Here is a 288,358-nt window from a genome sequence, read left to right on the forward strand (position 1 = left end):
TCTTCCTGGACCAGGGATCGAACCCGTGTCCCCTGCATTGGCAGGCAGATTCTTAACCATTGTGCCACCAGGGAAGAGCCCTTTTACTATATTTTGCTTACTGTTTTTCTGAGACCAGAGCAAAAATTAGATGTGATCTTACGGCTTTTCTACCCAAGTTTTTAAATGTTCTTTTCTGGGTGTGGAGGAAGGAACTGGACAGCCTGGAGAACTGGCCTCAGGAGGCCTCGCCCATGCCCTGAAGAAGGGGGAAACCCACGCAGAAGCGGGAAGCACCATCTACTCATCTTTTTCAGACCCTCCTATTCTTGGGAAAGCTTTTCTCTCCCCAGAGAGCTGTGATTACTTTTACAAGATTGTTGGCTCAAAGGCAAAATCTCTTCAAGCTGAAACCCCATCTGCACTGAGCTTCAGCTAGAGTTCTGGGGGCAGGGTTGGAGGAGAGTGGGGTGCTGGTGTGTTTGTCCTCAGGTGGGGGTGTCAGCCTTGGGATGGAAGCCAGGACCTTCCCTTGGGCGTGACATTTCAGGCTCCAGGCAGCCGGGGCCCCAACACTGTCCCTGTCTGCCTCACTTGCTGAAGGCTGCCCTTCTCGTCTTGGGGCTCAGCCCTGATGGAAGGCTGTGAGCTCTAAGAGGCTCACCCCTCCCAGGGCACCGTGCACGCCAGGGGCTGGTGGCTCAGGAGGCCAGGAGGCCAGGAAGACCTGGGGGCCCCACAGGGATGCGGAAAGCTCCCTGGATCTGCTTATGCCTCCAGAACCTAGTTATCCTGAAGTCCTGCTCCCGCCAGAACGATGGCTGCCCCTCAGCATGTGTTGTCCGTAGGTGATAAATGATCTTGGAGCTGAACCACACCAAACAAAGCTGCGACTTGCCTGGAAATATGGGTGTGGACACCACAAGCACTAGGGAGGTTGTGACACAGCGGGGAGCCTGGGGGTGGGGGGTGGCGTCGGGGAGGGTGGGGCAGGTTCTAGCTGCCTGCCGCCCCCTGCCTGGGCACCCCTTCCTACCCCTTGCTGCCTCGTACGGGCAGTCCAAATGAGAAACCTCTTCTGATTCCTTTATCGGTTCAAGGATTTCATCTCAACAGAGCAACCTCTCGCAGCACCAGTGGTTTCCTTGATGGGTGAGTGAGGAAATGGCTCAGCTGGGATGGGGCCCCTGCACAGGCCCAGGGGTGGGGGTGGGGGCAGGTCTTCCCCGTGGGCAGTGGGGGGTGTTGATGGGGACAGAGATGGAGCAGCTGGGCTCGAGGCCTGAGCACCAGGCTGTGGTCTGTCGAAGCTCTGACTTTGTGTTTATGACAAACGGCTGGTGTCCTGAGGAAGCACAACCTTGCTATAGCATCCCCTCTCCTCGGCTCTGGAAGGAGGACAGACTAGGCAGGGGAGCTGGGAAGGGGAGATCTTGGGCGGTGTGTCCTGCACAGCAAGGCGCTGAGACGGACCCGCTCACGCTCAGGAACGCTCCACTCACCGAAGCGTGTCAGGCCCTGCGGTGTGGACGGCGGGAGCGGGGGCCCCTGGGGGGGCAGAGGGTACCTCTCCATAATTTCTCCTCAGTTTTGCAGTGTTTGAAAGTAAAACGGCTCTAAAAATAAAGTTTATTAATTAACCTTAAAAAGTTGTCAGGAAAGAACATCTACAGTTGGTCAGATATGATTAATATCAACGCTGCATTGTTAACAAGGATGCAATATTATTTTTTATAAGGTACTTATGAGTACGGAACAATGAATAGTATACATCTAATTTTTTAATACTCCATATACAGTCAACATGTTTTGGTCAACAGTGTAAACCACAGAAAAGAGAATCTTGCTTTCCGTTTGTACAAATATTGCTTTCATCACAGCAAAACTTTATAATGTTAAAATGTACCATGTACAGAGGCTATGAAAGCTATTGCTTGCTTGTTTCAGAACGAAGTTATTGCTGTCTGAGGCTAATCAGTTACATCGTCACCTCTAATATCAGTCATCAGATTTGTGGTGTGTCTTTGTTTCCAAGAGTCTATGTTATACAGCAAGATTACTCTGTAGTCAAATTAAGTCAAAAGGGTTTCTTTAAAAGAAAAATAAGTAAATGCACCTTAAAATGTATCGTTTTATCTACCAGGTGATGGGGTGGGGATTTTTAGTACTTCTGTGGGCAATTCAGACAGGAATTTGTAACCTCGGAGGGCGTTCTGTGCTTGTGTAAGAGAAAATAGCACTAATTGCTTCAGTTTTTAATCCCAGATATAATATATAAAAAAATATAAAGCGTGTTTCTTAAAGCAAGAATCCTCTTGTTGGCTCTTTTTTTTTATAAACGCCATCCAGCTACTCATGTGATCTCCTTGCCATCTCCCTTTGGGACTAACTGCAGGGTCTGCGTTTCCTTTCTCCTTGGGCCATGACAGCTGCACAGCGGCTGAAGGCAGGGCAGCCCGCTGGCCACACAGGCAGCAAGGATGCTCACTACCAGGCCTCCTTTTACGGAGGACGTGGAGAAAAGGCATCTGTCCGTACTTCCTGTCCATTGATTGGTTTAACCTTCTCCCCTCTAGTGCTTGGGCGCGAGCCCTGGACTCTCCCCGTCCATCCAGCTTCCGGACACTCGGCGATGCTCGCTGGGGTCTTTGTGCTTGGAGTTCTCTCAGTCCTCAGGTGCCTACACCTGCAGAATCTGCCTGCAAGTCCACACACCTGTGGCTAATCCCTAGGCTGGTGGTTCTCAGCCTTGGCTGTACATCAGGATGCTTTTAGGAACTTTATGAAGTATAGAAATCCTGGGTTTCACTGGCCTGAAGCACAGCTGGGCCTTAGGATTTTCAAGAGCTCCCCCCCTCCCCTCGCCTTGATTTCACTGTGCAGCCGGGGTTGGGAACCTCCTCGCTAGGGTGGCTGTGCTTGGTTTGGAAGACCGCTGTTGGTGTTTGTCAAAGATGCTAAACCTTATTAGGGCTCTGCAGGTATTTCTGGTCTATGTTGTAAATGCGTATCGATTGTAAACACAAAAATAAAATAATTTGCATCAAAGTCAGATTGGGGCATAGAAACCAACAAAGAGCTCTGTTATTGTTTTTCTTTCAATCACAGGGTCCCCTGGGCAGACGAGTGGAGGACGGCGTGCAGCTGAAGTTGTCTATTAGTTGTAACTGCGATTCTTTCCCACTGAATTGCCCCGGAGTCCAACAAACCTGCTTCAGACCGAGAAACTAAATGTGCTTTCTACCCTTTTCTCATTTTATAAATATAAAGAGTCTCCTCTTCATCAGGACAACGGCCTAGCCTAGCTCTGCAGTGACGCTGTGCCTTTTTATGAGAGAAGAGAATGTTCTATTGATTCAGTTAAATCCCTTTAAACAAAAATTTCAGTTTCAAATTCTGATTCTCTTGCAGTCTTTCTAAAGTAAACTGTTTCCTTTAGTAGAAAAATGCGTTTTCCTATAAATATACCTTACAAAGTTCAGTGCTCAAAAAAGTTACAAAAATAGACTTACATTTAAAAATCTTGTTGGAATGTGTCTTTAATAGTATAAAAATGTGTGCCCCTGATACAGCTGATGTGATGGGTGACAGAGGCAGGGGTTTCTAGTCAGTAAGGTTTTACAGCTCCAGCAAGGATAAAACAAAGATCATTATTTTGTAATAATGTGTTCATCACGAACAAAGAAATGCAGAGTAGAGGTTAAGGGCAATTTCAACAGCTATCACTTTGGGTGAGCAGCTCATTTTCTGCAACAGTGGATGGATGTTCTAATACTTCCTAGAAAACAAAACTGTCCAGGGCTTTCTCAAGGCTCAGATTTGGGGATTTGCCACTTGCAGGATGAGTTAGCGGCTGGTGACAAGAAATTAGAGGCTTGGGAATGGCCCCCAGCAGCCGAGTCTCCAGGCACCCCAGGGTCTGTGGTCGTTCTGGCCCTGCCTCAGGAATCTCTTCCACACACACAGTCTGATTCTGCCCTGGCTTGGGGGACACGGTGTAGACACGTAGGCTTGTCCAAGGGAAGGTGACTTTAGACGTGAGCATTTCAACTCTGGTTGTCCATTAGGATCGCATGGGGGGGCCCCTGGAATTCCCAGGAAATCCGTCCTTTGGCACTCACAGGCGGTCCTTGTGGGCAGTGACGATGAGAACCGTGAGTCACTGGAACCCAAGAGCCTCGTCCTTCACGAGTGTGGCCCCAGGCGGGTGCCGAGTGCGCCAGCAGCAGGAGGCTGTCAGCCCAAGGCCAGCTCTCCCCTGCAAAGCCTTTCCTTCACACGGCTGTTCCCCAAACTTGGGTGCTCATCAGAGTCACCCGGGGGTCGGGGGGGAGCTCTGAAAATCCCTGGGCCCGGGCTGCACCAGAGACAAATTCAGACTCTTTTCCGTTGGGACTCAGGAGATTCACAAAGGCAGCCAGCCTGGGGACCGCTGTCTTTGTGCTTCTGCCATTCACAGTTCATGTGTGTCTGCAGTTCAGGCGGGGGAAAGCTAAAGCTCGAAATTAAGGATGTGCAACACATACCTAAGCCTTGTCCTCAACTGGGGCGCGAGCTGCCGCCTCCCCTGTGCTCCTCATTATAAAATCAGTGACATCAATTGTATCTCAATAAAAGTTCTTAAAAAAAAAATAAAATCAGGGGCAGCCTGGACTCAGAGTAAATTTAGAGTTTGGAAGATGCAGCTCTGTCTTGCTGAGGTGACAGAACTATTTTTCGTAGCGTGTGACAACAGGGACTCCTCCAAGATTCTGTGGGGAGATGTATGTGAGGCCCACTGGACAGCTGACCCTGGAATGACTCAGGTTGGGGCGCTGACCCTCTGAGCAGTGGACCCCCCTGTACCTTGACCAAGTCGGCTCTCTGGAGCTTCTGGTTGTTCATCCAAGGATTGAGCCAGCTGGGGCTCGTGTCGTACTGTCGTGTTCACGATTGAAAAAATGCACGTCCATGTGGATCCCCACCCATGTTGTTCAAGGGTCAGCTGTAAATGTTAGCCTCTCTTACTTTCCCCTGTTCTGTCTCCAAAGGCCTTGTCTGGGGCTGGGCCGTGGGGAAAGGTTCCAGGTGCTGGCTGAGGAGGAGACAGCAGACGGGCTCTCTGCAGGGCCTCAGGGCCTGGTGTCAGCTAGGAGGAACCAAAGAGGCTGAGGGTTAAACTTTGAGATCTGGCCAGTTAGAGCCACGATGTGGGAATCCTGGAGCCCTGGGGGCCCCTATCCTGACCATCCGTGGGACCCCCGGGCTGGACTCAGGCTCTGCTCTCTTGGGCTCTGAAGCGTTTACAGGACCCCCTGCACTTCCCTGAACAGACACAGTGAGAACATTTTGGGAAACACAGTCTTTAAGAGAACCTAGCAACTAGATGTCATGCAGGAAATACAAAGAAGAAAAAGCTTGAATAGTTCTTGCTGTTTTATTATGGTCTAGTAAAATAGTTCAAATTACAAAAATACTAGGATTTTACTGCTACGATTGGACCAGCATGTCGTGGTCCTCCCTCATCACCTGTTTCCTGACAAATCAGTGACAGCAGAATGTGAGTCATTCTGTTTCCCAGTGCTGGATAATTACCAGGCTGAAGTATTTATGTTCTGAGGTGAATAAATAATGAAAGTGGGTCACTGACAAGGACATAAAATTGCAGATTCTTAGAAATGTTGTTTAATCTGTCCTCGAATCATTTTCCAATCCCCAGTGGGGACGGACCCAAAGGGCACTTGGGGAACGCGGCGGGCCTAACTCCCCGGCCGGAAGGGGCAGCTGTGCCTGTAAACCTGCCGCAGGAGTGGTTCCTCTGGCGGATGCTTTTGTGGCCGGGCTCCCTCTGCTGGGAATGCACTTTCCACTTCCTGGTGGCTGATGCCCCTGGGGGTCTTTTAACCGGACTCGACCACAGCTCCTCCAGGGCTGGGTCCCCCTTACCCTCCCCGTTCTGTGCTGTCACAGTGCTGGGCAGACCCGTCTTGTCTGGCATCTGTCATATCGTTTTATGGTGAGTACTTGGGAGTCCGTTTTCTTCGCCAAATTGTGAATTTCGTGGGACCACGGATTGTTTTATCTATTTTTTTTTATCTTTAGTACCTATGCCAGGCTGGCAAGGTGTTAAAGGGTATTTAGAATACGATGTGATGGAATTGAACTGGATAAAATAAAATACTCTGGTAACAGAACTGTGGGGCTCTGATGCATCTGAGTCAATAAATACGAGCTAGAGGAAGATCATGTGGGTGGGCTGGGGTTGGTGGTGGCTGAACAAAACCGTAGGCTGGAAACACTGCCTGAACCATTTCTTCCTGGCTGAGATGGGTGTTTATAACACTGTCTACAAAGAACTGTGTTACCCATCAGGGTGTGAGGACATGGGTGAGAAAATGCTGCTGCCCTCAGTAGCGGGTCCTCCAATTACAGGGAGTTATTTTTAAGGGGAAATTGTTTCCTCCTTCTCACGTGCCTACGAATGTTACGAAGGCACTATCGTCAATCTCAAAGTCAAAGTTCATATTTACCACCTGAATTCCATACAACACATAATGCTGTCTCTATTCTAAAATGTGCCGGCAGAGGTGAGGGCTAGACGTTCCTGCAGAGCTGCCCCAGAGCCTGGACCTTCAGCTCACCAAGGGCAAGGGGGGGCCTTTGGGGGCAGCTTACTAGTGAGAAGCAAAGTACCCTTTGAGTAAAAAACCCTTGAAGTAAAATAAAAAGAAAATTATCTTCCATGAGTAGACGAAACAATTTTTTTTGTTTTTTTTGCTGGGAGGAAGTTAAAAGAGTTAAGAGCAGCTTCATTTTTGCAGTCTCTCGATATATGCCTGTCCCCGACCCCCAAAGGACTCGATATATTTCCTCTGAGACTCAGATTTGGGGGATTTGTTCCTTTTTGCACTGTTATTCCATCTCAGTTAAAGGCAACTGGTCTGAATGCTGATGAATCGAATATGATCTGGTCCTGGCTGGCATCTCCTCTTGCTGACCGGAATCCAGACTGAATTTCAAAACAATGGAATGGAAAATAAACAAATCTAATACTTATAATTAGAAAACACTGGTCAACCAATGGAGAGTAAGTACCACGGAGACATTTATATAAAAGGAAGTCTGAGGAAGAATTCTACCCCCTCTGCTTCTTCCTGGCCCAGGAAGAGTTCAAAGTGGCTTATCCTCTTGCACCTGCCGTGATGATATAGTACCAGTCGGGCCTGCTTAGGACCCGGATGACTGGCTGGTTATTCAACGGTCTTGCACTGGAAGAGTCTCCAAGCAGAGCCAATGGAATCAAGTGTTGGCTGGAAGACTGGCCCCTGCTTCTTGGTCACAGGCGGGCGTGGGTCAACTCAGTACCACAGGTGCTACAAGCTTTTTCCTCATTGGAAAAGCCCATGAAAAGCAAAATCAATGACAATTAAAAACCCCAGAGGTCCCCAAGCAAGAAAACTCCTTAAGCAGATTTAGTGTTTTTCAAATATACCTCATCGAAAGGTGAGCTTCTGCCCAAATGGACACCATTCTTTCCAGATGCCTTTTGGGGAAGCCTCACAGTTTGAAGACAAAGGAATGTCCCTGCAATGTCCCAACGTGCATCCGAGTCGGGGGCACTTCTTGGTTGAAGGATGGGTTGATCAGGGCAGATACGGCCACACCAGTCCACGGGTCCCAGAGTTCACGTGGGCGTGGCTCTCAGGACTGAGTAGCTGCCGTGGCTTGGTCCTCGGGGCTGTAGGGGCTGGAATCTTTAGGGCTGAGGCCGTCCTCCATGGTCAGGCCCCAGTAAGGTCACTGCCTGCTGGTGCTGCCCTCAGGTATTCTGCATTTTCAGCTGCAGGACCCTTAAAGATGCCATTTGACTTGGCTTCCTTGGGAAAGAAGGCCTGCTGGTAGTCAGGGTTGTCCAGGCTAATCTGATGACTGCCTTTCTGCACCCAGAAGGCAGGGCCGTCAAGCGCGCCGTTGACGCAGGTGGGATGGGTGGTGTTGAGATACTCGGGGTTGTCCACGGCAGTGCTGTGGGAATTCTGGTAGAGAGGGTCTCTGCCCGGAGCCGGGTTTAGAGGCTGATTGTGATAGACGGGGTTCTGGACAGAGCCCGCGGGCCTCTTTGGAATAGACTGGTTTACGTATTCTGAAATGGAAAAGAAATCAGATGTAATCAGCAAAGTGTCATCCCAAGCAGGGTTCCACAGCTCATTCTGAACCCTGTGACTATTCTTCAATGAGGCATTAGGCGACGGAAGCAGGGAAGCCTGGGAGATGACTCTTTTGCTAAAATAGTGTTCTTTCCTGTACTTCTCAAAGCAATGGCACATTTATCTTTCTCCAACTTAAAGTTCTCAGAGGACAGCCTCTTTTGAGGTGTGTGTGTGTGCGTGCAGGTGGGGTCTGCAGATAAAGCTTAGATTAGGGAAATACAAGTTGGCCAAGAATGGAGCCAGGAGAGAGAACAGGGATCAAGTCTGTCTCTCTCTCACACACACTCACACACTCACACATGTATATCTTTATTGTTTGCTTCAAATTCTGGAAAATCTGCAGATTCATTCTAAAGACAACCTGGACAAGGCTTGAGCCCCTCAGAGACCCATGTGCACGCCTAGTCGTCTTCTAACTGATCGGCCTCTTCCTCCCTTCATTGTGTCTGCACGTTTGCCATGGACCAGCTCAAAGGAAGCGGCTGGCCCGGGCACCGGGGACGGAGGCCAAGGAGCATGACTGCTTCCAGAGCGAGGCACTCACCAGGCGCTGGGAGGAACGCGTCTTCTATGCTGTCCTCGGTCAAGGTGCCAGTGGGATCCGAGCTGTACCGCTGCATGAAGCTGTCTTCCTTGAGGGGAAAGCTCTGCTGGGGAGGAGATTAGGCAAGGTTACTCCAGCCAGCGCTGTGCACTTCTCCAGGGACCAAGATCACCCGACAGCTCGTTAACACGCAGACTCTGATTCAGGAAGTCTGGGAGAGGACCTGAGATTCTGCACTTCTAACCACATCAGCCACAAGTGGTGGCCACGCTGCTGACCCACAGACCACAGGGCAAGGGGCACGGCCCTGGCCAGGGCTGTCCAGCAGGGCTTTCTGCAGTGACAGCCATGTTCTGTAATCTGTGCTCTTCCACATGGGAGCTACTAGCCACATGGGTGAGGAACTGAATTTTAAATTTTATTTAACTTTCATACTTGAACATTTAAATTTAAGCAGCCACGTGTGGCTAGTGGCTTCTACATTGGTAAGTGTGGGTCTCATCAAGGCTTCACACACAGAACATCAGCATCACCTGGAAGGCGGGCTCAGACACAGACGGCCGGGCCCCCTCCCTGCAGATCCCGCGTCAGTAGGTCTGGGGTGCTGGCCCAACAGCCTGCATTTCTAACAAACTGCCAGGTCCGTCAACTGCATGATGCTACTGGTCCATGAACTGTATGTTCAACAGCACTTTGATAAGTGATAGCTAACTTCTGGCCTTTAGGGTAAGGATCAAATAATACAGGAAGCAAAATCACAATTGTTTGGGTTAAGGTGGGCATTTTGTTTTATGCCTAACAGAGCCATGGTACACAGCTGTTGTTTAATTCTGGTTTATAGGTGTTGACACCTACCCCGTTTCTATCGACGCAAGCCACAGTGGGAGTGTTGCTGGTGGCGCTCTGAAAAAGAAGCACAGCTGTTTATGGTGAACGGGGACACTTACCTGCCCCCATGAGAGCAGGACGTGGGGGTGCCTCAGGGAGTGGGTACAGTTAAAGGGGCTTGATTTGGTCTTGACTCATGAGCTTTAGAAAAACTAGGTGTAGTTCAGATTTAACTCTGTTCCTTCGTGGAGCAAAAAAGATTATGAGCCAGTTGTTGCCATGCAATAAGATAATGAGCACACTGACTTGATTCATTCTGATTTTGGCTTTACCCTCTGGTTAACGTTTACTGCTTTGCCTCTACGTGAGTTCCCCAAGATGGGTATCCTTTTTCTCTAAAACTCAGTCTGTTCACACCAGGAGGCAGAGCTTGAGCAAGAGTGACTTGGGTACCAGAGAGCTGAGGAGGGGCGTCCGGGAGGTGGCGGGGCTGTGGAAGAAGCCCTGCTGCGGGATGAGGTACTCGTCAGCGTCCACGACGTCCTCCATGTCCTCTTCCTCCATCAGGGCGCGGTAGAAGTTGGAGTCCGTCGGGCTTGGCAAATGCATCCTCTCGTCCCCCTGGCACAGAGATTGTGAGACCATTAGAAAGGTCCAAAGAGCTGCTGTTCCACCACCTGGCTATCGAGGTGGGTCTGCTGTCAGCAGGTCCTTGCATGTTTAGTTCTAATACACTCCCTCAATACCCCCCTGCTTGGCTCTGTGAAGTACAGCTCCTCTTTCCTCCCTGCCCCCCGCCTGCAATTAAAACAGTGAAAATTTCCTGAGATCTCAAAGTCCTCAAAGGAAACGCAAACAGCTCAGGAGGAATGAGGAGGGGTCGAGGCCACAGGTTTTGCTGAGCGCTGAGCTGGGAACAACAAGAAATGCACATTTGGTGTTCATCCCTGCTCCTGCCACAGAGCTCCTGAACCCTCGGAATTCCCTATGTGTCTCTCATGTTAATGAGGAGACTTTTGGAAGCACCTAAAGATGGGGGCTGGAGGCCAGTGGAGCCAGCCGTGTGATCAGAGGGTTGGAACTTGCCGTCTCACCCCTGACCTTCAGGGAGGGGAAGGGGAACTAGGGGTGGAATCTATTGCCAATAGCCCATGATTTAATCATGCCTATGCGATGAAGCCTGCATAAAACCCCAAAAGGACAGGGTTTGGAGAGCTTCGGGGTGGTGAACCCCTGCAGATCTGGGGAGAGCGGTGCCGCCAGAGAGCATGGAACCTGTGCCCTTCCCCCATACCTTGCCCTGTGCATCTCCTGTGTCTGGACGTGCCTGAGTTACATCCTTTTATAATAAACCAGTGATCTAGTGAGTAAAAAGATCTCCTGAGTTCTCAGAGCCACTCTAGCAAATTAACGGAACCCAAGGAGAGGCTCGTGGGAAGAAGTGCAGGTCACACCCCGGACTTGGGACTGGCATCTGGGATGGGGGGAGGGGGTGCGGCCTCGGAGGACTGTGGGATCTGCCGCCGTCTCTAGGGGGACAGTGTCAGCCTGAGCTGCACTGCAGGACACCCAGCTGGTGCTGGAGAATTGCTTGCTTGGTGGCGTGGGGACCCTCCCCGCAACACACACACCCTGGAATCGCTGGGCAGAACCTTTAGGTGCTTTGCAACGTATTTTGCATATATTATTTCACTGAATCTTTACAACAGCTCTGTGAGCTTGGTTTTGTTAACCTAACGTCGTAAGTGGAGAGTCAGGGATCTGAAGCCAGGTCTGCCCGACAGCAAAGCCCTGGTTCTGCATGAGACCAACATAAGGCTTCGGCTAAGGAGACCGTGAAATGATGGGAAGCCAAGTGTGTGGGGGCTCACAGGGATGGCAGATGGAGTTGGGGACCCCTCAGTGAGCTCCACTTCGTCCACAACCTGGCCTGTGTTTGCTCTACTGCACTGAGGTTTAACGGTGTGACCCGGGAGACGGGGAGGCTGTGCCGGCACAGGACGGAGCCGCGGTGATGTTTAAGATCCCAGTGGGTGTGCAGACTGTGATCTGGTACCTGGATGACAAGGTAGCGCTGGGGGTCTCGGGCCATTTTGGAGAATTCAATGATCAACTCGCGGAACTTTGGGCGACTGTCTGCATCTATCATCCAGCCTGGGGAAAGAAAGAGGGACGTCAGCACAAGTAGAACCTTGAAAGAAGTGATAAAGATGGCATCGTTGAAAGAAAGCATTTATGGTGAGATTCTTTTAGACAAATAAACGAGGACGGAACCTAATCTTTGCGACAGGTATCTCAGTCTTGGCAAACCAGCACTGATTACTGTTTAAAGACCATGGTGACATCACAGATTTGAGTCAGAATGGCAATAACATGCTCTCATTTTCTGCACCTCCCCTTCTGAGGGCCAGCATTCTGGTGTCATCACCTTTAGTGACCCAGTAGCCATATAATATGCATCGCTTTCTGTGAATCGCTCTGACCGTGGACAGCCCTGGGACCAGCCTCTCAGGGAAGTCCTCACTTGGCATTCACCCTCCTCTGTGTGCACTCAGCAGCCTAGTAAGCTGGAAACCAGATTCAGTTTAGGGGAAATTAGGGTCTTTCTTAAGAACCTCGGGGTTTGGGAACTCCATACCCTGGTGCTTTCACTGTATTACACACTCAGCAATCACACATTCACGTGACAGGGATGCTTCAGTGCCTTCTGTGGGAGGATACGTCTGTCAACCATGCCAGTGCATCTGAGTACACAGCGATCCAAGTCCAGATTTAACATGCTGGAGGAACGGCTACTGACTGGAAACACTCATGCTCCTGAGGGTTCATATTTATTTTCTATCAGCAGGAGGTCAAGCTATTTTAGGCCAGACTGCTATGTGACCTTAGACGGATAATCATGTAACCTCTCTGGATCCCAGCTTCCTCAACCTGAAGCAAGGAAGTTAGAATTGATTAACTCTGTGGTCTGAAGTTCAGAAAGGCTCAATATGTACATTAATGTGGCTCTAGCACATCTCCCTGTGCTACCTTCCATATAAATGCCCATCACACATGTAATGTTACCCCCAGAGCCCACTGAATTTGTGACTCTGAGGGTGGAGTGGTGTCTCAGTCAAGCTACATACCCTTCCTGGGATTAAAATGTTTACTTGCTACACTGAGGAAGGCCTCACAGAAATCCACTATCTGAAAGGTTTAGGTCAAGACGGAAATATTGATTCTATTAAGCTCACGTGGTTACTCATTGTTAGGCATTGAAAAACAGTTTCTCTGGTAACAGGCTCCAAAATGTGGGGCAGCTTTTTCACTGAGCAACTCAGGGAGAAGAATATTTTCGTGTGATGGCTTGTGGAGGACTTTGATTTTACTTGTTTGCTCGCAAACATGGGCAAACGTCAGCTCACAGTGTTCAGTGCATCAGGCAAGTGCATCTGGAAGAGTGTCTAGGGGGGTTGCTTACAGATGTGCCTGCCTACAGAGAGTGACAGCACGTCTTTAGGGAGTGGGAGGGCTGGGGCATCTGGTTCGGGGCAGCCCAGCTCAGGGCCAGGTCCAGCGGGCCACTCACACTTGACCATGATCATGTAGACGTCGATGGTGCAGATGGGCGGCTGTGGGAGGCGCTCTCCTTTCTCCAGGACGGTGGAGATCTCACTCGCGGGGATTCCGTCGTAAGGCTTGGACCCAAAGGTCATCAACTCCCAAACGGTGACTCCTAAGAGGAAGAAGGTTTGCTTTATGAGTCAGTAATACTCATGGCACCTTGTCTCGAGTCATCACTGTTGACATACTGTTTCTAATGTTTAAAACCCCATGTTTCTGTGGCCTTGGGCTGTTTGCTTGATGCTGGAAGGCTCAGTTCAGCTCCCTGTAAAGTAGGGTAACGACGGCACCGGTCTCATATGATGGTTGCGAGGATCAAACAAGATAACACAAGTGCACTGTTCAGACAATCCCAGGGAAACAGTAAGTGGCCAATAAATAGGAAACCTCAGTAATAACAGCAAAGGGAACACCACCACTCTGAAACATACGGGTTACGGTCTGTGGAGCGGAAGTGACACACTCAGACGTCACCTGCCCCAAGCGACTTACCAACAAGGTTATAAACTGTTCCCAAAGAACAAAAATTTGCAGGTAAAACCCCCTGTGTTCCTTTTGATGAGTATAAAAGCCCCATACTTTTAACATCAACATCAATCCATTATCATGATTCAAATAATCAAAGCTGGAGTAATTTTGGAATTGCAGTTTTTTAAGACGAGCCCGAAGTTCTGATGGTACTTCCGTCTCCGTGCCTCCCTTGATGGAATTCTCTGCTTGAGAAACACCAATGCTGTGGGGAGTACGGTCCCCACCTGGACTGCAAGGTGCCCCTGGTGTCACCAGCGACAAGCCCAGTGGGCCTGAGCCTGGGTTCCCAGACCACACAGGGAAGGACCAGACACAGGAACCCCGGGGGCTTCCGGATCTCCAACTAGTCTAACGACCCCTTTTCTTTAGATTGGCCTCTCAATGCCTATCACCAGGGATCTGCAGAGATTTTCCAGAGGCCATTCCAAAGCCAAATGACCTGAATTAACATGCAGAATGCAAGACTGAAGAATGAAGAAAAGCGGTGGTTCAGGGTCAAGAAAATAGATTCTTTTGTCCTTCCCACCACAGAGTCAAGATGGACTTGATGAAAGAAAGAAAATCTCATGTCCAGATCTCTAAAGTTGATTAATTCTCCTCTAACGAGGTTTAGACATTGCATTTAAACACACACAATGAATTCCTGCGGGAAGGCAAGCATTTCAGGTTTTGGAACAAATGGTGAAAAACGGCGCCGTGTGTACCTGGTTGTGGGGTATGAGTGAGGCTGGAAGGTGGTATGAATTCTTTCTCTTTTCAATACCAAACTGGAACACATATAGGTCCCTAACTAAAATGGTTTGCCTTGACTGGAGCCTAGAGAGTGGAGTAACAGAATATGTTTGTTAAACCAAAAATTCAGGTTCATGTTGTCACAGTGCTGGTGTACTGCCAAGGGCAGCAGTTACAATCACTGACCACACGATTTCCACTGAGATGAAGAACGCACCGTCCCCGTGGTGATGCTGACTTTCTGACACTAGCTGTAATCATTCAAAGGGATTAAGTCACTGAGTTCGAGAGTCTTCATGTACTGGACAAACGTGGCCCAAGCGTGGGCTGTGAGGGGGCACACAGGGCAAGGGCGGCTGGGAAAAGCAGGGGGACCAGACCACTCCTGCTCCCACTGACCACAGCGGGGGGTTCAGGTCTTATCTGGGACATGTTTGGAAAACCAAAGAAGGGTGTTAAGCAGAGAAGCGAACGTCTACTGTAGTTTAAAAAATATACATTTTGCTTGCTGTTTGAAGCGCAGATGAGTGGGTGCAAAACAAGCCCAGAGAAGACCCAGGGGGAACCCGTGCTTGGTGTCACTGGGGGTGGGGGTGGTGGCTTGGGCTGTGTGGTGACAATGACAATGACAATGACGGCTCTGGGCAGGACCACAAATGGGAAGAGCAGCATGTCTTCCCATCCCTCCTGGGGAGCAGATGCTTCTTGAACATGACTGAAAATAACAAGGCATCAGAATAGCTTTATTCCCTTCTCTAGTTCATTAACTGTGAGCAGCTCGGCTCACAGGTATAAATGAAAATTCACTTATTCACAAAGATCTCTGCCTTTGTGAAGCTTACATGATAGCAAAAGAGACAAAGACCCTTGAAATTTTTAAAAATGCATTTGTAACATTAGGAAGTTAATAATGCTATGAAAGAAATGCTAAGTGGACGATATCCTGAATGCTTCTGTTTTTGTGATAATTGACTAAATTCCTCTTGGAAATCCCTTTTGATACTGCTCTCCCTAGACACACGTTTCTATGGAGGTGGGTGCCCCTCCCCTTCACCTGTGTTGCTCTGAGAGCTGGGATAGGCTGAGAATTCACAGTTCAGTGCGGATCAGGTGTTTTGCAACCTCTGGGCCGATTTTGGGTGACAGGGAGGACAAACGGCTGTGACCCAGGTGGGAGCCAGTGGAAATGCTTTCCTGAAAGGCGAGGCCCTTGCGGGCTCAGGAAAGGCCCTGCGCAGAGAACGAGGGAGAGCGTGAACAGTGTGTCCGAGGAGAGGGAAGCTCGTCAGAGGATGGGGCACAGGGCTGCGTGGGACTTGGAGGAAAAAGAATCACATCCTGATGAGATGGGCTTCACGAGAGCTGGAAGCTCTCAGATTTCCCCACAAACGCCCTCACAGTGCACTTTGTGAAGCTAATCTCTCGGATACACGAAGAGGACCGCTGTGACTATGAAACAAAAGCCACTGAGTTAATCCACATTTGTCTACCGGGAAACTCTTCCCCATGAAATCTGATCTGTCATCTTCCTTAGGTTCAATTCCAATTCAGGGCAAGAGGTCACGTTTGGTTTGACTCGGGTACAGGCGTCTCCGAGGGTCAAGTTCTCTCCCTGCCATTACCTGCTCTCCCGACAAGCTCACCGTTCTCTCCAGTGACGTGTGGTATGGCAGTTAGACTCAATTTCCTTTTTCTCATGCTCTAGTATCATAGACAGATAGCGATGATTAGGTAACTGTTAGTCACCATCTTGGATGACAGAGCGTATCACATACATCAGCAACACAGGGGCCAGCACAGCCTCAGCCCTGGTTCATCAGCCGCAGGATTTCCACTCACCGTAGCTCCAGACATCACTCTGGTGGGTATAAATGCGGTGTAAAATCGATTCCAAGGCCATCCACTTGATAGGCACCTTGGGATGATGAGAGAGAAAAGTAATAAGACAACTGTTAGCTTCCCTCTGTTGAAAAAAAAAATAAATCACACCGGGACAAATTACAAGCAACAGAGGTAAGGAAGCCAGGCCGCCCCCACCCCGACCCCAGGCCCAGTGCTCCTTCCCAGCAGGAGGAGGGGGTTTAGTCTGGCAGAGAACAGGGCCTCTGTTAGGCCCAGAGCGAAGGGCCTTTGGTCGGCGGGCTATTCTGCTGAGCTGGGTGCACGTGCTGGCAGCTGGGGGCCCCGGTCGTGCTCTGCGTTTGTGGCTGTTTGCAGGGCCAGCTGCTTGGAGCCGTGCAGGCCGGGGTGAAAGTGAAGAGAGGAGCAGCGGATCTAGAGTGTTCTGGAGGGCCTATCAGGAGGCCTGCACCCCTCCCTGCTGGGAGAGCCCCCTGGAGGAGTCCCAGGCCCATCTGGGAGGAAGAAGCCAACTCCACCATGACCAGCGCGCCTCGGGAGCTACTGGAACAACACAGGGAAGGGGCTTCATCCTGGAGTGGGAGGCTGAAGCCTCACCTTGGCTAATGGTCCCCTAGAGATGCAGCGGAACTCGCGTTTACTGCCTCTGGCTTCTGGCTGTCAGAAGCATCTTTACTCACTTTCCCAGCAAATCCTGCTCCCCAGGCAGCTCTGGCTGCACTGCCAGAAGAGCCGGGCTAGACCCAAGTGTCGGCGGCAGTGGGGACCTCACCCAGAAGGTCCTGAGAATGGCCCCTGTGTCAGCTAGTCAGGTGGCAGGAGTGCGCACCCCTTACCTTGCCTCCTTCTGCATGGTACTCTTTCTCCTCGGCGCCCAGCAGCTTGGCCAGCCCGAAATCTGTGATCTTGACATGCTGGGGCGTCTTTACCAGCACATTCCTGGCCGCCAGGTCTCGGTGCACCAAGCGCCGGTCTTCCAGGTAGTTCATGCCCTGAAACACAGGGCCACGTGGTGAGGGGTGGGTGCTCCGCGGGCCCCCCTGGAGGGCACAGCGGGGATCAGGGAGAGGGCGGGCGCCCCAGCACAGGGTTCAGTGTCACGTATGCAATAGCCTCTGAGCTGAAGCCTGTCTGCGGGCGGACTGCCCTCCACGGACACAGTGATTTGCCCCTGGTACCATTAGTGACCATCTATCTGCTCTGCAGATGAAAAGGCGAAGAAATGAAGACATAACTAGCCGCTGACTTACTAACTCATCTCCATCCAGTTAACTCAAGTTTCAAACTCAGATGAACAAGTAGAAGAGGCGGTGACAGAGCAGGAGCCCCATTGTCGGGCCGCCACCTGGCTGCACGCTGCTGCTGCGTGGGACGGCCGCCGCCACCTGCCTGGCCTCACCTTCCCTGCACCAGCGCCTCTGGGGCGCCCCCTCCCCAGGACCCCGGGCTCTCATCACGCTTTCCTGGACTGTCTTACACCATTCACTACCAGTGAAGGGTTTTGTCCTGTTTTATTTTCTCTCTTTTAAATTGAAATCACATGGATACCGAATAGGTGCTTTTATTGATACAAGGCGCCACTCCCACCCCCTCCCTGGCTGCCCCCTTAACTTCCGTCATCAGAATCAAGGCTGTAAGAGAAAGAATATTGGAGCAGCACCTAGCACAGTGCCTGGCTCACAGTGAATCCTCAGATGTACCGTCACCCCTTGGTACCCATGAGACTGATTCCAGGACCCCTGCCCCCTGCCACCCCCACCAACCAAAATCCATAGATATTCGAGTCCCTTATAAAAAATGGTGCAGTATTTGTACGTAACCTACACACATCCTCTTGCATACTTTAAATCATCTCATACAATGTAAACAGTGGTAAATACAATGTAAACAGTTGCCTGTGCCCAGCAAATTCAAGTTTTGTGATTTGGAGCTTTATAGAATCTTCTTCCCAAATATTTCTGATCCACAGTTGGCTGATTCTGCAGGTGGAGAACTGCAGGTATGAAGGGCTGACTTTGTGACCCTCTCACCTCCAGCCCTTGTCCACGGCCTCCTTGGCGTCTTTGTCACCTGCCCTTCCTCCCCTGACAGGTGGGGTCACTTCCCGCCCCTACTCCTGGCTTGAAGCCTGCCCAGCAGAGCCGAGCTCCCTCGGACAAGACCGGCAGGCAGGAGAAGGCACAGGGTCAAGTCCTGCACATGGCCTGTGTGGCTGGGACCACACTCTCTCCCACTTACTCACAAAGGCACGTCTCCTCTCTCCAGCCAGGGAGGTGGACCACATGTCCAGCATCCTTTACAGCTGACCCTCATGAACTCTCCAGCGAAGGGCGGGCACCACAGAGATGCTTTTTGAAGGGCACAAAATGGAAATGCATGGGCTCAACCAACTCTGCTTTACCCTTGAGCTTTTCATACGTAGCTCTCTTCGTTTCAGGGCAAATGCAGGGAACATCTGTAGATAAGGATAGATCCCAAATTTTCCAGCAAACTCTTTGCTTCGTTTTGCATAGATATTAGGTAAAAATTATTAATTAACTTGTGACATCAAAGTGAACTTGAAAAATTTTCTTTCTAGGGTTAAACTAGCCATCACAGAAAAGTAGGATCTTATAAAAGACACTACCAGGAATTAGTCTTTGAGGGCTATTTTTGAGGCCTTTAATGCGTTTTCTTTTCTTGGGGGAAAAAAATGACCGATTCCCATGATTCCTTTGTATTGTCTAGAAAGCTCCAGAATGTTTAAGATGGTGTGTGATTTAAACACTTCCCTTTCTAAGATGTCTCAGGTGCTGGGAAATAAATGGGCTTGTGTCTACTCAAGAGGAAGCGGGCAGGTGCTTCCCTGGAATAGCACTTCCGGATTAGGAATCATTACATTACTTAGGGATGGAGTGTGGAGAGGGAGAGAGAGGCAGGGCTTCCAAACCGAGGAGGACTTCCTACTCCCTGGCACCTCTGTCCCACCACGGGGCTCCTAATATCAGCATCCATCTTCCCTGTGGTTCACTGAGCCTGCAAGGAGGACTTCAGAGGGCATTTCCAGCTACATTTAACTACCATCGTGAACATTCATTCTGCCTCTTTATATGCCTAACAGAGAATCTGGTACACTGGATACAGTTTTTTTTTTTTTTTTTACAAAAGCTTGTTGAAGATGAATGAAGGAAGGGATGAATGAGTGATCATAGCAGCCAACAGTTCCGAGCCAGGCCTTTCAAACACACATGCGAAGAAGCCTCTCCTGGTGTCAGTAGGCCCGGCACTCACAGAACCGCCTTGTCTGCTGATCCAGGGGCCCAGAGGCCGGGCTGGTGCTTCAGACACCAAGGGCTCTGAGGCCACCACTGGGACCATGTCCTTAATTTCCTGCTGGGGCTTCCAAGTAAAGCTGCCTGCTGATCCAGAGACTGCTTTGGATGCCCGAACAGTACCCCCAACACCCCAGCATCTCGGCCCTGTGCCGCTGAGCATGTCCAAGGGCAGGTGGATGTGAATCTAACAATGGGACGTAGCTCCCCATGCCCCCACCGCGACACCTCAGATCTTTAAAGGACCAGAGCAACTGCGATAAATCACAATGTTTTCTCAGAACACCAGTCTTCAGGGAAGGCTTGGGAAAGGGGAGAGAAGAGCAGTTTACATGTCCTAGAGCACACAGCTAATCAGCCAGAGAGACTTAAATCAGAGATAATTTTTGGGACAAGATTAGACTCATTTGAACTTAGATAAAACTCTTTTTCTTGGTTTCTGCCCCATATAATATAGGCAGTTTGAAAGGCCATCCCAGCGCCCAGAAGAGTTATACTTTAACCAGCACCAAAGATAAGAGTCCTGACATCGCTCGTGAACTCTCAGAATCCAACAGAGGACCTCAGGAAGCAATATCAGCGAAAGCCTCGTGGGGCCTCCTGGAAACGCATTTCCCCGATTCTTCTCGGAATCCTCACTTCAATTCAACGGAACATATTTGTTCTGTTAGTTAACACAGGACGGCTAGGATGGATGTTGCAATACTGAGATTAAAAGGGGATCTGATTGGGAGATTGGGATACCAAATTATACACTCTAACTAAATGCAGTTTATTGTATGTTAAAAAAAAAATTCCCATAAATTCTTAAAAAAAAGGGGGGGGGGGGAGGATCTGAAGAGCCACCCTGGGACCTGAATGCACAGGAGACACGGGACATTTCACGAGGGTTTTACAGACTTTCCTGGTACCACAGCCAGGGAAGAAGAAAGGACTGGGTTGGCTTTGACATTCACAGACTGTTTTCCCAGGCACTGCAGCATCCTACAACTCTTAGGAGGAGCCCAGCGTGAGAGGCAGGAATGAGCTGCATTTCTAGTGTATTTTTCAACCACCGTGTGGGGACGTGGGGACGTGGGGGTGGGGGGAGGAGGGTGGGGCACTGACTTGGGGACCACAGAGATGGCAGAGGTAGGAAGTGGAGGGGTTGGTAGAGGGTTCTGGCAGAGTAAAGCAAAGCATGGCCTGCACACCACTGAACCCCGGCCCTCAGAAGAGGCAGGAAAGGGTCAGAATTTCCTATTCCAGACACCAACCTCCTGCTGTGCGGGGACAGGAGGCCTGCTAGGCTCACCGGCCTGTGGCTCCCCTCTGACCCGTGACATCAAGTGCCGGGGAAAAGCAGAGACTTGGGAGCAAGGATGCCTGGGTGGAATCTGGATTTTGCTACTTACTAGCTCGAGCCCTTGGCAAGTTACTCCAACACTTCTTGCCGCACTCTCGCCATTCGTACAATGGGCTACTCAGAGGATTAAATGAGTTCCTCCACATGGAGGGCTTAGGACGGTGCCCAGTGAGAGTCCCCCACCGGTGCTGTGACTGCCATCACTTCCTCCTAAATGCCAAATCCATCCTCTCTTCTCCACCCCTTCTGCCATGACCTTGAATTAGGCCGCTGCCGTGTCCTGCTACACGTCCCAAAAAATCTGACCGTGAATTAATTCCCATGTGGCCCCCCTGCTTTCGTGATGAAGCTGGACTTGCAGGTTCCTGAGGGGTTTCCCCTCCACCCGCCTGCCCCTCGTCCCTCATCAGCCCTCGGCGTCTCTAGGTCACCTCTCAGTGCTCCCTCAGACGGCCCCCAGGACAGCGACAGGCCCTCACTCACGTCCACAGCACCACAGCCACGTCCAGGCTCCTGAGGGTGCGGGGCGCCTGTCTGAGCGCCTGCTGGTCCCCAGGTGACCTGCACAGCAGCCTCTGGGAGTCTGGTCCCTCAGCTCTCCTGCTCTGACCCACTCATCTCCTGCTGCCCCATTAGCTCTGTATGGATCTGTTTTCCTCACCTGTTTGTGAGTTGGGGGAGATGAGAAAGTTTCTTATTTATGTATGTATTTCACATGATGCCTGACACTGATGGATAAATGCTCAAGAAATAAGGAAGTGAAATGTCTAAGAGGGGATGACTGGGCTTTAATAGTACAGTACCTTTTGGCTTTATTACGATGTAGTATAAAAGTGGTCATTTAGGCTGTGAACTGTAATCTTGTGGAACAATGTAAGAATAAATAAAAAATACTCCAAATGACTGACACATCTGGTAGCTGGATCTGCTGTGTGGCTCTGTCCCTGTCTGCGGCCTTGCTGCCCAGGGTTGTATGCAGGTGCGTGCTTTGCAGGTGAGTCAGCTCCTAGGAGGCGTCCTCTCCCACCCTGCGGGTGGAGGCTGGAGGCTGAGTCACCACCCCAGGCTGCACAGTTAGTCAGCGGGGCGGGGGCTGCCTGGAACCTCACCTTTAGGAGTCCTGATCTGGAGCACAGGAAAGCCAGGCGGGGAGGGGGCAGACCTGGGTGCCAAGGCCACCCGGGCCCAGACGGGAGGCCGTGCACAGGACGGTCAGCGCCCTCTCACCAAGGCCAAGTGCGTCTGACGGATGACAGCCCCTCTGCTGGCCCCCCTGCCAGCAGGGTTTTCATTCTCTCCCACCCCCGCCCATCTGTCGTGACCAGGTTATAATTCTTCAACGCGGGTGTCATGACGTGGTGCCTAGAACCAGACACAAGCGGCCCGGACGCTCTGCTACATCAGAGGCAGAACCGCCTTCTTCTCGTCATCTGGACGGGCCTTCTCTTAGCTGTTCACACGCCCTGAGAGCTCCTATAATCGTGTGAACAATGAAGACACCTGGGGGCTTTTTCAAATGAATTTAGACCAAACTAAGTATCTTTAAAAAGTGGATCCTTTTGTTTTTTGAAGTTCAGCCTTATCCTGTTTCATCTTATAGGATGAACTAGGCATAGCCTGGTATTCATGAAGTTGTGATCAGTTTCTTTCTGATGGCCCCCCCGCCGCTGGTACCTTCACATCTCACCAGGGCCTGGTCAAGTCCCTGAAACTTACATCATCTTTCTAAAAACTTACTTCTGTGAGATCTTAATCTGGGTTAGGTGAAAGAAAGCACTGTTATCCCAAAGGTGTGTGACACTGTTAAATTAGTCACAGTCTAGACAGCTGATTCACGCAGGACTTCACGGTCACGTGCTCTGCGGTGCTCTAAGGGGAAGAGCCCTGCACGGCAGTGGTGTTCTCTGAACTGAACTGATGACGGCGCCTTTTGGAGTCTAACATTTTACGACATTATTGTTCCAGCTCATTATTTTGGGATTTACCAGCTGGTTTATGTAGCCAGAAAGAACGCACACATGTTCTAAAGCACCTAAGTTACTCCCAGTGAGCTCCCTGTACCTTCCCGAGCCAGAGCTTAGGAAGCAGTGATGAGGGAGCAGGTGGCGTCTCCACAGACCCCGAGACCAGAGTCTAGAATCCACTCTCACCCTGCGTGGAAGGGCGTCTCTGCTCTCCCAATCCCAGCAAGACTCCCCCGCCCCCAGGCTGCCTCTGGCTTGTGTCTTTTTCCTCCTGCCCGTGATACAATTTTATTTGTCCTCTTAGCAGTTTGGCCAGGATGATAAACATGAGTACCAGTACCCAGTTCTCCATCAATATTGGAAAACTTCCCAAGAGAGCCCGTGCCTTTGTGAATCAGTGAGGACATTTATAAGTCAATAAATCCCACCTTGAAACGCCAGCAAGTTTAGTTTCTGGTCAGCCACTAAATGTTTCTGGGTAGTTTCACTTCTAAATTTTACAGAGAAAATTTTTTAATACTTAGGTAAACAGTCACTAACGCAAGAGCAAATCTCTCTCTCTACAACAATTATTTTCCCTTCCCTGCAGGCACAGACACCACATTGCTGCAGCTATTCAAGTGCAGTGGCTTAGGTTTCTCTTGCGAAATAGAAAGCAGCTCCACGCATACAAAAGCTAACAGCTGCAACGTGAATGGACTTCAGGTGAAAGCGAACCTAAACAAAGCACAACAGGCAGAGCAGAGGATTTAAATAACAAGGTGAAATTCTGATAACGTTACATAAAGAACTATCTTGGAAAACTTTCAGGCCCTGGAGATTCAACTCAGGAACTTTGGAAACTCATGACCCATCAGGGCCTGGGCAGAGCTGAACTCGCCCTGCGGTGGGCACTGTGGTGGTCAGGTGCTTGTTTTTCCTCATACTGGCAGAGGCTGATTTTGGGGCATGTAAACTTCTGTCTATGCAGAGTCTTGTGGGCAGGAAGATCTGAATGTGGGGTTGCCAAGGAGAGGAGGGGAAAAGCTCCTGAACAAGAGAGGACCGGTGGGCTTCCCTGGTGGCGCAGTGGTTAAGCATCCGCCTGCCAGTGCAGGGGACACGGGTTCGATCCCTGGGTCGGGAAGATCCCACATGCCGCGGAGCAACTAAACCCATGCACCACAAGTACTGAGCCCACGTGCTGCAAGTACTGAAGCCCACACGCCTAGAGCCTGTGCTCCGCAACAAGAGAAGCCACTGCACTGAGAAGCCCGCACATCACAACGAAGAGTAGCCCCCGCTCACCCCAACTAGAGGAAGCCCGCACACAGCAATGAAGGCCCAATGCAGCCAAAAATAAAATAAATAAATAAATAATAAAATAAATCTTAAAAAAAAAAAAGAGAGAGAGAAGACCGGAAACAGGAGACGCTGTTCTAAGGGATGAAAGTCTATATAGAAATAGAATAACAACGTTTCAGCTTAGATTTTAGTCACTAACCTAACCTAAATCAGTCAAAATATGGGGAAAAAACCAGAGGAGTGAGCATGGGATGTGTACTAGGGCCTGAGTGGGCGCCTCATGGAGGCTACCCGGCACCATCCTCGCTGCCGGAAGGACAGACGGCAGAGGCCCTTCTGCAGCCACAGAGACCAGGTGCAGAGAGACAACTGGCCTAATAAAAGGCAGAACTGAGATGTGAACCCCCGAAGTCACAAGCCCAGGTCTGTATCGGGCAGAACTTGCCAAGGCTATGTGTCCCATCACATAAAAAGTCACTTTAGTGGAGCTGCAACTGACACGATAATTAGGAAGCTAAATATCCGGTCCCCCCTGGAGAGCTGGGTCTCATCAACCGGGCAGGAGAAGCCGGCTGCAGGCGTGCAGAGTCTGGATGTCCTGCCCGACGGGGGCGGCAGCCGGGCCTGGGTCTCACAGAGCTCACCTCCCAGTTTCAGGTAAACAAGTAAACAAACCGGATCTTCCCAGGTAGCAAGATGTGTTAAAAAAAAATAAAGCAAATTAACCAAGGTAATAGAGACTGCCTGGGGTGGAGGGGGAGAACTTTGGTGATGCTCCTGTCTTAATCAGCAAAGAGACGACGGAAGAATTTCTGGGGACAGGAGTCAGGACATGAGTAGACCTCCAGGAAAAATTCCATATTCAGTGAAATCTGTTTGGGACTAACGACCCCCCCACTAGCCTCTGTATTGGGCTGAATAACATCCTCCCATATTTCATGTCTACCGAGAACCCCAGAATGTGACCTTCTTTAGACACAGGGTTTTGCAGTTCTAATTGGTTAAAGATCTCGAGATGAAATCACCCTGGATTTAGGAAATGACCGGTGTCTGTTAAGAGAGAGGGTGATCTGGACTCAGGCCTAGGGAAGGAGGCACGTGAAGACGGGCAGCGATGGGAGAGGTGTTGCCACAGGCCAGGAGCCAGCAGAGCTGGGGAGGGAGGAGTGCTTCTCCCCTAGAGCCTTCGGAGGCGCACGGCCCTCTGACACCTTGATTTTGGACTCCTGACCTCCACAACTACGAGAGGATAAGTTTCTGTTGCGGTAAGCCACCAAGTTTGTCGTGATTTTTGGTGGCAACGCTAGGAAACTAATACAGTCAGACATAGAAACAACCAGCATTTTCAGGAAACCACAGCATGGGAGGCACACAGGCTCCACCAGGACCACGGTCTGACAGTGGCCACGTGTCTCGTCCGTCCTGTGACAGGGTTGTGACTGTGCGAATGGCAAGAGCAGCAGGTGATGGGTGGGGGTCCGAGAAGGCGCTCCCCCACTCCCGGGTGCTGGGGTCTCCAGGGCTGCGGCTGAGACCGTGACCCCAGCCACCAGAAGAGCAGTGCTGCGCTGTCGTCTGGTATCCCGGGGGGCTGGGGTGGGGCAGCCTCCCGCTGCCAGCCCGGCGGAGCACCTCAGATGCGGGAGGAGAGCCTGCCTCACCCGTACCGCTGACCCCAGAGGAGCCTGTCCTGTGGCGTCACGGGTAGCTGCTGGCTGAGCGGAGCCCAGAACACGTTTTCGTCTGTCTTACGTCACCGTCTATGTCTGCTGGGGGTTGAGTGAGCGAGTTCAGAGCATCCTCAGGAGTGAATCTGCAGGACCGACTGCACGGCCGCCGGGTAAGGTGAGCAACCAGGACCCGGACGGGGCTTGGGGCACGAGGGGCGCCCTGCCTCCCTGGTCCCCACACGCTCTTAACACCCACCCCGGGCCCGAGGGGGTTCAGGGTGGGGTCTGCCCACAGATCCCATTCATTCAACTGAGCAAAAGGTATGCCCGCTGTCAAAAGAAACAGAATTTAGCAAGTTGGGCTGCAAATAACCGATGCAGTGCTGGGGTCAAGAGGGAGAGGTCTGAGATGAAAGAAAAGTCCTTCTGAGGCCATATGAGCTGCTAAATACCTGGCTCACTGCTCTGTTCCTGGCCTCCGCTCACAGGTGGGGCCACCTGGCCACTGTCTGCCCCTTCACCCCTCCCTCGCTCTGGATCTAGCCTGTCGACAGGGGGACGCATAAGGAGCCCCAGGAAGCAGAAGCATCTGTTCACCTCCTGCCACCGCACATCAGAGCCAGCACCTGCCTGTCCACCCGGCCAGCCTGTCACCTGACAGCCTCAGCCTGGTTTGCTGGCCTTGTTATCAAGTCCTGCCTGGGTGAGAGCTACACCTCCTCCTCTGCTACAAATTACCAGGTTCAACAACAATAACAAAAACAAGGGCCAGAGAAATAAGAACACTAGCATCAACCACACCGAGAGCACCCAACACGGAGAAAATCGTGCGCATATAATTGAATAATTAGATTTTCAATGTGCAGCGGGACAGGCCCTGATCGGCCGCAAAAGACTATCAATTCAGTTTAATCCAGAACAAAGAAACGTGTATGCCGTGTACATGCATGTGCACACACGTACACACACCCTCTCGGCAAACCCTCTGCAACCCTAGGACGGAGACCGTAGCTGCTAACTCTCTGGTTGTCTTTACTTCCCCGTTGCCGCTGTTCTTCAGGGCTGTCACTAAGCATCGCATCATCCCGGGAGACGAGGGCGGAGTGGCCGCCAGTCCTGCCCCGCAGCCCCGCCCGCCCCACGTTCAGAGCGGGCCGCCCGCTCTGGGCGCGCGCCTCGGGCTTACCTTTGCGATCTGCACACACCAGTTGAGCAGGTGCTGGGAGCCGATGTTGTCCTTGTGCTCACGGACGTAGTCCAGGAGGCAGCCGAAGGGCATGAGCTGTGTGATGAGCTGCACCGTGGAGGTCAGGCAGATGCCCAGGAGGCGGCACACGTGAGGATTGTCCACGCTGGCCATCACATAGGCTTCCTGGGGGGACATCGGAAAGGCCGTGGCTAAAGGAACAGGCAGACAGACCCCTTCCGGGCAGAAACGCTGAACATGATTTCAACTTTGGAAATGTGCACATGTGGAGGACAAGGGGGCCCACGAAACACATAGCGCAGTGGACCTTCCTGCAGGGTCTCTCGCGTGCGAGGCTGGGGAGTGACCAGGCACTCGGGGGGAGACGGCGTCCTCTGAGTGCACGGGGGGATTCTGTGCCACAGGGAGGCCCAGGCAGCGCTCGCCACCCGCAAAGTGTTGGGTGAAAATGAGACCTGATGTTTGGGCCTTGCTGAGTCCTTACGAAACCCTCCATCTCAAAGCAGAAGATGCCACCGCTTAGAATGCTGTCAGGGCCAGCGGGAACCACGCTTGGACCCCACACCCTGGTGATGACGTGCCCACGCCTGACTCCGGTACCCTCTCCATGGGTACCGGGCACCGTGGAGGGTGATCGTGAGAGCTCTGGGGGGTCGGGCGAGGGAGGGGGACCTCACTTCTCCACAGAGCACGGTGGGCAGAGAGGAGGAGCTCCCCGGCACTGCCGGGACCACGGGCACCACTGCCACGCACAGCGGAGAAGCCCTTTCAGCGCACCGTTTCCGCCTCGGAACCGGACAGAGGACGTTACACCTACAGCGATCGCAGACTCTGTTGGTGGCTCCGGATTCATTTCTGAGGAGGTGGTCTGTGATGCCCCACCTCAGTCTTGGGAAGGGAAAACCATGCTTCTCTGCAGAACCCACTCCCCCCAGCCCCGCCCCTGCTAACCCGGAGGCTGCCGTGGTAGGAGCCTGTCACAGACCCACGACTACAGACTTCATTTGAACCCTTCCGCTATCCTTGGGCGCAGGAAGCTGATTTCGTTTACAACCATGCACACAACTGGACCTTGCTTTCGTCTAAGAATTAGGGAAGCCTCAATTCCCGCCAATAAACTCCATCTCTTTCCCTTTAGAAAACAAAGGGTGGTGACCTGTCCTACAGACGTAAAAGGGACCACCTGGTCTCCAAGAGAAAGTGCAGAGGTGCCTTCGCCCATCCGGCTGCCGCTGTGGCCGGGGTGTGGGCTTTCTGTGCAGAAGCCAACGCAGCCTGGGCCAGGTGAAGGCACCCGAGGGGGACGCTGGGGGGTGCACCGCAGGAGCCGGAGGTGATGGGGTGACAGAGCAGACAGGTGGAGGGGCATGCCTACATATTCCCAAACACAAACGTGATGACCCCAGTTTCTGGCCTAAACCCTCCCCCTGGCCTCACTGTTCCCAGGAAGCTCCCCACGCCTTGCAAGGCCTCTCCTCCCACAGGCGTCCTGGTCCTCCTTCTCTCTGCTCCCCCATCCCCCACCTCTTTCCCTGGATGACCCCTTCTCAGAGGGCCTCCCTGACCGCCAATCTAAGTTAAACTCTTCTGGCATCTTGCAGTTTTTCCCTCCAGAGAGCGGGCTCAGCACTGCCTGAGAACTTGCCACAGGTGCCAATTCTCAGGCCCCCCCCCGGGTGGGTGTGCTGTGTGAAATGCAGGGAGCTGGGGCTAGTTTATCACCTCAACCTCCCCCACACCTGTTCCCACTGTGTCACTCCTGAGGTCCCTAACACATCTCTGTGCGCAGAGATGCTTCAGAAACCTCATGGTTGAACTACACTGAAATCGTACAAATCCGAGATCTTGCCACGTCCGCTAACAAAAGAAACCCTGCCCTGAGCGGGAGGCACCCTGCTTTCACGGCAGTCGGCCTTTTTCCTCCTCTGTGTTGTAAATGTAGTATCACGATGCTGAACAGCAGAGTAGGTATTTAATACTCTGGACATTCAGACAGCTCTTCATCTTTGAGAAGGGCTATCAATAAAAAGAACTGGGGGGACTTCCCTGGTGGCGCAGTGGTTAAGAATCCACCTGTCAATGCAGGGGCCACAGGTTCGAACCCTGGTCGGGGAAGATCCCACATGCCTCCGAGCAACTAAGCCCGTGTGCCACAACTACTGAGCCTGCGCTCTGGAGCCCGCGAGCGGCAACTACTGAGCCCACGTGACACAATTACTGAAACCCGCACGTCTAAGCCTGTGTTCCACAATAAGAGACGCCACTGCAAGGAGAAGCCTGCGCACTACAGTGAAGAGTAGTCCCCGCTCGCCACAGCTAGAGAAAGCCTGCACGGAGCAACAAACATCCAAAGCAGCCAATCAGTAAAATTAAAAAAAAAAAGTTAGAACTGGGAAAGGCCTGCAAGTGGTTTCTTCTGAAGCCATTATTTGCCTGAAGAGGAAACTGAGGCCCAGCGAACGACCACTGGGGACCACACTTCTTACATCAGGGTGGGGCCCGCTCCTGGGTCTCCCCCCATCCAGGCCGTTGCCCTCCTGGTCCCCTGTTCACCCCACATGCCGTGAGGCCTAGTCGAGTGCTCTCGGGGGTGGGCTACCAGAAAGCTCTAGACTTTATGACACAGACAGAGCACGTATATAAATCTGTTTTGCATTCTCTGTCCGTTGCCTGCCACAAATTTAAACTGGAAAGTCTATGGAAAAATTAATAGGCCATGAGATTGCCAGCAAAGCACACATCACGTCTCTCCCCCGAGTCTGGGAAACTGTACAACCATAACACCAAAGAAATCCTCTGTCTGTTCCTCTTTTCTCAAGATCTGGTTGAGATTTGGAAACATGCTGTACTCATTTTAGAGGGGAGAAAATTCTGCAGAGCAGAGCAGTCTGAGTGGCCCATCTGCTGTGGGCTGTGAAGAGCTGACCTGGGGCTCAAGGAGCGGAGCACGGGCGTGGGTGTCGGGCCACACAGAGCCTGGAGCCCTGCCAGGTCCCCGCTCCTGTTAAAATCTGGTACAGCGCAGAACTAGGTCATCCCTCCTGCACCCCCAAGCCCAGGCGCAGTGGGGATGCTGTCCGGTCCTGGGTCCTGTTCAGCATGTGCAGGAGTTAACGTGAGCTTTGTTCTTAGCTGTTTATCTTGGCATCTCAAAGGTGCACTGTGATTACGGCAAGAATGCTTGGAATCCCCCAGCCACCTCTGGTCGGCCGCCCCACCAGGCACACAGACTGGCAGCCAGAGCCCACGCTCGCAGGCTCCCAAGGCTGAGGTCAGAGTCACGTGGCAGGAGAGCCTCTGAGGCTTGGCGACCTTGACGGTCTGTTATTTTGTCCAACTGTCGTAATGACTTTGCGGGCCTTCCTTCTTCCTTGTCTCCCTCATCTGTGAACTAGTTTATGTAAAGGACTGTGGAAAAAGGATTCCACTAGACTTTAAACTCCTTCAGGAGAGGCATATACCTAACTTTAAGGATATTTTGGAAACCTTCCCAGTAACAAAGCCACCACGGACGGCACCCGTGTGCCAGGGCTAGAGGGTGTGCGTGTTGGACCTCAGTGCTGGCCTGGGTGGGGGAATGAGAGGACGGGCCTCTGGAGTCATTTCCCAGTGCGTGTAAGCCTTTCAAAGTCCACGCTCAGCCCCCTGGGCTGCCCTGTTGCAGAATTCACTTGGCCTTTGACTCACTGTTGAAACTGGCCCTCACATCTCTGGCTTGTGCTTCTGCCTTCCCTTCCCTCAGGGGCTCCCCACGGCTGTGCCCACCCTGCGAGGACGGGCTCTGTGTATGTGGGGCAGACGGAGGTTCAGGAAGAGCAGGCAGGAGGCCTCGGGTTGCCAGCCCTCCCGGAACAGACGCAGGATGGGTGTTAGAACAGAAAGACGAAACCAGGGGCGGCATGCAGGGTAAGCAGGAGAGCAGGCCAGAGGCAGGGCAAGAGGCAAATGGGACTGTGAGCTTTTTTTCACCCTGTAAGTCTTTCCTTTGTCTTCTACCCTATCTCTGTCCCTCAACGGCAGATTTCCTCCAAGTTTAGAGGTCTTGGAGGGCCCTTTTCGGTGAAACCACTTCCTTCTCAAAGCATAGCTACTGTCTTCAAAATCACCGTTACCCTGCATAGTGAATGTGGTTGAAATTCACGTTTCGATATCATTTTCTGAAAGTTATTAGAAGGCCTTGAATGAGCAAAAAACGAATTTAAGGAAGCCAATTCTGCAAAAAGATTTTCTTTTTTAACAGGGTAGGCAAAGGAACTAGAGGTTGTAAGTGAAGAGATTTCACAGATTCCTGTATTTCTTGTGGTTATGTAAATAGGAGTTGACGTTATGTTAACACACTCCACATTAATTTGTAAACTGTTAAAATGAAAGATAACTTTGTTTGATAAGCATATCATCAGTGTATGAGATTTTCTGTTGCACTGTGTTAATACATCATCCTTCATGTAGAAAATACTGCCGTGGGACTTCTCTGCTTCAGTGAAAGGAGGGGAGGCTGCCTGGAGGAAATGGGGGTGGAGAGGGTTCGCTTCTGGGAAGCTCAGGGTCTAAACATGTTGTTTCAAAAGGTCCATGTTTGCTTTGCTTGCTATATATTCTGTGGGTTAGATACAAGAGTGGGGAAATATTATATCTGACCTTTGTCCTTCTTGGTTGTAAGATGAACTCAGTTCTCTAGATTTTTGAGTCAGTAAAGGCAGTCATTTGCCTTTTTCTTTGTTTCCCTAACTCACTGCTGAGCCCCTCCACCTTCTCTTTCACTGGCTCTGCTTTGGGACAAGAGCAAGAGAAACCCACATCCACCCCGGGACCCGGAGGGTATGTCCACCGGAGCTTCCTGAGCTTCTGCCTGCGGTGGGCTCGGCCCGGCTCCAAGCTGGCCCCCCCTTCATCCCGCCTCTTTCTAACAGTGTGCAGCCCTCTCACTGGCTAGTGCGGGTCCAGGGAAGGTGGAGAAAGTTCAGTGCAGTCAAAAGTTAAAACATATAACAATAATCTTGTGGAGTATTTTAAAGACTCCATAAAGCAGCAATCAGCAGACACTGGAAATAACATTTAAATTATTTTGAGAAAATGTACAGAAGGTGAGCAACAGGTTATAGAGCTTATAGAGCATCAAACTGTTAATCCTAGGCACTTCTGAAAATCCATTTCAAAGATGAGATATTTGGTGGAACAAAATGAATATGTGTCTCAAAGTCAGATGTATCCACGTGCTGATTTACAATAGCAGGACATGGAAGCAACCTAAATGTCCATCGACAGATGAATAGGTAAAGAAGAAGTGGCACATATATACAACAGAATATTACTCAGCCATAAAAAGGAATGAAATTGAGTTATTTGTAGTGAGTGGATGGACCTAGAGTCTGTCATACAGAGTGAAGTAAGTCAGAAAGAGAAAAACAAATACTGTATGCTAACACATATATATGGAATCTAAAAAAACGGTACTGCTGAACCTAGTGGCAGAGCAGGAATTAAGATGCAGATGTAGAGAAAGGACTTGAGGACACAGTGGGGGAAGGAGAGGCTGGGACATAGTGAGAGAGCAGCATTGAGATATATACGCTACCAAAGGCAAAACAGATGGCTAGTGGGAAGCTGCTGCAGAGCACAGGGAGATCGCTTGGTGTTCTGTGATGACCTAGAGGGGTGGGATAGGGAGGGTGGGAGGGAGGCTCAAGAGGGAGGGGATATGGGGATATATGTATACATATAGCTGATTCACTTTGCTGTACAGCAGAAACGAACACAACATTGTAAAGCAATTATACTCCAATAACGATGTAAAAAAAAAATGTATCCATGTGCTGGAATCCTACCCTGGCCACGCAACCCTGAGCATCAGGCTGCTTTGTACCTCTGTTTGTTCACTGAAGGCTTGGCGAGCACAACACCTACAGCAGCACAGGCCTGCCGGGGGCGGTCGCTGAGACGGCAGGGGTAAAGCCACTAGCACGGGGATGGAGCCTGGTGGGTGCCCAGGGACCAGAGGCTTCCATCCTTTTTGGGGCAATAACAGAATGGAAGAGTGAGTCTTCTCTATGAGAGAGAATCATACCAACTGTAGCCAGAAGGAAAAAAAGATGGGAAAAGTGACCATTTAGAACGTGGTGGTGAGAAAGTCTAAGACAGAGCAGCGTGCCGCCAGCCACGGGAAAAGGTGGCTTCTGGTGTTCAGGCCTGCAGACAGCTAGCGAATAGAGCAGAAACTCACATCAAGAATTTCCTTGTTGGCTTTTGGAGATGTGGCTTCTCTTAACTCCTTGATAGCCACAGGGATTTTAACCTTCTCGCCTTCTGGGATCCAGAGTCCCTGTGACAAAGAGAGGGGAAGACGTTGGTTGGCAATTGTCATACATGTGAGATGCAGCTCCTGGGCTGGCTGGGCAACACCTGTGACCGTCTCCCCCCCCCCCCGCAAAGGGTGAGGGGCTTGAGCACAGCCCTGCACCTAAGGCCACTGGTGCTGGGAGTCAGGACAGCTCAGCAGCTCTTTAGCCATCATGTTCCAGGAATCAGAGTAGTTAGATAACACCCCTAAGCTCGTGCCAGTTACAAAGTCAGTGTGAGTCATTCTGTCCAGAATTCTGAGATACTGGGTCTAGGCCTAACTGAAATTCAGACTATGCGAAGAGGATGTAGGAAAAAGAAATGAAGGGGAAGCTGTTCTGAGCTGGGCTTTATTCAGATGCTACGGTGCAGTGATAGGCAACCCTCTGTCAGACTGACTGTGCCACCCACCCCTCGAAAAGCCCACTGTCCTCCGTAAAAGTATTTGCGCCTGTGTACAGATCTCACTGACCACTTACGCGTCACGGTGATTACAAGAGATTTCCTCTAGAGGACTTGAGAAAAACACTGGAAGTCCTTAAACCCTAAGTGACATGGGACCATGCGACCATGATAAAGAGCACAGAGGGGGGCTGGGGGCCGCACCCAGACCCGGGAGCCTCGGTGGGCTCACCTTGTATACTGTACCGAAGGCTCCAGAGCCCAGCACCTTGACCTTTTTGAATTCTGTTTCCTTTAAGATCCTCAAGAGAGCTTGGTTGGGAGCTTCTCCACTGGGCGTCAGAGGCTCCACAAGCTGTGCGAGACAAGGGAAGAGTTGATGTCTGCGGGGCCGGGGAGGGGGCGGCAGGTCCAGACCCCACGGGACAGGATGCGCGCTCACGTTCTGGCACAGAACTCACCGTACTCACTCCGGGGACAGGGACGCCTGTTCTAAGGAACTAAGGGAGACACAGAAGGAATCGGGGCTGACACCGCCCCCCCCCTCCCCTCCCCCCCACCACCAAAGGCATCCTTGAACAGAACAGCTCCTTTGCAATAAGTGCAATTTCTATTTCTGTGTCCAGGCAGAGAAAACTCGGGAAAGGATAGTGTTTTGCGGTGGTCACTTTGGTAGCCTGTCGGGCCCCTCACAGCCATGATGCTGGAGCTGCAGTGCGTCCCTCCTCCCAGGGACTCTGGCTTCTGACACGCTGCCGGACACGCATGCCAGCTGAGGACCCGTTCACGGAATCACGGTGTCAAGGACAATACGGTCACAGACAAGGCTCAGAAAGGAGCATCTGCTGGTGTGGACAGTGGCATTTTCCAAAGTAACACCTGCTGAGTTCACAGTTCTCCACACCAGCCTTCCCCGTGGCCGGCCCGAGCGCGGGCAGCACCTGGGCAGCGGGTACCACAGCTTGGTAACAGCCTTTGGGACTTACCCTAGAAACAGCTGCATTTCATTGGATACAGGTACCGACATGTGTATGTAATTGCTTATAACTGGACATTCAGGGTCTTCTGACTTTTTCATCACAATAAATAAAGCACAGTAATATATCTTTTAAACACCCCCGCACTCACCTCGCGCTCCTGCAGCAGCCGGCGCAGCGTACGCTTGCGGACGATGTGGCGCCTGCGCAGAAAGAGGCCGACCCCCAGGGCCAGCACCAGCACCAGCAGCAGGCCGCCCACGATCCCGGTGGCGATGGACGGAATCTTGGGCCTGGAAGGAGGTGGACACGCAAGAGGGTGAGGTTTGTTTTTTTGGCGTGCCACATATTTCCCGTATGTTTTGATACCACGATGTCATTTAGGACTAGCTCAAGAAAGTGCAATACTGCGCAGCTTGTAAAGGAGAAAGGAAGGCAGACGTCTAGTGCCAGGGCGGGGTTTCCAACATTCTTCAGTACGGCAGCCTCCCCACCCTGCTTTTTTGCATATTTGAAATTGAGGTATCATTTGGACTTCTCCCTATGGCTTTTATACTTTCATCTGTTGATTCAGAAAACATAATTTAAGAAGTCAGAGTTCGGTCGTGCATTTCAGATGAGTTTGTGTGTTTCCCCAGAGTCTCCACGTGTTTGAAGCACGCCCTCCGCAGACGAGACATGAGTGTCTGCTGGTCCGGCTGGACCGTTTCCAAACTATGGAGACTTCCCGAGAGGTCCTGGGCTTTCACCATGGGACCAGAGCGGGTGTGAAGTGCTGTGTGAATGAGCATGGAGCGGGTGAGGAAGAGACGGGATTTCTACAGGGACAGCAGAGCTGTCATAGATGAGTGATGTCATTCTGTACCGCCTGTCCCCCAACGCTCCGGGAGAGCAAACACCCAAAACTCAAGTTCTAAAGCTCACTGGGGAAAGAACTGTCTAAACTAGTAGATTCGGAATTTAGACTCTTTGTAAAGCTATTCTTCTCAAGCACCTGTGTCATCTAAGCGTCTGGCAGACTTCATATTTTCAGGTAGAAACGTTAATGAATATCAAAAATTAATTAGTACCACCGTTTGCACATAAAAAATGTGCCAGCGTTCTTACAGATTTCTCCTAAGTGGGTCAGATGTACTTCCTGTAAATAGTATTTACAACACTTGCTTCTTTGCAAGCGCAGAAGTCATCTCCTGAGTTATACCACCTTCCCAATGAGCGCAGTTTGAATTAATGGGTTTTTACCATTTTGAAGGGGACGCTGAAAGATGTCAGGAATAATTTGTACAGAGTATGTGTCCCATAGGTGAGTGAAAGAGAAGAAAAAAGTTAAAAGGGTAAATATAACAAAGAATGGTCGTCAACTGGTTTCAGGGTGGGCATGTGGTGGAAAACCTCGTTACTAAGACTGACTGTAGCACGAAGAGAGGAGGAAGCTAGTCCTCGTGGCTCAAGTGAGGAGGGACCTGAAAGGAAATCTTTCTTTGAGAAACTACCCCATTTGTCTTTAATGTTTCACTTAATAGTAGGAGGGACCAGTTATCTCAGCTAATTCTCGGGCAAGACACTGAGCTGACTGTTGTGGAGGAAGGTTGCTGGGGAAAGGAATTTTATAAACATTTACTAGAGACGGCAGAGGTGCCTGGACATCTGGCTAGTGTTTGAGGATATCTGGTGGGTGTCTTGTGTATAATTCTCTTTCCTCGATAGACATTATTAATTGATAATATCACTCTTTCCGGATGAGTGTGAACAGGAATTCCCAATTCTGCTTTTCTCTGTGCGGCATTTCAGGCAACGATGGCAAAGCGATCACAGCTGAGATGCTGAAGGAAATCCTGTGTTTCGAGAAGAAAGTCGGGGAGAAATCCCCCCAAGCTGGAGCTTTGTGACTGAACAGAAAGGTCAGATAGACACGGGTTTGTGTGTCAGTGAGGAAAGAGAAGAGAAGCTGGAAGAGGAGAAGGATCCAAAGGCACTGGTGACCTAGGGGGCAGAGGCGGGCTGCATGTAGATGCGCTGGGCAGTGAGGCTGCCTCTGCGCGGAGGGGGTCTGGCACTCACACCCTGCGCCACCCTCCCCCTCCCTGAAGCATGGCCAGCAGCGCAGGCAGGGTAGGCTCTGCTAGGGAGGCCCAGGCTGGCCGAGGAGAAGTGAGAACCTGCAAGGCACAGGGCAGTCAGAAAAGAGGGAAAGCATTTTACCCTCCCCCAGGGCGCTCTTGGTCGTTTCTGATCAGGTCATCACATACAGAACATCACACGTACCCATTTGTTGCACAGCCTTCAAGACCCGGCCCAGCACAGCTGCAGGAATTGAAAGAGAAATACACATTTCGATCAGTTTACTTCTTCAGCATTTTGTCTTGGAGAGTTTTTATTAAATCATAAGGCGACATGTATTAAATTGCTTCCAAATCATTAGAATCACAGTGCGTTTCAATATCGCTTAATCGTTTGTTTCTTATGCATTTACTCATTTGTTTGTTCACCCGGCAAGTAGTTTTGAGTGTCTACTTTGTGATAGGGACTGTTCTAGCATTGAACACAGTAGACGTTTCTGGTCTTTGTTTTCATGTCTTACTTTTGACAGGTCCAGCTGGCTCACAGCTGACTCTAGAACATCAATGTGGGCAGGAGTTAGAGGGAGTTGAGACCAGAACCATTTCCCGGGCCACACTGACTAAGGAGCGGGGGTGGGGGTGGGGGACAGACGAGTGAGGATGTGTCTCAGGGGCAGGGAAACGGGGATGATGACTTTGGACCCAGAAAGCCAGGAGCTGGCTGCATCCACTTCCACACGACCGAGATGTCGTACGTCAAGCAGAGGCAGCATTTGTCTGAACGTGACCCTCAGCAGTGGGTACCCATTCTGTGGGGCACCACCGTCTGTTATTTTGATCACAGGATGATGGTTGAAAAGGCAGGATAAGTTGGCTTTGAAGTACAGCAACATTTGTCAATATGAACGTCAATAGGAAAATAAGATGTTCCTATTAAATAGAGAAGACTGCCATTCGTGGCCTGGGGAAAGATGAAGAAGCCCAGGTCAGGTATGGGAAGAGGACCATTGCTTGTTGGATGCACACGTCAACTGGTTCTAATCATTTTGTGTCCCATTCAAAGGGCTCTGATCTCTACACTCTACTCCTCTGGGTTTGGAGGGTCTGAGGCCTCTTTTCCTTTGTGTCAGACAATGCAGTCTTGGCCCTGCAAACTTTCAGGCCTTCATCCCTGCAGCAGACACAGGCTTCTTCTGGTGGAACACACACGGAGTTCTTTTTTCACAATCTGTTATCTCCTGGAAAAACTATAATGGTCAAAGACAACATTCGCTAATGGATAAGCAGTGATAAAATGAAACCCTGCTCAAAATAGCCCTCCTCACTAGTGTTTTCATATTTTCCATAATGCCTGTCAGTCTCCAGCCTGTAATAGAATGGGAACTCTGTGCAAAGTGGGTGCAAACTGGAACTCCAAACTCTGGACAAGAAGCGGGGTTTCATGCAGCCTCTGAAAGCGCTGCTGGGAAACCTATGGGGTTTCTAGCCAGAAGCTTTTGACAAGTGAGACGCTCACAGGGAGAGCTTGGCCAGTTTACATTTGAAGAGATGATGGACAAGGGTAGTGACAGGACAGGTGCCCTATGAGGGAACGATCTGAGTTTCAAAGGATTAAGAGCTGCGTGGGAAACCTGATGGTGCGCTGTATAATTCTGCAGAAATGATGGCAATCATGGATCGAGTGCTCATGTGTTCCAGGTACGATTTTAAGTCTATTGCATATGTTAACTCAAGATCACAAAAAGCCTGTGAGCAATGCAGTATCACCCTAAGTTATAGGTGAGGCACGTGAAGCACAGAGAGGTTAAGACACTTTCCTAAGGCCACACAGCTAGTGAGAGACAGCTCCAGAGAAGAGTAACAATTCCAAATGAGGTTGAGCATTATGAGAGAGAGAAGGGAATATGAAATATATAGGACAACTCAACTTCTCCTTCTGATTTCTAGGAGTAGTCCAGTTTCATTGCCAAATTTATCATTTTAGTAAGTAAGATATATACATTCAGAACGCTTCTGCTAATTGCAGTCAAAATAGTTTTAATTTACCTATTAACAGCTTAGCAATCAACTAGCTAAAAGAAAAAGTATCTTTAAGCAACATTCCAGGCAATGTTATCTTCTGTTAATTGTAAAACAATAAAAGATTCCCGCAGGAATCCCAGGCATCTGGAAAGATATATAGAAACCTTTGGGGACGGGGCAGGACTTCTGCTCTCGTTCCACATGTCCCTTATTCTTGTGGTTGGGAACAGAGCCCTGGCACCCCTGGCACGACACACACCTGGAGAGGCTGAGAGGCTTTCCCGCCATTGCTGCTGCCATGGCCGTGGGGCCAGAACACCTGGAGGAACTGGCTCAAATACAAACCTCTGTACTTTATTGCCTGGAAAATTTGGAGACGTTTTCAATCTCTGAATTTGCAAGAAGGAAATACCCTGTTCTTCTGCCGTTTCTTTTGCAGACCTAGAGCTTCCTCCACTCACCCGTAGGTGCAGTTGGGGTGGCAGAGGTGACACACGTGACTGGCATCTGCAAACTTCCAGATCAGGGTGCCGTTTTCTCCCGTGACTCCAGCAGGGCAGGTCTTGACGCAGTGAGGGCCATCGATGTGGTGGGCACACTTTACACAGCTGCCTGGTCCCTGCACCGAGGTGGAAAAACCATCTCATGAATCAAACGTTTACTTGTGCCTCTCCATTTTTCAGAATGAAGTAACTTTTTACCTAACATACTTATCCTGAAAAAAATCAACCAATGTGGACGTCCTTAAAGTGGACAAGTTCTCCTGTGACTGTGCTCGCCTGATGTGACCACAGTTAACAGCTGAGAACACAGTCTCCGTGACTTTAAACATGTGTAATATATATACATGTATAAACATAAGAGAAACCGTACTATGTGCTTTATCACATTTTACTTCATACCCTGTGGGCATCTTTCCTCGTCAAAGCGTTCCTGATTGGCCTACGTGTGCATTTATATCCATCCGTCAGATGGGCTTCCCTGTGAATCATGTTTGAAGTTGAGGGGGCCTCCGTGGGACTGCACTCACCAAGGCAAAGCTAAGAAAGCCCACGCCTACGTTTCTCCCGTGTGAAGGTGGCGAGTGTAAATGTGGTGGCGCTGCGTAATTGACTGTGTAACATGTAATTAACTGTGTAACATGCTACATTTGATTCTGTTTGTCAAACACGTGAATGTGTTGGCAAAACCCACAGAAATGAATGCATTGGGGCTGCTTGGGTCCTTCAGCAAGGACTGAAATAAGGTGGGTGGGGAAGGGTCTGCCTGCTGGCTGAGTGCTCTCAGGTCTCAAAGACTGAGTATCCCCAGCAGCAGAACAATCAGATGACTTCGGTCAATCAGTATCACCGATTACTATATTTAACTGATGAAAACGTAACCGAACACCAAGCCAGCCATTTGCACAGCCGGTACCTCAAAACCAAGCCTTATTATCTTCTGTCTGATTTAGAGAACTTCTGAAAAATGTTTTTCGTTAGTAGATTTAGATGTGGCTGTTGAAGTTCAAATCCAGACCGAGCTCCACATGATTATGTGAATAATATTGAGAATTCACAACGTGAGCACATCGGTGTGAGAGGGACCTGCATTCTCACACCCTCTCAAAGATTATTACTGAACATGTAGATATGAAACTGCATTTTGAAAATTTTTTCTATGCGATTAAAAAAAAAACTCTTCAAATGACTATAAAGTAATGTGAAATAGGAGTTTGGTGATGTTTGATTAAGATGATGAAGCCGTGATGACAGATGTCAGGAACAGTGAAGGCTGGCTGTGGGTGTGCCCGGTCCACAGGGCACCCTGATCTGTGGTGTGAAGCTGGGTGTCGCCAGGTGTGTCTGGGGTTGGACAGAGAAGGCGGATGCTCGTGCCAGGCAGGGTGTGTGCTGACTTCCCCTCAGTCACAGCCCCCGATGGCTGTGGGATGGCACGGCCTCGAGTCAGGGGAATGGGTTGGATGTGGGGGTCCTAGCAGCCATAGGACGCCGGGGAAGGGGTCACCCTTGTGGGTCTACCGCTGATATGTGGGGCATAACGTCAGATGTGCTCCTTACGCGTCCTGTGCAGGTCACGTTCATGGCTTGGGGCAGGCATTCCGGATGGCATTGCACGCATTCAGTGTTCTCCACGAACTCCCTGGGCTCTCTGGCAGGAGAAGACGGCAAAGGCTGATCAGCGACATCCTAGGGACCCTGCTGCAGCATGCTATCTGGGTTCATCTGTCTGAAAGCTCAGACAACACAAATAGCTTCTCTTAGAAAGTCAAAACAATTTTAGGTAGAAGTCAAATGGCCAGGAATTTAGGACTATACTGTAATATAATAAACTGATTCTGTCAGCTGAATTTTTGGTCATCTTCTCCTGAAACAAAAACATAAGCTTCATTTATAATCCAAACATCTTCCCTACATTTTTTCTTCAGCACAGTTTTCGAATATTAGACAAGCAAGCCAGCACATGGGGGAAAAAAAAGTAGGAAATAGTTCTTAAGAGGCACCCCCTCCAATATCAGATTCATGGATATTTAAATTAAGCTGAAAAGAAATGGTAACTAGACTAATGCCTCGGAAAAGGAAAGAGAGCTGTTAAAGTTTCCTCAGTGGTTATTACTAACAACAGTAAGTGTGGAACACAGGTGTAAAAAATTTTGCTTGTATTATTTTAACCATTCCTCAAAGATGGATAGAAGAGAAGTTGATGTTTGACTGAAAAGACGCAGTAGTTGTGGCGGCTGTTAAGACAACTAGTAATTAACCAGGCAGTGAACCAGGAGTGCTTACACCCAAAGACGTGTTCTGTGAGTCCTCAGACGGCATGGATTCAACCAGATATGCCACATGACTTTTTCCCTGTGCTTCTGCCACACCTGCTGCAGGAGCCAGTCTTGCAAACGGAGCAGGTGCTGCTGGACACTGGGGTTCTCTAATGGGAAGACCTGGGCACCACCCCTGTGGCTATTTTAATTACCTTGTCTCTTTGAAGAGAAGTGAACACTGAAGACATGAGCTTAATGTCTGTGTGCAGCTGTAAGGATTGCACCAATATTTCTTACTTGTTGAAACAATACGATCAATTATGCAAATTACTGTTAGGTTAATCAGCCTATCAACTAAAGGATTCCTGCAGAATTGAACTTAGTCTTCTCATCCTGCTTCTGAGTATTTCGATCTGAGCTGTGGCCCAGTCCCTGATAGTGAAACAGAAAGGAAGATTTCCTAGAGCCATCTGTAACTCCTTCACTTTTTTCTATCATAACATTTCTCCTTTTCTTTAAATTTTTAAAAGTAATTGCCTCTGCCAGTCTCTATCCTTCCATTTTACTTTCCTATTAATATATTTTTTTAAAAAATTATTTATTTATTTATTTTAGCTGCATTGGGTCCTCATAGCTGCGCACAGGCTTTCTCTAGTAGTGGTGAGCGGGGGCTACTCCTCATTGCGCTGCATGGGTTTCCATTGCAGTGGCTTCTCTTGTTGCAGAGCACTGGCTCTAGGCGTATGGGCTTTAGCAGTTGTGGTGCATGGGCTCAGTAGTTGTGGCTCATGGGCTCTAGAGCACAGGCTCAGCAGTTGTGGCACACAGGGCTTAGTTGCTCCACGGCATGTGGGATCTTCCCGGACCAAGGATCAAACCTGTGTCCCCTGATTTGGCAGGTGGATTCTTAACCACTGCACCACCAGGGAAGTCCTCCTATTAATTTCTTTTAGTCATTATCTGTGGTCATTGAAAGCCTTAATATCAAAATTCCTACAGAATCAACAGACTGTACTTTTTATTGATTGCAATAAATTCAACAGATGTTATACAACTGTTTATTTCTTTGTCCATGGTTATCTTTAAAGTTATTTGCACTGTTTAATGTCTTGAACATAAACAAAAATTAACCAGGAGCTGCGTTTTGACATAGCAGGAATGCTGTGCTACAAAGAAAAGACTAAATGGCCACGGTCTTGGTCTTCTGAGCCATGGACGAATGTTCTCTTTGTCTTGGGAACTTTGTAAAGCTTAGAGAAATGTATTTCCAAATAAACACTCTATAAATTGGATCGGATTAAATAATGGAAAAAGTTCATTTCCTTTTGTGATTAACCGTTGTCAACACACACAAACAAAGGAAAAGGAAAATAATCGGACTAATTAACGATAAACCTATAAAACAATCCTGTCTTATTTTTTAAATCAAAACAAAGGCATTAAAAAAAAAAGCCCCTTACCCCTGTAGAACGTTGCACTTCTCCACACACTCCCTGCCACGGCTGAAGTTTCGGCAGGACACGCAGTCTTTGGGTTCCGGGCCCCAGCAGCCCTCGGATGAGCACAGTGGGTTACAGATGTGGCCCATGGCCTCTGCGAAGACAGGGCGAGCCACACTGCTGAGCCGAGGTAAGGTGCTCAGACCCACGCTGGGACCCCTGGTTGGAGAAGTGACACGCAAAGGGCTTCCGGAGGCCCTGCGGGGGCTGAGCGTACCTGGACGAGACGCTCAGAGCTGCCACAGCAGCAGGGGAGGCGCGTGGTCCTTGTCGTGTGTGAGGCACAGAGCCGAGTGGCTCAGAGCTTCCCCGCTTCTCTCAGCTGCACTAGGGTGTGGGACCCACCATCCCCTTCACTGCGCGGACGAGGAAGCCAGAGCCCAAAGATGTAAGTAAACTGAAGAAGGCCTCCAAGCTAGGAAGGGCTCGAGCCAGGATGTGAACTCAGGGGTGCTTCTGCTGGTGGCCAGGGTCTCAGCACAGGTGATGTGCAGGCCCTGCTTCAAAAGCCAACTGTGGCTCTAAACTCAGAACTGGAAATGCTGGTGTGAAGTGTTCATCCTGTGTGTGTGTGTGTGTGTGTGTGTGTGTGTGTGTGTGTGTGTGCGCGCGCGCGCGCGCGCCTAGCTGTAGCCACTGGGGACGAAATGAGCAGAGAAGAACACACAGCTAAAATGCAATATGATTAATACTAAATTCAGTTCTGTAAATTACCAAAAACTGATCACCTGGACTTCAAGGCAAGTGCTTCCTATGCAATGAGAATGATAAGAGAAACAATTCTGATGAACTTCACAATTAAGCATCTACAGACTTCTTTTCATTTGCGTCTTTAGAAATGTAAAAAGTAATTAAAATGTTTGGGAATGGCCCTTCGATATTCTAAGTCAAAATAAATGACCCGTTGGAACCATCTCCACAATCAACTAAAGTCATTACTCACTGCACTCTTTTTCACTCCTGTTGTTTATAATTTTGGTTTTCTGACTTGAAGTCCCAAAGAGTTTCTTCCAGCTTATTGTAGTTGCGTAGCACAAGTTTTGGTTCCCTGAAATGATCACATCTCCATCGCTTATCTCCTTGAGGGAGCGTAATCCCAAGGATGTTATATCCAGACCGACAACCGCAAGAGAGAACTGACCACTAAGTTGGAGAGAAGAAAAATAACGTTGTGAAAAACTGTGAAAACATAATATCACTAAAATCTTTGTTTTTCTGTACCTCTTTAGATTTACTACAAACTGCCTCCCAGGGATTGCGGGTCATGTGGTGGAAGGTACGTATTGCAACTTTGAAAAATTGCAAGTGTCTCTGAAGCTCCTCTAGGGAAGAGCTAGTTCCATGTTCATTTAGTATCTCTAATCCCAGTGGCAGACTAGGGGCTGAATAAATATCTTAATGTCATTATTTGATTTGCTGCATTTTAATTTTGTCTGGGAATTGAGAACATGTTCTAACTTCCCAAATATCCAAATACACTTCAAAAATCATAGGTTCATCTTTCTATCCATCCATCTACCCATCCATCCATCTATCCATCCACCCACTCATTTATTGAACAAACATTTGAGGAAATATGTGACGAATTCTATTCTAATTCTAGGTTAAGTGTGTGTTTCCTGCTCTCAGAAAATCCTTTGTCTTGTGATGATAAAATCATACGAGCAGATAATTTTAACCCAGCACCGTAAGTGTGGTGATGAGGGGTACCACAGAGGCAAAGAGCAGGGGATCTAAACAAGTCTGGGGAGGGGTGAAGGCCGATGGTCAGGACCTCGGGAGCAGGAACTACGGTATTTTCTTTGCTACCCAACCCTGTGCTAGGATCCTACAAGCTGATCAACATGTTTTCATCGAGTGACCCGATGGAAGGTATTCAGACTAGAGGGAAGGAGGTCCTGAACCACCTGGAGGAGCACGTGACAGGCACTGAGAACCGTGAGCTCCTGGTGGAGGTGGGAGGGCCTGGGAGAGGGGCCTGGGGAGGGAGGAAGAGGCCAGAGCACGGACCACCTTGGACACCACGTGGAGGAGGTTTTTCTCTGGAAATGATGGGAAACCGTAGGAAGGAGATTTGCATTTTTAGGAGGCTCACTGGACAGGGAATGGGCCAACTGAGACAGTACTGCATAGAGAGCGTGTTGATGTAGGCATAAGATGACAGAAGTTAAAGCATAATTTTGAGACTCCTTCTCCTTGTTTCTTTTTCTCTCCCCACTCGTTCCTTCCTCTGACCTCCCACAGCCTGGCTCCTGTGTATTAGACCTGCACCCCTGCTGTTAGGAACCACCTCCTCCCCCCAACTGTGCCCAGGGTGGGCAAGCCAGCAGGGCCAAAGCTGAGGTCTTCTCCGCAGGGCAGGTCTGGCTTTGGTGAGACCCAGAGACACGCTGCCCCAGGAGGGACGGGGTATCATTGGACTTCTCAGCAAATGTGAAAAGAACTTTGGGCAAAAGAAGTATTCCTGAGAATTGTGAACACAGGGACCTTTCTGGGAAGTGATGTTAGCGGCATGTTTCGCATCAGAGATGCAAAGCCAAGACAGTTTTTGGAAAGCAATGCTTATTTTATGTGTACTGTATTCTGATTTTCTTTAATATTGCACAATATTATGTAGCCCTCTTAGGGGTCAATTATGGGAAAGAGTTCTCGGAACCAGGTAGTTTCCAAGGCAGGTTTGAACAAGAGAGTCCCAAACTTCCCCTTACCACAGAACTCGTTATTACCCTTATTATGTTAAAGACGCTTGTGTGTGTGTGTGTGTGTGTGTGTGTGTGTGTAGGTGGAAAAGTGAAAATCCTGAAAGAAACACTCAATGTTAAAAAGCCTCTCAGGTCCCCTGAAATGACTTGCAGATAAGGACGTGTGACCTCAGTGCCGAGTTCTTGCCAAAAGTGCAAAGCGTCAACTGAATCAGGAGAAAACACTGGCCATCCTACAAAATGCCTGGCTGGTACTGTTCAAAAGTGTCAAGGGCAAGAAAGACAAGGAAGACAGAGGAACCGTCACTGACTGCAGGGGACCAAGGAGATGTGACAGCCGCATGCAGTGTGGGCTGACGGAACACACAAGGCGTTCACGGAAAAGCTGGCGAGATCCCAGAAAGTCTGCAGCTCAGTTACTGCTCATTTCTCTACTTGATTCTGTGCCGCGCTGGTGCAGGGCGTCACCATCGGGGCAGTGGGGTGAAGGATGTGTGGGCTCGCTCTGTGGTGTTTCTGCAGCACTTCTGTAAGTCTTACTTCAAAACCAAAAATAAGAATCTACCAGGCTTTGGCTGGGGTCAACTCACTGTTGCTTCGTCCTGCCACGTATGATTTCCAGGTTCTCAAAAGCATGGAGGCCAGTCCTGTTTTCAGGCCAGGCCTGAATCAGCAAAAACCCTATAAGGCAGAAGGAAAGTGCACTCACACATCACTTAGAAATTTCTATTTTGTATGAGACGTTATTATAGGCTTTTCAGGAGACAGTCCGTGAGGGATTCTTCTCATCGTCTTCCTGAGCGCGCGCACACACACACACACACACACACACACACACACGCACGCACACACGTGCAGGCCAGGCGTGCTGTACAGCAGGCCCCTGCCTCGCTGCCCCAGGGCCACCGCCCGGCTCTCCCCCCGCAGGCTATGCTCCAAGTGCAAGACCCCAAACAGGCCGCCGCTCTCAATGACAGCGGCCAGTGCTGAGCTATATCGCCACAAGAAGACTGACCTGTCACCCTTATTCAGTTCTGAGTCTCAAAACAATCTTGCTGTTTAGTCTAATTATTTCTTTTTTAGGGATGGAGGAAGTGGCGCTCTGATGGGGCCTGGGCCCAGCCTGCCGGGGGTGGAGCAGGCTGTAAAGTGTATCGCCGGGCCCGGGAGCCTGCTGTCTGCTCACGGCTGCCCCACCTCCCTCCACCCACCACGTCCCGGGCTGTCGGACGGCTGGCCTGGGCTGGGCGGTGAGAGATCAGTCATGTTCTCATCACATCATGAGTGACCTGACTCTTCGCTTAAAGAGTTTACCTCCCCAGTGCAGAGGAAACTGCATTTTTGAAAATTATCGAAGAACTAATTACTCATTAATGGTAGAATTTCAGAAGAAATGCTTTTTATGCCAAGGGAGAAGAAAAGACATCTAGAAGGCCTCTTCATAAAACACTGATTTCCTGTTTTTGTTACTATGATATGTCAGCGACACATACCTGTTATCTCCTTTACAGTTTTCAGAATGTCCAGTTCCTTGGGGTCCAGAGGTGGAGTCCGTGTGAAGGAATCACTGCAACAAGTAACAGAACGCTCAGTAACAGCCTGCAGTGAGCACAGCAGATTTCGTTTTTTTCTATTATACCAGTAATTTAATCTTTACTTACCCCCTGAATGCTACCGGCAGGATGTGAAGATCTCCACTGATCGAGGTGCAGTTTCTGAAGTGTTTAATATTTGTAGCATTTATGGAAAGTGTGTCTTTAAACTCACCAATTCCTATTCCGTTACAAACTGTAAAAATAAGGGAGGTGTTTATTGCATGCACATTTGTTGAATTAAGAACAGCTAGGTAGAGAATGGATTTGAGGACACCGGGGGAAGGGGAGGCTGGGATGTAGTTAGAGAGTAGCATTGACATGTACACACTATCCAGCGTAAAACAGATGGCTGGTGGGAGGCTGCTGCAGAGCACAGGGAGGTCAGCTCGGTGCTTTGTGATGACCTAGAGGGGTGGGATGGGGAGGGTGGGAGGGAGGCTCAAGAAGGAGGGGATATGGGGATATATGTATACATAGAGCTGATTCACTTTGTTGTACAGTAGAAACTAACAAAACATTGTAAAGCAGTTACACTCCAATAAAGATGTATTAAAAAAAAAAAAAAAGAACAGCTAGGGTTCTACAGGCAGAGGGGAGCAGGCAGGGAACTGCAGCTGTGGGAACTATTGCCGCCATGCTGTCATTCATTCACTCAACAAACACCACTGGGCCTGCTAGGGACCAGAGACCGCGGTGGGGTTGGGGTTGCCGTGGTTACAGAGGGGATGCCATGGCTGTCCTCACTGAACCTGCCTTCCCCTCCTCCTCATTTTCCCCACTTGGGCCAGAGTACAGTTGCTCCTGCACTCAGCTTCCTCTCTATGACAGGGGGCTCCCGCCAGGGTCAGTGCTGCCCTGGGCTCACCCGCGTGCCCCCCTAAACCCTCGACGCCCCCTCTCGCCCTAACTGGGCCTGCAGCTTAGTCTTCTAACTGGAAGAAACAGTATGCATAGATTTTTTTTCTTTTAATTAAAAGGGCAAGATGCATTCATTTGAGAAAGCCTTGAAAACACAGAATCAAGAGGAACAAAACGACCAGAAATTCTATGTACCTTTGACATTTTAGAAGATTTCCTTCTAGCTCTCCTCCATAGTTGTGTCACGCCAGATGCATAGTTGGCTTTGTTTTTTTTTCACTTATTATGCTGTGAACATTTGTTGTCATTAAAACCATTCACAAACATGGTTTTTAGTGGCCGTCTGATGTTAGATTGTAAGAAATACTGTAATAACTCAACAGATAAATTGCTTTTCTTCCAGGGTTTACTTAAGCCACAAGCTTTGATCTGTGTCCTATTCTGACGTCAGTCTCAGATGCTTCTTTTCCGCACTCTGAGCCCACTTACTAATTTAGATCCACTCCTGAATTTCCATCTCAAATGCCATCTCCCTCCAGAGCCCATGGATCTGTTGTGGCTCCGCATCTAGAATTCACGGGGTAATTTTTGGTACCTCTCTTTCAGATTTTATCTTACTTTGAAGAATAATCATGGAAAACCCCATTGTTCAGGATGAGGTTCTCCCCTGCCCTCACCCAGGCCTCCCTAGGACATGGTTGCGTGTCACTCCGTCTCCCTCTGCTCCACTCGGCCCAGAATCCCTGCTGCTTGGGTTGACACCAGGCTGTGGGGCCCGTCCCATCAGCCCCCCCAGACCTCCAGACTCACCCAGCGCATCTACCTCCCTGTGGGTTTGGGAACGCCAGGCCAGGGAGAGGCTGGTTTAGGATTCCAGGGCTCTGGCTGACAACAGAGGGAGGCAGCTTCAGCAAAACAAGCCCCGAGGCAGACGCCGGCCAATGGAGACTTGCCGTTTAATTACAGGTTTGGAAGAGAATTCCACATGTTTGAGAGAATATTCATTCTCTCTCTCCACTTAGGTGTGATGGTGATGGTGGGGTTACCTTAATTCCTAAATTTGGAGATAAGTTACACATTCACCCCAGGACCTATCAGATTTGGAGAAGTGGTGGACCCTCAACACACACATTTTCCAACCTTTGTTTTCCTGGCATCGCCTACTCCAGGATAGGAACTGGGGGTGGGTAGAACACAGAGCACGATGGTTACAGGAGAACTGCAGTGCTTGTGGGACACAAAGTTAACAGAACAAAAGCAAAACTATCTCGGTTTTATTGACCCACTTGAGGATGCTGACGGTTACCCCCCTCTCCTCAGTGGCTTCATTCTTCTACCTCCTCTGTGCCAGGCACTGCCCCACGTTCTCATTTTCCTCCTTCCGTGTCTCCTCTGCCCATAGATCTCCTACAGCCAAAGGATACTAATCTCTCAGGGCACTGACCCACTTGCCACACAGAAGCTACAAGGCCAGGTGGCCACAGACCCGCTGGGAGCTCATGGGTGTGACCCGGGACGGAGGCCGTGTGAACGGTCACAGCTCGACTTTGCCATTCCTGGCCACTGGCCCCTGGGCATGTCATTTAGATTCTCTGGGACGTCGTGCCTCGTCTGTAAAGGGGGCATCGTAACGGCATAGACCTCCTAGAGGGGCTGGAGGGATTCGATGACGTGGAGCACAGAGGCTGAGTCTGCCCCGTGAAAGAATGCACGTGCAATGTAAGAGCACAGGCGTGGCCATCGGTTTCAGCTGAAATCACAGAGGCTTCTTAGGGAAGGTGGCATCTGAAGCAGATGTTCAAGGTAAGCAGCTATTCATTGAGGCATTGTTTTTTATAATAGCAAAATAGTGGAAACAACCTAAATGACTGTATAAAGGGAGACTGGCTGGATACATTATGATATAGGGGATTATGGACAGGCTTAGGGGAGTGCCCAGCAGCTGCAAAGCAGAATGAGGAAGATTCATATAAGGTATCTGGAGGGATCTCCAGGGTGTGCTAGGTTTAAGTGGCAAGGTACAAACAGTGTAGGTGTGTCTTCTGTGGAAGTAGAAGACGTGGCCTGGGGCTGCCATGTGCCCAAAGGACCCGGGCACCAGCTGGGGAGACTCCTACAGGCCACATGGAGACAGTTTGGACATCAGAGGGATTACCATAAACTGAGTAAAAAAAGGATTCAGTGACATCAGATGGGTACTAAAAAATGAATGTCAGGGACTTCCCTGGTGGTGCAGTGGGTAAGAATCCACCTGCCAATGCAGGGGACACGGATTCGAGCCCTGGTCCGGGAAAATCCCACATGCTGCGGAGCAACTAAGCCCGCGTGTCACAACTACTGAGCCCATGCGCTATAACTACTGAAGCCTAAAGCCCGTGCTCCACAACAAGAGAAGCCACTGCACTGAGAGGCCCACACACTGCAATGAAGAGTAGCCCCTACTCGCCACAACTAGAGAAAGCCCGATGTAGCCAAAAATAAAGTTTAATTAGAAAATTAAAAAAAAGAGCCAATGCAGCCAAAAATAAAGTAAAATTAAAAAATTAAAAGAACATCGACTAATAAATGTAGAAGAAATGACAGGAATAGGAAATCACTTTCATAACCATCCAGAAATCTGACTGACGCTACTTCAAGCAAATCACCAAACTTGTCATCGTGGTAATGGGCTGTGCCCCCTGGTGGGGCGCGATGAGGGGAAGGACTTCTGTCCACCTGAGTCCTGCGCAGGGGAAAACCACACCCAGGCCAGAAGAGGGACGCTCTGCAAAACACCCGGCCTCGAGTCCTCACGACATCAGGGCAAAGGGGGCTGAGGAATGGTCCTGAATTAATGAAGAGCGTGGAACCCACAGCCCTCACCTCGACTCAACGAAAAGCAGCTAAAAAAGGACATATTGGAACAGCGGGGGAATCGAAATGAAACTGAAAAGCAGAATTGCATCGAATCGATGTTAAACGCGGCTGAGAGTGAAGCCGTCTTTTGTTACTTAGGAGAACGTCCCGTTTGTAGGAAAGTGTGCTGGCTGATGTAGGGTGAACTATTACGATGCCTGGAATTGTCACAGGGCTCAGAAAACACACACACACGCACACCGGGAGACATGCACACAGAGTGAGAGCAGTGTGGCAATTACTGAAAATGCACGTGAATGTAAGTGCAGGGCATTAGGTGTTTATTACACTATTCTTGCAGTGTTTCTCGGTGTTTGAAGCATTTCAAGATCAAAAGTAAAGTACAGGATAAGCAGGGATAGGTTGGCACTGAGGACACCCCAGGAACAGGGCACAGGATAAAGGAAGGGACACATTCCGAGCCTGGAGAGTCCCTCATGTCTTGTCTGAGAGGGATGCTGAGGGCCTGGGGGCAGGGTGCCCCGCTGTGACCTTGAACAGAGAGAGCCCCTCGCCCGCACCGGGCAGCTTCCCACCTTTGCCACAAGGCCCGTCGCACTTTTTACACTTGCGCACGCCGTCCTCCTCCACCTCCTGGCTGTCAGAACTACAGGCGCGGACACATGAGCCGTGGTCTGTCACCACGTAGTTACCTGGGGCACAATGAAAGGAAGGTGACGAAAGTGGCACCAGGTGTCCCTGGGCCTCGTGACCCGTGATGAGGGACTGATCCTCTGGTTTTGTTTATTTTCAGGACAAAGAATGAAAGGCTGCAGACAGAGAGGGGTGGGGGGTTCAAGGGTTTTCCCGGCCGCACCGCCAGACACGGGGGTGCGGTGGTAGGGGGGGGCTTTGCTGCTGGGGTTGCCACCTGCTTGCTGGTTACAGTGTTTCCTGCAGCCTGTGTTCCCCTAGGTCCCACCTTCAGGACTTGTGCTGGAAGCCTGAATACTTATTTAAAAATGTGAACCTGACCTAAGAGCACTCTTCCAGGGGGGCTGCCACATCCGGGGCTGCCCTGGTCCCCTCTGGCCTCCGCGGGTGGCGGGGCCCCGTCTCTGCACCAGCCTCGACGCCGGTCATTTTCTCAGCTGCCCTCGTGCGTGAAGCCACTTAAGTTGTGTTAATGATATATTAACACAAATATTAGTACTTTTCAGGAACGCTGTGTGTTCCTTTTGACTTCCCTAAGTGGATCCTCAAACCTATTTACTGGACATTTGTCATTTTCCTTCTGTAGATCGTCTACTTTTGTTCTCTGAGGCTCTGAGTGGTTTGCCGTGGACTTTAAACTCTGCCTATTAAAAGAGCTTAAAGATTATATCTGTGTCATAATCGTGGCAAATTTTTCTTTATCTCAACTTGTCATTCAGCTTACAATGGCTTATTATTCTAGTTGTGTGTTCCTTTTTTCTGTTCCAAATTTTTGAAATTTCATGTTCACAAATCTGGTAGGGCAAAATTGCCCCCTCATAATTGTTCTTAAACATTTTTTTTCTTAGTTAATCTTTCCTCTGGGAAATCAAAATTGGTTTCTAAAGCTCTTTAATTTGACAATTCTACACCTCCTCTACTAATGAAATAATTCATATTGCCACTTCCTTAAGTACTAGAGCCACCTGTAAAACACACGTAGAAATAAGCAACACCCAGGTCCAAACAATTAAACAAAGCCAATCAACAAGCAAAAAAACCCTCTGCAGTACTCCTAAAGGCACAGCCCTCACCAGATTTTTTACCACTAGAGAAAGCAGGTCTTCTAACTACTCTCTAACTTAGGCCTTTTAAATACCTGCTTAGCACAAGAGCTAAGCAGGGAAATGGCCCAATGGCCATGGGTTGATGCCAATCAGAAGATGGAATATTCTGGGCGACCACGGCTGGGGCTCAGGACACAAGAACGAACTCGGGGGTCAGAGCAGCAGCCGTCATCTCACCTGCCCGACTTTGAGGTCAACACAGGGACCCAAGGACACCTGAGCGGGGGACGTGGGGATCCCAGCAGGGGACAGAACAGGTGCCTGACCGTGAAAGGGCTCCACGAGGGGCACTCACGGGGGCACTTCTTGACACAGGTGGCGCCGAAGCTGTACTTCCCCATCGGGTTGACTTTCATCTCGTAGGTGGTGGGATCGTACAGCATGAGCGGCGGGCATGTGTCCTTGCATGTGGCTTCGTCTCGGAACCTGCGGCAGACCTGCCACGGGAGGGGCAGCGGATGTTAGACTCCGTGCTGGGTGCTGGGGCTGCAGTTCTCCGCGTACACGTGTTTGCTCAGAGCAGACACGTCTAGCAAAGTACTCTCAGTAGAGTCAGAAAGACCTTCTCTTCAAAGCATGGTTTCCCTTAAATACCCTATCCCAGCTGTGACAGCTTACGGATTATGACGAGGGAAAAACACATCTCTGTTAACTTTCAAAACAAGGCAGGAGTTCACACACTAGAGTAGAAACTCTAAGGCGAAATTATTCTTCAGCTTCACTTACATCAGGTTTCCCTCCTCAACAATACTTGAGGATATATTTTAGAATTTGTTGCCAAATGCAGAGAACCTTGACTGGGGGGTGTTACCCAGAGGGGACCAGACCACACACAGAGGGGTCCTGACCGAGAGCCCCGTGCTGCCTCCCTCCAGCTGCACATCAGAACCGGCCCAGACCAGCTGGGTCCAAAGCCTGGGGGCCGGTCCAGCCTCTGGAACCCTAGTCTCCCCGTCTCTGAAAACCAGACTCTTTTGGATCCCACCCAAGGTGAGTCTCCCTGCCTGGAGCTCGCTCAGTGCTGACTGCGGGACCCCGTCTGCCCGCCCCGGTGGCTCAGGACTCACAAGGTGCCCATAAATAGAGCACCCACAGCCCACGGGGACACTAGGTCCTGCTTGAGGTTTCTGCAGTGACAGGGACAACAGTGAGGGCTTCGCGAGCCCCTTGTGGGAGGAGGGGACGGGCAGGAGGCATCTGAGTCGAGGTGGAAAGAGCAGAGGCTTTGCGGGGGAAAGACACAAACGGAGTCCCAGCTGTCCTGCCACTCAGGATACGTGTGGTCTCCTAACTTCGTCGCATACATTTTCGGGTCCCTGCAGCATCGACTCCCTAGGTGTGTCATGAGAATCGAGTGCAACAAGAAACCGCGTGACGGTGCTGTGCTGCCCACAACAGACATTAGGGACAAACAGCACACAGTATCTGGGCTCCTGCTATGCCCAGGTCCTGGGTATGAACACCATACACACTGTGTCATTTAGACCACTTAACAGGAGGTACTTTACTCTCCACCAATGTCAGACAAGGAAACCACAGCACCGAGAGGTCACATGATTTTGTCCAAGGTCGCCAAGTAAGTGGTGGAGGCAGGACATTAACAATGCTTTGTCACCCGGCAGCTACAAATGTCAGTCAGTACGTTTCAGTCACAGGAAGACCCTCTGAGTCTTGGGCCAGAGGAGCCGCCGGGGGGGGGGTCTTACCAGGCAGTCGCTCTCCCGCGGCCCCGTGCAGCCGGCGGCGCACTGGTTGTGACAGCAGTCGCTGGGGGACCTGCCGCGGCAGCGCCCAGAACACTGCTGGGCACAGATGACTTTGGTCACTGAAAAGGAGCAAAGGCCACCCGTGAGCTGAAGGGCCAGGGAGGCTGGAAGGATGGCTTCCCAGGGACATTGCGGAACGCTTGCAAACAGAGGATGAAAGATTGATCACAAGGGTGAATCTAGCAATTCTGCGGCTTAAGTTCCCAAACATTTGCATTCTGCTAACTTCAACTGAGTCCTGATTGTTCTTCCCGTACTTTTTTTTTCCTACTTGTTTTTAATCATTTAGGAGAACTGACTCAGGTTAACTCTGGATTTTCAGACCTGCTGTATTAGATACTGATGAGAATTGAGTTTGGCGGGGAGGTGGTCACAGAAAGCATGTACAAATAACATAACACCTGCCAGGAAGCAGTGTTTAAAAGGACATAACAGTTGCATCACAATCAGACTTAAAGATAGATGGTCAGTTTTCAAGCTGACATGTCCCCAGATTCCCTGGCCATTCATCCTCCTGAACTAGGATTCCCGCAGAAAAAGCCCCTTGAAGAAGCTGCTCTTGCTTCTCTGGAGTTGGGTGCCCAAGAGACGGGCAGGAGAGGAGAGGATGCAAGAGGTGCCGTGACTCAGGTAACACTAACAAGCTCCCATTCCCAGGAAAACCTGCCAAACGTATTGTTTGGAGAGAATGGCTGGTACACGTGTGGCCGACTGGCACTGATCTGTGACAGGCTGGACACAACAACAGCCCACGCTGGACTAACTGCACACGGGGAGATTGGCAAGACTGTCATTCACATAACTGCTAACATCCGGCCTTAAACTCAGCGATGCTTTTGGAGTCTTCAAAGGCAAAGATACAATTGGCCCAGCGTAAGAGGAGATGGTGGCTGGTGATACCCTGCTCCCCGACTCACGTTTCTGGCAGTTCTCCTTCCCCGCACCCCAGCAGCTTCCATTGAGACAGACTGGATCACACTTTGGGCCTAAAATATAAAAGTCATAGTTAAATGCATATCTCAGGGAAAGGGAACAAGAAACTGATGGCACCTTCCCAAGCCCCTAAGCAAAGCCACGCTCTAGAAATTAACACTTTCGAATTTCTTAGTCTCTGGGGCTTCCCTGGTGGTGCAATGGTTAAGAATCTGCCTGCCGATGCAGAAGATATAGGTTCGATCCCTGGCCTGGGAGGATCCCACATGCTGCGGAGCAACTAAGCCCATGTGCCACGACTACTGAGCCTGTGCTCTAGAGCCCCGTGAGCCACAACTACTGAGCCTGTGAGCCACAACTGCTTAAGCCAGTGCGCCTAGAGTCCATGCTCCACAGCAAGGGAAGCCACCACAATGAGAAGCCCATGCACCACAACGAAGAGCAGCCCCCGCTCTCTGCAACTAGAAAAAGCCCGCACATAGCAATGAAGATCCAATGCAGCCAATAAATAAATTAATTAATAAGAAAATTTTTAGTTTCTGTTTTTTCAACTGGTTGGTTTGTAAGATGATTTAAAGAGACTCTCATGAGAAAAAAAAAAGAACCATGCACTGCTTTTTATTTACATTTCAATTGTAGAAACTGAGGCAAAGAGTGATTATTGACTTCCCACAGGCCATGAAAACTGGGACTTAAATGGACTCATAGGTCCAGATTTCAAATCTGCTTAGATTTGGAGAATTTTCCAGCATCTCCCACAATCATGTTAAGGATGCCTCCTCTGGGGGGATGGGTATGCACTGTCTCCAATCCTCAGTGATCCCAGGAGTTGGGGTCAGGTAAATAAATACTCCTAGACTCCCAGACAAAGAGAGAAACGTCTGAATGCCACATAAAGGGTCAGACATACATGGTATGTGTCACCTGGTTGATCATCTAAAACCTCAGCTATTAATTTGCAAGCTACTGTCTGAAAATATCTGTAGTTGATCAATCCATTCATGCAGGTTTGGTAAATGATCAACTATAAATTACAGCTACTAAGACTTTTAATCTCATTAGTTGTGTTTTGTTTTCATTAGCACTGAAAAATCTGAAGACCAAGTGTTCTATATCCAGACATAGAGAAGAGGCTGACCATCCAATCTGTTAGAGATCAGCCATGCAGACCTCTTCCGTTGCAAAGACACAGTAACCAAGGGACTGAATATATGTCCCCAAGTCTCCCACAGTCAGGAAGAATTCAGTCTTTGAGAGAACTTTGGTTTCAAACAGAAGAGCTGATGGTTTGCCAAGTGATTGCTGGACCAGGGCACCCCTCCAATATGACCGACAAGGTTTACAATCGCTCCCAGGGGTGAAAGGCATTGGTGCAATGCTGGTGCTTCTCAGAATCCTGAAAGATGGGAGGCTAAGCCCCAAATAGGTGGTGTGGGTTGTACACTGTGAAGAGAGACAGAGGTGGAGACAGAGACAGAAAGAGAGAAAGAAACTAAGAGGAAAGAGCAAAAGTAACACATAGATATGTTCAAAGTGGTTGTGTCTGTACAGTGATATCACGTTACTGTTCCTTTTGACCCTATACTTCCCCATATTGTCCAAATTTCTATTATAAGCATATAAGTTTATAAAAGAAAACATTTAAAATAAAAATGTCTAATGTCATCTTTCTGTACCACAGGAAAACATTTGCCAATCAAGGAATTCAAAGTCTGTTTATGATTCTATTCTTAAGCTTCTATGACAAAAAGAGAATTACAGACAGTATTTAAAATAAGGATAATAGAAAAGAGCAAAAAGAAGAAACGAGAATCACCCAGAGGTCATCAATACAGGCATATAAGTATATCTACATATAAGAATTACTATCACACTACATAGTGTATTTCAACTTAAAAAATAACGGATGAAATGTTATGACAATTTTTCCACACCTTTAAATATCCTTCTGCCTAACGTGAATTTTTAACAGCATGGCTGTACCACAAATTCTTTAACCAATCTCTTGTTTTTAGATACATAAGTTGCTTTCAAAATGTGTTTTAAACAAGGCTGTGAGGAATATTCTTGAACAAAAATATTTTTCTACATCCCTTGCAATTTTCATTCCCCTTATTATTTTTTTCCTTAATTTTCCTAGACATGATATTCATAGGTCAGAGGCGTCCATACTTTAAAGTGTCAATACAGATTGCCAAATTAATTTATATGCCCACAAGCTGACTATGTAAATTTCTGTTTCTCCACATCTTTGCTGATCCAAGTATTGAAAAATCAAAAGGAACCCACATCTTTCAGCAAAAGCAAAAATGATGCTTCTTTATTTTATTTTGACCTAATTTTTTACTACAGTGACACATAATGTTTTACTTTATTTTTGTGTGTTGGGGAGGGGGGAGCTGTTTATGTCTTTGGCCCATTTCTGGAGGAGAGGCTCACCTTTTTCTTAGGATTTCGAAGATGACATTATACAGTCACATAGCAAGAATAGTAACCCTTTTCAAGGCAATCAGACATTGCACAATATTTTCCTGTTTGTCGTTAACATTTTTTCATATGGAAGTTTTATGGTATCCAACTCTGGCTTTTCTTCAACTTGATATTACAAATATTCATCTTTATGTTCTTTCTGGAACTTATATATATATATTTTTTTTCAACATTTTTTACATTTAACATGCATTTGGAACTTACATCGGTATAGGCAGAGGAAGATGGATTTATTTTAATCTCTTACCCAGCGAGTAAACCTACCCATTCTAACTTCAAATTCCAAACTACATCCACAATAACCTAACACTGGGTAACCTTTCTGACTCTCCAAACCCTTGTCCATGAAACACTTAAATCACCTGATGAGATTTTTTGGGTAAAGCTGAAAGGAGACAAATTCTCAGAAGTCATTTGTGACCTGAGAAGCACCAGTGCAGGGCTGGGTTTCTCCTTCCACAGTGAGAGGGGCAAGATCCTGAATTTGTCACGGGTCAGGGAAATACAGGTAGCAGGTGAGTGGTGATTTTGTAATTTCCAATGTGACTAACCTAATATCCCTAGTTCCTTTAATAAAAAAATCCTTAATAGTTCCGTCACTTTGGCATTTTTACCTTAGTAATTAAATCAACCCAGAGCAATTTATTGAATAATGAATTCTTTCCTGATTTGCTTGCAGTGTCATTTCTTTATGGACATTTGATTCAGTTAGGCTTATTCTTATTGTCATTCTTATATGTCTATGGCTTTTTCTTATATGTCTGCTCTTAAACCAATACCATATTGGTTTCTAGTTCATAGCTTTGTAATATTTGAGTCTTGTTATTGCATAAACCTGTCCCCCATTCTTCTTTCCCACTGTTTTCCTGCCAGGTCTTTCCCATGGTTGTTGTGTGATGAGGGCAGGCGTGTCACATTGGGATGCCTGACCTGATCCATTAGGCTCACAGCTTTTCCATGTCAGCTTTTTTTGTTATAAATGTACACAATTTCACCTCCCCCACTCTCCATCAGAGAGCTGAGGAAAGGCTAACCTCAATCTCTGGATAATATAAAATTTTGCATTGTAAAAGAAAGCTTTCAGTTTCTTGCAAACAAAGTAGCTGTCATGCTGGCTAGCTCTTGGAATAATACATTTACAAACGCAAAGGGCTCAATGCCCATGTTCACAGCAGCATTTTATCCACAACTGTCAAGAGGTAGAAGCAACACAAGAGCTCATCGACAGATGAACGGATGCGCAAGTGGAATATCACCCGGCCGTACTAAGGAAGGAAATTCTGACACACGCTCTAACTCAGATGGCTCTTGAAGAAGAGCCGTTGTGCTCCGTGAAAGAAGCCAGTCACAAAAGGACAAACACTGTGTGATTCCACTCATATAGGGCACCTAGCGTCGTCCAGTTCACAGAGACAGAAAGTAAGGTGGTGGATGCAGGGGCTGGGGGTGGGGAGTTCGTGTTCAGTGGGGACAGAGTTTCAGTCTGGCAAGTGGAAAAGAGAGAAACGGAGGTGACGGTATCACAGGGATATGAATGTACTTAATGCTACTGAACTGCACACCTAAAAATGGTTAAGATGGTAAATTTTATGTTAAGCATATTTCATCACAATCAATGAAATCAAAGAAAAAAACCCCAAAAAACAAAGCAGCTCTGGTTGATTTTTAAGATCCATATCAGCTCCAAATTCTGAGACGAAGAAACCCAAAAAACCAAAAAACCAAAAAACAAGACACAGAAAAACACCCATGCGTCCACTGCACAGTTGTAGGGAAACAGAAGCAAGAAGTGCTGGTGGCTTCTTATTTTCAAGACTGAAAGGCCAGGGAGATGAGGAAGCGGGCAGGCTCAGCGGAGCTCGGGGTCCTCAGCGTTTCCCACACGGCACTGCCAGCAGCACTCACGGGGCAGCCCTGACCCGCAGCCTGGCCCCGGCCAGCCTCTCCCTTGTACGGGCGGCTTCACTGATGAACGGCAGGAACTAGGTCACGGGCACTAGTTAAACACGGACAAACTCGTCCCCATGAGCTCCCCAGTTTTGCTGGGAGGGCCCAGCCCATGAGCAGGAGGGCAGGGTTCAGCCCCAAAGCTTCCAGCGGGCCTGGCGCCACTTTGAGCCTTGGCAGCAAGTCAGAAGCTCACAAGAGGATGGGAGAGGCCTCCTCGCCAGGGCTGACCTGACGGGCTCCTCTCAGTGCTGCACGAGGGCTCAGCTGTTCTGGCCGGGGGTGGGGGGGGGGGTGGGGGGGGTGGGGGTGATCTGTCAGCAGGGGAGCTGTCATCATGAGAAACAGATTTTCCCCTCTGTCTTCTAGGGAGCATATAATCCGTTTCCTCTCAATATTTATGTTTGTTTTAGATTAACGTAACTTACTAGCGCTGCCTTCTCCGACCCCCACCCCAGCTCCACGGCTCTGCCCACCTCTGGGGCTGCAGGCAGGGGGGTCATTGTGCAACACTCACAGCTGCCCGGCTGGTTCTGAAATTCAATCGACATATTGCTTAGAAAGTCGGTGTTGACGATGTCCCTCCACTGGACGGTCTCCATGTTGCAGAGGACGGGGTTGTTGCTGAACCGCACAGCGCCTTGCAGGATTTCTGCACGAGAAAGGAACCCCCGTGAGCAAACCTGCCGTCTCTCCTAAACAATCCAGACGTGTGCATGTGTTTCTTCACATTTTGCCTTCTGCTAACAGATGGCAGCGTGCAAACGAGATGCCCCCTTAGAACGTCATCGGGGGCAGTGGAAAGTGAGCTGACGGACGCCTCTGTGGAAGACTCAGGATTCCCCTGCACCGGGTCTTTGAACAATGAATGATCAGAATTTAGAAACATGGGGAGGAAGGAAGATAATGCTTTAGTCATTCAGCATAAATGACAAGTGAATGGTGAGTCAGTGGTTCCCAGGGAGGTTGGTCTGGGCTGGACCAGAATGACCGTGTGATGACGATGTCAGAGGGCAGATGGGAGGGGAAGGGTGGGTGGAAGGGAAGATGCTATGAGGGACTTCAGGAGCGTTTCATTGGAGGAAGGCAGGCGGGGTGAGTGCAGCAGAAGAATCTGTACGTGTGATGCACAGACGGGGCAGGATCCGGGAACGCAAAGAAGTAAAACTGTCCAACTGTTCAAAGGAAGTGCTGGTAGGACATGAAAAATCAGCCGTGATAAGAAAATTCAAACCTGAGCAGAGAGGGCGAGTGTTCCACCCACGATGTTTATGTAAACATTTACTGAATGACTTAAGTGTACAGAGCACGGCAGCAAGAGCTGTGGGGTCAGCGGAGATGAGTGATTTCTGCTGGTCTCTTTCCAAGAATCGACACACATGGGAGACACGTCACACAGTTAATGACCTCATGTCCACTAGGACCATGACTCCCAACAGGGCTGGTTCTGGGCAAGATGGTTTATACACATCACCTGAGCTAATCCTCACAAGGTCCGCTGACTGTGACTCAAATCTAGATACATAAGTAATACCCAGCATCCCACAGTGGAGAAAGGACGCGGAAAAGAAAGGCTTCTCCCCAGGAAGCTCTCTGAGGTTGATGGAAAGAATGACATTTCCCGAACGCCAAAGGGAGCACCTGGAGGAACCCGAGGAAGGGCGGGCACTGCGGGCTCCTGGTGGGCACATGGCCCCAACAGAGGCCCCAAGGGGTCGGGGGAGGTGGGGAGCTTCCTTCAGCAGGTGGTGGTGGGGGGCTACAGAGTCACAGAAGGAAGGCTGGGGTGTCAGAAAGGGCCGCATTGTGGAACTTCGGACGTGAAGTCAGAGACGACAGTAGGACAACCGAGTGAAGACGTTCACTCAGGAGGGAGTCAGAGTCAAGGGATACACGGCTGTGAGGTGAGAACTGGAGATGCAGAAGAGAGACATCTGGGCTGCAGGACCTTTGGGGCGACAGACGAGGGGCTGAGAGAACGCCAGCAGGGAGGCCGAGGGCCCATGGGCAGGAGCAGAGGCCCTCGTTAGTTACCAATAACAGTACATAATTCTCGTCCAGTGATCTAAATTAAACATGAAATAATCTGGATTGATACAATCCCAATATCCACAACAGAAATTATACCAAGCGTAGACACAGCTGCCCAGCACTTTATCTGGAGTAATTCACTTAATCTTCTCAGCAACCCCCGGAAGTCCGTTAGCATCCTCGTCCCCATATTTGAAGACCCAGAGAGAACATGCTCCCCGGCGCCTGGCTGGTGAGCGATGAAGCCGGGGCTGGAACCTGACAGTCCGCTCCTACCCACCTCTGCCTGTCACCATAAGACGGCGACAGTGTGTGGGGCAGCCGGGCTGGCCCACCGCTCAGACAGCGGACAGCACAACCCAGAGCTGCACCCAGCAGGTGAGGGGAGTGGGAAGCCCTAAGGCTGCCTCATAAATGCTGAGCCCAGGAGCTGACCCCCAGGGCAGACGGCAGGCTGCATGGGGCCTGGACCGTCAGCCACCCCAGTATCGCGGCTTGGGCTCAGGTTCCTCCCTGCCTGGTACCCGCCTCTGTCGTGAATCCTCTGCTCTCCTCGCCCGTCAGAGCTGCGTGGCACATGGGAAGGCGAGGGCTCTGGGGGCACAGACTGGGTGGCTGTGCCTGGACATTTTTTCACTCCTGTGGGACTTTAGGAGGGTTTCCTTGCCACTGTCTCTTCATTTGTGCAATGGCAGAGCGACCATTGCTCTGAAGGCAGGCTGTGGGTATTAGATGAAGTTACCAGTTTAACACGGCTGGCCCTGCGTCTGCCTCATGGCAAGGGCATAATCACTGTGATCTTCAGTTTTTTAAAATCAACTTGATGTCTTTGCATCATCTTCCATAGTTTTCCTCTCAGAGGACTCACACAAGTGCCCTGCTCACAAGAATTCAAACTTCTCTTGTAATACCTTTATTCCCTGTCCTTAACTGAAACGTGGCTTTCCGTATCACAGCGCTACTCTGGAAGAGGTTTCCAATAGAGACTGATTTTTTAATGTATGTCCCTTATACCTGAGGTCTAGACAGTAAGCTGGCAGACTACCTAAGCATGCCAGCCCCGGTCATCTGGTCATACTCTCTTTTTTCCAGAACCTTTACTATTTCTCACTAACTCTCTGGATATTTTTCCACGAATGAAGGAGAACTGGTACCTGGCTTAAAACTTCCTGTCCCACCCCAGCATCTACTATCTTCTTAGCAACTTCCAGCCCCTGTATCTCGCACATGGCTGGCACGCAGCACATCTGTGTCTAATGAAACGTCTTGAGTGGAATTCAGAGAAGAACTCACCCTGTAAGTTTCTCATGGGCAGCTCCCTCAGTCCGGTTTTATTTGCACCATAGTTGGATAAGACCGCTAAGGCGTGGGTGTTTTCATAGAGCACATTTCCTCTGATGATCTGCAGGTTCTCCAAAGGAATCTTCTCCACTGTGTTGAGGGCAATGAGTACATAGCCGGCAACCTCCTGGATGGTCTAAGCAGATAAAACATAAACATATTATTTCTCTTTTGAGGAACTCACGGATACAAGATCTAAAATGGGTCCAGAGAGCCCAGGACACCTGGCTGAACAGGAATGGTTGACACATGTGAAACTCGTAGATGATGACCACTGCATCCCATGGGAGGTGACAGAATTTACCAGGATTCCTGCATGTTTGCCTCTTGAGCTTGATAGCCATAATGAAGGACCATGTGCATTATTTAGGAATGCTGTGACTTTCATTTTGCTTGGTGTTCAACACATGCAGATGAAAATGGAAATGTTTTATTAATTTATTTGCTATCTATCTTGCAGGTTTTCCTATTTAAAAAAAAAAACAAACCCAGAAGAAAACCAATCAAATCTTTTATGTTTAACTACACTAAACTCAGAAGTCTGTAGGGCTGGCTCCCATTGGCTCACTAAAGCCTACTGTGAAGTATTTGGGAATTTTGTGAACTAGTTGTTAAACTCTTGCTAGCTGGAAATCAACCATGCTGGGAGTATTTATACCAAGGAAATAGGCGAATGCTACAAAGCAGGACTTTTTTTTTTTTTTAAGAGCCAGTATATCAGGATACCATGGCTGAAGTGATGGTTAAAAGATTAGTGTCCATGATGATCGTGGAATGCCAGACTAGTCTGTTTCTCTTTGATGTTCTTTTATAGCTGTATCTTGACACTAGCTGGTAAAGTAGCCTTTTCATAAAACTTGCATGTGTAGTTCCCTAGGAATTATAACTGCCACAGCAAAAGTAAATACACTGCCAGTTAAATTCTGCCAAGGCCTTTATTTACTTATATTTACTTCTACTATATCTGGGTAAGAGTCAGATTCATTGAACTCACCTTTAGGAAAGAAAGGTTGTAACTACTTTGCATGTAGGTAATTTCCAAATTCCCAAGGACCACCTCACAGTTATTGAACATCCTCTGGAGGCTCAGAAAGTGGTCTTCAAAAGTGCCCAACTGGGTGAGCTTGTTACTTGTGCCTTGGCAAACTGGGAACAAGAAGAAAAAAGGTATCATGTGAAATGCCAAGCAGAGGAGCGAAACTAAAATAAAACAATATTCACAATCTTCAACTAACTGCACACTTCAGTGACGACAGCAATTTTGATCAAAGGCCACTCAGGACAAATGTGATGAAAAATGTCTACAAGTTTATATTAGGTACAGTTCATAATACAGAACAAGGACTAACTAGTTCATCTCTATAATGCATGGAACTGTTTAAAAATGTTTAAAATTCAAGGTGAAATAGATGAGAATCCTATGGAAATCTTTAAGATAAAACAGTTCATAAGAGCTTTAGTAAACAAAAAATACCTACCGCAATACACGACAACATGACAGTGTTGAGTTACTAACTATATAAAGAATGAACTTATTTTGCAAAAAAAAAAGCACATACATTATTGTGTGCTCAAAGACTACTTACAAACATATTTTCTGACCATAACATTGTACAACCTAAAATCAATGACAAGAGCGTAAATTAAAACCTACTGGCTGGAGGACTTCCCTGGTGGCGCAGTGGTTAAGAATCCGCCTGCCAATGCAGGGGACATGGGTTCGTTCCCTGGTCCGGGAGGATCCCACATGCCACGGAGTAACTGGGCCCATGTGCCGCAACTACTGGGCCTGGGCTCTAGAGCCCTCAAGTCACAACTACTGAGCCCATGTGCCACAACTATGGGTTACAGCCCGTGCTCTGCAACAAGAGAAGCTACTGCAATGAGAAGCACTTACACCACAATGAAGAGTAGTCCCCGCTTGCCACAACTAGAGAAAGCCTGTGTGCTGCAATGAAGACTCAGTGCAGCCAAAAAAAACCAAAAACCACTGGCTGGAGATGAAAAATATTCTAAACTAATGCACCAAAGAATAAAATCAAATATTACATAACATTTCCATAATGACATGAAAACAAACATTTAGAAACACACCCAGCTACTAAGAAACCAATATGCTTTTGTGTCTGCCCACACTCCAAGGAGCCCACCTGCCCAGGCAGAGGTGCCAGGTTTTGCATCCCCTGCTGGGATTCATTCTTGGCACGGTTAATTCCCTAATGTTTTCAGGTATCAAACTTAACACAAGGAAACATTCTATACCAGGGGACAAAGTTAGACTACGAAAATACATTTAGAGTCTATATTTAAAAGTAAAGGAGAGGATTATAACAAAACCATGTTTATAAACCTGGCTCTTTGAACGACATGTATAGGCAAGCATAAGAAAATAAAAGGTTCAGGGCTTTTGAAGCAGGGAGCTGTTAAGGGACTGTACTTTGAACCAAAATTACCATAAGTGAAGAAATCTGGCCTCTGACTTTGGAGGTTAGATTCAGACCTGGCGAGGATCTTCCACAGCTGCAATCTGCAACCAGGTGATAGAGCACAAAGCCAAGGCCAGAGTCAATGTGCAGGGCCTTCCTTTAGGAACTCTTCCCAAATCTGCATTTCTGTCTGATAGGTCCTTTGCTCTCTTCCCACAGAAGTGTTCTGACGAGCATCACCGTCGGCTCTTGCATTTGAGTGCCATGGCAGCGAGCATATGTCCAGACACCACACAGTCAGTGCAAAGTATTGCCACCAACATTAAATATGAAGCAACCCTTACTTCCTCTTTAACTCTGTGGGGATTTCCCTCTTCTCCCCTTCTGTGGTCGCATTCAAATCTGGTGGTAGAGAGAACATTCACACGGGAACTGTGATGGCCCCACAAGACAGAGCCCCCCTGCACTGGCACCAGGACACAGCGATTCCATCACTCTTCCAACCATAACACGGGACGGACCCAACACCTCTGGCTGCTTTCACCCAGCCGCTCTGATTGCAACCTCAAGTTGGAACCACTGTACACAGTTGGCTGCAATGTGTGTGGACGGCGCCAGACTGATTTCCCAATTCTAAGCTCTTTAAAGATGCCACCGCCAATGGAGGTACCGGGTTTTGACAATAATGGGTGACCTTGCTGTTGACACGCCTTGGAACAAAAGCTGCCTTCCATCTCACAGACTATGGTCTCTAAATTTCAGCCTAACTGGCCAGCTCTGGTCTAGGTAGCCCCAGGTATTGGTCATGTTCTTCACGCCAGCCAGGTGACCAGTGGTGTTAGAGCACCTTTCTGAAGGGTTTCTTCTGTACACAGAAGAATGAAAACAATCACAGATGCTTTCATTTTAAATGATCAGGGAGGGACTTCCCTGGTGGTTCAGTGGTTAAGAATCTGCCTACCAATGCAGGAATGAAAACAATCACAGATGCTTTCATTTTAAATGATCAGGGAGGGACTTCCCTGGTGGTTCAGTGGTTAAGAATCTGCCTACCAATGCAGGGGACATGGGTTCTATCCCCGGTCTGGGAAGATCCCACATGTCATGGAGCAACTAAGCCTGTGCACCACAACTACTGAGCCTGTGCTCTAGAGCTTGTGAGCCACAACTACTGAAGCCGGTGCACCTAGAGCCTGTGCTCTGCAACAAAAGAAGCCATGGCACTGAGAAGCCTGAGCACTGCAAGGAAGAGTAGCCCCCACTCACCGCAACTAGAGAAAGCCCACATGCAGCAATGAAGACCCAACTCAGCCAATAAATAAATAAATTTATAAAAAAAATGATGAGGGATATCAGCTTGTAAATTTCTCTTGGCTGAACCAAAGAACTTTTATTATTAAATCATTCAAAAGTGACTTTCATCAGTAGAAAAGGAAAATAAGCCGTGTAAGTTTAGCCTGTTATAGAAGAAAATAATTTCTGGACTTCCCTGGTGGCACAGTGGTTAAGAATCTGCCTGCCAATGCAGGGGACATGGGTTTGATCCCACATGGTCTGGGAAGATCCCACATGCCTCAGAGCAACTAAGCCTGTGCGCCACAATTACTGAGCCTGCGCTCTAGAGCTTGAGAGCCACAACTACTGAAACCCATGTGCCTAGAGCTTGTGCTCTGCAACAAGAGACACCACTGCAATGAGAAGCCCGTGCACCGCAATGAAGAGTAGCTCCTGCTCGCCGCAACTAGTGAAAGCCCGTGCTCAGCAACGGAGACCCAAAGCAGCCAAAAAAATTACAATAATTGCAAAAAGACTGTACTTGTGTTGTCACTCCCTCATTCAAAAAGTGCTAAATGAGTATTTATTTGATGAACACCTACCACGACCCTTCACTGTTTACAATTAGTATGAATTACTTCTACATTCATAAAAGATTCTATATCTGGAAGATAATAGCAACATTACACATTTTTTATATGAATGTTAATTTGTAAAACATTTTGGGAAGCAACTGGACAACCAGTGTAAACAAATAAATATGCTTAAATTCTATGTCATGATGATTCCATTTCCATTTGGAAAACCTATTCTGAGGAAACAGACCTAAACTTTCATGCAAAATGTTGATTTATTTTTTAATAATGGCAAAAAAACATCCAACTGTCCAACATGTTTATTCTTGAGAAAAAGCAGTTGACACAGATTAAGGCAAGTTCATCTTGAGTTCTATTCCAAGATTAATTGCTAAAGTATTAAAAGAAAACTTTACAAGGCTATTTCTTCTGAGGCTTTCCCTGTCATGTGTCCAAAAGGAGACAGCAAATCTAGGGTGAGGATAGGAGTGGCTTGGCCTAGGTTTCTCGACTGAAGAAAGTACAATCGTGGTTCCATCTTTATACCAAGTATCTCATGTTATGTAATACGAAGCTGTGAGAAAATTTAAATGTGAGACTACCGAATCAGTAATATTAAAAAATAAAAATCACTAACTAGCGAGGCAGATTTAAGACAAAACTGCAAGAGTAAGAGCTCTTAGCTCGGCCAGGAGAAAGGGTTTTGGTCAGCACTTCCTCCTTATGTGATACTGAACGACTTCCCCGAGCTCTGCACCACGATTTCCTCAAATACAGACAATGAAAACCATCCTAGCCTCCCAGAATCGTTGGGAGAATTGACTGAACACAAAAGCTTTAACTTTCTTTCGTTACAGCTAACTACTGAGAACTGTGACAGTCGTTTGACATACGGTGCGTCTGGACAGATTCTGGGGACCTCTGTGGATGTGTCCTTCCTTGTCTAAGGTACTGTCTGAACTGGGCATGTTTGGATTTGTGGATTGGCTTACCCAAATACTGGGCATTAAACAGAGTTACTCTGTCTGAGGAATATTTATCCAATCAGAAGAAGAAAGAAAAAGGAATATACTGTACTTTCAGAAATTCATTAAAATATGCACTTAGGCATACTTAAGCAATTTATTCAAAGAGAAATTTAATATTACCTTAGGGGTATGCATTTGAAAACCAGACAATTAAAAGTGTTTGCATCAAGCTCCGTACAACATTCTAGGCATTTGCTCTCTCTTCTGCAAATCTGAAGACAAATCCTGTTCAACCAAGAGCAGCAGGGCCTACAAAGCACTCAGCTTTCCATCCTCACATTTTATTATGACGATTCATAAATGGACAGAAAAGCTAAAAGAACTGTACCACGAACATCCTTAAAGTAGCATTTTACTATGTTCACTTTATCCCGTATCTATCCATCTTATCTTTCTGATGCATTTTAAAGGAAGGTACAGGGTGAAGTACCCTTCACCCTGACATGCCACTGGTTACGGTTCAAGATTAGGAGACAGTTGTTGTTGGGGTAACATCACAGACTGTGAGAGAATCAGTCTTAATTAGTGTAGTGTTGATGAGTTTCAACAAATGCACGCACCTGTGTAACCTACACTCCTGTCACGCCCAGAACATCACAGTCACCCCAGGAGCTCCCTCACGGCCCTGCCTGGACAACCCCTGCCCCAGACACCACAAACCGTAGATGTGTTTTCCCTTACAATAATTCTGCCTGTTTGGGAACCTCATGCTTGTGGAATCACACAGCTGTGTCCTTTGCACATCGGCTGTTTCTGAGATTCATCCTGGTGCTGGGCTTCACATGGCTTCCAGGGAATCTTACGGGAAATTATCTGCGTGCTACCATTGGACGTCGAGGGCTCACCCAGAGTGAAGCTGTTCTTTTTGTCAAGGACCACCCCCCGCGCCCCAGTCTATCTTACCTGAAAATAAAGCAGTCTGTCTCCCTTAAGTCTTGAGATGCCCCTGATTTGACAGGGAGAGCCTGTGGCTTTCCTGTGTCACTGTGGGGGTGGGTGGGCCCCTCTCTTTGCTCACAAGCCTGGGCAAATCTGTACGGCTGATTAAGACGCAACGTTAAAACAGGTTTCTCCAGATCTTCCCTAATCCACTTAGACACTTTTGGAATTGCCTGAGTAAACTCATAATTGTTTTCATTTGTTTTCTCTACACTTTAACGGAAGCCAAAGTTATTGGGCTCTTGCAAATCTCTCCCCTTGGCCTCTGAAACTGTCTCTGCTTTTATTGTTGCTCCATTTTCCACAGAAGACCTTGTTTTGAAGCAGAAGTCACAGCACACTGCTATTGGTTTGAACCGTCCAGTCTCCCTGCGTCATAAGAACCCATCTCCTCTTAGCATCCCTCCACCACCCACTGGCCCAGGCATGCCCCCCTGTTTCTACCTGGGCGCCAGGTTCCTGCCCCTTTCAGGGCTGTTACATCTGCTTGGAATGCCTTTCCCTTTCTCCCCAGGTCTTTGCATCTTTGTCTCCCTTTTATCACTGAGATTCCAACTCAGTGGACATGACATCCCTTCAGAAAACCCTGTTTTGGAATCAGATCAGCTTATGTCCCCACCACTGCATTCTATCACATTTTCCTGATTTCTTTTCTTCTTAGCATTTGCCAAGACTTAAAATTATTATTTGTTTATGCAAATACATACACAGAGTGGGGAGAGGCAGAATATACACACATATATCTCGCTGAACTGACTGCTGGGATGTGAACACACGCGTTGCATTTTAGACGGGAAAGCAATGGGTCGATGGTAGCCATGTGACCAAAGTCTTGGATGATTTGACATGTGTCTCTGCCTGTCCTATTTCCGTGTGTCTGGTGGTGAAGGAAGGGGAGGAAGCAGGCTGTCTCAGAAGAGTTTCAGTCCTCACAACTTTCTGGTTCGTTATCGTAAAATCTTTCTAGGCCAGGTAACATATTTGATTAAGCTTTAAAAGCCAGATGAAGATTTTGCCCAGGTTCATCCTGAAAAGGTATAAGGAAATCTCAGATAAGATATTTACATAAGGGGTTTAAAAATAAATAAGGAAAACAAAGAGTTGGCTAGAGGTTTCATCGTATCAGGATTTATCATTTCTTTTGCCTTACTGAAACTGTGTTATGCTGGCAATTTTAAAATGTGTATGTATATACATTTCAACTATTCAGAAATGCACAGAAATATGACAGGAAGAAAATATATTGAATTGTTGATAATAGTCTTTTATGAATAATGGGATTCTGGGTGTTTTTCTTATTTCCTCCTTATAATTTCCTCATTTTTCAAATTTTTTATAGTGACCATATTTTTTTATAATAAAACTTTATCGAGGAGATGATTTACAAAAATCTGTGCTGAACAAGGCCAAAAGAAGGACATTTTTTTTTTTGAATTTTCTTTTTCAAGCTCTTTATTGGAAAATAATTGCTTTACACTCTTGTACCAGCTTTTGAGGTACACCAAAGGGAATCAGATGTATTTATACATATATCCCCATATCCCCTCCCTCCTACAACTCCCTCCCACCATCCCTGTCCTGGCCCTCTAAGGCATCACCTATCATTGAGTTGATCTCCCTTTGTTATACAGTAACTTCCCACTAGCTATCTATTTCACAGTTGGCAGTGTGTATATGTCTATGCTACTCTCTCACTTCATCCCAGCTTCCCCTTCGCCCCCCACCCCACCCCAACCTCATGTCTTGCAGTCCATTCTCTACATCTGCATTCTTATTCTTGCCCTGTCACTGGGTTCATCAGTACCATTTTTTTTTTTAATATTCTGTGTATATGAGTTAGCATACAATATTTGTTTTTCTCTTTCTGGCTTACTTCACTCTGTATGACAGACTCTAGGTCTATCCACCTCATTACATATAGCTCCATTTCATTCCTTTTTATGGCTGAGTAATATCCCATTGTATATATATGCCACACCTTCTTTATCCATTCCTCTGTTGAGGGGCATTTAGGTTGCTTCCATGTCCTGGCTATTGTAAACAGTGCTGCAATAAACATTATGGTACATGTTTCTTTTGGGATTATGGTTTTCTCTGGGTATATGCCCAGGAGTGGGATTACTGGGTCATATAGTAGTTCTATTTTTAGTTTTTTAAGGAACCTCCAAATTGTTTTCCATAGTGGCTGTACCAACTTACAGTCCCACCAACAGTGCAGGAGAGTTCCCTTTTCTCCACACCCTCTCCAACATTTATTGCTTCTAGATTGTTTGATGATGGCCATTCTGACCAGTGTGAGGTGATATCTTGCATTTTTCTAATGATTAGTGATGTTGAGCATCTTTTCATGTGTTTGTTGGCCATCTGTATGTCTTCTTTGGAGAAATGTCTATTTAGGTCTTCCACCCATTTGTGGATTGGGTTATTTGCTTTTTTGGTATTAAGCTGCATGAGCTGCTTGTATATGTTGGAGATTAATCCTTTGTCTGTTGCTTCACTGGCGAGTATTTTCTCCCATTCTGAGGGTTGTCTTCTTGTCTTGTTTATGATTTCTTTTGCTGTGCAAAAGTTTTTAAGTTTCATTGGGTCCCATTTGTTTATTCTTGATTTTATTTCCATGATTCTAGGAGGTGGGTCAAAAAGGATCTTGCTTTGATGTATGTCATAGAGTGTTCTGCCTATGTTTTCCTCTAGGAGTTTTATAGTGAAGAAGGACATTTTTAATAAAATACATTTCATAAAAATGGAGAAATGATCTTCAAAGTTTTGCATGTTAAATGGCTTTGTGAAAGTGCTTTAAAAATTAGAAATAACTGAATGAAGTACTATATACAGGAGGTGTTAGAAGGGCGAGTAAGCTGTAGCTTATTCACCTCACTGTTGTTCAGAACAGCCGCGTACAGCAGCCCCTGGGAAACGCTAGGCGTCGCACACACATGGTTTCGCTACAGACAATGATGGACTTGAAGAGTTCAAGTTCCATTTTCTTCCTGATCTATCAATACATGTTTCCGTTTTGGGGACCAGAGAGTAAATTTATCCCATAGAAAAATGTTATAAATTGTGATTACAGCACCAGACCAGCCTGTTAATCCATACCACAGTTTGTAAGAAACTAGATCTATGGTTGAGTTATAATGAAATAATTGGGAAAATAATAAAAGCAAATACAAAACAGTATTTAAATTTTCACTGTGGGTTTAATCAAAGCTTTTTTGGAATGGGAAAAGTCTTATTATAATTTTAAAAGAGATTCTTCTTTATTTTCCAAAACTATATATTTATCAGTAGTTCCTTATTTTATCATATTTATAACTAATAAATAGTTCTCAGCTTGTAGGCATCCAAAGATGGTTGTTGGACTTCCCTGGTGGCGCAGTGGTTAAGAATCTGCCTGCCAATCCAGGGGACACAGGTTTGATCCCTGGTCTGGGAAGATCCCACATGCTGTGGAGCAACTAAGCCCATGTGCCACAACTACTGAGCCCAAGCTCCACAACTACTGAAGCCCACTCACCTAGAACCTGTGCTCTGCAACAAGAGAAGCCACTGCAATGAGAAGCCCACGCACTGCAAGGAAAAGAAGCCCGTGCGCAGCAACGAAGACCCAACATGGCCAATAAATAAATAAATAAATTTATTTTAAAAAGCAAAAAACAAAAAAACAAAGATGTTGTCAAATTGAATTTCAAGCCACACTGCAACTTGGAAATGCACATGTAGTACTCAAAAAGTCCTCTTAAATATTCAGTAACTTACCATGCGCATTATAATATGCCTACTGGACGAAACACGCCAAGCCTTGGCACATCCAACACATTTGCAAACTCAAGGAACTCTAATTAAGTTAACAAGTAGAAGCCTTTCAAATAACACCTGTGTTATTTTCGAGTTGGGGTATAGATGACCAAAACTGGTTGATTTTCTTCCCAATAGTTCTCCTCCTAACCATTAAAATAAGCCCAAGCCAAGTTTATGACTTTTTAAAAAATATACTAAGTAGAGTTAGGATACCGGTGCATAATGTGTCCACTTTCTTGGGAGTTAACTGGTGTTTATGAAACCCGGGGAGGCCAGTTCTGGGAGGGATTGTGGAAGGTTTCCAGTGACACCATCAAACACCTCTCCTATCAGTGTGAGGATTGGGATGTATCTTATGGGATGATCTCCAGCCAGTTATCTCAACTCTCTGGGACTCGGTGTTCTCACTGGTTAAAATCAGACCAGCTTGATGCATTTGATGGGGGCAGTTATGGGCAGTAATGAGATTGTGGACATGAACGTGCTTCATAAATCACAAATCTCTCTAAATACAAATCATGTCTGACACGAAGGCTTCACCACAGCAGGACGCACAGTAGCCAAACTACTGCAGTCTATTCCTGCCTATGTGTCTTCAAGGATACCAGCAAATTATCCCCTCATTACCTCCTCGGGATTTCTTTTTTAAATGCACTCCACAGAACTGATGAGTTGTGTTGAAATTTGGGACGCTTTAACATTCTGAAATTAAAGACATCACTTTTCATTTTTATAGGATGCTGTCCTGACAATGGGAATGAAAAATCTTGAATCACAGGGCTTGCCACCCATCCCATTTTTATAAGTAATTGAATGGCTGGTAGATCTGAAATGAATTGTACCTATTTTGGACTATCAGCTACGGATTTGGACCAGAAAAGATTTCAGAAAACCATACCCACTGATCTTTTGTTCATTCGGTCCAATAAATCTCTTCCGAGCACTTGGCAACACACTTTGTCTAGTTATTTGTGTTTTACATACATGGACATGTACTGAATGAAATTCGTGGATAGATGAATGATACACATCAGATTATACATGAGAGTCTATATATCAGGTAGTACAGAACTAGACCGGTGTGTGGCTGGAGTGTTCCCTGGCTGAATACTGAATGCTGAGCAGGGTGCACTGAGGAAAGAACAGAATGCTGGGTCTGGTTTAAAACCTCTCTATGTGAAAATATAAACAAGAGTGAATTTAGTGTGTCTGGCTGTTCCTTTCTAGAGATATCGTGAGTAAGCACCTCCTCCCGGCCTGGGTTCTGTTTTTCTAATCTCCTAGCTGGGACGATGGCGTTCTCGTGCTTAGGGCTCTCTCTCTGCACATAGGCATACTTCTGGAGTGAGTAATGCCACTTCCCTTCCAAAGGTCCGCTGGCCAAACCACTGCTTGGATGCTTCGCCCCCACTGCGATTTTGGTGCTTCTGACCTATTTCTTCAGAGCCCTGTTCTGTCCTCAGGTACGTACTTCAGCCCGACCAGTGTGGGGCAGTGCAGAGTCTACATTAAGACTAGTTCCTGACACTGCACACGTGCAAGGACAGTCTTCAAAGCTCCTCCTCAAGAAGGCGACCGCGGAGACCAGCCTGTCACCTGGATGAGGAAGGGCTAGCTACTCTCTCTCATTGCAGAAGCACCCACTGGAATGGGATAGTCTGCCATCCGAAAGCCAGGAGACTTGAAAGAACAGGGCAGGACGGGGGGAGGGGTGGGTGGTGAAGGGGACACGGATGGTCCTCACAGAGGTAAGCCCAGAGGAGGGCTGGTTAAGGAAGTGGGAAATGGAAACTCCCAGACGGGGTTGGAGTCAAAGACCACTGCTCGAAACCGGATTCAAAACGTGACTTGACGGTTCAGAGTTTGACTTAACACTGCCCTCTGGGGACTTCCCTGGTGGTCCAGTGGTAAAGAACCTGCCTTCCATGAAGGGGATGTGGGTTCAATCCCTGGATGGGGAACTAAGATCCCACATGCTGTGGGGCAACTAAGCCAGCACCACAAGTACTGAGCTCACCTGCCTCAACTAGAGACCCCGTGTGCTGCAAACTACAGAGCCCATGTGCCCTGGAACCCGTGCACCACAACTAGAGAGAGAAAACCTACGCCATAACTAGAGAGAAGCCCACGTACTGCAATGACGATCCCACATGCTGCAACTGAGACCTGACGCAACCAAAAATAAATAAATAGGGACTTCCCTGGTGGCGCAGTGCTTAAGAATCTGCCTGCTAGTGCAGGGGACACGGGTTTGATCCCTGGTCTGGGAAGATCCCACATGCCTCAGAGCAACTACTGAGCTTGTGCTCTAGAGCCCACGAGCCACAACTACTGAAGCCTGCGCACATACAGCCCGTGCTCCGCGGTGAAGAGGAGCCCCCACTCATTGCAACTGGAGAAAGCTGGAGCGCAGCAACAAAGACCCCATGCAGCCAAAATAAACAAAGAAATAAAATTTAAATAAATAAACAAATAAAAATATTAAAACAAGACAAAACAAAAACAAGACTGCCCTCTGTCTTCACCTTTCACCTCTGACTGAGCCTGACACTTTTCGGCAGAGACCTGGTGAGCAGAAGGCAGCAGGTAGGCTGTGGGTGGGAGTGGGGGAGCTCCCAACCTGTGTCACTCCCAGCAAGATGACGTGGGGGTACGTGAGGCACGGCTGACTCGTGCCCACCCAACTCACATCCCTTCTGCTCTCCATTCTGCTCAGGCCAGCCTGACTCCCTCTAACCACAAAGGCTGGGTAACGCTCCCCACGATGGATGCTGTCCCTCTGGAACTCACCCCAGTCCGGCCGAGGAGCACCCAGCCTGGAAAGCCATCGCCGTGGGTGTTGCTGGCCACCAAGTAAAGGTTTGTTCCCTCCTGCCCTGGGGTCTGCACCAGGGCCATGAGGGCTGTTTGTCCTTCTGTTCATTCACTTCTTCTTTATTTTTTTTGGCTGCATTGGGTCTTTGTTGCTGTGCATGGGCTTTCTCTAGTTGCAGCGAGCAGGGGCAACTCTTTGTTGTGGTGTGAGGGCTTCTCAGTGTGGTGGCTTCTCTTGTTGCAGAGCATGGGCTCTAGGCGCAAGGGCTTCAGTAGTTGTGGCGCACGGGCTAAGTTGCTCCAAGGCACGTCGTTTCTTTGTTCCCTGACCAGCGATCGAACCTGTGTCCCCTGCATTGGCAGATGGATTCTTATCCACCGCGCCACCAGGGAAGTCCCCATTCGCTTCTTCAGGTAAAATGTATTTAATAAAATGGTTCTACAACAGTTGCCAGGAATGAATCAGAAGTGCTCACTGCCCTGAAGAAATGTCTGAGCCCTTTGGGGAGATGACTTCACCCATGAAATAATCATGGGACATCCCACAGCCATGCAGTACAGAGCCACTAAATGAACCCAGGATGGCAAGAAGAGGAGTCGCCAACTGCTAGCTACCCGGGAATGGTCCTCGCGTTCCTCACCGTCAAGCAAATGAAGCCACGCTACCCCATGTCCCCAGTAAAGAGGAGGCTGCCCACAAGCGTCAGGTGTTGGGCTTGGTGACTTTGCCACACCCAGTCCCGCAATTTGCTACACGAAGAAAATAAGGTTTCTTCCATTTGTCCTTCCCCCTTGCATCCCCCTGCTCTGGGTCACCTGGGGATACAAGTGATCCTTCCTGGGTTCTTTACAGTTACCTCCAAGAATCACTTCTCCATGCATTCTTCTTACTAAAAAAAAATTCTGGGAAAGACTTGTAATTTGCAAGGAAATAAAAGATTTCCAATCCAGAATGGGGATTAAGGACCTTTCTTGCAAGCATTTCTCTGCAGAAAAACTGTGTCTGAGTTCTATGTTGCAATGTATGGCTACCCCCCACGCCAAAATGGTTTGAATGTCCTTTTAAATCTTTTTTGTCTATTATTACTCATGTTTTAAAAAAATCCGTCTCTAATGCACAGCTGTGTTTCAAGGTCATCTCTCTAAATATACACACATTTAAGTTGCTTTACTCATGAGCATTAGAAAAAAATCCAAACACACAAATTGCCACTCTCCCCTCACCCCCACGCAAAAGAAAAAAAAAAACCCCAAAGCAAATGACAACAAAAAAAATCCAAACAATGGAGTAAATCCCTATGACACCAGGAGAGGCCATGACACCAGGGTTTTCTTCTGAAAACAAAGATGCTCCCAGCACCCCTCCCTGGGCTCCCTGGGCAGCACCGGCCACGGTGAAGCCAGGTCTAGTTCCTCAGCTGCCCCGTGGTGTTGGGAATCCACCCATCCTTTGCTGTGTGAAGACTTCCGAAGGCGGCCTTTGTAGAACCACAGGACAGCCTGGAGGAGACAGAGTGCAGGAGGTCACAGAGGACCTCTGACACTCCTACGGGGGAACCTACAGGGACGAGGAGCAGGGGAAAGGAAGCAGAGGTGTTGGGAGGCAGAAGCAGGCCGGTCTATGGGGGCTGCTTGGGAAAGGATGGATTGGGGGAGGGGGAGGGTGTAAGGAGGGAACAAAGCTAACACAGCTGGGATTTCTAGGCCACCTCTCAAGTCTGAGCTTGCACGGTGTTGCTTTGGGCTGGAATTGCGCGGGAGTCATCATATCCTTTTTGCTGCTGGGAACAAATAAAAAGCAGTGAAAGGAGAAAAGTAATCTCCCTAAAAAGACGACGGGCTTGATTTCACTCATGAGCAGAGTCTGCTGCTTGCTTTTTTATAAAGTTACCAAAACACGTCAGGTCTTCAGCACCACTATTTGAACCAGTCCTTTATACTCATGTCGTAAAGGATTTCAAAAGTCAGAAAAGGGGCAAGTTAACCCCCCGGCCATGCTGGCTACAGAAGAATAACATCCAACGTTTACAATGACCTGTCAATGACCAATGGCCTTGGAGCCACAAGGATTGGGTAAGAACTCTGGTCCCATCACTACCGAGGTCACTTCTCCATCACGCTGAGGCTCTTTTTCATCACCTATAAAACAGGGACTCTCGGGAGGAGTCAGTGACACATGGTAGACTCAATAAATATTACTACAACTTGACTCTGAATGAAACCTGGACAGGGTCCAGTCGGATGAATTGCTTCCTTCCTTCCAAGCACTCGCAGAGGCTGAGCCCTCTGCCTTCTGCTCACATTGTTGTGTGTGGCCTGGCGGGCAGCCGTGGCTTCTGCGCTGAGGGAGGAACCGCGGACGCGGACTACAGCTGACTGGCCACAGGGACGAGCCCAGGGCTTGCAACGGGGGCATCTGGGCCCGTATCTGACCAGGGGGCCTGTGCCCTGCACTTAAGGCTGAGGAGGCCACACCTACCACACGCCTTTTAGAAGAATTCCCTAAGGAGAGCTCCCAGCTTTCTGCTCAGAACATTCTCTACCGTTGTTATTTTTTATTTAGAAAAAAGCCTCGCTTGACCCTTTGTGGTGGTTTTGTAAGTGTAGTTGGATGTGTGTGCTGTGTGGGCATGTGTTTTTATTTAATGCTTGTTTTAAAATGAACAGTTTTTTCATTTACTCCTACTTAATTTAAATATTCCTTTTAAGTTTCATTTTAAATGGTCCCAGTGCGGGGAGGCCTGCATCCTCTCTTTCTTTGGTTTGCAATGTGACCCAAAGCCCACCCCAATTCCTGGGCTCAGTGATGGGGAAAGACTGACTCAGAAATCACTAACAACTTCTAAGTTAACTTGGGAAAAGCCTGAGCCAACTTTCTGCCATAGAAGAATCTTGACTTTGCTCAGATACTACCGTTTCTAGAACACACAAGCTCTCCATGAGGAGCTAGCAATTCAAGGTAATAGTTCTCCTGCAGAACCATCTGCTATTAGATGGGTCATGTGCCTGGAAAAAGACATGGACGGGTGATGCCAACCAGAGCTGCCTCTCACCCCCGCAGGTCTGAGTCCAGGAAATACAGTCTGAAGCATCCTGTATGCTGTTCCAGAGCAGGGGCTGGCAAACATTTTCTGAAAAGAACCAGAGCAAATATTTTTGGGTTTGCAGATGATATGGTCTCTGTCCCAACACTCAACCCTGCTGTGGCCCAAAGACAGCCGCAAAGAACAAGCAGTGACGGCCAGGCGCCACCGTGCACCAATAAAACTTTATTTGCAAAACAGGCAGCAGCTGGATTTGGCCCCTGGGTTGTACTTTGCCAACCTCTGTTTCAGAGGAAGGCCTGATAGGAGGTGGGGAAGCACGTGATTAGAATTCCCTTCATCTCGTACTTTCTAGAAGATAAACCTGGTTAACGTGAGTCATTTTGCTCCAAGGCCAAACTCCAAAAAGGTTCTCTTAGGGTTAAGCTCTTCCTATTTCATCATCAGCTAAATAGAGGAATTGCAGATATAAGGTGCTAAGAATTTATAAAGAAGTGCAGGGCTGGGAGCTGTGATTCATGTGTGTTTGTGGGGGACTACGGTTCTGTGCGAAGCAACATCTGCTCTCAGAGCCGGGCATGCAGCACCACATCCAGGAATCGTGGCTTTCCATATTCACAACATATGGTTATCAAGTCCTGCTTCTCCTTGGGAGTGACTCAGAGTTTTAATCTTGCTAAGAGTTTGTGAAGCAGCCCACTCCTATTTACAACTCTATCCCGTAATTATTCCTTACACTGATCTGAGGCTGGACCCCTGATACATGCCTGTAACTTAGCACAGATGCAACTCATTTCTCCTCCACCTCACGGGCCTGCAGATATGTGAGGACAATGAGAGTCTCTCAAGGCTGTGCCTTCCCCATCCCTGGCCCCGCCTCCTCTGTGCTCTTGGGAATTCCACGTGTGTGGTCTCCCTCCACAGCGACACCCTCCAGGGAGGCTTCCCCATCAGCTCCTCCCCCTGGTTCTCAGCCCTGAGGCTGCTTTTCATGGATGTGCACTTGCTCATACTTGGGTAGTGAAAGGGTTCTGTTGTTTCAGAGCACATCCTGTCCCTTTAAAGAATAATATGTCACCTGAGAACAACAGCAAACATTCTGTTTCCTTTGGCTTCGCTTTAGCTTATTACACTGAGAAATTCAGCAAGCAATGTGGGATGAATAAATATTGCTAAATTACTGAAATATCTGCATTAACATCATATGTAAGTTTTCAGCAGACTTGATCCCCTTCTTTTTTAAGTTTAATATTTAAAATGGCAGTTGAGCAATGAAAATGGAATCTCCACTGCATCTATTAATAGTAGGGCTGACGGTAAATTCCTCTCAGGCTTGGATAAGGAAGTATTTTTCTTAGCTCGGGTCTCTCTTAGGTTGTAGTTTCTATGACATCCTCCTGGCCTAATAGAGTTGGATTTGCTACTGATTGCAGATGCAGAATTCTGTTGCGGAAAGCCCACTTTCTGATTGAATGTATTTGGGGTTTAACCAGTGATGTCTTCCAAAAACATGGTCTGTTAGGGACTTCCCTGGTGGTCCAGTGGTAAAGAATCCGTCCTGCAATGCATGGGACGTGGGTTCGATCTCTGCTTGGGGAACTAAGATCCTACATGCCTCGGGGCAACTAAGCCCATGTGCCAGAACTACGGAGCCCGTGCCCCTCAACTAGAGAACCTGTGTGCTGCAAACTACAGAGCCCACATGCCCTGGAGCCCGTGCGCCACAACTAGAGAAGAGATACCCCCCATGCCACAACTAGTGAGAGTCCACGCTGCCACTGCAATGAAAGACCCTGTGTGCCCCAACTAAGACCAGATGCAGCCCCCTCAAAAAATTAAATTAAATAAATAAAAACACTTAAAAAAAAAAAACCAAAAACCCAAAACAAGAACATGGTCTGTTAGAATAACAGAATAACAAAACCTACTGTTGCCATCCTTGCTGTTTTATTAATTATTATCCAAGGGAATACATAAAAATAACTCACACAGGGGATGCACAAGACACGCTTCATATTTTCTTTTGAAAAAATTCCTCCCTTCAACTTCTCTTTTATGCTTTTCTCTTGCTCACAGAAAACATTCTGTAATTCTCTTCCTTGCTAAGCTTTCTTAAATACCCTTCATTTAAGTGGAAGGACCAAGGTGAAACTGCTGCACCACGACAATGATTCTAGGCCAAAGAACTCTGGAGTGGGGTTTCCTTATCTCTCAGTGGGAAACTATTTGAATTTTTTCCCCTTGCGGATGGTCAGAGACACGTCTCCAGGAGCCACATACGCTGCCTGTGTCTTTCAAAATGCAGGTCCTGTAAGTGACGTTACAAGGCTTCCCCAAGATGCCCTCCACCTATTTGCTTGTGATTATAAGTCTAAGAGACTCCTGGTGGTTAAGGGAGGCAGGGAGTGATGGGCTGGAGCCAAGTCCCCGGGTCTAGGAAACCACCTCAAGTGAAAGCTGCTGACCTCCACGAGATGTCTAGGTACCACACCCAGGCTCAGCAATTCACTCCAGGAGATGGGAAACCTTTTTATTTGTTCCTGTGCCAGCCCTGGATGCCCTGGCTGTCCCATTCAATTTGACAGAACATGCTGATGGAGATAAAGTCATTCCTGGCAACCTGGGGCCCTGCAGGTCCCTGCAAGGCCAGTGCTGCGTGAGGATGGTGTCCAAGAGCCTTTTAAATGGCCAGGGCGGGGGGGGGGGGGGGGGGGGGAAGCCCAGGCCTAATGCAATGGACATATTTCAATAAGCTGGTAATCTGTAACCTAAAATACTTTTGTGGTTTGTTTAGTTTTTGCTTTTTAAGCTGACTATCTGGTTATTGAGGCCAGTAACCAGAGAAGTGAAAAACTGTAAGTGTGTGCTTTATGTTTTAACTGAACTCATTATTCAGCTGTTTATTCTGGCCAACTGTCAAATCTGCAGAAGGGGGTTGGTGGCATCAGAAGGGCTTACTCCTGTGGGGCTGCAGGACTGCCTCCAGTGAACTGATTTCTACCCTGCTGAATGGTCACTCAGACCAGACTCTTCTCCTTGAAGCTGAGAAAGCTTCCTACACAAACATTTCTTTGTAAGCTCAATTAACTTTTACAATAATTTGTGCTTTTAGTTTAAGAACTACAGATGTTGTGTGGGTGGTGGCAAGGGTGAGGGGGTGGGAATGAGAGGATAAAGGAGTGAGGACACAGAACCTCCCCCTTTGGAAAATGTGGTAACACTTCCTTTCATGGAAAAAGCACATCAGTTTTTAGAATTACTAAAAAATTTGAATCGTTTGTAGATTCAAATTACAACTAGAGAAAGCCATGGCTGTTTGGTCTGGAGGAGGCAGACTGGACCATCTCCCAGCTTCCCTCCCTCCTAATGAGACCCAGATCCTTGTGGCACGATTATTTGAAATTGTAATTTTTATGCTGGAAACAGTTCAAAAGTTGGGTAGCAGAACCAACGACCCCAGCCATTCATCAAATGCTAGCTCCCATTTGCAGAAGAAACACTAAACCAAAAATATTAAATAGCAATTAGGAGCAAGTATTACTGTGCTAAGGGACAGGGGAACTCTTATGAACTAGATGATAAATTAATTTGCCCTGGGGAATGGTTTTTACCACGAGAAATACACTTGCATTTTTCCCCCTTAAGTCTAGTCACATCTTATTTAGTGTTGATTTGAGGTTAAACGGGGGTGTTTGGGTGTTATTGGATGTTTGCGGCTATTTCACAGGGCAATTCCTAAGCCCATTTTGTACCCCAAATCCCACAGTATTTTTCATATAATGAATGTTATAGTCATTGTACACTTCTCCACTTACAAATAAAATAACATTTACAAAATGCTTTATACTTCACACTTGCAAACAATCTCCACTTTCTAATTCACGTCTACCTAATACTTAAGCTCTTAAAAAAATCAGCCTAATAAAGAATCAAGCCCACTAGGACGACAGCCTCTTGTGACCCCTGTGCCCGTTTAGTGAGGGCAGCTCAGGGACTGTTTCCCTTCAGCGTTCCTGCGGGGGATGCGCCAGGGTTCCCGCTCCGATGCCCGCCTCTGAGCCAGCTCTGCGGGGACCGGTGGTGTCACTCCGGGCAAATTACTTCTCACTCAGCCTTGCTGTCCTCCTCTGTACAATGGGGGTAAAAGTGCTACCCTTGTGGGGTCGGTGTGAGGACATCTGCAAAACAGCATCTGCTCACGGAGGCCGTCGCTGTTATCACCTTCATCAGCACCATCCCTGTAGCATCAGCATGTGAGGTCCAGGGACACTGCTGAGATAGGACTGACACTGTCCTGCCTCGTGAAGCCTGCAGTCCAGTGGGGAAGACAGACAGCCACCAAATCATGCACTGGTTTGGTGCTGCAGCGAGGCTGTGAGAGCGGCTGTGAGCGGGTATGGAGGGCAGACCCTGACCCAGTCTGAGTGGTCCTGGCAGCATTCCCTGAGTTATGGCCATTCCGCTGAACTCTTAAGGACAAGAGTAGCTTGGCCAAGTGTGAGGAAGGGCTTGGGGGGCTTTCCTGCAGAAGGAGCTGCGACGGTGGAAGGTTCCCTGGCCGGACGTGAGTCTAGCAGAGATGCAGCCCAGACAGCAGGGGAAGGGGAGGCGGGGGGCCACCGCCGGGCTTGCTGCTGAGGCCTTTCCGTTCCATTTTCAAGGCAATGAGAAGCCACCGACAGGTTTCAAACAAGGAGGAACATGCTCAGATTTGTGTTTAAAAAATACCTGCTGCTTTCTGGAGCAGGACCTAGATGTTGCCTAGAAGTAGGCGTGTCCGTAAGAGGTCCTGTGGCAGGGGATATTCTGTGCCCGTATAGGAGCCAACATCCTGGTGGTGGTGTCACAAGATGCTCCACTGCGGGAACTAGATAAGAGGTTGCACGGGGCTTCTTGGTACCATTTCTTACAACAGGTGAGTCTCCACTTTTCCCAAAACAAGAAGTTTAATTACATAACTTACTCAGAAGCACACGTTGTAAGGCAGAGGTCTCGTAGGAACTGTCATCCCTAGAACGTGTCAGCTGTTAGAAGAGCCAGCGCCTGAGGCTGTAGCCCAGGGCTGGTGGTAATGAGCCTGGCTTCTGGCAGTGCCGTAGTGACAGGGGACGCTTCCCCTCTAAGTGGGATATCAATAGCTTGTCATTTTCAAATGCTGGGATTTCTTGTAAAGAGAAAAGCCATTTAAAAAAAAATACCATATCCTTTTTTTTTCAAAAAAAAAATAGGTATATAGTTACTTTACAATGTTGTGTTAGTTTCTGCTGTACAGTGAAGTAAATCAGGTACATGTATACATATATCCTCTCTTTTTTGGATTTTCCTCCCACTTAGATCACCATAGAGCATTAGGTAGAGTTGCCTGCGCTATACAAGCATGTGATTTCTATGGTGCACAAGAATTATTTTTCTCCATGCTATGTTGCACCTTCATAAAATTAAATAATCTCCCTCTTCTAACTTAAACAAAAGTTCTTACTGCCCTGTGGAGAAGGGCCCAGAAGTTCTCCAGAGCAGTGTGGGGAGACCAGTTAGGCAGCTGCAGAACAGCCTAGAGCCTCACAGCGCAGAGTGGGGTCTGCAGACTGGCAACATCGGCCCCGCCTTGGAGAGCCTGTTGGAAGTGAGGCGTCCTGGGCCCCATCACAGGCTCACAGAATCGGAATCTGCATGTAACACCATCTCTAGGAGACGCCCCTGCACTGAGCTTTCCACGCCCGGCACTAGCACGGGTGGCAGGCTCACGGGCAGCCCCGACAGGTGCTAAGGGGTTTGAATCCACAGAACCGGGGACGGCTCGTGACAGAAGCACAGAAGAGGGTGACGTCAGGAGCACTGACCTCTCCAAGTAACAATCTGGACTGCCTGAGCTCGTCCTGGCAGTAAGGAAAAACGAAAGGCCTAGATCATAGGGAAAGACCTTGAGTTCAGCCTGGACAGGGCGAGAGGGGCTGCCCGCCTCGGACAGGACCTGGTCTCCCTGCTCAGGCTGCAGATGCACGACAGCGGTGTATCCTAGGGACAGTCGGGTGGAGACGGCTCCTGACCGTCAGCCGAGTGCACTGCCCACAAGGGTCCTTCCTTTGAGTTAGTTACGCTGAGCCCAAACCCGCGTATGATGATGACGTAGACCTCAAAAAAGTCCCCCGATCCACGGTTATTCACCCAGGACCCCCACAGCTTTCCAACTGGAGGCTGCAACCAAAGGATATCCTGAACGACATCATCCCTGTAGAGCTTAAATTTACAATGTTGAGATTCTGAAAACATCGACAATGTCAAACAAGCCTCCAGAGCCCGGGTCCAGGCAGCCTCCACTGTAAACGAGCTAGTCAATTTCACGCCTAAATGTGCCTATACAAAAACATGGTAGAGATTTGAACCATACTGATTTCAAGAAAACATGCCGAAACAAAGCTTTTAGATTTGATTGAAGCAGTATGGAATGTCGCAGGGACATTTTGTGCCAACAGCACAAGGGGAAAATATCAACAAGTCTGGACATTTTAAAACCATGACTGATCTAGAGCAAAGAGTTTTCCTGTAACTGAAGCTATAGCTTTCCTGTGCATGTCCTTATTCCTTTATGTACTCTCCCTAATTAGACTTTAGAAACACACACACACACACAAACACCAACACACACACACACACAGAGTTTTACTTCTGTGTTTGAGCTGGGAAAGTTCAGCTGCTCTAGTCTCGTTACATTTCCCCCATATTTTGATCCTTCTCTTTCTTCTCCTCTAGGCTTTCCTTCTCAAAAACTGTGTCTTGGAATTAAGCTGACATTTACACTAGTGAGACCCTGGAGGTCTAAAGCTCCTCTTACAAAGCCTCATGAAATGAAGCACATGATAAAGACGGACGAAGCTCTTCAGGACGGTGCCAGCTGTTGTCTGTTATACACTTTACGTGGAGGTACACTTCAAGTATGAAGAAATGCATTTTCCCACAGACTCTATTCTAAAAAGAAAGTAAAGACCAAAAAGCTTGCGAAGACTATATCCTTTCTGGGCATAGACTCGTGAGCAGAAATATGCAGTATTTTTAGTTAAGCTTTCTTCATATTTGTTTTTCAAAGGAGTGACTATGCTAATTATTATAAGTGCATTTTGAATGTTAATTTCTTCATTGCTTGACTAGACATTTATGTGCAAAAAATACTCTTTTATTCCTTGGCTTTCACCACAGCATCACCATCATTCCACAAACTCACCTGAAACTTATTAGGTTACATCAAGAAGGGACTACAGCCGCAGATCACATTTTTCCAGACAAGAAATTTAAGACATAGCCTGGTAAAACTGGAGGAAGCAGGTGGATCACTTTCACTATCTTCCACAGGAAGCTAGTAGATTAAAAAGGAATTCGTGACCTAGTCTTATGATTTTTTTGCTGCTCATCGCCCATCACTCTAAGACAACCCAGCGTGTGGATTATGTTAATATGATCTTTGCATCGAAGGTGTGCTACTGTAAACTATTGATTAATTATTCAATCAGTTCATCCATCTATCACCATATACTGAACACAAGGCACTTGTGCACTGGCCCCTGCCCTGAAGGCACTCAGTCCGTGGCAGAAACAGAACGTGATGTGCTGGAAAGAAATTACAGCAACGGCTCAGGCTGCTAATTCTCAGCTACGAGACGATAGAGGGTACCTTTAAAAAAATGCTTCCTAAAGGATCTTGAGTGTGATGCTTGAGTGTGTTGTGAAGAATAGCTTTTCGTTGTGCAGAGGAACAACAAGGAGAAAGAGCAAAAGAAAAGAACATGAGAAGATGCGGAGGCAGGAGGCAGCAGGGAGACACAGGTCCATCTGCTGAGCAAGCCAGCATCCTGATGCCAGCCAGGAACAGCGACTCCAGAAGTGAGCCTAGCACTGATTAGAAGGAAGGACCACACCAGGGGCTGGCAGTGAGGGGGGAGGCCTGTGGCGGGCAGGCGGGTGGGCAGGGCTGCGATCCCAAGAACCGCTGTCGGAGGACAGGGAGGACCAGGTCTGGGTGCCACGAGGGAGGCAGAGGGCTGGGAGCAAAGGAGGTAAGTGACAGATGTTGGGGTTTCAGAGGCGGAGCCTCCTGGGTTATGGCGAGGTCTCAGAGGGCTTTTAGGGAGGAGATTCCTTTGGTGAGTTACATGTTGCTTGTTTCACAAAGACTACCTAAATACATTGATATTACTTCTCTCAGAAAGTGGGCTCAGATCCACCCTCTAAATCTTTTGGGGATGGACTCTAAGGGTCTGAATAGACTTTTAAAAAAATCAAGTCGTGTATCTATCTAATTTTTAAAAATTCTATTGTGGTAAGACATGTAACATGAGACCCGTCCTCCTAACTGGTTTTAAGTATACTTGAAGGGATCGGACAGCAAGGAGGCCCCTGCATGGAACAGACCCCAACAAATACACTTGTTGGATGGTTGAATTAATTACAGCAGACACTTGACTGCATCATTGAAATGTCTCTTTATTCTGGGAAAGGGGAAGGTCTTCTAATGTTAAGTTCAATTAATTGATGTTATCTAGGAAAGCTTGGTAATCTAGAACAAAAGATTAAAAAACCACCCATTATGCTGCAGAGTGGTGTATTTCTAGTCTGTTTTGAATGGTGATTCTCTGAATGGAATTCAGATAGAGAAAGTAACAGGGGTGGTGGCCAGGCGAGGGACGAGGGACGGAAAGGAAGACAGAGCAGCAGAAAGCACTGCCCGGCCAGCTGGCTATGAGGATAAGTGACATCTCTAGAAGGGCAGGATCCCCTGTTCTTCTTGTCAAGGAAAATGCAAAGATGCCCAAGACATTCTTCTAATGGCCAAGCCACTGCCTGAGGGGAAGGGACGGCAGGATGCCACGGAGAGGACACGCCCTACCGGCCCTGCTGCTCCTGCCGGGAGGAGCAGCCCCCTCTGCTTGGTGCCTCCTCTGCTGAAACGGCTTCTGAACACCGGCAGTCAGGACAGCAGGACAGCCTCCTGCTCAGGTGCCTGATGGAAGAAGCTCGCCTTTTCTTTGGTATCAGAGTTTTGTCCCCAAATCTACTCACGGCTGTGAAAAGCACTCAGCGGTTTGGACTGCATGGGCTTTCCAAAGAGGACAGCGTGATGAATTTTTGCTTTAATGTTCATTTGGGGGCTTCCTTACCCTGAACGGTCTGAGACATTTCCCTGTGTTGTAACACTTGGATCTGATTCATGGAATCTTCCCCGCTTTCAAAACAGATGACCTCTCACTAGAAGATTCAGTTATCTTTCCCCTCTCCCAGTCCTGTAAACCAGTCCAGCAAAGTCCCAACTTGCAACAAACAGGCAGTTCATGCTGTGAGACAACACAGTTATCTCATCTCCCAAAAATGACACCTGGCAAGTTTCTAACCATAATGGCGTTTGACTTGTTTCCATCAACATTTCTTCTTATTAGCAATATTAATATTGCCTTTTGAGTCTGAAGGCTCCATAATCAGTGGAAAATAAAATAATAACAGGCAGCTTGACAAGCAGCCCCCACTCCAAATGAGTGTCTGAAGATTGCCAGTGATGTCCTCAGGAAAATGAATGATCTCGTGCGTCATTCATCAAATGTTTACTGGTCCCAAATACATGCCAGGCCCTGTGCTTGTTGCTGGAGGTGCGAACGGTCCTTGACCTCATGTTGCTGACAGTCTGGAAAGAAAGACTGATGCTAAATACAGGTGAGTATTTCTCATGCCACCACTGATGAGCTGATTTACAGGGAAATGAGAACATGCCTTTTCAGATACGTCGTGTCCACACAGATGTCCTCATGATGGTCACACATTCTTTTCTCAACCAACGTGAACAACTTGCACATGAAAGAGTGTAAGCGATTATTTGTCAGAGAAAGAAAGCCCTTCCTTTGGTCATTAATAAAGCTGCTCAGCACCCACGTGGTGCCTGAGCTCTTCATACAGAAAACCAGGAAGCAGAGCCTGGTCACAAGCTCCAGGTTGGCCCCGCGTGTGTAGACAGTCAAGCCGGGGGGAAGGAATCCAGCCACTGCACTGCACTGTCAGACACCGCAGGAGCCCGGCCCGCGGGAGGACAGAGACACAGCCATGTGAGAGAAAAACCCGGAACGCAAGCCTGCTCCCGCCAGGTGGATGGCCTTGGGCCCATCCAGGCTCACAGGCAACAAAAAGATTCCCCATTTACATCTAGCCACCTGATTAGAGCACTGACCTCAGCAATAATTGTACTCCAGGAGCTCACGAAATTGCTTCTCGAGCCCTGGAGGGCCCATGAATTACCTGAGATTTTGGTAAAATACAGATTCAGAGATTCCCCGGGAACCTGAGATTCTGCAATTGCTAACAAGCGCTAGGTGGTGCAGGAGGCAGTAGGGAATCGAAAGGGCCTCTGAGCATTTACGGATGCAACCGTGTCCTCCCAACAGGAGAGGCCGGCAAAGGCACCAATAAGGAGAGATGAAGGAGGCGGGAGAGCTGGGACGGGGCGGTCCCCGAGCCACGAGGCAAAAGCAGACACCACGCTGTCCAAAGCTGCAAAGGCTTAGAGCAGGTAAGAGGAGAGGCACGGACCAGATCTCACTACAGAGGCAGGCTCTGAACCTTTCCCAGGTGAGTTTCAGTGGAGTGGTTAGAACACACCGATTATAGTCTGAGGAAATTCACACACTGATGAGGAGAAGAAAATGCACACTGACAGTCTCTTCTCACATTTACTGGGATAAGACCATCTTTGACTGAGCTGCAATTTGAAATTCCAGTTTCCAAGGATTAAACATTCGTTGGAGATGTACAACTTTACAGTCAACATTATTTCCATATAATTTTCCCAGCTTTACTCAGGCATAATTAACAAATAAAAAGTATATCTATTTAGGGTGTACAATGTGATGACTTAATAACGCTCATGTTATGAAATGATTACCACAATTAATACATCCATCACCTCACGGAGTTACCCTGTGTGTGTGTGTGTGTGTGTGTGTGTGTGTGTGTGTGTGGTGATAACACAAGATCTACTCTTTCAGCAAATTTCAAGCACACAATACAGTGTTATTATCTATAGTCGCCATGCATTTTTAAACACTCCAAAGGTTGTGTTGGGATCAGATACTTATGTCATATCCTATCATATCAAAGAAAGGGAGAGTCTGATGTTGAATTCTGAGTCTGTAATCTCACTGTGTTACATTTCATGGGAAAGAACTTACAGACCATCACATATACTATGCACCCAGAGAACAGAATACTCAGTGTAGTATTAGAGAAGGCTCTCAAAAGGCCTGCATTTCATAGCATCCATATTCTTATCAGATTAGATGATATTATAAAATTAAGGTTTTAATAATGACACATTTCTTGCAACAGTAAACAGAGTAACACTTTAATTGTAAAATGAGCAGTGGGGAAGAGGGAAGTGGTTTCAGGCTGACTTGAACCCCCCACAGACCCCTATTCTTTTCTCCTTGACTTTGGAGGAAACTAGGATTTGTTGCAAATACGAATAAAAGCATTTTTGAAGTGTATTTTTAAACTCTAGCTTTCCAGTAAGAACTTGTAAAGTGAAACACCCAATTTTCCTGCCAGTTTGGTATTGAGAGAGCATTTATGGGGACGATTCAGGCCTTCTTAATCTGTCGCTTCAGTTTCCAGCCACCCCCCAGCGCCTTCCCAAGGGACCGGCCCACACCACTGAGCGCAGGGCTGTGAGGGACTGGCTGACTTGTCGTGTGCTGGTGGGTGTGAACGTTCTGGAGGGCAGGCAGGCCCTGCGTCTGCTGGACTTGCTGTGGCCGTGTTACCGACACCTGGCCGGGGGGTGGGGCGGGTGGTCATGCAGGACTAACCCAGCAGGAAGCAGCCTCTCCAGCAGCCGGTGGGCCTGCTCCTCAGTGACCTGCTGGCCCACCTTGCTCTGGCATTTCTGCTTAAAGCCTGAAGGGGGAACTTCCTTCTAAGTATCTTATGAAGACAAATAAAGGATTCATTAGTAAAAATTTAACTTGTGCTGGAGACGTTCGAAGCTACCAACAGTGTGAGAGAGCCCATGCAACTCCAACTTGGATTTACAGACGGGGAGGCTGGGGGCGTCAGCCCACACCCTGCGTGCCCGGAGGGCATCCTGCAAAAAACGCCTGTGGACCAGCCTGAGCAGGCGGCCGGCGGATAGTGCCTGCTGCGAAGGGTCTGGGGGACTGCACAGAGCTCTTCCTGTTAGGACAGGGCCGTGACCCCGGGACGTGTCTGCCTCACTCACTACCCCATCTCCAGGGTCGCCCTGGCTTTGCTGGGATCAAATGTTCTCCACGCAGCAGCCGCGGCCAAAAGGCCTTCCGTTTTGCCAAGTTGCCTTGTTTGGTTTTTGCAGCTTAACTGTAACATGCTTCTTAATTGTGGGAGTTAGAAAGGATGGGTTTTCCCAGAGGAAATGCCCCTCCCTTCTAGAATGTTCCAGCTTTTTTTTTTGGGCACTATGATATCTCTTCTACGCGCACATTCACTCAATAAACATCTACTGATCTAAAAAGGTGGCAAGAAAACCACACCCCTATGGCACTTTATAAACCATTTGAATCAAAAGAGCAAATACATTTCCTTTTGAATTTGCTGAATAGTGAAGTCATTGGTGTGAGAGGTGTTGGATTTACTGTGAACAAGTTAGAAATTACACTAACTGCCAATGTCAGAAGTTATTTTCATTTTCATTATGGCTTACATAGAGATTTACGCCGTATTTACTAGAAGCACCAAACAATGTGGGACGAGAGCACTAGTTCTGGAATCAGAGGGTCTGAGTTCCGGGTGTATTCAGGCCACAACCACCTGTGGGGTCTCGAGAGAGTCATTCTACCTCCTGAGGCTTAGTTACAGTTTAATGGAGTGAATTGTTAGGCTGGAGGATTTCCATGCCCCCCCCCCCTTTTTTTTTTTTTTTAACTCTTGGCTGTGTCGCGCGGCATGTGGGACCATAATTCCCTGACCAGGGATCGAACCCGTGCCCCCTGCATTGGAAGTTAGGAGTCTTAACCACTGGGCCTCCTGGGAAGTCCCCATGCTCTCTTTCAAGTGTCATCCTCTATGATTTTAGGAATGGCCCTGGGAAAACTAGGAAAATGCATATTATCTAGGAAGAGAACAAAGACACCTCATGTCAGCTCAGCATCCTTGGTCAGAGTTGACTGTGGCCCATGGCCCTACACAATCCTGACACTTTGCTGAGGAATACAAGCTTTTCTGTAGGAAATATGAATTAAAAAAAAATGTAGGGAGTAGGGTACAAATGACAAACCATTATGGAATGTAGTATGCCTCAGGGCTTTTCTGTTTTCTGATATTACGTCATTTAATCTTCACTTAATCCTGTCCTTTATTCCAATTTTACAAAAGGAGAAACCAAGGTTTAGAGATAAGTTACTCAGTTGACAAAGGCAGAGACAATATTGAAGCCCATCTCTGCCTTACATCCTGTCCCAGGACCCATGCTGCCTCCTTGGCATAAAGGCTATATTTATAAATTTAAGAAAGTTAATTAATCTTAAGAAGGTTAATTAATATTGAGTTTCACCATTAGACTTCCAGGAGCACTGTAATCAAAATAGCTAAAATAAGAGGACTTCCCTGGTGGCTCAGAGGTTAAGAGTCCACCTGCCAATGCAGGGGACACAGGTTTGATCCCTGGTTCGGGAAGATCCCACATACCTCAAAGCAACTAAACCCGTGCACCACAACTACGGAGTCCACATGACGCAACTACTGAAGCCTATGAACCTTGAGCCCGTGCTCCGCAACAAGAGAAGCCAAGGCGATAAGAAGTCTGCACACCGCAACAAGGAGTAGCCCCTGCTCGCCACAACTAGAGAAAGCCCACACTCAGCAACAAAGACCCAATGCAGCCAAAAAAAAAAAAAAAGAACAGCTAAAATAAGAAAATCAGACAATATAAGCATTGGGGCAGATCCAGAGCAACTGAAACTTTCAAATGCTGCAGGTGGGGTACAGTTTGCTAGAACTGCTTCAGGAATTTTCTTGGTCATATCTACTAAAGCAGAGCAAAGCCACACTCTACGACCCAGCAAGTCCTCTCCTAGGTACCCAACAGAAATCAGATGAGTGCACCAAGAAACACGTGCAATAATATCCACTGTCTTGTAACTGCAAAAAAGAGAAAAACTCAAATGCCCATCAATGATAGATGAACAGATGTAGTGCAAAACACCCTGAACCCTGGCTTGGGAACACTCGTTTCCAACTTCAGATGCTTCTCTGTGTTTTGGGAAGTGCTGTGTGGATCTTCCTCCACACACTGGCTACCATTTAAAACATGAAATTTTAACAATACATGATTGCCCTGAGGATTATAAAGTTCGCTGAGGTCATTCTCCATTCCGGTTATGCAATCCAGGGGCCAACAGTGCAGCCATCCAGCAAAGATACTGGCATGTCATTGTGTAAATGGAGTTAGATGGGAGATGGAAGGGCACACAGGAAGTTCTCCACGTAACTGACAGAGCTGATGGAACTAAATCCCGGGTCTGACTAGCAGCAGTCTGAACGTCTGAAGGGAGCTTGTGGGTGGGGCGTGAAACCTTGAGGAACCTGTGTCCCTCTATCCCAGGGGCCCCTGTGCCAGGCGGGAGGAATTCCCAACAGCCTCCACCTCTGAGAAGCCGTCCAGGAAACTCTTCAGATTTATAGATCTGTGAGTCACTCTGCAATCCTGTGATTGATTACACAATCTATTTTTAAAAGACAGAAGAGTTAAAGTCTTAGGTAATGATAAATAAAACTGTTGGGCTTCCCTGGTGGCACAGTGGTTACGAATCCACCTGCCAATCCAGGGGACATGGGTTCCATCCCTGGGCCGGGAGGGTCCCACATGGCTTGGAGCAACGAAGCCCGTGCACTACAACTACTAAGCCTGTGCTCTAGAGCCCTCGAGCCACAACTACTGAGCCCACGTGCCACAACTACTGAGGCCTATGCACCTAGAGCCCGTGCTCTGCAACAACAGAAGCCACCTCAATGAGGAGCCCATGCACTGCAACGAAGAGTAGCCCCCATTTACCACAACTAGAGAAAGCCCAAGCGCAGCAATGAAGAGCCAATGAGCCAAAATATTAAAAAAAAAAAAGTATATATATATATATATATAACTTCTTCAATGTGATACAAGATAATACACATTTGTTAAACAGAATTCATAAAAATAGCAGCCACTGAATATTAACTCTGTGTGGGCACCATGCATGGTGTCCATGCAGTTAACCTGGCAGGTAAGATCCTCCTTCACAAGCCTATTGTGGGATGAAGAGATCACGCCTGCAAGTGCCTGGTGCACTTTCATTCTACTTTTGTCTAAGTACAGTCTCTGTGATACTTTAACTTAGGATATTTTTTGAAATCATCTTAGGTTTTCATGTAAACTGAAAGAACAATAAATAAAAGCCTGCAATGTTTCATTATTTCTATGAAATTTCCTTCTCTCAAAAGCTGATATTTACATAGGTTGTAAGAATATATTTCACTCTTTTTGAAATGCCAGGGGAAAAAAAAACCCTGCAAACACATATATTAATACTTTTAGTCTACTGGACACAGATACCATAGAAGAGAATGAATTTTCCCATACATCAAATCCAATGCTTTCTTACAATAAAAATTAGAAATGTACATTTTTAAGAAGAGTATTTGTTTACAAAACTGCTTAATGTCCAATATTAAGAAACTATTGTAAATAAATGATTGCACATAGATATAAAATTGAGGGCTCTAACAATGAAACATCTTTTTAAAATATTAAATGCCATCGAAAAATCTCAGGATATGCTGTTAATCAGTACAAAACACATTTATACATACTAATCTCTTAATAATGGTTGTCTCTGGACAGCAAGGTTTTTATGTACTACACGGCCATTTTCCAGGATGGCCACGTCTTACTTGTTAAGTGGAAGAGAAGGTATTCCGTGTGGAGGGAAAGCGTCTTTGGGTGCACTCCCCCTCAACCCCCACCCCCGGGAGCTTTCAAACCCCCGCCCCCCGGCAGGGCTCAGACCTGGGAAGCAGCAAGTTGGGTGGGCCTGGGCCAGCAGCATGCCTTCAAAGCTCCCCAGGTGGCCCCAGGCCGCCACAGGAAGGCATGGGTCCTGCTCTCCGGAGGTCCGTGGGCCTTTGGGTGGGACGTGAGCTCCGATCAGCAAAGTCCAGAACTCACACACAGCCCTGCTTCTTAGCAATTCCCCTTGGGGTCTTTGTCACAGATAAACTGCTAGTACCAGAACTGAAGTTCTGTGAATATACAGGGCAAGGATGCTGAACAGAAGCTTGATTTCTAAGGTATGTTTCAGTATGTTTAATAGTGAACCTAATTAAAGCTTTCAATGAATTTGCCCTTATTGATTCCTTATTGGAGGACATCCACTGAAAAAATATTGGGAATGTGGGAAGAAGGTGTTTTACTTGTCTGCAGGGCAAAAACCTAACGTTTATACACATCAAAGACTTTTCACACTTTCAGAGGAAAAAAGGAATCCAAAAGGAGCCCCCTGCCAACACCCGGGAGCACAAGAGCTGGGCATACATCTCACTGTATACTTCACACCTGGAAGACGAGCGACTGCTTGGGTGCCAGGGGACTTGACTAGGAAGTGCTTTTATGGGATGAGCATGTTTACTGTACAGGAGGCACGCACGTTATCTTATTTAGTCACCACAACCATGAGACGAGACGGGGTGAGCAGTGCTATCGCGCTGTGTCACTATTAGTCAGAATGATTAGGGAATGAGCTGTCCCAATTCCCTGAACTTTCCATGTAACTGAAGGCTGAGTGACAAACCTGACTTGGGTGAACCTTTCCGAGTGTGTGGGAATTACCGTTCTGCCTGCCCAGGAGGTTCTCTTAGCACTTTGGCTCCAGGGTCTGGTCCAATTATCTCCCTCATCTCACTCGCAAAAGTGTGCTAGTTTGGAGTGAAGAATTACATGGACATCCTGAATCTACAGGGCACCATTTTCTCTTCCTTTGATGCCTGCCTGAGGATCATCAGGATAAAGTGCTACCTATCTTTAGAAGATGAGGCTGGAACCCAGGGACTTGGGTGGCAGTTCCTGTGTGACTGTCCGGCTGTGTGTATGATGAAAACCACACAGGACTGAAGGTCAGGAGACAGACTCCAGGGCTGACTCTGCCACGAAGTGCCCGGGCGACCTGGGCCGGTTACCAAATCCCTCTGGACAGAAAACTCATAGCCTCACAAGGATCCTCAAGGGACTTCCCTGGTGGTCCAGTGGTAAAGAATCCGCCCTGCAATGCGGGGGACGTGGGTTCGATCCCTGGTTGGGGAACTAAGATCCCACATGCTGCAGGGCAACCAAGCCCGTGCGCCACAACTACTGAGCTTGTGCACCTCAACTAGAGACGCTGTGTGCTGCAAACTACAGAGCCCATGCGCTCTGGAGCCCATGGGCCACAACTAGAGATGAGAAAGCCCGCACGCCACAACTAGAGAGAAGCCCACGCGCCGCAAAGAAAGATCCCACGTGCCGCAACGAAGACCCGATCCAGCCAAAAATATACATAAATAAATTAATTTTAAAAAAAAGAAAGATCATCACGATGTCACATTTCAAACAGTATTCACACTCACTCTTCCTTGTTTTTCAACTCTAATAGCAACCCTCGTAGGAAGACCCCCTCTCACTTTTCATGTGAGGTGGCTGAGGCCCAGGTGGGCTTTCTGAAGAGGAGCTGTGCAGCCCTTCCTCACTGCTTTCCTTCTGCACAGAGCCTGCCGGGGAGCCCCACGGGCCTCATCTTGAGGCCACGTCTAGAGGATGCTAAAGGCCTTGATGGAAAGTAACACCCCCCCGCCCCAGCTAATCATCGGTTTGTTTTGACTGTGAATTACAGGTTTGAGCAACAACCCCCTCCCACCAGCTGCCTGGCCACCAGGCTGTAGTGTCCCCACAGTTGGCCGAGATTTTATCGCCTGCCGTGACCTCGAGACCAGGGAGAACACTGAGCGGCAGCTGTCAGAATGTCCTCAAAATCGTATTGATGTCACCGTGAATATTCATGAGGTGCAGAAGGATGGAAAACTCAGTTTGTGCAGGTTTTTTCATACATTTTTGGGGAGTGCACTGTGGCGTACAGGTTAAAGGCTTATGGTTATTGTCGTGGCCTTTTTGCAACCGGAAAAGGAGGAGGTAAAGGGCAGCTGCCCTGTTGCCCGTGAATCCTGTGCACTGGTGAGCTGAGGGCTTTCAGGTGAGGCCCGGGTTGGCCTTGGTCACAGGGGAATTCAGCTCCAGCTCTGCCGGGCCTTAATTTGAGCTGTCAAGCCACCCCCCAGCCCCTGCACTCCCCCAACAACAGCCCCGGGGTACCTCCAGGCTGAGGGAGGTGACGTGAACCAAAGCACATAGCATAGTGCCCGGCACAGAGGAACTATGATCGGGGCGCCCATTTCACTTTTCCCCTGTTTTAAAGACCTTCCTTTAATCGCCTTCCTTTAATCCTAAGCCCTCCTAAATGTGGCATTTCTCTGGTGAGTACCTGGTGGGCTGCTAACATAACACTCCTCTGTTTGATCGTATCTTATTTAACTGAACACATTTACTCCTGAGGTAAGGCCAGCTCACTTAACGGTTCAAGTCAAGGAATTTATCTCTGTAGGATTTTATTCAATCTAGATGGTAACAACATTTTTAGTGTTTTTCGTTTGTTTATTTTTGGCTGCATTGGGTCTTTGTTGCTGCATGAGGGCTTTCTCTAGTTTTGGTGACTAGGGGCTGCTCTTCATTGTGGTGTGTGGGCTTCTCAGTGTGGTGGCTTCTCTTGTGGAGCATGGGCTCTAGGTGCTCGGGCTCAGTAGTTGCAGCATGTGGGCTCAGCAGTTGTGGCACATGGGCTCAGTGGTTGTGGCACACGGGCTTAGTTGCTCTGCAGCATGTGGGATCTTCCCGGACCAGGGATTGAACCTATGTTCCCAGCACTGACAGGCGGATTCTTAACCATTGCGCTATCAGGGAAGTCCCTTAGTGTTTTTTAAGACCACATTTTAGGCAATTTAAAACCTAAGACATTCACTGCTGCATTTTATTCAAGGAGGCTGGTAGGTTCTCCTGGGAGCCTGTCTGAATCGGTGGAAACAACAGGCTCAGGAAACTGAAATCTAAGTCTAATAAAAAAAAGGTGTGAGGTAAGAAACACGAGCAAGAAAGCAGGATGAAACCTGCCTCGCTGGGCAGCTGCCCCAAACCCGTTACTGTGGGTTGAAATCATACCCTGGTTGGGCCTAAACCACAAAGCGTCTAAAGAATGAAGCAGAGCACTGTGGTTCCAGTCACGGAGCCGTCAGAGTCAGTGGAGCTGGAGGACCCGGCCGGCCAGCCCGGCAGCACGCACTTGGTACCTAACCCAGCTGGCAGGATTCTTGGGAAGAGTGCAGTCAGCTGTCTGCTAGCATTCAGCAAGTCCAAATCCAATTTCTATGGTTTCTGAATCAGTTCCTGGGATATAAATGGAAGAGGGGGAAAGGAACAATGATGCTTCCAAGAATAAAAGCAGTATAAGTCTGGAAACCCCCCAAAACTCCACTCACTGGAAGGAAGCTTTTCTGAAGGCCCTTGAATTCCCTTCACTTCTGCATACTGCCAATGGAAAATGAAATCACTCCCTTCCTGGCTCTGAAACGCTTCTCCAGCTACTTCACACCTGGGCCCAAGATCTGCCAGGGGCCAGCTGGTCATTGTGCAGAGTCTGGTGGCTCTTGGCCAACAAGAGGCAACAGAAAGGAAAGTGGAGCTTAAGTTGGTCCCAAATACAGGCTGAAAAGCAATATTTGAAATTCGACTTCCGGATGTGAACGGGAAGCAACACGGAAACCTGGAGGTTGCAGGACTAAGAGTGGCTTGGATCCTTGATTCTGTTCATGCAGATGCAGTCTTTTATGAATATCTTAGGTTATGGATACATGTTAATTGAGCTATATATATATATATATAAAACGAAACAATCTTAAGACATTTAAGATTTAAGACAAAAGCTCATAAATGATTGAGGGCGGTGCAGATGCAAACCTTGGGTTGTGCCAACCACTGCTGCCTTTCCCCTGGTGGGGCCCAGAGGGCTGCCCCAGCAGCGGGGCAGTCCCTGCAGGGCTGGGCGGGCCTGGCTGCAGGGACACAGACACACACATCTGTGCTACTATCTATGGATCAGTGGGGATGGAGTCCCAGAGCCATCTCTCTCTCTCTCTGTCGAGACCCCTCCTTGTCTCTCTCTGGAAATTCTCATGAGATTCATACAAAATCTTCTCTCCTCCCCTCTTCCCCCACGGATTCTTACAGTGATAATATCATACCTCTTGATATCTGTTTATATTATTATATCTCAATTTCTTCTGCCTTTTTATGTCCCCTAACGTACTTCCACATTTGGTTATCTAGATGACCTCGTTCAGGGTAGAGGGCTAGCTTGCCAGAGGTCCTGCATGGCAAATACACCATCAGCCTTGGAGTAGGACCCAGCTGTACTCTTCCTTCAGAAGTTCACTGGAGAACTATTTTGGTACTCATTCAAAAAGAGGATGGTTGTATATGTCTGTTTTTATTTGTTGAAATACCAAATAGGCCTCTTTGTCATGCAAATAAACACACACCCACAGTCCTAGGCTCAACAGATTAATAGAACCTGTCCTTTGAGACAGAAGTTTACACCTAAGCCAGGAGGAAGTATCACTTTAGGGTCTGAAAAGGAATTAAGTCCTTCTGCAAAGGTAATTTTCTGACTAACCATGACTCACATGGGAAAGAGAGGAAGGCTTTGCATTACAGCTTTAGGACCTGTCTAGTCTTGCTTTCTGCTTGGTCTCTGGCAATAGGATTACTTGCAACCAAGCACTGCGCTTTGTGCATTTTACCGGCCTTGGTTTTTTTGAACACAGCCATGAGGCCACACCTCAAGGCAGAAACCCGCCTGAAGTCACTGTTATCTAGGGACACAGTCCAATGCCCAAAGATCTTTCACGCCTCTAGATATTCCTTACAATTCTGCCGACAAGAATGCAAGTCTCCCAGTGTGACTACAGTAAAATTTGATGCTTGGGAGGAATATGAGGCCTTAAGGATAACTTTTGTTTGGATTACATCAATATATTTTATGTTGAAAGAGACTTTAAATAACACTGCAGATCCCATAACTTAATCCTTTGTGTATATTAATATATTTCCTTTCTAACTTCCAAGGCTGTGGAATTTACTGCCTAATAAGGCGGCCAATTCTTCATTTGGGCCTTTACCGTTTATCCTACTCAATGCTGCCCCTCATCCTTCTTCCCTTCTAGTCACTCTCTATCACAGTACCCCGTTTTTTTTAAATGAACATTGACCAGTATTGTTAATTTCCTTTTTTTTTTTTTAAGTTTACTTCCGCATTTTCTGTTTTCTGAACTAAAATGTAAGCTCCACGAGAGCAGGCAACTTGCCTGGCCTGCGTTCCTGCTGCCAAGGCAGGGCCCAGCCTGTGCTAGGCACTCTGTACATCCTTTCCAAGACAATGGAAGCTGTGCTTGGAGTCTGGCCCTGGCATCACCTACCCCCAGACCCACCTCCCTGCAGGCGGAGTTCACGGAGAGATGCTCTTTGAAGATTTGAGGATGGCTGTCCTGGCTGCAGCCCCCTCCCCACCTCTCCTGTCAGGACTAAATAACCTCAGCTCTTTCAACTATTATTCATGAATCCCAGGTGGGCTACGTTTCCTCAGTCTGAGTCTCTCACCTTCTTAAAATGTAGCACTTAAAACTCTCACAAACGTTTGACCAGAGTTCACTTCCACGAATTATACAACAGAGACTTGCCTAAGTGCAAAAAAATGTATGGACAAGGATGCAGCCTTTTCTAGCAATAACCCAAATATCCAACAACAGAGGGGTGGTCAGACAAACGAGGGCTCGTCCTGGTATACAGGGAGGCTATTAAAAGAATGCGTCCACATGGAATCTGCTCAATTTGTAGTATGAAGTTAAAAAGAAAAAAGAAACTTTTAGAACACAATTATAAACATGAGTTACAAACTCTAAATTATAGGTTAGAACATGAATTTGATTCTATTTTTGTTGAAAATTCATTATGTATATCCACCTATATCTGTATATGTAAAATATATGTATATATTGTATATATATGTCTCCATGCACATACATATATGCTATATGAAAGGCAAAAATTTGGAGAAAGCTATAAACTTGTTATTTTTTAGTTGTGCGGGGGGATAGGTTTATGGGGATTTTTACTTTGACATATATTTCTATAATTTTTGAAGTTTTAAAAATATATATGTATATATAAGTGTAGTGTTACTTTGAATATCAGGAAAGCAAAATGTTGCTCCAGGAGAGGTCTGGCAAGGGAAGCAGGCCAGGAGCACTTCCTCCTTTGCTCTGAACACCAGCCATCCTTCCATTCACATATCAGAGGTGCTCAAGGTGTGTTTTGGAATGCAGGGAGTAAATCTGCACAGAGCTTGCAGGCAACCACAACTCCTGGTCTGTCCTTTGGGTCACCCGGCCCGCACTTCATAGCAGAGTCTACATATAGCCATTTCCTATCCCTCTAGGCGTCTACATGAAAAATAGACGAGTTGGAACTTCCTTGTTGGTGCAGTAGTTAATAATCCACCTGCCAATGCAGGGGACATGGGTTCTATCCCTGGTCCGGGCAGATCCCAAATCCCCCAGAGCAACTAAGCTTGTGCGCCACAACTACGGAGCCTGCACTCTAGAGCTCTCAAGCCACAACTACTGAGCCTGCATGCCACAACTACTGATGCCCGCATGCTTAGGGTCTGTGCTCTGCAATGAAGAGTAGCCCTTGCTTTCTGCAACTAGAGAAAGCCTGTGCACAGCAACAAAGATCCAATGCAGCCAATAAATAAATAAATAAATTTAATTAATTAATTAAAAAAATATAGATGAGCTCAGGGTCAGAGAATTTTGCACTTGGAATGAGTCATAGCATGACTATGAATTACCTTTCAGAAGTTCTGCCAACTTAAAAAGAATAGAACTTTTGTTTCAACTTCATCTTTCAAGGATAATGGCTGAAGAGGAAACACAGATCTTTGTAAGAAACCCAGTGCAATCTGGTAAAAAAAGATGTTGTGTTTACATAGCAGTGGAGTTGTTTTCCAGTTATTCTTTGTTTATTGACATTTTCATGCATAGTATAACACAGCATAACCATTTGCATGGATTTTAAATATTTTTCTTAGTTTGCAAATCATTTATTCTGCAAGTACGCCTGTCTTTTCAGTAGTTTGTTTCAGATAGGGTGTGGGGGGGGAGGTAATCACTGAGTGGGCAAATTCTCTCCAGATAATGTATAGGCACTTGTGCAAAATCACCCTACAATTTCATATGCAAACATTGTTCATCACCAAATCTGTGGCCTCAGGAATTTGGAAGTCAAATGTACTCGGGACAAGCGGGATTCACTCCTGTGCTTTACGATGCACTCTGTCCGGCAGGACATGGCTGGGACATTACAAGAGGCTGAAAAATAGGAACTCTGATATTTCCCACTTCCTGCAGCATCCACATCTCACATACTCCCTTTCTTTTGGGTTATAATGCCAATATTTCACATGAAATTCATTAAACGTGAACACCTGAAATAGTAATAGGTTTTTTTTATATCACATAACTGTAGGTGCTACTGAAATCAAAACAAAAAAATTGAAAGGGAAAAAAAAGGTCTATATCACTAATTAACAAGACCTAATGGGCATTTTCCTTCACTGAGGAATCATATTCTTCAGTGATCACTTGCTTGTCATGTAGCTTGCCAACGGAAATGGAAAAAAAAAAAAATATACACCAAGTATCAGGAACAAAAAATGGAGAGAAAGAGGAAGTGACATTCGGGAGGAAAAACGTTACAACATGAACTATTTTGTATAAACAGTGAGAATGCCTGCGCTTTAATAAACCAGATGCTGCCAAATTATGCTTCTGAATATATTTTTTTCTGACAAAGCAGACTTACTTTTCCTGTATTGTAATTTTACTTAGAAAAACGCAAGGTTGGAAATATATATGCAAATATATTATACATATTATACATATATTTAACATGGTTATTATGAAAATGAACTCAGGAACATTTGAGTTATGAGAGTTGACAGGATAATGTCTTAACTCCTAGACTTTTAACAAGATCTCTAAACACTACTTTTAAAAACTGATTTTAAAATATGCATTTTACAATGCAGGTGTTGAGGAATAATTGATAAACTACTCCATTAAGGATACATACTGAGAGGATGCAACAAAATTCCAGAGTTTGGGGAGAATGTCTTAGAATCAAAGTCTGGAAAGTCACTTTGTATTAATCAGGTTTACACTTTCACGTGAGATGATTAATTTGAAAGGTTTTCCTGAAGTCTTTATGTCAAAGGGGAAACTTCCCTCAGGCCTGTGGACTGGGGAGCACACAGGGCATCCCTGGACATGCAGAGTGATGCTTAAAGGAAGCAGGGCTGAGTACGGATACAGAACCGCAGGACAATTTGGTGCCCAAAGAAATGAGATCCATTTCAAGTTAGGAGCAGGGCAAAACGCATCATGACATACCGAGGTACCGCGGCAAATATGAAAGGAAAAGATGAGCACGGCCCACTGGCGGGACTTCTAGGTAGGACGACACTCCTGGTGAGTCGTGACTCAGGGCCAGAAGTGCTTTAGCTCCTTCCTGAACTGAGAGTGGGCGAGAACAAGCGGAGAGCCCCCAACCAGTGCTGGGAGGGGGTGAGTTTATCTTCACTATCCAACCATGTACTATCAGAGCTACCCGAGTCTCTGGGCTCTGCACCTGGACACGAAGTTTCTGCCTACTCTGCAGAAAGGCCATGGCCCTGGCTTTCTACTGAAGTGGTCCAGCTCTGCCCTGACCTGGGTCTCTGGATCTTCTGGGGACTCTAGGTACTACCTCAAATACCTCCTTGAACAAAGTCTTGAATTTTGCTGTTATCAAGAAAGAACTAAGAAATTCATGTGACAACCTTCTTATTTCATGCTTAAAACTTCTATTACTTATTCTCACCCTCCTACTTCTTACAGAGGAAAGAATAAAAATACCTAGTTTTTAAAAACCCACTCACCAAATGAACATTTCTTTTAAATTGTGTCTTCTCTATCAAACAGATCTTTCTATCAAAACAGCTAAATTAAAAGTTTACACATTTGGAATAACCTTAAATATAAATGCACTTTAGAATAAAAGCAGGATTCTTTCTCTATGCATGGGTTCTGCATTCTAATGTGGGGGAACCATTGCTCTGTGGTTTGACTGGATGTCGTTAACTCCTTTAGAGGCAGGTACGGGTGGTCCGGCCCCGCGCCCGGTGCTCCGAGGGCCCCTCATGCTGTGACTATGCCTTATTCACTACCTGTACCACTTACGCAGGAGCTGTTTTCATGGTGAAAAGAGAGAAACAATTCATGTCTACATGTAGGCACTGAAACTACTCGACCCAGGTTCTCCTTTTTTGCCCCGAACTTTACTGGGGAATAACTGGCAAATCTAATTGCATACATTTCAAGCATAAGATGTGATACTTGATATAGGTATACATTGAGGAAGGATTACCAAGATCAAGATCACATCACATCATAAAGCTCTTTTTTTGTCTGTGATGAAAGCACCAAAGATCTACTCTCAGCAAATCTCAAGTACACAGTACTGTGTTATTGACTGCAGTCACCAAGCCACACATTAGATCCTCAGAAGAACTCCTCTTAAGACTGAATGTTTGTACCTACCTCTCCCCACTTCCCCTCTCTCCGACCCAATCTCTCTTTGATCATAGAAGGTATGTCTAACACTGTTTTACAAGAAAGTTAGAGTAAATCTCTCCCTTCTAACAACAGAAAACTGACTTAAAAAACCACTTCGAATGAGATAAAAAAAAAAAAAAAGTAACAGCAAGTGAACTAGTTTCCCCTCTAGGACACGAACCAGTGAAGACACAGACTTTCCTTGGTTTCCCAAAGTACATGAAGCCACATTATAGCCAAATGTATTATTCCTGCCTAAGTATTTGACATCCGGGGAGAGAGCTAAAAATAAGCCATAAAGGCAAAGTTGCAACAACCACAAGCTCATAATAATAATTTAAAATACTGATTATACTCCAAATCCTCAAATCAAAATGAAACATCCATTGTACAATTAATTTTTAAAGGGGCATTACTGTAGTATAAATTGACCATATTAACCAAAAAAAGTTATTAATTATTGACACTATTTCTAGGAACTTCCCTGGTGGCTCAATGGTTAAGAACCCGCCTGCCAATGTAGGGGACACGGGTTCAATCCCTGGTCCAGGAAGATCCCACATGCTGCAGAGCAACTAAGCCCGCGAGCCACAACTATTGAGCCTGTGTGCCACAACTAGAGAAAGCCCGTGCCAGCAATGAAGACCCAATGCAGCAAATAAATAAATAAATAAACAAAAAATACTATTTCTATCATGGAAAAGTTTACTAGCCCAAATCCCACCCTCCCCTCCTTTCTTCCATTTGAGTAGCTTTCTGAGAGCAGCTAATCTGTCTTAGATCAAATGAAGCCAAAGTATAAACAATAAAATGATTATCAATCACTTTCCCTGAAAGCCTGCCCACTTCCTACTTCACTGGAAAGCAACAGAAAAAAAAAAAAACCAAAAAACCAAAACAAAACAAAAAACCCCAAAAACAAACAAACAAAAAAACCCCAAAAAACAAACTCTACAGGGTCACTAACATGGGTTCTGAATGAAAGGAGTCAGCACTTCCCCAGAGTTGCTGGACTGAGTCTGCCTCACCACAGGGTGCGAACTGGAAGAAGAAGGCAGATGGGCCAAGATGGCTGGGACCCAACACACCTGGCATCTTTGCCCTGAGAATACAAAGTGATGCTAACCACTGTGGACCACGTAGTATATACTGGTTACCAAGTGTCATGCACATCCGTGGAATTCTTAACATAACTCTCCACAATTGGCTCTAGTTTTTCTTAATTTATAGATGAGAAAAATGAGACTCAAGAAAATGACCTTGCCAAGGTCTTAGAGTACGTAGGCAGCAGGGGTGGGATTTAAACCCAGTCTGTCTCAGCAGCCAACGTGACTTCCAATCTCCATCTACCCAGATGTCACTCGTCCGCGGCAGCCATGCAGAGAAGCTGGAACTGACGTGTGTGGGCTTCAGTCCAGCTTGGCAGGTTGTCCCCTGTGTGACCTTGGGATATGCACCTAGACTCTCTATGCCTCAGTTTCCCCCTGCTGAACTGCTTACAATGCTTTTTGCCACAAAGCGTTGTTGATGAGAACCTAAACCTTACATGCCAGTGCCTATCACACAGTAAGCATTTGACAAACATCTCCTATTCTTATTAGCGACGGATGCTCTCCTATACTCAGCACGTCCACAGGTGCTTCTGGGTAGGCATAAGCATTATAGATCCCATAAACTGGGTTTTGAGTCAGGCAGAGATTAACATTGCTGTTTTTAATAGGCGCACAGGCACTTCTACCCTCTTGCATGAAAAAATAAAAATAAAACAATGCAATGCAAGTAATAAATTTTTAGAAACCATATCATTCACAAAAAATTAATTTTCATGAATTAAAAGATGTGAACTTCCCATACAGCATCCTTTATTCTTGCAACCAGAGATGACAAAACTTGTGGGACTAGTTCCCAATCAAGAGAGGGGTTCCAGAATATTTATAGGTTTTCTATGGTACATTATTCTATAGATTCTTGTGTTTGGAAGAACGTAGTCTGATGTCTGAATTTCCTTTACAAGACTCCTTGCTCAGATTCAGACACTACCGTCCACTGGTACCTTGGTCTTCCCAAAGCACTCCACCTGTACAGCTCTGTCTAACTTTCTTCCTTAGACTGAGCTTCAGATGAAATACTCCAGCTTTCACTGCGTCTCTTCATGTGACACTACAGGTTCATGAATGTTCACTTAATTTTGAAAGGGGATCTTTACAAAAATGCATTAGAGCGCATTGGGAAAGTAGAGCTATTTTAAGGCATATTACAATTATGAACTGCAGTGAGGTCATCCAGTTAACTAAACCATAATGTCAATTAGTAAAGATGTGGTGGCTGATAGGATTTCATGGGTGCCCATAGGGTAAACAGTGCCTGTTGACAGAGTATTGATTTCTAAGCAGATGAGGGCAGTGGAGTTAACCACGTACAACTCAGCCTTGGTCAACATCTGTGGCACGATCCAGTACATAAAGCCCCGGACAGCACTATGAAACACTGGGAGGTGGAACCGTGTGTGCCGGGTGGCAGGATCCGACCCCAGGTGTCCTCAGGAAGCTAGAATGAAGAAGTGTTGATAACAGCATTCGTTTTAAAAGGGACAAATGACAAGTGCTTTACTTAGTTCCTAAACCCCAATATACCAGGGTAGCGTGCAGCAGCAGAGAGAGGGCAGGAGTGGTCAGGGGTCTGCTTGGGAAGCACCGGGTCCCTTGTGCAGGTGACAAGTGACAAGAGCCATCAGCTAGTTGCAAGGAGAGGGATGCTCAGCCTCGGGAAGAGGACCCTCAGTTGTCTTTAAACTGGGGGACGGGCACGAAGAAAGAAGGCCTCACATGTGGTGTTGGGTCAGAGGGCTGGAAGAAAGGTGAGGCGGGGACACAGATAATGCACTAACGACAACATTTGTTAAAAAAATTATTAGAGCTGCTGAAAGAGCTAGAACACAGATCGTCTCCGGCAGTGGTGAGGCCCCTGTCACTGGCAGAGTTCAGATGGACTTCGGGCCCTGGCAGCCCTCCCCGGACCCGAGGCCCGGGCGGCTCAGGAAGCCGCGATCCCCCTCCCCGGCCTCGCGCACCACAGCTGTGCGCAGGGTCACCGCGGTGCACAGCTGTGGCAGCTCTGAGGCAATCTAGAAAGCAGACAGCTGTGGGGGGGGGTCCTGTAGGCATGGCTCTCTTGGGGGCCCGCCCACCAAACCCGGGGGAGCGGGCCAGATGGAATCAACACCCGTGTTTACACAGAACATCCTGGCTCGGAGAGGATGGGGAGCGCACGGCACATCTGTGATGGGAGCCCTGCGTGCCCAGCGGCCCACGGTGCAGGGAGCTGGGCCTTCTCGAAGCACGTGCCATAGTTAACATTAGCAAACAAGCCCCCGGCAGCCCGGTGAAGGCTTGTGATCTTCTAGCGCTTTCCTTTCTCGAGGAGCACGGGTGGGTGCTCAAGGCTTTGCTCAAGGAGCAGGCCGCCTGGGGCAAGCTTGGAGGGACTGTGAGGCTGGCTAGGCACACACACGGGCCACCAAGGCCACAGTGAAAGCCCACCTCATTTTGACAAACCTGGCTTTCACGGAGAGCTCCTAGTGGCTCTCAGAAAAACTTTAAGAGATTAACATCAGAAGATGCAGCCCACCTTGTAACACAGGAAGACCCCGGAGATACTGCAGGTTCCGTTCCAGACCACGCAATAAAACAAACAGGGCAGTAAAGTCACATGAGTTTTTTGGTTTCCCAGTGCATATAAAACCTATGTTTACACTATACTGTAGTCTACTGGGTGTGCAATAGCCTTATGTCTAAAAAATGCACATACCTTAATTAAAAAGTACTTATTGCTAAAAATGTTAACTATCATCTGACAATGCAGGGTTGCCACAAATCTTCAATTTGTAAAAAACGCAGTATCTTTGAAGCGCACTAAAGCAACGTGCATTGAAACGAGGTCTGCCCGTACCTGTAAACACTGGCGCGTTTAATGCTTTGCTTCCATCTCCCAGAGTTTAAACAAGTCATTAACCTATTTTCTTCTATCGAAAACATCCCAGTTATAAATATGAAGTTGAGAATGGAGATCCTTTGCTTTTTTTTTTTTTTTTTTCTTTTAATTCCACATCTGTTCACAGAAGTTGGCAGAAGACACTGGGAGAGATTGCGAAATTCGTGCTTTCTCACGAACCAGATACTGGGAGGGGGCACACGGGACTGTCAGTAGGGACGTCTCCCACCCCAGCATGACTCCGTGCAGGCACAGCCCTCGGGAGAGAGCCACAGCTCATGACAGCCAGGTGCCCCTTGAGAAGGTGGCTTTGGCAACAGCAGGTCCTACAGTGTCTGATCACAGCTCTCAAGGCTGCTAAGTGCCAAGTGCTCTTTTCCTACCTCGCGCCTGAATTCCTCCTGTGCCTCTGGGACCAGGTGTCCTGTTCAGCTATTTCAAGCAATTATTTCATCTTTTCATAGAAAGGAACGTTGCCTTCATGCTCAAGGCTTGTACCATCACACTGACTTCCAATTCTGAAAGCCAAATGGTGGCTTTGAATTCGTAAAAGAATGTAGCATTAAGAAAAAATATCAGCCATCCCATGGCCCCAAACAAAAAGAGTCAAATGAGGCCAACCTACCCTAGAAGGGCATCTGTTGGACCATCTGAAATATCTGTGTAATTGATGAGATGTGGGGAAGACACACCACAATCTTCACAGCATTCCTGGGATGGGACTTTGATCCACTGAATCCCAGAGAATAACTCAACAGAGGGATAAACGGAAAACCACATATGAGCACAGGTGCCGAATGGGTTAGAGAGAACACAGGACTATTTCTCAAATGACTTCCATTTCCTCTTTGAGGTCAAGGGAGAGAGGAGTGAGGAGGGGAGAAGACAGGCACTGAGAAGAGGCTGGAGGGCTACCTGCTGTGGGGACCTTTCCCTGACCCTCTCACCAGCTCCCCCTGGAGACGGCGGCTCCTGGGGCAGTCACTGCTGCCTGGAAATCAGAAGACAGCAAATCACGAATCAAATCACTTAATTCGGCTCACAGGGACTTCCCTGGTGGCACAGTGGTTAAGAGTCCATCTGCCAATGAAGGGGACATCAGTTTGAGCCCGGGGTGCGGAAGATCCCACGTCCCGTGGAGCAACAAATCCCGTGACCCACAACTACTGAGCCTGTGCTCTAGAGCCCGAGAGCCACAACCACTGAGCCCATGCACCACAACTACTGAAGCCCATGTGCCTAAAGCCTGTGCTCCACAAGAGAAGCCACCACACTGAGAAGCCAGTGCACCACAACAAAGAGTAGCCCCACTCGCCGCAACTAGAGAAAGTCCATGTGCAGCAATGAAGACCCAATGCAGCCATAAATAAATAAATAAATAAATTTATTAAAAAAATTTATTAAAAAAATAATTCGGCTCACAGACAACACCTCAACACTTTTTATGGTTTCCTTATTCACATATTGCAATACCTTGTTGCATCTTTTTATCAAGTGAGGAAACTGAATCTTCAAATCACAAAAGGATGACAGTTTGGAGGGCCAGGTTTCCCTGCTCTTGTTTAAAATAATTCCATTATTTCATTTTTATATTGCTGGAGGAACATGTTCTTTGAAGCAAAATTGGATATTCCATAAGCAAACAGGGAAAAAAGACAAAATCAATGATCTTCATATGGTATTTGTACTTTCAGAATTCTTTCTATGTATACCTGGTAGGGAGGGAATTTACTTTTAAAAAAGGGGCTATATGACACGTAATTTTTCACTGGCCTTTTTTCATTTAATAGACTGCCGAATATTTTAATAAGTATTTATCTACAAAATACTTTTTATTGGCTGAGGAATATTTCATCACACAGAGTCAAGTTATATATTTAAGGGGTCCTCGACTGTAGGTGCCCACACGTGTTTTCGGGTCTGCCACTGCGCTCATAGTAGGTGAACAGGAATGTCCCTCCCCTGGACCCAGCCAGGCCCCAAACTGGTTATTCAGAGAAACACAGGCTGCTTAGGAGTGGGGAAACATCAACGAGCTTTCCGTTTCTAATAATGCTACCTACATCCTCGTTTTTAAAGTAAAGGGGATTCTCTGTTTCAGCAACTATACCATCAAGGCAAAGGGCAGCTCTGGGTTCTATCCTGGAAGAAATACCAATTTTATACATGGTGCAGTAGTTATTACTGTGAGGCATGATTTGAGAATTTTTTCTCATATTTTTAATTATTTTCAAACCTCCTATAGAAATTTATACTTTTCTAATTGGGAAAATAATAGAATCAATACCATTTTTGAAGTTTGGGAAAAGAGGAAGAGTGCAGAAGGGTATAGGGCTAAAAAAATTTTTTTAGAGGTGCTTAGGTGCACACAAATATACCCCTTTTTTTTTTTTCACAAATGGGATTGTGAAACCCTATGGATGTTGTGGGGCAAAGCACAGACTCCACTGTGGGCATCTCTCACCGGGTACACTGTGATGTGCAGCGATGTCTGCTGCTGGGCAGTCTCTCCCAGGGGGCCCCAGAGGTGGACACAGGGTTTGTGGGCCCTGAGACTTATACGTACAAAATGAGGTACAAAGTGAAAGTGAATACTCGGAATGAAAAAACCACAGGATGTTTTCCTTATGCAAATTTCATGAAGTATAAGACACTGCCAGCAAACTGCTAGGACCACCCAGGGCCTCGGACGGAGCTTCAGTTTCACCAGCTTTACAGGAAATTCTCTCTAGGTGAGTGTGGGGTGATTTACGTATCCTTTTGTTCTATGACGGACCTCTGGGCTGGTCAGTTTTACTTTGTGTTATTAAAACAATACCGGCTAGGAGGTGCGAGAGGGAGCTTTGCCCGCTGAGGTCATTCTCACAATGGCTGCGTTGCCCTCCTTCCCCTGTGGATCTGAGAGCCCTCGGACCTCCAGGCAAGGAGCAAGGGGGAGGCTGGGGGTCTGCATTCCTGGAAAGTGGCTCAGGCCCCCTCGGGAGATTCTGGTCCTGTAGACCTGGGTAGCTCACAGAAGTCTGCGTTTTGACCAATGTCCTCGGGAGTTTCTTCACATGCTAACATCCTAGAACCAGTTATTCAAGCTCCAGAAAGAGCACAGGCTTGGCCTTGGGAAAGTCACAGTCTCTCTTGCTTCCGTTTCCTTATCGGGCAAAGGAGGATGATAATATGCCTCTGGAGGGCTGGTGAGAGGCTGGGGTAGTGCGTTTACATTACATTCATTCCATTCCATTCGCTGCGTTGCACAAGCGAGGCACATCTAATCCCAGCAGAACCTCCAGTGACTTCAGCAAGGGCGCAATCCAGAAACACTGCCGCCCCAGCGCTCTGCCCACCCCCACCCCCTCAGCGAGGGCACGGCCCCCACTCACAGCCACCCCGGAGCGGGTGGGCGAGAACGCAGCACAGACTCTGTCACCAGTGCACGGGAGAGGACAGGTCTCCTTCTGCAAGGCAACCTACACATTTCTACTCGACACATGTGAAAGTGGAAGCTGAATAAGGAGCAGCTGGCCTGGAGCACCTGATCAATCAATTTACATCCGAGTGGGGAAAATATTTTGGTTTCCTGGTCCCTGAGACCACGAGGCTTCATATCTTCCTGCAAGTAAAATAACCATAGGTAGAATTTGGTTTTTTTAAAGCTTTTTATTGGAATATAATTGCTTTACACTCTTGTACCAGTTTTTGAGGTACACCAAAGGGAATCAGCTGTATTCATACATATATCCCCATATTCCCTCCCTCTCGCGACTCCCTCCCACCCTCCCTGTCCTGGCCCTCTAAGGCATCACCCATCATCCAGTTGATCTCCCTTTGTTATACAGCAACTTCCCACTAGCTATCTACTTTACAGTTGGTACTATATATATGTCTATGCTATTCTCACACTTCGTCCCAGCTTCCCCTTTGTCCCCCCATCCCCCAACCCGGTGTCCTCCAGTCCATTCTCTGCATCTGCATCCTTATTCTTGCCCTGTTACTGGGTTCATCAGTACCATTTTGTTTTTAAATAACAGGTGGACTTCCCTGGTGGCACAGTGGTTAAGAATCCGCCTGCCAATGCAGGGGACATGGGTTCGAGCCCTGGCCCGGGAAGATCCCACATGCTGCAGAGCAACTAAGCCTGTGCGCCACAACTACTGAAGCCCGCATGCTTAGAGCCTGTGCTCCACAGCAAGAGAAGACACCTCACTGAGAAGCCTGCCCACCTCAACGAAGAGTAGCCCCTCCTCGCCACAACTAGAGAAAGCCCACATGCAGCAACGAAGACCCAATATAGCCAAATAAATAAATGGATAAACAAATAAATAAACGTGATCTGTGTCATCTAATTCCCACTGCTTGATAGAATTTTTATAAACGAGTAGAAAAACTGAGCATGAATGGCCAAGGCAGCTTATCTCCATGATATGGTCCAGGCTTTCGACCACTGGCATGCCAGAGGTAACTCAGAAACAGATCTCCATACATGTAGGTATATTTCACAAGATTCTGAATTGTTACCAAGAACTGTGGTCAATATAACTAACTGGAAAATCAGCTATAAGTTTAAAGTCCATTTTATCAAGGATTTGCAAAGGAAATTTTATCTAAATTTGCAGAAAAAAAAAAAAGCAGGGCTTAAAATTGCAGGAGGATTGACAACGATTGTGAGGATGCTTGCACAGCTGAGCACAGCAGACGTGTGTGATCAGCTCGTCCAAGCCTCTCTCTACACGTGGCAGCGCGTGGCCTGGGCACTTTCAACACAGCCCACAAACGCTATCAGAGACACGAAGGCAGTGCCCCGAGAGTACACGAGGAGGAACTGCGGCTCTGTGTTTCCAAAGCAGTCACAATAAGTTACTCGAATACTGGTTTTAGTCTTCACTGAAACTGCAAAGGAAGGTTACCCTGTAACATCTGCAAAGAGGACGAAAAGAGATTGGGGACCAGAAGGAACGCTAGAATTTAACCAGTAGAGAAGAGGGGAGACATTCTTATAAAAGGGGACAACGCTTCATTACGAAAAAATGAAATAGTACGAGGTGTACGTGCAATCCCAGCTGCTCATTTTTTTTTAAACCAGAGCACAGGCAGACCTTGGAGGTATTTTGGGTTTGGTTCCAGACCACTGCAATAAAGTAAAAATCACAATAAAGTGAGTCACATGGATTTTTTGGTTTCCCAGTGAATATAAAGCTTATGTTTACACGATACCATAATCTATTGTGTTCAATAACATTATGTTTAAAAAAGCAATGTACATACTTTAATTTAAAAATACTTCATTGCTAAAAAAAGCTAACCATCATCTGAGCCTTCGGCAAGTTGTAATCTTTTTTGCAATAATAGCATCAAAGGTGACTAATCGGGGACTTCCCTGGTGGTGCAGTCGTTAAGAACCTGCCTGCCGATGCAGGGGACAAGGTTTCCATCCCTGGTCTGGGAAGATCCCACACACTGTGAAGTAACTAAGCCCGCGCACCACAACTATTAAGCCTGCGCTCTAGAGCCCTTGAGCCACAAGTATTGAGCTCACCTGTCACAACTACTGAAGCTCACATGCCTAGATCCTGTGCTCTGCAACAAGACAAACCACCACAACGAGAAGCCTGAGCACTGCAACGAAGAGCAGCCCATGATCACAACTAGAGAAAGCCCGTGTGCAGCAACGAAGACCCAACACAGCGCCAGCCCTGTCTAAAAAAATCGCTAATCGCAGATCACAACAAATACAATAATGAGAAAGTTTGAAATATTGCAAGAATACCAGAAGTGTCACAGAGACCCAGGGTAAGCAAATGCTGTTGGAAAAATGGCACTGAAAGACCTGCATGTTGCATGGTTGCCACAAACCTTCAACTGTTAAAAAAAAAAAAAAAAAAAAAAAAAAAGCAATGTCTCCGAAGCATGATAGAGCAAAGCACTGTAAAATGAGCATTACATTTGGGTTTCTGATCTTAGGCTTTAAGATTTCTGAGGTGAAATAGCTCCAACGCTGTGGGAGGAGGTCGGGACGGTGACTTGGCATTGCAGATCTCTGGGGTTCTGAATGTCATCCTCAAGGGCATTGAGTGAGAACCTCAAGGATGCAGAAGTGGGCACCTAAGGGTCTGGAGACAGCAGCTGAGAGCTCTGAGATGCCACCCACCCCTCCTTGCACCTTGGTACCCAAAATACGAGCTGCGGTGCAGCGACTGCGGAGTCCTTTGGAGGAGACCCTGAGGAAGGGGTCAGTGAAGAGGTTTAAGATTTAACGTGGGCCTGGGCCCCACAGACACAGGGAAATTGGTTGGGGAGGGGCTGCGTTAGCAGAACAGGAGAGGGTGAGACTACAGGAAGCTGGGGACAGTGACTGGGCGTATGGAGCAGGTTAAGGCCCACCCCCCCACCGCCGGCAGCATCTATTAGCGTTTAAATGGCACATGTGAGGAAAGTGAGCCCCAAAGGTAAGGTTCAGGTCGAAAACAAGCGAGGGAGCCAAGAATAAGGCTGGTCACGGTACCAAGAGGTGTACAGTCTGTCCACTGAGTGCTATCCGCTGGCTCTGTCCCAACCGACTGGACCACTGGCGGAGATGAGAAGACAGGGCTGTGCCTGCCTCATGCCTGCCTGCCCAGCAGTTGGCAAACACCCAGCAACCCCCGAGAGAAACCTGATGTATAAATGAGCAAGTGAACGGATCCTTTCGTAGCCATCACTTGATGGTACCTCAGGGTGTGCTGACGTGTTTTCTCAACCCAATGTTACTGTAAACCGTTCGGAAACACAACTATTGCACAGTAATCAGACAGCCGCAGCCAATAAGAGGCAGCTTACTGAGGCACAAATTCACCCTTCAGTACTCGCTGGGGAGACAAATCCTCCCCCTACCCCGGCTTTTCTAGAAAGGAGGCACAGGTGAATTCTGATTGAGAAAGCCAGCGCTGCTATGAAACAGAACCAAGAGTTTCCACACCTGGAAGACACAGGTGGGAAACTTGCATTTTCAAACAAGAAAATTAGAGGAAAAGAACTTATTGACACAGATGTAGAGAGCAAACTTATGGTTGCCAAGGGGAAAATGGGAGGAGGGATATATTGGGAGATTGCAATTGACATAGACGCACTCCTATATGTAAAGTAGATAACTAATAAGGACCTACTGTATAGCATAGGAAACTCTACTCAATACTCTGTAATGACCTATATGAGAACAGAATCTAAAAAAGGGTGGATATATGTATATGTATAACTGATTCACTTTGTTGTACAGCAGACACTAACACAACATTGTAAATACACTATACTCCAATTAAAAAAAAAAGAACTTATTGACCGGCTCATTGGGTCAGTAAAGTCATGCTAAGTCTTTAAAAAAATATTATTTGCAAATTAATCATTCTGGGGTGGGCACTGGTGTTTGAAAGCTCTTCAGATGACTGCAATGAACAGCCAGCGCTGAGAACCACTGAGCTGAGGGTTGAGGGGAGTAGCACAGCTGCCTGAGCGCCTTCCACTTGGCTCCACTGAAGCAGCTGATGTGCGTCCTCCCAGCTGCCGGATGTCACGTGGGCCCGGGATTTGAACAAGGTTGCCTCGGTGTGCATGTGTATTTTAACTATGAGGATAGAGGTGCAATAAGTAATTATTTTGTTTTCACAATGCACAGCTGTCAATCTAGCCTTTGGTGCTCTTGCACTGTTCTTGGGACTTTTTCTTCCCACAGACATTGCTATGTTTTTATCACATTCATCCTCAGCCCCTTTGAGGTAAGCTGCATAATTATAATCATTTCTTGCTATCAGACCATACAGGACGAAGAGCTAAAAAAAAAAGGACATTAAAAAATATTTGAATACGTGTATAGTGTGAGTGAGGGAAACTTTCATGGAGAAAAGGCTTAGGTGGAGGCTGGAATTCACTTCTGTGCTTTCCTCACCCCAAACAGAATCTCCATTTCCCCCTTCTCTAAAAAGGAGAGAATGAGTGTTACTGTCTCCTCCTTAACTAGGAGCTCTCACCTTACATGTGTGTATGTGTGTATGCGTGTATGTGTGTACGCGTGTATGTGTGTACAAGCATGCCCACACATGCCCATGGGACCGTGTGGTCACCGCACACATCGGGAAGCTGCCCTGCACTCGGGCCAGTGCACTGAGCGGGGTGGTCACCGCCAGGTGGTCACCGTCACCCCGGAGGCAGGAGCCTGTACCCCTCTACACAAGCCGCTGCACCAGCCGGGAGAGGGAAGAGGACAGGCATTGATGCCATGCGTTCTTCTCCTCGAGGAAACAGGAAATTGAGTCTAGAAAGATGAAGTGATCTGACCTTTTGAATTCTGCATGATGGAGGGAAACGTGGATACAAGACGAGAGCAGAGACAGTGCATACCTGTGGCTGGTGGGGTCAGTGCGGGTGGGCACTGTGCACCGGTGGAGGGCGCGGAGTTAGGAGCGGTCAGGATCGGGCCCCAGTTGCGCCCTGGGAACCCACGTTGTGTCTGCAGAGACGAGGCTCTCCGGGTGCCCTCTCCCTCCTGCCCTGGGGCTGCTCCCCACCGCACCCTGACTTTTCCTCTGTGAAAGGCTGACCCCAGCACGGCTGACTAGACGGACCCCTGGGTGAGGGCCAAGATGTTTTCTCAAAAGTGGTGATGGCTCCGAACCTGCCACCAGGAATCACAAAGCAATGCACTGAACTCCACAAGGTGACTTCCGAGGCTCCTCTATAGTTTTTACTGAATTATAAGTGAAAGAAAATACAAACTTGAGTTTTAAAATACTGTTTTCTGCTTTCCCTGTGAAATCTATCCCTTATCAGTATAAAGAGCGGATGAAGGCTCAGGATCACCCCATGTTCACCGCTGACTTTCCTGTTTCACTGGAGGTGGCTCTAAGTTTCCAAGGTGACGAATTCCTTCCCCCAGCATTTTCCAAGCAAGTGTACCCTCAAGGGCACAGCAATGTTGTGGAGAGAGCGTGCCCTCAGTGCCACAAGTCCAGGCACCAGGAGTTACAAAAGAATAAGAGGATCAAGGCATGTCCTCGGGGAAATGACCATCTTTTGGTCCACATCTGCAAGGCACTGCAACTGGAAAAGGATACAGAACAGTTCAGAATTACTGGGACTCTGAGCCGTCATTTGAGGAAAGGGGAGTAAAAAAATCACTGAAGGAGGAGGCCCAGAACCCCCTCTCCAAGTCCCGAAAAGCCTTCAGAGCAACTTCCCAAGTCTGGATGTCCCCGCAGAACTCTGTTTCTTTCGCTTAACAAAAGTCAGAGTTGAATTTACATTATTATGAGTCATGGTTTTGAGTGATCCAAGATGCCTCTGCTAAATTGCCGGGACCTTTCTAATATTTCAAAGATAACTACTGCACCTGCTAAAGAGAAGGGTCTGTTTGGAGCCTGCAAAATAGACGCCCATGAACATGTAGTGCTGAGCAATGCTGATGACCAGGAACAACCTAAAGCACTACGCGTTGCCTTCTTTTACCCGCTTCCAAAACCGATCTGAGATAGCTGCATGGGTGCAAAGTTTTAGAGCGTCTAGCCTTAGTGAGAGATGAAGTTAGAAAGAAAATTGTTAGAATGTTCTGGAGGAGATTCCTCTTTCTATGTTCATTATGGACTCCTAGTAGAAAACTACGACCTAGATGCTGGTCACCGACTTAAGGCGTCTCCCGGCACTGCTCTATCGACTGCCCCCAAACTAGATGCTTGAAAACCTCTCTGTGGCTGGACCTCCTGATGTGATGGGCTGGCCTGTCCTGTGCGATCACCGGGACAGTAGGAGGAACACATCCACGAGGCTCCTTTGCCGTGCTCAGGAAGAGCCCTAGGCAAACCTCTCAGAATTGGCCCTGGTGCAAGGCAGCTACCTCTCGTGACTGACCGAGAGCTCTCTCTCCCGAGGACGGGGTGCTCGATTCTAGGTTAGGACAATTCATTCTCCTCATCAGTCAATGGAAACTTGCTTCTAAGGTTAACTTCAAGTGAAAAATGTCATCGCCAGATGTCATTCTGTTAAGCAGCCCTTCTTGAAGACAAACTTTCCTTGATAAGAGGGAAAATATAACTTCAAAGAGCTTACGCAATGCATTGCATCTGTACTGCGGCTTCATTTTTTGTTATGTGCGTCTGACACTGGCTGTACTGGACGTTCTCAGTAGACGCACTTCCTGTCCTGCGTATGGTTTTGCCATCATTTGCAAAATAGCTGACGTTTTATGAAACAACTGCTCCATGTCCATCGGCACCTCCCATGCTTCCTTGGCCGCTCCCTGGGCCACCAGGAACAGTCACATGACCAGGAGAACCAACACAGACTGCACTCAAGTGGTGAGCCTTAAACTACACCGCCTAAGAGAAACTTAGGTTAGTCCTCGGATAACAGATGCGGAGACTCTCCTGTGTTTAAAAGAAAAAACTTTAAAAACAAAACCCCAGTCTCTAGAGAAAGTTTCCATCAAAATTAGAATAGATAGAAAGGTACTTTCCTTCTTAAAAAAAATCATGTTTTCATTATTGACTGTCCACAGATATGAGTAGAAATGCCTGTTTCCAGGAGAGAAAATTGTGTAATACCATGAAAAGATTAGGAAAAGCAGTGCAGAGGTGCTGCACAATCAGGGCGAGAAATGTTCTCGTTTCTGTTTATCATTAACCAGGACTAAGACGTGGAAATGAGCAGGGGAAAGAGAACATGGATTTGGCTACTATAGTCATCTATAAGGTTGATTACTAACTGTAAATTATAATTTTTGGTTATAAATTGGCTGAGCTAGTGATTCCAAAACTAAGTGGAGTAAAGAAATGACCCACATAACCACCAACACAAAGGCAATTTCATTTAAAAAGCCTGCACACGTGATCTCTATAACTTCAAACAAGGAAAGCAGAACCGACAGGGTAGAAGACAAATCTGTTCTCACAGGACACGACCAACAGAAGTGCACTGAAGGCTTGCCCAGGTGAGGAGCTGACAGGCACACAGGCTGGAGGGGACCCCTGAGACCATCTAGTTCATCTTCTCTTTCCTAGACATCGGGTGAGGAAATTAAGACATGTATAAGCTCAGTAATTTTTTAAATTCTTTTGATGAAAATTAAAACATGAAAACGTTGGGCAAGTTAGAAAGATGGGACACATAAAAGGAACCAATGAAGTGAACTTTGTCCATTACAGGTTTTCACCCAGGTGTTCAGGCTAGAACTCAGTCCTCTAACTGGTCATTTGCAGAAACGCTGGCAGCAGAAACCCTCCAAATTCCTAATCTCTAATCTAATCTCTACGCTAACAGATTTTTAGCAACATCATCAAAACCACATTTATTATCTGCAAATTGCTGTAGACGCACCACCAGCTGGCCCTGCCCGTGGTGCAGGGCAGGCAGCTGTAATTAGCCTGGCACAGGAATGACGTCACCTGCTCGTCACTGCGCTTGGTGACATTTGCTAGGACAGCTTGTTGTGCACCAGCAGAAAAGGTATATAAACTTGACTGCATAAATATATTCCACATGATATAAAACTGGAATCCTTTCTTCAAAACCAATTATACAAAAATAAATATAGAAAAGAAGCAGTTCTAGGGAGTGAAAAAAAGAATCATTTATGTGTTGCAATTGCGGGGGTGGGGGAAATGTGAGCATGCCGGGCTCTAGGGCTGGCCTGGATTTGCAAGTGCCCCAGACTACTGGGTAGGAAGCACACGGGCACCTTCGCGTGTACACTTCACTGCAGGGCTGCAAGCGAGGCTGGGACTGATGCTTACGGGTGCAGATCTTGCTGCAGCAGTTAAGGCGACTGCTCCACGACTGGGAGCCACCTAATCTTGGCCTCCAGGGCATTTCCTGGCCTCCTCAAATAAACTCGCAGAACTCAGCATCTAATTGAATTGTCAGGCCAAATGCAAAGCAAAGCAAGGGACAGTTTATACTATTTCACCCACAATATTGTGTTACAGGCCATTCTGTTCCCAGCACAGCAGGAACCACAGGCACAATGGGAGAACAGAGGCAGCTTAGTCATTAAGGGTGTGTATTGAATGTGCTGTTTTACCAAACTTCAGTCGTGTGTGTGCGCAATGAGTTAGGACTGGATCTTGCCACCTGTGTGCAGCTCTGCAGAAGGCTGAGGGACCTTGTCTGAGGCAAGCTCTGCTATAGTTCAAGCACTGCCCATGGACTCCTGTTTGCCACTATTCAGGGCCAGATTTAGCACACAGTAGGGGCTTTTTTTGACCAACAGCTTGAGCATTTCTTGAACTGTTCCACTCTTGGGATGACATAAAACTCATAGTTCTAGGGATGCATAAGGATGCTGTGGTGAAATGACACTATTTCTCAGTGTGATGTGACTGGCTTTAAAATTTTTCAGAAATGAAGGACAGATGGTGAAAACATCTTAATGAGTTGGGGCTCTGGATGTGTATAACAACTTCCGGGTATAATGGAAATTTTTTAAAAATTTGATTGAAAAATCCATTGAATGGTCCTCTCCTCTCAGCTCTCTTCTGGAAAACCCCTTCTGTGTGCAGAGAAAAGCTGTGTCAACTTGTTCACTGCAGCCCTCACTACCTGGCTAACAAATCCAAAGCAATCTAAATGCCCATCAGCAGCGGCAGGCCACCCCGAGGATGAGGACAGGTTACACAGATGAGGCTGTTTTACACAAACTGCAATCTGGAGAGCTCTCAGTTAAAGTGAAGTTTAAAAAAAAAAAAAAAAAAGAGCAAGTGACAAAGCAATTTGCATTATACAAACTCATTGTATAAAACTATGAACAAAACCTAAACTATTTTTATTTGTGCATATGTCTGTAAGTAAAATACAGAGAACAAATTCTGGAAGGCAACTCCCAAACTCTGGCCAGTGGAAGCGGGACCTGAGAGGCTGAAAGCATGACTCCCTCCACTCTCTGACTTTCTGCAAGCACCGAACTTTTTACAAAGAGGAGGCATTTTTGTATCAAGTAATTAAAAATAGAGCCAAACAAATAAATAAGAGGAGACAGATAAGCATGGTGGAGGGAGGGAAGAGGAAGGATGGCGAGTGTAAGAACAGCTCGCTGGCAAACCTCCGGAGCCTGATGTCTTCACATTCGAAGGGATGGGAGTGAGATGGCCAGAGGCCTTTCATCCCAGAAAGAAAACAGTGTCAGCATTCAAAAAACATGGCGCTGATAACAGGGCTGTGTCCCTATTCGCAGAATGATGGAGGCTTTCATCAGGGCTGAGAGGGAGGGTGGCTGCCCCGGGGAATCACAGGGGCTGGATGACAGGGGAGGTCACCCAGGTGCGCCCCTGTAATTTGTACTGTAATGAACTATTACCTTAGCAAAGTCATGTGCCAGGCATTTAATTTGCAAGTGCAGATGCCTGGCAGTTGACTTTTAAATGACTCTAAAATTACTCCTGTGTAATCAGAACAACCAGAAGTGTGCCCGGGGCTCCACCTGGGGAGAGAGCACATACTCGGGGCAAACTGGTAAAGTTAAATGTCCTTGAAGGCACCTGTGTTCTGACTCACGAAAACGTCCCAGGAACATTTCTGACATCTGTTTTGCAGTTTTACAGACCAGATTCCAGGCTCTTTTGGGGGGTCCTTTATGCCAAGGGGGTCTGCCCTGATGGATCCCACCTTCAGAGAAGGGCAGGGGGAGGTGAGTGCAGAGTCTGAAACCAGGTTTTCTTCTCCTTGGAGGCGGCCACGCCATTCCCTTCTCGGTACCTGGGTCTTTGAGGGGCTGTCCATCTAGACGGGAAAGGAATGGGCACTGGGCAGGCATGACGGATACCAAGGATGTGGGAGCAGGTGCTCCTTTACTCCGTGCATTGTGTCTGGATCTGAGGAAGCAGATCACTGTTTCCACCTCTCACCTCCCCTGTGAGCCCATCTCAGGCAGCTACCAGCACACACACCCAATGTTACTACTGTGGGTTCCTTTCCATGGCCTGTGACACACAAAGGGAGGAGTGCGGGAGGGAGGGGCCACTACACACCAGGTACTGGAATGTTTCCCGCTCACCTGCACAGGTTTCTGTAAGCCTTGACTCATGGCCAGGCCTTCCCACATCCTGGATGAGAGCACGGCCCACAGGGCTGGGTCTCCACTGGCTGCGTGGGTGCTCACGTAGGGCTGAACCCTAAAAAGGGGAGCTTCCAACTTGTCACAATAGCACAAAGAGCAGGTAAGAAAAGGCTGCTGTCTCAATCCTCCCTCAAGGTCTGTTCTTGTCATTAGTGCTCCTAATAAAAGAATCAATCTTTGGTACCAACAAGACACATTTTGCCACACACTTGAGATGTTTCACACGCTTCAGGCGCAAACCAACTTTTGTTAAGGCACGTGCTCCTGCCTTTTTCGGGCGCAGGAAACGAGACTTAGAATGAGCATTCTGGGGACCCACCCTCCCAGAACCCTGCCAGCAGGCCTAGGAATATGCATTTTTAATAAGTGTCACAGCTTGGGTTGATCAACTCTCGAAGCAATGATGGGTTCAATAAAGGGACTGTGAGCACAACATTCCGAGCACAGACAAAATAAATAAATAAATAACTGAGAAACATCTCAAAACGAACACCAAGTGCAGTTAGCCTGGAGTGCGGTGCCGGGCAGCAGGGCAGCTCCAACGCTCCTGAGTCTGGGTGGAAACTCACCGTGTCCGAGCGCTTGTGGTCAGTCTAAATAGCACGCTCACGGCAGCGGGGGAAATATTTTTCCTTGTTTCAAGTGGGCAGTGGAAGTAGTGAAAGCCTAAGTAAACTCTGGCCATTAGATAATGGGCCATTATAACTCTGGACGACTTCCTGAATGGCTCTAAAAAAATGAGTTTCTCATTTCCTGCCTGAAGAAAAGAGAAATATTAGGACAGCATTGTGTACACAGAATGCGCGCCTGCAGTGGGGCTCGGATGCAGAGGGGCAGAGGGGACAGAGTGGGGGGAGACTGGGGCTGACTCACAGCTGAGAAGGGGAAACCTAAAGAAAAGGAAAACTTCGGTTTTCTCGTGGGCTCCCAGGTCACAGTCCCTCCCGTTCAGCTTGCCAGCAGCTGCCGCCTCCCCCGGGGCTGCGCGGGCCTCCAGCAGGAGCGGAGGCCAGCGGCCCCTGTGCCTTGGAGGTTGGCCCCGGGGACCACGAGCCGCACAGCCATCCAGTGGGCCAGGCAGGGGCTGAGAATTAACCAGGCAGAGACAGGAGGGAAGGGGAAAGCATAAAAAAAAAAAAGTCACCCTGCAGCTCATATTAAAACAGAAAACTCTGCTATAGTTGGCTTTGTTCCAAGATGCTGCCAGGAAAGAACTGGCTCACAGAGAAGCCACAGCTTCACTTTTTCCCATGCTCTGGGGATACGTCTTTCCAGTGCTCTTTCTTCCTCCAAGGGAGCCAAATAATCTCACTTTTTTGCATTACAGTCTTTTTTTTTTTTTTTTTTTTTTTGGTAAATCTTACAATCTGTAATTACTGGTTTTAAGACATTTAGAACGTTCTGGGTTGGAAGCCCTGGCTCCGTACCGATCAGCTGTGTGAACCAGAGCAAGTTGTTCAGTTTCTGAGCTTCAAAGTCCTCACCTGTGAAGTGCAGAGACTAAAGCAGGAAAATTGCGAGGCAATACAGACATTAGATAATTCATAATAATTACCTGGTACAGGACCTGGTACCTGGTAAACAGCAGCTACTATATCGCTCTCAATTCTGGTTTTAAACCACTTGTGAGACGCACAGGGAGTTAGGCGTGGGAGAGGGTCACCTTCCCCAGCGGCAGGGGGACCTCCCCATGCATCCCTGCACATTGTCCTACTAAGGGCAGCACGTTCAGCGGGCGAAGCACGGGGCCAAGTACACACGAGCTCGGCCACAGCATCTGTCATTGTGTCACACTGGGGGCACCTGTGAGAATCAAGGACATGCTGGGTAAAGAGCCAGGAGACAAGAGGACTCTGGGTGCCAGCTCTTCTCTCTGTCTGATACTTAGCAGATCACATTTAGCAGGATTTCACCATACTGTGGACGTTACAGGATGGCTAAAATGAAAATTCTAAATGTTCAAGGATTCTTGTCTACTTATTTCAGAAGGAATTTTCAGAAAGTAAAAGTATTTATAAAGCACCAACTATTTACTTTGTTCTCTCTGTGTGGTTCTATCAGGTTTCCATGGACTCCTTTAGAGAGAATCATCCCCATCTTCTAGGAAAGAAAACGGTTCAGCGTGAAGGAGCCCACTGTCTGCAGGTCCAGGAGCACATGGTGACCTGGGATCTGAAACCAGTGCCCACCTGACCCCAGGGCCCACCAGCTTTCCGTTCTGCCACGCCATCCTGTGGAGATGCAGACACACGCAGAAGACTTAAAGAAGACGGAAATGACACTGAGTTTTTGCAATATTAAAAGAATTTGCATGAATGCAGTGGAAAGGAGCAACTGAATGTCAACTCTGATGCCTCAGGTAAGACATAAGCCAGTATGTATTCTATAGGATTAAATACAGAATTCCTGTGTGGATGTTTTTCATTCTAGGCAGCTGACTGTTGTCCACTTAGGCACTGAAAACTTCTGAAGGCTTCTGGTGTCCTGATTTTCTGATGCTAGTTGACCCTTTGAAGGTCTAGAGAAATGAAGCAGAGGAGACAGCCTCCTTGGACTGGAGCCTGCCCTTCAGTAGATCATTCCAATGGAAATGTTGCCTTTGCACGGTTACCTCTCTATTTACTGTGTCCACAATATGTGTGACTGCTGAAGCCTACGGCCAGGGCTGTGCTTCTCTGGAATTCAGACAAGCAACCGAGCTGGGCAGCCGGGAAAGAATGTGGCAGGCGAGTGCCGGGGCTGAGATGGATGTTTCAGGATGTGTCATCACACCAACCCGCAGGCCAAAAGCCAGAATGTCAAATTCCTCTTCCCAGTAATAGCCCTTCAAGTATTTAAAGACGACTATTATATCCTCCCTTAGTTTTCTCCCAAGTAAGCATCCCAGGCCATCTTCTTCTGTCCTCGTGATTTTTCTAAGTGCCTTCCCCACTGTTTGGCCCATCAGTTTGCAAACATCCGCCCCAAGTGCAGCCCTGGAGCTGAGCACTTCCAATCAATATAAGCTTATCCAGTTTTATATTCCTTGCTTATTCCTTAATACAGCTTGATCCAAATGCAGGATGGATAGCACTCCTGTGATTAGGTTTTATGTCAGAGGCAAAGGGATCTTGCAGATGTGATTAAGGTCTCAGGTCGAAATGGAGAGTATCTATGTGGGCCTGGCTTGATCAGGTGACAGCTCTTAACAAATGTCTCTCCTGGCAGAGACACTTTGGCCATGAAGAAGCCAACAGCCCTCCTGTGAACAGGCAGGCAGCAGCTAGAGGCCAAGGGCCTCAGTCCTACAACCTGCAGGAAGTGGATTCTGCCAACAACAGGGATGAGCGCGGAGGAGGGCTGGGAGCCCCCAGAGGAGAACCCAGCTGGATCACAGCACTGTGAGTCCCTGAGACCCCCGGGCACTAAACAGGGTGACAAAGCACGTGTATTGTTTTAAGCCATAGCACTTGCAATAATTTGTTACAACATCCCAGTTGGGGCTCTTATTTCCTTATGGTAAACTGAGCCTCACCTTCACGGGTGCACCTGTTAAGCCAGCTTTCCTCCATCCCGTGTCTCTGTAGCTGGCTCTGCCTTGACCTTGCTGTTAATGAATTCCCTAATTCTGTTCCATTCATTGTGGTCTGTGTTTTAGGATTCTGATCTTGCTGACCTGTGTATTTGAATCCCTCCTCATTTCTTGTATTAAAAAAGCCTGGGTACTCACTGAACCTCATTCCCAGCATGTCAGCTACTGACTCATGTAAGTAACATTCAGAGACAGTGGATTTCATTTCACCAAAGACTTCTCAGTATACTTAACTAACAGCGGTCTGCAGTATAGTTCACATTTATTTTTATTTTTTATTGAAGTATAGTTGATTTACAATATTGTATTAGTTTTAGGTGTAGAACAAACTGATTTGGTAATACATATATATGTATATATCTATGTTCTTTTTTAAAATTCTTTGCCATTATAGTTTATTACAAGTTACTGAATATAGTTCCCTGTGCTATATAGTAAGTCCTTGTTGTTTATCGATTTTACATACGGTAGAGTGCATCTGTTAATCCCATACTCCCAATTTATCCCTCCCCTCTCTTCCCCTTTGGTAACCATAAGTTTGTTTTCTGCGTCTGTGTTTATGTTTTGCAAGTAAGTTCATTTGTACTATTTTTAAGATTCCACATATAGGTGATATCATATGATATTTGTCTCTGTCCGACTTACTTCACTTAGTATGATAATCTCATTTGTTGCTGCAAATGATATTTCACTCTTTTTATGACTAATATTCCATTGTGTGTGTGTGTGCGTGTGTATGTGTGTATATGTACCACATCTTCTTTATCCATTCATCTATCAATGAACATTTAGGTTACTTCCGTGTCCTGTTATTGTAAACAGTGCCACTTATGAACATTGGGGTGCATGTATCTTTTCAAATTAGTTTTCATCTTTTCTGGATATATGCCCAGGAATAGGATTGCTGGATCATACAATAACTCTATTTTTAGTTTTTTAAGGAACATCCATACTGTTTTCCGTAGTGGCTATACCAATTTACATTCTCACCAGCAGTGTAGGAGGGTTCCCTTCTTTCCACGCTTTCTCCTGCATTTATTATTTGTAGACTTTTTGATGATGGCCATTCTGACCAGCGTGAGATGATACCTCATTGTAGTTTTGATTTGCATTTCTCTAATAATTAGCGATGTTGAGCATCTTTTCATGTGCCTATTGGCTATTGGTATATCTTCTTTGCAGAATTGTCTATTTAGGTCTTATGCCCATGTTTTGATTGGGTTGTTTGTTTTTTTGTTATTGAGTTGTATCAGCTGTTTGTATATTTTGGAAACCAAGACCCTGTCAGTCACACCCTTTGCAAATATTTTCTCCCATTCTCAAGGCTGTCTTTTTGTTTTGTTTATGGCTTCCTTTGCTGTGCAAAAGCTGATAAGTCTGATTAGGTCCCATTTGTTGATTTTTGCTTTTATTTCTATTGCCTTGGGAGACCAACCTAAGAAAACATTGCTACGAATTATTTAAGAGAATGTTTTACCTATGTTCTCTTCTAGGAGTTTTATGGTGTCACATCTTATATTTAAGTCTTTAAGCCATTTTTAGTTTATTTTTGTGTATGTGTGAGGGTGTGTTCTAACTTCACTGATTTACATGCAGCTGTCCAGCTTTCCCAACACTACTTTCTGAAGAGACTGACTTTTCTCCATTGTATATTCTTGCCTTCTTTATCAAAAATTAGTTGATCGTAGGGGTGTGGGTTCATTTCTGGTCTCTCTATTTTGTTCCATTGATCTATATGTCTCTTTTTGTGCCAATACCAGGCTGTTTTGATTACTGTAGCTCTGCAGTATTGACTGAATTCTGGGAGGGGTATGCCTTCTGCTTTGTTCGTTTTCCTCAGAATTGGTTTGGCAATTCTGGGTCTTTTGTGGTTCCATATATATTTTAGGATTATTTATTCTAGTTCTGTGAAAAATGTCATGGATAATTTGATAGGGATCACATTAAATCTGTAGATTGCTTTGGGTGGTATGGCCATTTTAACGATATTAATTCTTTCAATCCAAGAGCATGAGATATCCTTCCATCTCCTTGAATCATCTTTGATTTCCTGTATCAATGTTTTATAGTTCTCAATGGATAAGTCTTTCAGAAGCCTCCTTGGTTTATTCCTGGGTATTTTATTTTCTTTGACACAATTTTAAACAGGTTTTTTTTTTTATTTTTTTTACTTTCTCTTTCTGATATTTCAGTGTTAGTGTAAAGAAATGCAACAGATTTCTGTATATTAATCTTGTATCCTGCTTCCTTGCTGAAATCATTTATCAGCTCTAATAGATTTTGTGCAGCTTCTTTAGGGTTTTCTATATAGAGTATATAGAAACCTACGAATAATGACAATTGTACCTATTCCCTTCCGTGGCCACACTCTAGATCCTTTGGGCTGTCTCTGTGTGGCCAAATCGAGTCCTCTCCCAGAGTCTGTCCGCTGAAGCCAGTCACTGTGCACATCAGCAGGTGCATGTCTTGGGCTGGGAAGTACAGCAATGTGGCCAGGACCATCTGTGCTGGTCTCTCTCTACCGTGCAGGGCCACAGGCCAGCTCCCATACTCTCCTTTCCAGCCTCTGAAGCTCCCCATCTATCCAGGCTGACCTCCTGGCTGTTGAGGGAGGCTCCCGGGTGAAGAAACCTTTCCTCTTTCACAGCTCCCTCCCAGGGGCGCAGGTCCCCTCCTGATTCCTCCTCTTCTCCCTTTTCCCTTTATCCTACTTGGTTACATGGGGATCTTTCTTACAGCTTTGGTTGTATGAGATCTTCTGCAAGCTTTCAGTAGGTATTCTGTGAGAACTGTGTCACGCATTTTTGATGTACTTGTGAGAGGAGGTGAGCTCAACATCCCCTCTACTGCACCGTCTTGATCTCCTCTTCACATATTTTTAAAACACAAGTTTGGAGGGAGGGAGGGAATACCGGGATATGTGTATAAAAACAGATGATTGAACTTGGTGTACCCCCCCAAAATAATAAATAAATAAATAAAATAAAATAAAAAAAACCAACAACACAAGTTTGATTAACGAGGTGCAACTTTCAAGGGGCAAAAAAGGATTCCCTTTCCTCAGTCTTTGTTATCATCTGTACACCCCCAGAGATTCCCCACTCGGCCTAGCTCTAATTTAAAACTTGGGCTATACATAGTGTCTCACCATATCACTCTTTTTGTTATACTGCAGATACGCTGTCATGCCCCTGCAAGAGTGACCGACTGTATGTCATTCTCATATGGTCGTCTCCAAAGAAAGCTTTCAGTGAGAGCTCTAGACCATTGGCAAAGGTATCTGCTACAGTCCTTCTAGACTGAGGGGAGGGCTCAGTGGCGTGAGTCATGGAGAAAATCCAAAGGAAGCCCTTCTCTGGAGTTCAAGGCTGACTGACTGCAGACTAAGGAGGGGAACACAGTGTTTTCAATGCATTTCACATGCTTCAGGCTGTTTGCGACACTGAAACTGCAGTGGTTGTGACTGCTAAAGGCACAGTCTCCAAGTGGAGCACGCACATGACTGTGTGCTGTGAGCCGAACTGTTCGAGATGTCCACGTCCTGACCTCTGGTATCTGTGATGTGACCTTATTTAGAAATAAGCTCTTTTAAGATGTAAACAAGTTAAAATGAGGTCATACCTGATTGGGGTGGGTCCTCATCCAGTGGCTTGTGGAAGAAAGGAGAAAAGGAAAACGAGGAAGAACGTAATGTATCTTCTATCCATGTGTGAGGTTCAAAGACTATCTTTCCACTCACCGAAGTACCAGGAGTGACCCAAGTTCCTGATGCCATATAGTTCTTTTTTTTTTTTTTTTAATTTATTTATTGGCTGCATCGGGTCTTCGTTGATGCACACAGGCTTTCTCTAGTTGTGGCCAGCGGGGGCTACTCTTCATTGTGGTGCGCAGGCTCCTCATTGCCGTGGCTTCTCTTGTTGCAGAGCACAGGCTCTAGGCACATGGGCTTCAGTAGTTGTGGTACGTGGGCTCAGTAGTTGTGGTTCACAGGCTCTAAAGCACAGGCTCAATAGTTGTGGCACAGGGGCTTAGTTGCTCCGCTGTGTGTGGGATGTTCCTGGAGCAGGGCTCAAACCCATGTCCCCTGCATTGGCAGGCAGATACTTAACCACTGCACAACCTAGGAAGCCTGCCATAACAGTTCTAATCCAGATTCTGCCACTTTGTAACTAGTTTTAAACAACTTTGGTTAATCATTTATCCACTAATGGCCTCAGTTTCCTGTTCTGTATATGAGTGCCATGCCCTAGATGCTATTTCCAACTGTGGGTCTCAACCCAGCAGGGTGTTGTGAAATCATCTCAGTGGGCTAAGACCAGTGTAACAAAGAAGAAAAAATAAAAAGAAATAGAATGGAAAGAAAAGAAAATGAACAGTATCAAAGTGATATTATAAAGACTTATTTCATGAAACTTTATATATAGTTAGGTGTAAATGTCATAATTTTTAAAACGAATTTCTCAGTTTGGTAATGTCTGAAAGCCACTGAACCAAATGTTATCTTGAAACCTTTCCTGTGCCAACTTTTTATGAGTCTGTGACTGGCTTCGAAATCCCCTATAGAATAAACAAGAAAGAGCGGAAGAGAGCTTGAAGTTCTGAAAAGTTTCACTACTCCAAAATGATCTCTTTGCCCATTCTCTTCCCAGCAACACCAAGGAGTTGTGCAGAAACAGCCACTGCTACCCTAGGTTAGTGGGTAACTTGGTGATTGCCTGCTCGCCAAGGGGAGGCTTTGCCCTTGGGGGACTCGGAGGCTGCTCCCGCCTCTGCACGGTGGCCGAGGGCAGGTGCGCTCTGGTGCTGCAGCTCGAGTTTACCCACACCAGCTTCCTGGGGACGTGGCCTTTGTTTGGAGCCTGCAACACGCAGCAAAGAAGAAAGCAGATCCAGGCTCCATAGGTCTGCTTCATCCCAGCAGCAGGAGTGACCAAGAAAAAGATGCACACCCTCTGTCAGCAATGCATTCTCCTCCTGCTCCTCGCCATGGACGAGGAAGGAGACTGTCCACAAAACCGAACGTCTGGGGTCTGTGTCCCAGGCCCACGCTACGTGTAAAGATAACATTCCCTATGCTGCCAAAAGTCCACAATCGAAAACCACCCTGTTAATCATTTCCACTCCCTATCTGCAGGGAGCCCCGCCAAAACCAAGTTTCAAAACACTCTCTGTTGAAATTAAATTGCTTTTGCTTTACCTTAGGAAAAATTCCACCTGAAAGACTGTTTGACGTAAACATGGTAACCATGTACTTTTTAAGCATTTCAAGTCCAGGACTGAGCTTTCATGCTTTGCTGTGCCCCTTTTGCGGGCATTCTTCTAAGTGTCTAGTTGTTGTTGGGGCGGGGGGGTTCCTGTCATCACCACCAGCACCCCAACCTCCGGGTCACTCTCAGGTCATAGTGCCACAGGGAGGAAAGGCCCATATTTGTTCCCACCACGTCCATGTTGCAGTGACTGACGTTTATTATCAAAACAAAGAGAAATAAGAACTCCTGATTATGAATTATAGCTGTGCAGTAAATCTTGAACTAGGTCTTTTCTTCAGATGGTGCAGGAGCAAGTGGACAGCAGAGGCGACCTAAAGCTCACATGTTATATTCAAAATGGATCAAAGATTTAAGTCTAAAATGCAAAACTATGAAGCTATTATAACATAAGAGAAAACCCTCAGGATTTGGACTTTGGTGCAGACTTCTCAGATATAACACCAACAGCACGATGCATAAAAGGAAACTGACCGCCCACACTTCATGATGAGTCAGTTTCACTCAGCAAAGACCCTGCTAAGGGGCTGCAAAGATGAGCTACAGACCAGGAGTAAATACTGCAAACCACATATCTGACAAAGGACTCACAAAGAGAACATACGAAGAGCTCTCAGAATATACACATGTTCACTTCTGGCAATAGCCTGTCACTCAGGGCAGGAAAGAGTGAAGAACCCCTAAGTGCTGACTTTATTTTCTCTGCTCCCTTTTGAAACCAAAACTGAACATAATTAGTTGGTACCTGGAGGTGGAGGAGAGGCTGGTACCCTGTGCTTCTACCATGCTCTATGCCACGCATGGATGTGGGGCTACACAAAACAGCAGAGTTCCTAAGCCTTTTTCTTACTCCATGTCTCTGTGGAGGATACACAGGTGATGGAGGGGATACTCTGGGACCCAGAGACCTAGTGTTGCCCACAGCTGCCCACACCTCTGTCCTTCTGAGCAGAACCCCACACCGTGGACCCACCATGGCTTCCAGGCTCTCACCACGTCAGCCACAGTGGCAGTTACTAAATCCAACAGATTCAGCAACTGCACCATCAACATGGTCCCCAAGCTGACAGGTACAGATAAACGTTTTCTATAGGTGGAAAGACACGTACCAGTGTGTAAGAACAGTTCTCCTCAGGGGGTTGGGACCAGATGAAGGAAGGAGGAAGCTTATAGATTCTTTGCACACTTAGGTACTGTTTGGCTTAGTACAATCAGCATATAGGCTAGGTATTAAGGAAAATAAAGCAAAAAAAGGGACTTCGCTGGTGGCGCAGTGGTTAAGAATCCACCTGCCAATGCAGGGGACACAGGTTCAATCCCTGGTCTGGGAAGATCCCACATGCCATGGAGCAACTAAGCCCGTGTGCCACAACTACTCAGCCCGTGCGCCGCAACTACTGATGCCCACGTGCCTAGAACCTGTGCGCCATGACAAGAGAAGCCCGGGCTGGCAGCAACTAGAAAAGCCCACATGCAGCAACAAAGACCCAACACAGCCCCAAATTAAATAACACAGGGAGATCAACTCAATGATGGGTGATGACGTAGAGGGCTGGGATAAGGAAGGTGGGAAGGAGTCGTGGGAGGGAGGGGATATGGGGATATACGTATAAATACAGCTGATTCACTTTGTTGTACAGCAAAAACTGGCGCAACAGTGTAAAGCAATTTATTCTAATAAAGAGCCAAAAATAAATAAATAAAACAAAGACCAACACTGCCAATTAATTAATTACTTAATGTAAAAAAAAGTATTTCTCTAAAAGTGTGGTATCTGCAGACGTGGGATACCTAAAGTATGGCTGTGAGAAGGGACCTTTCTGGCCCTGTTGTGGGCTTCGGGGAAGCTATGGGGGTGTGGAGGGCAGGCCCTCATCTACCCTCCACCCCTGGCCCCACAGCTGTCACCCTGTGTCCCCCCTGCCCCAAGGCCCACAGGCAACGGAACACCTGGGACTGGAACATACCACAGAGCAAGGGTAAACACTCTAGAGTTTCTAGAAAGCCATGAGGAACATGTGCAGCCTATTCTAGACTGTTCTCCCGCCCAGGGAAGAAAGCCAGGCCTGCTGTGTACTTTACCCCAAGAGCGCCAGCTAAGGTGCCCGCCCCGCTCCCTCCACACCCGCAGCCTCCTGGCTCAGACGCCATCGCCTGCAACTGGTGAAACACTGCGATCGTGTGAAGCTTCGCGAGCCAAACCAAACAGAGCCGATGGTGTCAGAGCCAGCTCTGCAGCCCCAGCCCAGGAGACAACCCCAGCCCAGGGGACAATGTCCAGCTCTCTGTCACCGCCTTAGTTCAAAAGAAGAGCTGAGGGTGCACCCAGAAAAGTGCTTCTCCAAGCCTTCTTTTTCATGAGCATTTCACTAAATCTAGCACCCAAGGGCCCCTGTGGCCTCACAGAAGGTTTCCGCTCCTGCCCAGGGACCTGGGTTCCTGCTCTGGCTGACCTGGATCTTTTAGTCTACACGCCGCCCAGCCTGGCTTCCCCTGGGTTGGTTCCACTTGGGAGTCAACATTTCTGTCATTTAATTACATCACAATCACGCATCGTCAATCTAGATATTAGACTAGGAGGTGTGCGGTAGGGCATGGGACAAATACATGCCTTTCACTGTTAGAGAAAGAAAAGGAAGACAAAGGTTGACCATCTAAGTAAATACCAAGACTGAGATTAGAAAATTAAGCAATGGAATTGTTTGACAACTTATGCTGTGCAAAATATTTAGTTATTTACTATTTTAACTGTGCAGGAAAATAATGTCACAGTCTTAATGTGATCTTTTACATTGAACTTTTATTCGCCGATTATCAAGGAATTTCTATGTGCCTGAGGTCCTATGCCAGGCATACGGATGCATTTTTAAAAATACCACATCTAGCACAGAATATTAAACTGCCAATTTCCACCTCGGTTTACAAAGAATGCAGATTTGATCCAAACATCTTCTCTGGAATCTTTGAGTCTGAATAATACTCTGTAGTTGATCTCACCAAGACACTGAATTACTAAGTAACTGTTCCATTACCACATGGGTGTTTATTCAACAACTGTGCCGACATACGGGTACTAACATAGATTTCCGTACAATTTTCATTCTGCCTTTAGATGTCCCATGATGGTAGTGAACTCAGTTTTCAAACCAAAGCAGAAGAGGTTCAGATCTTTGGTTGGTAGCCAATTTCCCTCACTCTCTGTTTTATGCATCATATATTTATTGACAACTTACACGGCAATGTCAATAATGGGGTGGCATTACAAAGGTCCAAAATAAATGAAGGGGTGCTCAGAGCTCCATGGGTGTTACATTCTAGTAAGGGAGGGACAGTACATGCCCAAGTAACTCTTCCTCAAGGGTGAACGAGCTGTATCCTCTACAAGTGAAATACAAAGGAGTCGAAACTATTTCCTCGCAGGGGAGACTGTTGGTAGAAGCAGGGATCAAGTAGTAAGCAGGTCTTATTGAGATGAGCGCTGAAAAACTGATACAGGTGAACTAGGTGAATGTGTGTGTGTGTTTGCTTGGTTGTTTTCGGCGGGTGTGTGTGAAAACAGGTGAACTAGATGATAGAAATAAAAAGGAGAACTATTCTTTTGACATTAATTGTGTTCCTAAGTCCAGGCCACATAATATACTGAAAATTTCAATCATCAACGTGAATAAGCACAGTGGTTATTGGGATTCTAACTGACACGTCCAGCTTTTACTGGGACCCCTGAGTCCTGAGAACAAGCTTGTCTTGTAGTGCCCCTCCGACTGAAGGAATTTACAAGTCTTTCTTAGGTTTTACAGATATTTAACATTTGTTACCATTTCTTTTATTTATTCAACTATGATGAAAATCATATTTCAATTGAGAATTTTAGCTAGGCTTGCCACCTGGAAAACTAATACAGCTCATACATTGTTTGGGTTGTAATACATTTCAAGCTGATGAAACATTGCTAATAGGATGTCATAATAAACAGTTGCAGTACCTTAAATGAGATGTTCTATCAAACGCCCCATTCATTTCTAGTTATGATGGATAACTGCTAAGCTGGACAAGTGGACAAGGACAATTAACCGAGGTAAACAGTCTTGACGTTTCCAGTTTATTGGAAATTATCGTGCAGTGAGCTGGTCTGTCTTTTTGAAGCACTGCCCTGCAGAGCTACACCGTGACACCCCCGCCACTGAAAGCAGCCCCTCGGATTCAATGGTACTCTTAGCTCAGCAAATTCTGATCCGGAGAGTTGATTTGCATGGATTTTTGTGCAATCCTATTTACAAACCAACTGAAAAAAAAATCAAGTGTTCCAATCCCGGAGTACATCGTGTAGCTCGGCGTCTGCCAGCGAAGGCAGCTGCGGCACACTTGTGATGGGCACCGAGCACCCGCTGGTCCTGCCTCCGGGGCGTCCCTGTCACAGGAGCCTGCGCTCCCGGGAGCCCATTGTAAGCAAGAAGATGCGCTCCCAAGATCTGGGCGGGACACAGCTCTGCATCAACGGCCATGTGAGCGGGACCAAATCTGGGGAAAAATTCAGATCGACAAAAGTGTTCCAAATTACACTGGGTTTCTTTTTGTTTGTGTTATTGTCATTGCTATGTCCACTCTCCCATGAGCACGGTCTGAAAACTGTTTCTATTATGAAAGCCCTGAGACGAGAACCTCTGCCACAGTGTTTACAGCTCAGTTGATAAAACGACCTCCAGGAGAAGGGCTGGAGCGAAAGGAATGCGGCTGCAGGGGAAGCTGGGGCCACGCTGGTGGGCGAGGGAGGCCAGGTTGTCAGAGGTGGGGTCCCGGCTGGTGGAGAGGATGCTGGTTCCTTTGAGCTTTGTCTTCATGGTGCCAACCACGAGTCTGAGGTCCGGAGGCGCCCGACCAGCGCGAGCAGCCACTGACCGTGCAGCCACCCGGACACCCCTGACCTTCACTCAGGGACTTATAAATGTTCTGTAAGAGTTTTAAGTGACAAAGTGACTTCACTAATATTGTGAGATGTCTTTCTGAGACTGTTTTTGTACTGGTTTTCCATTAACAGGACTCTTAGAATCTTCACCAAAGTTGTCTAAAACAGATTTCAGAAATACAATCTCATGGTTCAAATTCTAGATGGAAAGGTCTTGTTGAAATACCCTTCTGAAGAGAGCTCTTTTTTAAAAAATTAAAAAATTAATTAATTGGCTGCACTGGGTGTTCGTTGCTGCACACAGGCTTCCTCTAGTTGTGGCGAGAGGGGGCTACACGTCTTTGTGGTGCACGAGCTTCTCGTTGTAGTGGTTTCTCTTATTGTGGAGCACGGACTCTAGGCACTTGGACTCCAGTAGTTGCGGCACGTGGGCTCAATACTTGTCGCTCACCGGCTCTAGAGCACAGGCTCAGTAGTTGTGGCACATGAGCTTAGTTACTCTGCTCCATGTGGGATCTTACCAGCCCAGGGATTGAACCCGTGTCCCCTGTATTGACAGGCAGATTCTTAACCACTGCGCCATCAAGGAAGTCCCAAAGAGCTCTTCATTTGGTAACCAGAATGATACGTTAGCTACCTTAAGAAAAAAGTCTTGATTTTGACAGCCAACAAGCTTACTAACTGATTACAAATTTCTTTTGACTTCACCGAATGAGTCAATTTGTAGTCACTGTAGTTTATAACATGAAAACATGCATTCTTAAATATTAGATATTCTTTTGTAATACTACACATCTGTTGGGCCCCAGGGCAGGCCACCCCAAAATATGCCTTGAAAGCATACTGATTCGTTTGAATTAAAGTTACTTAACAAACAGCTGGTGGGAAAAAAAGGTATAAAACCCCACACTCTGACCCTCCTCTTTCTCCCAGAAAGTGGGAAATAAATAATCTCCCATGTGTACCAAGAACACAGAAAGCAGCCTTACCACAGATTTAGGGAAATCAAGGTTAAGAAAGCCAGGTAAACAAACTCTTCCACTTCTTCACGAGTCTGCTGCCCCAAGCAAAAGCGCCTTTGTTTCTTAAATCTTCACAAATAAGTGTTTCTTAGTCCAAGAATGATATAAAAACAGCCTGCTTTGGTCACTTTGGGGGTCCCATTTCTATGAGACCTTCACGCATATGAATTAAGTTGTTTTTTCCCTCTTGTTAATCAGTCTTGTGTCGATTTAATTATTAGACCAGCCTTAAGAACTCAAGAGGGGTAGGGAGAAAGTATCCTGTCTATGACACATCCTAGGTAAGAACATCATGTATTTGAGGAACAGGCAAGAAGATGTTTAAAATAATTCGATATTTTAAAAAAGAGTCTATATGTGTCTCAAAAATAATTTTGAAAAGACTTTGGGTGGGCTTTCACATTTAAAGAATATGTCAGTTACACTTTCTGTTTCTATTTTATAAACACAAACCAGACAAGGGGAATCAGCTGTAAACCAATGCTCTAGTTTGATGACATCCTCATAACTTTCATTTCTGAGCCAGCCAGAATGTAAACAAGGTATTAAAGTCATGAAGTAGTTGTTTAGCCAGGTGGAGACTCCACATGGGACCTCACAGTGAACATGTGGTTCTACACAAGTTTTTTTATGGATGGTCAAAACAGATATTCTGAAACATTTTCACCATGCCTCAGAGCAAGTGGGAAGGGCAGGGAGCCACCCTCTTTGTTTTCTCTGCGGGCTGATAGTGGGCACCTTACGCTGAGCCAGAGCCCCGCAGGAGGAGCAGGGCCTGTGCCCCTGGAGCACCCCGCCTGGAACCAGCGGGACCGCCGGCCACGCCCAACGCCGGAGGAGCCCCACCTACATGAGTGGCTCCGCCCACTCGCGTTGCGGCTTACACTCGCTCTGAGCTGGTGAACTCAATCTAAGATATGAGTATTTCAATTCTAAAGGGGAAAAGATGCAAACAGTATTTTAACCAAAACTTGCCTAAAAGTTATTCCTTGTAGAAGATACACATCCCAGTAAGCAGAGTCTTCAAAGAAAAATATGTTATGATTGCTTGACTGAGAGTGGACAAGATATTTGCCTTTTTTTAAAAAATTTTTGGCTACCCTATGTTGGACTTGTGCGAGTTTAGTTCAGTCCCCAGGGACTGAACCTGGGCCCTCCACAGTGAGAGCACAGAGTCCTAACCAGTGGACCGCCAGGGAATTTCCCCCACCCCACCCCCTTTTTTTTAAATGAAGCTGACAACATCTTAAGAGGTGGGGAAAACGAAATCTGATGCAGGTGTTGCTGTGTCTGTAATTAACAGGGTGGCAAAAGAATAGAAATGTGGTTCAGGTGATCCTAGAAAGTACTCTAATTTCTGCTCCTTGGTTTCCTCATGGGAAAAATGGGATAAAGTGGATACAAATGCCCTTAACAGCAGCTAAGAGCCCATAATGTTACGTAAATTCAACACTGGGTTCACGCTTGGACATTATGGAATAACACACATTTCACGTCCCCGTAGGCCACATACAAAGTGTGAGCTGCACTCAAAGTCGCAGTCGGGACTTGGGGGTGACACAAATGTACGTATCGTCGCGGCACCTACACTGCACACCCCTCCCATCAGTGACTGCACAAGCATTCCTGGCACGTGCCTCACCCACACACGGTGCTACAGTTTTCCAGTGAGTATTTGATTTTATTCTCACAAAACATCCTAGGAGGAAGGCACTCCACTCACAGCTTTTTGCAGATGAGGGAGCAGGCTTAGCGGGAGACCTGGGAGGCGGACGTGGAGGACAGCCCTCAGCACCACTCAGGCCCAGGACTGAATCAGCCCTTCACTGACCCCGGGCTCTCCGAACTGAGGGAAGTCCTTCAGTTTTTAGAAAAATCACAGATAATTAAGTGGTTACATAACAGAAAAAAGATGGACAGGTTAGATACTGGCATCATCCCAAGGGAGGGAAATGATGACAAGGTGATCAGGGAGTGAGCGGACGTGACCCTACAGAGCAAGCCTGAGAGCTTGTGTACAAGTAGTGAGACGTTAACAGGAGAAACTGTGGTCTGATTGTTAGGGAACTTTCCAGATGGTGAATTAAACTGAACTGTAGCCATGTACCTAAGAAAAATAATGGAAGTCCTAGGCATATGACATTTTAGAAACTGGCAAATTCACAAGTAAAGAAAACAGGTTCACCTGGAGATGTCAGGTGACTTCTGACAACTTTTCACCTGTGCTGTCATCTTTCACGGATCTCTTTAAGGAGACAAAACAGCACATTGTTAAAAGCATTTGTCAGTATTTATCTAAACACATCCAAGCAATCTGACCGCGGTGCAGCCAGGAGTCATAAAAAGACTAAACAATTGTGTTCTTGGTCCTATTAGTGGAAAAAATTAATGGGCAAATGTGCTGACAGGAAGTTGTCCTTAGGCAGTTGGTGCCTTTGCATAGAAAAGTCACTTCTTTAAGAAGGGAAACCAGGGACTTCCCTGGTGGTGCAGTGGTTAAGAATCTGCCTGCCAATGCAGGGGACGTGGGTTCAATCCCTGGTCTGGGAAGATCCCACATACCACAGAGCAACTAAGCCCGTGTACCACAACTACTGAGCCTGCACACCACAACTACTGAAGCCTGTGAGCCTAGAGCCCATGCTCCGCAACAAAAGAAGCCATCACACTGAGAAACCTGAGCACTGCGACAAAGAGTAGCCCTTGCTCACCACAACTGGACAAAGCCTGCGTGAAGCAATGACACCCAAAACGCAGCCAAAAATTTTAAAAATAAGAAGAATAATACATAAATAATTAAAATGATTGCTCTGATATCATCGCCTGTGGTGATGTTTTAAAACAATAAGAATAAAAAAATAAAAAGGGAAACAAGCACCAGCACCACTAATGACAGTGGCCAATATACCATGTGCTGGGCACTGCCCCACTCACACCCACCAGCAGATCTCTGCACCCAGAGCCCTCGGAGGCAGTCCCCTACAAGGGCAGGCAGGTGCAGGTGGCTTATGGAGCTTACTAGATCCCACGGCTGGTGAGGGGGAGAGCCGTGGTTCATACTCATTTGTCTGCCTTCGGTGTGTGTGCTTTTCCCACAGTGATACAACACTACAAATAAAGCTCTAAACTCACGTCATGAAGCTGTGTGTGCTGACGTGCGAAGTTCCCTGAAGAAGTCACTCCCAAATTACTTTGCTAGTAACAGCTATGACATCTGGATGGATGCTCGGTAAGTAAGAGTTAAGCTGGCCCTGGGGCTTTGTTAAACATGCCCATTTCACTTTCCTGGAGGTCACGTACGAAGTGAGAGCTGCACTCAAAGTCACGGTCAAGAAGGTGCTGGCACCGGTGTGTACCTGGTGGAACCCCTCCCGGGGACGGCGCTGATCCCAGCACTGACGGCAGGAGTCTTTCAGGTTTCTCTACACTGTTTTCTCTGTACTACAATCCAAGAGCGAAGTGTGCTGCAGTCCTGGCTCTGTTCTGTTTATGTTGCTAAGCTACTGGATATTTTGCCTTGCCTTGCGCAGAAAACCATGTCAATTGTCTTTCAAGAGATAAGCTACATTCTGGAACATCTCTGTATGTGTGACCTGAATGTGCTGTGAGTATGCGTGTAAGATAAATTTTGTTTATTCTTTGTCTTTCAAATACAATTTGGAGAGAGTCCTGTGATTCTATACGGATTTGAAATGCAGACTGCAAACATATTAGTGTTCAAGCAGAAATATCTCTTTAGAGTTCCTGTGAGCTACATGTGTGCACACCCAGGCGTGTGGGTGAGAGTGGTTAGAAGGGAAGGATAGTCACAGTCTGAAAGAGATGAAGAGCCCCAAGTAGTCGCTGAGTGGCCAGGACTCCGCCAACACGCACGGGTGGCTTGTGAGGAGAGAATCGCTAGGCCCTGGTTTAACGGACACCCTCAGGCTCTCTGGTTTCCATTCTCCTTTCAGACAGAACATTCTGAGAGAAATCTGCATCTATGGCCTAAAGATTCTGAATTTTTAAAAATAGGCAGACCACGATTATCAGTAACAGAAGCAAATGGAAGTCTATATTCAAAACAATTGTTTCTTTCCTCTTGCCCCCAAAAGCCTTAACTCCCAAACATACAAAGTCAGTTTTGGAAATTGTATGTTTTATGAGTTTTCCACTGTTGCACACAACTGGTGGGGTGGGGTTGACAACCTCTTCACCCACACAGTTCCTCCTGCTTGTGCACAAGACACAAGACTCCAGATTCCCTTCTGCTCCTTCCTGGCAGTGCTGGAAGCTGCCCACACGGCATTCGCTCTGCTCCAGTGCGCTGCATCAGGGGATCCTTCTGGATCTCAGAGCAAAGGCACAGACTGGGTGACAGGGGCTGGCATCTACCTCTGAGGCTTGTCTCCACGTCACCTCCTGCTCGAACTTGGCACAGACCTCACCTGCTCCAAGCGACTGAAACCTCCAGCGGGATGTGTACACCCCCGTTGCCATGGAATAAAGCAAAACTTTATAAAGCTGGGATTAAATAGGATTCTTCTGGGAAGAAAGCCCATCAACTTTGTTCATTTCTTTTTCTTTGCTCCACTTCCTTTCCCTTCTGTGGGACTGGTGTGGGGGAATGAGAAGAATGCAACACTGATCAACGATCCTACCAAGATAGGAGGAAACCCAAGCCACGGTCTGTGTGATTTCTTCCTGCACATGTTTGTTTATTTGCTTCTGAAATCAGCACTCGCTGTGAATTATGACATAAATTGGAAGATTGGAGGATCATTTGCCAATGACCATTGGCATGCGCCTCAATTCTCATCTTTAAAAGGGGAGCACTGAACTGGAGACTGAAAAGTCCTGTTTGAACTCCAGCACCTCATCATTTTTTAAAATGCTCTTGCCAGTACTTCCCTGGTGGTCCCGTGGTTAAGACTCTGTGCTCCCAATGCAGGGGGCCCGGGATCAATCCCTGGTTGGGGAACTAAGATCCCACATAAGGCAACTAAGCCCATGTGCTGCAACTACTGAGCCCATGCACTCTACAGTCTGCGCGCCACAACTAGAGAAGCCAAAGTAAATAAATAAATAAATAAAATTTAAGAAAATAAATAAAATAAAATGCTGTTGCCACTCTGTTGCATGTGGGTATGTGTGTACATATGTATTTAAATCCCAGCACTCTAAATGGAAGTTAGATAAGAAGTTCAACACGTTGGTGCTTTTCCCACTCCAGTTACAGAATTCCTTTCCAAAATGGATAAGCTTGCTATATTTCAGGCAGCAGAGGTTTTGCTAAGGCAGGAAAGCTGGTGATTCTTACGATCACCTAGACGAGAATAAGACAGACAGTGATATTAGGGGACTCAGAAGAACACAGCTTCAGGGATCAAAACCTACGTCTGTCTGATCAGAAATAAACGAAGGTGCTGTGCACTGAAAAGGTGGGGGAAACTGGAGCTTCATTACTCAAAAACGACGTAGTGTGTTCCCCTTCATTCTTCTTAGATGCAGGCTGGGACAGGGGAGAGAACGAACATTCAGAGAAAGGTGGCATAAGGCATGTAGCGTTCTTCTCCTCTTAAAATAATTTTAATAACCTATTTTTCTAAGTATACTTGTGTCCCATCTGTGCTTTTCAAGTGTGATATCTGCGATATTTGAAAATGCAGCCTGCATTGCTCTCTATTAGAAAAAAGCTCAGGTAATATCTTGCTTTGCTACATGATGTATTTCTGGAAACTTTCGAAAATGGACTATCTGAAAGTTAAGCAACTAGATTCTGTGTGTGGGGGGGGGGGGGTGGAGAGACAGAGACAGAGAATGCATGTTTGTGTGAGTTATCAAACCTCTGTGATTGGTGTAGGCACCAGGTAGATCAGTTTGGGGGACGCCCTGTAACGATTTTCTCCTCCAGCACTAGGGAAGTCTATTCAGGCATCTTCCTGGGTTCACTGCATCCATGCGACCCCACTGTCGGTGGTCTGATATTTAAACTCTCATCGGCAATGTTACAGGGAGATAGGTGCTTATCACAGTATTGTGACCTAGAAGGTCTCCTATCCTTGAGAGGAGGACAAAGTGAGGAGGGAGTAGGGAGTCTGGTCCTGGGGGGCAGAGTACCTTTTGGGCTCTGTGGCACCTGCTCAGTCAGGCCTGTGGGGACCTTGGGGAGAGTCAGGATGGGTGGAGCAGGGGGTTCTTCTAGACCTGGCACCACAGGCGCTGGCAAACACCCACTGTCTCTTTTTCTGAGGCTGTTTATCACTCGTTCAACAAATACTTATTGGACATATACGTGTAGCAGAGCCATCCCAAGGGCTAAAATCACCGTTGCTAGTGGTTCTAAGTGACTTCATTTTGCAGCTGAGCACCTGGAAGTCCGGGGCCACCCGTGTAATTTTTCTCTTCACGTGCTCAGCAGTGTCAGGACAGTCACTGGTCTTAATTATCTGATTTTAGAAGAAAAATTAACTGCAGAGCTCTCACCTGGTTTCTTTGCCGAAATGAGTACTTCATGAAAAACACAGTAAAAATAAGCTTCACACTCATGTCTGTAATCAGCCTGGAACTGAATGTCTCAAAACTGCTTCATAAGAGACTTTAGTCTCATGACCTTTCCCTAAAGAAACAGGAGCAAAAAGAAGTGGCTACTGTTCCCGTAGGGTCCTGAAGTTCAATAACAAAGCCAGACCTCTCCTCTCCCAACACACGTCCTAACACTCTTCATGTGTTGCTCTGCAACAGCCCAGCTCGTCCACACGTCTCCATACACTTCTGACACGAGTGTGGAGGTGAGCCACTCTCTTCTCTCAGCTCTTCCAAGTTTGTTCTTAGATGCTGACAGAATACTGACTCCCACCGTGCACTGCAGTCATGGCTTTGGCAAGGATGGCGGGAGCAGAGAACAGTACCCACCCAGGGCAGGTCTCCACGGAGTGTCCAGCTACTTGACTGTCACTGTGCTGGGCGATCTTTGCTTTGACCTTGTTTGGTGTCTCGCTGCAGACTGTCTCTGAAGAAAACCATTGTCTAATCTGGAGATGCTGCCACCAGAAATAACCAGAAACACCACCCCCAGGAAAGCTGAGGTAGCAGGAAACAAAATAAGAAAGAGAGGGGCACTGACATCGATTTTTTTGAATCTTGTCTTTAAAAAATAAAATTCAATATCAAGCCCGAAGTCTATGAGGACTATATGAGACAGTTCCACCCAAAACTATTACGTCGGTGAGTCGAAAATTATACGCACTCCGGTTATATTAAAATTTCTGTTGGCTGCACTATCTTATCAGCACTTTTTGTTCAAGGCTACTGTTCCCCCAGTCACTGCTGTGCAGGTGTGAACATGTTACATTAGTTCATTTGTAACTGCAGTATGAGCAAAAACAGATGCCCCACTTGTGATTTGCATGAAAGAAGAGCATCATGCAGTGATTTGTTTTTCGTGGTCTGAGGGTGTACACATCTGCACACTACTGCCCACACTGTCGACACTCTGCAAAAACTTCGTTTTGAGGTGTTAAAGCATCCTCCCCATAGTCCTGATCTTGCTCCATTGGACTTTCACCTGTTTCGTCCCCTGAAAGCCGCCCTACAAGGATGAAGATTCACATCTGATGAAGAAGTAAAGACAGCGGTGCATTCGTGGCTCACAGCTCAGCCTAAAACATTTTTTAATGAGGGAATATGAAAGCTTGTTGACAGATAGACAAAGTGTATTGAAAAGCAAGATTATGTCAAAAACGATGTATTTATTTTTTCTAAAAATTAATTAAAATGAATTCTATGGCCAGAGTGGGGGTAACTTTTGACTCACCCTAGTAGAACTAGTAGACGAATCCAGCAAGAATGCAGGTACAAGGTTAATATACAGAAATCTGCTGCATTTTTATACACTAACAATGAAAGAGAAAGTACAAAAACAATCTGTTTAAAATAACATCAAAAAATAAAACAAAATACCTAGGAATAAACGTAACCAAGAAGGTGAAAGACCTATACACTAAAAACTACAAAACACTCATGAAGGAAAGTGAACATGATTCAGAGAAATGGAAAAATGTCCTATGTTCTTAGACTGAAAGAATCAATATTATTAAAATGGCCATGCTACCCAAACTTGACAGTGAAAAGAGATGCCTCCATGCGGACGTGAAGACAGTCCACTACCATGCGTTCTGACCTAACCTCCTGCAGAATCTAGGTTCTCATCCAGAAGATGCCAGCCCCGCCCTCGCCACATCCAGGCACCACCAGGCAGCCCCTGCCTCTGCCACCCACCACGCCCAGACTCCTCCACCAGAAAAGTCTCTGTGTTGAAAAGGGCTGTGAAAGTCTGAAAATAATGGAGACATGGCAATAACTCGTTTTCTAGCAAATGCCATAGTATTATTATTATTATCTTAAGTAATTTATTTATTTTTGGCTGTGCTGGGTCTTCATTGCTGCATGCAGGCTTTCTCTAGTTGCCGCTAGTCGGGCAGTGTGCAGTCTCCTCATTGCAGTGGTTGTTGCAGAGCACAGGCTCTAGGCACATGGGCTTCAGTAGTTGTGACACTTGGGCTCAGCAGTTGTGGCATATGGGCTTAGTTGCTCCACGGCATGTGGGATCTTCCCAGACCAGGGCTCAAACCTGTGTCCCCTGCATTGGCAGGTGGATTCTTAACCACTGCACCGCCAGGAGAGTCCTGCCACAGTATTACAGTCACAGTGTTAATTCTCCAGTTAATTCTGCAATTTTCTAACACTTGGGCTGTAATTCTCCAAAGTCAAACTAGATTACAGTGATTCGCCAATGTTATTTTATATTTCTGAAGGTAAGAACACCACCTACTGAAAGGTAAAGAAGTCTCCCCAAATCAAAGGAATAGGTTAACTTGCAAAAAAGAGAAACAAGAAAGGAGCCAGCCTCCAAAGCGCAGTTCTCCGCACGCTCACGGGGACACGTTAGCACCTTATTCAGATGTCTCGTCTGCACGGAACTTCGGTCATGTGGCCACAACTAGGAAAACATGAGGCTAGAAACGATCTCCAGCTTTATGGAACAGTTCATAATCCATGATAGAAACATACTGGTGGAACCCCTCTCCAGAGGGGTTAGAGAGGAATGCAGCAGCAGAGAAGAGCTTTGGAATGACAGAGGCTATATGACTCAGCTTCATTTGGTAGAAAAATTAGTTCACTTACTCTGCTGTCCCCAGTGCCTTCCACTCCGCCATGTATATCCGTGGAGAGAGGTGGCGAAATTCAGTCCACACACCCTACACCCCAGCACCTTCTGGTGATGCTTCATCTTACCTCTGGTTTTATCTGCAGACCTCTCTCCAGCTGAAATAATATGTCTACACCATCATGCATGCTGCCACAATTCCAAGCTATTTCTTGTTCCTTCTGCAACAGGAACCTTTTAATGAATACTTTCAAAAATGGGAACCTGGCTGTCAGTTTTTAATGACTTTCCAGCTCTTGCTTCGGACTTTCAATCTCAAACTAAAACTGATCTTTGAAAGGCTACAAATGTGTTAGTATCATCCAGATACTTCTGGTGAGTAAATGACTCTCCCGGAATCATAAATTAGAGGCTTTTGAAAGTGCGTTAACTCTTTAGACTCGCCCAGCACAGCTCACTTGCACGGGGAATTTCCACACAGCACATGAGTCATCAGCAAAGGTTACTCCTCATCCACCCCTCTCCTCCCTCAGGAGCGACTTACTTAGAACATCTAAGTGTTTACACATGAAAAACCCAGAATGCAGCAAGATCTCCAGGAAGCTAAGGAATTCCAGAATTACATTTCTGAGACGGCAGAGGGGAAATTCCTCATCTGGTTCCCCATTTATTAGGGATCAAGCAATCTCCAAAAAAATGTCATCACCTTCCAGATAACTCAGGTTGACTTCTGTAAGCCTTGGGAATGCTTATTTCAATGCTTTGGGATAAATATGTGTAAAACATTTGCTCTAAGCCTTCCGATGTCACCATATTTGGTTTGTGGTGCAGCGTGTAGATGACCCCTTTGTGGGCGAGATGTTGGGACACACCAACCTCCTGGACCTCTGGCCTGTGTGGGTTTTTTGCTATCATACAGATGACCTGCCCATAAGGCTTCTGTCTGCTTTTCATGTCCTTTATCCCCTGACTTTTTCTTTGTTCTAGAGGCTGTTGTGAGAACTTCTGAATTCGAAAGTCTAAGATCAATGAGAAATTCTATCCTTGTGTTGTTAGCAGCCTTTACCTTGCTATATAATTGCTGTACTATTTATTTCCTTGCTGCTGTCAAGCTTTTAAAATCCCTTGTGGGGCTTCCCTGGTGGCTCAGGCGGTTAAGAATCCGCCTGCCAATGCAGGGGACACAGGTTCGATCCCTGGTCCAGGAAGATCCCACAGGCCGCGGAGCAACTAAGCCCGTGTGCCACAACTACTGAAGCCTGCCTGCCTAGAGCCCATGCTCCGCAACAAGAGAAGCCACCACCACCCACACACCACAATGAAGAGTAGCCCCTACTCGCTGCAATTAGAGAAAAGCCTGTGTGCAGCAACACAGCCAATAAAAATAAATAAATAAATTTATAAATCCCTTGCGGACATGTAAGAGCTTATGGTTTCTAATTAGGTTTAAATTGTACCTAAAATAAGAGCAAATGGCCACTGAGTGAGAATTTGAAGGACCAAATGAGGGAAAAAACAAGTGCATAAACATCAGTGGGGCCACTCTAAGATCTCTGTTTGGTTTGCATCTATTTATGTGTTCTTGTCTATACAGTGGATGTCTGAACAACCCGGGTTTGAACTTCACGGGTCCACTTACACATGGGTTTCAACCATGGCTGGTTGAAGCCACGGATACTGAGGGTCAACTGTAAAGTTATATTTTCTACCACGCAGAGGGTCGGTGCCCCTAACCCACGCGTTATTCAAGAAAGGGAAAATGGACTCTGATGTCTGGATTCTAATATATTTTCCTAACAAAGCAATACAGGCTGCTCTGTGAAAAATATCCAGTTCTGGATTTTTGAAATCACAACCGACACTGCCTTAAATTATTTTCCATGTGTGGATGGCAAAGCTTGTATAACTGGCTTGTTGGTGGAGAAGATTATGACACAATTATTATGAATGGGAATTACTTCTACCTGACAGTCAAACAGGCCTGTGAATAATACACACAGCCTACCATTAAACATTCATTCTCTATCGATAGGCTTGTAAATAAGCCTGCATGCATTTTTAAATTCAACTCTAAATATTAAAGACGCGGTTTAAAGAAATAAATTGTTATACATCAAAAACTCATGTTTACTTGTGCTTGGAAGTTTCCCTTTAGTCCAGGGAAGGTCATTTGTTTAAAAGAAAAAAAAAATCTATTATGTTCAGGCAAATAAACCCAAAACACCTGGTACAATTTTCTGGCTTCTCGTGCATCACAAATCATGAGGCACGGCTGAAACAAGAAGGTTGATGGGAACTACCTTTCCATTAGCAGTGAAGGACAGTGGTGTTCAAGTGACAAAAATGTAGTAAAACCTTTATTTTCCATGTTAGAGTTTCACTCGCTGAGGGCTGCGTGTGGAGATGCAAGGCAAGGTAAACACGAAAAATGTGCACTACCAAGCAAAGAAGCGCAAGAATTCATGTGCTGATTCAGCTTTATTTCTTAGCTGAAGAAGAGAGCAGTTGGAATTCCCATTCCAGGGCAAACTGAGAAAGCGCCTCCGGTCCTGGGGGCACCCCCGCTCTGCTTCCTCTGCGTCACTCTCAGGGAGGGCGTGTCTTCAGGAACCATCCCACCCACTGCTGCGCTCCCCTCACTGCGCAGAAGCAGCCCTGCAACGAGCACCTACTGCCGGGCTCGCGATGCACTTTTGCTGGCCTGGCGGATGCGTGTGCGGTCCAGCTGGTCCCAAGATGGCCCCGTCTCTGAATAACCTCTGTGTGCGCTGATGGTAAAATACTTTGGGGGGAGCTCATGGGAAGAGAACTTTTCCCGTAAGTGTAGGTTTAGTATTCATGTAAAAAAATCTATTTTTTGTTCATTCTATTTCCTCCCCCACACCTGGTCTTTTAATCTTAAACGCACACTGGACCCGTCCACAACTCCACTGCTGTCCAGAGAATTCCACGCCGTTCCAACTGCATCCGCCCATGTGGGCCCATCTAAATTATGAACCAAAGTGAAACAGAGCCTGGACCTTAATGACTTCACCAGGGAAGATCAAGGAGGAAACGTAGGGGAGAGAAAACCTGCCCAAGGCAGAAAAGGCTGGAAATGAGAGGAGGTGACTGGACCAGCTTGATGAGGCCAGTCGTTCTGGCTTCCGGGCGTAGATTTCCTAATTTCTCTTATGTTTGAAATTTGACCCCATCTGTTCTTTCCATTTGACCCTGAGTGATGAAGATGGAGATGCAGTGTGGCGTGGAGAAGCAGAGCGACCCTGGCAGCACACAGCTCGGGCCTTGGGCTTGGCTCTGTGGGTTTGGAGTGGTCACGCCGCCTCTCTGGTCCTCTGTGTCCTCGCCGGTGACAAGGAGCCACAACGTCTCTCTTGCAGGCTGAGGTTAAGCACACAGGCTTAAAGCACAGTGCCTAGCATGGGGCAAGCATCCGCAACATGGTAAGATTCCTCTCCTATGAGTAGTAAGGGCTCATTAACTTGGTATTAAAAGTACAGTTGTCGAGTTCACAGCACAGCATTACATTAAGTAACTTCAGTGATGCCACAAGTCAGTTCCTCATTATTTCCAAAGAACTGGGAAGGAAAGAAGGCTACTGGGAAATAAAACTGAATAATAATAATACTGTATAATACTGTGACTAACACTGAATAATACTGTTGCCTGCCTATCAAATATGATCCAAATGGCACAAATACAGTGGAGAGCAATACCACAAAATTATACTCAGAAACCCATGGACACTTTTCCATGCAAATGAGCAGTGATGAAAGAGAAAACACCTCCATTGAAGGGACAGCTGTAAATGACCACTGGTCAATTATTTGTAACTTAGTTCTAGGGTTTTCTATGATCGTAAATAAAAGGTTAAGAAAGGGTACCTGGGGTGTGGAGTCCTTTTCTCTACTGTTTTGCCCTTTCATGGCCATGATTAATTTTAATAGCCATTTTAATTCAGATGCTTTGAAATCCAGAACTTCTGCTTCTTTCTCACACAGTGAACCACAAATCCCCTGCACGTCTTTGAAGACCTTAATTCAAAAATGAAGTTTCCTTCTTGACCATGTCTTGGAAGCTGCTGGGGCTGGGAGCTAGTTCTCGAATGGTCCCTCCCTCCCTACCCCATCATCCCACTTCTAGCTTTTAGCTTTGGGCTCTTTCGTTCCTAAACGCTAGAGTTCTTACTTTTCACATCTCCCCAGCATCAGTTCCTCTCCTGGTTCATGGGGGTTTTTAGTTCCTCCTGGGCCCTAAATTCCCCTGAAGCTGAGAGAAGAATCCCATAACCCTGGACAAGTAAATCCCCAGCCCCTGCTCTGCCCAGAATGACAGTGTACACGATGTGCTCAAACTTGTGAGGACCAGTCAGTCCAAGTCCCACATCTCCAGCAATCCTACACACGCAGAGACAGTGGTGTCTGTGAGACTTAAACAGATACACTTCTTAGGTGCTGCACAAATTGTGTCTATCAAGGTATAAACTGCCTCATAGGTGAAGGAGATTAGATCATAGTTGGTCTACCTTTTACAGCCTCTTGGCTAAGCTCATTTGTCTTGGTTCCAAAAATCCGCATATGGACAATGACATTTCACACAGAGAGATGTGTATATTTATATAGTGACTTTTATATATGACATCCTTTGAGATCCATGGAGGGAGAAGTGTGCCTCTCACAGCAAATCTGGGATATGAAGCATTCATCTAATCAGAGCAAAGAAATCCACACAGCGCAAGTACCGCAGGGAGGGGAGGGGAGGGGAGAGCTCTGTTATAAAAAACATCCACTGCTGTTTCCTCTCCTTCTGTGGTTCGGAATTTGCCATGGACATGGGAGAACGGTACTGATAAAGACACAACCCGGGTTATGTATATCGGGGCTAATTGGAAGCAGCTGAGAACAGCAGGAAGCAAACTCTCCACATTTGGATGCGGCTCTCCTTAGTGTGGGTGGGCTAGCTGGTAAAGGCCCTGCAGCCCTCCCAGGGCTGGGATCTGAAACCTAAAGAGCAACACATATCTACATGGAAGGCAGAATCCCATCCACACAAGAGACCTATATGTCCAGTCCCAGGGGGCCGACTACATATTACAGACGAAATCCACTGGATTCATGGTAAGTGATTCAGAATGGGGTGTGTTGTTTTTCAACTCAAACACTGCTGGTGGAATTAGAGTCAAGAGAGGCCTGCATGGATGCTTGGACTGTAGTTTACGTCTTATTTAAAGAGCAAGGACTGTCTTCCAACGTTTCGTTCACCTTCTTTAGGGTCACTTTAAAAGACTGTCATGTGGCAGAAGTTAAAGTATAGCAGGTCTGGCCATGTCTGTGTAACATCATCGAAAATAACAATGATTTGCTCACCATTCCGAAGGCTCACACGGTCACGCGGCTGGTAACAGGCAAAGCTGGATCAAGACCAGGTCTCTCCAGCTCCCAAGCCAGGCTCCTTCTCCAGGCCACACAGCATCCGGAGTCCCTAAACCTACTCACCTACCATTCAGAGGGAACTGCACTGTTACACTGAGAACAAGCCCAAGCAACTTCTAAACTGTGGTGTCTACCAGAACCTTTTATGGTTCCCAAAACACAATGTTTTCCTGAAATGGAGACAAAGTAATGAGAAGCTCACTGTGGCCCTGCTCATGGAGGGATGGTATTAGGTCCCGGGTTCTTGAAACAGTCTGGCACTTCCACATAAAAATGGATGGAAGAGATACTAAGGAAAGATCTATTTTAAAAAATGTGTCTGCCTCATTACATTTTCTTGTAGAATGTGGGACTTCGAAAAATCAGCATCACACTGTGAAATTCAAAAATTTACCATGAGGGCTTCCCAGCTGGCACAGTGGTTAAGAATCTGCCTGCCAATGCAGGGGACATGGGTTCAATCCCTGCTCCAGGAAGATCCCAGATACCATGGAGCAACTAAGCCCATGTGCCACAATTATTGAACCTGTGCTTTAGAGCCCGTGAGCCACAACTACTAAGCCCATGTGGTGCAACTACTGAAGCCCACATGCCTAGAACCCGTGCTCCACAACAAGAGAAGCCACCGCAATGAGAAGCCCGTGCACCACAATGAAGAGTAGCCCCTGCTCACTGCAACTAGAGAAAGCCCACGTGCAGCAATGAAGACCCAACACAACCAATAAATTAATTAATTAATTAATTAATTAATTAAAAAAATTACTATGAGATTGCAGCCATTTCACTTTCTGAACTACACCCCAAGGAAATAATCCAAAAGAGAAAAATAATTTTGTATAAAACTACTGAGGCACTATTGGAAAAAGGAATATCAAGAAACCACACAAACTGGCCCAATAAAAGAATGGTTGAACAAACTAGAGTACATAAATTTAATGAAATAAAATCATATGACTTTAAATGGCAATTCTGTGATTAAGAGTAATAAAACTATACTACCACCTGTAAAATAGTCAGTGGGAAGTTGTTGTATAACAAAGGGAGTCCAACTCGAGGATGGAAGATGCCTTAGAGGACTGGGGCAGGGAGGGTGGGGGGGAATCGAGGGGGGGGCGTCAAGGAAGGGAGGGAATATGGGGATATGTGTAAAAAAAAACAATTGATTGAACCTGGTGTACCCCCAAAAAAAATAAAATAAAATAATAAAAAAAAAAAAAAAAAAAAAAAAAAAAGAGTAATAAAACTACTCACTGGGAAAGGTAAGAAAACTCAGAACGACAGAAATATATTAGAATTAGGCTATTCTTCTGTGGGGCGTAGGGAATCCCCGCACGTCCCCCTCGGAACCTCCTGTGTGCTCAGCGCAGGCGGGGAACCCAGCTCAGCCTGCACCCCTGAGCCGCCACCATGCACCGAACACAGGCTCCCCACGGGCCCAGCAGTACCTGGACGTGAGCTCAGCCTTCTGTGCCTCCAGCTCAACTTCCACCCAGGCATTCTCTGGGTCAATAACATGCCTGGTGTCCCCTCAGCGCATTTCTATGAAAAAAACTATTTTCTCATAATGATGATGTAATGGATAAGATACCGTGCAAAACTGATTATTCATGCAAATAATTATTCAACAAATATTTACGGAGCACTACTATCTTTTATGTAGTTTCACGTTATCAAAATGTGGTAAGCATGCAGTAACATAAAGCATAGGAATAGATACATTTAGAAAAAGGTGAAGCGGTTGCCAGCAGTTCTGGGAGGGAAGGACGAACAGGTGGAGCCCAGAGGATTTTTAGGACAGCGGAGCTATTCTGTGTGATACTGTGACGGTCAAGCCATGTCCTTGTAGATTCGTACAAACCCACAGAATGTTCAACACCAAGAGCGAACTGCGAACTTTAGTTAATAGTAATGTATTATCTCTTGTGCTTCCTGCCTAGAGAAGTTTCTTTAGCATTTGTTGTAAAGCTGGTTTGGCAGTGCTAAATTCTCCTAGCTTTTGCTTGTCTGTGAAGCTTTTGATTTCTCTGTCAAATCTGAGTGGATATCCTTGCTGGATAGAGTAGTCTTGGTTGTAGGTTCTTCCCTTTCAACACTTTAATATATCCTACCACTCCCTTCTGGCCTGCAGGGTTTCTGCTGAAAAATCTGCCGATAACCTTATGGGGATTCCCTTTTATGTTATTTGTTGCTTTTCCCTTGCTGCTTTTAATATTTTTTCTTTGAATTTAATTTTTGTTCATTTGATTAATATGTGTCTTGGTGTGTTTTTCCTAGGCTTTATCTTGTATGAGACTCTCTGCACTTCCTGGACTTGGGTGGTTATTTTCTTTCCCATGTTAGGGAAGTTTTTCACTATGATCTCTTCAAATATTTTTTCATATCCTTTCTCTTCTTCTTCTGGGACCCCAATAATTCAAATGTTGGTGCATTTAATGTTGTCCCAGAGTTCTCTGAGACTGTTCTCAATTCTTTCCATTCTTTTTTCTTTATCTGTTCCTCAGCAGTTATTTCCACCATTCTACCTTCCAGCTCACTTGTTCATTCTTCTGCCTCAGTTATTCTGCTATTGAGTCCTTCTAGTGTATTTTCCATTTCATTTATCGAATTGTTCATCACTTTGTTCTTTAGTTCTTCTAGGGCTTTGTTAAACACTTCTTGTATTTTCTTGTTGAGTGTCTCCATTCTATTTCTGAGATTTTGGATCATCTTTACTATCATTACTCTGAATTCTTTTTCAGGCACGTTGTCTATTTCCTCGTCATTTATTTGGTCTTGTAGGTTTTTACCTTGATCCTTCATCTGTAACCCAAAACAATTAATATAATGGAAATAGGAACATACACATTGATAACTACCTTGAAGGTGAATGAACTAAATGCTCCAACCAAAAGACACAGACTGGCCGAATGGATACAAAAACAAGACCTGTATATATGCTGTCTACAAGAGACACACTTCAGACCTAGGGACACATACAGACTGAAAGTGAGGGGATGAAAAAGACATTCCCTGCAAATGAAAATCAAAAGAAAGTTGGAGTAACAATACTCATTATCAGACAAAACAGACTTTAAAATAAAGACTGTTACAAAAGATAAGGAAGGACGCTACATAATGATCAAGGGATCAATCCAGGAAGAAGAGATAACAATTATAAATATTTATGCATCCAATATAGGACCACCTTAATACATAAGGCAAATACTAACTGCCATAAAAGGGGAAACTGACAGTAACACAATAATAGTGGGGGACTTTGATACCCTACTTACACCAATGGACAGATCATCCAGACAGAAAATAAATAAGAAAACACAAGCTTTAAATGATGCAATAGACCAGATAGATTTAATTGATATTTATAGGACATTCCACCCAAAAGTGGTAGAATACACTTTCTTCTCAAGTGCACATGGAACATTCTTCAGGATAGATCACATCTTGAGTCATAAATCAAGACAGAAAATTTAAGAAAATTGAAATCATATCAAGCATCTTTTCTGACCACAACACTATGAGATTAGAAATCGATTATAGTAAAAAAGTCTATAAAATAACACAAATACATGAAGGCTAAACAGTGCACTGCAAAATAACCAAGAGATCACTGAAGAAATCAAAGAGGAAATTTAAAAATACATAGAAACAAATGACAATGGAAAGACGATAACCCAAAACTTATGGGACACAGCAAAAGCAGTTCTAAGATAGAAGTTTATAGCAATTCAATCTCACCTCAAGAAACAAGAAAAATCTCAACTAAACAATCTAACCTTACACCTAAGGTGACAAGAGAAAGGAGAACAAAGAAAACCTAAAGTCAGTAAAAGGAAAGAAATCATAAAGATCAGAGCAGAAATAAATGAAACAGAAACAAAGAAAACAATAGCAATATCAACAAAACTTTAAGTTGGTTCTTTGAGAAGATAAACAAAATTGATAAATCTTTAGCCAGACTCATCAAGAAAAAAGGGGAGAGGATTCAAATCAACAAACTTACAATTGACACTGCAGAAATACAAAGGATCATAAGAGACTACTACAAGCAACTATATGCCAATAAAATGGACAATGTGGAAGAAATGGACAAATTCTTGGAAAGGTACAACTCTCCAAGACTGAACCAGGAAGAATTAGAAAATATAAACAGACCAATCACAAGTAACGAAATTGAAACTGTAATTAAAAATCTTTCAACAGGGACTTCCCTGGTGGCGCAGTGGTTAAGAATCTGCCTGCCAATGCAGGGGACACGGGTTTGAGCCCTGGTCCGGGAAGACCCCACGTGTTGCAGAGCAACTAGGCCTGAAAGCCACAACTACTGAAGCTTGTGCACCTAGAGCCTGTGCTCCACAGCAAGAGAGGCCACTGCACTGAGAAGCCCACGCACCACAACAAAGAGTAGCCCCCACCCACTGCAACCACAGAAAATCCATGCAGAGCCTACAAAGACTCAACACAGCCAATAAATAAATAAATTTACAAAAAAAAAATCTTCCAACAAACAAAAGTCCAGGACCAGATGGCTTCACAGGTGAATTTTATCAAACATTTAGAGAAGAGCTAACACCCATCCTTTTCAAACTCTCCCAAAAAATTGCAGAGGGAGGAACACTCCCAAGCTCATTCTACGAGGCCACCATCACCCTGATAGCAAAACAAAATACTAGCAGACAGAATCCAACAACACATTAAAAGGATCATACACCATGATCAAGCGGGATTTATCCCAGAAATGCAAGGATTCTTCAATATATGCAAATCAATCAATGTGATACACCATATTAACAAATTAAAGAATAAAAACCATATGATCATCTCAATACATGCAGAAAAAGCTTCTGACAAAACTCAACATCCATTTATGATAAAAACTCTCCAGAAAGTGGGCATAGAGGGAAACTACCTCAACATAATAAAGGTCATATACAACAAACCCACAGCAAACGTCATTCTCAATGGTGAAAAACTGAAAGCATTTCCTCTAAGATCAGGAATAAGACAAGGATATCCACTGTTGCCACTCTTATTCAGCATAGTTTTGGAATTCCTGGCCATGGCAATCAGAGAAGAAAAATAAATAAAAGGAATCCAAATTGGAAAAGAAGAAGTAAAACCGTCACTGTTTGCAGATGACATGATACTGTACATAGAAAATCCTAAAGATGCCACCAGAAAACTACTTGAGCTAATCAGTGAATTTGGCAAAGTTGCAGGATACAAAACTAATGCACAGAAATCACTCTCATTCCTATACACTAACAATGAAAGATCAGAAAGAGAAATTAATGAAACAATCCCATTTACTATGACAACAAAAAGAATAAAATACCTAGGAATAAACCTACCTAAGGAAGCAAAAGACTTGTATGCAGAAAACTATAAGACACTGATGAAAGAAAATCAAAGATGACACGAAGTTAGAGAAATATACCATGTTCTTGGATTGGTAGAATCAATATTGTGAAAATGACTATACTACCCAAAGCAATCTACAGATTCAGTGCAATCAGTATCAAATCACCAATGACATTCTTCCCAGAATTAGAACAAAAAATTTTACAATTTGTATGGAAACACAAAAGACCCTGAATAGCCAAAGCAATCTTGAGAAAGAAAAATGGAGCTGGAGGAATCAGGCTCCCTGACTTCAGACTAGACTACAAAGCTACAGTAATCAAGACAGTATGGTCCTGGCACAAAAACAGAAATATAGATCAATGGAATAGGATAGAGAGCCCGGAGATAAGCCCACACACCTATGGTCACCTAATCTATCACAAAAGAAGCAAGAATATACAATGGAGAAAAGATAGGCTCTTTAATAAGTGTTTCTGGGAAAACAGGACAGCTACATGTAAAAGAATGAAATCAGAACACTCCCTAACACCATACACGTTGGCACAAACACCTGAGGATGGCTATTAGCACCAGGAGTCTGTCCATGGCACTGAACACCCCTTGTGCCCTGAACTGCTTTTGAATGGATTCTAACTCTCCACTTGGTACACTCCACTCCACAAACTCCCACTCGCCATGGTCCCTTTAAGATGTGCCCTGCATCAGCTAGCAGAGTCCATTCACTCCTGCCCAGCACCTGGCAGTGGACCATCATCTCATGAGGTCAGGACCCTGCGCTTCCACCAACATGCTGTACCATCCATGCCACACCGTTGTTGGCTCACACCTAACCTGAGCCAACGAAAACACCCCATCTTCTTCACACTTATGCAACCGGTGCTTTTTCAATCTGTCAGTCATTCAACAAATAGTGCCTTGAAGAAAATTATGTCCACACCAAAAGTGGACAATTTTCCATAAGATGATTGGACAACAAACAGATGAAGGAAACACATGGACTTCTGACCTACAAGTGAACCTGAAATTAAATTTTTCCATGTTAAAAGTTAACTATATTATTATCAGCTAGTTGTTAAAGGCAAAGCAGCCACATAGAGTCCTACTGACACAAGGGAGGGGGCACCGCAGATGATGAAGTGAAGTCCTATTACGTCCCACCCGCATGCACAGATGCATGTGTTTGGAGAGGCACAGAGTACATTTCTGAGAAAGAGTCAGATTCTGACTGTCACCAGTTTGAAAATCAGTGGAAAGCACATCTTTTAGTTCAAAATGTTACTCTTACAAGTTATGTAAGCAGCACTGGTAGCTGCTTTACTGTGACATATCAGACAAACTCCTTAGTTTTCCAGGTATTATCCTACACATAAATACAGAATGACCATCTATTTTACTCAAATAGTGAAAATGCTCATGAGTCTTCCTCCAACTCTCAAGCTACCAATGTCGCTTACAAGATGCCTTTATTCACTCTGCCCTCACCCATATGGTTTTCCATATTTTATGAGTATTTTCTAGGAGCCAAGGGTCTAACTCCCCTTTGTATCCCCTTTTTATTTTTTATTTTATTTTTGGCAGTGTTGGGTCTTCATTGCAGCATGTGGGATCTTTCGTTGTGGTGCTTGGACTTCTCTCTAGTTGTGGCATGCAGGTTTTTCTCTTCTCTAGTTGTGGTGCATGGGCTCCCGAGCTCGTGGGCTCTGTAGTTTGCAGCACTCAGGCTCTCTAGTTGCGGCGCATGAGCTCACTAGCTGTGGCGCACAGGCTTAGTTGCCCTGAGGCATGTGGGATCTCAGTTCCTTGACCAGGGATCGAACCCACACCCCTTGCTTTGGAAGGCAGATTCTTCACCACTGAACCACCAGGGAAGTCCCTGTATTCCCTTCTTAATCAACAAACTGTCACAGAATCATGTAATTATTAAGAGCAAACTCAAGCTCAGAGCTGGACGAACCCAATGCTTTATTACACTGCGGCTCCCAGAAGTGCCCTGGTTCATTCTGGTGTGTTCGGCTCTGTGCTAAGAAGCTCTGTGAACAGACAAAGCTCAAGAAACTGACCTCAAGTAGGTTGAAATCTACTTGAAGAGAAAACAGTGAACAAAAAAGTCACTCAAACTCAGAAGAGTTCATGATATGGTTCAGTGTAGATGACACTGATCCGTGTGTGTGTGTGTGTGTGTGTGTGTGTGTGTGTGTGTGTGTGTGTGTGTGTGTGTGTGGCGGGGGGGGGATTGCTAGAGGAAGAGGAGGGAAAGGGGAGAGAAGTTGCACAGCTAAAAGTGGTCACTTCAAGAACAGACCCACTTATGAGGAAAACAGTCATGTGTCATACACAACTATAGTAACCAGTTCCTAAATAATGTCCACGGGCTGGATGAGTTAATGCACACGTGTAAATGTGTACACTGAGTCCAGGTATGTTCGATTTTGAACATCAGATACGATTACCTAACAGAGTTAAGGAGCTCGTGACCTGATGAGATTGACATGTTAGAACATTCCGGAACAATCCTAGCTAAACCATACGGAGAACTTTCACGAAACACCTATGAGGCCCACCCCAGAACAATTACAGCAGAATACCAAGGACTGGGGCCAGTGTTGGGACTTTTTAAGGCTCCCCAGGCGACTCCAATGTGCAGCCATGGTTTCAGACCACTGTTTCAGAAATGGCTCCGGCAGCCATGCAGAGAAGCTCTAAGAAAGAGCAAGGGAGGTGAGGAGGAAGCAGTGACACTGTCCTCATGGGAGATGGTGAGGGTCAACCCATGACAGCCATCGTGAGGACCAAGGACAGAATGGATGCAGTGGGGAAAACAGGGATGTCTAGGACGGCTCTGGTGTGTGACTCGGGTGCATGTGTGAACAAAACCTGAAGTGGTTGTGGGGCTGCCAGTGCAACCTCCAAGGGGCTGTATACACAAGGTGCAGATGTGAGGCCTGGCCATGGTGAGGACTCTGCATCCGAGGCCAGCGGGGGCCATTAGCTGTGAGCATGGAGAAGAGCACCGAGGACAAGGAGGACGGGAGGAACAAGGATGGAGATGGCGTGAAAATAAAAGCAACAATGCTCTGAGAACCCGCCACCATGGCAGGGGTGTGAACACAGAGGTGTGGGGCTTCCTGCTTTGTCCAGGGTCTTGGCCACCTGGTGCTCCAGACTTCCCCAAGGAGATTTCACACATCTGGGTTTGTTGTCAAGCCGTGATTCAGACTGAGTGTCCCGATTTTGGGAACAAAGGACACCAGCATGTGTAACGGCCTTGCTGACCTGTCCAGAGGGGGTGTGGGGGAGGTGGGTCCCTGCAGGAGGCCCGGGCACAGGCAGGCACACAGCTCCAAGCCTGGTCAAGGCAGCCCCGCCTGCCAGCCCCCGGCCCCTCCTGTCTGGGCAAACACGGCTCTTCCTGCCAGACGGTCCCAGTCCTCAGCTGTCTTCCACGCAATGTCACCTGGTCCCGCACACACCAATGGGAGGACGACCCAGGGATGAAACTTGCTCAAGTTTCATCAGAGGTGAAACCTGAGAAACTTGCTTAAGGTCAGCGAAGGTCGAGGTGGGGGAAACTGGATGGCCAGGTTCCTGCTCCAGGCTGGGCGCTCAGCCCGGGAGCCGCCTGAGCTGGACCAGGCGGTCTGAGGGAGGGCAGTGTGGAGCGCCAGGCCTTCAGACCTTCCAGAAAGGGCGGGTGGGAGTCTGGGGCAGAGAAAGGATGGGAACAGCAGCCCAGGGGGCAGGCTCTCCTCTTCCAGGGTTGATGAGGCCGCACATGGCCGCACTCAGCAGCTGTGGATGGGCGTGGAGAGAGTCCACTGAGGGGGAGGGAGGGCACCCGCCTTTTTCACAAATTGAGAGAAATAAAAACTCTTCCTCGGAGACTTAAGACATCATCAATGTCCCTTGGGAACCGGGTTTGTCTGCTTCCAACAACAAAACCAGCTCACTGTAAAGCAGATCAGTTAAGAGCTCAAATAAATAAATAAATAAATAAATAGAAAACAAAGAGTATGAGCTCATGTGGATCACCTGAAGGAGGGGCCAGGTGTCAGGTGTCCCAGGAGGAGATGTGTCCCCCTCCCCCAACCAGGTCGCCTGGGACACAGGGGTGGCTGGGTGGGGACAGGAGCGGGCAGGCGGCCCCGGCGAGGTGGGTCAGAATTCTCGGTTTTGCCATCCTTTGCATTTTAATTGTAAGCTTTGCTTTTTGGCCCCGGGCAGCTAGCAGACAACTGTATAACCCACGTTTCCCCCTCGCGGGCCTCCCGCATGGACTGCGCGGTCTCTAATGGGAGGCAGTGTAAGCTGACGGCCAAATGAAATGGGCAGCGCTCTGCGATCACATGTGAAACCCCAGGAGGAGAAGGCAAGCCCAGGAGGGAGGCGGCTCCAGTGACCACAGGCCAGGACGTTTCGGGGGCAGCCGGCGCCCAGAGCATCTCGACACGCTGCGCGCGCACCCGCCCACCAAACACCACCTCGGAGCTGGACCACCACGCGGTGTCGGGCTCATTTCTCGAGCCGCCTCCGTGCTTCCCGGGGTCGGAGGTCCCCCAGCCCCCCACGCCGAGGACCGAGGTCCTGCAGGAGCCAGGCCGTGAAGTCTCATTTACTCAAACACGAAGTTATGACAGTGAAACATGTCAGGGAACCACAGGGGTTTTCCTTAAATAAGCAGAACCCATATTAAACTGGTAATAATTAGAATAGTCTGCTCTGAGGAATGTGCAGCGGGCTGCATTCTCTCCCTGACCTAAGAAAGCTAGAATAACATATTTCTCCTCAAAACTGTATCCCTAAAATGCTTGCAGGGCGCTGTTTTCAGAGATGGCAGGGGCGGGGGGTTGGGGTGGGGTGGGGATCTTCCAGTTCTGGGATTCCAGTTTCTTTTCTGGGCTCCTCTCCTGGTCCCCATGCAACCCTGTGCTCAGGGTCGCCCGGAGCTGAGCAGCTTGGGTGCAACGGGCACCAGGGGTCAGAGCTCAGAGCCCACACCCCCCCACCCCCACCCCCGGCCGCGGGCCGGCCCTTCCTCCAGGACAGCCCCCCGCTGGCCTCAGTTGCACTGCAGCCCCCACATCCCCACCGGGAGCCGAGCTGGGGACTTGCCCCTTTCCACACGGCCTGCCTGGCATCTGCTCCTTGGCTGCTGAAGTCAGGCCCTGTGCGCAAGCACCCAGCCAGCATCCCTTACTGCCAGCGTGGGCAGGCAGGGGCCCCTCTCTGCCTGGTGACATCTTCCCTTGTTTCGTCACAGAGCCACATTCTGGGGCAGGACAGTCTCCCGAGGTTTCTGGGGAGAGCGGCACCCAGCTTGCTTGCAGTGGAGCCCAGCCAGCACGGGCCAGGACTGCTCAGCGTTATTATTACTACTGATGATTGACTGGTTACTGAAACTATTGGACGAAAAGTCTGACTTTTGAAGAAATGAAATGGTTACAATGTGAGGGTCCAGGCCAGGACGTCAGAGACCAAGGTGCAGACCCCACGAGGCTGCCCCAGAACCTATTTCTCAACACTTATCTAATTAATGAGTAAACTGTGCCTGAGGAAGAGCTGTGTGTGAGTCTCTTTTGCAAGGCTCGGAGCTGTTTCTCATCATCATGCAGGCGCTGGCTCAGTGCCTGTCCCTGTGGTCCCCCAAGACACCCCAGAAAGAAAAATCTTCATCATTTTACAGGAGAGAAAACTAAGGCCCAGGGAGGACACGGGACTTCAGCAGACTCACTCAGCGAAAGCAGGCGCCGCGGAGCTGGGATTCAGGGTTTGTTTTTCACTTTCAACCCAGTGCATTTTGTGTCAATCAATGTGCGGTGATGCTGGGCTCTGGGAGTGCACAGGTGAAGGAAGCAGGTGAGAGCTCTGCCCTTGTGGTTCGGCTGGAGAGACATTTAAAGAGCAAACAAACACTCCGCAAGGTGAGAAGCAGGTTATAATGGAAGACCCGGGACAAGCTTTCCAGGTAGAGGGAACAGTTTGTGCAGAGGCCCCGGGGGAGTAAGAGCTTCAGTTTGAGAAATTAAGCAGTGGCCAGTGTGGCTGGAGCTGAGCAAGCTGAGGGACAGTGAGTTAACGTGACCCAGGGGAACAGGTGGGACCAGCATGCATGAGTGCTCCCTTTAACCTTGACAAGCAGACTTCAGAGGGTCATGACCGTAACTTGACCAAAGAAGGCTGAGCCCCCATCCTTGTGTAAAGGCTTCCTAGGGCTGTGCCTGCCACACAGGTCACTCTCTGGGGGCCAGATACACTCGTGCAAAGAGCTGTGACCTGGGCAGCCTCAGCAGTCTGCAAAGGAACGACTCAGCAGGGCTGTCCTGAGGGTTGGGAGCTGTCACACTGCTCGAGGGACCTTTCCAGTAAGTTAGGCACTTAGGGAAAACCAGGATCTCCAAACTGAACCAGATGTTGTGCCCACCCTATAGGGGCTCAGGTCTTGCAGGTGACACAGACACACAGAGACACACAGGAGGGGGGTGGGGAACAGGCATATGCCAAACCCCAGGCAGAGGCCAGGTTTAGATATTTTTTTGAAAGAAAAACAAGAATTCAGCAGGTAGAGATGTTGAAATCGCATTCTAGATGGAGGGCAGAGTATGGACACAGGCAGAGGGCCATGGAGATGCAAGGCCTGGCCATCGTGATGCACCAGACGACCCAGGGCAGGGCTGGCAGCAGGAAACTACAGGAGACCCTGGCCTTTATCCCACCGGCACAGGGGGCTGGGGAAGGCTTTAAGCTGGGGAGTGACTTTACCAGATTTGGGCTTTAGAAGGGAACAGTGGATGCCCACGTTCATTGCACCATTATTCACGACAGCCAAAAAGGTAGAAGCAATCCAAGTGTCAACTGATGTACGAATGGATGAACAAAAGGTGGGAAGTATGTACAATAAGATATGATTCGCCTTCAAAAGGAAGAGAATTCTGCAACAGGCTATGACATGGATGAACCCTAAAGATAGGCTAAGCAAAATCAGCCAGTCACAGAGATCCAAATATTGTATGATTACACTTACTTGAGACTCCTAGGGTAGCCAAATTCATAGAGATAGAAAGCAGAATGGTGGTTGCCAGAAGCCGGGGGGCGGGGGGGAATGGGGAAGAATGAAAACTTGTTTACTGTCAGAGTTTCAGTTTTGCAAGATGAAAAGAGTTCTGGGGATGATGGTGGTGATTGCGCAACAATGTGAATGTAGCTGATGCCATGGAACTGCACACTTTAACATGGTTATGGTGGTAAATGTTGTATTATGTACGTTTTGTCACAATTAGAAATAGTTTGAGAGACAGGGGGTCGGGGGGAGCAGGATGGACCTGATCAGAGGAGGCGTGGCCCAGGACTGGGGAGGCTGTCCATCGCTCCGCCTGCAGTGAGAGCTGGGTGGGGGTGGGAAGCAGATGAAAGGGGGACTCAAGGAGCATTTTCAGAGGCCACATGGAAGTCTATGGATGTGAAGGCGTGTGCATATTCTGAAGGTAAGACGGGAAGATTCCCGCTCGGGCTGATTTAAAGCTGCCCCCACAATGCACATAAGCAAGGGGTTTGTGCTCCTCTGAGCGTATGGACACACCATCCTGATTTTGCTTGTTTATCATTTTATACATGAAAGAGCCCCCGGCTCCCTGTGGGCCCGTTCCTGAGATGGGCCCTGACAGATCCCATCCCGCTGGTTCCACACCCTGCAGAGCCTCACACCTGCAACCGCAGGAAAGGCCACAAGAGATGCCCAGAGGGCCTGGGCCAGGCTGCCGGGCGAAGGTCTGCAGGAGGACGAGAGAAGCGTGGAGCCCACGCTCAGGAACAGCTAATCCCCAACTGTCAAAGTGACCTGTGGACCAAGTATCAGATGTGCTTCCCCAGAGCCATCCAAGCACTAACAGGTCTGCCAGTGCAGCTGTGGCCAGTGGCGGGCCCTGTGAATCAACGACGAGGGGCTGAGTGCTCGTGAGTCCATGGGCCAGGAGGGTGTGGGGGCTCTGGGTTTTCCCTAACATGTTAAAATTCTACTCTCTTTGTGCCTCCTACAGGAGGTTGTGAAGCTGGGGTGGAACTTTTTTTTTTTAATACATCTTTACTGGAGTACAATTGCTTTACAATGCTGTGTTAGTTTCTGCTGTACAACAAAGTGAATCAGCTATGTGTACACATATATCCCCATACCCTCTCTCCCTTGAGCCTCCCTCCCACCCTCCCTATCCCATGGGTAGAACTTTCTATGCACATATCCATGATCATTTATCTCTACGTACTGATACAATCAGTAAAGATCATATTATAATTTATTGATATAATGCAAATGGAATTCCTACTTTGCTAATCTGGATATAAAAAGTCATGTAATACTGTATTGCATCAACAACATCAAAATACTTCATGTGGCTAAAGCATATATACTAAAAGTAAATACCACTTCCACTTATTTTAAAGGGTTGAAAATACTTTAAAATAGCATTTTGAGTTTCTAGTTCCATCTTCAATGTACTGTAGGACATCTGTGTTCCCAATTATTAAAGCACAGCCACTCCAGGCATCTGTCCCATTTCAACGTCTTCTTGGTGAGAATTAAGCTAGCTGGTTTCTGTTTTCAGTTATCCTGTAACCTGGCTTTCCTCCTTCTGGTGTTACAGAAGCAACGGAGGTTGGAAGATCTGGGTACAGTTCCATCGCTCTATTAACTGGTCACGTGGTCCTCCGACCCTGTCACCTACAGACACCAGTGCCTCAGACAGCACCCGGTTCTATAAAAGCACTGACAGCATGAGGGGTTCTGGCTACACACCTCCCCCAGTCATTCACAGCGGATGAAAATATTGACATAGCACTTTTTTTTCTAATAAAAGAATTTCGAACTGCTTCTCACACTTACTCTTCTTGTCAAATTGCGAGTGTGTATGTGGATAATAGTTGGGACTTGACCGTCTCTCGTATCACAAATAACCATGCTTGCTTACTTTTAAAACCGTGGGGAGGGTGTACACGGATAAGTCTTAGACACAACAAACACTTGTAACAGAGGGTTTTCTTTTTTAAAAAAATGTTAAATATAGATTAAAATTTTCCAGAAAGGTATGCTGGTTAAAACTGACATACTTTGGAAAAGTGTAATATGACTCCTATAAAAATTTAATCTCAGAGAACAATTTTAAGCAGTGGATCAATTAGAACACAGTGAAGACGACATCATTCAGAGAGTCAGGGGCCTCAAAAGACTAGGATGACAAAAACTTATTTGGGGTTGATTTTCAATACGGGACACCCTCTGCATGTTGCACAGACACCGTACCTGCAGCCAGGCTATACCTAATCCCTGTGGAAAAGATTTACCTGTTGTGGTTCCAACTTCAGGCAACAAAGTTCTGATGATTTGATTTCCACTTTATAGTCTAATTCAAACACCCAGCCCATAAAACCAATGATTTCCCTCTTGGTGTGAATCCTCACAAAGTATTCTGAAAGCAGGACAGACAACCAGGGTTACTCGGTGTCTGCACCAAAAATCAGACTGGAAAGTCTGCGAAATACTCAGAGAAAAAGGAGTGCCTTGCAGGGCCATGGTTTGCTGTGTATAAATGGTGTGTTCACACCATGTGTGCCAATAGTCTGGATTGGCTTTAATTAAGAGACAGCTTGGGGAAAAAAAAAAAAAGAGGCAATGTTTTGTTTAAAAAACACTGCCCAAATAAACCACGATGCAGTAATATGTCAAAAAAAAATTTAAAAAAAATCACACACAAAAAAAGAGACAGCTTGTATTTGATGTATACAGCTCCTTCCTGAGAGGCACCAGCATTTTATGCTATTTTAATTCTCAGAGACATTTGAAAGAAGAAAATCTGTCCTAGGTCATTTTGTTTATTTTTCTCCTCGTATGAATTCTGGATCAGCTGCTACTATATTTCACCCAACTGTGCCCTGGATGGCACCGAGTTACTGCCATGAGCGCCTACATGACTCGCCGTGCGGGGTCCCATTCGGCATCCCATTTGTCGCTCTGACAGGGGTGGAGCCCCTACCCTCAGTCCCAAGCGAGGACACTGACATTCAATCCAGCTCACAGTCCCATGGCCAGGTTGAGCCCAGTCTGTCTATAAAGAGATGCCTTTAACCACTGTCTTCTACTGACCCCATGAAGTCTGGTAACCAAAAAAACAAATAGACAAAACCACTTTAAAAGCATCATGGAAGGTCCTATCATGCTAGGAAAGACTCACATGCACATCTCCAAAGGTAAATTACAGTCATGCCCAAGGTCACCCAAAGGCCATCGGGCAGTCCCAGCTGTGTTTACCTAAACTTCACCAACTTCACCAGCACTTGTAACTCAAATTCCATGCAGGGCCCTGAAGCCAGCTCACAGAGCTTCACAATGCACACAGCTGTCACCCACTACCCACACATCAGCCCAGAGAAGCCGTGTGTCCTTACAAAAAATTATTTTAAATACCCCTCATGACTGACGGAAAACCAGTGGACTAGGCTGGAGCAGGGGAGCCTAAACGGTTTGTATCATCATCCCTGTTAGCAAAATGCATATTGAGACCATCCCCGTAATAAATGTTTAATTATGATGCACATAGATAGCTGTACTAACACATGTTCTGCATTAAGAAATGAAAAATGATGAGATAAAAATTAAATAGAAGTTTCTGCTCCTCGATGGAGTTTTTCCTAGTTAATGAATATGTTAATGTATTTTTTTTTTAATTTATTTATTTTATTGGCTGTGTTGGGTCTTTTTTGCTGTGCGTGGGCTTTCTTTTTAGTTGTGGTGAGTGGGGGCTTCTCTTCGTTGCGATGTGTGGGCTCCTCACTGCCGTGGCTTCTCGTTGCAGAGCACGGGCTCTAGGCATGTGGGCTTCAGTAGTTGCAGCACATGGGCTCAATAGTTGTGGCTCACAGGCTCTAAAGCGCAGGCTCAGTAGTTGTGGCGCACGGGCCTAGTTGCTCTGCGGCATGTGGGATCTTCCTGGAGCAGGGATCGAACCTGTGTCCCCTGCATTGGCAGGCGGATTCTCAACCACCTCACCACCTAGGAAGCCCCTGTTAATGTATTTTTATTTGCCTGATTATTTTCTAGCCCTGTGATAAGATGCATAGCATGTATTCAGATGATTTCTCTTTTTTTTAAACTTTTTTTCACCTCACGTTTTCCTTTTTTGTGTGTGTAGTGAGAAGGTTTAAGAGTCACTGTCTCAATACATTTCTAGTAGACAATAGAATATCGTTAACTATAGCCACCATGTTGTACATTATATGCTCAGAACTTACCCATCTTATAACTGAAAGTTGTACCTTTCACCAGCATCTCCCCACTTCCCTCTCCCTGCAGCCCCCAGAAACCACCATTCTACTCTCTGGTCCTACGAGCTCAGTGTTTGTTTTTCTTAGATCCCACACATAAATGAGATCATGCAGGCCTTTCTGTGTCTGGCCTATTTCACTCAGGATAATGTCCTCCAAGTTCATCCATGGTGTTGCAAATGGCAGGCTTTCCTTCTCTTTTTATTGCTGAATATTATTCTATTGTATCACGTGTCTTCATCCATTCATTCACCAGATTGTTTCCATCTCCTGGCTCCTATGACTAACGCTGCTATGAACATGAGGGTGCAGGTCTCTCTCTGAGATACTGATTTAGTTTCCTTTGGGTATACATCCAGACGTGGAATTGCTGGATCATGTGATAGTTCTATTTTTAGGTGTTTGAGGCACCTCCATGCTGTTCTCCATAGTGGCTGCACCAATTCACATTCCTACCAGCAGCGCACAAGGGTTCCCTTTCCTCCACATTCTCGCCAACACTTGTTACTTGTCTTTTTGATAATAGCCGTTCTGACAGGTATGAGGTGATACTCATTGTGGTTTCAATTTGCATGTCCATGTACCTGTCAGCCATTTGTATGTCTTCTTTGGAAAAATATCTATTTGCGTCCTCTGCCCATTTTTTAAGTGGATCACTTGATTTTTTGCTATTGACTTAGTTGTATGAATTCCTTATATATGTTGGAAATGAATCTTTTATCAGACACATGGTGGCACACAGACTTCTTTCACCCCAATTTTAATCTTATAAAAACAGCAGACCAGATCGAGTACACATATACATTTTTCATTTGAAAAACATGTGGATTGAATGTATTAGGTTTTTTCTTTTCAGGTCTTTTTATAAAGAAATTTTTCGGTACACCAATACTGCAGCAATGCATAATCCTCTAAACTGAAATCTGAGTAGCCAGATGTTGGAGGAGATCCCCCCCCAGCGCTGGCCTTGCTGCTATGACTTAGGCAGCAATTCACCAGGCCTGGGGTCGGGACCACCAAGCTGCAAAGGTCTTCCCTGCAGCCAGGAGGCTCCGAGCTGGTGCTCATGCCCGGCTGCATGACTCCCACCTGCCTGCAGTTTCCAGCAGGGCCGCTGCCTCCTGTATGGCTGCATTCTAGTTACTTTACAGTTGTGCTGGAATGGCCCTATCAGATTGCAACTCTCACAAGATGTCTCAATTACTTTTAGGAAGTAGACTGCTTATAAATAAATACAAATTTAAGGCAAAACTTTTGTAACTTTTTCCTTATTTTATTGATCTAAAGAAGGCATTCTTTCAATGCTGTTGGAGAAACCAAAAATAAGAAAGGTATTAATGAGAGGCTGACACGCTAGTAGAAGAGCAATTACTCTTTTTCCCCTTCACTCTTTCTAGAGAAGCATAATTATCAGCGATTTCCTCCAGCAAAGGCAATCAGTAAAGAGCAGTCTCACATTTCCAGGGGGAACATTTCAGCCTGCCTTCCCTGAAAACATTGTTCATGTGAAAGGACCCTTTTCATTACAAGAGTGTTTTTGAAACTGTCTCAGGCAGGCACTGGGGTGTGTCTTACAGGTGTTCTTTGGAAAGGTCTCTGCAGTCAAATGAACTTGAGTGACCATGGGTTGTGACAACGTCAGACAGGCCTCTTTACTAGAGAACTACCTAGAGTCCTTCACATAACATGTGCACGGCATGTGGATTTGTACATGCAGGGCCTTCCACTGAATGCTTTTTTTCAAGAACTATTAACACTAACATGTGTCTAAGGAACAAGGCCAGGAACCACGGACTGAAGAAGCACCAGGCCATGTGCTGCCCATGAAAGGAGGGCCGTGAGCAAGGTCAATGTCGCTTCCTCAGTGGACCCTCTGAGGAGCAAGGAACTGGGTCGCCCTTCATTTACTGGGGGCAGATTTGTACTTCAATTGGACCTTCCCTTGGCCAGAGCAGAACAGACAGAAAGCAAATTCAATTCATGTTTGCTTAGATGCTTACTCTTTTCAATCTATTCAGGCCAACCCTTCAGAGAAATAAAGCCTAAAAATGTAAGATTCAGGCCCACAATGCAAGGGCTGGAGTGGAGGAAACCAGGAGATACATTCAGGTTGTAACAAAACCTGCAGCACATTCCTGGGACCCTGGCCGCCCACAAGACCCACAGCACCGTTCAGTAATGTCATGCGAATCACATATGTCATTTAAAATTTTCTAGCAGCCACATTAATAAAAAAGTAAAAAGAAACAGCTGAAATACATTTTAATAGTATATTTTATGTAATGCGATATACCCCAAATATTTATATTTCACTGCGTAGTTAATTTTTAATTGTCTTCTTAGTACAAGAAAAAGCATGTGAAAAATCTTATTTTTAAAATTTTGAAAAATCCAATACATACTTTAGACTCATATCACATCTTTGTCTGGACAAACCACATTTCAAGTACCCAAAAGCCACCAAATGTGGCTCATGGTTACCTTATTGGATGGCAAAAGTCTAGAAACCGTGACAACAATAACCACAGCAGCAGCAATGAAACAGTTAATGTTTGTTGAGCACCTTCTACACGCCAGGCACCCTTCAAACATCACCTCCCTGAATCCTCATCACAGCCCTAAGCCCTAGCTGCCATTCTGCTGGCGTTTGGCAGGTGAGGAAACTGAGGCACAAGAGGGTGCCTCTCGAAGTTGCACCGTCACTAAGTGATGTTGGTGACTCTGAGGTTGCAGGACCCCCTGTGGACGTGGTCCAGAGTTCTCCCTTCAGGCCATTTTCCTTAAACTCGGCAGGTACCTTAGCTACCACGAGCTCTAACCCCTTTTTACAGAAGGAAAAACTGGGGTCAATTACTGGGAAAAACATAATATAGAAAATTCAAATTAAGTTCAATTAGTTATGTATAATAGCTGGGTGTAGTCACGCTACATTTGATTGACATGTGTCTAATTTATTAAAAAATTATCAGTTTGGTTCCCTAAAACTCATTAATTTATTCAGAGAGGGACACCCTTATTGCATTCATATAGAGACAGCAAAGACTAATATATATAATAAATGTTTTTTAAAAACCTTACATTTGAAAATCTCTATTTCATTGTTTTAAAACTAATACTTCTGTTGAGATCTTCAGTCCCATTCTATTTATTCTTTGATTTTTTTTCTCAACGAGGGTGATGCAGGTTTAGGAGAGCTTGAAGCCTATGCAATCCTGTAGGCTCTTTTTAAGAAAGCTGGGAGCGGGAAGGTGTCCATGCCAGCACTGCCTGCTGAGTGAGTGTCTTCCTGGGGCTCCGTATTAGCACACAATCTACAGGGCCCTCAAACCACAGTCCGTGAGAGCATCCTTTTCACTTGGCAATCGTAGGATCTCTGTGGACCTCAAGGTTCTTTCTTTGTTAAGTGAGAAAGAACCCATCCAGCTCTGAACTCATTCATTCACTCAGCAGATACTCACTGAGCTCCAGTTGTCTGTCAGGCACTATTTCAGGCATGACTTTAAAGTTCAAGAAATTATTATGTTTTATGTCACATAAGAATTGTGGGTGGTGCAGGGGGTGGGGGCAGGGGGGTGGGGGGAGAGTGTTCCTGAACCCCAGCTCACGGCCAGATGTGTTTTCAAGTTGGCCTCCAACTCCAACAGGATCCTCGGTCACCTGCCCTGCCCAAATGCCCAGGGAACACCCCACAGGTGGGTGGCCTGTTCCAAGAGTCGAGTAACTCCCTTTAGGCACGGCCAAGAGCATGGTGACTTAGCCCTTTCCGGGGTCTCAGGCAGCTGGTGGGCCAGCACCCCAATACGGACGCAGTGACGCCTGCCTGGCAGAAGGCTTTCCCCTCCTCTGCTGGGCCATTAGCTGTAGTGAACTAAAACCCCAGCGCACACAGCCTCACTTTCAAGTACCATAAAGCAGAAACAGGCATGCATTTACTGTTCATTGTGCAATTCAAACTCTTACATGCATTTCACCCTTGGGCGGGCTGCTATCAGAGAGAAGCTGTTTCACAATGCAGCAGCTGCCTTCTCCCCGCCACAAAGCTGGGTTTTCTTCTGGTTCTGGGGAGTGGCGTGGGGAGAGATTTCTTCAGCTAATGGCGTGCTTGCCTTGCCAGGAGCGGGACAAAAGAAAGGGAAAGAAAAGCACGTGTTTTATGTAAAATTTATGTTGTTTCTACAACAGTGACAGAGCCCATTTCTAACTCCGGGACCTCACGGATTCCTTTCTAAGCAAGTTTATGGGTGGGTATAATTAAGGCGTCTTCACATGACTCTTGCTTTCACTTGGTAAGCTTTCAGGTTGGACAGGCTGGTGCAGGTGGAGGCGGCATGCTGGCCCGAGTGCAAACCACCAGGAACGCCGAACGCCAGGCCGGCTGCGGCACTGCCCGACCCACAGAAAACCCAGGCGAAGGAATAATCACCTCCAAAGCAACAGGAGTAAAGTCCGTGAGTGTGTTCTAGTGTAACAGGAAAGAAGATGGATGAGTTAGAGCTTGGCCTAGCCCAGGGTCTCCCCACCTTGGCACCACGAACACTTGGGGCTGGGGATCATTCTTTGTGGTGGGGGCTGTCCCTGGCCTCTACCCACTAGATGCCTATAACACACCCCAGTGTGAAAACCAAAAACTGCTCCAGACGTTACCAAGTGTTTCCCTAGGGGAACTGTGGGGAGGCTGGCGGGGAGGCGGGAGTTGTTCCCCATTGAGAACCACTGGTCTCTGTCTTCATATTCCTGAAATCCGTTAACTGGATCTGCAACTCAAGTCTTCTTCACTTTGAGGGTAACACCTTTTGCATCTCGGTCCGTCATTAAACAGCAGTTTGAAGGACAGATACCATTTGATTTGAAATAGGTAACTAAAGCATGCCAGCTTATCATATTTGACATTTACATGTGATAGTCTGTATATTAACACATATATGTAGACTATAGAAAAATGGTACAGATCAACCGGTTTGCAAGGCAGAAATAGAGACACAGATGTAGAGAACAAACATATGGACACCAAGTGGGGAAAGTGGGGAGGGTTGGGGGGGAAATGAATTGGGAGATTGGGATACCAAATTGTACACTCTAAATATATGCAGTTTATTGTAAAAAATAAAAAAATAAAAAGTTAAAAAATAAATAAATAAACAAATGTGATAGTCTGTTTTAAAAACAACAAAAGGAAGTTCTCAGACAGCTTCTACATCCCAGTGAAGCCACCAGCAACACTAATTTCCACTTCCAGAGGTAAATGAGAAAGAAAGAACTATTTGTTCAGCGTGTACGTGCAAAGTCAAGACCAGTGTTCCTCCCCACACTCAGGTGTGGCCGCAAAGTGTGACCTCTACCATTATTTTGTTTAGATATTTCTTTTGATTTCCTCTATTTTATGTCTTCTGGTTTGAAGACTCAAAATTCTCTGGGTGATGGTTCAAAATTTTGTAACTTCCTCAAACACTTACACAGACTAAATTGCATGAACTGCCTTTGTAAAGGAGACTCTTACCCACATCTACACTACATGGAAATATAAAATGAAACAGAGGAAACCTGCACCAAGTGTGAAAAAGCATACGATACTTGGGATATGAGTTATAGAATTAAATGAACTTTGCTTTCCCTGTCCTTGACATTCAATTTTACTTCACTGATAACTCCTCATTGCATACCTGTGGTCTTCTCATCAAGGTACCAACTCCGGGCAGATCCAGACACACAGATAGACAGGACATGACTTCTGCCTCTCGTCAGTAAACCACCAGCCATTTGCCTTTCACAACACTCTGGCGTGAAGCAAACTCACTGTTCATAATGTTTCTGGGGTTACAGTTAATAGCTATTTCCAAAATAAATGAAAGTCAAACTTATTTTTCTTGGATGGAATATTTAAGAGTTGTCATGGTTATGACCTTTTAATATGCACTTAAAGTCACCTTATTATATTCCACACAAAAATAATTAGTTTTCTTTTAATTACTAAGGGGGTTCTGAAGATCAGATATTACTCTAAACTGTCTGTTAATTTTTACTAATTTTAATTAAGAAAAAATCTATACCTCTGAGTTCTTTGGATGATGGTGAATCCAGCAGATAAATCTCAGACCCTTCTATATAAAGAGGTCTAATCATGAATGCATGAAGTTAAGATATGCTTTTCCTTGATAACTTAATTTTAATCCAACTACTAATCCTTTAAAAATACTTTTAAACCAATGCGTGTTCTTTACTTTAGAGATGAATTCTCTGAAAAGTAAAGTAAGAAAACACTCGGCACTCTCCTTCAGACATGCTTGTTTTTCTATGTGCTCCAAACTAAGTATAAAGAAGGCCAATGAGAGACTTCCTAGGTGGCACAGTGGTTAAAGAATCTGCCTGCCAATGCAGGGAACACGGGTTCAATCCCTGGTCCGGGAAGATTTCCACATGCCGTGGAGCAACTAAGCCTGTGCGCTACAACTATTGAGCCTGCACTCTAGAGCCCGTGAGCCACAACTATTGAGCCTGTGTGCCACAACTACTGAAGCCCACGTGCCTAGAGCCCATGCTCTGCAACAAGAGGAGCCCATGCACCACAATGAAGAGTAGCCCCCACTCGCTGAAACTAGAGAAAGCCTGTGTGCAGCAACGAAGACCCAATGCAGCCAATAAATAAATAAATTAAAAAAAAAAAAGATTGCTTAGCTTTTTTTAAAAAACAGGCCAATGAGAAAATTCATGAATTGAGATCATTATAATCTAATCTGCTTGTTTAAAAAGTCCTCCCCCCTTTTTAAAAAATACATTCATGCTTCTTAGTGAATAAAGATGTGTTCAGATTTCAGAAGTCTATTTGAAATGCAATCATACCCTAGATATATTCAATGCATGTAGCCAGTATTTATTTAGTGCCCACTGTATACCTGGCATGGTGCTGGGAGTTACAGGCTGAATGAACATAAATAATAAGGCAATTCAGAATGTCGTAAAAGAAGTACAGAGTACCCCAGACTCACTCTGTGGCTTTTTATATAACTTCTTCCATAATCAATGACTGACTCCATGTGTATTCTTACAACACTTCCCACCACAGAGGCCCAGACTAGTTTACTAAGGCGCCCACCACGGTGGATGGTGCAGAATGGCCTTGTGAACTCCCAAAGGACATGGAGTTGCAGGGGTTTCTGTCACTGGATGTAGATTTCCACACAGAACCACACATATTCTTTCTCAATAGCTAATTTCATTCTTGGATGAATAACAAACGTCTTCTGATATAGATGCAATAGCCTTCACCTGATAATTTTAGAAGTTTATAGTGGAATTCTAAATGTTCCAATGACCTCTTACCTAGTTAACAGCGTAAAGTATATACAAAGGTTACCCGAATTTCTCATGTTCCTGTAAACAAGATCAGATAAACATCCAGTGCCTATTTAATGTTAACCTGAGATTTTCTGGGAAAAGGCATGCTGTCCCTAAAACACAGTAGTTCAAAAAACATGTTTTATAAGTAGACACTAAAAAACAAAAACAAAGAACATCTCTCTCCAGTTGTGTAGTGACCTGATGGGGAAATGCAGCACAAAGAAGACTCAGGAAAGCACGTTTAAACAGTACTTTGGTAATAGTTCAAACCAGCCTTGAAATAAAAATAGCAATGCGTAAAAGGCATTGCAAAGGTCTGATTCACTCATTTTGTATTTACTGAAGTTTCTCCCCAACGGAGAATATTACATACAGCACACAGAAGATGCAAGTAACTACAGAGATCTTCCAAGCTCACCTTTTCCTTAAGCATCTCTGGATCCTACTTGACTGCGGGTCTCAGAATTAATATTTCGTTGAAGACATGCAGTATATACATACACAGTGGTTCTGCAGAAATCTTACAGGCAATACAGCTATAGAGGCATAATCCACTTTTTATACTTCCCTAGGGAGAATCATTCCTCTGACCTCCACGTGGCCAGGTTCCAAGCTTGTTGCAGAAAGGCATCCCTGCAACAAAATTTTCGATAAACAGCTTCTTTGTTGTAACCAGAGCCAATGGAGACAAGGCTGGACCTGCCCCATATGAAACTTGTTTAAAAACACCTGCTTACACACTGCGACCTTCAGGGAGCTCTGAATTTCTGCTTCACCCTCCATGTATGAGTTAAGAGGACAGTCATGTGTCAGAGCTTAATTAGTTGGTCTCAGAAAGAGAAAGGAATCAGCCGGGAGCAAACCCACAGAGGACCCATCTCTTTCCTTCATTCTCAGTAGTTTAGGGACAGTTCCTTGCTCCCAGGCCTGCTGGGCTCAAGTCAGGCAGTGCATCCTTTGCAACCGCTGTGACAGCATGACAGAGTATGGAAAAAACACGGGACATACAGAATTTATTTCTTTTTTTTTAAATTTTTTAAAATTTTATTTATTTATTATTTTTTGGGGGGTACACCAAGTTCAATCATCTGTTTTTATACACAGATCCCCGTATTCCCTCTCTCCCTCTACTCCCCGCCACCCTCCCTCGACTCCCCCCAACCCTCCCCGTCCCAGTTCTCTAAGGCATCTTCCATCCTCGAGTTGAACTCCCTTTTGTTATACAGCAACTTCCCACTGGCTATTTTACAGTTGGTAGTATATATATGTCTATGCTACTCTCTCACTTCATCTCAGCTTCCCCTTCACCCCCTGCCCCCTCCCAAACCTCGAGTTCTCCAGTCCATTCTCTGCATCTGCGTCCTTGTTCTTGTCTTGTCACTGAGATCATCAGTACCATTTTTAGATTCCGTATATATAAGTTAGCATACAATATCTGTCTTTCTCTTTCTGACTTACTTCACTTTGTATGACAGACTCTAGGTCTATCCACCTCATTACATATAGCTCCATCTCATCTCTTTTTATAGCTGAGTAATATTCCATTGTATATATATGCCACATCTTCTTTATCCATTCATTTGCTGATGGGCATTTAGGTTGCTTCCATGTCCTGGCTATTGTAAATAGTGCTGCAATAAACATTATGGTACATGTTTCTTTTGGGATTATGGTTTTCTCTGGGTATATGCCCAGGAGTGGGATTACTGGATCATATGGTAGTTCTATTTTTAATTTTTTAAGGAACCTTCAAACTGTTTTCCATAGTGGCTGTACCAACTTACATTCCCACCGACAGTGCAAGAGAGTTCCCTTTTCTCCACACCCTCTCCAACATTTGTTGTTTCCAGATTTTGTGATGATGGCCATTCTGATCGGTGTGAGGTGATACCTCATTGTGGCTTTGACTTGCATTTCTCTGATGATGAGAGATGTTGAGCATCTTTTCATGTGTTTGTTGGCCATCTGTATGTCTTCTTTGGAGAAATGTCTATTTAGGTCTTCCGCCCATTTGTGGATTGGGTTATTTGCTTTTTTGGTATTAAGCTGCATGAGCTGCTTGTATATTTTGGAGGTTAATCCTTTGTCCGTTGTTTTATAGGTAACTATTTTTTCCCATTCTGAGGGTTGCCTTCTAGTCTTGTTTATGGTTTCTTTTGCTGTGCAAAAGCTTTTAAGTTTCATGAGGTCCCATTTGTTTATTCTTGATTTTATTTCCATGATTCTAGGAGGTGGGTCCAAAAGGATCTTGCTTTGATGGATGTCATAGAGTGTTCTGCCTATGTTTTCCTCGAGGAGTTTTATAGTGTCTGGCCTTACATGTAGGTCTTTAATCCATTTGGAGTTTATTTTTGTGTATGGTGTTAGGAAGTGTTCTAATTTCATTCTTTTGCATGTAGCTGTCCAATTTTCCCAGCACCACTTATTGAAGAGGCTGTCTTTTTTCCATTGTATATTCTTGCCTCCTTTGTCAAAGATAAGGTGCCCGTATGTGTTTAGGCTTACTTCTGAGTTCTCTATTCTATTCCATTGATCTGCCTTTCTATTTTTGTGCCAGTACCATACTGTCTTGATCACTTTGGCCTTGTAGTATAGTTTGAAGTCAGGAAGCCTGATTCCACCAACTCCATTTTTCCTTCTCAAGATTGCTTTGGCTATTCGGGGTCTTTTGCGTTTCCATACAAATCGTAAGATTTCTTGCTCTAGTGCTGTGAAAAATGCCATTGGTAATTTGATTGGGATTTCATTGAATCTGTAAACTGCTTTGGGTAGTACAGTCATTTTCACTATGTTGATTCTTCCAATCCAGGAACGTGGTATGTCCCTCCATCTGTTTGTGTCGTCTTTGATTTCTTTCCAGAATTTATTTCTTAAATATCTATATACTCAAGCACCCCTAGACCCTCTCTATAAATGAACACCTCCGTACTAACTCCACAAATGACTGCTTGGTCTCCAACCACCCCCAGGACAGAGAGGCTCTGCCTCAAACAAGCACATTCCTCTCTGGACTTGGAGCTGAAATCACTTGTCCAAGCATGGGCCTCTGCTGCCCTTTCTCAGGCTGGTCAACCTGCAGAGGCAGGTGTGGCCCCCACACATTCGTCTCCTTCCCATTACACATCCTTGGTTGTTATCTCTGTTCTTCAGGCCTCCACACTCTCCCACCATCTCTCCCGCCCCTCACACCTGTTTTCTAGATTCCCCTTAAAGCGTGGAGTGTACAACAGAACTTCCAACGCTTAGTTTAGTTCTGCTACCCAACGTCAGCCAAGCGTTTGATGACCAGGTCCCCACCTATCCGCTCCTCTAAGTTGCATTAATTTATAGTGAGGTTTCTCATATTTAATCCTGGATGGGCCTTTTCTACAGAAAAACAATTTCCACTGGACCCCAATTGGAAAAACACTGAAATTATAAAAATTTCATCCTCACACCTCTGCTTCTGGCCGTTCCTGGGTAACTGGTACTAGACTGTCCTCCTGCTATATACAACCAGAAACCTGAGTGAAATACTTGAGGCAACTGTTTTCAGGCAACAGCCACTGGTCAGTGCAAGTCTGAACGACTGAAGAGAAGGGGAAACACGCGGTAAATGGGTGGGTCAGTATAAAATAACAGTTTTCGTTTCCTCCTCTTAATTTCCTTAATTTACAAGTGATTGTTAAGATATCATTGGAGGGTGAGGTTGACCTACACACACACACACCATCAGGTCATGATTTATTGCTACAAAACGGTTCAGTCTGCATATAAGTTCAAAAGAATTTCGATTATCCTCAAGGTGAAAAAACAAGATTTTCAAATCTCATAAAGTCCACAGGCTCTTCCCCAAGGGGTACATCTGTGGCCCCCAAGTTTGAGAAAGCAACTTCACAGCAGCTTCCTAATTGCCACCACTACTGAACGAGCTCAAGGCGGGGGGTGGGTTTGCATCCCCACAGCCGACCCAAGCAGGGATGCATAGTGGGCTCTGAGTTGGTGTAGGAACCAGCTCACCTGCGCGATGATGGGTTTGCTCAGCAGTTTTCCTGTGAATGAATGGCTTTGTTGCTCAAGCCCCCTCCCTCTGGAGGAAGAGTCACTATTGAGGAAAAGGTCAGTGCTGCAGGCAGGGTGTGTTTCCTTCAGTTTCCAAACTGTCACTTGCACACGTCTGCTTACTCTGTCCTTAGTTTGACACCCAGGGCAGCAGCACCCGTGGTACCCGGAACTTCCAGGGTCTCCCCTCCGGTGTGTGATCTTTCCTAAAGCCGACCCACCTGAACCCAGGTTCTCCATTCACAACCATCCTCCTGGCCCCATCTCAGGCCCCAGTAAAAACCCTTCCAGGTGCCACACGGAAGGACGGCCTGGCCGACTCCCTCCCGGCAGCTGGTCCCTGACGGCTCCTTGCTTCAACTTCCCATCAAGTGTCAAAACAACCATCTTAGAATCGGCATTCAGAACAGAGACAGATCTTTTGAGGAAAGTATTAACAAGTGTTTTGATCAGAAAAAAGAAATGAGCATCTTTCTGGCAGCTCTACCAAAGGACTGAAATTTTATCTCTTACAACTATTAAGCGAATGAACGATTTTAGATGTCTACTTAGAAATGTGAAAAGAGTTCAAGATTTTCTCATTCAATTCACTTCTGTGCACACAGAAGCTTAGGGTTTGTTATCTACTGTATCACCCTGATAAAGAGATCAAAAAGGGAAATGAGGCTATTCTTACATGATTATTCAAACAAGATAAAGTGCGTCAAAGGCTCTGAGAAAGCTGTGAGGGGCTCTGAAAGGAACGTCACACTTCACATCCACACACCAGCATCTCCGTGAACCCATTCGGGCTTCCTGTGACTGTCACTGCAGTTCTGCAGAGCTCACAAACCACGTTAGACCAAATTCTCACTTTTGGAAACGTGATGCAAGGAATGGACTTCTGGACTGCAGGCTCCCTATGTGCGGAGACTACATTTTCTGTCTATGGAACCCAGCCCCCAGCAGCTTTCTGGTGCACAGTCTTTTCAGTCAACATTTCATGCATGCCTACTGGGTTGAGCTGAACTGAAAAATAAAAATGAAACAGGAACATAAGATTCTGCCAAATTATACTGGTCCATTAAGATAAAGCACCCCTGCTGTACTGCGAGCATGGTTTATGGCTGTGCAATGGAACAGGTGTAAGAACCAAGGCTCCGCATGCTTGGAGATCTGGGAGTCTCTGCAGAATTCCACATGAGGATCTGCGGTACGGGAATGCGTTTGTTATGTGCGTTGGGAGCTTTCTTTACCATGGGATTGGTTTTCTCTTCTCTTTCCCTGTGTGGGTCTAAATATAGCTCCACGAGAGCCTGACACTGCAAGGTAACAGGGAAGGAAGACGTGGTCACTCCTGAGAGACACTGTTTTTCTTGAAGGACTCTGCAGTTGGTTAATACCTGTTAAAAGAGGCTTCCCTTGGAGGGATTTTTATAATAATGTAAGAAGGAGGAGTATGCCACTCTGATGCTATCCTTTTTCAACCCTATATTTGAAATAATTTGTAATTAACGTGGAGTAAATTGAAGTATCAGTAAGAGCAGTCTCACTTTGAGTTGAAGAGATTTTTTGCTGTTTATACCAAAAGAAAGAACAGATGCAATGCCTTGACTCAGAAGTCCAATACTGTCTTTGCGATCCTGAATTTTCTCATAAAATCTTGGCTTTCCCTATAGGTTTTTTATCTTCTCTACCTAGTGACTGTGAGTCCAGTATTTTAAATTTAGTACAGTACAACATACAGGTGAAAAGTGTACAAATCAAAAAGTGTACAGGTCCATGAATCTCTCACTGAGTGATTACATCTGTGGAATCAGCCTCTGAATTGGGCAACATGACATCACAAAACCCTCACCTAGGGCACTGATGCTTAAAGAAGGCAAAACAGAGCAAATAGATGAAAATAAATATAGGATGGATATAATGGTACACACACAAAAACCCAACCACTTATGATCTGAACATAATACAAACTTGGCTAATTAACCCAGAAACTAGAAGAGAATGTTGGCTTGTCCAATCAACCAATCTCTCTCTCTTTCTCTCTGTCTCTAGTTCTCTCTTTGTCTGTCTATGATCTTCCTCCAACCCTCATTCCAGTTCCCTCCTCATGCCTCCAAGGCCTCCAAATTTAAAGACCAAAAATGTTCTTAAAAAAAAAAATTAACTTCTAAATAGTATTGTGAAGGCTATGATTTCCATAATACCACCTTACTAGCTAATTAAAATATTGAGCACTTAGTCTATGTTATATTAGATAAAACATGTCAAACTAAATAGTTAGAACTTTGCTAAGATGCTCCACTGGGGGAATTTAGGGTGGGGGATGTGCACAGGACCTCCCTGTGCCTATTTTGCAACTTCCTGTGAATCTGTAATTCTTTAAAAATAAAAAGTTAACAACAAAATCTTTGCTGTTGCAGAAAACCACCATTCATATTTATATACAGTGGTCAGTGTTCTGGTTTTAGGATGGTTTTTCTAAGGACTACAACAATTTCAAAGTCTTCTGAACTTCTCTATTAAGTAAAAAAAAAAAAATTATTGAGAAAAAAATAAGAGCCAAATACTAAGTTCAGACAAATACCTACTCTAAAGTGTGTTTTGAAATTGAAGAACTTATTCTCACAAGCATTATCTAAGGAAGGTACAGCAGTTAACTTCCTTAATCCTAACCTTGCTAACCACACATTTTATTTTGTCCCATGCTTAAAATTAAAAAAAAAAAAAAGCTAACCATAAAGTTCATATTCTAAGAAAATAAATGTTCGTTTCCCAAAGCCTTAGGTGTGAGGAGTGCTCAGTGCTTCGCTGTGTGTCTTGCCTGTTTACAAACGGCCCGCTCCCAGGCGAGCCACATCCCCACAACTGCGCCACGTGACTCCAAAAAGCTCAAGGACGGTGAGACCCCGCACGAAGGTTAGAACGCCCTTCAACTCAGTTGTAAATCAAGCGTCTCATAAATCCTCTCACTGTTTAAAGCATCTACACTGCTAGCAATGCCTGTGAGATAAATTATCATCTTTGGACTGTTAGCTTTTCCATTTTTGGTGTTTCTTGCAGCAAAAGCAATTTATTTTTACTCAGATTTAAAACAACTTTAAAAATAACTTTTGTATGCTGCTACTAGGAAATAGCAAGTCACTAGCATGTTAATTCATGACCAGTCAGTTATCTTGCAAGTTCAAAAACAAAATGATAAATAAAATGATAGATAGAAAGAATGATAGATAATTGGTGTGTTTTCATGGTTCCACAAGAGCACCTGCAGGCCTCAGTGCAAACTTGAAGAACAGGAAAGTGAAGAAGCTTCTAAGGCTGGTTCCGCAGATGAAGGAGGAGGCCCCTGGGCAGGACGTGCAGGGGCTCAGAACCATCACAAGTGCACTAAGCGCTACCTGAAACAGCTTAATTAATTTCAGATCAAATGATAACTGAAAGGGGGAATATAGATCCATTTTTTTTCTTTCTTTAGAAACTTAACTGTGGCTGAAAGGGCTAAGGGCTCCAGGCAGGGCATCTGTCCAGGGGACTGTGAAGACGTAAAGGCTGGGGAAACGTGTGTGGCCATCACTGCCATGTGCCCTGCAGCGATGATAGGAGAGGGGTGAGCAGGGAACAGAGACGAGAAGTGGGCCTTCACAGTGGCCATAATGAAAGTGCTAACGTGAAAACAGCACAGGAATACATCATCAGGTTGTACAATGCAATCAGGAGCATTTTAAAAACTGGCCCAGGGCCGTACAGGAACAAAACGACAACAGTGCTCTTTTGAGGGAGAGTGAGCCCCACTGAGTGGGTCCGCTGAGCCTTCCCTGCCTGGACCCCCTGGCCTCCAGAGGACGCCCAGCCAGGGTGGGAATCTGGGACAGAGGCGTGCGGCTGATGGGGACACACCGGCTCCCGGGTAGGGGCCAGGGCCACACTTCCCGGGCAGGTGAGCTCAGTAAGTGATGGGACCTTGCCCCAGCCCAGGTTCCCCACCGACAACAGGGATCGTAAAGGTCATGGTGAGGGTTAGAGGTCAGAGTGCAAGTCAGCAGCACTTCACATAGTGATGGCAGTGAGCTCTTCTGGAATGGACTCCATCCTCTAAATAAACCATCTCCTTTCATCCTCTCGGCAGCCCTAGGAGATAAGCACCATTACTGTGTCCATTCTACAGACGAGGAAACCGGGACCCACAGGATTACTCAACCTGGTCAATGTGCCCAGCAACCAAGGGGAGTCTGATCCAGACCCCACACCATCCTGTGTGTGCAGGAGGCAGAAGCCCAGTAAGTAACTTTTATCTGAGAAAAGCACCACACAGCAGATCTAGAGATTTTCTGATATACTCATCGCTTTGTATACGCATATTTTAGTCCCATGTACACATTTTGTTTTTCCTGTTTACGAGATATTTGACATCAAACAGATGCTAGAGATAAGAAGGTTATGATTGCCTTTTCTAGAATGAAAAAGTCCACCATCAAATGTTGGTGATGATTAGTCCTAGAATCACTGGTCTAATGCATTCTGTAGCCTATTGTAATATCGTTTAGATTGGAAAAATTATCCACAGATGTGATAATTTTGGGCACACTTAGAACCCGTGAAGTTCACAAACACCCAGCTAATGGAAGCCTTTGTTGTGAGCACAGCTACTCCAAGAGCGCTGAACAATTGGCACATGTGGCTTTTTTGATCTCTGGTTTGGTGGGTCCTCTTCACCCCACAAATGTAGTCAATTCTTGGTTGAGGACATGTCCTCCTTCCCTGTTTGAGTCAAGAAACTCTAGAACATTTTCCCCATTTACTAATGACATTTTAATAAGTGACATACACATTTCACTTTACAGCCCCCAAAATACAAACGATACAGATTCTTCAGCAGAATCAATTCTATACCAACCATCGGGCGTAATAGATAAGTGACCAGAAGTATCTGCGACCAGAAGTTATCTGTAGCACAATGACACCAACAACAGAGTGAGGACAGTCACGGGTGGCCAGAGGGCAGCGGTCGCACGTCTCTGGAGGCGGCACACACGTGAGCACCTGCAGCCGTCCCAGCCGCGTGTGTCAGGATGCACACAGCTGCCACCCGTCAGGGCCGGCCAGGCCACACCAGGAGGCAGAGGTGTGTGGACGCGGAGCTCTACACAGAACAAAACGTCACCGATCCAACTCTAAGGAAACTCATCTGCAGACACGCTCTTCCCCCGAGAGGCACTCTTGGCTTGCACCTCACCGCACGGAGCCGCTTCCTCAGACAGAGACGGACTTCATCAGCCCACCCCCTCCCCCTCTCGGAGAGACGCTGCCGAGCTGGCATGCCTGATGGCTTATTTCAAAACCACTGGGTATTAATCAATTATCATCTGTTACTTTTAAAGCTCTTAAGCTCAGCCTGGGCCTTTTCTGGCTGGACAGAACACCTCGTGAACAGGACATGTGATGGTCACGAGATCAGAACCTCATACTGTTATTACGTTACGTGGTCCCCAGTGGTTCTCTCTTAATTAAAAATCAACCTTGTACATAGTGTCCAGAAGTCACCCAGCCTGTAAAACTTCAACTAACATGCACTCGGCATCCCTGTGCTCACCACTGGTGCATTTCACTGTGGCTGCCACCTCAGTCTACCTCTCCCTTGTTACCTAGATGAGAGAATGCAAGCCTAGAAGGGGAATGAAGCCCAACCTCTCTCCAAAGTGAAGTCCAAGGAATAAAAAAAAACTGCAAGAGAAGAATGCTACTGGCGGGGGAGTCAAGGAAGGGAGGGAATATGGGGATATGTGTATAAAAACAGATGATTGAACCTGGTGTACCCCCAAAAAAATTAAAAAAAAAATGGAAAAAAATAAAAATAAAAAAGAATGCTACTGAGAACTGTCCCCACCATGGTATCAAACACCCATTCCTCATTGGCTCCTAGGATGGTTCAGACCTTGAATATTTTTTTTTTTTTTTTAGAAATTTATTTAGTGCTGTTGGGTCTTTGTTGCTGCACACAGGCTTTCTCTAGTTGCGACGAGAGGGGCCTACTCTTCACTGTGGTACACAGGCTTCTCATTGCGGTGGCTTCTCTTGTTGCAGAGCACAGGCTCCAGGCGCACAGGCTTCAGTAGTTGCAGCACACAGGCTCAACAGTTGTAGCTCACGGGCTCTAGAGCACAGGCTCAGTAGTTGTGGCACACGGGCTTCATTGCTCTGCAGTATGTGGCATCTTCCTGGACCAGGGATTGAACCCATGTCCCCTGCCTTGGCAGGAGGATTCTTAACCACCGCACCACCTAGGAAGTCCCCAGACCTTGAATTTTTGACTACTTATTTCCCTGGCTATAGTTTGAAGGTTTCGTTTTTGCAACTGGGCAACATTATGAATGTTTAGTAGCCATTGCTCAACAATCTAAAAACCTAGCTTTTCTAGCCAAGACTTTAAGAACAATCACTATGTCACGAGGGAGCATGGACTCGGATATCCACCCAAGTCCTCTGGCTACCTGGGACCTTCTCACTGAATGCCTCCCCAAGCGAGGGACATCATTAAATCTGCATTTAAACAAGAGTCCCTAGAGGCCGAAAGTGAAGTGAAAAACTGAGCAACTCATCTGACTGATATCGTCCTGTTTCACCAAATTGCTTAACTTTCTGTTCTGCCTTGGCTGGGGAGACTCTGCTGATTGAAGGTGAAACGGCATAGCTTTTGCCCAAGTTAACTTTTGCGAGACTTAGAGGTTCAGTTACTACAGTGGCCCTGAAATCAGTACACTAGCTGCCTGTTCACTGGAAGGGGTTGTGTCATCTCAGGCTGCAAAAATCACATGTTCTGTCAGTGACAGTCTCTACACCTGCAGTACACAGGTGGCCATGACAGACCAATTATTCAGCTTACATACAGAATTCTTCCCTATTTCATTTGAGAATTATGAAATATAAATATGCTTTGGGGAAATTTCTGCTGGAGTACTGAAAGTTTCCACTATGTTAGGAATAAACAATGACCAAAAAAAGTTCTTTCCTTTGTAACGGAGGAGAATGAACACTGTATCCGGAATTTCTTTGAGGAAAGATGTCTCTCCATCTATGAGGGACCCACCCACTGCCATGTTCCTTGTTCCATCCACTTAGCCAACGAAGCTCGTCAAGGTGGGCCAGCTTGTAATAATTTCTCCTTAAAGCCCACGCTGCCAAGGATGATACCAGCCAGAATGGCTTCATGTAAAGGGTGTGATGTAGTTGTGAGCAGCCCTGCAGTGCACACTGCTTGTTAAGTGTGTCTCTTTTCATAACAGCTGTTTACACACCCTAATGAATTGAAGTATGTGCTTCATTTACAACACAGATATGATTCTTTACAGAACCACGCAAGTAAATTGGCACACTTTGTCACAGGCATTGCGAACTGACCCATCTCCTGCGTCAAGTTGCTTTATTCCCTCATTTTTTCTTCAAGTATTTACAGGTCTGGCAATTTTATGTAAGTTTATGACTCTTTAAAATAAAGTTATACCTTTAATTTCTAAAGTAAGTGTTTTCAAGGCACATAAATTCACTGCCTGTATCTTATGAAATAGGCTATTACAACACATATATGAGACAACTCTCAAAAAAGTACTTCGGAACAAGAGGAAAAAACATCAGAAATTGTGAGGGGCATTCAATACAAATAATAGAAATGCTGAGGAATACTCTGTGTGAGTTTTTGGATTCACAAACGGGACTAAAATGATAGGAGGCATTAACAGCTAGAAACCAGTGATGTCTCAAAGGAGGAGGAAGCAGAGTTTGGGGGACATTTGACACAGGTGTCGGGAGACAGTGTCTTCTGTGAAGCGGGGAAAAGCTCCCAGTGCCTAAGTGTTGACTCGCCCAGTGACCATGGGCAAACTGCAGAATCCCTGTGAGCCTGGATCCTGCACCTTCAAATGTGGTTATAATCACCTCCATCCTGCGGGGTTGTTATGAGGCTCGGAAAGGTGGATATTAAGGCATTGTGTAAACTGTGAAGTGCTGTACAAACGCAAGGTATTATTATTATTATGACATCAATGTTTTAGCATCTAAATTATAGGGACAATACATTTGTTATCGACATGTTTAAATATACATCTTGCATGCATTTAGATTTGCTTTTAATTTCATAGATATTTCCAGCTGGCAGGAGCCTCAGAACCATCTGGTTTAGTTACTTTATGGAAGTTGAAACTAGGAAAGTAGACTCTAACCTGTTTTCTCTTCCTATTGTAACTAACAACAGATTATTGGGAAAAAACATATTAAGCTACATACTAAGAAACATTCCTTTAGTAACACCACTTTTCAAGGAATGATACATGACTATGCTTATCTGTACAAAAAATAACCATAAATATTGAATGTCTTTGATACTTTCTACCTTTAAAAAACTACATAGTATAGTTTTTCAGTCATTTGTCAAGGATTTTCATTGCAGTCTTTGGTGAAAATGTTCTTTCTCTGCAAAGCCTTATTCATAACAGCTTCCAAAAAGAAAGAAAGAGAGAAAGGAAGGAGGAAAGGAAGGGATCAAAGAAGGGGAGGGAGGGAGGATAGATTAAGGTAATACATTATTCTCACTCATAAATACGTTCCATGCATGAAGTCTGTTAAAGTACCAGGAAATGGCAAGAGATAAAGAAATCAGGAAGTAACTATAAGGAAAGGTTTGTGGCTCTCTATTAACTCTGTAGCAAATCAAAGGCAAGAAAAAGTTCTGAAATGCACTGTATTCAAAAATCAACACCTTAACACCAACAGGTGATACAATAACACTTCAACTACCACCTTTTGCTTTTGTGTCATTCATCTGGACTTAATCAAAAGTAAATGAAATTGGGAGTTCTGGGGTGGGTTTTTTCCTTTCTTGTGAAAGAGATGATAATTTTTTAACTTTCTAATGTCATGTTAAAATATACTTTAGTAAAAAAAAAAAGGATCTTGCAAGTTAGTACTAGAACAAACAAAATAGTTTAATTTATCTTGTTCAGCACAATTTTAGCCATCTACTCTAGCTTATGATGCATAGGAATGAACAAAGAGACACTGTGTAAATGCAGAAAAGGTATGGCAAGGAAATCTCCCTACAGTTTTCAGGTATTCAACGTGTGCTGGTAAAGAAGTAAAACCAGGTTTTTGATATTAAAAAATTTTTTTGAAAAACTTTCTAAAATCCCATTTACAATGATAAGAGATTTCCAGGAAAACTTGCCTGTCCTAAGACTTGCACAGATTCAATAAATCATTTGTTTTTACTCCAGACACTAACGTAGAGATGAATTTATGAGTGAGAGCAAAGAAACTAAAACATGCACAGTTTTTCACATACATTCCGTTTGTCATACTGGAGAGACTATATGCAATGCATCAATTTTCCCCAAAACCTACAGTAAAAGAAAGGAACTTTAGCAAGTGATCACAATGATATCACGTGTAAGGGACTGCAACTGCTAAGGCCATCATGACATCATCCACCATGTGCAGGCCTGCACGTCCATAACAGGAAAACCTTCAGGTATCATATTTCTGCATTTAAAATAAAATCTGGGGGCTTCTTTCGTGGCTCAGTGGTTAAGAATCCGCCTGCCAACGCAGGGGACACAGGTTCAATCCCTGGTCCGGGAAGATCCCACATGCCGCGGAGCAACTAAGCACGTAAGCCACAACTACTGAGTCTGCACTCTAGAGTTGACAGCCACAACTACTGAGCCCACACACTGCAACTACTGAAGCCCACACGCTCTAAGCCCCGTGTGCCACAACAAAAGAAGCCACTGCAATGAGAAGCCCGTGCACCACAACGAAGAGTAGTAGCCCCTGCTCGCAGCAACTAGAGAAAAGCCCACACACAGCAATGAAGACCCAACGCAGCCAAAACTAAAATATATAAATAATAAATAAATCTTTACCATAAAATAAAATAAAGTCCTTCATAGATGCTCTTAAAACACTGCTTAGTAAGAACCACTTCCATATTTCCTTCCACGTAAAGGCAGGAATGGGCACACAAAGAACATCAGTAGCCATTCATCTCCTGTTGCAAATCTGCCTGGTTGTTTCCAAATGACTTCTGCAAATAAACAGGTAAATCTGCGCAAATTTCAACAGTGCATTAGGAAACAGATGTCTTCTAATTCACAAGGGATAGTGGCTCGATTAATTTGAGAGATTTTCTGAGTTCAATGTGATTCGACATGCATTTATTGTGTCTAGAATGGCGCAGACTTTTGTTTTCACTCCCTCTCTGCTTTCTGTAGTAGGAGTTAAATTAAGGATCGGACAAAGTCATTTTTCTTATTCACAACAAGTTTTAGGGACAAATCATGCTACTGGGGAGAAAGTTAAAACTATCAAGTATAATCTAGATTCTAGTTCAACCCTTCATATCTGGTTACTTCCCAGGAAAATGACCAAGTGACCATTTTATTTTTTAAATATAAAATATGTCACCTCTCGGGCACTCTACTTTTGACACTGCAAGTTTCCTTATGAGCATTTAGAAAACGAAGAGGGAAACGCCAAAGCCTTCACCTGTGCATTTATGAAGTGACCAGCCATGGCACCAGCCGAAAGTACTGTCTCTCTCTTTTCCCGTCACATAGAGACCAGGCAAAAACCTCATTCTTCGAGGTCCAGCTAACATCCTCTTTTTGAGACACTACCACTGGCACAGAGATAGACACAGCCCATTTTCTGGGCTCCCACCGAAATCCCCATCACATCTATCATGAGATGTCACACGACATGCCCCCCCCACCCCAACGGTTCCAGCGTCCCTATAGTGTATCCAGAACCAAGCACCAGACCCTGGCGTGAATCAGGTTGTGGCCCCAACCCCCAGCACCCTATTCAGAGGTCTGGGGTGGGGATTCAAGAATGTGCATTTCTATCAAGTTCAAGGTGCTACTACTGCTGTCTTGGGACATACTCTGAGACTTCTCAAGTATCAACTCATGAAAACAAATGGAACGTGGAGGCTCATTTACTAATGAAATATAAACCAGTTCCTCCCTCTTGAGGATGCTCATGTAATGAGTAAAAAACTGGGAGTCAGGGAACAAAGACAACATTTCTTCTCTGCCATAAGCTACACACACCACTTAATCCACTCATCACAACCACCCCGGGGAGTTTTGAAAAGCATGTGTCGGTGCTCCGTCCTCCAGAAATGTTGACTGGACTGGCCTAGGCTGCAGCAAGGCATCTGCTCTTTCAGAAACTCCTTGGTGATTCTAAGGAAGGTTCAAAGTTCAAAGGCTACTGTTTCTTAAAAAAGGAGTCACCTCCTGGTCTTTTTGGTTCAGTCACTCATTTACAAAACCAAGTAATCTGATGCTGCCCCTAATAAGAAATGGTGGATTCCCACTGAGGACCTGCAGCAGTATACAGATACAATTCACAACACACTTACACGCACAACATTTTATCCATCAGTTGCAGATAACTGCACCTCGTCAGGCTGCTACCCACAGCAGCCTAGTCCAAAACGCAGCTGGTGATCTAGAACCTGGCCAGGTTCAGCATGGATGGCGACAGTGAGCACACAACAGGCCGGGGCGAGTTGTTCTACGGCCAAAGACAATGCCTGCAATTGAAATGTCTAACAAAACAGCAATCCAAGGCCACACTGCTCTCTGGGCTCCAGACCTGAATACCCTACTGCCTCCTGGACTTTTCCATCGGAGCCCCGCAAATCCTGCCGATTGACTCCACTCTTCCTGGAGGGTTTGCAGCCTCCGTGAACGGATTTATACTTGTCCAGGCTTCCAAGTCAGAAGCCTGTGAGTCATCCAGGGTTTCTCTATTTCTTATACTCATTACATACAATTTTCAAACAGTTCCACCTCCAGATCTACCCGAGTCTCTCGTGCTGCATCCTCACCACTCCTGCTACATCCTTTCATCTGCAGGAGTCACCAATCTCCCTATTTCTACTGCTGTCCCTGTAATCCATTCCCCACAATCCTGCTAGGGTTATCTTTCCGAAATACTAAACACATCACGCCAGTTCCTAGCTTCAAACTCCACGGTGCCCCTCCCTTCACACGTAGCTCTCTATGAACTGCAGGCTTTTTAACTCTCCCTTCTCCTCTCATCACACTGAATAACCAGTGTTCACGAGCACTTCACTACTCTTGGCACTTCTCTTGGAATGCCCTTCACATCGTATTCTCCAGGGAAGTACCCATAACTCTTTGCAAGCTCAAATGAGTAATCCCTTGGGGCTATACCTGGCCCCTTCTCCACGTAGAATTCAAAGCAAGGACTGAATACCAGAAGACTTCTTCACTCTGCATGGGATTCTATCAATGCTTCTGTGACATTTTCACATTTGTTATCTATAGATCTCTCTTCCCCTACTTGACTTCTGGACACTTAAGGGCAAGTATCAATCAGATTCATTCACAGAGCTCAAAACAGCACAAACTGTCACCATGGCTCGAACAGGAAGGAAAAAAATGCAAATAAAAGCCAAAGCTGTAATACACAGTAATACTTGTCCTTTCACTCGAAGGAAGAGCAACAGTAGTTAATGTATGTAATAAAAATTAAATAAACTAAATTAAATAAACTAAGTCAAGACCATGGTTGCTGACCCCCTAGCAACAGGTGCAATTGTGACTGGATCAAAGACTGTGTTCAAAGGCATTCTCATCCAACCATTAGTCCACTACATTGCAATCTGAGACTCTGGAAGCTCCAGATACAGTCAGAAAGGATACTTGGACTCTGGGTTTTCCCATGAGAACCCGCCAAAATGGGATAGAATGTGGGGCAAAGAAGGAAACTCTACCCCACACTCAAGTTTCACAGACGACTTTCTTAAGCAAGCTGCTGAAATTGGGTAGAAGTAAAATTTATTTTAAGCATATGCAACTCACAGATGCTCAGTCAACAGGGTCAGACATTCGATATTATACTTCAGTGTCTTCAGAGATTAAAATGTCAAACCCAGCGCTTAGCTTCTAATGGGGCCGAGTAAACAAGCCACCACTGCTCGCCGGCCCCAGCCACCCCTCCCGCCCCAGCTGGCTCAGAGAACTTTCTAGACAACTGAATCGAGTGTGTCTATCTAAACCTGTTGGAAGGAAGCTGGACATGATGGCTCTGAAAATGTGAAAATTTCAGTCAAACCGGTTATTTGGCATAGGTCTCAAAGCCTGGATCTTGGCCCGAATTCAAGCTCACCTGCTTACACCCATGGGCTGGATGGCAGACTATCCTTAAATGCTGTGCAAAGAAACAACTGTCAGAATTTTCTCAGAAAAGATGATCTTTTAGAAGGGACATGAAGAAGAAGGTATGGGTAGAAGCTCTGTTGCAAATGGGAATGACCTACAAGAACAAGCTGAGATATAAGTTCTGTTCTGTACGTGTTGTTGGTTCAGAAATAACCAGTAATAAGTAACTGAGACCAAAAATGTTGCTTATCATAATTATGAACGCCCACAAGTGACAGAAGAAAACAAATGAGATTTGTTCAGTAGAAATCTGAGGGGCAAAATCAAGTTTTTAAATTGGGTCTACAAGGAAACAACGCATGGGTGAGCCATGTGCTAGAAATTGGACCTTTTCTCAAAACATACCCCTATTAGTAAAACCATAAGCCCATTTCTACTATATTAAGTCCAAATTAGAACACACACATACCAACACAACTTTCATAGCAAGCCACAGGGTGAGCGCCAGTCCATTGCCTAGGTGTCCTTCAATAAGTCACCTGTCCCCAACACTCCGATCCTTACCCCATATCAGGGCTTGGGACACCAGCATAGAGTATCTTCTCTTAAACACCGTCATCATCAATTTAATGTTAGAGCTGGCTTGCCACTCCTGTCAAGAAAATTTCACACACTAGCTGCTGGTCCTGGAGATTTGATTAAAGAAAAAGCAAAGAGTATTTCCTTTTTAAACAGGGCAGAATTCTTCCTCTTTACTGATACTACCTCCAAAAACTTTTCAAAACATGTTAGTGTTGTCACATGGACAGAGTCTAATCATACAGTACAATGGATTCTGGCAATCGGCTTCTTCAAACTTCAGAATAAGTTTTTGAAAATTTATGGACTATGAAACTAAATATATGAAGCCTGAAATAGCAGTCCAAAGCCGATGGGAGCTATCAGTAGGTTTCTGCTAGACGGAGCTACGCGGGTGTGGACAGACGACAGAAACGCAGACGCTGGTCTCCTTTTCAGATCTGGAAAGCAATCTACTCATACTTAATTAGTGCCCCAAAGAACCACTCTGGAAGCAACAATACAAACCATTAAGATTACCCCTGCCCCCTGAAACTCATCATGTCTGGCACAGTCTATGCGCTCAATAAATATTCACTGAATTGAGAAGCGACTCAGAACCTGGAGCTGGCGAGGGACACGTTCACCTTCACACAGAGCAGGAATGAGGACACGGGCTCCTGGCCTCCAGGCCAGTACTGAGCGGGCATCCTCTGGTCTCCTTAGAGGAAGGAGGGTTCACTCTGGATAGAATTCAGAATCCCCCAGTTTGTCCTCTTCTATATAGCCCAGACCTACTGAACCAAGGATATCCTCAGAGGAGGGGCCGGGCAGGCTGGTTTGGTGGGAATACCACCCGGAATCACTCCCGGAGCAGCACCTTCATCTTCCCTTTTGCAAGCGCGAGGGGCTTGTTCAACATCCCTCCAGCAATCTCCACGGTCATCTCACTTGGTGATGGAGCTCTTCCACAAAAGGCGCCTCCTGGGTACTGGGAGCAGGAGTCCAGACCACGGACTGGGTGGTGGTGGTTCCCCGTCCCCAGTCCCCTTCCTCCCCTGCCACTTCTTACATCACACACACGACAGGGCTCCCCCAAAACCAGAACTCACACAAGGCAGCACAGGTAGGGGCTGGGGGAGGCTCTGGGGCCAGAAGGCCTGAGTCTGAATCCGGGTCCTGCCTCTCGCTAGCTGTGGGAAAGTCACTTTACTTCTCTGTACCTCAGTTTCCCCATATATAATGAGAGGACCCACCACGTATGGTTGATGTACGGATTAAAAGGACACAAAACGGTGTCTGATCAGGACAAAGTGCAGTAAGAACAAAAAACACCGTATCTTAGAATGAGTACAAATCTCTCTAAAATGAGTATATTTTCTAGAACAAAACTGACCAAACTTGATTAATATGGGTCTTTAACACTTTTTGTTCATAATCTGCCCCTTACACTTTGGTCTTTTTCTGTTACTTTAACCTGATGACATTTGTTCATCTAGTCGCACTATTCTATTTAGGAGCATTCTGTTTTCAACAAACATGGGACTAACAGGCAAGTTAAGTGATATTTATACATTTCTTAGAAACAAATCTCCAAGCACTAATAGTAGTGTCCAAAGGGGTAACAGCAAAGAGCTGGGAACATTTCTACAGTGAGAAAAGTGATGCTTTGAAGGCACTCCAAGAGTTTCATTTAAAATAAGGATGGGGTCCCCTTGCCACCTGCCTAAAAAGACCCTGCTGTTAACTGATTCAGGAGGAGGACCACAGCCTCGTGGGTTCACAGTGCAGAGATGGGGAGCCGGTCAGACTCAGAGGAGGAGAAGCTTTCAGTGAAAAGACTAATCCCTTATTACCGAAATCACCCCCCACCTCCTCTTTCCCACATTTTTGCAAGATTGTTAAAACTCCAGATGTTCCTAAAGAGCTTTTTACATTGGTAGGTAATCTTTCCAAAGATTTTACCTCTGTTGCCAGTGATTCCCAAACCTGGTGGCCCAACAGAATCACCTGAGGAGCTTTCAAAAGCCAGATGCCAGGTCTCACCCCTGGCCAGTGAAATGAGAAAGTCTGGGGGTGAGAGCAGACATCGTTTTTTGTTTTGTTTTAAATCCCAAATGATTCTAATTTGCAACGAAGTTTGGGAATCACTGCTTTATGCTTTAGCGCCCAGCACTAAACCCGACGCCCTGTGCCAATGACATCAACAGCAAGTACAGACCTGACTCTCGGAACCCTGGCTGCTCGATCTTGAAATTGTGCAATTAAACCTTCTGAGGCATGTTTCCCATGTCAAGTGGGTTTATGGTCGGTAGTCACGAAGCCAGACTCGCTCATGTTTGGCCTGGACGTGGCACACGTGAACCATGGACATCAACCCGTTTTTGTTTTTTTTCAAATTAAGTTTAATATTTTGGTTGGCCTAATGTCAAATTCTTCAAAAAGCTAGGAGACACATCCCAAAGAGAAAAATCTCTGGATTTTGAGGAAGAAAGTTTGCTGTGAGTCCTATTTTGAAACCGTGGGGACCCGGCCAGGATGGGTTCCGCGCCTGGGGTGTTCGCACCAGGACCCGGCTGTCCCGCAGCGGCCGATTCCACCGCTCTGTCTCCTCCACCGGGAAGCCAGGACACGCCGGCCCAAGGGCTGCAGGTGGGGGCGAGTCTCCGGAGTCCCGGGAAACAACCACGCACGAGAGCCCACCGCTCGAGGGGCGCGGACGGCCGCGGGCAGCTCCGGGCGGCAGGGGGGCCGCGGAGGGGCGGCTCGACCCGCCCCCTGGTTCCCCAGGGAGGGGCGGCCCTCACTGCCCCGCAGCACAGGTGGCCTGTGACCGGGACGGGCTCTCGGGCCTCCGGGTCAAGGGTGCGCCGGGAGGAAGGCTCGCGGGGTCTGGGAGCCGGCCCGGGGGCGGGGCGCGGGTGCGGGGCCGGGCGCGCAGGGCCGCTCCCGTCCCGGAGGTCCGCGGGGGCGGGATGGACCCCACGTCCCGCCTCAGCCCCCCGGCCCGGGCGGACCGCGGGCGCACGTGCCGGGACGCGCCCGCCCGGCACCGAGCACTCGCCGGGGCGTCCATCCCGCAGAGGGCAGGAGAGCGGAGGGGAAAGCCGCGCTCCGGGCTCCTCGGCCCGCCGCGCCCCGCGCCGGAGGCTGCCCCGCCGCCCGGAACCGAGGCGCGCGTTCCTCCGCGGCCCGGCAGAAGCGCGGCCGCCCGGGACGCGAAGGAAGGCGGCGCGGGCGCCCTTACCTTTCTTCTCCTCCAGCGCTGGACTCGCCTGGAAGTGCGCGGTCAGCAGCGCCAGGAGCACGGCGCGGCCCGCCTCGGAGCGTCGCATCGCGCCGGGTTCCGCACTCGGTCGGGACGCAGCGGCGGCCGTGCGCGGGGCGCGGGGCGCGGGACTCGGCGGCGCGGGGCGGACGGAGCTCGCGCGGGGCCGCGGGCGGGCGTGCGCTCCGAACCGGGGCGGAGGCTGCGCGCCGCGCCGGCCGCCGGAACGTCTAGCTCGCTGGGGCGGGGGCGGGGGCGGGGGCGCGGGGAGGCCGGGCTGGAGGAGGAGGGACCGGGAGGAGGGGCGGACGGCGGGCCTGGAGAAGGAGGAACCGGCGGGAGGAGCGCCGGCCGGCAGGACTAGGGGCGGCGGACAGCGGCGGCGCCGGGAGCCCGGTGCCCGGGGAGGGGGCGTGAGGAGCCTTGCCGGGCGTCGGGAGTTCACTGCCGAGCCGGGACCCGTCCTCTCGGACTTGCCTGCTGTCTCGTAGACCCAGCCTTATTCGAGCCACTTTTGCGGCGGAGTTCCCATTTCCCCTCTTCCTCCGTCCAACTTGCGGAGCAAACTTGTACTCGCTCCGGGCAAACTGGCCGAGCCTTAGGCCAAGGCCGCATGATGGTACTTAAGGGGAAACCACTGCTTTATTCTGGCCCCCAACTCCTCAGAGCACCCCGGGATCCCAGTGGGGGTCACAGGCGGCCTGGCAGCCAGGACGTTCGTTAGCCGCGCCCGCGTGTTTGGGGTGGGTGCCTGGCCTCTGAGATGCGCTCTCAAGTCTGAGGGTCCTTCAGATCCCGTCAACCACCCTCGAAGTCGTCTGAAATAAGGACACCCGACTCCTGGTACAGAGAATAGCCTTGGAAAAACGTTTGTTGAATGAATGCATAGGTACCGAAGAAGCCCGCGGCATTTCGTATGCCAGGAGTACTTGAAAAGTAAATACGTGCAGTAAATCATTTCAAAAAGTCAAGCACTTACAATAAAGGCTAAGCACAGACACTAGCTAGGTGCCCCTCTGCCCAGAGACAACCACGCTGTAACTCAAGCAGAAGAAAAGCCAGGGAAACCCACTAAGGACTCGACCAGAAGAAATTAGGCTTTCTCAGGCAGCAGGAACTTTTCAGCTAAATTCCTTCAGCAAAGCCCGCCCTACCCTACTGCTCCTCCTCCTACAGGACGGATATCCTCCGCCTGTCTACAGCCAGATTCCCTCTCCTCACAAGATCCATGGGGGCATTCGGGAGGTTCTGCTCTGGTCTCCCTGCTGTTTAAGCAGGAATCACAAGCCTACAGTAAGCGGAGTTAAAGCAGAACCTTTCCTTATGGTGGGAGGAGCAGAACTTTGCATCTTTCCTTCCCGGGCAGCAAGTCCATAGAACCTGGGACTTATTTAAGTTTAGAGTCACTTGTGTTTGTTTCTTTGTTGTAATGCAGCAGGATGACCACTGAGCCCACTGAACTCAACCAGTCCCTGGATGATGAAGGCTGCGTAGGTTCTGCAGGCCGTGGCTTCCACCCTGTCCACAGGCTCCAAACAAGGACTTAAACTGGTTTGTAAGGAAACCACCGCAGGAAAGCACCACCTGCTAGAGAAGGGCACCAACGCACATAGCAGTGGTGCACAAAATGCAGCCAGGGGTACGTCTTGTAGCAGATCTGCTCACAGAAGTTCTGCCCATTTACTCAACAGGGGCTACAGACTGGGTCCTAAGACTTTGTCAAGGAAACATTTGTGTGGTAGCACGAATATATTGTCCATGAAAACACCAAGCTACACTGAATTTTAAAGACTGCATAGGAATTTCTCCCATGACTCCCCCAAAAGAGGTCAGCAGCAACAACTTTCATAGTGCATCCTTCTATACGACCTGATGGCATCTCAAGAAGCAGAGCTTTATGAGCACAATTACTTGATGAGGCCATGTGACACTTCAGGTACACAAGCTTGACCCTTCAGGCACACTGGCTTGGTCCCAGTGACTGGAGAGGAACGGTGAAGTTCGGCATCCTCCTGGGACATGTATGTGAAGCTTGAGTTTCTCCTCTGAGCTTGTGACATGAGGGGTGACATTCAGGATGATTTTATGCTCTTTGACAAGTATGTGGAGTGCACTCATAACTGTGTTACTTGTTAAGTAAAAAACTGTGTGGCTGAGCTAGCAGAAATGACATCTTTAGAGAATGGAGCTTTGCCCAGACTGGGCCCTGTAGAGAGGATGCTTGGGCACCCAGCCTCTGCAGAAAGTGATCCCAGGTCACATCCCTGCCACCACCACCACCATAGGAACAGCAGGAGCAGCCTTGGCTTCACTGTACTAAGTACTGATCAAAATTAGACCACCCATGAGCTGGGTTATGCTTTTGTCTGCCTTTTATAGCGAGATGATGCTGTGGCTGGGAAGGTTAAGTAAATAACTTGCCCAGAGTCCCAAAGCATCCTTGCTAGTCATGAGGCCAGCCTTTGAAATCAAACCTTGGCCGTGTCCTTCATCGCTCTCATACTGCCACTTTTCCAAACCTGAGATACATGGAGACTTAAGCCCCCAAATTCTATTTCAGAATATCTTGGAAACTTTTTAGAGAAGGTACAACCAAAATTTCTACTTGGCCCCAAAATTCCTACATAAAGCATCTCTGCACACCAAGTATGCACTGAGACTAGTATTTCCCACGTTAAATCTTCTGTGGTCCATCCATTTTCATTACTTTGCCAGCCACAAATCAGAACCTTTATTCCCACCTCTAATGAGCAGTTCTCCTCTTTGAAGAGGTTTCTGAGTATTTTAAATAAGAGTTTAATCCTTTTTAGAAGGAACATGGCAGTGAATCCCCTGAAACCACACACCCTGTGGAAGGGGAGGAGAAGCTGGGGTTATTTGGCAGGGTGACTACGGGAAGGCTTCGAATATTTTAAGTTCCATTTTAGGCGAAAGGCATCTGACCACCTGTTTTCTCTGGCCTTTGAGGTCAAAGCAGGAATTGAAGAGGAAAAACAACGGAGTGGTAGATTTCAGAATTTAAAAAAATTATCTTTTGTAAACTACTGGAGTTTTCTAAAAGTGGGATGAGCTGCCTCTGAGTGGAAAGTGTTTCTCCATCCGTAGAGAGATTTGTACGCAGGAGCAGTGCTAAGGGAAACTGTGAATTATGGGCTAACCAGATCCCTTCCAATACTAAAATTCTCTAAGAACATGGATTTCTTTTTTTTTTTTTTTTTTGGCTGTGTTGGGTCTTTGTGGCTGCACGCAGGCTTTCTCTAGTTGTGGTGAGCAGGGACTATTCTTCATTGCAATTTGCAGGCTTCTCATTGTGGTGGCTTCTTTTGTTGCCGAGTACAGGCTCTAGACGCATGGGCTTCAGTAGGTGCAGCATGTGGGCTCAGTAGTTGCGACATGGTGGCCCTAGAGTGTGCTAGAGCGCATGGGCTTCAGTAGTTGCAGTGCGTGGGCTCAGTAGTTGTGGTGTGCAGGCTCTAGGAGGTGTGGGCTTCAGTAATTGTGGCTTGCAGGCTCTAGAATGCAGGCTCAGTAGTTGTGGCACACAGGCTTCGTTGCTCCACGGCTTGTGGGATCTCCCCAGACCAGCAATTGAACCTGCTTCCCCTGCACTGGCAGCTGGAGTCTTAACCACTGTGCTACCAGCGACGTCCAGAACATGCATTTCTAAAACAGGTTTCCATTTCAATATACGTGCACTCAACAGCTCTTCTAAAGATATATTTTAAGAAGACACAAGAATTGCCACTGGGGAGGAGAACTAGGTAGCCGGGAGTCAGGAGTTGGAGGGAGACTTGTTTTTCAAATGTCTGTCCTTTTACACACAATTTTACTCTGTGAGCAGGCATTACCTGCTTCTGAAAGGTAAGAGTCAGTGACCTCAGAACCCCTGCTGAGTTTCCTGGGTGGTGCTGGTAGCAGGCTTTCCTGGTTTCCTCTCCCTTTGAGTCAAGAGATTTGCATTTGACTCTGAGTTGAGACCCATCTCTGGCAGAATAGGGAAAAGTAGCTTCTATTTCAGCGATCATATGCTGATACAAAAGTGCTGAGGCCTTCATTTGTCATTAGTATTCTTACTAGTATTATATGTCATTAGTATTCTCCATTATCTCTAGGGTTGAGGGTTACATAATGCTCAAAAAGCAGGATCGCGTTTTGAATGCTAGTTTCTGGCATTGCTGCGATGTTTGTTAATTACTCTGCACAGGGATCTTGTAGGAAGTTTCTGGACTCAGCACAATGCCTTGCCCATGTTAAGAGTTTAAAACTGACACTAAATATTATGTCTGAAGTGATGCCACGTGTCTTGGGGATAGTTATAACTAGAAACACTAGCCTGGAGGTTTCGACTGGTGGCCCGCAGACCACGTTCAGGATGCAAATGTGGTTTTGTGGGGCCTATTTAATATTTCTTCTCATTGAATGAACAGCAGCATTTAAAAATCAGGTGCGTTCATATTTAAAATGTGGATTTTGTGTTTCTTTTGAAAGATAGAAAGGGCGAGCCAACTGGGTGTGCTTTCATGCAAGCTGACATTTGGCGGGGTGATAACTGTCTGATTAGGGAAAGACGCTGGGTCTCCAACTCACACCGACATCACCAAGCCTGACCCAGCAGTTCGTGGGCCCTGCGTGGCTCCTGTAGGCATTACGTTTGCAGCCTCAGCCTGCCTGATTGAATAGTGCTGCTGCCACTGTTTAGGTGTGGCTCGCATCGCGGGTTTCCTCTCACCTCTCCCCTCCTTTCTCTAGCCAGCTCATTCTGGCTCATCTCCTGTGTGTGCACATGTATTTGTTGAGAGATTTTTGGTCCAGAGGTCATAATACATTATATATCATGATAGGACTCACTTTAAATGAGTATATTTCAAGTATGGAAGAATGTAAAAGGACAGATGTTTATTACAGCTCATGATTATACCCTATCATTATTATGGCTGTCATTCTTTAGGCATAGAATTTAATGTAACCAATTACAAACTGCTGGGGAGGGGACTTCCCTGGTGGTACAGTGGTTAAGAATCCGCCTGCCAATGCAGGGGACACGGGTTCAATCCCACATGCCACAGAGCAACTAAGCCCATGCACCACAACTACTGAGCCCTTGTGCCACAACTACTGAAGCCTGAGTGCCTAAAGCCCGTGCTATGCAACAAGAGAAGCCACCGCACTGAGAAGCCCGTGCATTGCAACGAAGAGTAGTCCCCACTCGCCACAACTAGAGAAACCCCATGCACAGCAATGAAGACCCAATACAGCCAAACAAAACACAACAAAAACAAACAAACAAAAAAAAACTTGCTGGGGAGAAAAGCAGCCCTGTTGTAGAGCAGAGAAAGAAGGCCCTACCTCTCGGTTACGGGATGTGTGCAGTGAGCAGACCCTGAGCTGGCGCTAGCGGAAGCCCGGGGAAGGAGGTGGAGGGTTAGGAGATCAGCAAGTTTTGTCTGACTTATTTGTCTGTAGTAAACTGTAACAAATTATAGAATGTGTGCTTTCTTAAGAAACAACTAGAGAGACTAAAGAGAGAGAATGGTATCAGTATATTTTTCTTCACAAAGAATATAGATGCAGAGAAATTTTTTGAGAGTCTTAAAGTGTTCTCTCATGTTTTAGCTGAGATTCCCCCCACCCTTTTAAACAAATTGACACTGTGTACGAAGAGTTCAAAATAGCCAGAAAACTACTGCCTTAAAATTGTTGTCTTTAAGTAAGAGAAGTACTATGAAAGGAAGCAGATCACTTTTGAGGAATCCCCAGAAGTTAGATTTAAAGAAGCATTTCATTTGTTTTTTAATTTTATTTATTTATTTAGGCTGTGTTGGGTCTTCATCGCTGCTTGAAGGCTTCCTCTAGCTGAGGTGAGTGGGGGCTACTCTTCATTGTGGTGCGTGGGCTTCTCAGTGAGGTGGCTTCTCTTGTTGTGGAGCATGGGCTCTAGGCGAGTGGGCTTCAATAGTTGTGGTGCGTGGGCTCAGTAGTTGTGGCTCACGGGCTTAGTTGCTCTGCAGCATATGGGATCTTTCCAGACCAGGGATCGAACCCATATCCCCTGCACTGGCAGGTGGATTCTTAACCACTGCACCACCAGGGAAGTCCCCAAGGCGGCATTTTAGATGGTGGCAGATCTTGAGGGTCTGCAAGGGGGAGAATATCATAGGTTAAAAACAATTAACAGGGCTATTGAAATCCCAGGTAAATTGCTTTTCTATTTCTGCAATTGAATGGAAAGTTAGAAATTGTTGTACTTGTGTTTTGCAGGACTGAGCAACAAGATAGCCTGAGGTTGAAGCTTAGAGGCAAGAGGGACCTCAGAGATAGGGCCCTGCCATTTTATAGGTGACAGGTAAGCACCTTGTCCAAAAGAATTGTTTCAGGGAGAGAGAAAGGGATAATAAATAATATTTTGTTAATAAAATAAAACACAGATGTTTTCAGGGTTTTTAGCAATTTTATTAAAATTCAGAGTTGGAATAAGTGGCATTTACTAAATGCTTACTTACTGAGTACAAAGTGGGCTGGGACACAGAGGTCAGCTACCAGTTCCTGCCCTCAGAGAACGTACAGTCAGCCTGTAAAAGGTTAGGTAGACTAACTAGATGTGTGTGTGTGTGTGTGTAAGAATAGAAATCTTTCTATTCTTTCTTATTCACCAATTTCACTGATTTTTCAATGCCACCAAAAAATAGGATGTTTTACTATTCCGCTATAAAAATAAATGTCAAACATAACTAGAATTCTCAATGCCTGCATTTAGGGAAATTACTGTTGTGTCACTGGAGATTAGTGAGTGGCTTTAGATGGTGGCATTTAGTTTTGTCACATGCTAAGATCATTTGGCAAGTGCAGGCTGCCTTTCCTCCTTAGTAATCCCGCTTGAGACCCGTTTATCATAGCCCAGTGGAGAACTGTAGTACCCTCACCCCCATGGGAGGATGGTACTTTCTGGTCCCCTGGAAATCAGCCTTGGACTTCTATAACATGTTAATGGAGGGATTCACGTCACTTCTGGGCAGACTCTCAGAAGTGGGGTTCACTTCCCCACAATAGCCTTCCCTCTACCTTGGTTGGTAATGTTCCAGAGAGTGGCTTCCTCCTCGGCCTGGGCCTGGAGTGAGGACGATGGCAGGAAGCAGACCCTTCAGCTGGTCACATCTACGCGATGGACAGGAAGAGTGTGAGAGACACTCACCTTTGTTTGGCCAGCTGGATGTTCATTCTATTTCTTATGCCGATATACCCTGGCATTACTTCTTTACACAAGAAGGCCTTCAACCCCTAGTTAAATATTTAAATGATATATTTTATGAATAATTTATAGTTGTTTATTTTACATTTGATACATAAACATTCATACATATATATTATATATGCATGTGTGTATAATATATATTATACACAATTACACACACACATATATAGGAGGCTGGGGGAGAGTGTGGAGTAACCAAATGAACAGGGATCTAAAAATTGCCATTAACTAAATGTGACTTTGAGATTGTTTTATTCAGTCTTTCCAACCAAAAATGTTACTTCTTGTCTCTGTAGATTGTCATTAATGCTTGCCACATAGGGCTATTATGACTTGAAATCATGTAGGTACAGCACCTAGCACGTAGCAATTGACAAAAACTACTGTGTGCCTGTGTCTTTTGGAGCTGTGGGTTATATAACGTTCTCTCATTTCCCTGGAGATTTTCTAAGCCTTTCTCATATGCAGACAGCAATAAACAAACACAGTTCATTGGCTCAGCTCTGAGCCCCGTCGGTGGAGCGCAGCCCATTAGATTATCCTTCAGCTAGTCTTCATGGTCATATAAACAGTCTAAATATAGAATTAGTCATTAAAAAAAAAAAAAAAAGACACTCAGCCTCGCCATGGCACAAGTTAGCAACAATGGCTTTTTTCTTTTTTTCCCTCCTGAGAATTCTAATTATGAACTTGGAGGATCAGTGCTGTTCCTTACCTTCAAAAGAACTGCTATTTGTTGCAGCAGCTGCAGGGGAAAAGGGCAATGCCTCTGGGAGCTGGCGCCCGCCCACCGTGCGCTCAGCCGGGTCTGCAGGTGCACCGGGCGCCCGCGCCGCGCAGTCGCTCCCCTCGCCTCGCTTCCTGGGTGCCCGGCGCCCCGCTTCCCCCTTCGGGGTGGCGGCGCCGAGGGGGGTCCGACTGCAGATCCGCGCAGCCTCCGTGCGGCGGTCAGTCTGGCCGGGGGCGGGGAGGCAGCGCGGAGCTCGGAGCTCGGGTTGCGTGGCGGGCGGGTCGCCCTTGGGGTTGCACTGGCTTCTCCCGGCCCTGGGTCCAGGCCGCCTCGGGATGTGCTGCCTGCGAGGCGCTCTTCTCTGATTTGGCCAGAGATGATGGTCTCACCGCTTATTGTGATTTTGCTCATAAGGATTTCGTTGTAGCTGCGTGTTTGTACTATTCCGTGCCCCACTCAACTTTTGTGTGCTTTAGAAAAAATGCTTAACTTTTAAATGAGGGATTGGAAGCAGGACTAGAGGCAGAATTGGATTTTCCGTGGTTTCAGCAGGACAGGTGTTGCTGAGAAAAACCTGGCTTCGGTTCACCGATGCCAAATAGAAATACGGAGACAGAGCTTTGGAGGAGGAGAAAGAAATAGCTTTATTTGCCAGGCAAAGGGGGAACACAGTGGCTAGTGCCTCAAGAGCGGTGCCGCCCTCTCTGGGGAATAGGGAGAGGTCTTACGGTGGGGGGCTCCTGGTCAGGGGTAGGTGATAAGGATCAAGGAGGTAACCGTCTTGCATTCCTCTGATGGGCGGGTGGTGAGGTAGGTGGGAGTCAGCATCATCCACCTTCAGATCCAACGGGTCTGGGGTCTGCATGCTTGTGGGCAGCACACCAGCGTTCATCAATAACTTCTGGCACCTGGAGGGGGTTTCAGCTTCTGAAAATAGCTTAAAGATATTGCTGTGTGTATTGTTGCTGGGGAAACAGCACCTGCCCCAAGGCTGCTCTTGACCATTCCTTCCAGGTCTCGCACATCCCTGCCCTTCACTAATGAACAACTGCTTGAATCTGCCCATTGGAACTCAGGGAAGGTCACGGAGGCTGAAGGATGGCTGTCTTCCTATAATCAAAGAAATAGGAGACACAGAAAGGCTTTGTGCCCAGGAGCTCCACAGGGCCCTGCATGGTATCAGGAGGGAGGGGAATACTGGCTTCTTCTCTTACCCCTTTTTTTCTGAGATTTGGGGATATTTCTCAAGTTTGTTTTTCAGACAGTGAGCTAGATCTCCCACAATGTGCCCAGCACCTGCCACAGAGAATGGGGAGCTCCAAGGTCTGAGGGAGGTTGGCTGGGGCTTGCTCAGCGGGCAGCTGGGAAGGAAGGAGCAGTGCTGAGCATCTAGCCCTGAATTCAACTCATTCTCCAAGAGGTGTGATGGGACGGACCTGGTCTTTGGACATAGTCCCATCGAGGGACGTGCCACGTCGTACTATTGAAGGAAAAAAATGTGGCTCAAGAAGGTGGTCACGTTCCAGGTCTCGAGGGAGTTCCTGGGACAGGTGCCAAGTGAGGGTCCTTGGTTTTGTGCAGGAAAGAATTCAAAAGTGAAAACAGTTTTACTTAGAGAGATACACACTCCATAGACAGAGTGTGGGCCCTCTCAGAGGCGAGAGGCAGACTTGGGGGATACACATTCCATAGACAGAACACTGTCAGTCTCAAAAGGGGAAAGGCTGGAGGGGTGGGGGTGGTTAGTTTTTATGGGCTGGGTAATTTCATAGGCTAACAAGAGGAAGGATTATTCAACTACCTTGGAGAAGTGGCAGGGATTTCCAGAAACTGGGGCACTGCCCACTTTTTGACCTTTTAATGGTCGTTCTTGGGACTGTCACCGCACCTGTGGGTGTGTCATTTAGATGCTAATGTATTACAATGAGCGTATAATGAGGCTCAAGGTCTACTGGAAGGCAAGTCTTCTGCCACCTTGGACCTAGTTGATTCTAATCAGTTTGCGTCATATCTTCAATGGCTATGTCATTCTTTTACAGGTTGTACCCTGCCTCCTTCCCTCCTATCTCAGTAGCCTGACCTCCCACCCCACCATGCACAGTCCCTCTAAACCAACTGTTATTAGACCAAGGCTAGAACTACCTCAAAAAGATCCACATCTTCAGAAGGAAACAAACATCCCCGTGCTGAACCTGGTGAGAGGAGACGCTCTCACCTGCTCCTTGTCATCTGATGGGGGCAGTTCCCATGCTGCAAGCCCTCCCACAGGTCAGCTGACAGTGTCTTCACTGGATGGGACACCTTTCCCTAACCTTAGGATGCCTAATGGCCCCACGTTCTAGATAGAGCGTAAGATAAATTCTGTGGCATCAGCTTTAATGGACCAATCTAGTCAATGATGAACTTTCCCCTGAACCTAAGGGGGCCTCCGGGGTATAAAGGATTCTGGAAAAAGCAGATCCTCTACGTCATGCAAAGTTCCAGCCACTTGCAGTCCCTGCAGGCATTCCTGGGCATAGGATTCTGGCTAGGAAATGTTACTTGACCCTAAGACAGGGAATTATGCCTCTGCTTGGAGCAGACTGTTGGGTGAATCCAGGACCAGCTCCAGCAGGCTTTGCCTTCTCCTAGGCAGTTTGTACACAGAATCACCAAGTCCCTTCTCTCCAGTGGTAACCAGAATGTGCTGTGGTCACCTCCCAAGACAACTCACGGATTTGTCACCCCTTACACCAGCTGTGGGACATGGAGCTAGGGAGACTTGACCTTTGCCCTCATTTCCACATCTTGTTTGGGGTTAAGGAGATAAGTGAGTGGAAGATGGCCTTCAGCTAGTCCCAATCAAATGTGAAATTGCCTAGTTTGTGTAGTAAACTCCTCAGTCACCATACTTGCATGCATGCATTTGTTGAGAGACCGCTGTGGGCTGAGCACTGCTTACTGTTCCATCTCCCAACTGTTAGGACAGCGCTCAGCACATATTCTAGTGGGTGGAAGACTGCCAGCAAACATAGGCATTCTAGGATAAGTGCTGCGCAGAATGATGAAGGAAGGAGCAGGAAGATCAACGTGAAACAGGAGGGAAGGGGGCAGGGCACAACCTTTGAAAGAATGACATAGCCTGAGGACATGACAGAAACTGATTAGAACCAAATGGGTCCAAGATGGTGGACAAGTCGACTTCCAGGTGCCATGACGGTTCTTAGGCAGACCATAGGATCAAAAAGTGAGTGGTGACCTAATTCCTGGAAATCCCTGCCCCTTCCTGAAAAAGCTGGAATACTCCCCCCACTCGTTAGCCTATGAAATTACTCACCCTGACAGAAACTGACAACCTCCAGACCCTGGTGCCTTTCTTACCCTCTGAGACGGCCCACACTCTGTCTGTGGAGTGTGTTTCTCTCTAAATAAATCTCTAAATAAACTTCTTACCTATCACTTTGTCTCTCACTGGATTCTTTCTGTGATGAGACATCAAGAACCTGAGCTTCCTGAAGTCCTGAAACCAGGTGTGTGATCTCAGTTGGAAGATCCTGGGTTTTGGCCAGGTTTGAGTCCCAGCATGTGGGTTCAAGTCCCTATAGGAGGTGTACGGTTTCAAATGATGCATTTGAAATGAGATATGGGGGGATGCTCCCCGAGAAGGGAGCATGTGAGTACATGGAGAAGAGGCAGTGAGAGCTGACACAAATGTGAGAGAAAGAGACGAGGATGACCTCAAGGTCTTGGTCAGCAAGGGGGTGATGGTAGTCTTTACTGCGATGGAAAAAAAAAAAATGGAGGAGGAGGAGAGTTTTAGAAGGAAAAATCTGAGTCTGATTTGGGACTTGCTATGTGTGAGAGATGTTTAGACGTTAAAAAAGTGGAGTTACTGGAGAAGTTGTTGCATTTATGAGCTGCATGAGGAGAGGCCCAGGCAAGAGATAAAAACTGTGATCATGCGTGTGCAGATGCTTCTTAAAGTCTGAGATTGAATAAGGTCGTAAAGGGATTAGAAGGGAATATAAATGGCAAAGAGAAGTGATGAGAGCCCTGGCCCCTGGGGCCTCTAATGTGCAGAGACCCAGGAGATAAGGAGGAAGAAGCCTCGGAGACTGAGAAGGAGTGGCCTGATCTACTGTCCTGGAGGCAAGTGGGGCTTCACAGAAGAGGGTTTAATCAGCTGCATCCAAAGCGGCAGAACCCTCCGTGGAATCTGGCCCTGGAATGTCACTGGTGTCTTTGTCAAGAAGTTGTTTTCCTGGAGCAGTGGGACGAGAGTCTGCTTGGAGTGGGGGTTTAGCTGAAATTTTACTAAACTTGTGGGAATATTTAAGAAGTGTTGACCTCTCTCAAATACCTTCTCCACCTCCTGGTAATATTAAATCTTCACATTCAGAAAAATAATGTTTTCCCAATTATATGTGTGTGTTCCCCCCACTCCACCACCACCCCGCCTTTATTTCTTAGGCACCAGCAATTTTGCTGTGCTGGCCTCTGAAAGGTATCCATGGGCGTGCAGGGGGGGGCGGGGCTACTCCTTGAGGGCAACTGCCAGAGGGAATGGAAGCTCAGAGGGTATGGGAGGGTCAGAAGGAGCCGGGAGAGGGGAGGAGAAGGAAGAAGGGCGCCTGAGCTCTGCTCACGGGCTTGGCTTGGAAGGAGGTGAGAGTTGCAAGGACCCTTGACAAAAGGCACTGGCTTTTGATACACTTAAGTATGAAGAGATGTGGTGAGCTGTTTGTGTCCACTTATTTTATTAAGTGAACTTAATTTAAACTTTGAGTAAATAAATTCACGTGGTTCAAAATGAAATAGCATTAGGAATGTGTGGAGTGAAAAGCTTCTGTCCCACCCCTGTCCTCCCAACCCTCCCAGGGTTCTTCTTCAACCTTCCAGGAGCAGTTCTTCCAATACACTCAACATACACAGTGGTCTTTCTTCACTTAAAAAAATATATATACTAATACTCATGGAACTCACTCCAAATCAGTATTTAACATCTCCTCATTCTTTCTTTCCATAGTGAGTATTTCCTTTTATGTTTGTACTATAATTTATTTACCTGGTTCCCTACTGAAGGACATTTAGAGTATTTCCAAACAACGAATAACCTATAATACTGGTTTTATGCATTTGCAAGTGGAATTTTTGAGAGTTTTGTTTCTGATTTAAAAATAAAATTTATTTTTCTTCTCTTTTTAAGATCTGCATTTTTAAAATTAACATATAATTTACATGAAACGAAATGCATGTTTTTATGGTTTTATATGGTTTAAATTTACATTTTTTTCATGTATTTATTGGCCATTTGTGAAGTACCTGTTTTAAGTCTTTTGCCAAATTAAAAAATATATTATCTATATGTATAACTGATTCACTTTGCTGTACACCTGAAACTAACACAACTTTGTAAATCAGCTATCCTCCAATAAAATTAAAAAAAAAGAAAAAAAAAGGATTATCAACTTGATTGAGGTATTGTTTACATATAGTAAACTACATCTGTTTAAAGTGTAGAATACAAGCCCTGTGAATCACCACCGCAGTCAAGATGCAGGTGCTTTTTATCACCCCGAAAAGTTCCTCATGCTCCTTGGCAAACCCCAGCCCTCTGCCCCTTGCCCCACACAACTACTGATGTACCTTATGTCTCTATAGACTAGTTTGCATTTTCTAGAATTTGAAAAGGAATCTAGATTTCAAAAGGAAGCAGACGTATGAAGTAGACGTGATCCTTGAACAACCCTGGTTTGAAATTTGTGGGTCCACTTGTACATGGATTTTTTTCAATGTATATATTTGAAAAATTTTTTGAGATTTGCAACAATTTGTAAAAACTTGCAGACAAACCATGTAGACTGGACAAATCAAAAAAATTAAGAGAAAGGTATGTCATGAATTCATAAAATTTATGTAGATACTAGTCTATTTTATGATTTACTACAATAAAATAGAAGCAAACGTATTATAAAAACTGTGTTAAAATTTAACAAAACATACGCACACACTTACAGGCACCATTTGCAGTTGAGAAAATGTAAGTAAACGTAAAGATGCAGCGTTAAATCAAAACGGCATAAAATTATCTGTAGTATGTAGTGTAATCCTTTGGAGTACCTCTTGTTGCTATCACGTGAGCTCGGGTTGTGAGTATCTGCTTAAAACATCCTGTGACGCCCATTAGCTCCACCTGAGCAGTTTGTCTCTCCAGCAAACTGGGTGCCTCAGTAAAAAGTGATCTCTAGTGGTTCTCCCTTGTTTTCCTTCATGTTTACTGAAAAGCTGTAAACCTTAAACAACACCGTGGGACCTGTGAAGTGCCACTAGTGATGCTGGAGGTGCTCCCGAGAAGTAAAGTCATGACATTACAAGAAAGAGTTGAATTGCTTGTTATGTATGTAGGTTGACATCTGCAGCTGCAGTAACCACCATTTAAGATAAATGAATCCAGTGTGAGGACCACTGTAAAGAAGAAAAAGAAGGGGAAAGGGACGGCGATGGAGATAGAGGAGGAGAAGAAGAAGGGGAAGGAGAGGAAGGGGAAGAGAAAGGAGAAGGAGATGGAAACGGGGACAGAGACAGAGGAGAAGAAAAAGAAGAAAAAGAAGAAGGGGGGACAGAGGAGAAGAAGGAGAAGGAGAAGAAGGGGAAGGGAACAGGGAAGGAGATGGAGAAGGAGGAAGAGGAGGAGAAGGAGAAGAAGAAAGGGAAGAAGAAGAAAGAAGGAGAAGAAGAAGAAGGAGAAGGAGGAGGAGGAGGAGGAAGAGAAGGAGGAGAGGGAGAGGGAGAGGGAGGAGGAGGAGGAGGAGAAGAAAGAAAAGAAAAAATTTGTGAAGCTGTCACTGCTGCCACTCCAGCAGGCCCGAAAATCTTGCAATTTTTGTGAAATACCTTTTTATCTTGTATTGAAAATACAGCTTTCCTGTGGGTGCAGGATTGCTATAAGAAAAGCATACCTATAGACTCTAATATGATTCTAGAAAAAGTGAAGTCATATGAAAACTTAAAGCAAAAGGAAGGTGAAGGATCTAAAGCTGGAGAATTTAATGTCAGCAAATGATGGCTTGATAATTTTAGAAAGAAGTTTGGCTTTAAAAATATCAAGATAACCAGAGAAGCAGCTTCTGCCCACCAAGAGGCAAATTCTCAAATGCTATCAAGAGAATCACTGAGGAGAAAGGATATCTGCCTGAATAGGTTTTTAATGCAAATGAAAGTGCCCTGGGAAAAAAAAATGCCACAAAGGGCATTCATTAGTAAGGAAGAGAAAGCAGCCCCAGGACTTAAGGCAGGAAGAAGTAGGCTAACTCTACTTTACTGTGCAAATGCGGTTGGGTTTATGATCAGGATGGCCCTTATCTACAAATCTGCTAACCCCTGAGCCTTGAAGGAAAAGGTAAACACCAGCTGCCAGTCTTTTGGTTGTACAACAAGAAGGCTTGGACGGTGAGAACCTTTTTCCTGGATTGGTTCCATTGATGCTTTGACCTTGAAGTCACAAAGTACCTTGCCAGAACCCCATGGGTTCAACATCAAAGATATTAAAGTGGTCTACTTGCCCTCAAACGCAATGTCTCTAATTCAGCCTCTATGTCAGGAGGTCATAAGGACTTTTAAGGCCCATTACACAGGGTACTCTGTGGAAAGGATCATCAAACTATGGAAGAGAACCCTAATAGAGAGTCTGGAAGGATGATACCATTGAAGATGCCATCATTGTTATAGAGAAAACCGTGAAAGACATCAAGCCTAAAACATTAAATTCCTGCTGGAGAAAACCACATCCAGAAGTTGTGCGAGACTTCACAGGATTTACGACAGAGCCAATCAAGGAAATTGTGAAAGAGACTGGGGATCTGGCAAAAAAGGTGGGAGGTGGATGGTTTCAAGATATGGATCCTAGGGCTTCCCTGGTGGTGCAGTGGTTAAGAATCTGCCTGCCAATGCAGGGGACACGGTTCGATCCCTGGTCCAGGAAGATCCCACATGCCATGGAGCAACTAAGCCTGTGAGCCACAACTAATGAGCCTGTGCTGTAGAGTCTGCGAGCCACAACTACTGAAGCCCATGTGCCTAGATCCTGTGCACTGCAACAAGAGAAGCCACCACAATGAGAAGCCCACGCACCATAACGAATAGTAGCCCCGACTAGCCACAATTAGAGAAAGCCCACGCACAGCAACGAAGGCCCAATGCAGCCAATAAGTAAATAAATAAATATTTTTTAAAAAGATATGGATCCTAGAGAAATCCGAGAGCTAATGGCACCACATGAGAGGAACTGACAGAAGACGACTGATGGAGAAGAGCACTTCCCAACCAGGGCCAGATGATGAGGAAGAAGATGTGGAAGAAGCAGTGCCAGGTAACAAGTTGATGTTGGACAACCTGGCAGAAGGGCTCTGATGACTCAGGACTGCTTTCGACTTCTTTTATGACCTGAACCCTCTATGATATGGGCACTGAAACTAAAGCAAACAGTGGAAGAAAGATTGGTACTGTATGGAAACATTTTTAGGGAAATGAAAAAGCAAAAGTCAGACGGAAATTACAATGTATTTCCAGGAAGCTACACTGAGTGCACCTGCCTCTCTCCTGCCTCCCCTTCCACATCCTCCACCTCTTCCACCTCTGCCACCCCTGAGACAGCAAGACCAATCCTCCTGTTCCTCCTCCCTGTCCCCAGCCTTCTCGATGTGAAGACAGCGAGGGTGAAGACATTTATGATGACCCACTTCCACTTAGTGAAGAGTAAATCATCATCGTGCCCTACAGTTAATAAACTTCCCTGTTGTGTATGTGCGAGTGTCTTTGCATGAAAATCTAAGATCTGTACGGCAAGAACTGTATGAGATTGTGTGTGTGTGTGTGTGTGTGTGTGTGTGATCATCATTATCACCTGAGAATTCATCCAGTAGAACATCATGTGCAAGACTTGTACTGAAGTGGATAAGCTATCCTTACCTAGGTGCAAGGTGAGAGATGTTTAATGCAAAATTAATAATGTGTTAGTTTTCTTACAGTTTTATAACTTTGCTTTCAAAGAATTACATTACCATACCGCATCTCTCTCTCTCTCTCTCTCTCTCTCTCTCTCTCATAATCAGAGAAACTGTGTATCAGGTTATCATCACAGGAAATGTTACATTTTTGCATTTTTTAAAAATGTAACATTTCCAATATCGCCTTATGAATGTGACTGTAATACTGTAAGCCATAAACATTTTGTGACAACTGATTCATTAGTGTATAATCTAGGCTACCATGAAGCAATCGCTACTGATTACACTAGGCAACCATAAAGCAATCATATTGCTGCTGCTTCATCATTAAGGATTACACCTGTAAATAAATACGAATTTATTTTTTGGATGTCTAGTGTTAGTGATATGTAAAAATCTACGGTGTTTTGTATTACCTAAGGCAGTATTGATGCAGGTACTGACAGACAGATGATTCATCTTGTAAACAGGCAATGCAGACTTATGGTATAGATAAATGCAGTACACTGCTGTAAATGTATTTTCTCTTCCTTATGGTTTTCTTAATAAAATTTTATTTTCTCTAGCTTAATTTATTTTAAGGCTGCAGTATATAATACATATAACATGCATAATTTGTGTTAACTGTTTATGCTATCAGTAAGGCATCTGGTCAACCGTAGGCTATTAGTCGTTACATTTTGGGGGAGTCAAAAGTTATATGTGAATTTTCAACCCCTGTGTTGTTCGAGGGTCAACTGTATTCTGAGTCTGGCTTTTTTCACTCAGCTTATTGATTCTGAGATTCATCCATACTGATGGGTTTATCAGTAGCTTCTTTTGTTGCTGAGTTAGTAGTCAGTACTCCATCATATAGACATACCACATTTAGTTTATCCGTTCACCAGTTGTTGAACACTTGATTGTTTCCAATTTGGGGCTATTATCAACATCAATAAAATTGCTATGAATATTCATGTACAAGTCTTTGCCTGGACATATGTTTTTGTCTCACTTGGTTAAATTTCCAGGAGAAGGATGCTGAGTTGAAGGGCAAATGCATGTGGTACTGCTCTTTGTTCCTCTTCTGCTGCTGTGTCATGTCTACCTTAAATCTGATGTGTTTTGGTAGCGCTCCCAGGTTTATTCTTAAGGGAATTCACTCTGTAGCAGTCGTCCAAATGCCACCTCCAAGGTATGGGGCAAACAGACACCCCAACGGCCTCCCTCTGCCTCCTAACCTCTCAGGGAGGAGCGTCAGCCTGCTGTCTAGTAAGCTGGACTTTATGCGGAGATGTGGGCAGGGCCTTGACTGTCCTCCTGGGGCTTCCTGGTGTGGGATGAGGCCTCAGTCTCATTTCCCTGATGCTTAGAGCTTGTTCACAACTCGATTCTGACTCTTTAGAGACTAGAAGAACTTGAACAGTGCTCGAGTTCCACAGAAACTTTTACAAGTGACCCAATGAAAGAAGCTGTGGTATTTATGAGGTTCAGGAACTCTGGCTCTAGATGTCAGCTCACCAAGGCTGCTGCTTCGCTGACTGCCCTCCCGGCTGGATGTCTGACCAATATGGACTGCAGGGGAGAGAAGGAGAGAAAGTGATGCCCCCGAGAAGTCACAGAGCTCTCAGCCCTCCACAAACTGGAGGCTGTCTTCCCTGTGCACACACTGCTCTGGCTGTAACAAATGCTTTCAGTGGAAAGCAATAAATCTATGTTTATCTAAGGGACTTGGAATTACTACTTTTGTTTTGGTATACACATAAAGTGGGTGAATAAACCTATATGATCTAGAAGGGAGAGAATAAGGCAGTCACTAAACCAAGAAGGACCTGTTTAATATCCAGAAGGGAAATGGGAAAGAAACTCTTTAGTGGGCTTCAGAGGCTGAATGGGTTCAGAGACCCCAAGAAATACACACATGTCAATATTCAGTGATGCATTTTCTCTAGCATTAAAGAAATCCAATCTTTCTGCTTAGCATATAAAGGAACTGCAATATTTTGCACTATAATATAATGTTGCCAATGGAATGGTCACGATGAAGACTGTGTAGAAACATGAGGCAATGCAAAATTTCAATGCCAGCTAAAATAGAAACATACACAGCAATTTGGATGCAATGATTACAACAATGAAAGTGTAAAAGTTATCTTTGTGGGACTTCCCTGGTGGCACAGTGGTTAAGAATCTGCCTGCCAAGGCAGGGGACACGGGTTCGATCCATGGTCTGAGAAGATCCCACCTGCCGCGGAGCACCTAAGCCCCTGCGCCACAACTGCTGAAGCATGCGCACTCTAGGGCCCACCTGCCACAACTACTGAGCCCGTGTGTCACAACTACTGAAATCATAGTGCCTAGAGCCCATGCTCTGCAACAAGAGAAGCCACCGCACTGAGCAGCCTGTGCACTGCAATGAAGAGTAGCCCTCAATATCCACAACTAGAGAAAGTCCGTGTGCACAGCAATGAAGACCCAATGCAGACAAATAAATAAATAAATAATAAATAAATAAATAAATCATCTTCTCAGGAAGTAACATATAAGTAGTGGTTTTGTTAGAGTGGAGGAACAGAGAGCACCATATCATTATTAGATATTTTTTTAAAAGTAAAGACCCTCTCAGTGTTTCAATGTCTGATTTAAATCTCCTTTGATCATCAGTTTGCACATCTTGTAAGGTATTTAAAGTGTCAACTTTAGGATGTGCATGGTGGCAACAAAGTCAATCTCCTCAAAGGTAATTATAAGCAAGTATTTCAAGCTATAAAGTATATTAGGTTAATTATTGGCATAGAGATCAGTTTATTATAATTATTTGTTCATCTCTGTTGTTACTTTCCTTTAAAGTATTACATAATTTAAATTTTAATAAAAGATCAGTTTTTAAAACACTAAGAATGAACTTAATGACTAAGAAAGAGGTAATGAGCAGAAAGAGAGACAAACGGAGGGTTGACTTAGACAACTTGAATGAGGAGTAAACGGATGAGGTATTTGCTAAAAACACTTTATTCTGGGTTGGTAATAAATTCCACCTGCAGCAATGACAAAAATATTAATATTAAAGTCTAATATGGTAGTTTCTGGTCGTGGGAGATCAATCTGGAAGAGTCAAACACTAATATGCCATTCTCAACTCAGTCCTTTTCATTAAATGTCAGACTTTGAAGTTAGTAAATTTATAACTGTTTAGTTATTTTTTATTAATGAATTTTTCATATTGGTGTTGAAGCAATGCATTGAGCCCCAGCATTACTCTGGCTAAGATATTATCGAACTTTCTTTCTGCCTTAGCAAATGTGAAAAGACTTTCTCAGACATCATTTCTATCAGCTCTTTCAGATCTTCTTAGTTGTTCAGGCTCAGAAGAGAGAGAAACTAAAGCCCAGGTACCAAACATGGGATAAGAAATTCAAGACTCTTTTACTTGCAAATGACAGGAAAAAAAAAAATCCTCAAACCTGGACTGATTTAAGACAAAAAAAGAGAATTTACAGGCTGGGTTACTGAAAAGCTGAATGAGTGTTGGCAAGTGTAGCCTGTGACCAGCTCTGGCCGATGACCTGCTGTAAAGCCAGCAAGCTAAGAACAGTTTCCACACTTTTTAAATGGTTGGGAAAAAAATCAAAAGAGAATAATATTTGGGGGCACATAAATATTATATGAAATTCACATTTCAGTATCTGTAAATAAAAGTGTGTTGAAACATTAGTTTCATATCGTCTGTGGCTGCTTTTGTGCTGTGAGGGCAGCTGGGTGGTCACAGTAGAGTCCACAGACCACAAAGCCTAACTTAGTTACTAGATGGCCCTTTTCCAGAAGTTTTCACCCCTGCCCTGGAAGCACGATGGCACCAGTGCTCAAATTATTCCACTGACATCATCACACTATCTCCCGCTATTTCTTTTCCATGTGTTGGCTTCATTTTCATCTTGTGAGGGCAAGAGGGCAGAAAACCATGCACACTTACTTATCCTGTCAGCCAAGGGAAGAGGAAGAAGAATTTCTCTTTCTCACTTAGTCCAGTGAACCAGATTGGGTCCCAGTGGCCTGACTGTGTCCATCTGTGGGCCAGTCACTTTGGCCACGGGATGTGCTCTGACTGCCCAGACTTGGGTCACTTCCCCCCCCCCCCCCCACCACACACACACCGTGGAGCTGGGGTGGATCTGCCCTGCCCCAACCATGTAGATGGAGTAGAGGTGGTATGCTGAGACAGTGTGCTTAGGCGCTCTTATCAGAAAGGACGTTGGATACTGGACCAACCCAAGCAATCTGAATGCACTGGGAATGGTCTTCAGGTCTGGAAGAAACTTCTCTTATGGGAGAAGGAAAAATGGGGGGCAAGAATAGGAAAGACAGTCTGGAGCTGATCAAGTTATCCACCTTAGATCTATGCAAAATTGCTTCCAGTCCTATATCCAGCATACGTTCCTCAGACATTTGAACTCCACTCTTGACCAAGTTTAAAAAATTTAAAAGTTGGAGGAGACCAAGATGGTGGAGGAGGAGGAAGCTGAGCTCCCCTCCCCACATGCACATCAAAAATACATCTACATGTGGAGCAGTTCTCACTGAAACAACCTGAAGGCTGGCAGGAAGGCTCTGCTACAACCAAGACTGTAAGAAAGATTCACATGAGTTGGTAGAAGGGGAAGAGAAGCAATTAGGTCAGAACCCACACCCCACAAGGGGACACAGAAGAGGAAGGGATTATACAGGCTCAGGAATCCTCCCTGGGGAGTGAGGGTTTTGAGCCGTATATTGGGCACCTCATCCCTGGCATCTGACACCAGGAAGGTGAGCCCCCTTGGCTGGTTTGAAGACCAGTGAGGCTTATAGGAGGGCTGTAGGAAAACAAAACTCCACTTATGAAGAGTGCACACCCTTGCTCACTCCTGAAACAAGGCAGAGGAAGCAGACTGAAACTGCCTGGGGCTCTGGCTTATTTCCCACGTCCACCCCAGTGTGCTCCCTGCCTGTGCTGAGCCCCTGCCCTGGCCCCTCCAGCTCCAACACAGCTCCCCACTAAGGTGAAGCTGCTGTTGCTGTGAAGAGAGCACAGCTGTGGGGACCCAGCCCTGCAACTGAATGGAGTGAGGGCAGCCCTTGTTGGTGCTCACGGAGGCACTGGAAGGGGAGCTTACTTGAGCTCTGACTGGCATACTGGGACTGTGCCAGTGCTCACACCCTGTATTGCACTGGGTATCCACTCTGGCTCCACTTGTTTTAGCAGAGCTTCAACTGGGGTGAAGGTGTGGTTGCTGGGAGAGAGCACATGCTTAGAAGGAACAGAACCAGCTTGAACTTGACCCTCTGTGTTTCTGCTCCAGCACTTCTGGACCCACCCCACCCCTGATAGGGCAGTGACAGCCACTGAGCATAGGAAAAGGCCCAGCTCGTGGATCTGGCTCCAAACCTTTGATCTCAAGCCCCACCTCCCACCATGGTGACACCCTGGGGGAAAATGTGACCTGTGCTCACTTCAGATCCAGCTCTCCCACCAAAGCCACTGGGCACACGCAGTCTGTATAAAGACGCTCCCACATAAGAACACCCCTTCCAGACCAGGACAGGTAACTGTTTCATGAGTTTCATTGAGACAGAGACAGTTAAACAAAATGAGAAGACAGAGGAATTTTTTTTCAAGTGAAAGATCAAGGAAAAAACCCCGAAAAAAACAACTAATGAAACAGAGGTAAATGATCTACCAAATAAAGAGTTGAAAGCATCAGTAATAAGAATGCTAACTGAACATGGGAAAAAAAATAGATGAACACAATAAGAATTTTAACAAGGAACTAAAAAATATAGAAAAGAACCAGTCAGAGCTGAAGAATACAATAACTGGAATGAAAGACACACTAGAAAGAATTAAGACCTGACTAGGTGATAGAAAAGAATGCATCAGTAATCTGGAAGATAGAATAATGCAAATGACCCAGTCAGAGCAGAAAAAAGAAAAAAAATGAGAACAGTTTAAAGGGCCTCTGTGACAACTTCAAGCATACTAACTTTTGCATTAGAGGGGTCCCAGAAGGAGAAGAGAAAGAGAAGGGGGTTGAAAATGTACTTGATGAGACTATGGCTGAAAAACCTCTTGAACCTGAAGAAGGAAAAAGATACCGAGGTATACGCAGCACAGAGAGTTCCAAATAAGATGAATCCAAGGAGACCCACACCAAGGCATATCATAAATAAAATGGCAAAAGTGAAAGAAAGAATTCTAAAGGCAGCAAGAGAAAAACAGAGTCACATACAAGGGAACCCCAATAAAGCTATAAGCTGATTTTTCTGCAGAAACTTTACAGGCCAGAAAGGAGTGGCATGATATATTTAAAGTGGTGAAAGGAAAACACCTACAACCTGGGATACTCTACCCAGCAAGATTATCACTCAGAATTGAAGGACAGAAAAAGAACTTCTCAGACAAGCAATAACTGAATTCATTAGCACTAAACTAACTCTAAAAGAAATGTTAAAAGGTCTTCCCTAACTGGAAAAGAAAAGGCTACAACAAGATATAAGAATCTACGGGAAAGGAAAAATATCCCACTAGGAAAGGTAAATATATAATAAAGTCTGTGTATTAGCCACTTCAATAAGCTACTATAAAGATTAAAAAAGAAAAATGCAAAATCAACTATAACTACAATAAACAGGGGATAAACATGAAGATATAAAACACAAAGATATAAAATATGACATGGGGGAGGGGAGTAAAAAATGTAGATCCTTTAGAATGTGTTTGAACTTAAACGGCTATGAGCCCCATGGTAAATACAAATCAAAAGCCTACAATAGATAAACGAAAAATAGAGAGAAAGGAACACAAGCATACCACTAAAGAAAATCACCAAACCATAAGGGAGAAACTAAAAGAAGAAAAGAACAGAGAAGAACTACAAAAATAAACAGAAAAGAAGTAACAAAATGGTAATAAGTACATACCTATCAATAATCACCTTAAATGTCAATGGACTAGGTGCTCCAATCAAAAGACATAGGGTGGCTTACACTATGGAGAACAGTATGGAGGTTCCTTGAAAAACTAAAAATATAGTTACCATATGACCCAGCAATCCCACTACTGGGCATATACCCAGAGAACACCATAATTCAAAAAGACAGATGAACTCCATTGTTCATTGCAGCACTATTTACAATAGCCAGGTCATGGAAGCAACCTAAATGTCCATCAACAGATGAATGGATAAAGAAGATGTGGTATATATATATACAATGGAATATTATTCAGCTGTAAAAAGGAAAGAGATTGGTACATTTGTATAGAGACATGGACTTAGAGACTGTCATACAGAGTGTAGTGAGTCAGAAAGAGCAAAACAAATATCATATATTAACACATATATGTGGAATATAGAAAAAATGGTACAAATCAACCAGTTTTCAAGGCAGAAATAGAGACACAGATGTAGAGAACAAACATATGGACATCAAGGGGGGAAGGTGGGGGTGAGGGGGATTGGGGTTGGATGAACTGGGAGATTGGGATTGCCATATATACATTACTAATAAGAAAAAAATATCAAATTGTACACTTTAGATATACACAGTTTATTGTATGTCAATTGTATCTCAATAAAAGTTCTAAACAGAAAAAGAAAAAAGAATACATAGGGTGGCTGACTGGAAAAAAATAAAACAAAACAAAAAACAGGACCCATCTACATGCTTCTTACAAGAGACTCACCTTAGAGCTAAAGATGCATACAGACTGAAAGTGAGGGAATGGAAACAGACATTTCACACAAATGGAAACAAGAAAGCTGAAGTGGCCATACTCACATCAGACAAATTAGACTTTAAAACAAAATCTATAACAAAAGACAAAGGAGAGCATCATATAATGATAAAGAGATCAATACAAGAGGAGGATATAAAATTTGTTAACATATATGCACCTAATACAGGAACCTCTAAATATACAAAGCAAATATTATCAGACATAAAGGGAGAAATTGATAGTAGGGGTCTTTAACACTCATTTGTATCAATGGATGATTTAGATCATGCAGACAGAAAATCAATATGGAAATGGTAGACTTAAATGACACATTAGACCAGTTGAGCTTATTAGAGATCTACAGGACATTCCATACAAAACCAGCAGAGCACACATTCTTTTCAAGTGTACACAGGACGTTCTCCAGGATGGAATACGTTAGGCCATGAGACAAGTGTCAACAAATTTAAGAGGGTAGAACTCATAGCAAGCATTTTTTTCTGACCACAACAGTATGAAACTAGAAATCAATTACAGGAAGAAAAATGGGGAAAACACAAACACGTGGAGACTAAAAAACATGCTTCTAAAAAAGACCCAATGGGTCAATGAAGAAAACAAAGAGGAAATGAGAAAGCACCTTGAGATAAATAAAAATTAAAATACGACTTTCCAAAATCTATGGGACACAGCAAAAGCAGTTCTAAGAGGGACGTTTATAGTAATACAGGCCTTCCTCAAGAAACAAGAAAAATCTCAAGTAAACAACCTAATTTACAATCTAATGGAATTAGAAAAAGAAGAAAAAACAAGCCTAAAGTCAGCAGAAGGAAGGAAGTAATAAAGATAAAGGAGGAAATAGAGACAAAAAAGTAGAAAATATCAATGAAACCAAGACTTGGTGTTTAGAAATCATTGTGGTTTCTCAAAACCACAGTGAGATATCACCTCACATCTTTCAGGATGGCTATTATCAGCAAGACCACAAATAACAAATGTTGATGAGAATGTGGAGAAAAGGGAACCCTCGTACACAATTGATGCGAACGTAAATTGGTGCAGCCACTATGGAAAGCAGTACGGAAGTTCCTCAAAAAACTAAAAATAGAACTACCATATGATGTAGCAAGTGCACTCCTGAGTATACAGCTGAAGAAAAGGGAAACACTAATTAGAAATGATGCCTGCCCCCAATGTTCATAGCAGCACTATTTACAATAGCCAAGATATGGAAGCAACCTAAGTGCCCATGAATAGATTAAGGGATAAAGAAGATGTGGTATAGGACTTCCTTGGTGGTCCAGTGGTTAAGACTCTGTGCTTCCATTGCAGAGAGCATGGGGTTTGATCCCTGGTTGGGGGATGAGTTCCCACAAGCTGTGCTGCATAGCCAAAAAAAAAAAAAAAGGTGTGGCACATATAAACATTGGACTATTAGCCATAAAAAAGAATGAAATTTTGCCATTTGCAGCAACATGGATGGACCTGGAGGTTTTTATGCTTAGTGAGATAAATCAGACAGAGAAAGACAAATACTGTATGTTATCACTTATATGTGGAATCTAAAAAATAATGTAACAAAAAAGAAACAGACTCACATGTGTAGAGAACAAACTAGTTGTCACCAGTGGGGAGAGGGATGGGGTGAGGGGCAAGATTGGGGGAGGGCATCAAGGGGCACAAACTACTATGTATAAAATAAATAGGCTCAAGGTTACATTGTGCAGCACAGGGAATATAGCTAATATTTTATAATAACTTTAAATGGAGTATAATTGGTAAAAATACTGAATCACTATGTTGTACACCTGAAACTAATACAATATTGTAAATCAACTGTATTTTGATTAAAAGTAAATGAACAAATAAATAAAATGCATCCTGAAAAAATTAAAAATTGAAAAATGTATTGCAAATTGCTATAATGGAAATATATCTTAAATTTTGAATTAAATGTTAATGGGGAAATATGATTTAGCAAAACAGCAACAGTCCCAACCATAAACATTTTTTGGCTATAATTCAATTTTGTAAGGTGAAAGCAATCTAAAGATGAGGTAAAATATTTATTGCTTTATAAATAAATTACACGTATTCTTCACTGATAACAAAGCACCTTGAAGCCAGACATCCTGGACACTGCCTAATATATATGAGCTGTGGATACTCCTGGGTCCTCTCAGGTCTATTTCCCTGCTTTCTTCCTTCCTGCATTTTACAAATACCTGTAAATCATCTTTGTGCAAAACACTGGGTTGGCCCCTGGCATTCAGTGATGAGCCATCTCCATGGCCCCTGCCCCCACAGAATCTACATTTCATTGAGAAAGAGAGACATTAATCAAATTATACAATGTGTAGGTACCTATGAAAAAGACTATTAGGTATTAGGGGAACTTGATGCGTGTGTGTGTACGCGCGCGCGCGCACGTGTGTGAGAGAGAGAGGTCCAAAAAGCTCAGGGGTTTCTGAGAAAGTCACATTTGAGTTGAGATCTAAGGATGACCAAATGAGGGGGTGGTGGTGGTAGGGGTGAGAGTGTTTCAGGAAGAAGGTTAGAATACATCAAAGCCCTGAGGCTACAGGGAGCGTCGTGGGTTCTACAAACTGAGAGAAGGTCCTTGGTGGCTGGAACCCAGAAATAGAGCATTGGTATAGATTGAGATAGGCAGAGAAAGACAGGCAGAAGTCTGATTATTCAAGGATATACAGACCATGTATACACATGGGCTTTTACGCTGGTTAGTGGTTTGATATAGTGAGATTTGTATTTTAGAAAGATGTCTCTGGTGGAAACATAGAGAATGTATTGAAGGAAACCAAGAGTGAAGATGGAGAGAGCAATTAACTGTGGTTCCAGAAGAAAAAAAAGATAACTATAAGGTTTATAGGTGAGGATGGAGGGAGAGGGTGATAAGAAGGGTGATAGCAAGTTTCTGCCTTGCTTGAGTGGGTACATGGGCTCAACCATCAGGACTGAATTGATGAGTTTGTATTTGCATATATTACACTTGAGCTGCCTTTAAACTATTCAAACAGCAAAGCCAAGTAGGCAAATTTGGAAATCAAGTCTGAAGCTCAGAAACATAGTGTAGAATGGGAAATAAATGCTTAAAGAATTGTCAATCTGTCAATAATATTTAAAGACATGAAAACTGGTGAGTTTACCCAGAGAGAGGCGAGTAAAGATCGAGAGAAGAGAAGGAAGTCTCACCTTGACCTTGAAAAAACCCCACATTTATTGACAAGGTGGAGGAGGATAAAGTGGCGAATCAGACAGAGATGGAGCAGACAGATATGTAAGAGGAGGACCAGGAGAGAGTGTGGTGGGGAAGCCGAAGGTAAACAATGATTCACAAAGGAGGAAATGGTCAGAATGCCAAATGCTACAGAGAAGCCAGGCATGATAAAGAGTAAATATTACCCATTGGGTCTGATGATGTCGAAGTCATTGGTGACATTAGTGAGAGCTGTTTTGGGAAAGTTTGGTGGGGGTGGATGCCAGATTTAAGTGGGCTGAAGCATGACTCAGATCCTGTTTTCATAGGACTCCTGGCTTTTGATTTTGTCCTTTTATAATTCCTTGTCTGCCCTTTGAACCTGGTCTCCCGTCTTGATTGTCAGACTTGACTCAGCCCCAATCTACAAGACCTTCCTCCTTTCCTAATAGTCCCTTTGGAAGCCAATTCTTGGTTCCAGTCCAGCCAGCATCCCAGACAACACATGAGCTATTCCTTAAGTGAAGATAATTGAAGCTTTACCCATCAAAGTAATGAGATGTGGACCTCAGACTTGAATCCAGGCTTTACCACTAATTGCACAAAATTGGAAAGTTGCTTAACTTGAGTTTCCTCATCAGTGAAGTGAGGACTAATCATACCTATTTTACTGTGTCATTTAGAGGATTAGCGTTCCTGGTACATGATGGTGGCTCAATAAATGGTAGTTACCTTCCCCCAAATTTTCTGTCCTTTCAGGAAATAACATCTCTTTAACCATCTTTGTAAGGAGCATTCCTAAGTTTAAAGAAATATTTCTAAAGTGATAGATTGCAATCAGGGAATGTACATGCTTCCCTGGTGACATTTCTTTATTCACCCAACATTATTTGTCAAGACTCTTTCATGGGACAAGCACAGAGCCAGGATTTGGGCAGTCAGTGATGATTAAGAAGGACATGGCTCTTTGCCACAGGAAAGTCATAACCTAGTGCAGTAGGTAAACAATGTAACAAAAAAGTAAAGTCACAAATAACATGATCATAATTTTGATAGGTGCAGGGAAAGAAATATAAAAGGTGCTGAGAAACAGAATGATGGGTTAGGGCTGCTTCAAGTGGAGTCACTGGAGCAAGGTTTTTCTGAGATTTTGATGTGTAAACTGCCATCTGAAGGGCATGAGGGAATGAAGAACATTCATTATTTTGAGTTGCATCAAGAGCCTGGGCTATACACAGAGATCCTTGAGGAATAATGCTGTGTGTTGGTACACTCGTCTCTACACGGAATCCACATCTAGGTGGCTATGCCTTATTAACTTGCAGTATTTTTCCTTCCCCTTCACCATCTGTCAGTTGATCAAGTCAATCACCTTTTACATATTTGCTGTTTCTAATCTATTGGTGGGCTGAGAAATTTTATAATCATGCTGGTTAGAAACACACAAAGAGGGGCTTCCCTGGTGGTGCAGTGGTTAAGAATCTGCCTGCCAATGCAGGGGACACGGGTTTGATCCCTGGGCTGGGAGGATCCCACATGTCACAGAGCAACTAAGCTCATGTGTCACAACTAATGACCCTACACTCTAGAACCTTCGAGCCACAACTATTGATCCCACGTGTCACAGCTACTGAATCCCACGTGCTTAGAGCCCATGATCTGCAGCAAGAGAAGCCACAGCAATGAGAAGCCCGTGCACCACAACGAAGAGTAGCCCCCGCTCACCGCAACTAGAGAAAGCCTGTGGGCAGCAGCGGAGACCCAATGTAGCCAATAAATAAATAAATAAATTTATTAAAAAAAAACACACAAAAATGAAAATGAAATTGGCTGTGCATGAATCCTCTCTTATGAGTTAAGTACCTAAACTTCAGAGCGTGAACTTTGCACCAACTCATCAAGTTTCTTGGAAGCCAGTTTTGTTTCTGGGGTCTTGGCTAAGTTCTGACAAGCAGGGTTCCGAGTAGGTGACTTCTGGGCAAGAAAGGTGATGCTGTGCAAACGTAAGCAATTATGACACTTTATCTATGTAAATTAGGTGACCAGTTGAAACTGTGTAGAGCCCTAGTGTTCAGAGGATTAACTGTAAACCTAGGAGGGCCCTGAGCAAACAGACGACTAGTTCCCTTTCTGATTTTGTGGTTTTCTCTCCTTCCACTGATGGCTGTCACTTCTATCACACGATAAGGTGTCTTTTCACTAGGACCTCTGTCTCTGCATTCCTCTGACAGACAATTTAGTTTGGGAGAACTGTGTTTGGAATAAGAGGAAAAGGGATGGGAGGAATGCCCAAGTGCCTCGCCTCCTAAGTCACATTCAAGGCTGCTCACTGGGGGTTGTTTTAGAAGCTCAGAGTTACCTGCCATATATTTGAACTTGAGTCTGACTAGGCACATAGAAGAGAGAATTGAAAGGAGTGTTGTTTTTAAAATTTTTACTGAAATACAGTTGATTTACAATGTTGTGTTAATTTCTGCTATACAGCAAAGAGATTCAGTTATACATATATATATTTTCATATTCTTTTCCATTGTGGTTTATCACCGGATATTGAATATAGTTCCCTGTGCTCTACAGTAGGACCTTGTTGTTTATCCATCCTATATATAATAGTTTGCATCTGCTAATCTCAAACTCCCAAGCCTTCCCTCCCCCACCCACTCCCCCCTTGGCAACCACAAATCTGTTCTCTATATCTGTGATTCTGCTTCTGTTTTATAGGTATGTTCATTTGTATCATATTTTAGATTCCACATATAAGTGATATCATGTGGTATTTGTCTTTCTCTTTCTGACTTATTTCGCTTAGTACGATAATCTCTAGGTTCATCCCTATTGCTGCAAATGGCATTATTTCATTCTTTTTTTTATGGCTGAGTAATAATCCATTGTATATACGTACCACAGCTTCTTTATCCATTCATCTGTCAATGGTCATTTAGGTTTCTTCCACGTCTGGGCTATTGTAAATAGTACTGCTACGAATATAGGGGTGCGTGTATCTTTTCAAACTACAGTTTTGTCTGGGTATGGGATTTCTGGATCATATGGCAACTCTATTTTTAGGTTTTTGAGGAACCTCCATAACTTTTTCCAAGGTGGCTGCACCAATTTACATTCCCACCAACAGTGTAGAAGGGTTTCCTTTTCCCACACCTCCTCCAGCATTTGTTATTTGTAGACTTTTAAAAAATTTTTTCATCTTTATTGGAGTATAGTTGCTTTACAGTATTGTGTTTGTTTCTGCTGTACCACAGTGAATCAGCTGTATGTATATGTATATCCCCATATCCCCTCCCTCTTGAGCCTCCGTTCCACCCTCCCTATCCCACCCCTCTAGGTCATTACAAAGCACCGAGCTGACCTCCCTGTGCTCCACAGTAGCTTCCCACTAGCCATCTCTTTTACCTTGGGTAGTGTGTATATATGTCAGTGCTACTCTCTCACTGTTATTTGTAGACTTTTTAATGATGGCCATTCTGACTGGTATGAGGTGGTACCTCATTGTGGTTTTGATTTGCATTTCACTGATAATTAGCGATGGTGAGCATCTTTTCATGTGCTTCTTGGCCATCTGCGTGTCTTCTTTGGAGACATGTCTTAGAAGCGGTGTTTCATAGCGATCTCTCTTTCAGGGTCTACAGTTTCATCTGGCGTTAACTTTCCTCTCCTACTAGAGAGCTTGGTGATGGGGAGGTGAGAAAAAGGGAAGCAAGTCCTAAAATAATTTTCTTTCCTTAAAGAGAAATGGGAATGACCATGTTTCTTGCCCCTTTGTTACAATATCTCTCATGCAGGAGAATTTTTTCTTATTTTTAGACTGTCTCCTCTACTCTAAGAACACCAGCCCTGCTTCAGATAACTTCAAGTCAGGGCCAATGAGAGAGATAGGGGAACAAAGGATAGATTCAGTTTTGAGATTTTATTCTCACTATTGAACTGATCTTCTTGGTTTTGTAGTTGAATTACAGAGTATCTCTCCCTTTCAAAAAATGAAGAGTTCAGCTCCAGAAAGGGCTCAAGAGTTACGGGACAAGTCTGCAGGAACGATCTATGAATTCAAGGCAGAAATGTAGTATTTTAAAAAATGCATTTATTTATTTTTTGGCTGTGTTGGGTCTTTGTTGCTGCGCACAGGCTTTCTCTATTTGTGGCACATGGGCTTAGTTGCTCTGCAGCATAGGGGATCTTCCCTGATCAGGGATAAAACCCATGTCCCCTGCATTGGCAGGTGGATTCCTAACCACCATGCCACCAGGGAAGTCCCCAGAAATGTAGTATTTATGTACTCTCTCTGTTACAATTCTCCAAAAGGTCAGCCTAGCCCAAGAACTCAGAAAGAAGTGTGAGGGGCTGGGAGAGCTCCAAAGAGCCTCCCTCACTGGACATTACTTTTGGTGATGAAAGACTGACAGACAGCAGGCATTGCGGAAGAACAATGCAGAGAGCAGGTAAGAGGCCCAGTGACAATGGTTGACCCTCGGGCTAATCTGTGTACCTTTGAACAAAATTACATAATTTCTTTTAGTCCTGATTTCCTTATTTTAAAAATGAGATTGCACTTTAATAATTGTTATTGACTCTCCCAGCTTGGAAAACCTGCTTTTGTGGGAAAATGAAGCATTTCTAGTATCAATCTACATCTACAGTGACCCTACAGAAATCCTAAAAATCCACTTAGATATTTACCATAGGGATGTGGAAGCCAAATACAGCATGAAGGAGATTAGAGGACTGGGTGGGTTAGAGGTGGCATGTACAATGTGGCCACCATGTGAAAGTGCTCCCAGCTGGTAGTCTTTGTTATTGCTATTGTTATGTGTATAATCGGAATGACAGTATTTCATATAAAATCCTAACATATATTATACACTACTGCATAGAGGTGATGGTAGCTATGAAAACAGGACTCCTTTACATATAGGAAAAATGACTGGAAAGGAATGAAATGTACTCTTTTGAAAACAGTTATATTTGGATGATGGAACTAAGTGCTTTTTTCTTTTTTCTATTTCTCTGCATTTTTACCTTTTTCTTTGAGTATTGACTATTTTGTGATCGGTATTTTAAAACATAATGTTCTGAAGCACAGGTGAATGTCTTTTATGACCTACATTAATAGCAGCAACGTTATTACAGCCCGGGCCAAATTAAGGACCCTTGAAAACTGCTTCACATCTATCCCTAAAAATTTGTATTAGATATTTAATTTCTATGCAAAAAAAACTTGCTTTTAGTAGAAAAATCTGAGGCAAAGGTAGCATCCAGTTTTGTGGTCTTCTCAGAAATATTTTAATTTAGGTGACTTATTTGAATTTCATAGGCCACAGTGGTAACAGGGAGAGAAAATAAGAAAACTCTTCTATTTAGCAGAATTTAGGAAATAGCCTTTTGGAAAAGACATCCCCTACACTTAGAAACTGAGCAGTTAAAATGATTTGCTGGAATTTTGGCCTTCGATATTCCACATTGTAGTTTCTTTTGTAGGATAAGAAATTGGAAAAAAGGACTCAGTTCTTTTTTAGCAATAAAAGGGTCATTAAATTCTCATTTTGGTTTGAAATTCCTCATTTTTTTGTTATTTACATTGGTTCTTAGTCAGTACTCTTTCACTCTATATTTCAAATAGAGTTAGTTTTTGCTATTCTATCTTTAGCTCTAACCCTTTTCCTGCTCCTGCCTGCCACCGAAATATGAAGGTTGAATTTCATGTCAAGTTTTCAACTGCCCGCTGAAGGCCCCGCTGACATCTTCTTGCCCCCTGGTTTTATGCTGGGGAAATGTTTCTTCTCTCTCCCTGAGGAGGAGTATATTGAAAACCTTCTCCCCCTTTCTCTGAGGGATGGCCGAGGTGACGCCTTTGGGGAGGGAGCGGGTGCCTGCTCTCTGAGCAGTGATGGCGGCCCTGCTGGCCTCTGCAGCTCCGCTGCTTCTTAGGGAAGCTCCCGTGATGTAAGCCTGTTGTCATCCCCCAGAGCATCTCTTCCTCCGCATGTTCTAATGAGAAAGCCCAACCGCTCTCATCATTTGGAACTTGACAGTGTTCTCTGTGCCTCTCCAGGCACTCTTATCTCTTAAGTCATTTGTTACGTCTGTGATGTCCAGAGAGCTCAGTGCTGCTCTCAAGGGCAACCTCAGCTCAGTCCATGCAGAGCCTGCATGGTGATAGGTTCCTTGATACCAGGCTCTTTTGATGAATGTCCTTTCTTCATTCATTCATTCAACAGTTCTTCGTGGGATGTCAGTTATGTGTCAGACACTCTGCTAGGTGGTAGAGATTTCAAAGGAATTTTAAAATTGGCTGAGACTCTGAAGAGAAGGCTAGTATAAAAGATCTAAATTAAAAATAATGCAGGGGCTTCCCTGGTGGCACAGTGGTTAAGAATCCACCTGCCAATGCAGGGGACACAGGTTTGATACCTGGTCCAGGATGATCCCACATGCTGCAGAGCAACTAAGGCCATGTGCCACAACTACTGAGCCTGTGCTCTAGAGCCCACGAGCCACAACTATTGAGCCCACATGCCACATCTACTGAAGCCCACACACCTAGAGCCTGTGCTCCGCAGCAAGAGAAGCCACAACAATGAGAAGCCCGCGCACCACAATGAAGAGTAGCTCTTGCTCGCCACAGCTGGGGAAAGCCCGAACGCAGCAACAAAGACCCAACGCAGCCAAAAACAAACAAACAAATAAATAAATACAAAGCAAAGTAAACAGTACAATTGATCAGGCTCCACAGACACACCGTAAGGTCCAGAGGAAGCAAAGATTAATTCTTCCTCCAAGATCCTCTCAGTCTCCATGGAGGTGAATGTTCAGCCCTTCCTTTGGAACAGAGTCAGAGATAGGGCAAGAGTAGCGCACACAAAGGCAAAGAGGGTTGCAACAGCCTGCGAGATGCTTGGTATTGTTAGAACATAACTTTCTAGGGACAAGAAAGTTGCAGGAGATAAAGTGAGAGAGGAAGACAAGGGGTGGGTCCCAATGGGTGTGCATATCCTTTGCTAAGGAACTTGTATGCATCCTGTGAGTTCTGTTGCTGCAAGAAAGAAGAGAGATATCGATTCTAACTCTAGAAGGTAGCTCTGTAAAATAATTCCCTGGCAGTGTGGAGGGTGAACTAGCAGAAGAAAATGCCTGAAGTGAGTAAAAATGGTTGAGTGTATTGGAATAGTTTGCAGCTTTGGAAGTCCTGGAGAAATGCCCTGGGGAGGGGGGGCTACATTCTTTCAGAGGAGCAGGGACTTAGGACTGGCGGGAGCCGTGAGACCCAGGGAGGTGGGGGAGTGAGTACCCAGGAAGAACATTGGAGGCCGCCAGGGACGTGGAGAAGGTGACATTGAGGTGACTGGTGCTTGTTCTTGAGCACATCTGGATGCCCCTTGGGGTCTCTCTGAAGCAATTAGGTAGAGCTGAGTAGGGGTATGTTGGTAGCTGGGATCCCACATGAGATAGTGAGCCATTAGACTTTTAAAAATATTTTTTAAATTATTTTTTAGTTTTTGTCTTTATTTTTAGTGAAGTATAATTGATTTACAATATTGTGTTAGTTTCAGGTGTACAGCAAAGTGATTCGGTTATGCATATATATGTGTGTGTGTATCTATATTCTTTTTTTTGATTCTTTTCCATTATAGTTTATCACAAGATTGAATATAATTAGCTGTACTATACAATACATCATTGTTGTTTATCTACATTGCTGTTTATATATATAAAAACATATATATGTGTGTATATATGTATATACATGTATATGCATATATATACACTAGTGTGTGCACCAATAGTAGTGTGCATCTATTAATCCCATACTCCCAATTTATCCCTCCCCAGCTTCCACCTTGGGTAAGCATAAGTTTGTTTTCTATGTCTGTGAGTCTGTTTCTGTTTTGTAAACAAGTTCATCTGGGGCTTCCTAGGTGGTGCAGTAGTTAAGAATCTGCCTGCCAATGCAGGGGAAACGGGTTCGATCCCTGCTCCAGGAAGATCCCACATGCCGCTGAAGCAACTAAGCCCGTGCACCACAACTGTTGAGCCTGCGTTTTAGAGCCCGTGAGCCAGAACTATTGAGCCTGTGTGCTGCAACTACTGAAGCCCACGTGCCTAGAGCCCGTGCTCCGCAACAAGAGAAGCCATGGCAATGAGGAGTCCGCGCACCGCAACGAAGAGTAGCCCCCACTCCCCACAACTAAACAAAACCCGCGTACAGTAAAAAAAGACCCAACACAGCCAATAAAATAAATAAATAAATAAATAAATAAATAAATAAAAAGTTCATCTGTACTATTTTTTTAGATCCCACATATAAGTGATATCTTGTGGTATTTGTCTTGCTCTGTTTGACTTATGATAATCTCTAGGTCCATCCATACTGCTGCAAATGAGCCATTAGACTTTGATTTTAAATTCTATCTGCAGGCTGGTAAACATTTGGAACACAGTTGAATTTTCATTCTGAGACCTAGACACAATGCAAATAGTGTTGTCACAGCAGAGTATGTAACTCTAAAGTGAGATTTTATTTCTTCCTGACAGAGAAAGTAAAACTCAGAGAGGTTGAGTAATTTGCCTGACATCTCAGAGCAGCTCACTTGCTGCTTGTCTAAGGGAGAGTCTTGGCATCTTGGCTTAATTTCCGATTCTCTCTGCTAATTGAGAAGTTGTTGCTGAATTTTTCCTGGGGGCACAGTAGTCACGATGATGAAATTCAAATATTGTCCCTTCATGAACAAACACAGTAAGTTTCTATAATAATATTTGTATAAAAATGTGGTTTTCATCAACCAGTCACTATAGGGTGAAATAGGTCCCTGTTTCTGTCCCCGCCTCACTTTATTTATTTTTCATAAAACCATAAAAGAAGTGAAAACACAGGCACATTTACACACACACACTGGGAAATACAACATGAGGTTTTCATAAACATTACTCGGCCACGTGAAATGTATTCTGAGTTAAGCACTCCACTAACATTGTCACATCTGGTCTTCAGAAATGACATTTCTTTTATGTGGTCTGTGGACAATTTTGCAATTGTATATTGCTCGTGTGTTATTAACTTGTGAAAGTGATTCAAACCACGTTTTCATTGTTACACAAAATGGCATGAAGTGCCCACATGGGCGAGTCTAATATAGGCGTTGCCAGGGAGCAGCTTAGAAGCAATGTTTGTGTCAGGCCCATAGTCCACCAGGCAACAGAGGAAAAGGGAAAATCAATTGAATTAGCAAGATTAAAGCACATACGATAGTATAAAATGTACACGGTCTGCCAGTAGAGTAATGAGATAATGCCACAAACGTCTTTTATTTAGATTGTGAAGAACTTTGCAGTTGTGAAAATTGAGCACCTGGTGGGTGATGAGTTTCCTGAAGCTGGAGGTGCTTCGGCAGGAGCTGCGTGACCATATGTCAGGGTAGCGAGGCTTGTGGGCAAGATTGGTCTGATGAGTGCCCTTCTCCACAACTTTATGATGGCCAATTATGTTATTACACAATTAAGCCGTGTAAATAGATGGTGACATGCACAGTCAACTGTACAAATATTAGACATAGATTCAGTGAAAGATGGAGATCCTGTCTCCCGGCTAGTACAAGAGTTCTTGGTATGGCACCAAAGCCTGAGTAAAAATATACGAGTTGTATGTTCAGAGATCAAAATCAAGTGACAAAGTAATACCTGCTCCTTAATTATTGGGAAAATTCCCAACTAATTATGAACATTAAACATGTGAATGCTCTTTTTGACTTCATATATAAATGAAAAAAGTAGTTACGAGCACATTGCAGTGTTTGGCTTTAATAGCCTCTTTTACAAAGATAAAAAGAAAGTGCTGGTTGAAATGGTAAAAATGAATTTTTGAAAAAGTAAAAATTCAAGTGAGGTTCTAATTCTTAAGACTATTCTTCATTAAAATAAATAAACAGCACCTTGGCCTCCAAGTCCATGCTGCTCCACTCACAGTTTCTCACCTTTTACACAGTCATGTCAATAAATTATCAAAACTAACCAAAGTGGATTTTACAGTGGAAAGTCTGACTTGAAGCAGTTTTACCACGGTGTGCTTTTTCCAGACAGAACTTGTAAAATTACCAAGCAATGAAGGTTTAAAAAAAAGATATTATAAAATGCTACATCACTCCTAGGCAGTCTTCTTTCATTCTGAAGCTCGGGCAGCTTTAGTTTTATCTTTCTGTGTCTCTCATGGAAACTTTAACCCTCCTTCTAAATCTTTTGTTTACTTACTCGTCATTCTACAAGACGATAACTTCTTCAAGCTCAGGGAGGACTCTTTCACTGTTCTTCTTTAAAAATGTTTATTTTGGTTGTTTTTTGTTTAGGATTAAAAATGGCACACATTCACAATTTAAAAATCATACAAAAATACGAAAAGAAAAAAAAAAAACCTCACCTCAAATCTCATTAATGAGAAGTAGCCGTTACTGGCACTAGACGCACATTTTTTTCTAAACATCTCCTAATGTGTAGTTGCAGATATAATGATAGAAAAAATGGACAGAAATAATTTTAGAAAAATAAAATCAAATTACATATTCTATTTCAAAATAAATGACATTACATTTAATTTTATTTGAACTTAAAAGAAACTAGGTGAAATTGAAAGAACTGAAATTTATTTTGTCTAAATTCTAGTAATTCTAAATAATCTCTTTACATTTTAAAAAAAAGGGTTGTGAAAAACTTTAAAAGACCAAAGGGATTATTTGAATTAAATAAATGTTTCAACATTAGGTTTTAGTTATTTGTTCTCCCATACCCTCAATTTTTCTTATTTATATTATAATTTAAATTCTGAAAACGTTTATTTTGAGATAATAGCAGATTCACATCTACAAAGAAGTGTAAGAAATAATACAGAGAGATCCTGTCTACCTTTTACCCAGTTTCCCTCAAAGATAATATTTTGCATATGCACACTATCCCAACCGGGAAATCAACATTGATTCAAGCCATCAATCTTATTCAGAGCTCACCAGTTTTACATGCCCTTGTGTGTGTGTGTTTAGTTTTATGCAATTTTATCACATGTGTAAATTTGTATGACCACTGCAACAGTCAAGACAGAATAGTTCCACCATAAGTATCCCTCAAACCTTGCACCAAGAATCTGTTCCTCATATCTGTAATTTCGTCATTTCAAGAATATTACAAAGGGACTTCCCAGGTGGCGCAGTGGTTAAGAATCCGCCTGCCAACGCAGGGGACACAGGTTCAAGCCCTGGTCTGGGAAGATCCCACATTCCTCGAAGCAACTAAGCCCACGCGCCACACTACTGAGCCTGCGCTCTAGAGCCCATGAGCCACAATTGAGTCCACATGCCACAACTACTGAAGCCCGTGCCCTGCAACAAGTGAAGCCACCACAATGAGGAGCCCAAGCACCTCAACGAAAAGTAGCCCCTGCTCTCTGCAACTAGAGAAATCCTGCGGGCAGCAACGAAAACCCAACGCAGCCAATAAATAAATTAATTTTTAAAAAGAATATTACATAGATGGATCCATACATTATGTAAACTTCTGATGCTGCCTTTTTTTTTTTTTTCACTCGGTATAATCCCCTTGACACCCTTCCAACTTGTGTGCATTATGGTTTGTTCTCTTTATCACTATTCCCCATGGTATGAATGGACCCCAGTTTATTTAACCAGTCACCCACTGAAGGATAGTTGGGTTAACCAGTTTTAGACTAACACAAATGAAAATTCTATGCACATTCATGTATAGGATTTTCAGTGAACATGTTTTCATGTCTCTGGGAAATCACCTGAGGATGAATTTCTGGGTGGTATGGTAAGCAACGTGTCTTAGTTTCGTAAGAAACTGCCATCCTCCAGAGCAGCATTTTGTATTCCCGCTCATAATATGTGAGTGATTCAGTTTCTTTGCATCCTTGCGAGCATTTGGTATTATATATTATTCTTAGATGTCCATGGTAAGAGCATTTATATCCTTTCTTATAATCGCTATTCACCACAATTATTTCTTCCCACAGTTGTATTCTTCAACAGATTGAAAACTCAACACCGATGAATGCTGCATTTAGATAGGTGGATGGATTTTGTTAAGCCCTTGTGTTGTTGTGCCTTGTGTTTAAAAATCTTAATTCAAAAAATCATATTGGAGTGGTAGTCCCTATAGTCTTACATGGTTGAGAATATTTTTGGCCTCAGTTCTGATGGGCATTGCTTCGTTGTCTTCTGGCATTTCTAGTTATTACAGAGAGCCTGAATCCCCTCCCCCCGGCCGCAATGTAACTTGTTTTTCCTACCTGAATGCTTTCATAATTCTTTGTTTTTGAAATATAGTAATTCCACTGGCTGTATCTTGCTGTGGATTTTCCCTAATGTGCTTATTTTGGGTTAATCTACATAGTCAAATACAGTTGACCCTTGAGCAACATGGGTTTGAAGTTCAGGTCCACTTATGAGCAGATAGCATTTCCTCAATGACTGAGCAAATGAGTAAATTAACAAATAAATGATTTTCTTCACTAAGCAGAAGTCTCAGAAAATGATAGTGGCTGCAACAAGCTTGAAGAATAACCAAGACTGGCTCTGACAGCCATAGCGGAGTGAGTCATTAAAGACCTCATTTGATATTTTCATCATTTCCTGAGTTGCTCATATATAAATCAAGTAAGTGAATCACTAATAATCTCCTTTCATTGTGGAAATTGCCAAAATAAACCGATCATTATAGTCCAGTAATTTCGGTTGTAAGAATATAGCTGTCTTCATTAAGCCTCTAGGGCTGTCAGATTTTAGCTACTGTAATTGTTATTGAAATTTCATGGGGAAGAGGAAATAAAAGAACTTCCAGGTGGCAAAAATAATCTGACCACCATAGCATCCGGTTCTTTGGGTTTTCTGACTGATTCTGTTTTTGGGTTTAACACCGGGCTGGGCACACAAGGTGTGATAGCAGGGGTCTGCTGTTTCGAGGATAGTGGTAAAATCATGGTAAATAATTGCGGTTTAAAATTATGTTCTGAAATCCTTTTGTCTTAGGTGCAAATATTCAAGTGGGTCTTTATTAAACTTAACACATGTTAACAAAACAAAACAAATTAACCAAGGAACTTTTGCACCCTGTGATGGGAATCAAAGTGGTACAATCATTGGAAATGGGAACTATCTATTAAAGGTGAAAAATGCATTCCCTGCGAACCAGAAATTTAACTTCTAGATATAGCCCTGACAGAAATTCATGCCCATGTGCACCAAAAGACATATGTAAAAATATAGCAGGGACTTCCCTGGTGGCGTAGTGGTGAAGAATCCACCTGCCAATGCAAGGGACACAGGTTTGATCCCTGGTCTGGGAAGATTCCACACGCTGCGGAGCAACTAAACCCACGTGCCACAACTACTGAAGCCCATGTTCCGCAACAAGAGAAGCCACCACAATGAGAAGCCTGCACACTGCAACAAAGAGTACCGCCGCTTGCCACAACTAGAGAAAGCCTGTGTGCGGCAATAAAGACCAATGCAGCCAATAAATAAATAAATAAATAAATAAATAAATAAATAAATAAATACATTTATTAAAAAAAACAACAACATAGCATCATTGTTTGTAATAGCTCCAAATTAGAAACAACCAAATTGGCCATTGAGAGTAGAATGGATAAATTGTGGTAATTCATATGAGGAAATAATATCTATTAATTTAAATAAATGAATTGAAGCTACATGGATCAATCTCACAAACATAATGTTGAGTAAGAGACCAGGCTCAGAGGAATAAATGTTGCATTGTTCCTTTGATACACATTCAAAACCAGGTAAAACCAATCTCTAGTGTTAGAAGTCAGCATGGTGGTTCCTTTTGAGTGGATGGAGAGGGTCGTGATTGGCAGAGGCCTGGGTGGCGCTTCTGGAGGGCCAGCAAAATTTTATTTCCTGACATGGGTGGAGGTGACATGAGTGTGTTAACTTTGTGATCAGTCATCAGATTGTTCACTTTTGATTTGTGTGCTTTGATGTATGTGTCATATACTTCAATGAAAACTTGAAAACCTATAAAAACAAATCATCAGAACAGACACTTTCAGATGAGAGATTGCAAAAAAAGGGGGAAAGAGCAGTGGAAGATAAACCTGGCAGCTGTGTGTGTGTGTGTGTGTGTGTGTGTGTGTGTGTGTGTAAGCGGATAAGATTATGCATATTGGGAAGAGGAAATAGAGGCATAAATGACACTTCTTGAAACAAAGAGATGATCCCTGAGGGAAACCCAGATGAGTACTAAATTATACTAGCAACATACTAGAGTTGCCTGGGGGGTGGGGCAGAGAGAGGGGCATACGATCATGTTTTATTTTTATTATTATTATTATTATTTTTAAAAATTTTTATTGCAGTATAGTTGCTTTACAATGTTGTGTTAGCTTCTACAGTACAGCAAAGTGAATCAGCTATATGTATACATATATCCCCTCTTTTTTGTATTTCCTTCCCATTTAGGTCACCAAGAGCATTGAGTAGAGTTCCCTGTACTATACAGTAGGTTCTCATTAGTTGTCTATTTTATACATAGTATCAATAGCGTTTATACGTCAATCCCAATCTCCTAATTCATTCCCCCCCCCATCCCCTGACCATGTTTTAACGGTTACAATAGGATGAGACTTAAGGAGTGGGGAAGTGAATCTATTTTAAAGGGACCCTCATTCTTCTGTGATGAGATAGTGATGAAATAGAATTTCATGGAGGGAAATAGCTGGTCCCTTGTTTTTAAAAGTAGCATGATATGTATCTCTGAGAGCACAGAAAAAGAAAATTACAATTAATGAAATGGAAAAGTACAGTGAAAATTCAAAACAATCATGTGGAAATGGTATTACAGATATTAAAAAATGACAAAAACAAAAAGAAGGACAATATAAAATCATTTATGGGATGGTATTAAGCACTTCAGGCGCTGCAGTAAGTGTGGGCATCCTCTAAGTGGACCCCAATGATGCCTGCATCTTGGTGTTCACACATTTGTGTAACCTTCTCTGAATGTGGGCTGGACCAAGTGACTTGTTTCTAAGACTAGAAGTGGTCAGATGTCACTTCTGAAATTAGGTTGCAAAAAGACTGCAGTTTCTGTTTTGGCCTGCCCTCTCTTCTTCTTCTGGACGTGTGTGTGTGTGTGTGTGTGTGTGTGTGTGTGTGTGTGTGTGTGGTGTGTTTCATTTCAACAATTGTTTTTTCCTTTCTTTGAGTCTTCTTACTTTTTATGATCATTTATCATCTCTTTATGCTAATACCTTGGGGATTAAGTCTTCTATTTGTTGTTTCTGCTGTCTCTCACTCATGGTGACTTCCTCATATATTTGCTGATCATTGATAATGGGCTCAATGCTTGGTCTTCCTCTGTGTGAATCCTGTTGACTTAGACTGAGGATGTGTTCATCTAGACAGGATGTGCATCCTCTTCGGTCAGGCCATAGGGGGTACCTCAGATTTAGGGACTATGGTAGGCAGAATGATGTCCCCCCCAAATAATTTCCACATTCTAATCCCTAGAACCTATGACTGTATTAACGTTATATGGTAAAAGGAACTTTGCAGGTTTGATTAAGTTATAGGTGCTGAGATGGCAAGATTGTTGTGAATTATCCAGATGGGCCCAGCATAATCACAAGACCTTTAAAAGTGGACAAGATGGGCAGAAAGGTGGAACGAAGTCAGCATGGCCTGACGTTGCTGACTTTGACAATGGAAGAAGGGGGCCACCAGCGAAGGAATGAAGGCAGCATCTTCAGGCTGGAAAACACCAGGAAATGGATTCCCCCATGGAGTCTCCAGAAGGAGCACAGACCTGCCAACAGATACAGACCCATTTTGGAATTTTACTCCCAGAACTTCTAAGACATTTGTGTTGTTTTTAGCTTGCATGGGAAAATGTTATTCAAACTAGTAATCATCAAATTAAATCTCTGAGTTTAAGTATAGAAAATTTGCCCAGTAGGAAATATTTTTAGTATGCAAGCATCAAACAGTGGTCAGCATGGTTATTTATGAATGAAATTATGTTTTTGTGAGTTGTCTTTTGTGCTGAGTGGGATGGCAAAATAGTTGATGTGTTAGAGATGAAGGTTGTATATTCATTCATAATATACGTGATGTAAATTAATGCAATGCTTCTTGCCACTAATTTAGCAGCATCTATCGTGAGAAAATAACAAATGAACAGCTGTACATAATGACAAGTAAAAAATACCTTTTGATCAGAATCCTACTTCTGGGAATTTAAACTAAAGACTTTATCTAAAAGTAAAAAGATGATTATTGTAGTATTTATGCATAATAGATGTCAATACAAAATATTGGCATCAACCTTAATAGTCCACAAAAAATTAAAATGGAAGTGAATTATAGGAGGCAGAGCTTAAAAGACTAATTATAGAGAGTACGCCACATGAAAATGCTTGACGTAAAAGCAAAATATAAACTTATTTCCACTTTTTCCTGCAACGGAAAAATGGAAATAATTTGTCATAACGGGATAGCAGCATCAACTTAATTTAACAACAATTAAGCAAACATCCATTTTTAAATGAACTGCCATTAACTGTGGCATATATACTTTATATTAGTATATGAAAGTATATTACATAGACTTTAATTCCTTATGACAGGTATTGATGGTATTAAAAGGTTTTGTGACTGTCAGGGTCTGCCTCTCCTGACCCCAAGCTGCTACCTGCACTGTCAGTCCTCCTCAGCCTACAATATGCATGCCTGGGTGTCTGGCAGCTGCCCCTTGAGTGTGAAATTAAGGCTGCAAATGGTTTTCTGCCAAATCCTGGGAATAGGGTTGGCAGAGGCTGTCAGAGACTAGGTCAGCCTTGTCTCTCCTCGCCGCCAGGTGTGGTCAGGTTGTATGACCAACCGGCCATTCACTAGGTCTTGGTTTACACTCCCGGTCACATTGGTGAACTACATTTTTTGTTTTTTGTTTGTTTGCTTTTTCGGCTCTGTACGTTCTGCTAGATTTGTCTTGTGTCTGGAATCGAGTATAACTCCTCAGAAAGCTGAGGTGCCCCTCCCTTCTCTGGACTGTGGCCGCCCCCCTCGTCCACTTGTCATCCCATGTCTCGGCTGCCCAGTCTATCGAGGTCTAGAGTTTGTCACTTCCGTTGGGTATGTTTAGGTTTTTGGAAATCATTGATCTAGTCATGAATAGGCCCAATTACTGCTCTGTCTGCCATCTCTAAAAAACTCTGCACTGGATACCGTGACTTCTCCTGGGTAACTTATTCTTTTATTTTTCAGCCTTCTGTCTGAGTCATCCTTACTTATGGATGTTTACTGCATGACCTGAGATGGGAGGTGATGACCTGAGAGCACAAGGTTCCAAAACTCGTTCAAGCAATGGGACCAGGGGCTATTTTGGTTCTTGTTTGTGAAAAGATACGTGTGCTGAGATATGGAGACATAGCTGGAATAGCTGGCATCCGTCTGTGCCTCGGCACATTCCAAGGATACGTTCAGGTGTGCGATTGCCCTGACTGTTGCAATACATAGAAATGGGATGTTTTGCTGGAATTAGAATAACCTCAAACAGTTCGAAGTACAAACTTCTCACAAACTTGAAGTTTTCTCTGGACTCCACACGTAAATATTGAATGCCAACCCCTCTACCCACAAAAAACAAATGGACTAAATCCAGGTTATAGATGAGTAATCATGAATGGATCTTACACTGGGGCTATGTTAGACTTTTACTTGGAAGTCAGGTGCTTGTCTGAAACTTGGCATCTTGGAACTGAAAGGGAAAAACTATGAAAAGAATGTTTAATTTGCTTGAGTTTACTATGCAGAAACTTGATGTCCAGATAGTATTTAAGAAAGTTTGATAATCTGTAAACTTGACATTTTGAACAGTCTTGTTAATTAAAACCATCATATCTTTTCTGTCATGCTTTCGCATCTCAAAAGCAGTACCTAAATATTTCATTTGTTGAAAATTATTTTTTGATCTATTTCATTTATACTTTTAATATTATAACCATTGCTGTACGTATGGGCCAGATACTGAGCTAAACTATTTAGAAGATTTACTTCATTAAATTCTCATGACAGCATTAGTTTCGATTTCTTTGTGTGTTTTACAGCTTAGAGAATTGAGACTTAGAGAGGCTTGTTCACTTGCCTTAGTAAGCAGAAGTCTTAGGAAGTTCTAAGGCTTAGGAAATTCCATGGCTCTCATTTCAACCTAGGTAGCGTAATCTCAGGGTCCACTTGTGTACTTAAACACTGCACTGTGTGGTGTATGACCAACACAAACAAAACTTTGAAAAGTCAAAACAGATGTCCTGGTATCAAAGCACTAAAGGTCACATACCCTATTCTCACTTGTGGTGTCTGCATTCGGCTCTGTTCTCTGACCTGCCTCACATTGCATTACTAACGGGACAGAATGATGTGTGTGTCAGTGGCTGAGTGGCATTGCTGAGATGCCGTAAGATATTTTCCCTGGACACATCTTCTCAACCTGTTTCATATCTGTCCCAATGGATGGAATATAACTATTGTGTCCACGGAACATTTTCATGACACAGAGAGTGCAGTTCATGCCATAGTTCTGAAGGAGATCTAACCTTTCTGAAGACAAAGTTAACTCCAGAACAAGAAGGTCACTAAAGCAGGTTTAGAATTAAATGTCATTCCTCCCTTCCCATGGGAAGTACTTTAAATATAAGAAAAGATTTTAACTAAGGGACTGCTGAATCTACCTTATCTCAAATCAGTAATCCAGGAAATGAAAGCTTTTATCACTTAGAATCAGTAGTAGATTAATGAGTTTAGAATTCCTGCCTGGGGTAATGAAAAAGTTTTGGAAATAAATTGTGGTGATGGTTTCACAACATTGTGAAGGCAATCAATGCCACTCAACTGTACATGTAAAAATAGTTGAAATGGCAAATTTTATTATATGATAGATATAACAAAAATCAAAAATAGCAACATCCTTAGGTTAAAAGCAAAAAGCGATAGATACTAGAATGTGGTTTGGCTCTGCTCAAGGGCATCTCAAAACCAAGAGGGACAGAGCAGTAGGGCAATAATGTGAGGTTTAGGATGGACTGGATCCCAAGAGGAGGACCCAACAGCACAAATCATTTAAGGTCAACTTGCATTAGGCTTCGTACCGGTGTAAAGGGGGAGGGGGTCTCTTTATACTGGGGACCAGCAGCAAGATCTCAGCTTTAGTGTCAATCAGGGTTGAAACAGGACTCTAACTAAGTAGGTGGGGAGTAAATGTGGCAGGACTCACTACAGAATCAAGGCCAAGAACAGTGTGAGACTCAAGGCAGAGTTGCATATTCAACAGACACCAAAGGGCACAGCAGAGGCTGGCGCAAAGTTCATGTGCTTGGAGGGGACACCTGTGGGAGAACTGAGGGAAGAGTTTGTTTGGTGAATGAAGCTAGTGGGGAGCATCAAACTGCACTTGAAGGTCAGCCTTTGTCATGGAAGATACCTGGGAAGACAGAAGCCCAAACACACACGTGTGACACCATCTTCTTCCAAACTCCATGCTTGCACAAGCAGTAGAACTGGTGGCCCAAGCACTCAAGTGGATCTGTGGTCCCAGGATACACACTTGGGTCTAGGAATCAGGGAGAAGGCTTGTCTTTTACAAGGAGACCCTGGGAAAGCTCATATTTTAGAGATTCCCAAGAGATACCAACCAGTAGACTGTCTGGGGAAAGGGGTTTGTTGTACGGAATACTTTAAGTAGTGTGGTCTCCTTATCTTGCTGACACCAGCAGATGAAAAGGAACTGCAGCACTGAGCTGAATCCTGTTTGATCAGGTGATTATCAGAGGATTACCTTTCACTTTTTTGTGCTCAGAGAGTTTGAGAACAGAGAGGTTCCTCCACCCACCAACACTCCCTACACTTTATCTAAAGGGTCCAAGTTTTCAAGCTGCGTAATGGTTTATCATCTGACCTATGCAGGTGGAGAGAAAACCCCCATGAGTGGATAGGAAAGGTAGAAAACTACAACTCAACTGAGGAGTCTCTGGATGGAAGGGTTCTATTGAATAAAACTGATGGAAGAGACAGAAGAGTACTTTGATAATAACATCTAAGATAATTCCTAGTGCGATTTCAAATAACCTAGAAGGGTGAGTAAGTATAAGAAGCCCTGGAAAGACCATGCTTTCAGAGATCATTTCCATAGTTCACTGTGAGAGAAGTTTCTGTAAGTGCCAGGGGTGTAACATACAGCATGATAGCTGTAGACAACGCTGCTCTATAATATTTGAAAATTGTTAAAAGAGTAAATCCTAAGAGTTCTCATCACGAGGAAAACTGTCCTTTTTCTTTTCTTTTTCTTTTTATTGTAATTATATTAGATGATGGATGTTAACTAAACTTAATAATCATTCGGTAATCATTTCATAATATTTGTAAGTCAAACTGTTATGCTGTATACCTTAAACTTATACAGTGGTGTGTGTTAATTATATCTCAGTAAAACTGGAGGGAAAAAAAGAAGCCCAGGAGGAGGAAAAGAAAGCACATCAAACTCCTGTGATGTTGCATATGACCAAGTTTTACCCTCATTTTTAAAAACTGCATTTCTTTCTTTTCTTATTGAGCGGTAGTTCTTTATACTACCGCTCAATAAGATACAGCCCTTCCTTGGAAATATGCAATACACATATCTTCCCCGTCTCTGTAGCTTTCATTTCCATACCTTTACAGTGTATTTGATGAATAGATTTTCATAAATTAACATAATCCAATTTATTATTTTTCTCTTTTATATGGTTAGTATTTTTTGTACCCTGTTTAAGAAATATTTGCCTTCTTTAAGTTCTTGAAGACATTCTACTTTGCTTTTTTCTGAAAGACTCATTGTTTTGCCTTCTGTATTTATCTATGCTACATCTGGAATTGATCTTTTTTGTGTGTATGATGTGAGGTAGGAGCCAAGATTAAATTTTTTCATAAGGGAATCTCCTACTGACCCTGCCCCATGTGCAGTTATAAACCTGGTGGCTGTATTTGCGTGGTTTGGTTTCTGGATTCTCTGTTCATTCCCTTGGCCAATCTGTCTGTCTTTACACCAATTCCACGTTGTCTTAATTACTACAGCTTTATAAAAAGCCTTGACAACTGGCAGGGTAAGTCCTCCAGCTTTGTTTTGATTTCTCAAGATTGCCTTATCTGTCCCCTTTTGTATTTCCATGTAATACAGCAGCTTGTCAACATCAACATAACCACAAACACCTGCTGGGAGCTGACTGGGATCTTGTGGGATCCACAGATCAGCCGGGGGAGAGCTGACACCTCTACAATATCATACCGTCCAGACCATGACTATAATGGGTCTTTCGGTTTATGAAGGGGTTCTTTATTTTATAACAATAATGTTTTACAGTTGTTTTTCTATAGAGATATTGTACATATTTTGTTAGATTCACTCCTAGGTATTTGATGTTTCTCAATGCTTTTGCAGATGGTGTCTTGTTAAATCTTTTTGCTGTTACATTGTAACATAATTTTGTCATGTGACAGCAACAGTTTCACAATTTTATTATGAAAATGTTTAAACATATGGGAAATTTGAAAAAATTTACAATGAGCACTTACATACCACCTCCTCAATTCGAATTTAACACTTTACCTTGCTTGCTTTTTCATGTATTTGTCCACCTACGCCTCCCTCTATCCGTTCATCAGTCTATCTTATTATTTTTTAGCTTTGTTTATTTATTTATATATTTATTTATTGGCTGCGTTTGGTCTTTGTTGCTGCATGCAGGTTTTCTCTAGTTGTAGCACGTGGGGGCTACTCTTCATTGCAGTGCATGGGCTTCTTAGTGTGGTGGCTTCTCTTGTTGCAGAGCATGGGCTCTAGGCACACTTCAGCAGTTGTGGTACATGGGTTTAGTTGCTCTGAGGCATGTGGGATCTTCCCAGACCAGGGACTGAACCTGTGTCCCCTGCATTGGCAGGCAGATTCTTAATCGCTGCGCCGCCAGGGAAGTCCAGTCTATCTTATTATTTGGATACATTTTGAAATAATTTGCAGACATTAGTACTTTCTTCCTAATTACTTCAGCACGCATTATCTTCAACCAGAGTTTGGAATTTTTTGTGGTTCCTTTATTTCTTTTGAGGTAACAGTTTCATACAATGAAATGAATGTCTGAAGTATATGATTTGAGGTCGGCAAATGCATACTCTCATGCAACCCAAACCCCATAATTATACAGACCAGTACCATCACTGTGTTCCCTCACGCCTCATTCCAGTCAATCTGTAAGCCCACACTTCTAGAGGCAACCACTCTTCTGAATTTTTCAACAGTTTTCGCCTGTGTTAGACATTCGTATAAATGAAATCAAACAATTGTTGTGTGTGTAAGTAATCTGTTCTTTCTTGCTCCTGAGTACTAATGTATTTTAGAAATAGGCCACAATTTATTTATTAATTCACCTACAAATTGACATGTGGGCTGTTTCCAGTTTGGGGGCTATTACAAACATTTGTGCACAAGTTTTTTTGTGGCTGTTAATTTTCATTTGCCTTAGATAAATACTCAGAATTGGAATTCCTGGGTCAAGGGTACTTGTAGGCGTAGCTTTATAAAAACTGCTAGACGTTTTCCCAAAGTGGCACCAGCTGTATCCACTAGCCTGAAGAGTCACCTTCCCTTTGTAGCAGAGACCCTCACATGGGAAGTGGGAGGTGTCATATCAGGTGCTAAATAAATGTCAACCTCCTGTCACATCTTCACATATAATCCTGGGAGTTATGGTAAGGAGCATAATTTTTTTTAATTGATTGATTAATTGATTGATTGATTAATTAATTAATTACTTTTTATTGACTGTGTTGGGTTTTCGTTGCTGCATGTGGGCTTTCTCTAGTTCCAGTGAGTGGGGGCTACTCTTTGTTGCAGTATGTGGGCTTCTCAGTGCGGTGGCTTCTCTTGTTGCTGAGCATGGGCTCTAGGCGCATGGCCTTCAGTAGGTGTGGCACGAGGGCTCCATAGTTGTGACTCATGGTTTCTAGAGGGCAGGCTCAGTCGTTGTGGTACATGGGCTTAGTGGCTCTGAGGCACGTGGGATCCTCCTGGACCAGAGCTTGAACCTGTGTCCCCTGCATCGGCAGGTGGATTCTTAACCACGGCACCACCAGGGAAGCCCAAGGAGCATAATTTCATGCTGCCGTGTCCGAATGGTTTTTGTTCCCTCCTTTGTCTTCTGTGATGTCTTTGTGACCTCTGGCCCAGTGGCTTCTTTCTTGTTACTTGAGAAGTTTCTTCTGTATTGGCTTCCTTGATGGCATTCTCCTCCCTTTCAGGATTTCTATTTTTCAGGTTCCTTTTCGGCTCCTCTCTTCTTCTTTCTTCTTAAATGTTGACATTCCCCAGCGGTCTCTCTCTATTTTCTTCCTGGATGACCTCGCACGATGATTTCCTGACTTACTACTGTCTCTCCCAGGGAACAAAACATGAAGAAGGATTGATAGGGCTGAATATCAACATCTTTTCACCTCTAATGAGACCATGGATCCAGGCAATGCTGGGTCTAATAGTAGCCACTAAGATAAAATATGGGGAGGCAAAAAGACATCAAGTGCCTTGTGATGGAAATAAATTTATTATAACATCACCTGTGTGATTAAAAAATTTGAACTTGAATCTGATCAAACATCTAGATTTGATTACCAGTTTACAGAAATATAAAGGATAGTGTACAATCAGCAAAACCTAGAGTATATAAAATTCTATAAGACAAACCGTTCATTTTCTTCAACAAATAAATTGGGAAAGAGTCAGGGAGGAAGGGAGGGAGGAAGGGAAAGAGGAAGATGGAGAGAGAGAATAGATTAAAAAACAAACAAACAAACCCTTAAGAGAGAGTCTTGTTTGAATTCTAATTTGAACAAATTAAAAAGAAAAACAAACCATGTATTATTGGTCATTGGGAGAAGTTTGTATGCCAACTGGATGTTGAATAACACGAAGAAACCATTGTTAATTTTTTTTGTGAGAAAGATATTGTTATTTTTTAAAACAAAGAATCTTTCCTTCTGAAACATTTATGGGTAAAAAGATATGATATCTGATATTTAGTTCAAAATAATGATAGGTTGGGATATCGTTGGGGGTATGGGTAAAGCAAGATCGGCGACGAGATGAGAAAAAGTTTTGGAAGCTGTTGGAGAAGGTCTCCTTGTGAAAGTGATATAAACACAGACTTGAACGAGCTGATGTGGTGGCCTGTGTGCCTGTCTGAGGGAAAAGAGTTCCAGGCGGGGTCGGGGTGGACGGCTAGTGCAGAGGCCCTGAGCTGGGACTTGCCCTTGAAGGGCACGTTGCAGGCCAGCGAGGAAGGCAGGGTGGCGGTGGGGGGAGGTGGGGGCCATGGGGAATGACCCCAGAGAGGCAGCTGTGACTTCAATCTCCCAAGGCCTCGAGGGCCAGAGAGGAGATGGGGCTTATGCTTCTTATCCATCTGGGAGCCTTTGAAGTGTTCAGGACGAGGGTATCTCATCACTGACTCATGTCTGAAAGAACCACTCTGGGCTGCTGTGTGGAGAACGAGGTTACTGGTGTTGGCCGGGTGGGGGGGTGGCTATTTGAAATTATTTGGAATTCACACAGGAGACGCCGAGGGCAAGTGGTGGTGGCTATGATGAGAAGGGGTGGATTCTGAAGGTATATTGAAGGTACAGCTGACAGGACCTAAAGCAGATAGAATGTGCGTATGAGAGAAAAACAGGAGGCGAGGTCTAGACGGCCTGTCCTAGGCCTGGCCCGTGGCAGGAGCACAGTATACACTTCTTCAGGGTGTGAGTGTGTGTCACAGTCTAATATATTCTTCCCTAAATTGAAATATCCTCAGGGGCCACGATCACGTCTTACTTGACTTTATACTCCAACACCATTCACAGTCCTGATTCTTATGGGATCCCACCAAATATTTCCCCCATAATCAATGTTCAAGTTATCCAGGTGAGTGGGGAGGAAAATTGCTTCAGGGCAGCTGGGAGCCGTGGACGGTCTGCTGATTGGAATTCCTGCAACTGGTCCTGCACTCCTTCATGATGCCCCACGCTGTTACCATGGGCTCTCACACTCACTTGGTGGGTGGGAGACGCGCACGTCAGCTATGAAGTTCACGGTGTTCATTCGAGAGCTACGAATACATTTCAGATGTGTTTGGAGACCTGCTGTATGCAGTAAGAACAAAGTGCGTTCAGTGGGAAATTAAGACCACAGAGGCAGATGCCCTGCTCTTTGGAGGTTGCCAAGAGTTCAACTGAGAGGAAAAGGAGCACAGCCATTGTCTTTTGAGGAACAAAGATGAATCCTGCCCAAAATGAAGAATAGGCAGAGCTCTGGTTCTTAAGTGCTCATTCAAATGGCCCCTTGTGTGTGGTGGGTACAGATGAAGGGCTGAGTGGGAATGGCCAGCCTTCTAACCTGACCTACTAAGACTCGTCTGGGGTGCCAGCTGCTGGCCTTGACTGCAGTCCAAAGTGTTTGACCCAGAGAAAAGGAAATCACAAGGGCCAGGACTGGCCTTTTTTATTTTTTATTTCTGCATCCCGGAGTGGCAGAACCCACGACTGGCAAGACTCACAATTTCCCGGCTGCTTCTTGTTCCTCTGCACTACGGCAACCACCGCTTCCTCCAAACTCCCTGTCGACTAACTTCTCAAAGTTACCCTAGAATCCGCTCTTACAAGGGGAGCCTGGTGTGGCTACTTTCGAGTCTCGGGAAATAAAATAAAATAAACATTTTCTTCAATCCACACCAAAATACATCGGCAGACAGTATAACTAATACTTGTAAAAGGGCTAAATTTGGTGGCATGTCTGAAAAGGTGAGAGAAAAGTACTTTACATATTATGTGCCAACTGTGTGGTAGCATCAGGCAGACACCCAACCAAACCCAGAATATACTTGGCGGGATGAATCAGTCTCTCTCTCTCTGCCATGTATGCAGTATCATTAAAAGATTACACACACAACCTCTTCTAGTAATTTTATTCAGAATTTGAAGATATTTTCAGTGCATTTAGTTTAGTAAGATGAATGAACAACTAGGACTATGAATACACCAGTAAAAATGTAAACTAATTCAGTAAGTCCAGGCAGACTACATAGTTTGGCTCAGATACAGTACATACCAGATACATACTAGAAATTTCCTTCTCTTTGCTAAAATTAATTTGGTATTAAAGAAATAAATGAAGGCAATGTGGCACGTGTTAAGCTTTGTTATAAAGTGCAACTAATAAATTCAAGGGCTTTGGATAAATTTTAAGTCAAGTCTATGTCCTACTTTATTCAAGGATCTTCATGGTCCATTTCATTTGGTTGGTTTTATTCTTTCATTTTGACACATCTAGGTCATAAAGCCTGGAGGTTTGTTGACCAGTACGTAATGGTGTCCTCTGCAATGTAGACCCACAGTAGCTCAAGCAAAGTTCTTCCTGGGATGGAAGGAGCTGTGAAGAGAGCTGGTCCACTTACTTACTTAGGGCAGCCTACCACGACCACAGGACCAGCTCTGAGGACCTGCTGCTCTGGTACAACTCCAAGTATCCACACAGACACCAGGTATTTCAGCATCTTGAATCTCAGGATTGTGTACTGTCTGCTTAAATAAAAAGGTAAAATGAGGCCAGCTCAAAAGTGTCAAAAGGACAAATTTATTTGGGAATAACAGGGGAATTGCCATTTGGGACAGGCAAACTGTAGCAACCTGCAGCGAGTCTGTTGAGAGTTTGGGGTAGGCTGTACATATGGGCAGGGAATGTAAAGAGGGGAGAGTTCAGTTACAATCTATTAAAATCAAAAACAAATGGAGGGACTTCCTAGGTGGCACAGTAGGTAAGAATCTGCCTGCCAATGCAGGGGACACGGGTTCAAGCCCTGTCCCAAGAAGATACCACATGCCGCGGAGCAACTAAGCCCGTGCACCACAACTATTGAGCCTGCGCTCTAGAGCCCGTGAGCCACAACTATTGAGCCCATGTGCTGCAGCTACTGAAGACCATGTGCCTAGAGCCCGTGCTCTGCAACAAGAGAGGCCACCGCAATGAGAAGCCCACGCACCACAATGAAGAGTATCCCCTGCTCACTGCAACTAGAGAAAGCCCGTGTGCAGCAACAAAGACCCAACACACCCAATAAAAAACAAACAAACAAACAAAAAAAAACAAATGGAAACCAGCTTTGAAAATTCCCTAAGCAACAAAACCAGTCCAGCCGCACCAAGCAAAACTCAATTCCGCTTATTCTGCCAGAGCAACCCAGTCCGGGTCATTTCTTGTTCATGCCTCCGAAAGCCACAAGCAAAACTTTCCAAGGTTGATATGAGGGGCTATCGATAAGAAAATTCCAATATTATCAGGTTTCTTTTTCTTTTTCTTTTTTGGAAATCAGGTGTTTATGGGAAATCAGTCTCTCAGCCCTGAAGTTTTGTTTTCCTGAGGGCACACATGTGAGATTTCCCACCTTATATCTTCGTTTCCATTTTTATTTTTTAGTTTATTTTGTTTTGTTTTGGCCGTACTGTGAACATGTGGGATCTTAGGTCCCTGACCTGGGATCAAACCTGTGGCCCCTGCCTTGGGAGCCTGGAGTTAAGCTCAGGGAGTCACCCACATACTGTGCAGATGAAAGGCCCTGGGCTCCTCCCCCCATCCAAGTAGCACGTGCTTCTGCTTCACGGAACCCGAGGAAGTGACCCAAATCACGAAAGTCTCAGGAAAGGGAGGCAAGTAACTTTGAACAAGAAATGTATGGGGAGCTGTATAAACCACCTGGGTAGATCACTGTCTGCTCAATTTATTTTAGTATTTCTCTACGGAAAGATACTGTTCATTTAGTCCCTACAATATTATAGACCTTAGCAGATTTCGTTTTATAACAATGACACACAGAAATAACGCAGCCTTGCAAATCTGTGTGAAGTACTTTATCTGGAGCTGGAGGAGAAAATTTAAATGGTGGTTGCCTTGTTCACTGCTATGTGTTTTTATGTTCAGCTCATGCTTTGTCATGCTTTTGTAAGCTGTGTATTTATTTGGAATTTTTGTTCTCAGTGATTTTGATCAAACACCTGTTTCCCTCATTACCAAAAATATGCATGCCAGTGGCTGATCTTTTGAGAAACACAGACAATGTTATAAGATATAAGGAAAAACTGCACAATCCCATCACCAAGGAGCAATCATTATCCACATTTTGGCCTATCTCCTTCCATGTATAAAAATGTCTGTGCGTGTGTGTGTGTGTGTGTGTGTATACATTCCCCTTTATAATTTATATCATATGGTGTATGCCGCCTCATATCCTATGATGGGGCAACATTATATAAATATATATTTATTTTTTTATTAAAATGAGTTATTCTGTACATATTGCTTTGTAACCTGATTTTTACTTTGCACAGTATGGAGATCATCTTGTCTTTTCCAAGTGCTTTATCATAAAAACTAATGTCTAATTTGATAATAGAAGCATAGTATTTATTGCTATTTCAACTTGCATTTATTTATTATTTAGGTTGACATCAAATCTTATTGTTAATCGTTTTCTCTTACTGGTTTTAATTATTTGTCCCTGTATCTTTGGCCCACTTTTCTAGTGATGTAGGTGTCTTTCTCTTATGATTTTAGGACATTTTTATGTAGTAAGATAAGTAATCCTATGTCTGTCATATGTGGTTCAAATTTATTTTCCAATTGTTTTATGTTTTACTTTTTGAATGCCAAGAAGTTTTACATTATTCAACAAGTAATTTCTTTTCTTTAATACTTATTTATTTATTTTATTTTCAGCTGCATCAGGTCTTAGTTGTGGCACATGGGCTCTGCAGTTGTGGCTCGAGTGCTCAGTAGTTGCAGTGTGCGGGCTTAGTTGCCCCTCGGCATGTGGGATCTTCGTTCCCTCACCAGGGATTGAACCCGTGTCCCCTGCACTGGAAGGCGGATTCTTAACTACCGGACCACCAGGGAAGTCCCGACAAGTAAGTTCTTACATTTTCCTTTATATTTTTCACTTTTGCATCCTCCTTCACCCACACTCCTCTGTCAGCACTCGCCCCCCGGGCTGTCTCAATCGTGCATCTGAGACAGGCTGGGACCTGGGATCCTTTGCTGCAGTGCTGTAGTGCTTGCACCAGGACAAACGTCTCCTCGAGCAAGAAAATACAAAGAAACGACATGGGACTAAATATAATGCGGTTGGGGCAAATTCTGGACAAAAGATACAAAGAGACCAAAAAACCCAGCTGCCACTTCTGAAGAGCCCGGAGCAAAAACAGGGTGTCAGGAGCGAAAACAAGGTACTATGCATGCCCCCTGCACTCAACACCACCAGAGGGACGGGCAAACCACCTAAGCTACCCCTCCAGTCCCGCCCCTGGATACACCTCTACCTTCACCTCATAGAAGGAACCAGCTCGCCCCGCCTCAGGGAGCGAGCGAGCAAGGAAACCTGTTACTGTTCTCACTCCCCTACTGCTGCAGCAGGAGCCCGGATAAAGCCTTACCTGAATTTCTTGTCTGGCCTCTAGTCAATTTCTATTGATTGGGGAGGGCCAAGAGCCCTGGTCGGTATCACAACAAGTGGAGGCTCTGTGTCACCTGTGTGGCCATATCTCCCCCATCTATGACTCTGGGCGGAACTCCCTCCCACACCCAGGCTGCCTTGTGAGCTGTGTGCTGATAGCCTCCCTTAGATGTCAAAGGAGCATTTTATACTAGAATGTCTGAACTCCTGATCTCTCCTCAGGCCAGTGCTGCCGGCCGTTTCTCCTTCTCAGTTGCTCAGGCCAAAGCAGGAGTCATCCTTACTCAGCCTTCTCTCTCAACTCCCAGTTCGGTCTCTCCGGAAGTCTGCTGGCCCTCTCCTGGGCTGCACCCGGCCTTCGGTCAATCCTCCCCATCTCCACTGCAGACACCTCCCTGTTCTGAGCCATCTTCTCTCACCCGGGACTAGCAGGGGCACACTGTTTCCCCTCTTCCTCTCTTCCCCTCAAGCTTGAGCCAACACAGTGGTCAGAGTGGTCCTTCTGGATCTGCTGGGAGCTGACCCCACTGGCCCAGAGTAAAAGCCCAAGTCCTTATAGTGGCCTGCAGAGCATGTGATCTGTCCCCCCGCCTCTCTGACTCCACCTCCTGCCCCTGCCCTTCTTTCTTCCTCCCTCCCAGCCACCCTGGCATCTTTTTGCTTCTCAACACACCAGGGACATTCTTGTTCAGGCACTTTGCCTGAGTGGTTTCCACTGGGAAGGCTCTTTCCCCTGAATTTCCCCATACCTGACCTCACCTCCTTCAGCTCTGCTTAAACATCACCTTCTTACCCTGCTCTAGTTCTGGCTTTCCATAGTATGTCTCGCCTCTTAACACACTGCGTAACTTATTTATTTTGTCTATTCTTTTAATCATGTATTTGCCCTGCTAGAATGTAGGCTCCATTAGGGTAGGATTTTTGCATTGTTTACAGCCTCAGGCTTCGGAGCCAGCAGGGGAAGGCTTGTTAATTGTAGGTAAGGAAGTGGAGCTCGGCCTTGGCAGGGACTCCGAGTGATGGAGGGGGCCTGGATGAGGAGAACAAAGCTGGCTGTCACCTTGGGATGTTCACAACAGGCAGAGGCCTTTCCTCAAAGTGGAAGGAACAGCTTTGAATGAGGGTAGATACGCCCACACCAATGATGTTAATCCAGTGTCTGGATGGATACTTTAAGCACCTGTATACAAAAGAAAATGGGGACTTCCCTGGTGGCATAGTGGTTGAGGCTCTGCCTGCCAATGCAGGGGACGTGGGTTCAATCCCTGGTCCAGGAAGATCCCACATGCCGCGGAGCAACTAAGCCCTTGAGCCACAATTACTGAAGCACACGCACCTAGAGCCCACGCACCTCAAAAAGGGAAGCTACCATACTGAGAAGCTCGAGTACCACAACAAAGGGTAGCCCCGCTTGCCACAACTAGAGAAAGCCCATGTGTAGCAACAAAGACCCAACACAGCCAAAAATTAATAAGAAAAAAAATTTTTTTTAATTAATAAAAAAAAAGAAAATGATCACTAGACCTTCATCAAAATTAAAAATTTCTCCTCTTCAAAAGACACTGTTATGGACTTCTCTGGTGGCACAGTGGTTAAGAACCCGCCTGCCAATGCAGGGGACACAGCTTTGATCCCTGGTCTGGGAAGATCGCACATGCCGAGGAGCCACTAAGCCCGTACGCCACAACTACTGAGCCTGTGCTCTAGAGCCCGCGAGCCACAACTACTGAAGCCTGTGTGCCTAGAGCCCCTGTTCTGCAACAAGAGAAGCCACTGCAATAAGCCTGAGCACCTTAATGAAGAGTAGTCCCCGTTCTCCGCAGCTACAGAAAGCCCGCGCACAGCAACGAAGACCCAACGCAGCCAATAAATAAAAATTAATTAATTAATTAATGAAAAAGACACAGTTAGGAAAATGAAAAGACAGGTATATCATGGGAGAAATTATTTGAAAATTATATATCTGATAAAGGACTTGAATCCAGCGTATTGAAGAAATCTCGAAAACAACCCAATTAAAACTACCCAATTAAAACTACCCAGTTAAAACACGGGCAAAGAGTGTCAACACATGCTTCACCAAAAAAGGCATGTGGATGTCAAATAATCACAAGATGATTTAAATCATTAATCCTTAGTGAAATGCACACTTAAGCCATGGCCAGACAATACCACACATTTATTTATTTGAGTAGCTGAAATTTAAAACACTTCCATACAAAGTGAGGATGTGAAGAAAAAACTGGTGTTGGTGGAAATGTAAAATGGTCCAACTACTTTGGTAAAGATTTGCTAGTTCTTTAAAAGTTAAACATAAACCTGCCCTATGATCCAGCCATTCTATGCTCAAGGGAAGAGAAAATGTGTCCATACAAAGATTTCTAAACAAATGCCAAAGTAGGTTTATCAGCAATAGCCCCAAACTATATAAAAAACAACCCAAATGTCCATCAACAGGTGAGTGATTTATATCCGTACAATGGAATATTACTCAGCAATAGAAAGAAATGAGAGATGGATGGATCTCAAAATAATTTTGAGGTTATGTTTGCTAGTAAAAGAAGCTAGCAGAAATCAGTTCATATATTTATAATTCTAGAAAACAAACTAACATATAGTGACAGAAAGCACATCAAGGGTTGCTTAAGGATGGGGCGATGAGCAGCTTGAGGGAGAAATTACGAAAGAGGAAACTTTTAGAAGTCAAAGAATTGTTGGAGGAAGTGAGCTGAAAATATGGGAGGTAGTGGGAAGAGAGAGTAATGCTTGAGATTTTCCAAAGCTGTGAAAATGGGTGGTGACAAGTTCTGGGTGTGCTCCAAAGAATAAGAGGCTGATTGATGTCAGGCAGAGGAGAAGCTCACTGGGGAAGTAAAATCAAGAAGTGGAGAAGCCATGGTGTACCAGGGTACTGTAATATATAGAATGATAATGTCAATGATATAAAAATAATAATTTAGCAAATTAAGAAGTAGGGAAAAAGTAGTGAAAGGAAGTACAAGTATGCTAATTTCCTAATCTTTTGATTGGGAAATCATTAGATGTTTTTAAAAGTTGACAATCAAGACATGGGAGTTATAATCACACCATTAAAAGGACAGAAACATGTAAGTAAAATTTATAGGGAAGCCAAGGGGAAAAGAAAATGGAAAGTGTACTGATCTCACTTTTCTTTGAGAAGGATCGATTGATTCTGTTAAAAGTTAATAAATCCTGCATGAACTCAGTGCAGAAAATGATATTGGTGAAAAATCCAGCAATATCTGAGAAATTCTGTAGTTTAGTTAATGATATTGCACTGTTGTCATTTCTTAGCTTTAATGATTGCTCTCCGGTTATTTAAGATGATAACATGAGTGAAAGCTGAGTGCAAGGGAAGCCTGCTTTTTTTTTTTTTTTTTGCAATTTCTTTGTAAGTATAGATTATCTCAATATTAAAGGTTATTAAAAGTTGATAAACCAAGAAACATTGCAATAAAATTACTTTAAAACTCATAATGTCACTCACCAGAAGAAACTGAAGCAAAATCTTAATGGCGATAATCCTAGGAAAAGGAATTGGGGTTAAAGATGCCTTTCCTTTCAATTTTATACCTCCTTGTAATGTCAAAAAATACGTTAACCATACACATAAATTACTTTTAAAGCAATTTTAATGTTAAAATGTTACTAAAACTTTACTGGTCTGCAAAATGTGACAAATAATTTAAAGAACATATTGTATATGTAATTGATATTTCATATACTGCATTTATTTTTGTTCTGTCTTAGCCAGATGATTTAGCTGCTTGCCAAAAATATTATGCTGCAAATAAACTAAAGAACTGTTATCATGATTTTGTTTGTCTTGTATCACTGAATTAGACTCCATCACATATTAAAGGGATAATAAATAAAAGTCCATGGTAACTTGGGAAAGGTTTTATGAAATAACTTGAAATTGGCTCTATGGTCTAATCTGCCAGAATTTTATATTGTTGGCCCATGCTCTTGTTATTATTGTGTTACCACTGTTTCCTGAATTAGATAAATAACATATAATCTGTTCCTGTGCTGACATATTAGTTCACCCCATTATTATTATTTTTTAAAAAAGATTACTGTGAAGTTTTTCCCTTACACTGAAGCAAGTTGTTAAAGCAATTTAATGCCATATTTCCAGGGTTTTAGTTTCTGAAACTTATGTTTTAGGTAGTAGTGATTCCTTTTTCAAGTGAAGTAATTATGATTTCATTGACTTGTTTCTTTCTCTTTGATTGTGTAGCATTTCTCTTCCTCTTCAAAATAGTTGTATTTTAAACCATAACACTATCCCTAAAATTAGACTCGGTGACGGTTTGGAAGGCGCTTGTGTCTGCAGATGTCAAACAGGAGTTGAGAGGAAGGGGTTGGTATTTTAGAAGTCAGACTAAAAACACATTTAGGAAAAATCAATTCAAATTCAAGAAACATTTTTCTGCCTGAGGTCTGACACATCCACTGATGCTGGGACAAAATCTATATAGTTGAGGATAGCTAACAAATAGATGAGAAAAATGTTAGTTCCTGGATTTATGGAGTCACCTTTTAAAATTCACAACCCCTAAAGAAAGAAAATAAATCAAATAAAGAGAATTCTGAGTCTAAAATATGAATCTAAATATACAAGTAGTAATTTTAGCCATGGTTTGAGAAACAGCTTAAAATATTTAAACCCAAAGAATTTTACTTAGATGCTTTAATTTATCCAGCAGATAAGTTTGTTTTTCAGTTCTAAAATAGAATCAGAGACCCCAAAATTTGTGAAAGGAAGTTGCCTGTCCAGGGATAAAGGTTTTGCTTAGGAATCAATTTTGGCAAAAGGTGACTATAATTTAAAGAGCAAAAGAGAGTGTAGCATTTTTTAGTAGTATTAGTTTGACACATTTTAAAAGCTAAACATTTGTAAACTGCATTAAGTGGTTTCTAGTATTTTCACAAATTTGAGCAACCATTATCAATATCTAATTCCAGGGTATTTTCATCATCCCCCGATTATCTGTTAGCAGTCCCTCCCCATTCCTCTCCTGTCCGCAGCCCCTGGCAACCACTATTCTGCTTTCTGTCGATATGGACTTTGCCTATTCTGGACATTTCATATGAATGAAATCATACAATATATGTCCTTTTGCGCCTGGCTTCTTCTATTTAGCGTAATGTTTTTAGAGTTCATTCACATTGTTGTGTGAATCAGAACTTCATTCCTTTTCGTGGCTGAATAATAATCTACCATATGGATGTACCGCAGTTGGTTTACCCTTTTAACCACTGGTGGATGTTTGACTTGTTTCCAATTTGGGGCTATTATGAACAAGGCTGTAACGTACAAGTCTGTAAAAACTTTGTGTACAAGTTTTTGTGTAGACATATGTCTTCAATTCTTCTGCGTATATACTTAGAAGTGGAATTGCTGAGTCATATGTTAACTTTGTGTTTAACCTTTTGAGTAACTGCCAAACTGTTTTCCGAAGTGACTGCACCCTTTTACACTCTGACCAGTGATGTATGAGGGTCCAGTTTCTCCATATGCTTGCCAATGCTTATTATTTTCCATTATCCTTTTTTGTTAAAGTCATCCTAGTGGGTGTGAAGTGGTATTTCATTGTGGTTTTGGTTTGCAGTTCCTTAATAACTAATGAGGATGATTATTTTTTCATATGTCTATTGGACATTTGTATATCTGCTTTGGAGAAATGTCTATTTAATTTGTCTTTTGCCCAGTTTTTAGTTGAGTTCTTTGTCTTTTTGTTATTGGAGTGTAGCAATTCTTTCTATATTCTGGATACTAGATCCTTATGTCATATATGATTTGCAAATATTTTCTCTATTCTGTGGGTTGCTTTCCACTTTCTTGATAGTATTTTTTTTTCCTTGTTTACTTAATTGGTTTTTTTTAAGCTCTTTATTGGAATATAATTGCTTTATATTCTTGTACCAGTTTTTTGAGGTACACCAAAGTGAATCAGCTGTATTTATACATATATCCCCATATCCCCTCCCTCCCTCGACTCCCTCCTACCCTCTCTGTCCTGGCCCTCTAAGGCATCACCCATCATCGAGTTGATCTCCCTCTGTTATACAGCAAGTTTCCACTAGCTATCTATTTTACAGTTGGTTGTGTATATATGTCTTTGATAGTATTTTTGATGCAAAATATTTTTTAACTTTAATAGTTCAATTTATCTATTTTCCTTTTGTTGTTTTCAGTGTTGCAGAGACCATTGTCAAATATGAGGTAATGAAGACTTATGCCTATGTTTTCTTCTAAGAGTTTCATAGTTTTAGCTTTTACATTTAGGTTTTTAATAAATTTTGCATTAAAATTTGTATACAGTCCTCTTGGGCTGCAGTACTCCTGAATGCTTAGAGCCTGAGGCCAAGGCCCTAGCACTGGGGTTAATGAGGAAGGGGCTCTGCTCTTCTTGTCTTTCCATAAAGCTGTTGGTCTAATTAAAAAGAAAATTTGTATATAGTGTGAGATGAGTCCAACTGTATCTTTTTGCATGTGGATATCCATTTGTTGAAGGGACTTTTCTTTGCCCATTGAATGGTTTTCAATGGCAAATCAGTTGGCCAAGGACACAGATTCATTTGTGTCCTCTCAGTTCTAGCACGGTCTTCTGTATGTGTATCCCTGTGCTGGTATCACATGCTGATTACCATCGCTTTGTAGTAAGTTTCAAAATTATGTGAGTCTCTGTACTTTGTTCTTTTTCAAGATTGTTTTGGCTGCTCTGATCACTTGGGATTCTATACAAATTTTAGAATCAACTTGTCAGAAAGAGAAAAACAAATATCGTATGTTAATGCATATATGCAGAATCAAGAAAAATGATATAGATCAACCTGTTTTCAAGGCAGAAATAGAGACACAGATGTAGAGAACAAACATATGGACACCAATGGGGGAAAGCTGGGGGTGGGGTAGGGGGGATGAACTGGAAGATTGGGAGTGCCATATACATTACTAATAAGAATAAAATATCAAATCTTACACTTTAAACATATGCAGTTTATTGTATGTCAGTTGTATCTCAATAAAACTCTTTAAAAAAAAGAATCAACTTGTCAATTTCCGATAGGGATTGCCCGTTGAATCTGTAGATTAATTTGGAGAGTGTTTCTCTCTTAACAATGTTAAGTCTTCTGATCCATGAACACATGATGTTTTTGCATTTATTTAAATATTCTTTAATTTCTTTCAATACTGTTTTGTAGTTTTCAGTGTATAAGCTTTCAGGCACTTTTGTTAAATGTATTCCTAAGTATTTTGTTTTTTTGATGCTATTGTAAGTGAAATTTCTTCTTTAATTTTTGATTGTTTATTGCAAGTGTATAGAAACATGATTGAATTTTATATAGCTTTGCTGAACTTATTTATTAGGTCTAATTGTTTTTTGGTGGATTCCATAAGATTTTCTATATACAAGAGTATGTCATCTGTGCCTAGAGATAGTTTTACTTCTTCCTTTTCAGTCTGGATACCTTTTATTTTATTTTATTTTATTTTTATTTTATTTTATTTTATTTTATTTTATTTTATTTTATTTTATTTTATTTTATTTTATTTTATTTTTCTTTCCTAATTGTATTGACTAGAATCCCTCTAGGACGATGTTGGGTAGAAGTGGCAAGAAGGGCATCTTTGTCTTGTTCCTAATATTAAGAAAAAAAGCACCTAGTCCTGAACCATGAAGTGTGAAGTTAGCTGTGGGTGTTTTGTAGATGCCTTTATCAGGATGAGGATACTCCCTTCTGTCCCTAGTTTGCTGAGTGTATTTATTATGAAAGGATGTTGGCTTTTGTTGAATTTTTTTTTGCATCTATTCAGATGATCTTGTCATTGAAAAAACTACTGATATGGTGCATGATGTTAATTGATTTCCAGATCAGCCTTGCATGCTTGAGATAAATTACACTTTGTTATGGTGTATAATTCCTTTCACATGTTGCTGGATATGGTTTGCTCCTATTTTGTCAAAGAATTTTGTGTCCATGTCCATAAGAGATATTGGTCTGGAGTTTTCTTTCCTTGTGATGTCCTTGCCTGGTTTTGATATGAGGGTAATACTGACCTTATGAGTTGAGAAGTATTCACTCCTCTTCCATTTTTTTGGAAGAGTTTTTGAAGAATTGGTATTAATTCTTCTTTAAATGTTTGGTAGAATTCAGCAGTGAAGTGATCTGGACCTAGGCTTTTGTTTTTGGGTCGTTTTTAAAAATTGCTCATTCAATCTGTTTACTTGCCATAGTCCATTTAGACTATTTTTTTTTTTTTAGAGTCAGTTTTGGTAGTTTGTGTTTTTCTATGAATCTGAGACCATGTACCTCAGATTGGGACTCAAACCCACATGGCCAGGACTAGAACCCGAACAAAACCCTGATTAGGACTTGAACCCATGGTCTTTTAATTAGAATCACTCACATGGTGTCTGGACTTACTGAGGCTCAGGTTCTTTGTGTCTCAGTGCAGAAGGAATTTACAAGAGGTAAAGTGATAGGCAAGAAGTAGATTTATTAATATAGGATGCTTGTGAGAGAGGCAAGCAGGCAGGCAAGGAGACCCTGCCCTGAGGATTAAGTGGGCTACACTTAATCAAAGGAAAGTGGGGGAGGGGAAAAGAACACCTTCTTCCAGTAGACATCAGGCTTACATCAGTGGCTCCTCCTTCATATTGGGCAGGAGAACGTCTGATCCTATGAGATCAGACTAGGACTGTCATAGTGTTTGTTCAAATCAGTAGAAGGGTGGTAACATTTTTCCTTCACCTAGTGACCTGAGGCATATCTTGTGCTTATATTTATGGCTTTATAGTTAAGCAAGCCTGCTCCGTTCCAGGACGTTCCAATCGCTTTCTTGAGCGATCACTGACTTACAGTGGTCTCCCAAAGTTTCCTAGGTTTCCCTCTCTGTGTATAATCCCTGACTGGGACTTCTGCAACTGCTGTGTATCCTATTCTATCCCTGTCAAATCTGTCCATTTCATCTACATTAACTCACTTATTAGCATATAATTTTGTGTAGTATTCTGTTATAATCCTTTTGTTCCTTTGTAGGTTAGGTAATAATGTCCCCTCTTTGATTTCTTTCTCTAGTAATTTGAGTCTTTTCTTTCTCTCAATCTCTCTCGACTGTTTTTGACAAACATTTGTGGAGAAAAGGCTCTCTGAGCTGAGCAATCTCCAAGTCAGGTGAGATAAAGAGGCTTTATGAGTAGGGTCTTCCAAGGAACCATCGAGAAGGTCAAATAATGACAATAATCTGGAGGTGGAGCTCTAAAGGAACTCCACCCATTTTCTTCTCCCTCCATTGGCTGCCAGACTGCTGGTTTCCACGGTGACTGCAGGCTGTTACTTTTCCAGGCTATCACAGAGTTGGGGAAGTGAGATGGGGACAGGTCACATTGAAATGCCATGTATCCTGCTGTTCTTACTGAAATTCAGCAATTATTTGAAGAATAAATGTTTCCTAGATTGCTAAAAGAATTTTGGTTAATTTCCAGAGTCCTGAAAATGTTAATTCTGGCAATTTTTGTCCGTGTTCTCATTGCTTTTATGGAAAAGAGGATTTGGAGATTTCTTCACTCTGCCATTTTCACTGATATCACTCACTAAATTCATTTTTTTATTATGAAAATATACATTTAAGTATAAATCTTGAATGCCACAGATTACTACATAATTAAACTATTATTTGTATGAAGTCATAATTTTAGAGACTGTGCTCATGAAGTTGGTGTTTGAAGCATTACAATAACATAATAAATGGCAAATGGAACACAACTGATGTGAATGATAAATACAGCTGATTCACTTTGGTGTACCTCAAAAACTGGCACAGCAGTGTAAAGCAATTATATTCCAATAAAGAGCTTTAAAAATAAAATAAAATGAAAAAAAAAAGAAAAAAAGCTTTGTCAAAACCAATGAGCTGGAAACTGCATGCCACACACTCCATGCCACACACTCCTGACACCTAATCTCATCTTCATGTGCTCCTCTGCTAACCTCTCCAGGGGGGATGTGCTGCAAAGAGGCAGGTTTAGGCTCCAATGAGGAGGCCATTCCCTGCCCCTGCAAGTACAGGGTGAGCTTCAAAACCCTGAGCAACCACTGAAGGTCAAGATTCTTATGTGACCTGGTTACTGCCTGCAGCTGTTATGTGACTCTGGACAAGAGGGAGAGTTTTAAAAATTTTGTTACTCATTTATGAAAACCCACACACACAGATGAAAATAAAGGACAGTTAAGTGATATTTTATGTTCAAGTGGGAAAGTTGGAAATGTCCTTTTATCTGGTTTTCAGTTCTAAGACAGAGCCTATTTTTTAATTATAGCTGTCAAATCATTTTGACTTGTTCCAAAAATGGGATTAACTCCCTGGATACAAGCAACAAAACAGCAGGTATCTTTCCTCTTCACCTTCCCACCCTGCCCCCACCCTGCCTCCCAGACACACCCAGAGATTATATATAATATTTTTTTCCGTTCAGTCTTCTGTGGGCAATTGCTGAGAAAGGGAGAAACTGAGTTTACTGAGTGAATGAAGTCTTTCCTTTTAGGGGATTTGGCTTAAACCCAAGTGTTCTGTGCAGTGAACTTGACAGGGGTTCAGGAAGAGTCTTTGCCTGGACCCATCCTGGGACCTTGGTGACACACCTACCTCAGGGTTGCATGCCCAGGTATGTACAAGGTGTGGCATGCAGGAGCAATCTCAGCTGAAATCATAAAGGACATGTTCCCAGGCTCCGCTTTTCTGTATTCTTTTCTTCTCATTGGAACTTCTCTAGTAGCTAGCATTTCCCCTTCTCTTTTTATTAAAACTGCTTCCAGTAAAAAGATCGGAGAAATTGATCACCTCCATAAAAGAGGAAGGATCAGGTTGAATGAACACCCCTTTCAAGAGCTTTTAAAATTTTAATAGGAAAGTAAACCTTAAGCTAAAAGATGAAGGTTTCCTCATAGATTTGGTGTGCAGTTACGACAGGCTGGGGACCTGAGAAGTGTGGTTTGGGGCTAGTGTCCCCTTCCTGTTCCTAACACCCAGATGCCTTTCTCAGTCAAGTATGAGTGGTTGTGTATCTCATGCCTCAGTGAGGGGCTTCTCCCCACCCTCTTTCCCAAGGAGCAACATGTGACAATTTATGACACACCCATCAGCAGAAAGGTCCTCCGAATCCCATAAGGACTTTAGCATGTGAGTTTCTCAACTTGTCTCTATCCCAACACTCTGCCATGTTTTTGATCAGCTCTGTTATTTTCTTACTTTAAACCAACCTTATGTCAGTTCTAATCAATAACCTATGTGCTAGATCACCTATGTGACGTGGGTCTGCTCCTTCTGACACAAGTCACCTGCCCTGTTGCCATTCTCCCAACGCTGCCATTTCTATAATCTCTAAGAACTTGATTTTTTTCTGGTATCCCATTATACCATTTCTATCCTGAGTTTGTCCCACACCGTATGGCTCAGCTAATACCCTTGATTCTGCCTATTGACGAACCTGGCACCATATTGGCTCATTTGAAAACTCTGACGCAGAAGTCATGTGATAGGTTAGCTTTTTCTGCTGGAAATTAACAAGGGCTAAGGTAGCCTGTATCCTTAAAATCATCCTATATTTGTTCGCTTTGTGCTGTCATTTGTTTCCAAGCCCATCTACTTTATTCCTCTTAATTGCAGCAGAATTTAAAAAATTTTACTGTGATGCTTATGCTCAGAACAAGGCCATCTGATGTGAATTTTCTTACTGTTTCTTGGATACAGTCATATTCCCTCGCTCCCCCTCCCCCCCTCCATATCATCTATCCTATCCTCCTCTCCTTTAGATTTAGAGAATAAATGTCTCTCATTTCTAATGTTGACATCTGCACCCTCATGGATACATTCACCTGTACCCATTGACCTGCTTGGATTCCACGATGTTAATTCTCATTTCATTGTGCTCCTTATTTTGTTCATGTTTTCCTTTAAAATCTTGACACAATAGTTGTTTTAAAGTCCTTATCTGTCAGTTCCATCATCTCTGTCCCTTCTGGGTCTGTTTTCATTCACTGAATTTTTGCTGGTGATGGGTCATAAGTTCCTGCTTCTTCACATGTTTAGTGCTTTTTAATTAAATGCTGTGTAATGAACACCATGCTATTGATATCTGAATTTTGTTGACTTCTGTTGTTTTCCTTCTTTTGAAATAACCCTCCCCTTAAAACTGACATGTCTTTACTTACTTTCTTGCCTCCTTTACATTTTTGCTCAAATATTGCATTCTCGGTGAGGTCTTCCCTAACAACTCTTTCTTAAAAAGAAATCAAGCCTGTTTATCAAGCACATTCTATGCTCCTTTCTAATTTTTTGTTTTCCTGTAGCACTCATCACCACTGACATACCATATATATGTTACTAGAATATAAACTCCGCGAGAGCAGGAATTTTTGTAATTTATTTTTTCTCATTGTAGCATCCCCTGCAACTTGAAGAGTCTGGCACATAGTGAGAAATCTATAAATATTTGTTCAGTGAATTAATTAAATGTATGTATTCTAATGGTTGAGTATATATAGCTCTCCATATCTATTAGATAACTACATTTTCCAAACATTTAAATCTTTTTTTTCTGATTGATTTCCAATATGGTGGTAGATTTCTCAATCTACTTTTGTGATTCTATAAACTTTTCCTTTATATTTCTGAGATGATGTACTAGTTGCTCACAGGTTAAAATTATTGTATCTTTTTGGTTAATTTAATGTTTCATGATTATAAAATTACATCTTTTTGCCTTAGAATTTAATTTACCTGATATTCTTACTTCTTAAACTTTCTTTTAGTTAGTATTTGCCTAGTTATAATTTCTCAGTTCTTTTACTTTCAACCTTTCTGTGTAGTAATTTCAAATGTCTCTTTCCAGTAGCATTTAATTAGACTTCACAAAAATCCAATCCTACAAATTCTGGGTTTTAATTTGAGTTTACCCCATTTACACTTACTGTGATTAATGGTATATTTGGATTTCTTCTACCGCCTTCTATGTTTTCTCTTTGCTCAGCTCTTTCTTCTGTTTTCCTTCTTTCTTTCTTATTTTGAATTGATTGAGTTAAATTTCAGTTTTATCTTATTTGTTTGCAGTTTATATATTCTACCATATTGTTTTACTACTCATCTTTAAAGGTGGCTTGCACACTTAACATAGCCTAAAGTTACTCTATTTCTACCTCTACCTTCTTTGCAAATAACTCTTTTTCCTAATATGTTGTACATTAATATTTGTTTAGATTTACCCACATACTTTCTAACTCATTTACTCAGCATTACTTCTTGCATCTCAGTCTTTCTTAAGAATCGGTATCACTTTAAATCACCTTTTACATATTTTAGAAATTCCTTTAACATATTTTAGAAACTAGGTATTTTAGAAATTCCTTTAAGGAGAGTCTATTGGTAGTAAACTCAAGTTTTGCTTGAAAATACATGAACTTCATCCTCTTTTTGACTTCTAGCGTGATTCTGCATAAAATTCAGGGCAGTCAGTTACTTTTCCTCAGATATCTGTCTCCTAGGACCTCATGTTTCCCTGCAGAAACTCAACATCAGTCCAGTTTGTCAAGCCCTGCTGGTACTCTCTCTTCTTGCACTTGGTCTTTTGGAGATCATTTTTTACTTTGGCATTTTTCAGTATAATTTGAAATGTGTCAAGTATTGGACTTAATTTTATTTATCCTATTTGGTGTTTAATATAGTTCCTGAATGCGAGGAATGTTTCCATTAATTCTGGGGTTTTCAGCCCCATCTCTTAGAATATCATGTCGCTGCCATTCATACTAGCTTTTCTTTCTGATGTTTTGATTCGATACATGTTCATATCTCTAGTTCTAAACAACTTGCCTCTTAGCCTCTGTATCATATTTTTCAGTTAAGTGTTTCCATGTGCTAAATTCTGGCCATTTACGTATATTCAAATTCACAAAATCTTCCAACTATTTTTAATTATTAAACTCTATTCGTTTCTTTTTAAAAATTTACCTTTCTTACCTATATTTGCAAATTAATTGTTTAAAATTTTAAATATGCAGCATTTATATTCCTTATAAGACTAGTCCATTATCTAAAAATGTTGGTGGTCTAAATCTGATGTTTGCTCTCACTTTAGACTCTCAGTCATTTTCCTTCTTCCTGTAGTTGGTCTTGTTAGACTGTGGGCTTATGTTGATCAGGATTTTATCTGAAGCAATCTGGGTAGCCTGCACTGGAAGAGGATTAGATTTGGCCTTGACAGGTGTTCTGGGGCATCAGCGCCATGGCAGACAACTTTTGTAGCTTGGGGTTTCCTGGATTAAACAGGTAATAGCTTGAATTTCAAATCCATGAGGGAAAGTTTGTGATGAGAAAGTTCTAGAGGAGAGTTTTTATTTTTCAGAGTGCAACTCCAGAGCAGACAAATTTCCCCACCATCCATGGACTTGTTGGAAAGATATTTTCAGGTTCACTGTTGTGCTGAGTGGAAGGGTCCAAATGTTCAGGAGATTCTCAGGGTTATTGCCTCATTTGCAGAGCTAAAATCTTTCTTTCCTGACTTCTGCAGCTATTAGGCCAATTTTCTTAGTTCTAAGGTCAGGGGAGGCCATGGTAGCTCTGGTTTCTGCACCCATTTTCATTCATCATTATATTTTTGGTGCTGGGAATTTTCACTTTTTTCTTGAGGTCTGAACAATACCTTTGAGATGTTTTTTTCTTAGCATTGCTTACAGTGGAAGGTTATCAGGTTTTATCATTTACATTTCCTCACCCAGGAAGTTTTTATTACTCTAAGGTAACATTTTAAGCATTCCTCATCATACCTAGTATATACTAGTAGAAAATAATTTTTTTTTCTTCTTCCTCTATTAGTTCAGGTTTTTATTATCTCTTGCCTGAATGACTTTAAAAATTATTTAATCTACAAGCCTCCAATTTTTCTGCTTTTTTTCTTCCTTTATAGTGAAACCAGATTTGGATTAAATCTCATGCTTTGATCTGCTCAGAACGTTTCCTGTCTCAAGATTTCTTCCTTCATAAACGTGTCCAGATTCTTCGGCATGGGATTCAAAACATTCCCACTCATTGGCCATAGTTTTAATGTCTTTGTGAAGTTAATAGCGATTTTATTAATAATAATTTCCATAGATATAGATTGTGAGCAGCATTTATAGGTAACGAGGAACATAGTAATTAATGAATATTACAATGTGATGGGCCATAAACAGTGATTTTTATAGTGAATTTGTCATGGATTAATGTAGCAATTGTAGTTGAAATAATTGCCATAATAATGAGACTTTTTTTTTTTTTTTATTGGCTGTGTTGGATCTTTTTTGCTGTGCGCAGGCTTTCTTTTAGTTGCTGTGAGTGGGGGCTACTCTTTGTTGTGGTGCAGGGGCTCCTCATTGCTGTGGCTTCTCTTGTTGCAGAGCATGGGCTCTAGGCGCATGGGCTTCAGTAGTTGCAGCACATGGGCTCAATAGTTGTGGCTCACGGGCTCTAAAGCGCAGGCTCAGTAGTTGTGGTGCACGGGCTCTAAAGCGCAGGCTCAATAGTTGTGGTGCACGGGCTTAGCTGCTCTGGGGCATGTGGGATCTTCCTGGAGCAGGGATCGAACCCGTGTCCCCTGCATTGGCAGGTGGATTCTTAACCACTGCACCACCTAGGAAGCCCGAGACATATTTTTTAAATAAACGGATGATATGGGAGAATTTTGGAAAAGAGAGTCCATTGGCTGTGAGGGTGGTGGTTGCCACGTCTGCTGCTCTGATGCCCAGAATGGTCTGCTGGTAAGGCTGGCCAGAGAGGAAAGAGACTGTGAGTTGGGTGGAAATGAAATCTTTACATGCAGAATTGCCAGAGAAGAGCTTAAGCTGAAGAACAATTTTGTTTTCTTTTTCTTTTTTTCTCTTTTCTTTTTAAAGTTTTATTTATTTATTTACTTTATTTATTGGCTGTGTTGGGTCTTCATTGCTGCACGTGGGCTTTCTCTAGTTGTGGTGAGCGGGGGCTACTCTTGGTTGTGGTGCACAGGCTTCTCATTTTGGTGGCTTCTTTTGTTGCTGGAGCATGGGTTCTAGGTGTGTGGACTTCAGTAGTTGCAGCACGTGGGCTCAGTAGTTGTGGCTCGCAGGCTGTAGAGCGCAGGCTCAGTAGTTGTGGTGCACGGGCTTAGTTGCTCTGGGGCATGTGGGATCTTCCCAGACCAGGGATTGAACCCGTGTCCCCTATACTGGCAGGCAGATTCTTAACCACTGTGCTACCAGGAAGCCCCACATGTTATTTCTTTTATTAATTTTTTCCAGTTATATAACCTCCCTCTGTCCTCTGGGCTCCCCCTGTTCTGCTGTGTCTCCACCATCACACATGCTGGAGTTGGCTTTATCTGAGTTGGTACCTAAGTTGGCACCCCCCTGCTGCCCTTGCTCAATCACAACTTCACTGAAGTCTAAAATCATTTCTTAACGATCTTTATATCCAATAAAGACAGTGCCTGGCAAATCACTGAAATATGTTTCTTATATGGAATTGTGTCCAGGAGCAAAATATTTTCTTTGAAACTATTGTTCAAGCTAATTGTTAAGTTCTATTATACAGCAACAGTGATTTTCATTGTTCCAATTCGCATTTCAGTAAAATCTCTTTTAATGAACATTATGGAACAAAACCGCATGATTTCAGGTACTATAACTATTAAATTGTGATATAAGGGGATGTGAATTACGTTCAGTTTTCTTAAAATAAAAATAGCAGAAGAAAATTGGTCTAACTCCTTCTCTGCAATTTCCTACAGATTTTTAAAATTTTTTTTTATGTACTTTAAAAAAACTGAGGTATAATTGACACGTAACATAATAGTAGCTTCAGGTGAACAACACAGTGATTCACCTGTGAAAACCACCAGTGTGTTCTCTGTATCTATGAGCTTGTTTGCTGTTGTTGTTGTTTTAAAATTCTATGTATATAAAAAAAAAAAAATTCTATGTATAAGTGAGATCGTACAGTATTTGTCTTTCTCCATCTGACTTACTCCACTTAGCATCATGACCTCAAGGTCCAACCATGTTGTTATAAATGGCAAAATTTCATTCTTTTTAATGGCAGAATAGGATTCACTTTGTGTGTGTGTGTGTGTATATACACACACATACATACATACAAGGGTGAGTCAAAAATTATCCAGCACTTCGGTTATATTAAAACTTCTGTAAATTCTACAGTGCAAAAAATTTTTGACTCACCCTCGTGTGTGTGTGTGTGTGTGTGTGTGTGTGTGTGTGTGTGTGTGTGTATACACATACGACATCCTCTTTATCCATTCATCCATTGATAGACACAGGTTATTTCCATATCTTGGCTTATATATTTTTATATTAGTGCTTTCATTTTCTTCAGATAACTACCCAAAAGTGGAATTGCTGGGTTGTGTGGTAGCTCTATTTTTAATTTTTTGAGGAAACGCCATACCATTTTCCACTGTGGCTGCACCAATTTACTTTCCCAACAGTGAGCAAGGGTTTCTTTTCTCTACATCCTCACCAATACTTGTTTGTTCTTGTCTTTTTCAGGATAGCTATTCTGACAGGTGTGAGGTGATAGCTCATTGTCATTTTGATTTGCACCTCCCCTACGATTAGTGATGTTGAGTATCTTTTTCCATACCCGTTGGTCATCTGTATGTCTTTGTAAAAATATCTAATCAGATTATCTGCCCATTCGTTCATCAAGTTGTTTGGTTTTTCTGCTGTTGAGTTGTATGAGTTCTTTAGGTATTTTGAATGTTAATTTTCAGACGTATGACTTGCAAATACTCCCAAATCTTCCAATCAGTACTTGCCTCCGCGCCCCCCCCCCCAAACCTCTATTGAATTCCTATTGTGACCAAAGTGGGAGTAATCCAATTTGCCTAAGGCTAATTTGTCTAAAGCCCATTCACCTGAACCAAATTTAGGCTATTGGTACATTTATCTAAAATGTACATTTACTCCACACTATTACCTATTCTTATTTTATATGTAACAGGACTATTTTCACCCCTTTTGAAACTTTTAAAAAATATACCTATTTATATTTTTCTAACCTCTGAACTTTTCAAAGATATTTTAGCCATTTTTCTAAATGTATTGCCATCTAAGATTTAAGTGAAAATTAGTAATTGTACTTTAGCTAATGTCACATTAAAAACTTGGCTTATAGATTTAAGACTATTTTTGTATTCTTGATGTCCCTTTTTTGTATTAGTATACTTTCGAACTTTTCTAGAATTTTTAAAAACACTATGTAGTCACTCTTTTAGAATGTTTTTGATCTTTCTAAGTAAGTATTTACATTACACTATTTCATGTATGAATCATCAAATCATGCCTTTTGAATATTTTGGAATTTCTTGAGAAGTGTTTAGAACCAATCTCGCCATCCATTAATCCATCTTATTTTTTGATACACTTCAAAGTAAGTTGCAAACATCAGTATGCTTTACTTTTAAATATTTCAACTGTCTTAATATTTGTTTCTAGTTCTAAATTTTTTTTTAGGTAAAATTTACAAAAGAGCACATACTATACGATTCCATTTATACAAAGTTCTAAAATAGAAAAAATAATATATGGTAAAATAAAAAAATCAAAACCATGATTGCCTTCGGAGTGAGGGGTGGGAATTGATGGGGATGTGGCCCAAAGGAATTTCCTGGGTTCCAGCTAACCCACATATACAATAATCTATCCATCCATCAATCCATCCTGTTTTTTGATGCACTTCAAAGTAAGTTGCGAATGTCAATATGCTTTACTTCTAAATTTCAACTGTCTTATCAGTATTTGTTTCTGGTTCTTAACTTTTTTAAGGTAAAATTTACATATAGTGGAACGCACAAATCCTAAGTGTATCCTTTGCAGTTTTGACAAACTCCTATCAACATCAGAGAATAATAGCTAGAATGCAGGAAATTTCTTCGGGCCACATCTGTATCATTTTCTACCCTACCTACTCCTTCACCTCAAAGGCAATCATGGTTCTGATTTCTTTTTTACTTATATTATTTTTCCTACTTTGGAGCTTTGTATAAATGGAATCATACTGTATGTGCTCTTTTTTGTGTCAGGCTGCTTTCATTTGGTGACACATTTTTGAGACTCGCCCATGTTACTGTTATTTTCATTTCTCTTTTAATGCTGAGCAGAGTCCCAATCTATGCCTGTCTTGCAGTTTGTCTTCAGTCTCCTGTTGGTGGACATCTGGGCTGCTCCAGTTTTTGCCTATTATGAATAAAACCGCTGTGGACCCTTATGTACAAATCTTTTTGTGGTGATATGATCTCATTTCTAGGAGTGGAATTGTTGGGCCAGATGGTAGATGTATGTTTAATGAAAAATAGCAAGGCCTTTTCCAAAGTGGCTGTTCTGTTTCCACTGCCACCAGCAATGTTGGAGAGTTCCAATATCATTCTCCTTATCTTAGCCATTCTGGTGGGTGGGTTGTGACATCTGATTTGGTATTTACTTGATGACTAATGCTGCTGGACACTTTCTCATGTCCTTATCGGGCATTTGTATATCTTCCTTTCTTGAAGTATCTGTTCAGGGCCCTGATAATTTTACAGCCAGAAGTAATTTATTGAGAAAGAAACGAATATATTCCATTAGGTGCCATAATGTACAAAAAGCAATAGTCCTAAAAAAAGAGGATTGAAATATAAATGATTAAATCAGAAATAGACAATTAGAACAAAGAAAACAATAGACAGTGATTACAAAAGTTGGCTTTGAAAATATTTATACTAGACAGTTCTCTGGAAAATAAACTTAGGAAAATTGCATAAATTAGAAAATATAATTCTGAATAAGAATATATAAAAATTTTAAGTGGAAATGGAAATAATCTATACCTGTGGAAAATAGTTATAAGAGGATACAATGCACAAATGCATGCAAATAAACTTGAAACTTTCAATGAAAATATAATTTATTGATAAATTAAAACTGTCAAAATTCACACTTCAAACCCAGACAAATATAATTGGCCACCAATGGAATAAGCACATTTCCAACTTTATCTGATAGGTATTGGCCCTTTCCTGCCATCACAAAGTACTTACGTTTAGGCCAGACACTATAAAACTCCTAGAGGAAAACATAGGAAGAACACTCTTTGACATAAGTCACAGAAAGATCTTTTTTGACCCATCTCCTAGAGTAATGGAAATAAAAACAAAAATAAATAAGTGGGACCTAATGAAACTTAAAAACTTCTGCACAGCAAAGGAAACTATAAGCTAGATGAAAAGACAACCCTCAGAATGGGAGAAAATATTTGCAAACGAATCAGCAAAGGATTAATCTCCAAAATATATAAACAGCTCATGCAGCTCAATATCAAAAAAACAAATAACCCAATCAAAAAATGAGCATAAGACCTAAATAGGCATTGCTTCAAAGAGACATACAAATGGCCAAGAGGCACATGAAAAGCTGCTCCACATCACTAATTATTAGAGAAATGCAAATCAAAACTACAATGAGGTATCACCTCACACCGGTTAGAATGGGCATCATCAGAAAATCTACAGACAGTAAATGCTGGAAAGGGTGTGAAGAAAAGGGAACGCTCTTACACTGTTGGTGGGAATGTAAATTGATACAGCCACTATGGAAAACAGTATGGAAGTTCCCTGAACAACTAGAAATAGAGTTACCATATGACCCAGCAATCCCACTACTGGGCATATACCCAGAGAACACCATAATTCAAAAAGACACATGCACCCCAATGTTCATTGCAGCACTATTTACAATAACCAGGACATGGAAGCAACCTAAATGTCCCTCAACAGATGACTGGGTAAAGAAGATGTGGTACATATATACAATGGAATATTACTCAGCTGTAAAAAGGAATGAAATTGGGACATTTGTAGAGACATGGATGGACCTAGAGACTGTCATACAGAGTGAAGTGAGTCAGAAAGAGAAAAACAGATATCATATATTTACACATATATGCGGAATATAGAAAAATGGTACAAATCAACCAGTTTGCAAGGCAGAAACAGAGACACAGATGTAGTGAACATATGGACACCAAGTGGGGCAAGCAAGGTGGGGGTGGGGGTGGGGGTGGGGGGGTGGGTGTTGGTGTGGGATGAATTGGGAGATTGGAATTGCCATATATACCTTACTAATAAGAAAAAAAGATCAAATCATACACTTTAAATATATGTAGTTTATAGTATGTCAATTGTATCTTAATAAAAGTTCTTAAAGAAAACAAAAACACAAACCAAAAAAAAAAAAAAAAAGACCAAAGTACTTATGTGTAAAGTCCTTGCAAATATTTGTCTCCTGGTTCAGAGAATCACTCCCAGTTCATCACCCTTTGTTAACCTTGAACTCTTTGTACATCAGTTACCCTAGAATCAACCCATTTTTTTTCTCTGTGCATTTTGATTTGGTAACCTGTATTGCACAATTACTTTTGCTAATTCTGCACAAATGGCTGCCTGGGGTGTCACTGGGCATCACTGTGAAGGGCATGCAGGGTGTTGTGCAGCTTACCTCTCAAAGGCTCCTTAGACTCTACGGCACAGTTGTCAACAATGACCTGTCCCTCCCTGCTGATGTCATTGGAAGGTTTGCAGGAGAGTAGGAGCTGCTGTGTCGAGGAATTCCAGCTTCCAGTCTCAGACTTGTGGGTTTAGTGTCAGAAGGGTCACTAAATGTCACCACATGTTAAATGGCCCTGAACTCTTCTCATTTTTCTGATTGTGAAGAAATATCCAGAACAGTGGAGACACCCAAATCCCTGCAGCTGCCGTAAGCTCCTCCTGCCAAGACCAGATGGTGCACACTCACCATGGCTCAGGCCGTGAAGCAGGTGCCCTGCCAGGCTCAGGAGCTAGAATTCTGCATCAGAGGAAGTCATTTGATTCTGATATCCGGAGGGGCTGTCATACAAGTAAGGGTCTGCTCAGCACTCTCAGGAAGATGCGTGCAGGGAACTGGTCTGAGGATGGGTGTGAAACTTAAAACAAGCCTTCTTGCTCCAGAATGATGTTATGTTAAAGGAAGAAGTGATGCCCCAACCTTTTTCTGACAGTTACAACTCTGCCACATGCCCAAACCTTCTTGCTTTGAAGTAAGGTCATGCCTCTCTGAAGTGGCCGTAAAACCATCCCAATAGATAAACAGACATGACAAGGCTGATGCCATTTGAATGCTCTCTAATCACTTCTCCTAAAGCCTATCTTTTCCCTGAGAAAAACCCACCGTCATCAAACATCAATTAAGGGACTTCCCTGATGGCGCAGTGGTTAAGAATCTGCCTGCCAATGCAGGGGACACGGGTTCGAGCCCTGGTCCAAGAAGATCCCACATGCCGGGCAGCAGCTAAGCCTGTGCGTCACAACTACTGCTCCTGTGCTGTAGGGCCTGCGAGCCACAACTACTGAGCCCAAGTGCTGCGAATACTAAAGCCCGTGTGCCTAGAGCCCGTGCTCTGCAACAAAAGAAGACACTGCACTGAGAGGCCCATGTACCGAAATGTAGAGCAGCTCCTGCTTCCCACAACTAGAGAAAGCCTGTGCACAGCAACAAAGACCCAACACAGGAAAAAAAAACAACCTCAATCAAACTGGACAAAGAATATGATAATATGGAAAAATCCCTATCAGCCCTGGAAACATTTCAGGAAATATAAAGAAATTCTCTCAAGATAGAAAAGCTCAAGCATATAGAGCCAAGGACCTAGTAAATTTAAAGAAAACGTTGCTTAGTAAGTAAATGGGAAATGTTCCCCAAAGAACCTCCCTAGGAGTTCCAGCCCTGAACTTCAGCAGGAGGACGTGGCAGCCACACATGCATTTTTTTGCAGACTAAATCTTGATTATACCAAAATTTTTGAGAAACACTTTAGGTACTGGAAATCAGACAGAAACAAGAAATCTTCAAAAGCAAAAATGAAGCCACGATTTGAAGGCTGAGAAAAAATTCTGTGCTTCAAGATTTTCATTCTGGGTTGCGAAATAAACTAGAATATATGTGCAGGAACACCAAAAATCAGAAGTGATGGTACCCACTGTATTAATTTCCTAGGGCTGCCACAAACAGGGTGTGAGTACCATAGACAGGGTGGCTTAAAACCATAGAAATGTGTTGACTCACAGTTCTGGAGGCAGCATGTTCAAAACTCAGGTGTCAGCAGGGCCGTGCTTCCTCTGAATCTCTGGGTGGAACCACTCTTCACTTCTCCCTGGCCTCTGGAGCATGTTGGTGCACTTGGCTTCCAGCAGCAGCACTTGAATCTCTGCCTCTGTCATCCCGTGTCATTTTCCCTGCGTGGGTCTGTGTGCCCCGTCTCTCCTTTTCTGTAAGGACACCAGTCATATCAGATTAAAAGCCCATTCTACTCCAATATGAACTTAACTAATTAAATCTTCAACTCCTATTTCCAAAAACCATTTTGAGGTTCTGGGGGTTAGGACTTCAACATATCTTTTAGTGGGGATTGGGGGACACAATTCAATCATGTCTCCTTGGGAAAAAATCTCCGAAAAATTCGTCTTACAAAGAGAGAAATTAATCATAGTAATTAATTACAAGAAAAGGAAAGATTTAAAGGAAATGACGTTAAACAATGAAACCCATACAGCTAATAATAATAATTGTCAATGTGGTTGTAAAGCAATACACATATTAAAGTGCAAGTTAAAATGCGTAGTATAAAAAATAAAAATTCTATTCATGACATTGGAGAAAACACCTGTGAAATATTGGAAGATGTGTTAGAAAACAGAAGGTATAAAAGCATCCTGAAGTTCTCATCTTTCACAGCTGGTGGTATTGGATGTTACATTCTTTACATTGACATCTCTTTAAAATTTTTTAATATTTAAAGTTAGCTACATGTAGAATAAAGATAAGAATTTTTAACTTTCAAATCACAAAAAGAATATAAAAATGTAAAGAATACATGATAGTATAATCACAGATAACGAAAAAGTTAAAAAAAAGAGTAAGCATAGGTCAGAAGTAAGACTAAATATACCAATATACATATAAATACATATTAATACCCATGATTGATTAAATTAATATTAAAACCCACATATTGAAAAACAACATGAAATTTGATTATGCATATAAGAGATGCACCTAAGAAGAGTAATAGAGAAACATTTTATTTAAAAAATATGCAATAATATAATGAAAAAATGCAATGTAGAGAAATCAGTGTGCTGAGGTTGGTGGTAATGGAGGTAATTTTAAAATCAGACAAAAGGGCTTCCCTGGTGGCGCAGTGGTTGAGAATCTGCCTGCCAATGCAGGGGACACGGGTTCAATCCCTGGTCCAGGAAGATCCCATGTATCATGGAGCAACAAAGCCCATGTGCCACAACTACTGAGTCTGTGCTCTAGAGCCCATGTGCTGCAACTACTGAGCCCGTGTGCTGCAACTACTGAAGCGTGTGCACCCTAGAGCCTGTGCTCCACAACAGGAGAAGCCACAGCAATGAGAAGCCTGTGCATCGCAACGAAGAGTAGCCCCTGCATGCAGCAACTAGAGAAAGCCCACATGCAGCAAGGAAGATTCAACGCAGTCAAAAAATAATAAAGTTCTTTAAAAAACATCAGATAAAACCAGTCTGAGTTGTTCAGAAAGAAAGAGAGAGAGCTGAGGAAACTATTCCTTAAAAAAAAAAATAAAAACAGACAAAAATAGAACTTAATGGACAAATCTCAGGGAATTCAATGGAACCAGCACAGGGGCTTAGGCTACATTAATAAAAGGCAGTGGATTCTACAGTGGAATTATGACATTTGCAAACTTTTATGTGAAATGATACAGCATCAAAATACAACTAAAACTCTTAAAAACGCAAAAAAAAATGGACAAAATCTCAACTGCAATTCACTATGTTACGATTTCTCATTTCTTTAATACATAAAAAGGCAACACTAAGTAAGAATGGAGTGGATTTGAAAAGTATAATCCATACACTTGCTTTAATAGGTATACTTAAAATTTTGTATCTGATGAGCGGAAAGTACACTTACTTCGCAAATATAAAGAAAATATCTATAAAAGCAAACCAAAGCTTTTAATGAATTAAAAAATATAGAAGTATCACTGGTCACATTTGGTGACAATGAAAAAAAATCTAGATCTCACAAAGTTCAGCCAACCTCAAACAAAATCCAAACCACTGGAAATTTTAAAATACAAACATCAAAAAGAACAACTATCAGATGTAAATATTAAGTCAAAGACAAAATTAAAACTCCAATTCTAGACTCTTTAGGAAATAAACACTATAAGAATACTAAATGTTCAACAGAAAGAGATATGAGACATGAGATATTTTGAGTAATCATTGTTTTTTTAAAAAGGAATAAATATGAATCAATTAGTACTCATCTTAAGAAGTGAGAAAAAATTAAATCAATCTAAGGAAAGTAGGTGAAAGGAATTAACTACAAAATATAAAGTAAGTAATTTGAAACGGAAAATGGACACCTGAATGATATAAATGAACTCACAAACTTTTGGCCCAGAGTGAGGGGCCATGTGATTATATATCTAGATCACAGGCTCACCCACAGGCTTTGAAAGACACATCCCTAGTCTCCCATCTAGGAGATCCTGATTTATGGGATCAGAGCTGCAATGTTTCTTTTTAACAAAGCTCCAGAGCTGATGTTGATGTGTTTCTTTCTCAAAAGACAGTAAATGTGGACTGCCTTTAAAAGGAAAAAAAAAACTCAATATATCTTATGTTGATATATTGTTATTTTTATATGCAGAAATTCCTTATGTTTACAGTTCTTACACATCTGTAAAATGAAACACATGGACTAAGCGAGTATCATAACAACCAAAAGCAACATTAATTCATAGTGACTGGTGATCTTTGCTGTTGGAATTCATAGTCGGGAGATAACAGTTTGTATTTTATACTTTCCTGTCTCAGCGCTTACATTTAAGCTGCAGCACTATCTCACAAGCCACCTACCACTATCATTTAAATCACTGATACACTATTAAGGTGTGATCAACTTAATTGTGCACTTCAAAATGCATTATTAATTTTAAAAAATCCCATTTATAAAAATCTTTGCTTATTAACTAGTATCCCTGCTACTAAAAGCATGTTCCCAACTGGCACAAAGGTGACTGAATTCTGCATCAGCACAATAAAGTGCTGACTGCTGGGCTTCTCCGGCTGATTGCACTGACCCACTCTGCAAGCCAGCTCACTTCTCCCGCTGCTTGGTTCTACTCTAGCAACTTCCATCCCTTCATTATCCCAAAGTGCTGTAAGGTCACTTAGCCTGCACCTGGCTCCAGGGTTCTGTTTTGCATTAAGTCCTCCTTTGATCTTTGATCATTAGCATAGAGCAATTAAAGTAACACATTTAACCACTGCAGGAAGGGGTCTCAGCGTCAAGTCAGGATCTCAACAGTGAAAGCTAAAATCTAACATTATATGGTAAGGCTTTTCAGTGGCAGAAGTTTGTCTTTACAACTGGTAACCTGGGATGGGATTACTTAGTGGCATTTTTTTTTAAATAAATTTATTTATTTATTTTTGGCTGCATGGGATCTTCATTGCTGTGCACAGGTTTTCTCTAGTTGCAGTGAGCGGGAGCTACTTTTCATTGCAGTGCACGGGCTTCTCATTGCAGTGGCTTCTCTTGTTGCAGAGCACAGGCTCTAGGCTCTCGGGCTTCCGTTGTTGTGGCACTCGGGCTCCAGTTGTTCTGGCACTTGGGCTCAGTAGTTGTGGCACACGGGCTTTGTTGCTGCGTGGCATGTGGGATCTTCCCAGACCGGGGATTGAACCCATGTCCCCTGTATTAGCAGGTGGATTCTTAACCACTGAGCCACCAGGGGAGTCCCAGTTATTGTCATTTTAACACTAGGCCTTTGCCCACTTAACGGGATCCACCCATACTTATTTATCAAGATATTAATCTTGAATAATACATCTTTATATTATCTATCGGTAACAAAATAATTGTAAACACAAATATACATTCAGAATATAATATTAATGCCTTGTAATTCAATATAATATAATATGACATTAAATTACGAGGCAATTCTTGGTTACAAGATGATTCAGGATATACCAACTATTTTTTTTTTTGCCATTAGCCATAAAATCAATATATAAGATTCAAAAGTTCACAGAAAACTCATGGACCCTTGAGAGTATGTCTACTAATATCCAATAGTCTGCAGAACAATCAGAACCACCACTCACCTGCAGGTCTGGGTGTTCACAGACAAAAAGAGCAGACAGCCCTGGGCCCACTGTCCCTTTCTGGGCTTGATCACAGGCCAACAGTCATTGGAGCTGCAGACATCTCCCTCCAGCTCTTGGTTTTGACAGCATGTCAGACTCCCGCCTCAATCAGCCAAAATGAAAGCCTGCACCCCAAATCCATTCTGTGAGAGTCCCTTTCCCTACTTCATCTCCCTGTCCCATAGGAGGGGGTTGGCCAACCTGTCAAAAAAATTGAGTTTCTGTTATGTACCTAGCCTTGTTATAGATGCTGGGGTGCATGGGAGCAAGATTGATCAAATCACAGTGGGGAGAAGTCAGGTGAGCACTAAATAAGCCAACCAGTATGTGTGGGGAGGCGTGGGACTGAGCATCCTCATGTCAACATTATCTATGTCACAGTCTGTATAATTTCCCACTCTAGCTGGAAAATAATCTATAATTTGTAGTTTTGTTTTTGTTTTTTTGTTTTTTTTGGCTGCGTAGGGTCTTAGTTTTGGCATGCGGGACCTATGCTGAGGCACAAGGGACCTTTTGTGACGCTCCGGCTTCTCTCTAGTTGTGGCGTGGAGGCTCCAGAGTGTGTGGGCTCTGTAGTTTGCAGCATGCAGGCTTAGTTTCCCTGAGCATGAGGGATTTTAGTGTCCTGACCAGGGATCGAACCCGTGTCCCCTGCAGCAGAACATAGATTCTTTACCACTGGACCACCAGGGAAGTCCCCGTTTTGGTATTCTTTATCTGATAATGTCTTTAAGTGCTGGAGTGAATCGACAGTGGTTTATAAAAGAAAACTTGCTTTCAGTTGATTCTTAAGTTTGAGCGTGCAGATAAATTTGATAATGTCATATAAATTGGGGCATTTCATTGTAAAATAGTGCTACTACCTGATTTTAATATTTTTTCTAAAAGGATCTTGGAAATCTAGCACCTCCACATTTCATATTTATTCAAATTTATATCATTTTTGTTATCAATTAATTATTTATGTATATTTAATGAAAAAAGACATTACTACAAACTGCTCTGCTAGGTCAGTCAATCAACTGAAAGGAAGTCTGCACTCACCAACCCAATTCAAATTCAGCACATACACTTTAAAAAACATCTCTGTTAAAGACACGCAACATGGTCAAGACAAAGGGAGGTCTAATTTGCTGTAGTTTTGTGCACGTATGAGGCCCGATTCATCTCAGCAGGACCAGTTCCTTCTCCCTTTCTCTTCTATAGAAGGATTCATTCTTGTCTGTACAGTCATGGCATAAGAGAGAATGTACTTTACTTTAAAATTTTATCTTTTTGCTTGTTGATTTAGTTATTTTTTGAGAGAACATAGTTTAAGTTGTCTAGTTCTTGTCAAAACACACTGCGAGGGCTTCCCTGTGCGGTGCAGTGGCTAAGAATCCGACTGCCTATGCAGGGGACATGGGTTAGATTCCTGGTCTGGGAAGATCCCACATGCCACGGAGCAACTAAGCCTGTGAGCCACAACCACTGAGCCTGCACTCCAGAGCCCTCGAGCCACAACTACTGGGCCCATGTGCCACAACTACTGGGCCCATGTGCCACAACTACTGAAGCCCATGCACCTAGAGCCTGTGCTCTGCAACAAGAGTAGCTACTGCAATGAGAAGTCCACGCACTGCAACAGAGTAGCCCCCACTTGCCACAGCTAGAGAAAGCCCACGTGCAGCAACGAAGACCCAACACAGTCAGAAAATAAAATAAAAACCAAAAATCAAAAACCAAAAAAAAACCCCACACTGTGAGAAGTGATGTTTAGAGTACCAACTCAAAAGCTAATAAAAAGAACAGCAAATTAAATCCTTCTCCCCAAAAGGAAGGAAAATATGAAGATAAAAAAGGAAATTATTTAAGTGGGAAATTAAGGTATAATAATGAAAATCAACATGGAAGAAACGTTGGCTTTTAAAAAATGTAGTAAAAGAATGCTTTCGTTAGGAATTTACTTTTTTCAGTACAGGTCGACAGTCTTTGTATTTTAATTGAAATAGTTTGTTCATTTACATTGACTGTAACTGTAGATATAAGTAGGTTGAAATCCATTTTCTTGTTGTTTGAAGAGTTGAAAACCATTTGTTTTCCACTGATTTTCCTGTTCCGTTTCCTTTTCTTTCTTTTGCTTGCTTGGCTTGATTGGGAACTTTTAATTCTTTCAGCTCTCTAACCATGAACTTGTTAGTTATACCTTCTTTTATGATTCTTTTAGTGGCTACCCTAGAGATTACAACACATACCTTTGCCTTATGAGCCTAACAGGAAGTAATAGTTTTATCACTTCCCAGACAATGTAGGAACTTAGAACACGTTTACTACATTTAACCTCCCTTCTTTTGTGTTATTTAGTATATTTTAATTTACAGGTATTTCACACCATGTAAGACATTATTATTGTTTTATAAAGCTAATATTCATTTAGATTTACCGATACATTTATTCTTCCCTTTGCTTTCCATTTCTTCATTCATTTTGCTTCTGATTTGAATCATATTTTCTTCTGCACCAAGAACTCCTTTAGTAGTTCTTTTGGGGCAGGTCTTCTGATGCTGGTGCATGAGTATTAATCAAACTCCAAACTGACTACATCAGTTTTTCATTGATGTCACTTTTTCGTTCTGAGATCCTCTCCAGGATTCCACATTGCGTTTAGTGTCATGTTTCCTTACTCTCCTCCGGTCTCTGACAGTTCCCCTATTTTTTTCCCTTATCTTTCATGACCTTTTGAAGGCTTCTTGGTATTGCTGATTTTTGTTGTTTGCTTGTTTTTAGCCATTCTAATAGTTGTGTGATGGTATTCACTGTGGTTTTAGTTTACATTTCTTAATGAATAATCATATTGAGAATCTTTTCATGTACTTATTTGCCATCTATACTTGCCTCCTTTTATTAGGCCTTTATGTAAATCTTCGACCCATTAAAAAAAATTAGATTGTTTTCTAAATGTTGAGTTTTGAAGAGTTCTACATGCATTCTGGATACAAGTTTAATGTCAGAATGTGATTTGTAAATATTGTATCTACTTCTGTGACGTGGTTTCATTCTCTTAACAGTGGCTTCTGAATAGCAAAAGATTTTTAATATTGATGAATCCAATTTGTTAAGTTTTTTTTAATGGGTAAGGCTTTTGGTGTCATTTTGAAGAGCTCTGCCTACCTGAAGGTCATGGAATTTTTTCCTGTTTGTTTTTCATAGTTTTACATTTTACATGTTTATCTATGATTCATTTTGAGGTATGCTATATATAAGATATGAGATATTGGTCAAGATTCATTTCTTTTGCACAGCACATCCCATTATTTTAGCACCATTTTTTAAAAAATTTATTTATTTATTTATTTTATTTATTGGCTGTGTTGGGTCTTCATTGCTGCAAATGGGCTTTCTCTAGTTGCCGAGAGCGGGGGCTACTCTTCATTATGGTGCGCAGGCTCCTCACTGTAGTGACTTCTCTTGTTGTGGAGCACGGGCCCTAGGCATGTGGGCTTCAGTAGTTGCAGCACATGGGCTCAGTAGTTGTGGCTCATGGGCTCTAGAGCACAGGATCAATAGTCGTGGTGCACGGGCTTAGTTGCTCCATGGCACGTGGAATCTTCCCAGGGCAGGGCTCGAACCCGTATCCCCTGCATTGGCAGAAGGATTCTTTACCACTGCGCCACCTAGGAAGTCCCTAGCACCATTTTTTGAAAAGACTTTTTGTTCTCCAATGAATTGCCTTTATAACTTTGACAGAAATGATTTCAGTACATTGCTGTGTTTTGTTCCTTTGATCTACGTGTCTATCCCTTTGTAAGGTACCAATTGGTAGACAAACATGTTGAGAACAGGGTTGTAGGAATAACCTCAGGAGCAATGGTTCAGTATTTACTAATCCAGTGTTTGTGGCAACTTCATAGAATGTAGCTACTGCAAACAAGGAGAACTGACTGTGAATATATTTTCAGCCTTTTCTGCTCCCAGGTGACCTTTACTCAGAAAGTTACTGGAAAGTAGTTTCCATCCAAACAAGTGAAAACACCAATTAATAAGAAGGCAGGAAATAGGAAAAAGAAGATGCAACAGATGGGAGAAGCCATGAGAATTCCAGGATCATTTTGAAGATGACTTTGACCTTTAACCAGAGTTGAGAGCAAAGAAATCCAATTGTTCTTGCTCGACCTTCCAAGCCTTACTACCCAAATCAGCTGAGATCACTCACGTCACCCCATGGAAGCATTTTTCTCTTTTTACCCCTGAGAGTTGGAGGCTGGCTATGCTAAGCAGCTTAAAAGAAAACATACCCTGTTCTTACCCTATCCCCCAGCCATATTCTCGCTGGACCACACTACAGCCTTTCTAAAAGTTAACTGTTTCACCAACCGCTGACTTTCCCAAATGGGGCTTTGGTAATGTTTCAGGTAAAGTGAAGCCACACTGTGATCCTGGGAAAGATGCAGGTCAGCCTCTCTTATCCTGGAAACTTTTCTAACAGTGGCAAGATAGACCTTTCCTGAGACAGCAGCTCTTAAAACATCTAAATAGCATATGATTCTGTATACATGTACACACAGAAAAACTACAAATAAAACTAAGGAGAGGATTAGTGAGTCATTGAGCATAGTGGTTTCCTTGGAGAGGACGGAGGAGCGGGATAGAATCAGGGAGGCACTTCTGAGGGGTAATGTTTTATTCTTAAAAATGGGTGATGTGTGCATAGTATTTGTTTTATTGCTATTCAAACTACACACAGGCACACACACACACACACACACACACACACAAACAAGCAAGCAAGCAGACAGTGTCACACCCTTTTCTGTATTCATCATACATTTAAGAAAGCAATTTAAAAAATTAAAGTCTTTTTCAAATCCCCAAGCAGAAAATTTGAGAAGCCCTCGTAAATGTTTCTGGACGCCTCAAAGCCTTGTAACAGTTGGAATTTTTGGCTCCACTGCTGAAAATTTTGTTCAGCTGTTATTGTAGTACTTTCATTGACATTGATCTCTTATTTTTAAACATAAAGGCTTTCGATGAAAACTATGTTAACATAAAGTAGAAGGAAAATTAGGTCAGAATTTGGATAGGGGCATTACGTTTCATAATAAATCAGGTCATTGTCTCAAGCTAAGAGCACTTAAGAGTAGCTCTTCCCACCAGGGACCTATTCTATAGTTTCTTTCATTATCTTTTCTGGTTTTCTGGCTGTTTGCTCACTGTAGCAGTTCCTTTCACATAAAAGTTTGCTTCAATTTGATCAAAATCCATTTTTTTCCCTAGTAGATTGAGGCAAAGGAGATATTCTTTACAACGAAAAAAATAGTACAGATGACAAAACCAATGTAGAGCAGGGGAAACTTGATCTAAGTAATGGTCATGTTTACATGGAGAAGCACATCAAAAGTGATGGAACACATTGAATTAATTATTTAGAAAATTCCTATTTATACATGATAAGACAAATGGCCATTAACAAAAGTTGTGAAATACCCTATGTGTTTATCAGTGCCTTCTCTGACAGTTTTCCCTGAACTCAATTCTCGTGAGATGTTTTTGTTTTCGTTTTTTGCATGTGGAATTCATTTTAATTTTGTACAAATAGGAAGCCAAGACCGTGCCATGTAAATCTTTTATTTCCCAAGTTACTGCACACGTGCAACTCTCGTTCTAGTGTTCTATTCTATGTCAATGAGTAAGAAAACAATACTCCATTCTTTAGAGATGAAATAAGTTCAGGAGTATCTCCCTAATGCTGAAAATGAATGTCTTGAGAGCCAGGTCAATAGGATGTTTACTGATAATCAGCTGAATTAAGTTCTGGAATGACTCATTGGCTGAGGAGTTGGCTGAGTGGATTTGCACTCGACTTCCTGCAGTTTTTCCATCTTCTCAACCCAGAGGAAAACACCTTACCCGACGTCTTCATTACGCTCACTTTTCTACACTGAGGAGCTTAGCTTAGCTGCTGGGCTGGGGGATCA

At 44.7% G+C, this 288,358-nt stretch overlaps 1 protein-coding gene and 1 long non-coding RNA gene across 5 annotated transcripts; both read right to left on the reverse strand.

Annotated features, from left to right (window-relative positions):
- Nucleotides 1-1,597: 1,597 nt before the first annotated feature.
- On the reverse strand, nucleotides 1,598-197,794 carry EGFR (epidermal growth factor receptor). Of its 4 annotated transcripts, none has more exons than XM_057731137.1 (28): nucleotides 197,559-197,794; nucleotides 64,420-64,571; nucleotides 63,378-63,561; nucleotides 60,571-60,705; nucleotides 55,601-55,669; nucleotides 54,624-54,742; nucleotides 53,213-53,354; nucleotides 51,694-51,810; nucleotides 47,471-47,597; nucleotides 47,303-47,376; nucleotides 46,400-46,490; nucleotides 44,051-44,250; nucleotides 43,069-43,201; nucleotides 40,908-40,998; nucleotides 39,309-39,466; nucleotides 37,031-37,069; nucleotides 34,917-35,058; nucleotides 34,021-34,143; nucleotides 33,271-33,369; nucleotides 27,030-27,215; nucleotides 17,106-17,261; nucleotides 16,249-16,324; nucleotides 13,112-13,258; nucleotides 11,597-11,694; nucleotides 9,994-10,161; nucleotides 9,568-9,615; nucleotides 8,713-8,815; nucleotides 1,598-8,101 (listed from the first exon to the last, which is right to left on the reverse strand). In XM_057731137.1, the coding sequence occupies exons 1-28, from the start codon at nucleotides 197,644-197,646 to the stop codon at nucleotides 7,740-7,742; spliced, it is 3,627 nt and encodes a 1,208-aa protein (XP_057587120.1). In that variant the 5' UTR covers nucleotides 197,647-197,794; the 3' UTR covers nucleotides 1,598-7,739. The 4 variants fall into 4 exon arrangements, with proteins under 4 accessions (XP_057587120.1, XP_057587118.1, XP_057587121.1 ...); XM_057731135.1 differs by having other exon boundaries at nucleotides 8,713-8,818; XM_057731138.1 differs by lacking the exon at nucleotides 197,559-197,794 and adding an exon at nucleotides 194,223-194,242 and having other exon boundaries at nucleotides 8,713-8,818.
- A 5,602-nt stretch (nucleotides 197,795-203,396) lies between these two features.
- LOC130852688 (uncharacterized) lies at nucleotides 203,397-205,627 on the reverse strand. Its single transcript, XR_009053430.1, has 3 exons — nucleotides 205,544-205,627; nucleotides 204,639-204,731; nucleotides 203,397-203,713 (listed from the first exon to the last, which is right to left on the reverse strand). It is a non-coding gene; the product is annotated as an uncharacterized LOC130852688 (long non-coding RNA).
- Between the last annotated feature and the right edge of the window lie 82,731 nt (nucleotides 205,628-288,358).

The sequence above is a fragment of the Hippopotamus amphibius genome, chromosome 4 (genome assembly GCF_030028045.1).
Source record: "Hippopotamus amphibius kiboko isolate mHipAmp2 chromosome 4, mHipAmp2.hap2, whole genome shotgun sequence".
Lineage (NCBI taxonomy): Eukaryota > Metazoa > Chordata > Mammalia > Artiodactyla > Hippopotamidae > Hippopotamus > Hippopotamus amphibius.

Excerpts from the sequence above, each read along its gene's own strand:
- EGFR (XM_057731135.1), bottom strand. The coding sequence starts at position 197,646 with ATGCGACGCTCCGAGGCGGGCCGCGCCGTGCTCCTGGCGCTGCTGACC. Across the intron at positions 51,811-53,212 it reads CTGTGTCAAGAAGTGCCCCC|GTAACTACGTGGTGACAGAC; the intron begins GTGAGTGCCCCT and ends ATTGTGCCCCAG. Across the intron at positions 44,251-46,399 it reads CGTGGCAGGACGAAGCAACA|TGGTCAGTTCTCTCTTGCGG; the intron begins GTGAGTTGACCC and ends TCTCCAACTTAG.